The 240,017-nt window shown below is 37.2% G+C and overlaps 1 protein-coding gene and 1 non-coding gene across 6 annotated transcripts; one reads left to right on the top strand and one right to left on the bottom strand.

Moving 5' to 3' along the window:
• Positions 1-30,942: 30,942 nt before the first annotated feature.
• Positions 30,943-201,297, bottom strand: REV3L (REV3 like, DNA directed polymerase zeta catalytic subunit). 5 transcript variants are annotated; one of them, XM_044388810.3, is made up of 33 exons: positions 193,302-193,502; positions 190,940-191,067; positions 148,479-148,668; positions 143,102-143,176; positions 137,239-137,399; positions 130,672-130,768; positions 126,735-126,829; positions 126,064-126,168; positions 124,933-125,017; positions 124,697-124,848; positions 120,526-120,645; positions 117,089-117,326; positions 112,168-112,310; positions 107,086-111,250; positions 102,289-103,202; positions 96,732-96,811; positions 95,294-95,419; positions 92,262-92,454; positions 90,861-90,972; positions 84,581-84,696; positions 81,655-81,773; positions 73,193-73,311; positions 65,426-65,567; positions 63,509-63,753; positions 62,402-62,510; positions 60,366-60,572; positions 51,671-51,780; positions 45,794-45,908; positions 41,764-41,901; positions 40,268-40,458; positions 38,944-39,190; positions 36,986-37,189; positions 30,943-32,061 (listed from the first exon to the last, which is right to left on the bottom strand). In XM_044388810.3, exons 3-33 carry the CDS (start codon positions 148,571-148,573, stop codon positions 31,921-31,923), a joined length of 9,159 nt encoding a protein of 3,052 aa, XP_044244745.1. In that variant the 5' UTR covers positions 148,574-148,668; positions 190,940-191,067; positions 193,302-193,502; the 3' UTR covers positions 30,943-31,920. The 5 variants fall into 5 exon arrangements, with proteins under 5 accessions (XP_044244745.1, XP_044244744.1, XP_026367410.1 ...); XM_044388809.3 differs by lacking the exons at positions 190,940-191,067; positions 193,302-193,502 and adding an exon at positions 200,397-201,297; XM_026511625.4 differs by lacking the exons at positions 190,940-191,067; positions 193,302-193,502 and adding an exon at positions 200,397-201,297 and having other exon boundaries at positions 124,697-124,845.
• LOC113264864 (U6 spliceosomal RNA) lies at positions 165,898-166,000 on the top strand. The gene has a single exon (XR_003319853.1). It is a non-coding gene; the product is annotated as a U6 spliceosomal RNA (small nuclear RNA).
• Positions 201,298-240,017: the final 38,720 nt, after the last annotated feature.

The following is a 240,017-nucleotide window of genomic DNA, read 5'->3' as shown; positions in this document are numbered from 1 at the left end:
GCTCCTTTAGGTGTAAGGTTGGATTGTTTATTTGAGATTTTTCTTGTTTCTTGAGGTAGGCCTGTATTGCTATAAATCTCCCTCTCAGAACTGCTTTTGCTGCATCTCAAAGGCTTTGAACTGTTATGTTTTCATTTTCATTTGTTTCCATGCACTTTTTAATTTCTTTTTTTATTTCCTGACTGACCCATTTATTGTTTAGTAGCATTTTTAAAATAATTTTTAAAATTAATATATAATATGTTATTTGTTTCAGGGGTACAGGTCTGTGATTCATCAGTCTTATGCAATTCACAGCACTCACCATAGCACATACCCTCCCTAGCGCCCATCATTTAGCCACCCCATCCCTCCCACCCCCCTCCACTCCAGCAACCCTCAGTTTGTTTCCTGCAATTAAGAGTCTCTTATGGTTCGTCTCCCTCTCTGGTTTTGTCTTGTTTCATTTTTTCCTCTCTTCCCCTATGATCCTCTGCCTTGTTTCTCAAATTCCACGTTTCAGTGAGATCATATGATAATTGTCGTTGTCTGATTGACTTATTTTGCTTAGCGTAATACCCCATAGTTCCATCCATGTCATTGCAAATGACAAGATTTCATTTTTTGATGGCTGCATAATATTCCATTATATATATGTGTGTGTGTATATATATGTGTGTATGTGTGTGTATACACACACACACACCCACACACACCACATCTTCTTTATCCATTCATCTGTCGGTGGACATCTAGGCTTTTTCCATAATTTGGCTATTGTGGACATTGCTGCTATAAACATTGGGGTATATGTGCCCCTTTGGATCACTATATTTGTATCTTTAGGGTCAATACACAGTAGTGCAATTGCTGGGTCACAGGGTAGCTCTATTTTCAACTTTTTGAGGAACTTCTATACTGTTTTTCAGAGTGACTGCACCTGCTTGCATTCCCACCAATAGTGTAGGAGGGTTCCCCTTTCTCCACATCCTTGCCAACATCTGTCATTTCCTGACTTGTTAATTTTAGCCATTCTGACTGGTGTGAGGTGGTATCTCATTGTGGTTTTGATTTGTATTTCCCTGGTGCCACATTATTTTCATGTGTCTGTTGGCCATTTGGATGTCTTCTTTGCAGAAATGTCTGTACATATCTTCTACCCATTTCTTGATTTGATTATTTGTTCCTTGGGTGTTGAGTTTGGTAAGTTCTTTATGATTTTAGATACTAGCCCTTTATCTGATATGTCATTTGCAAATAACTTCTCCCATTCTGTTGGTTGTCTTTTGGTTTTGTTGACTCTCCTTTGCTGTGCAAAAGCTTTTTATCGTGATGAAGTCCCAATAGTTCATTTTTGCCCTTGCTTCCCTTGCCTTTGGTGATGTGTCTAGGAAGAAGTTGCTGTGGCTGAGGTTGAAGAGGTTGCTGCCTGTGTTCTCCTCAAGGATTTTGATGGATTCCTGTCTCACATTTAGATCTTTCATCCATTTTGAGTCTATTTTTATGTGTGTTGTAAGGAAGTGGTCTAGTTTCATCCTTCTGCATGTGGTTGTCCAATTTTCCCAACACCATTTGTTGAAGAGACTGTCTATTTTCCATTGAACATTCTCTCCTGCTTTATCAAAGATTAGTTAACCATAGAGTTGAGGGTCCATTTCTGGGCTTTCTATTCTGTTCCATTGATCTATGTGTCTGTTTTTGTGCCAGTATCATTCTGTCTTGATGATTACAGCTTTGTAATAGAGCTTGAAGTCCAGAATTGTGATGCCACCAGCTTTGGTTTTCTTTTTCAACATTCCTCTGGCCGTTTGGAGTCTTCTCTGGTTCCATACAAATTTTAGGATTATTTGTTCCATTTCTGTGAAAAAAATTGGTAGTATTTTGATAAGGATCACATTGAATGTGTAGATTGCTCTATGTAGCATAGACATTTTCACAATATCCAGTCCATGAGCATGGAACATTTTCCATTTCTTTGTGTCTTCCTCAATTTCTTTCATGAGTATTCTGTAGTTTTCTGAGTACAGATTCTTTACCTCTTTGGTCAGATTTATTCCTAGGTACCTTATAGTTTGGGGTACAATTGTAAATGGGATTGACTCCTTAATTTCTCCTTCTTGTATAGAAATGCAACTGATTTCTGTGCGTTGATTTTATATCTTGCCACCTTATTGAATACCTGTATGAGTTCTAGCAGTTTTGGGGTGGAGTCTTTTGGGTTTTCCACATAAAGTATCCTATGTCTGATTGCTGAGGCTAGGACTTCTCCTACTATGTTGAATAGCAGTGGTGATAGTGGACATCCCTGCCATGTTCCTGACCTTAGGGGAAAAGCTCTCAGTTTTTCCTCATTGACAATGATATATGCTGTGGGTTTTTCATAGTTGGCTTTTATGAGATTAAGGTTGTACCCTTTATCCCTACACTGTGAAGAGTTTTAATCAAGAAAGGATGCTGTACTTTGTCAAATGCTTTTTCTGCATCTACTGAGAGTATCATATGTTTCTTGTTCTTTCTTTTATTGTATTGTATCACATTGATTGATTTGTGGATGTTGAACCAAACTTGCAGCCCAGGAATAAATCCCACTTGGTCATGGTAAATAATCCTTTTAGTGTACTGTTGGATCCTGTTGGCTAGTATTTTGGTGAGAATTTTTGCATCCATGTTCATCAGGGATATTAGTCTGTAATTCTCTTTTTTGATGGGGCCTTTGCCTGGTTTTGGGATCAAGGTAATGCTGGCCTCATAGAGTTTGGAAGTTTTCCTTCCATTCTGTTTTTTGGAACAGTTTCAGAACAATAGGTATTAATTCTTCTTTAACTGTTTGGTACAATTCCCCTGGGAAGCCATCTGGTCCTGGGCTCTTGTTTTTTTGGAGATTTTTGATTACTGCTTTGATTTCCTTGCTGGTTATCTGTCTGTTTAGGTTTTCTATTTCTTCCTATTTCAGTTTTGGTAGTTTATACATCTCTAGAAATGCATCCATTTCTTCCAGATTGTCTAATTTGTTGGCATATACTTGCTCATAATATGTTCTTATGATTGTTTGTATTTCTTTGGTGTTGGTTGTGATCTCTCCTCTTTCATTCATGATTTTATTTATTTGGGTCCTTTCTCTTTTCTTTTTGCTAACTCTGGCTAGGGGTTTATCAGTCTTAGTAATTCTTTCAAAGAACCAGCTCCTAGTTTCGTTGATCTGTTCTACTGTTCTTTTGGTTTCTATTTCATTGATTTCTGCTCTGATCTTTATTATTTCTCTTCTCCTGCTGGGTTTAGGCTTTATTTTCTGTTCTTTCTCCAGCTCCTTTAGGTGTAGGGTAGGTTTCCATGAATTTTGTTCATTCTTCTTTAATTAATGGGTTGACCCATTCATTCTTTAGTAGGGTGCTCTTTAGCCTCCGTGTATTTGAGTTCTTTCCAACTTTCCCTTTGTGATTGAGTTTGAGTTTCAAAGCATTGTGGTCTGAAAAATATGCAGGGAACGACCCCATTCTTTTGGTACTGGTTGAGACTTGATTTGTGACCCAGGATGTGATCTATTCTGGAGAATATTCCATGTGCACTAGAAAAGAAGGTGTATTCTGTTGCTTTGGGATGGAATGTTCTGAATATATCTGTGAAGTCCATCTGGTCCTGTGTGTTATTTAAAGCCCTTATTTCTTTGCTGATCTTTTGCTTAGATGATCTGTCCATTTCAGTGAGGGAGGTGTTAAAGTCCCCTACTATTATCATATTATTGTCGATGTGTTTCTTTGATTTTGTTATTAATTGGCTTATATAATTGTCTGCTCCCATGTTAGGGGCATAAATATTTACAATTGTTAGATCTTCTTGTTGGATAGACCCTTAAGTATGATATAGTGTCCTCTTCATCTCTTATTATAGTCTTTGGTTTAAAATCTAATTTGTATGATATAAGGATTGCCACCCCAGCTTTCTTTTGAGGTCCATTAGCATGGTAAATGGTTTTCCATCCCCCACTTTAAATCTGGAGGTATCTTTGTATCTAAAATGAGTCTCTTGCAGACAGTGTATTGATGGGTCTTGTTTTTTTTTATCCAATCTGATACCCTGTGTCTTTTGATTGGGGCATTTAGCCCATTTACATTCAGGGTAACTATTGAAAGATATGAATTTAGTGCCATTGTATTGCCTATAAGGTGACTGTTACTTTATATTGTCTATGTTCCTTTCTGGTCTATGTTACTTTTAGGCTCTCTCTTTGCTTAGAGGACCCTTTCAATATTTATTATAGGGATGGTTTGGTGATTGCAAATTCTTTTAGTTTTTGTTTGTCCTGGAAGTTTTTTTTTTTTTTTATCTCTTCTTCTATTTTCAATGACAGCCTCGCTGGATATAGTATTCTTGGCTGCACATTTTTTTTTTTTTTCGTTTAGTGCCCTGAATTTATTATGCCAGTTCTTTCTGGCCTGCCAGGTCTCTGCAGATAGGTCTACTGGCAATCTAATGTTTCTACTGTTGTAGGTTACAGACCTCTTGTCCCGAGCTGCTTTCAGGATTTTCTCATTGTCTCTTTAATTCGTAAGTTTTACTATTAGATGTCAGGGTGTTGATCTATTTTTATGGATTTTGAGGGGGATTCTCTGTGCTTCCTGGATTTTGATGCCTGTTTCCTTCCCCAAATTAGGGAAGTTCTCTGCTATAACTTGCTCCAATATACCTTCTGCTCCTCTCTCTCTTTCTTCTTCTTCTGAGATCCCAATTATTCTAATATTGTTTCGCCTTATGGTATCACTTATCTCTCAAATTCTCCCCTCATGATCCAGTAGTTTTGTTTTTTTTATAATAATTTTTGTTATGTTAGTCACCATACAGTACATTCCTAGTTTTTGATGTAATGTTCCATGATTCATTACTTGTGTATAACACCCAATGCACCATGCAATACGTGCCCTCCTTAATACCCATCACCAGCCTATCCCAGTCCTGCACCCCCCTCCCCTCTGAAGCCCTCAGTTTGTTTCCCAGAGTCCATAGTCTCTCATGGTTCATTCCCCCTTCTCTTTACCCTCCCCCCCATTCTTCCCTTCCTTCTCCTACCGATCTTCCTATTTCTTATGTTCCATAAATGAATGAATGTCTGTGTAGACAGGTCTGACGTTATTCTGATATTTTTACCTCTGTATGTAAGGAATCTCTTCGCCCTGGCTGCTTTCAATACTGTATCCTTGGATCTAACATTTGTGAATTTCACTATGACGTGATGTGGTGTAGGTTTGCTGTGATTGACCTTGGGAGGGGTCCTGTCTGCCTCTTGGACACGAATGCTTGTTTCCTTTGCCAGATTAGGGAAGTTTTCAGCTACAATTTATTCAAATATCTCTTCTAGACCTCTCTCTTTCTCCACCCTTTCAGGGATGCCGATGATTCTGGCATTGGAACGTTTCATTGAGTCAGTAATCTCCCATAATCTACATTCTTGAGATTGGATTTTTTTGAGCCAAGTTTCTGTTTTAACTTTCTCTTCTACCATTCCATCCTCCAGTTCACTAATTCGTTCTTCTGCCTCATTTACCCTGGCCGTCAGAGCGTCTAGTTTAGACTGCATTTGATTCATAGCATTTTTAATTTCTGCCAGATTCGCTCTCATTTCCACCCTTAGAGATTCTATATTTTCATTAATACTTTTTTCAAATCATCATGACTATTTTTACTCTGAACTCCATTTCTGACAATTTGGTTACATCCATATCCATTAGTTCTGTGGCAGAGGCATTATCTTTTCTTTGCTGGGGGGGGGGGTATTTCTCCTCCTCCTCATTCTGATGAGGAGAGATTGCGGGGATGCCCAGAGCCCAAATTATTGACCAGGACCCAGGCAGTGTGCACTTGTTTTATAGGGACCTTAGGGATGTGGGCTTCTTGATTTTTCAGCCTGCCTTCTTGGGGAGGAGCCTGTCGCGCTGATACTCAGGCAACCCTGTTTGGGTAGAGTCGCCCTGTCCCCTGCGAGGGGGAATGGGGATGGGCACAATGTGAGCTGGTATTTCTGGGCTTTTGTTCTCTGGCGGCTTTCCCTGGTGGTCTTCTGTGACTCTTCAGAGAGTCAGAGCAGCTGTGGCCATATCCTAGCCTCTGTTTCAGAACAGTCAGATCGCAGTCCGCTCTCCACTGAGCTCTCTTGGCCACTTTAACTCTGTTTCTGTTGGTGCGGCTAAAAACCCTGCAGCATCCTGGGATGTGCGCCCCACAGCCGGTGTCCCAGCCCTCACTTCCAGGGCCGGCACGTCTCTGTCCTTTGTGCTTCTAACACCACCAGCCACCCCCGGTTCCTGCACGCACTCCTGACCTCCTTGTTTCAGTGGGGTTCGCCTGTGCTCCAGAGCACTGGTTTTCAGTCTGGTCATGCATGCACTCCTGAGCTCCCGGTATCAGTCTGGTTCCAGTGAGCACTCCGGAGCTCCGGTTTTCAATCTGGTTGTGCACGCATTCCCGGGCTCACGGTCTCAGTCCGCTTTCTCGCCGCGGGTGCCCGTCTGTGAGTCCGGCCCGCTCCCCAGTGCAGGTGGCTACCGCTTCCCGGTGCCCGAGCAGGGCGGCCCCCTCCCCCTTCCGTTTATCTTCCGATATCTGTGTGCAGATTTACGGCTCCCTGCTTGGTACGTCAATACTCAGCACTGGAGATGTTCATTTGTAGAGATCCAGATGTATCTTCCTGCATCACAGGCTGATTCCGTGGGTTTTCAGGATGGTTTGGTACATATCCAGCTCGACTCAGGGGACCAGCTGAAAAAGGGGTCCCCTACTCTTCTCCCATATTTTTGATCCAGTAGTTTTATCTCTCTTTTTCTTAGCTTCTTTATTCTCCATCATTTGGTCTTCTATATAACTAATTCTCTCTTCTGCCTCATCCTAGCAGTTAGAGCCTCCATTTTTTATTGCACCTCATTAATAGCCTTTTTGATTTCGACTTGGTTAGATTTTATTTCTCCAGAAAGGAATTCTCTAGTATCTTCTATGCTTTATTCAAGCCCAGCTAGTATCTTTATAATCGTCATTCTAAACTCCAGTTCCGACATCTTACTAATGTCCATGTCGATTAGCTCCCTGGCAATTGGTACTGCCTCTTGTTCTTTTTTTTGAGGTAAGTTTTTCCGTTTTGTCATTTTGTCCAGAGAAGAATAGATGAATGAAAGAACAAAATGCTAAAAGTGTAACAACAGCCCCAGAAAAATGTACATTAAACAAATCAGAAGAGCCCTGAAACTGGGGGGGACAAGAAAAAAAAATAAAAAGAATATGATCAGGCTGGTGAATAGAACAGAGCCATACACTAGATTTAGGGTATATTTTGGTGTGTTAGAGGAAGCTGAATCCCAAAGTTTTTAAGAAAGAGAAACATATATATATACAAAAAAATAAGGTTAAATACAATGAAGGGATTGAATATGACTGTAAAAATGAAAATTAAAGATTTTTAAAAAGGAATTGATAAGATGTTGGTTGAAAAAGGAAAGAAGAAAAATAAAGGAATAGAAAAAGAAAAAAATAAAGAAAATTAAAAAAATTAACTTTGAAAGACTAATCACAGGGGAAAAGCCATGAATTCTATGTGCTGTATTCGGGGTTTTGCAGTTCTCATTGATCAGTAAACTTGGTCTTGACTGGATGTTCATGCTGATCTTTTGGGGGAGGGGCTGTTGTATTGATTCTCAAGTGTCTTTGCCCCAGGTGGAATTGCACCACCCTTGCCAGGGGCCAGGCTAAGTAATCAGCTCCGGTTTACTCTCTGTGGCTTTTGTTTCCTGAAGGCTCTCTGCGCAGCTTTAGAGGATGAGAACGAAAATGGCCGCCTCCCAATCTCAGGTCCCAGAGGAGCCAAGCGCTCAGGGTGGGCTCCTCAGAGTGCCCTCAGAGAAAAGCAGTCACTCACTCCTGTCTCCCTGCTTTCCGGCTGCACCCCGTGCTCACCCGGCCTGTGACCGTGCTTTTCTATCTCTGGCTCCCAGCCCTGTTTGGAGTCTCCAAACCCCGCAGATTCCTGCGTCGGCCTCCTGCGCTGCTCCTCCCGGGGGAGGAAGAGGAGTCTCCCTGGATCTGCAGCTTGTTGGGTCCCCGCTGGAACAGCAGTGGCCTCACTGTGCCGCAGATCCTGGTTTATGGCCACCCCGAGCTGAGAGCCCACCCCTCAGCTCACTCTTTGCGGCCGGCTTCATGCTCTGATACCTGGGAGCTCTGCCGCACTCACACATCCCCAGTCTCTCTGTGACTCCGAGAGTCCCGAGACTACACTGTCCCAGGAGGGTCCCACCCCCTGCTTAGCCACTGGAGCGACATCCCTCACCAGAGCAGACTCCTAGAAGTTCCGATTTTGTGCTCCGCTGCTCTGTCACTTGCCGGTAGCTGGCTGATGGTGGCTGCCCCCCCCCAAGTCTATCTTCCCATATATTGCCTTGGATTGACTTCTTCGCACCTCCTACCTACCGTAGAGTTGCTGCTGTTCTTTTCTTCGATCTCCTGTTGAGTTGGTAGGTGTTCAGAATGGTTTGATAACTATCTAGCTGAATTCCTGGGGCCAGACAAAATTTAGGCCTCCTCCTCCTCCACCATCTTACGTACCTCCTAGTAACATGTTTTTTAACCTCCATGTATTTGCAGTCTTTCTGGATTTTTTACTTGTGGTTGACCTCTAGTTTCATAGTGTTGTGGTCAAAGAAGGTGCATGGTATGACTTCTCTCTTCTTGAATTTTCTTGTTTTGTGGCCTAATATGTGATCTATTCTGGAGAATGTTCTGTGTGCACTTGAAAAGAATGTGTATTCTGTTTTAAGATGGAATGTTCTAAATATGTCTGTCAAATCCATCTGGTCTAGTGTGTCATTCAAAGCCATTGTTTCCTTGTTGATTTTCTGTTTAGATGATCTGTCCATTGTTGTACATGGGTTGTTAAAGCTCCCTACTATTGTATTACTATTGATTAGTTATTTATGTTGTTATTAACTGTTTTATGTATTTGGGTGCTCCTATGTTGAGTTCATAAATATTTACAATTGTTATATCTTCTTGTTGGAATATCCCCTTTATTATATAGTGTCCTCCTTTGTCTCTTGTTACAGTCTTTGTTGTAGTCTATTTTGTTTGATACAAGTATCGCTACTCTGGCTTCCTTTTGACATCCATTTGCATGATAGATGTTTCTCCATTCCCTCACTTTCAATCTGCAGGTGTCTTTAGGTCTAAGATGAATCTGTTGTAGGCAGCATATAGATGGGTCTTGTTTTTTTATCCATTCTGTCACCCTGTGTGTTTTCATTGGAGCATTTAGTCTGCTTACATTCCAAGTTATTATTGATAGGTATGTACTTATTGCCATTTTATTATTTTTTTGTGGTTGCTTTTGAAGATTTTCTTTGATCCTTTCTTGTCTTTCTTTCATGGTTTGCTGGTTTTCTTTAGTGACATATTTGGATTTCTTTCTCTTTATTCTTTGCATATTTATTAGTTGTTTTTGATTTGTGGTTACCCTTAGGTTTGTATATAACATCTTCTGCATGTAGTAGGCTATGTTAAGTTGATGGTCATTTAATTTTAAACTCATTCTTTACTCCCCACCTCCCCACGTTTTAGGTATATAGTGCTATATTTTACATCCTTTTATTTTGTGACTTCCTTGACTTTTTTTTTTTAACAGAAATATTCAGTTTTACTGCTTTTTGTTTCCTGCCTTCATACTGTCATTTTGGTCTTTCCTTTCCACTCCAAGAGTCCCCTTTAATATTTCTTGTAGGGCTGGTTTAGTGGTCATGAACTTTTATTTGTCTGGAACATTCTTTATTTCTCCTCCTATTCTGAATGTTAGCCTTGCTGGATAGAGTATTCTTGGCTGCAAGATTTTCTCATGCAGCACTTTGAATATATCATTCCGTTCTCTTCTGGTTTGGGAAGTTTCTGCTGAAAAATCCCCTGATAGCCTTATAGGTTTCCTTTGTATGTAACTGTCTTCTTTTGTCTTGCTGCTTTTAGTATTTATTTGTTATCACTGTATTTTGCCATTTTAAATACAATATGTCTTGGTGTGGATCTGCTTTCATTGCTTTTGTCGGGGGTTCTCTGCCTCCTGGATCTGGATATCTGTTTCCTTCCCCAGATTAGGGAACTTTTCAGCTATTATTTCTTCAAATAAATTTTCTGCTCCCTTTTCTCTCTCTTCTTCTGAGACTCCTATAATACAAATGTTATTCGTTTGATGGAGTCACTGAATTCCCTAAGTCTAATCTCATTTTGCATAATTCTTTTTTTTCTCTCTTTTGTTCAGCTTGATTACCATTACTCTGGCTTCTAAGTCATTAATTGGTTCTTCTGCTTCTTCCAGGTGGTTCATTCCTTGAGCATGTTTCTTATTTCATTTACTGAGCCCTTTATCTCTACTCTATTATTCCTTATCTCTGTTGATGGTTTCACTGATGTACTTTTTTCTTAAGTCCAGTGAATATTCTTACTAGCATTGCTTTAAATTCTCCATCAGTCATGTTACTTATATCTGTTTCATTTACATCTCTGGCTGTGGCCTTGCCTCATTCTTTCATTTGGGACAAATTCCTTTGTCTTCTCATTTTATCTAAGTCTCTGTGCCTGTTTTTGTGTGTTAGGAAAGTCAGCTATGTCTCCTGTCTTGAGGGTAATGGCTTTGTGAAGAAGAGGTTCTCTAGTGCTCTGCAGTGTAGTGTCTCCCATTCCCCAGGCCCTGGCACTTCTGAGAGTGCCTCTAATGTGTGCTGTGTACTCTGCTATTGTGTCCTGGCTGCTTTATCCTTCAGGCCAGTCATCTGCAGAGGCTCTCTTTGTCTTCTGTGGGCAGTGTTTGGTCCCTGGCCTGAATGTGGTGAATTTTAACTAGGTGTGCTCTGGTCTGCTTGTGAAATGAGACCAGTGGCCACTGCCACTGGAACTAAAGCCTCTCAAAACTCGCAGGTTGGGAGATGTGGTGTTGGCAGAGGTTTGGTTTGGTCTTCTTGGGGGGGGGGGCCTGAGGTAAGCATGACTGAAGAAGGGTAGTTTTTCTGGAGGGCAGTGAGGCAGGGCTTGGTGTAAGTAAGTTAGGTAGGGAGTGTTGGCCCTCCCTGCACTGGTTCCTACAGGTGGCTCTGTTTATGCTGAGGGGCAGGGGAGGCAAGTAGATCTATTAGTTCCTTTGTTCTCAGAGGGATCTTGCTGTGAATGCTCTCTCTCTGGGACGTGCTCTGAGGTTAGCAACTAACCTCCTCACTGTATGCCTCAGGTGCTTATCCGATTGCTGTTTCCATGCCAAATGTTCACAGGCTGTTTGCCCAGCCTTTTCTCCAAGAGCAGGCCCAATGTCCTCCAAGCTCTCCCAGAGCTGAGCACGCTGACCTTTAAAACTCCAGGCTTTAAGCCCCACTGGTTGCAAGAACTCATGAAATTTGGGCCCTCTTGCTTTCTAAGCCAATTGCTATGGGAATTCATTTTTCCCGTGCACTCCCCTGTGTGCTAGACTGTCTCTTGCCCTTTTCCATGACTTCTCCTCCCTCCCCATTACAGTGGCCACAATCTGTTTCTCTCCCAGGCTGCATCCCCCACACCTCCTACCTTCTTTGATGTGACCTCTTCTCTACCTTTAGTTGTGGCGTTTGTTCTGCCAATCTTCAGATCAGTTTCTGGGATATTTAGGATGATCTGATAGTAATCTGGTTGTATTTGTGGGACGAGGTGAGCTAAGGTCCTCCTACTCTGCCACCATCTTCCCCGTCGTCTCATTTGAGTGCATTTTAGAGCTCTATATTTTTACTCTCCCCACCCCACATTTTGTTTTTGATGTCACTGTTTACATCTTTTGTGTATCCAGTAACAAATTATTGTAGTTATGATTTTTTTTAGTATTAGTATATGTAGTATTATTTTTACTATTTTTGTCTTTTAACCTTCATACTATGTTTACAAGTGATCAACCCATCACCATCATAACATTAGATTATACTGAATTTATATATTTATCTTTACTACAAAAATTTATACTTTCATGTATATTTCCTCTTACTAATTAGTAACCCTCATTTCAGCTTAAATCCCTTTAACGTTTTCTTGGAAGGTTAGTCTAGTGGTGCTGACAACTTTGGCTTTTGCTTGTCTGGATGACTCTATCTCTCATTCAATTCTGTAGGATAACTTCGCTGGGTAGAGTATTCTTGTATGGCAGTTTTTTTCTTTGAGCACTTTGAATTTGTCATGCCACTTCCTTCTGTCCTACAAAGTCTGCTGAAAAATCAGCTGATAGTATTAGTGGTGTGTCCTTATACCTAACACGTTTTTCTCTTGCTGCTTTTAAGATCCTCTCCTTTTCTTTAACTTTTGACAATTTAATTAAATGTGTCTTGTTTGGGGTCTATTTGAGTTCATCTTACTTGGAACTCGCTGGGATTCTTGGATCTGGGTATCTGTTTCCTTCCCCAGGTTAAAGAAATTTTCAGCCATTATTTCTTCAAATGAGTTTCTACTCTTTTTTCTCTCTCATCTCTTTCTAGGACTCCTGTACTGCAAGTATTGGTCCTCTTGATGTTTTACCATATGTCTCTTAAACTATCTTCACTGTTTTTCATTCTTTTTTCTTTTTGCTACTCTGATTGGTTTAATTGTACTGCCATGTCTTTGAATTCACTGATCCTTTATTCAGCTTCACCTAGTCTATTATTGAACCCCTCTAAGTATATTTTTCAATTGAGTTATTGTATTCTTCAGCTTTGTGACTTCTGTTTTGTACTTTCTTATATTTTGTATCTTTTTGTTGAAGTTCTCTCTTTGTCCATGCATTGTTCTCTTAACCTTGGTGAGCATCCTTATGACTGTTAGTTTAACTCTTTATCAGGTAAATCATTTATCTTTGTTTCATTAAGGTCTCTTTCTGGGGTTTTGGCTTGTTCTTTTGTTAGTAACATATTCCTCTGATTTTCCATTTTTTGTTGGTTTCTAGATAAAACAGCCACCTCTTCTTATCTTAAAGGAGTCGTACTGTACAGGAGATGAACTTTGTCATTTGCTCAACCCCTCCTAGCTCTTAGTTGTCTCTCAGTTAACCTATGGTGTTATATTAGTTTCAGGGGTACAATATAGTGATTCAGCAATTCCATGCAGTAGTCAGTGCTCATCACAATAAATGTAATCTTAATCCCCTTCACCTATTTCACCCATCCCTCTACCAGTTTGTTCCCTTCTGGTAACCAGCAGTTCTGTATATTTAAGAGTCTGTCTTTTGAAAAGATTTTATTTATTTGACAGAGCACAAGCAGGGGGAGTGGCAGGCAGAGGAAGAGGGAGAAGCAGGCTCCTCCTGGAGCAGAGAGCCCAGTGTGGGGCTTGATTCCAGGACCCTGGGATCTTGACCTGAGCTAAGGCAGAGACTTAATGAACTGAGCCACCCAGATACCCCCAAGAGCCTGTTTTTTGACTCCTTTTTTTGTTTCTTAAATTCCACATATAAGTGAAATCATATGGTATTTGTCTTTCTCTGACTTATTTCACTTAGCATAACACCCTCCAGATCCACCCATGTCATTGTAAATGGCAAGATTTCATTCTTTTTTTATGACTGAATAATATTTCATTGGATGCTTGGGCTGCTTTTGTAATTTGGCTATTGTAAATAATGCTGCAATAAACATAGGTGTGCATATATCTTTTTGAATTGGTGTTTTCATATTCTTTGGGTAAATACCCAGTAGTGGAATTACTGGATCATATGGTAATTCTGTTTTTAACTTTTTGAAGAACTTCCATACTTCCGCAGTGGCTGCACCAGTTTGCATTCCCACTCACAGTGCACGAGGATTCCTTTTACTCTACATCCTTTCCAACACTTGTTTCTTGTGTTTTTGATTTTAGCCATTCTGACAGGTGTGAGGTGATATCTCATCGTGGTTTTGATTTGCATTTCCCTGATGATTAGTGATGTTGAGCATCTTCTCATGTGTCTTTTGGCCATCTGGATGTCTTCTTTGGAGAAATGTCTGTTCATATCTTTTGCCCTTTTTTTTTTTAATTTTTATTTTTTTAATTTAAAATTTTTTTTTAAATTTAAATTCAATTAACATAATGTATTATTTGTTTCAGGGGACTTCTGCCCTTCTTTAATTGGATTATTTGTTTTTTGGGTGTTGAGTTGTCTAAGTTCTTTATAAATTTGGATACTAACCTTTGATGGGCTATTTCATTTGCAAATATCTTCTTCCATCGTGTAGGTTGCCTCTTAGTTTTGTTCATTGTTTCCTTTGCTGTGTAGAAGGTTTTTATTTTAATGTAGCCCCAATAGTTTATTTTTGCTTTTGTTTCTCTTGCCTCACAAGACATATTTAGAAAGATTTTGCTATGACTAGTATTGGAGAAATTACTGCCTGTGTTGTCTTCTAGGATTTTTATGGTTTCAGGTCTCATATTTAGTTCTTTAAACCATCTTGTGTTTATTTTTGTGTATGGTATAAGAAAGTGGTCTAGTTCATTCTTTTGCATTTTCCTGTCCAGTTTTCCCAACACCATCTGTTGAAGAGACTGTATTTTTCCCATTGAAAATTCTTGCCTCTTTTGTAAGAGATTAATTGACCATATAATTGAGGATTTACTTCTGGGCTCTCTATTCTGTTCTATTGATCTGTTTTTGTGCCAGTACCATGCTGCTTTGATTACTACAGCTTTGTAGTATGTCTTATAATCTGGGATTACAATACCTCCAGTTTTGTTCTTTTTGAAGATTGCTTTGGCTATTTGAGGTCTTTGTGGTTCCATACAAATTTTAGGATTATTCTAGTTCTGTGAAAAAATGCTATTGGTGTTTTAACAGGGATTGCATTAAATCTGTAGATTATTTTGGGTAGTATGGCCATTTTAACAGTATTTGTTCTTCCAATCCACGAGCATGGAACATCTTATTTGTCTGTATCATCTTCAGTTTCTTTCATCAGTGTTTTTTTTTTAAATTATGATATTAGTCACCATACAGTACATCCTTAGTTTTTGATGTAGTGTTCCATGATTCACTGTTTGCGTATAACACCCCGTGCTCCGTGCAATACATACCCTCCTTAATACCCTTCACCAGGCCAACACATCCCCCCACCCCCTCCCCTCTAAAACCCTCAGTTTGTTTCCCAGAGTCCACAGTCTCTCATGGTTCATTTTCCCCTCTGTTTATCCCCCTTCATTTTCCCCTTCCTTCTAATGATCTCCCTGCTATTCCTTATGTTCCACAAATGAGTGAAACCATATGATAGTTGTCTTTCTCTGCTTGACTTATTGCCCTTAGCATAATCTCCTCCAGTCCCGTCCATGTTGCTGCAAATGTTGGGTAATCGTTCCTTCTGATGGCTGAGTAACATTCCATTGTATATATGGACCACATCTCCTTTATCCATTCGTCTGTTGAAGGACATCTTGGCTCCTTCCATGATTTAGCTATTGTGGACAATGCTGCTATGAACATTGGGGTGCATATGGCCCTTCTCTTCACTACGTCTGTATCTTTGGGGTAAATACCCAGTAGTGCAATGGCTGGATCATAGGGTAGCTCAATTTTTAACTTTTTAAGGGACCTCCACACTGTTTTCCAGAGTGGCTGTACCAACTTGCATTCCCACCAACAATGTAGGAGGGATCCCCTTTCTCCACATCCTCTCCAACAATTGTTGTTTCTTGCCTTGTCTCTTTTTGCTATTCTAACTGGCGTAAGGTGGTATCTCCATGTGGTTTTGATTTGAATTTCCCTGATGGCTAATTTTGAACATTTTTTCATGTGTCTGTTAGCCATTTGTATGTCTTTATTGAAAAAGTGTCTGTTCATATCTTCTGCCCATTTTTTTGATTATTTGTTTCTTGGGTATTGAGTTTGAGAATTTCCTCATAGATCTTGGATACTGGCCTTTTATTTGTAGTGTCTTTTGAAAATATCTTCTCCCGTTCTGTAGGTTGCCTCTTAGTTTTTTTGACTGTTTCCTTGGCTGTGCAGAAGCTTTTTATCTTGATGAAGTCCCAAAAGTTCATTTTTGCTTTTGTTTCCCTGGCCTTTGGAGACATGTCTTGAAAGAAGTTGCTGTGGCCGATGTCGAAGAGGTTAGCCTATGTTCTCCTCTGTGATTTGGATGGATGCCTGTCTCACAGTGAGGTCTTTTATGCATTTGGAGTTTATCTCTGTGTATGGTGTGAGAGAGTGGTCAAGCTTCATTCTTCTGTATATAGCTGTCCAATTTTCCCAGCACCATTTGTGGAAGAGACTGTCTTTTTTCCACTGGGTGTTTTTTCCTGCTTTGTCAAAAATTAGTTGACCATAGAGTTGAGAGTTCATTTCTGGAGTTTGTATTCTGTTCCATTGGTCTATGTGTTTGTTTTTGTGCAGGTACCATGCTGTCTTGGTGATCACAGCTTTGTAGTATAGCTTGGAATCAGGCAACGTGATGCCCCCAGCTTTGTTTCTCTTTTTCAACATTTCCTTGGTGATTATGGGTCCTTCTGATTCCACACAAATTTTAGGATTGTTTGTTCCAGTTCTTTGACAAATGCCATTGGTATTTTGATCGGGATGGCATTGAAAGTGTAGATTGCTGTGGGCAACATAGACATTTTAACTATGTTTATTCTTCCAATCCATGAGCATGGAATGTTTTTCCATCTTTTTGTGTCTTCTTCAATGTCATCAGTGTTTTGTAGTTTCTAGAGTATAGATCCTTTATCTCTCTGATTAAGTTTATTCCGAGATATCTTGTGGTTTTTGGTGCTATTGTAAATGGAATCAATTCCCTAATTTCTCTTTCTTCAGTCTCTTCAGTTAGTGTATAGAAATGCAACTGATTTCTGAGCATTGGTTTTGTATCCCGCCACTTTACTGAATTGTTGTATGAGTTCTGGTAATTTGGGGGTAGAGTCTTTTGGGTTTTCCACATAAAGCATAATGTCATCTGTGAAGAGAGAGAGTTTGACTTCTTCTTTGCCAATTTGAATACATTTTATTCTTTTTTGTTGTCTGATTGCTGTTGCAAGGACTTCTAGTACTATGTTGAACAATAATGGCAAGAGTGGGCATCCTTGTCGTGTTCCTGATCTTAAGGGAAAGGCTCTCAGCTTTTCCTCATTGAGAATGATATTCACTGTAGGCTTTTCATAGATGGTTTTTATGAAATTGAGGAATGTACCCTCTGTCCCTACACTCTGAAGGGTTTTAATCAGGAAAGGATGCTGTATTTTGTCAAATGCTTCTTCTGCATCAATTGAGAGGATCATATGGTTCTTGTCTCTTCTCTTTTTTTTTTTTTTTGTTAAGATTTTATTTATTTGACAGAGAGAGAGACAGCTAGCAAGAGAGGGAACACAAGCAGGGGGAGTGGGAGAGGAAGAAGCAGGCTCCCAGCGGAGGATCCCATAATGCCGGGATCACGCCCTGAGCCGAAGGCAGACGCTTAACGACTGAGCCACCCAGGCGCCCCTCTTGTCTCTTCTCTTATTAATGTGGTCTGTCACACTGATTGATTTGTAAATGTTGAACCATCTTTGCATCCCAGGGATGAATCCCACTTGGTCGTGATGGATAATCCTTTTAATGTACTGTTGGATCCTATTAGCTAGGATCTTGTTGAGAATTTTGGCGTCCATATTCATCAGAGTTATTGGTATGTAATTCTACTTTTTGATGGGGTCTTTGCCTGGTTTGGGGATCAAGGTAATGCTGGCCTCATAGAATGAGTTTGGAAGTTTACCTTCCGTTTCTATTTTTTTGAAACAGCTTCAGGAGAATAGGTATTATTTCTTCTTTGAATGTTTGGTAGAATTCCCCAGGAAATCCATGAGGCCCTGGACTCTTGTTTTTTGGGAGGCTTTTGATTACTGCTTCAATCTCTTCACTATTTATTGGTCTATTTAGATTGTTAATTTCTTCCTGTTTCAGTCTTGGTAGTTTATAGGTTTCCAGGAAGGCATCCATTTCTTCCGGGTTGCTTAATTCTTTGGCATATAGTTGTTGATAATAGTTTCTAATGAATGTTTCTATTTCCTTGTTGTTAGTTGTGATCTCTCCCCTTTCATTCATAATTTTATTAATTTGGGTCCTTTGTCTATTCTTTTGAATAAGTCTGGCCAGTGGCTTATCAATCTTATCAATTCTTTCAAAGAACCAGCTTCTAGTTTTGTTGATCTGATCTGTATTTCTGGTTTCTAATTCATTGATCTCTGCTCTAATCTTAATGAGATGTCTTTTTGTGCATGGCTTAGGCCTGTTCTTTTGTTCCATCTCCAGCTGTTTAAGGTGTGGGTATAAGGACTGCATTTTAGATTTTTCTATTCTTTTGAGTGAGGCTTGGATGGCTATGTATTTCCCCCTTAGGACTGCCTTTGCAGTGTCCTGTAGGCTTTGTACCCATGTGTTTTCGTTCTCATTGGTTTCCATAAATTGCTTAAGTTCTTCTTTAATTACCTGGTTTACCCAAACATTCTTTTTTTTTTTTAATGATTTTTTATTATATTATGTTAGTCACCATACAGTACATCCCTGGTTTCCGATGTAAGGCTCGATGATTCATTAGTTGTGTATAACACCCAGTGCACCATGCAATACGTGCCCTCCTTACTACCCATCACCGGTCTATCCCATTCCCCCACCCCCCTCCCCTCTGAAGTCCTCAGTTTGTTTCTCATAGTCCACAGTCTCTCATGTTTCATTCCCCCTTCTGATTACCCCCCCTTTCTTTATCCCTTTCTTCCCCTACCGATCATCCTAGTTCTTATGTTCCATAGATGAGAGAAATCATATGATAGTTGTCTTTCTCTGCTTGACTTATTTCACTTAGCATTATCTCCTCCAGTGCTGTCCATGTTGTAGCAAATGTTGAGAACTCATTCTTTCTGATAGCTGAGTAATATTCCATCGTATATATGGACCACAACTTCTTAATCCAGTCATCTGTTGAAGGGCATCTCGGCTCCTTCCACAATTTAGCTATTGTGGACATTGCTGCTATGAACATTGGGGTGCATATGGCCCTTCTCTTCACTACGTCTATATCTTTTGGGTAAATACCCAGTAGTGCAATGGCTGGATCATAGGGTAGCTCAATTTTTAACTTTTTAAGGGACCTCCACACTGTTTTCCAGAGTGGCTGTACCAACTTGCATTCCCACCAACAATGTAGGAGGGATCCCCTTTCTCCACATCCTCTCCAACAATTGTTGTTTCTTGCCTTGTCTCTTTTTGCCATTCTAACTGGCGTAAGGTGGTATCTCAGTGTGGTTTTGATTTGAATTTCCCTGATGGCTAATGATTTTGAACATTTTTTCATGTGTCTGTTAGCCATTTGTATGTCTTCATTGGAAAAGTGTCTGTTCATATCTTCTGCCCATTTTTTTATTTGTTTATTTGTTTCTCGTGTATTGAGTTTGAGAAGTTCTTTGTAGATCTTGGATACCAGTCCTTTATCTGTAGTGTCATTTGCAAATATATTCTCCCATTCCGTGGGCTGCCTCTTAGTTTTTCTGACTGTTTCCTTGGATGTGCAGAAACTTTTAATCTTGATGAAGTCCCATAAATTCATTTTATCTTTTGTTTCTCTTGCCTTTGGGGATGTGTCATGAAAAAGGTTGCTTTGGCCGATGTCGTAGAGGTTGTTGCCTATGTTCTCCTCTAGAATTTTGATGGATTCCTGTCTCACATCGAGGTCTTTCATCCATTTGGAGTTTATTTTTGTGTATGGTGTGAGATAGTGGTCAAGTTTCATTCTCTTGCATGTAGCTGTCCAATTTTCCCAGCACCATTTATTGAAGAGACTGTCTTTTTCCCACCGGATGTTTTTTCCTGCTTTATCAAATATTAGTTGCCCAAAGAGCTGAGGGTCCATTTCTGGGTTCTCTATTCTGTTCCATTGGTCTATGTGTCTGTTTTTGTGCCAGTACCATGCTGTCTTTGTGATCACAGCTTTGTAGTACAGCTCGAAATCCGGCATTGTGATGCCCCCAGCTTTGTTTTTCCTTTTCAACAGTTCCTTGGAGATTCGGGGCCTTTTCTGTTTCCATACAAATTTAAGGACTGTTTGTTCCAGTTCTTTGAAAAATGTCCTTGGTATTTTGATCGGGATAGCATTGAAAGTGTAGATTGCTCTGGGTAGCATGGACATTTTAACTATGTTAATTCTTCCGATCCATGAGCATGGAATATCTTTCCATCTTTTTATGTCTTCCTCGATGTCTTTTAAGAGTGATTTATAGTTTCTAGAATATAGGTCCTTTACGTCTCTGGTTAAGTTAATTCCAAGGTAACGTATGGTTTTTGGTGCTATTGTAAATGGGATGGATTCCCTAATTTCTCTTTCTTTGGTCTCGTTATTCGTGTATAGAAATGCAACTGATTTCTGAGCATTTATTTTGTATCCTGCCACGTTACTGAATTGCTCTATAACTTCTAATAGTTTGGGAGTGGCTTCTTTTGGGTTTTCCATATAGAGTATCATGTCATCCGCGAAGAGACATTTTGACTTCTTCTTTGCCAATTTGAATACCTTTGATCCCTTTTTGTCATCTGATTGCTGTTGCAAGGACTTCTAGTACTATGTTGAATAATAGTGGCGAGAGTGGGCATCCTTGTCGAGTTCCTGATCTTAAGGGAAAGGCTTCCAGCTTTTCCCCATTGAGAATAATATTTGCAGTAGGCTTTTCATAGATGGCTTTTATGAGATTGAGAAATGTACCTTCTATTCCTACACTCTGAAGGGTTTTAATCAGGAAAGGATGCTGTATTTTGTCAAATGCTTTTTCGGCATCGATTGAGAGGATCATATGGTTCTTGAGTCTTTTCTTGTTGATATAATGTATCACGCTGATTGATTTGCGAATATTGAACCACGCTTGCATCCCAGGTATGAATCCCACTTGATCGTGATGGATAATCCTTTTAATGTACTGTTGGATTCTATTAGCAAGTATCTTGTTGAGGATTTTGGCGTCCATATTTATTAGGGAGATCGGTCTGTAATTCTCCTTTTTGAGGGGGTCTTTGCCTGGTTTGGGGATCAAGGTAATATTGGCCTCATAGAATGAGTTTGGTAGCTTTCCTTCTGTTTCTATTTTTTGAAATAGCTTTAGGAGAATAGGTATTATTTCTTCTTTGAATGTTTGGTAGAATTCCCCAGGAAAACCATCTGGGCCTGGAGTTTTGTTATTTGGAAGGTTATCACTGACTCAATTTCTTCATAATTAATTGGCCTGTTTAAGGAATCAATTTCTTGCGGTTTCAATCTTGGTAGTTTATAGGTTTCCAGGAAGGATTCCATCTCTTCCAGATTGCTTAGTTTATTGGCATATAGCTGTTGATAAAAATTTCTAATAATCCTTCCAATTTCAATGGTGCTCGTTGTGACCTCTCCTTTTTCATTCATAATTGTAGTAATCTGGGTCCTTTCTCTTTTCTTTTGGATAAGTCTTGCCAGTGGTCTGTCAATTTTATTGATTCTCGCAAAGAACCAGCTTCTAGTCCTGTTGATCTGCTCTACTGTACTTCTGGTTTCTGCTTGATTGATTTCAGCTCTAATTTTGGTCAACTGCTTCCTCGTGCGTGGATTAGGCCTGTCCCTCTGTTGCTGTTCCAGCTTCTTGAGGTGAGAATATAAAAACTGCATTTTAGATTTTTCTATTCTTTTGAGTGAGGCTTGGATGGCTATGTATTTCCCCCTTAGGACTGCCTTTGCAGTATCCCATAGGTTTTGGACTGTTGTATTTTCATTCTCATTGGTCTCCATAAATTGTTTAATTTGATTTTTGATTTCCTGGTTTATCGAGTCATTCCTGAGCAGGATGGTTCTTAGTCTCCAAGTGTTTGAGTTTCTTCCAAATTTTTCCTTGTGGTTGAGTTCCAATTTCAGAGCGTTGTGGTCTGAGAATATGCAGGGGATAATTTCAATCTTTTGGTATCGGTTGAGACCTGTTTTGTGTCCCAGAACATGGTCTATTCTTGAGAATGTTCCATGGGCATTAGAATAGAATGAGTATTCTTTGGTTCTGGGGTGTAGTGTTCTATATATATCTATGAGGTCCAACTCGTCGAGTATGGCATTCAAAGCCTTTGATTCTTTGCTTAGTTTTTGCCAGGGTGTTCTGTCTATTTCTGAAAGTGGAGTGTTGAGGTCCCCTACTATTAATGTATTTTTATTTATATGTCTCTTTATTCTGGTTAAGAGTTGGCTTGTGTATCTTGCTGCTCCCCTGTTGGGGGCATATATATTTATAATTGTCATATCCACTTGTTGAATACTTCCCTTAAGAATAATATAGTGCCCTTCTGCGTCTCTAACTATAGTCTGTAGTTTAAAATCCAATTTATCTGATATGAGAATTGCTACCCCAGCTTTCTTTTGAGGTCCATTTGCATGAAAGATGGTACTCCATCCCCTTACTCTCAGTCTGAATGCATCTTTGGGTTTGAAATGAGTCTCTTGTAGACAGCAAATGGATGGGTCATTTCTTTTTATCCAATCTGCAACCCTGTGGCGTTGTAAGGGAGAATTTAAGCCATTAATATTAAGACTGAGTACTGAGAGATATGCTTTTAATGATGCCATGTTGCCAGTAAAGTCTTTGTTTGTATTGGCTGTGACTTTCTGTTCTGTATCACTCTTGGGGCCTTTTTACTTTTATAGAACCCCCCGTAATATCTCCTGTAGGGCTGGTTTCGTGGTTACAAAATTGGTTAGTGACTGGCGATTCTGAAATGTCTTTATTTCTCCATCAATTCTGAATGACAGCCTTGCTGGATAAGGGATCCTTGGCTGCATGTTTTTCTCTGAAAGAGCTTTAAATATGCTCCCCCAACCCTTTCTCTCATTCCAGGTCTGTGTAGACAGGTCTGACGTAATTCTGATGCTTTTGCCTTGGTACGTGAGAAATTTCTTTGCCCTGGCCGCTTTCAATACTGTATCCTTGCATCTAATATTTGCGAAATGCACTATGACGTGACGTGGCGTAGGTTTGTCATGGTTGAGCTTGGGAGGGGTCCTCTCTGCCTCTTGGACACGAATGTTTGTTTCCCTTGCTAGATTAGGGAAGTTTTCAGCTACAATTTGTTCAAATATCTCTTCTAGACCTCTGTTTTTCTCCACCCCCTTGGGGATGCCGATGATTCTAACATTGGATCGTTTCATTGAGTCAGTAATCTCCCGTAACCTACATTCGTGGGCATGGATTTTTTTAAGACCATCTTCTATTTTCATTTTTTCCTCTATTAACCCATCCTCCAATTCACTAACCCGTTCCTCTGCTTCTGCGACCCTGGCCGTCAGAGCCTCTAGTTTTGCCTGCATTTGGCTCATAGAATTTTTAATTTCTGTCAGATTCGCTCTCATTTCTGTCCTTAGGGATTCTATATTCTCAGTAACCTTTTCGTTAATAGTTTTTTCAATTCTACTCATCATTTTGACCATCGTTACTCTGAATTCCATTTCTGATAATTTGGTTACATCCATATCCATTATTTCTGTGGCAGAGGCCACAGACTCACTGTCTTTTCTTTGCTGGGGGAGGGGGGGCTTCTCCTTCTTGTCATTCTGATGAAGAGAGGTTGCGGGGTTTCCAGAGCCCAAATTATTGACTGGGTCCCAGGCCGTGCCCCTTGTTTTATAGGGATCTTAGGGATGTGGGCTTCTTCTTTAAGGATTTTATTTATTTATTTATGTGGCAGCCAACCAGCGAGAGAGGGAACACAAGCATGGGAGTGGGAGAGGAAGAAGCAGGCTCCCAGCGGAGGAGCCCGATGAGGGACTCCTTTCCGGGATGCCGGGATCACGCCCTAAGCCGAAGGCAGGCGCTCAATGACTGCGCCACCCAGGCGCCTCGGGTTGTGGGCTTCTTGATTTTTCAGCCTGCCTTCTGTGTTCTGGGGGAGGGGCCTGCCGCGCCGATACTCAGGGAGCCATGTTTGGGTAGAGTCTCCGTGTCCCCTGCGAGGGGGGATGGGGATGGGCACACTGTGAGCCGGTATTTCCAGGCTTTTGTTCTCTGGCGGCTTTCCCTGGCGGTCTGCTGTGCCTCTTCTGAGAGTCAGAGCAGCAGCGGCGGAATTTCAGCCTCTGTCTCAGAACAGAGGGATTGAGGCCCGTTCTCTACTAATGTTCTGGCCACTTTAACTCTGTTACTGTTGGTGCTGCTCAACCCTGCAGCGTCCCGGGATGTGCGCCCCACACCCGGCGTCCCAGCCCTCACTTCCAGGGCCGGCGCGTCTCTGTCCTTTGTGTTTCTAACGCCGCCAGCCGCCAGCCGCCCCCGCGCGCTCTGGAAGCTCCCGGTCTCAGTCTGGTTCCAGTGAGCGCACCGGAGCTCCGTTTCAGTCTGGTGGCGCGTGCTCCTGCTCACGGTCTCAGTCCGCTCTCTCATGGGTGCCGTCCGCGAGCCCGCCCGCTCTCTCCCGTGCAGGTGGCTGCCGCTTCCCGGCGCCCGAACATGGCGGCTCCCTCCCCCTTCCGTTTATCTTCCGATATCTGTGCGCGGTTTACAGCTCCCCGCTTCGTACCTCAATACTCAGCGCTGGAGATGTTCATTTGTAGAGATCCAGATGCGTCTTCCTGCGTCTCAGGCTGGTTCCGTGGTTGTTTAGGCTGGTCTGGTACCTATCCAGCTCGACTCAGGGGACCGGCTGAAAACGGTGTCTCCTACTCCTCCGCCATCTTAACTCCTCCTCCTACCCAAACATTCTTAAGCAGGATGGTCCTTAGTTTCCAAGTGCTTGAGTTTCTTCCAAATTTTTTCTTGTGATTGAGTTCCAGTTTCAAAGCACTGTGGTCTGAGAATATGCAGGGAATAATCTCAATCTTTTGGTATCAGTTGAGACCTGTTTTTTGACCCAGTATATGTTTGTTTTGGAGAAAGTTCCATGTGTGTTCGAAAAGAATAAGTATTCTGTTGTTTTAGGGTAGAGTGTTCTGTATATATCTGTGAGGTCCATCTGGTCCAAAGCTCTTGTTTCTTTGTTGATTTTCTGCTTAGATGATCTGTCTATCGCTGACAGTGGAGTGTTGAGGTCCCCTACTATTAACGTATTATTATCTATATGTCTCTTTATTCTGGTTAACAGTTGGCTTTTGTAGGTGGCTGCTCCCCTGTTGGCATAGATATTTATAATTGTTAGATCCTCTTGTTGGATATACCCTTTAAGAATAATATAGTGTCCTCTTTATCTCTAACTACAGTCTTTAGCTTAAAATCTAATCTGTCTGAGAATTGCTACCCCAGCTTTCTTTTGAGGTCCGTTGGCATGAAAAATGGTTCTCCATCCCTTCACTTTCAGTCTGGATTTATCTTTAGGTTCAAAGTGAGTCTCTTGTAGACATCGTATGGATGGGTCATGTCTTTTTATCCAATCTGCAACCTTGTTTTGATTTATGGGAGCATTTAGGCCATTCACGTTGAGAATGATTATTGAGAGATATGATTTTAATGTCATCATGTTGCCTATGAAGTCCTTGTTTCTATAGATTGTCTCTTTAAATTTCTGTTCTGTATCACTCTTGGGGTCTTTCTATAGAACCTCCCTTAGTTTCTTGTAGGGCTGGCTTGGTGGTCACAAATTTTTTCAGTTTCTGCCAGTCTTGGAAGCTCCTTGTCTCTCCATCCATTCTGAATGACAGCCTTGCTGGATACAGTATCCTTGACTGCATGTTCTTCTCACTTAGTGCTCTGAATATGTCTTGCCAACTTTTCTGGCTTGTGAGCTCTTTGCAGACACGTCTGACGTTATTCTGATGTTCTTCCCTCTGTAGGTGAGGATTCTCTTCCCCCTTACTGCTTTCAAGATTGTTTCCTTGGATCTAAGATTTGTGAATTGTACTGTTACATGTCGTGGTGTAGGTCTGTTCTCATTGATCTTGGGAGGGGTCCTCTCTGCCTCTTGGACACAAATGCTTGTTTCCTTTACCAGATTAGAGAAGTTCTCAGCTACAATTTGTTCAAATATCTCTTCTAGACTTCTCTCTTTCTCCACCTCTTTGGGGATGCAGATGATTCTGACATTGGAACGTTTCATTGAGTCAGTAATCTCCCATAGGTTTTTTTCATGAAAATGGAGTTTTTTTCCTTCTTTTCTGTCATCTCATCTTCTAACTCACTAATTTATTCTTCTGCCTCGTTTATCCTGGCCATCAGAGCATCCAGATTAGACTGCATTTCATTCATAGCATTCTTAATTTCTGCCAGATTCATTCTCATTTCAGACCTTAGAGATTCTCCATTTTCATTAACATTTTTCTTAAGCCTACACATCATCTTGACAGTTGTTACTCTGAACTCCATTTCTGACATCTTGGTTATATCCATATCCATTAGTTCTGTGGCAGAGGCCACAGTCTCTGTTTCTTTCCTTTGTTGGAGGTTCTTCCTCTTTGTCATTCTGATGAAGTGTGGTTGCAGGAATGTAGAGAGTCCAAATTATTGACCAGGACCCAAGCAAGATGCACCTGTTTTATTGGGACCTTAGGGATGTGGGCTTCTTGATTTTTCAGCCTGCCTTCTGGGGGAGGGGCCTGCTGCGCTGATACTCAGGCAACCCTGTTTGTGCAGAGTTGCCCTGTCCCGTTTGGGGGGAGTGGGCATGGTGAGAACAGGTTTTTTGGGGGCTTTTGTTCTCTGGCGGCTTTCCCTTGTGGCTTTCTATGTCTCTTCTGAGTCAGAGCCGCAGTGGCCGTATCCTAGCCTCTGTTTCAGAACAGAGGGATCGCAGTCCGCTCTCCACTGCGCTCTCCTGGCCGCTCTAACTCTGTTTCTGTCGGTGTTGCTAAAAACCCCGCAGCGTCCCGGGATGTGCGCCCCACACCCGGCGTCCCAGTCCTCACTTCCAGGGCTGGCACATCTGTGTCCTTTGTTCTTCTAACACCGCCAGTCACCCCCGGTTCCTGCTCGCGCTCTGGAGCTCCTGGTTTTCAGTCTGGTCGTGCACGCTCCCGAGCTCCAGGTTTCGGTCTGGTTTCCCAGTGGCTATGGGTCTGCGAGTCCGGCCAGCTCCCCAGCACTGGAGGCTTCTGCCTTCCTGGTGCCCGACCTCGGCGGCTCCTTCCCCCTTCCGTTTATCTTCCGATATCTGCAGCTCCCCGCTTCATACCTCAAGACCCAGCGCTGGAGATGTTCGTTTGTAGAGATCCAGATGCATCTTCTCATGTCTCAGGCTGATTTCGTGGGTGTTCAGGCTGGTCTGGTAGATGATATGCAGCTCGATTCAGGGCGACGGTTGAAATAGGGTCCCTACTCCTCCTCTTTCCCCTCTCCCCTCATCAGTATTTTATAGTATTCAGAGTATAAGTCTTTTACCGCCTTGGTAAAGTTTATTCCTAGGTATTTTATTATTTTTGGTTTAATTGTAAATGGGATTGTTTTCTTAATTTTTCTTTCTGCTCCTTTATTATTACTTTATAGAAATACAGTGATTGCTGTACATTGATTTTGTATCCTGAGACTTACTGAATTCATTTATCAGTTCTAGTAGTTTTTTGGTGGAGTCTTTAGGGTTTTGTATATATAGTATTATGTCATCTGCAAATAATGAAAATTTTTCTTCCTTACCAATTTGCATGCTTTTTTTCCCCTACCTCTTGTCTGATTGCTGAGGCTCCGACTTCCGTACTATATTAAATAATAATGGTGAGAGTGGACAGCCTTTTTTCTGACCTTAGGGGAATCACTGTCAGTTTTTCCCCAGGTGGGCATTTTAAACCCTTCAATTCACTGTTATTTATCAGTAATCTGAGGGTGTTATGCTGGCGGTGGGTTATGTCGGGGAGTATGTTAGACATGATCTCTGACTTCATGATACGTAGAATTTAATGGAGATACTGATATCACATATTGGCACACTCAAGTATCTGTAATTATTATGAGCCAAAGCAGCACACAGTGATATGGGAATGTAGACTTGGCTTTTGGTGTTTTGCACCTTGGCAGGGTGTGGGGCAGAGGGACTCACTTCATTGTTGAGGATGCAGACTTCCAGTTAATCTCCCTGTTCTGCCCCCAGCAGTGCCCAGTTCTCCAAGTTCAGTGCCTCTCTGGTTCTCGTTTGCTCTAGACTGAACTGTAGGTGGGGGGTGGGGGTGGGGGGTGGGGGGGGAAGGCGTGGTCTCCTGAGTGTGTGGAGTCAGGGTGGTCCATGAGGTCTAACTGCTCTGCTTAAATAATTGGTTCCCACCTGGGGTCTTCTGTTCCTAAGCTTTTCTGGAGTTTGCTAATGCTGGCTTTCTCTTTCTTATTTTTGGGTTCATCCAATAGAAGAGGAAGAGGCAAAAACATCTTTATTTCATCATCTTGAAACCAACGTCATTACTTATCTGTCTCTCCCAATAGATTGTGACATCGTTGAGGACAGTGGATTACCTTGGTATCTCTAGATGAGCTCTTAGGTGCTCAGTAGATATTTATTGAATAACTCATACTTTACATTTGTGTAACTTTCTGCATCCACCCGTATTGCCATTCAGAAAGCCTCTATCAAGTAATCAGGGCAGATGGTATTATCCTGTTTTCAAAGAATGATTGTTTTTAAACTTCTTAATCTCTATGACCAAATTAGTGGCTTTTCCAAGGGGTTGCATTACCAGTAGCAACTGTGAGAAGGACCAAGGCATAGCTCTCCTTACCCCAGCCCACTATTTCCCTGGAACCTCCCAATCCTTCCCCTCAACAAAGGCACCTGCGATGGCATCAGTAGCAAGTTCAGGTAAAGACTCAGGCAGTAAGATGGTATTTTAATTTAAAAATGCCTGCTCTATCTTCCTGGTCACATTCTCTCCTCCCCAAATAGACACAGAAACCTGATTTTATAAATCTGAGAGTTTCTCTATAAGATATTTGCCCTGTAAGCTACTCTTGGAGCTTGGCCAAAGTGGCACAACCGCTATGGGAATGGACGAGGCACCAAGACATAGTGGATTCAGGGCTGTCTTAGGACTTCCTGTTCAGACCTCAAACGCTAGAGACAATCCGTGACTCATTTCCTGTAGAAAGCTATTTATTAAGCAGAACTCTGGGGCCTTAGTGGTATTAGATTTCATTCACTTCTGTGAAACCCCAAATGGCTCAAGGACATGTCTCATCATATCAGGGGGAACAGATGAGGTGTCATGGGGCGCACCAGGCAGACTGTCCTCCAGGTCTTGCTGAGACGGGGACCTGTGTCGCCCAAAGTAGCTACTGTGCACCGCTGCCTTCTCGCTCTCCCCTGTTCATGGCAGAGGCTCAATGTCATTTGTAGCCAGGCTTTTTACTTTACAAAATCAAATATGTGAATATCTTAAATACTATTCTGAAGTTGAGAAGTGAACTTAAAATCTTGTTTGATAGGCCCTAAAGGAATATCCCTGTAGTTTTACTACGAAAATGTAAACCGAGTAGATGGAAAGATCAAGATTACATAGCTGTAAGAATTTACTGGCATAAACTCTAGCCCTGCAAGAGAATCTTAGGTCTTCAGGGCAGCGCGTTTGATGGCGGGGACTGTGCACCTTGTGAGACGCATGGCGAGGGGCCTGTGACTGTGGGCAGGGCTGAAGAGTCCACCGACTCTCTGCGCGGCCTGCTCCAGCCCTCACAGGACTAATCCCTCTAAACATTCTGTAACTGCTGTGTGTGCACATTTTTATGTTTTCCCCAATGTATTGGCCTTCTTCACACAGAAAATTGAAGTTCGTACAGAACTGAGTATGACAAGTTCAGCATTTGCCTGATTCCCACCATTGACTGGGACTTCTGTGGGTGTGGGACAGAGACAGTTTCTAGTAGCGTCTGTTAATACTTTACATGTGGGGAAAGGCACCGGTGGGAAGTAGGCAGAATGAGAGAAAATGATGTTTTAACAAACTTAAGGGGATGTTTAATGACATTATCTCTCCAGCATTACTTAGAAATAGTTTTTCTTTTTGTGGCCTGGGTGAAAGACAAAACTATTAATAGCTGATTCATAGTTTTGAAAAGGCAGGGAAAAGGATTATGAAAGTATGCTACAAGCTTCTTGCAAAATATTTTTTTTGGTAAGTCCAAGTTTCAACACAGGTGACAGTTACTGAACAGCAAAGGAATCTCAGTAAGAGGCAGTGAGGCTGCAGCCTCTGAGGACGGTGTTCCATGGACGTACTTCCTACGGAAAAGCGAACCAGAGAGAAGGGAAGAGCGTAAAATGGAGCCAGTTTTGGGTACTCGTGGTTTGGTGACCATTGCTGAGTTTGGCTGTGTTCAATGAGAAAGAGCGTGGGAACAGTTGTTCTGTTGAGCACACCGCATCTGGTTACGAGGGGAAAGCTGATGTAAGTGGGAAACCTGCCAGCACAGAACTTAGAAAAGACCAACAGAAAAGTTTACCGATGACTGCCATGCAAGGGTAACAGAATCCCAATTCTGAGGGCCAGCCTCCCAAAGAAAAAAATCCCTCAAAGTGGGGTTCATCTCCTCAGAGCTTAGGGGAAGTACGTGCAGAACCATGATTTGTAGCTCTGTGAGTCCATACGTACCATCCCATTTTTAGAAACGACTCCCCCAGTATTTGGAAGTCCTGATTTGGCAATGGAAGACATAGTTCTGGCATACAACCAACCAGATGAGCTTTCTATGGTAAAATAAGAATTGTTTTCTATTGAAAAAATTGGCAATTAATTAAAAAAAAAGGAATAGTGTAATTACTGCTTTCCCTCTGGAAAGTCCTGGCTTCACGATTAATTGTATCTAAAAGAAAGCGTACACAGAAACTCTACTAACATGTAGATTCTTATAACTATAAAAGGATGAGTGCTGAATTTTTTCTAGACTACTTTTGCTGCCACTTCTTTTTTTTTTTAATCCTCAAGTTTTGGGTGAGGGAGTTTGCAGTATCAACTGTGATGTAACAATGAATTAAACTGACCGCATTAAAGTTCAGAGAAGAGTAGGGTAAGACGTAACCAGCAGAGGCTTATAAAACAGATGAAGATAATACCATTTATAGCAAGATAAAATCACACAGCCATATTTCATATTTTATTCAACTTTAATATGGTTTCCATTAACTTTTAAAACAAAATGATTTCCAGTTTAGAAAACAATGCACTGACCACATAATTCCTTTTTCATTTTATACAGTTATACAAATATTCTAAATACACATTTTGTGTTCAAGATGATGGCAAATAAGATTAACTGTACAGTACATAAGGAAAGAAAATATTTTAAGCATATTTAGAAGCAATAGAAATGTCTATACAAAACAAGCAAAAATGGAATAAAATTTTTTATTTTTAAAGTATTGCAACAGGCCCACAGGTTTGTAACAAAAATGTCTTTGCACAGTTCCTCACAATGCCCCAGGAATAGCTAAAGCAAGACAGCGGTTTTAGAAAATAACATTTCAAAATGCTACACATGGTACTATTGTTTGCACAGTTTGATCAAAATAACACCTCTACTCTGAGTCAAGCAAAACCTAGAGGAACTATACCTAACAACTTGAAAATCATTTGTATAAAATTCATTGCACATTATTTTACTCAGTTGTTTGAAAAGTAAAAAAGTGTATTTACAAAATATTTCGCAGTCAAAATTATAAAGTGAATGAGTATCTCTAAGTAACACGTCTTGATACAGACAGTTCAAGGAAAACACACGAATGTTTTTTTTTGTTTTTTTTTTTTAAAGAGGTTTTCAGTGCTCCTTCCACAGGGAAGTAAATATCATCTACTCAAATGGATTTACAAGATGTTACACATACTGGAGCAAATTCAACACATACATTATAAAAGGATGAAGAATTTGTACATTGTAAGAAGTGAGCTACTTCAGAGAGCAACAAGTACAGTTTTAATTCAGTTAGCATAAAAGCCTTCATAGTCTTCAGATAATAGACAGTGAACAAACTTGACTTGATGAAAGTTGAGAAAGCACCATGCACAACAGTTTAGTGGTAAACACTGAAAAAAAAAATAGCACCTGGAATTCTGTGATATTGACAATTTAAAACTGGTCTAGTAATTGCCGGAGATATGGTGCCTTGGATAATTCTCTATTTACTCGGGAGAGTTTGAAAAGTACTGGGCAGTTCAGAGAAACACACGGGATGTGTCGATCAAAGCACCCTGTACAGTTCTTGCATATCTGAAAGTATAAGAGGAACACATGAAACAATAGGAAAGTCCCTACGTATATGTGTTAACAGCAAATTTACAATCCCTCCTCTCTGACCCACCATAGATTGCTGGCAGACATATGAGAATACATTACAGAAAGTTTAATTAATTTTCATCTCATCTCTGAAGCATAGCCTACCCTAATGGATATTACAGGTGACCCTTGAACAACATGGATTTGAACTGCACAGGTCCACTTATATATGGATTTTTTTTTTCAATCAACTCACAGCACACTACTATAAAATTCTTACAATAAAGGAAGCTAGAGAAAAAAGTGTTTCTCTAACATGATTTTTTTCTCTAGCTTAGTTTAAGGATACAGTATATTATCCACGTAACATACAAAACAGGTGTTAACTTTGTTACCAGCAAGGCTTCTGGTCAACACGGGGCTATTAGTAACTAAGTTTTTGGACAAAATACCTACGTAGATTTTGGGGGGGGGTAGTTACCCCAACCCCTATGTTGTTTAAAGGTCAATGGTGTATTAAGATCCACTATAAGGTGCCCGATTACCATTAAAGACTGTCTTTTCCATGCGCTACACTCTTATTTTTTTAAATTACTCAGATTTATCTTTTTAGATGCCAATAAAAAAGTGATCCATTTTCTCATTCCAGAAGAGAAATCAAAAGATATTAATGAGAAAGAAGTAGTCTAGACCAGTAGTCCTATTACCTTGCTATACATGAGCTTAAAAGTATCCTAACACCCGAGCCCCATCCCAGACCAATGAATCAGAATCTCCGGGCGAAAGAGCCTAAGGATGTGTACTTTTTAGGGCCCCCAGGTGATTCTGATGTTTAATAAGGCAATTTTTAACAGAGGAGAAGCATTATAATGTCTTAATACAATGATCAGATTTTAAACAAAATCTCACATATAATATTGTTAAAAAGATTATAAAACATGAAAAACATCAAAAAATTACAAAAGCTATTAAATGTGGACCCAAGGGTCAAGTAAATGCTGGATTCTGTTTAGCACATCCACGTGACTTACACAACGGACGCCGAACAGCCGCCCCAGCTCTGGGTGCTCTTCTGAGAGAAGTCAAACTGCGTCAGTCAAGTCTCTGATCTGTACCTCAAAGAGCTTCTGTTTTAGAAACGTCTCAACATTTTTGTTCTTTGCCCCAATATCTCCAGTCAACTGAAGGGCATGTTTCCCTGATCACACTGGTTACTGTCCCCAGTACGAAGATACTGTCCAGGCAACTGTACTTCCTCAGTGTGCTCTCTGAAGACCAAGGACGCTGCTCTACTAGGAACCCTTCACTAAGGAGTCTTGCCGGAGACTCCCAGGTCTTCCCAAATACAGAGCTTCTGTATCACAGCTACGTGTGCTGCAGCCGTAGTCAGGGGCTGGGCAACCTGATCAATATTCATGCACTCTCTGTGCCTGTCTGATGAATAAGCCAGGATGGAATTACTTGCCTCTTTAAATTTAACTCAATTTTTAGTTTCAAGATCCATTACTGGTGATTTAAACCCTGGAGCACTATAGCTCAATTCAGCTTATGTTTAAAACTTGAAACCTGGATACTTAACTTTTTAGCTCATAAGGAGGCAGACGTTAAAAAAAAATGCTTTAGTCTTTCTTTCTTTTTGCTATCCTTTGGCTTTCTTATTTTCTCAAAAATTTTCAATCAGATGTTTATTTCAGTCATTTTCACTCTTTCATTTTCACTCTTTCATGTTTATTATTAAAAGTGTTTAAGGTGATGAATTTTTCTCTGAGCTCTGCTGTGGCTGTCTAGAATCTTACATAGTGTTTGAGAGTTAAAATTTCCAAGTGGAATGATCTTGTTTTCTGAGTTTATAATGAATTAGTAGCTTTATAATAGCATTGTATTGATAAAATGTCTAATATTTCTAACTTCTTGAAATTTATCTGAGAGAGCAAGCGAGCATGAGTGGGGGCAGGGGCAGAGAGAGGGGAGAAGCAGACTCCCTGCTGAACAGGGGCCCAATGTGGGGCTCGATCCTAAGACCCTGGGATCATGACCTGAGCCGAAGGCAGACGCTTAACCGACTGGGCCACCCAGCCACTCCTTTTTAATGCTTTCTTTACAGACTAAGATAGGGTCAATTTTTTTAACATTCTGTAACGCTTGAAAAAAGGTGTATTCTATAATATCGGGTTTCAGAGTCTGATATACAATCATAAGGTCTACCTTATGTTTACATCTTCTATAACCGTACTTCCTTGATAACTTGATTATTCTTGGGCTGAGAAGCATATGAAAATCTATTACTGTTATTTCTATTATATCTTCTATAATTTCCGCTTTATGAAAATTCCTACAGATAGACACACATTTTAATTCTCTTTAAAAAAACCTTTGAAGCTTAAAATATCTTTTGAAAGATGATGAACCACCCTTAAACAGTATCCCTTCTTTTAAACTGTATTTCTATATGAAACAAGACCTAACATTGACCGAGGGTTCTAGTTAAATCGATGGCACCAACTAGTGTGGGGTGTGTTCCTGAGGGCAGAAGATAGGAAGGTCTGGGGAAGAGACCAATCACAGCCTTTGACTTCAGTGCAGCTCTGGAGGCCCTGCTCACATTTGCACCTTGTAATAGAAGCCAATGAGAGAATTTTCTATGAAGACTGGTTGCTATCACTAGGGAAGCAATTTACAAAACAGAAGCTGGGAACACCCAGTGACTTCATTGGTTGCACCGACTAGAACCGTGAAACTAATACAAAGTGGCTGAAAATTGGTTGGTCATCACTCCAGTGACATATTGCTGCTTCCCTTGTGCATTTCAATTTTTACGGACCGCCACCACAGGCTGGACTCTGCTCCGGCACAGCCGTCTCAGCAGAGAGAGAACGGCAGGGCCTCTATCCTCACTGGGCTCACCAGCTTTCTGGCGGGGGCGGGGGGGAGGACGGACATACACATAATCGCAGGGAAGGCTTCACTGGATCTAGGGGTTTAAACTGATTCCCTGAAGATGATTATTAATGGTGGTAGAGGAAAGCATTCCATACAGAAGGAATAGAATTTTTAAAGGCCAGAATAGGGGAGAAATCCAAGTGCCTCACGGACCTGACAGTTCAGTAAGGTATGCATGGAGGGGGCAGCGTACTAGGGAGAAGGGTAAGCACGCTGACAGAGGCAGCAGGTGGGGGCCCGAATGGAGACAGACTGACAAAGCATACCGAAGGAGTCTGCATTTTACCAGAGAGAAGGAGAAAGCACCAGACTTGTACTTTTGAAATAGAATTCTCGCTAGTGTTACGAATGGAGACAGGGGCGCTGATTTCGGCTCAGGTCGAGATCTCAGGGCTGTGAGATGGAGCCCCGTGTCAGGCTTCTCTCCTCCTCCCTCTGCCCTGTGCTCCTCACCCCGCTCGCTCATGCGCGCTCTTTCTCAAATAAATCAATTGATCTTAAAAAAAAAGACACTGGCAGGTGGTAGGAGGCTGGTGCAGGAGCTTAGGGGAGAGAGGACCGATGATAACACAAGGGAAGGAGAAAAGTGAGGGTATTTAAGAACCACTTAAGTTGATTTTTCCCTCTCCCTCTCCACCCCTTATTTCAACAAGCTGGGCTTCTGTGGTTGCATCAAAATAATCATAGCTTTACAATTCTCCCATCCTTAATGAGACCTAGTTAATGGCTTCTGGATGACTGGCTGTGCTCTCAGCAATTTAACTGTAGCAGTTAAAATGGCGCAGAGGAAACAGTCTGTGCTTTATCAACCCTTAATCATCTTTAAATAATATTCAGATTCTTTAAGAGCCTTCTCTCTCCCTGTTCACTTTCATGGCAGCTGAGTTTTACTGAGATTGTGGACTGATACTCGGGCTTGATGCAATAGCTGCTTTACCTTGAGGACAAGGTGCAGAGCCTGGCATCACATCCTGGTTTGGATTACTTTCGGACCGTGAGGAATGATTGTATAGAGAATTTACAACGTCAGAGCTAGATGGGGCCTATAAAAGAGCATTCTGATAAAACAGGCCAAAGGACAAGGCCAATATTATGAAGTCCAGACTAGAGTCCTGATGTCTTTAATATCAGCATGATTCATTTTCCACTAAATCACACTACCTACCTCTTAATTATTTGGTTGGTTTTCAAACATTTCAATAACTTCATATATTGCTCTTCTAAAACAAGACAAAACAAACTCCACTCCAAAATTGTTTTCTCTAGCCTGAAAGCTAAAAATGTAACACGAAATATGATGGTATAAGATACAATCATTCCTTTAAGAAATATACTACTTTGTCTTTTAAAAATGTGCTAGATAATTTTTCTTCAGATTTCACTTTCCAACTTATTTCAAGAGATTTCTGTTGTTAATTTCTGCTACAATTCCCAAATTTGAAAAACCCCCTCTGTGACTGTTTACTCATTCGTAAGCGTTCTCTGGCATAGATTAAGACTCAATCATGTTAACTCTTTTCTATCTGGACTCTTAGAACTGTGAGCCTTCCAAGTTTATTAGCAATTCTCTAGACAACCGGATTTTTATGAGAATGGTTTGTAGATATGGTAGAGAAATTGGTACTTCCTTTTAAAAAATACTATTATAAAAGAAATTGGGTAGAAGAAGATTGTTTCATAACTTATTTTTTGTTTTTATGCGATTGTGTATTGTGTTTATTAAAACCTAGAACTACAATCAACAAAACTAAAAGACAACCTATGGAATGGAAGAAGATATTTGCAAATGACATATCTGATAAAGGGTTAGTATCCAAAACAGGCCATCTTTAAATAATTTAGTTCAATTATGATATTTTTGGTGTTGTAAAGTTTATCAACTTAGAATCTTTAGTCTACTTTTCACCCAGATCTCATGTATTGATGACATTTTCCTAAAGAATCAGATTGCTTGGGATTCTATCTAACAAGGTCATACCTTCACAAGTTGTTCCTGTTTACGTTCCAATTCTCGAATTTCTTGGTTGAGGATGACTGCAACGTGCTGAGGCTGGCTCCGACATTTACCACAGATGCCGTGCTGAGTGACGTCATCACACACGGGGCAGTGTAAAGTGGTGAAATACTGTGAGATAGTGCCTTTTCGCCCTTCAGGTTCACTTCGAGAGGCTGCTTTCTGGATCTATAAAAACATCAATTCAGAAATAAGTCTCAGGGAGGTGGGCTGAGAGAAGTGGGTGATGGGGATTAAAGAGTACACTTATGTACCTCATGATAAGCACTGAGTAATGGACAGAATTGCCTAATCACTATCCTGTCCACCTGAATCTAAAGGAACAATGTATTGTTAACTATACTGGAATTAAAGTAAACTTAATGAACAAAATCCTTCCTTTCACAGAACTTACATGTTAGTATCATCAGATTATATATATATATATATATATATATATATATATATATATAAATATATATAATAATTTTTTTCTTCTTTTGGGAAAAAATGGTCTCCTGTCACTGAGTTTTTTTGGTTGAGATATACAGATTTATGAGATCATACAGGACCCTGGAGACGAGAGAGGACAATGGAAAAAATCCAGGTGGAGAGTAGATACAGTTTAAGGCTACACAACTGGGCCAGGGAAACAAGGCAAGCAGAAGGTTAAAAATAACCTGTTAGGCAGTAGTGTGTAAAATTCAAGCAAGAGTAAGCCTGGAGCATTCCAAATGTAATTAGATATGTGTCACCTAAGCATTCTTCATTGGAAGTTAATACTGGTTTCAAAGATCAGCCTTCTGGTACTCTTTTGACACTGAAATAACATTATCATCTTGTTATTATACCCTTGGTCTTCTCCTGGTATCTTTTAATCACTATGCATAAAAGTTATATTAGGTCAGCCTCTTACAAATGCCACTGGTTTAACATTCTTGCTGATGAAATGAAAAGTCATCCTCGCCCTCTGTGCAGAGCAGGGACACAGCATGACAGATGGCGGCCTCACAGCTACAACCTCCGTTTCCTAGCTTATTCTTTTCCTTGAGGCCATACGTGCTTGTTGAGAAATTAAAAGTAATCTGAGGATCAACTTTTACTGGTTTGCCTGAATACCATCAGTCTTTCGTGTCTGAGGTAACAGCAAATGACTGAGCAGATCCAATTCTGAACAGTAGATAAAAACCGCTCCTCTCCAAGCCTCATGTCTCCCAGATGATTATCCGATCCCAGATCACTCCTTCAAGCTGCCAGTGAGTTAACTAAGAGTTCAAGCAAAACTTCCTTGGCCAAGATTCCAAGTTCCAGGTTTTGCTTTAGTATAATGCTCTTTTAACATTAGTCTCATTTCTTCAGCACTATGTCTAGATACTATATACATTTCTTAAACACCCATTTTGAAGGAATTTTTGCTCTCCTTCATTTACCTTTTTTTTTTTTTTTAAGATTTTATTTATTTATTTAACAGAGATAGCCAGCGAGAGAGGGAACACAAGCAGGGGGAGTGGGAGAGGAAGAAGCAGGCTCATAGCGGAGGAGCCTGATGTGGGGCTCGATCCCAGAACTCCAGGATCACGCACTGAGCCGAAGGCAGACGCTTAACCGCTGTGCCACCCAGGCGCCCCTCCTTCATTTACTTTTTATTAGCTGGTTTATTATGAGTTATTTTTTAGTTAAGTGTTTACCACTGAGAAATAGTTGCAGAATTTATTTTAATATCCTATAATTTGGCCAATGTGACAGAAGCCAGGAAGGTGTTTGTAGAAAACTTAAGAGTTTCTTTTAGGAAACCAGAAGACTATGGCACCTTTGCCAGTTTAGGATAACACAGTATCTGTGTTGCCTCTTACAGCACATGAATAAAATCTTTAGTTCTACTGGAAATTGCAAGTGAATTCTCTCTATGGTCATAGCCTAGGTATAGTATTTGGTAGGCTTACCCTTGGTAATTCATGATACCAGTTGAAGACATCAATACCAATAAGTGAGAAGATTCTCGCCAGGGGTGGCAGGATTTGCTTGGTGATATAGTAAGTGGCGTTCAGTCTCAGAGTCGGGTCCTGCAGCACTTCCACTGGGCGCCTCACGAGCTGGATAAGTGGTACTCCGGGGGTCCCATAAATGATGACATACGGCACTCGCTCTCCAACTCGAGGCTCAGAGCGCCGATCGTAAGTAAGCATTTTCCTATTAAGTCCACATAAATATTCAATCAAAAACTGTTACGGAAGGCATCTTACCAGAAAATCAAGTGAGAAACAATTATGAAACCATGAGAATATAAGGGGTACCTTTATGTTAGGGTTACAACTTTTTTTTTTTTTTTAAGATTTTTTAAAATTTATTCATTGGGGGAGAGAGAGAACATGAGCAGGGAGGAGAGGGAGAAGCTGACTCCTGGCTGAGCCAGGAGCCCAACATGGGGCTCAATCCCAGGACTTGGAGATCATGACCTGAGTTGAAGGCAGATGCCCAACCATCTGAGCCATCCAGGAGCCCCAGAGTTACAACTTTTTTGAGAGCTAGATACACTTGACTTAATGAGCACCATGCAGACATAATATAAGAGTTTAAAACTTACTCCGTATGGGTACCTGGGTGGGGCTCAGTCAGTTAAACGTCTACCTTTGGCTCAGGTCATGATCTCAGGGGTCCTGGGCTCGAGGCCCACTTCGGGCTCCCTGCTCAGCTGGGAACCTGCTTCTCCCTCTCTCTGCCCTTCCTCACCCCACTGCTCATACACTCTCTTTCTCAAATAAATAAAGTCTTTAAAGAAAACAAACAAATGTACACTATAAATCATTGCTACCTGAAAAACAACATGAGTTGCCAGATATCAACTAGCTTAAAATGTTTTCTATCTCCGAAGGGTAAGAACTATCATAAATCTAACAGTGAAAGAGAAGAGAAAATTTAGCTGGTTAGATGACCTGATTTTAGAATGATACCATCTAAGTGCTTTAGTAGACCCATAGTAAGGACTACCTAGTGATTTTGATGTGGAAAAACAATTCAAGCTCTGTACCAGATTATAATTTCACGGAATGTAGTTTCTCAAAGGAAGCCCAAAAGAGAAATTCCTTCTTCCTTTTCAGAGCTTACAAAGTATGGGAGAGCATCTATTTACCTTTACTGAGGCTTCATCTGGGCAGGTGAAAGAACTGTGTGCCTGTGGACTAGCTGTCTTTTCATCTATTCCAAACCATTCAGAATCCCAGGACTACACTTGCTAGGTACTGAGAGTTCTGTTGTGTGTATCATTACCTTGTAAGTTCAAGGGCTGGCACACAAGCTCCAGGTTTATAAGAGAAACTTCCTCTGTATTCCTTGGCAAAGATAAAATCTTGGATGCTGGCTTTTCCTTCCAGAAGCTTCATACATTGTCGCTGAACATATTGTTTAATTAAACTTATATCTCTTGTTTCAAATAGCAGCTTTAGAGAACGCTCAAGTATCTTAAAAAAAGAAAAAAAAAGATACGCTTATAAAAATATCCCCCAGTACATTTCATCATTGTTATATTTTCAATTATGTAACTACTGAGTAATTTGCCCATCTACCTACACAATCTGCTATTTACAGTAACTGGATAATAAAAATTATTAAAAATTGGAAAATATTTTGGAGATCTTATATAGCTTGCTATTTCTAAAAACAGTAGTTTGAGGAGAATCCTATTGAAATAACATGCAAATAGAACATTTGCTATGTAATGAGTAACATGAAACACTTAAGCACAAGAAGCCAGACATAATTTCATGTTTTGTTTCTTATTTCCCTGTTACAGACTCAGGTGAACAGACAGAAGTTTAAGTGTCCTATCACCAAGCAGTGAAATCAAAATCAGGCTTTTGCTTTTTCATAATGTCAATGAATATATATTAATTGTGATGGAATTTTCTATGCTGGAAATATTTCTGACATGCAGTAGACTTATGTAGTGGATTGAATTTAAATTAGTTCTAGGTTAAAGTTCTGTATCTTATTAATTATAAATACTGGAACTAATACATATTTACTCACTTAGTTTGCTAATTTGGCTTAAGTACAATTCTACCCTTGGAGAAAGAATGCTCTGGATGATCTCTCTTCAGAAACTAGTATTAAATAATATCTCAAAGTCATATAACATTATATATATAGCATAATATACTGACATTGACAACAATATTGCACTTTTTATGCTCTTATAAAAATCAGTGTGTGGAGTACTGTTCCATTTATACCACTTATTTTTGGTTTGTTATAGAAGGAGTCTGGGCCTGAGTAAAGAAAAAAATCTAAAATACTATGGTTAAAATTACTGTGGTTGACAAATTTAGGCAATTTATGGTGCCACTGTTCAAAAATCTAACTTGTACTTAATCATTCAAGTAAATAAAATTTCAGTTTATCTAGACTGGATTACTTATAAAATTATTCTGTTGCTAGTTTCTTTATCCTGCTCCCTAGGTTTTGGGTGTTGTCATATGATAACATATTATCATCTCCAGGTGATAAGAATTTCCTATCAAGTTCATTTGTTTTTTAGCAATTGTGATAAAAGGTAAGGTGTGGGAAGAAGTCAGAAACTCAGGACTAAATTCAAATTAAGTTGTTTTCCTTAGAAACAAAATTCTCAAAAATCATATAGTCCCCCACTGGTGGTTATACACAGTCACAGAGGCGAGCAGGGCCACAGTGACGTGTGCTTGAGGATCTCCACCAGATTCTTTAGCGACTTATTTCTTAAAGATGAAAACAAGATAGGTAAAGCTTACCTTAGAAACAGCAGGGCAGGAATCTCTTCTGACTGTTTCTATTCCTTTTGCATCAAATACCGGGTCCTTTTGTTCCAGTGTTTCATACATGTAACCCACATACCTCTTTTTTGTTTGTAAGACACAGGGCAAATATACCTGTAATGGATTAACAAAGTGCCTCTCAATAACCACTTTCCCCTACCGTGAATATCTTATTTTTATGTCTTTTTCTGTCTTTAACCAAATATTAATCACACACACACAAAATCTAAATATGGCTTAGCACCAATTAAATTCATAATACAATATTTAGAGGGGAAACACACAAAATGAGTTGTCTTTACTTCCTTACCACTCAACTCCTTTGTTTGCACTATCAAATTTTGCCCCTACTGTAGCTGACACCGCTCTCTCAAAATTCATCAATCAGATTTAAACAATTAAAAATTACTTTAACACCTACATATTTAAAAGTTACAAGTACAAAATTAAAAGACAATACAACAAAAAGCCCTGGTCCTTTTGCCTCTACTTTCCCTGCCCTAGAGGCATCCTCTGTTATTGATTTCCTGTGTACCCTTCCAGAGATACTTAAACACATAATGGTAGCTTACCATATATATTATTCTGTACTTTGCTTATTCCATTTAAATAATGTATCTTGCAGAACATTCCATCCTAGTACAGAAAGCTCAGTTTATTTTGTAGATACATAGTAGTCCATTATGGGAGGGTATCACAATTTATGTAACTAGTTACCTACACTGTGGGTCATTTACGATGTTTCCAATCTTTGGTTATTACAAATAGTGTTCCAGTGAACAACCTTGCATGGATTAATCTACTGGATAAATCCCTAGATTAATGGTTGTGTGCCCTCCACCCCCTTTTAATGCTACCAAATTGGTCCTTTCCTCTGTCCCCAAGCTTTATCCCAATTAAAAGGCAGAAGTGATCAGATTGGATCTGACCAAAAAGTGAGACACAGCAATAAATAAATGTAAGGAGATAGAAAGGTTAAAAAATAAAAGAGGATACACAGGCTAACACTAATCAAAACAAAGCTAGAGTAGTTCTATTAATGTCAGAAAAAGTAGGCTTCAAGACAAGAAATATTATCGAAAAAAGTATCAATTTGTCAGGAAGATACATAATCCTGAATGTGTATGTACCTAATAAGAAAACTTCAAAATGTATGAAGTAAAAAATAGCAGAACAAAAAGGAAGAAACAGACAAAACCATGATTATACTTGGGAGACTTTAGCATCTCTCTCTTAGAAATGGACAGAAAATCATTAGGAATATAGAAGGCTTTAACAACAGCACTATTAACCTAAGTGACACTTACAGGACATTCCAATAAGCAGGATACAGATAGCTTTTAAGGTCACATGGGAATATTCACTAAGACCACATGCTGGACCAAAGGACAAATTTCAATAAACTTAAAAGCATTAAAATCATACAGAGTGTATTCTTTGACCACAATGGAATTAAATTAGAAATAATAAAAAGATTTCTGGAATATCCTTAAATATTTGGACTTAACACAAATCTAAATGACATTAGGCAGGTCTTTATCATTGAAACAAATGAATAATAATGAAAATACAAGATACCAAAATTTGAGGCTAAAGTAGTACTTATAGGGAAATATCTTAAAATACTTACATTAAAAATATTTAATATCAATGATTCAAACTTCCACATTAAGAGGACAGGAAAAGAAAAGCAAACTAAACCCAAAGTAAGTATAAGGAAGGAAATAATAAAGAGTCGAAATTAATGAAATGGTTCTTCATAAAGTTCAGTAAAAGGAAAAACCTCTAGCTGGATGATCAAGGCAAAAAAACAAACAAACAAAAAAACAAATTATCAGTATCAAGGAGGGATGTCACTAAAGATCTTACAGAAGTCAAGAATACAGAAAGTATAAATAATTCATGCCAATAAATCTGACAACCTAGGAGAAAGGGACAAATTCCTTGACAATTGCAAGTTATCAAAACTGACATAAGAAAACCTAAATATTTCAATATATATTAAAGATGTTTAATTTGTAATTAAAAATCTATGACTTCCCGTTCTCTCCCACCAATAAAATGTCAGGACCAGAGAGCTTCACTGGTGAATTCCATTAACCATTTAAGAAAAAAAATAATTATACTAATCTTATATACAACATTTCCAACTCATGAAACTAGCCCTTTTTTTGGTCCCAAATACAAGAAAAAAACTACAGACCAATATTCATCATGAACATATACATCATAATCCTTAACTCATGTTTATTCAAGAAGTTTTGCAGTTTTTGCTTTTACCTTAGGTCTCTGATGTATTTCAGGTAAATTTTCATGTCTGGTGTTATTTTCTAAGCATGTCATGCTCTTCACTTTGTCAGATGGGTTGAGTGGGTGTCCACCGTATGTCTACTTCTAGGACAGCACTCGTTCTCACCGTTTTCTAGCTGTTCTCCCCGTCTATGCACCAATTAGATGCTCACTCTTCAGGGCAGATACTATATCCGAGGCTTCTTTGAATCTCTTCCAGCACAATTCTTGCTCTGAAGTAGGTACTTTTACCCTTTTCACACCTGTTCTCTTAAATCAACCCCTTCTAACTCCTACCCATCCATCTTTCTCGATAGTTCTTGAATTGTTCTTTATTTTCCCTAGTTCAGGCTATACAGATTGTGCCCCATCTTGAGATTCACGTCCTCCCAATCCATCTTGTATACCACTGTGAGGACAATCCTCCCCGCACAGCTCTGATCATGTCATGCTCTTGTTTGATAAACTTTTCTGAATCAAGTTTAAACACTTTAGTTTGGCATTCAAGACACTCTGAAATCTGGTCTTAACTTTATTTTCTAGACTTCTCTCCCTGTCCTCTATATTCCCATATTGTCCCTTTCTAACTCCATATCCTCCTACATACCATTTTCTAATATGCAGAATGACTGTAGCCCCATGACTGCCTATTGAAAAGTCTAACCATTTTCTGAGACACAGAACAGTATTCCCTCATACATGGAGTCTCCCCATCCAGCCCAGGAGGACATAATACCTCCTTTTATTTGTGCTCTTACAGTGTGTAGGGAGACTGCTCTCATGAGACTTTCTGTAAGTTTAAAATAAAAGATCTGTAATCTTTTCTTTTAGGTTATTGGCTGTTAGAGTGGGACGGTGTCTTATGCTGCTTTGCATGCCACACCTCTCCTAGCTTAGTATCTTTTATATAGAAAAAACTAAATACATATTTGATATCTAAAGTAAAATGAAAATAGTCTAAGGTCCTTATGGCAGACTGTACTGTCCAAAGAAATAATATCTGCCATCCTACATGGTTTTCACAGTGTGACTCTGACATTCCTCCCATTAAGAGATGGGAGTCTATGTTCTCTCTTAAATCTAGACAGGCTATGATGCTGTGTGACTTTGAGACAAGGTCATAAAAAGCAAAACAGCTTTTGTCTGTTTTTCTTTGGGATGATCATTCCTGGAACTCAGCCCTATCATGCTGTGAGGAAGAACACATAGTCCCAGGGAAAGACCAAGTGTAGGTGTTTTCAGCTGACAGCCCCGGCTGATATTCCAAATAGCAGCCAGCATCAACCCCCGGACATTAGAGTGAGCAAGCTTTAGGTGATTTCGGCCATTAGCTGTTGTTGGATCACCTTCAGCTTCTAAGTTTTCCCAGCTAAGGACCTAAGCATTGTGGAGTGCAGACATGCCATCTCTGCTGCACCCTTTCTGAATTCCTGACCCATAAAATCTGTAAGCATTATTAAGAAAAAGGGTGATTGTTTCACACCGTTAAGTTTGGGGGTGGTCTGTTACACAGCAATAGTTAACTGGAACTATCTTTTCTTTATATAAAGACATTACTAAAAATTTTTTTGAGAAAATTGCACAAAACTAAGGGAAAATATTTTAAATTTAATACTTTGTAGACCCATATACTGTGACTGTATTGTGCAAGTCCAAAATGTCTAGAAGGTATGTGAATTTTATACCTGATTACTAGTGTTAATTACATTTCTCTTACCTTCTCAAACTTCAGTTTCACTGGTTTAGGATTGGTAGCAGTTACAGCTTCGGCAATTTCCTGACCAATCTTAAAAGACTGCTCCTTAGTGGCTCCTTTCAGTAGCACAAACATACTAAGAGGATTAAAAACCAGGAAGTCATTGTAACAAAAAAATTTCATCAAGAATAACTTCCTGGCTAATACTCTAATACCAAAGAAAACTCCACCCCCCCCCTTACTCTTCCTTATTAAGTTGCTTCCTATTTAAGCTTTCTTGTTTTACCATACTTTCCTTGTATCTTACTACAGATCTTTAGGACATCTAATATTTCTAGTTTGGCTACACACAGACCAGCTTAGGTGTCAGAGCTGCCAGAAGGTCTTGGGTCATTCCTAGACAATAATGGCTTTATATGACATACAATTACATCAGTCATAAAATAAGAGAAAATATGATTATAAAGAAATGGAAAATTTACTTGTGATATGGGGGGAAATTTCCTTTCAGAACCAGCCAACTTAAAAAAGACACACATATATTTTGTAATATATGTTCACTGAAGAAATGTTAGAAAACATAAAGCGTAAAGAAGAAAACAGCCACTTAATCATACCATTCAGAAAAAAGGCACTGCAAACCTTTCTGGGTATATCTGTAAATCTCTTCTCATCTGGGATCACAGATCATTATTGCTGGATAACTTTCTCCTTCCACTTAGTTGTACATCTTAACATTTTCCCACATCGTTTAGTTCTTTTACGTTATTTTAACAGTTGTACTGTATTTCAATGTATGGATATATTATAATTCAACCAAACCTCCATCATTGAAAATTTAGGTTACTGAAGTTTTTGGCTAATATTTCATATATAATAATTTGGCACACCTCTGATTATATCCTTAGAACAAATTTCTATCTGTGTAATTTCTGGGTAAATGGTATATACTAAAAATATTTTTTGAAAGATACTGTCAAATCTGAACTTCAGAAAGATATTTCTAATGTACAATTCTAACAGCAGTATATGCAGGTCAAGAAGGAAGGATTTCTAATATAAATAAAAAACTGCAATACAAAAAATATTCAAAAAATAAACAAAAAAACGAAAGTATTGGGTATTTTTTTCTAACATAATCCAGTTAACTTTATAATAGCACAATCTGTGACCAACAGAAATAAAACCTAATAAATATATTTAAATAAGAGATTATAAAGTTGATCTTCTTGTATACTTTTTGGGGTAAATTTTATTATTTATTTATTTTGAGAAAGAGAGAGTGAGCAAGAGTAGGGGGAGGAGCAGAGGGGGAGAGAGTCTCAAGCAGACTCCACACTGAAGCACGGAGTCCGACGCAGGCTCGATCCCATGGCCCCGAGATCATGACATGAGCTGAAATCAAGAGTTGGATGCTTAACTGAGCCACCCAGGCGCCCCTTCACTTATAATTTTAATGGAAAGATATTAAATAGAAATGGATAATATCTTGAAACATGATCTTAAGATTCTTGTTTCTAGTCTTGGGGCCACATAAACCAATCTCATATTTCTTAAATGTTTTTATATTGGACTTAAAATGTCATTTGGATGGTTTCTTTGGAAAAGCTTTCTCTGCTAATACTGGAGATAGTACTTAAGAGTCTGATATGAAAAGCTTAAGAAAATGAGTATTCAGTATTACTTAAGGTCTTTAAAATAAAAATGGTCTCAATCTAAATTAATTTTAAAGGCTACACTCTGAACCATTTGATGCTTTCTATAATATTTTTTTTGTTAGGCCCATTTGATGCTGATTACACCAATATAGCTTTATTTTTAAAATAGATTTTAAAATTTCCTTTTGAAAGATTATTTTCAAAAGCAACTTCACTGAGATAACAATTTGTATATAACAAAATGAATACATCTAAAGTGTACAGTTCCATGAATGTTGACAAATGCATAGACTTGTTATGGGCTGAACTGTATCCTCCTAAAATTCATATGTTGAAGTCCTAACCCCAGTACCTCAGAATGTAAGTATACTGGGAGATAGGACCTTTAAAGAGGTGATTAAATTAAAAAGAGGCCCTAAATTGGGTGGTGAGGATGAGCCTAATGTTACTGGTGTCCTTATAAGAGAATACTTGAATATACAGAGGAACAGCAGGGATGCACGTGAACAAAGGAAAGATCATGTGAGGACACAGAAAGAAGGTGACTACCTACAAACCAAACAGAGAGGCTTCAAGAGAAACCATATCTGCCAACACTTGATCTTGGACTTTGAGCCTCCAGAACCGTGAGAAGATAAATCTCTGTTGTTTAAGCCACTAAATCTATGATACCTTAGAAAACTAAGGACATTTTCATCACCCCCCAAAATTCCCTTGCACTCCTTTGTAATAATTTTCCACTCCTGGCTCTAGGCAACACAAGACCTGCTTTCAATTACTACACATTAGTTTTTTTTTTTTTTCTTCAAGAATTTTATATAAATGGAACTACACGGTATGTGCTCTCTTATGTCTGGCTTCTTTCAGCTTATTTTTGAGATTCATCCATGTTTCTGAAGTAACAGTAACTGGTTCCTTTTTATTGCTAAGTAATACTCCATTGTATGGATATGCCACGTTTGTTTATTCATTCACCCTTTGGTGGAAAATTGGATTGTTTGTGGTTTTGGACTATTATAAATAAAGCTGCAATAAACATTTGCATCAAGTCTTTGTGTGGACCTAAATTTAAAGTTCCTTTATGTAAATATCCAGGAGTAGAATTGTTGAGTCATATGCTAAGGTATGTTTAACTTGAGGTGTAACTGCCAAACTTTTGTTTTTTAAAAGATCACTATGCTTAAAATGGTCAGGTGCAATGATGATGAAGACACTTTGAAATTAAGTGCATATATATACACATTTCTATAAAACGCTAGGACAGGAAAAACTAAGCTGTGGTAATAGAATCAGATAAGTGGTTGCCTGGTGGTAAGAGATGAATGTGAGGGATTGACTGTGAAGGGGTACAAGAGAACTTTCTACGTTGATAGAAATGTTCTGCACCCTAACTGAGGTGGTAACTGGTTACACGGATCTGTACCTGCATATACTGAACAATACACTGTGCATTTTTTTTTTAAAAATAGTGCACTTTTTTTATTAAAAATTATACCTCTATGAAGTTGGTATCTTAAAAGTTATTATTATAGGGTATATACATGAGATTTTACCCAGTAGTTAGTGGGTTTGAGGCCATCTATGTTTTGGCCAGTTTTATCTGGAGCTAAGCTTCAAGACAGCTGGCCAAGATTAATGGAAGGTCACTTAACAGAATGGAGGTGACTAGCCTACAAAAAGAGATGGTTTTAAAATGAATTTGTTTGACACTGGTGCTTTTAATCTAGTTAAATAACATTTATCTTTGGGTCGAGAGATCCAAGTACACATATAGAGCAGTGATTTTCACATGGTAGAGGGTGAGTGGGGATATTAGAATAACTTAGAAGGTCTTTCTCAACTATAATCAGATGAATTTCCCGAGAGATTCTTTTTTAAATTAAAATTTTTATTTTTAAAATTTATTTGAGTATAGTTGACCCAAGAGATTCTAGAGAACTCTTATAACTGTTGGGAGTAGGTCATATCCTACTAGGATGCAGTAGATATGATTGAGAACAACTATTCTACAAAATACCTGAACCACTAGTCAATAACATTGTAATAACTTTGTATGGTGACAGTTGGTAGCTACACTTACCATGGTGAGCATTTTATAATGTATATAATTGTCAGATCACTGTATTGTACACCTGAAGCTAATACTATATGTCAATTATATTTTAATAAAAAAATCATTTAATTGAAAAAAAGAAATGCAGTGTGTTTATTATATTTTCTAAATGGACAACAATGCATAACTGCTCTAGAAAGAGAAACACCCTTCTAGCAGAGTAACTTTGATAACTGATCTCCCTTAGCTAGACCCCAAGATTCATAAAATCAGCAGTCTTGGAAGTGGAGGGAGGCAATGGTCCTTCATCATCATCTATCAGATTCCCACCACTCTGATCATGAAGCAACTGAGCTTCAGAGGGGCTAAGCACTTTGTTAATGACCATGCAATCAGCCAGGAGTACAGCTAAAAGAGAATCCAGATCCCCTCACTCTCAGTTAAGAACTTCTTCACTTCCCCAAGCATTATCTATTATCCCTAAAGCAGTGTTTCTCAATCTTTTATCATTATTGTCTTTTCAAAGAAAAAAGTTAAAAGTAAATATAATAAGAGAAAATAATTAGTAAGGAATTCTGACTTAATAAGAAAGTACCAGCTAGCAATCAAAAAACACTGAGTACTACTTTATGGCTCCACTGCTGACTAGTTGGGGATTTTAGACAAGTTTCTTAGGGGAATGTGCTTTTATTATCATTATTTATTTATTTATTTAAAAAAATTTTTTTTTTTTTTTTTTTTTTTAGTTTCAGATGTAGTGTTCAATAATTCATCAGTTGCATACAACGTACTTTTTAGGCAGCACCTGAGAATGTGCCTGTAATGGTTCCTCCCAACAGTGTGAAAATGCTGACCTAAATAGCACCGAAGTCGTCTTCCAACTCTGACATTCTATGAGTCTGTGTTCTTTGGTTTGAATTCTTGAAGATCTTAAAGGCCAAACAAAATAACTACAATCGGAATCATGCCAACTTCTGATTCTCTGTGTATGTTATCAGCCATGGACATGTATGACCCTGAATTAAACTCAACAATTTAAAGGCTTCACTTTGTCCTCTTCCCTAAATATTTTGCAAGGAGCTCTGCTAACAAGGTGCAAAATGATGTTCTAGTAACTTTTATTTTGCTGGACTACTCAGCAGAAGTGGTTTTACAAAGCAGTGAAACACTCAAATTTAGGAGTGGCTTTTGATGGGGAAGAGTAGAGACTATGGATAATCGGGACCTGGATAACTTGAAAGTATCCCCACTTGTTAGTAATGAAACAGCTAGAGTAAGGTCTTATTCAGCATTAATATGATTATGCTGATGGTATGTGCATTAAAGAATGGAGAAGATTAAATGCTGTTTAAAGATTACCGAGAAGCTGTTTTTAATGATTAGAAGCATTATCTCCTACTGCTCAAGGTAAAGTGATCAGAGCTGTAAAGTAATCAGAGCTCCAGAGGCAAGTGCTCTTAGCATGATCACACCATGACACTAAGCCTTCCATGTGAAAAGAATATCAGACTCTAAGAAATTTGCATAATACCTATATTCTAGAAGAATTTTAATAAGTCATAAAATAAGATGTTACATAAATACCTGGGCCCTAATAAATACTAAAGCACGCAACCAGGCTGAAGTTATTAATTCAGGACTCAGAGATAGTCCTGTCCTTTGTCAGTCCATGGATAATGGGCTTCAGGAAGTCTCTGAGCCCTCTGGAATCAAATGGAAAACTGTATCTGCCTATATGCACTTTTTGTAGAAGGTCAAAACGATTTTGGGGTCTAGTGAAAAGTTAACCACTCACAGATTTGACAGATATCTTTCAAAATTAAGACATATATTTAAATTCATAGAGCTGCAGTTATATGAGGAATCATTCACATTAAAAGCAGTTTCTTTAAAAACTGGATCCTGTTACATACAGTATTTTTGCAGATCACTATCTACCTGCTACCTGTAGGGACGCCATGGGAATCTCTACAAGTCTGTGGCTCAGGACACTTAAATTTTCTGTCTCTTAAGATCATAACTGGTAATTCAGGACTTGAGCTAATCTGGATCAGAAGATCAGAAGGACTGGGAAGGACTTAAGTAGAACTCTGTTTTTAGGAAGGATTACCCTTAAGCCGTTTCAAATACTGAAATGAATATCTGAAGAGATGTAAAAAGACAACTATAAAGCAGGAAGTTCATTACCTGTCAGTATCTCCATATACAACCCTAGCGCCCCATTTCTTGGTATCATTCACCAGTTTAATAGCTCGTTCCAAGGTCTCTCTGGCTTTGTGAACAATACTATCACCAACCTGTTGGTATAAACACATTGGAAGTAATTTCTTAACATAGCTTAGTATAAATCAATAGACTTTAACATAGAATACTTTTGATTACTAAATATTTCTAAAATTGAAATAAGGAGAAAAGAATAAAAAAGAAAACAAAATAGTCTTCAGTGTCATCATTCTTTCTATGAGTACTCAAGAGAAAATAAGGTGAAGAATTTAAAGAAAGAACCAATCAATACACAGACTCACCTGTGAGTATATTAGTAAGTACAAAGGATTGCACTTTATACAAGGTACGCAGCCTCATAATTCCTGGAAGAATAAGCCTTATTTAAGGACTTTCTTATATGCCTTTATTTTTTTATTTTTATTTTTTTTAAAGATTTTATTTATTTAACACAGAGAGACAGCCAGTGAGAGAGGGAACACAAGCAGGGGGAGTGGGAAAGAAAGAAGCAGGCTCCCAGTGGGAGAGCTTGACGTGGGGCTCGATCCCAGAACTCCAGGATCACGCCCTGAGCCGAAGGCAGACGCTTAACGACTGAGCCACTCAGGCGCCCCTCTTATATGCCTTTATAGCCAATTAGCCAGGAAAGTATTCTGTGTATGTGCATCAGTGTGTGTGTGTGTATTTATCTTTCAAAATTTTTCTGTTTTGGTGTTATGACAATTTCTTTTAGTATCATTAAAGTTAATGCTAAACTTTAATCTCAGTGATTGGTTATATAAAATTTTTAGATAATACAGAATACAAAGAAAAATGTATTATTGTATGATGGAAAATACAAGTGTTCAATTTAAATTAAGTAGGCAGATATATGTCTAATAAGGGTACTTCAGATTTTTATTTATTTGACAGAGACACAAAAAGAGAGGGAGGGAGAGAGAAAGACAGCGTGCGTATGCATAAGCAGGGGAGCTGCAGAAGGAGAAGCAGACTCCTTGCTAAGCAGGGAGCCCAACATGGGGCTCGATCCTGGGACTCTGGGATCATGACCTGAGCCTAAGGCAGACGCTTAACCAACTGAGCCACCTGGGTGCCCCCCCACTTTTTTAAAGTAATCTCTCCACCCAAGATGGGGCTTGAACTCATGACTTCGAGATCAAGAGTTGCATGCTCCACCAGCTAAGCCAGCCAGTGATTATAACAAGGGTTCTTTCATTGGTGATTAGTAAGTTTAAACAAAGATCACGGCATAAACTGACAAAACAAAAAGATGGTAGATCTTGGGGCGCCTGGGTGGCACAGCGGTTAAGCGTCTGCCTTCGGCTCAGGGCGTGATCCCGGTGTTCTGGGATCGAGCCCCACATCAGGCTCCTCCGCCATGAGCCTGCTTCTTCTTCTCCCACTCCCCCTGCTTGTGTTCCCTCTCTCGCTGGCTGTCTCTATCTCTGTCAAATAAATAAAAAAAATCTTAAAAAAAAAAAAAAAAAAGATGGTAGATCTTGACAAATATGACAAACTAATTATATTTTACAATTAAGTAAATTAAGGAGGCCAGCATAGGACTACTACTTCATTTACTAAACTCATAAAAGCTAAGGGTTGGGGAAAATTGCCCTTTGGCATAAATGGAGCATTCCTTGTAAAATTTTAAAGTAAAAACCAAGCACTTTTGTGTTAAGAAGCAAATAATAGTTACAATCTTCCTTTTACTGTAAAATTTGAATCACCTAAACTAAATGTAGGATTGGATAAGTGTTTAAAAGGCTGTTTATAGTCGCTTTAAAAAGGAAATATTAAATGAACAAAGGAATAAATTTAAAACACTGGTAGCAGACAATTTGGGTAGTAGGAATCATGAATTCCGTTGGGACCTTTCCTGCAAGAGAAAACCTTGAGAATGTGAACTATATCCTGAGACATTCAAAAAATCATGTTATCTAGTTGAAATTCAAGTCTGAATAAAATGTTCAATGTCACCTGTGGCCACTTTCAAAACAAGATACACTTTAAAATATGTGATGGCTAATAGCTGGAAGGGTGAGGCATCTAGTGTCAGAGTCAAATACGCTCTTGAGACATACGCATACTGATCCTATGTGTACCTCCCGCTGCCTACTTTGACCCATTTAAGTTATACCTGGAAGAGTCAGAACTCTTGCAGCTGCCCTTAAGACACTGCAGTGTGAAGAACTCCGTGGCGGGGGGTGGGGGGAGAAGGAAGGAGCAGTAACTAAATTGAAAGTGATTCTGCTACTCTGTGCGATGTTTCCTAGTTTGAACATCAGTCCACTACAGGACTAGGAGATTAGATTTAAAAAGAGGAAAATGATTGGCTTTACAGTTCAGGCAATGGTTGGGATCCCGAAAAGTCATGATGAGAAAAATATTTAAAGTAAAAATCCCCTGAAAAGGAGTGTTGGCAAAGTTGTGGAAAAAAGGGAATCCTTGTGCACCACTGGTGGGACTGCAGATTGGTGCAGCCACTATGAAGAACAATATGGAGGTTCCTCAAAAAATTAAAAACAGAAATGCCATGTGATCCAGCAATTTCACTGGGTATATATCTGAAGGAAATGAAAACACTGACTGTAAAAGATTCATTCACCCCCTATGTTCACTGCAGCATTATTTACAATAGCCAAGACATGGAAGCAACCTAAGTGTGCACTGACAGAGGAATGCATAAAGCAAATGTGGTATAAATACAGTCGACTCTTGAACAACACAGGTTTGAGCTATACAGGTTCCCTTATATGTGGATTTTTTTCAATAAATACAGTAGAGTACCGTAAATGTATTTTTTCTTATGATTTTAATAACATTTTCCTTTCTCTAACTTAATTGTAAGAATACAGCATATAATACATATAACATACAAAATGTGTGTTGTTTATGTTATCAGTAAGGCTACTGGTCAACAGTAGACTATTTGTAGTTAAGTTTTGGGGAGTCAAAAGTTATTTGTGGATTTTCAACTCCATGGGGGGGGGTCAGTGCCCCCAAACCCCACATTCTCCAAGTCTATGGTTTATCTTTTCACACTTGAGTGTTTTTTGCAGAGCAGAAAATTATTTTAATGAAGTACAGCTTACCAGCTTTCTTTCTTTCATAGAGTGTGCCTTTGCTGTTGCATCTAAAAAGCCATTACCAAATCCAAGGTCATCCAGATTTTTTTCTATGTTTATCTTCTAGAAGTTTTATAGTTTTGTGTTTTATATTTAGTTCTGTGATCCAATTTAAGTTAATTTTTGTGAAGGGTATAAGGTCTCTTGTCTAGATTCACTTTCTTGCATGTGGATATCCAGTGATCCCAGCACCATTTAGTGAAAAGACTATCTTCTATTTTCACTACATTGTATTACCTTTGCTCTTCTGTTAAAGATCAGATGACTATATTTATGTGGGTCTATTTCTGTAATCTCTATTCTGTTCCACTAATCTATTTGTCTATTCTTTGGCAAGTATGACACTACCTGGATTAGTGTAGCTTTAGTCAGCTACTGTCAGTTCTCTGAGTTTATTCTTCAAAATTGTGTTGTCTATTCTAGGTCTTTTACCTCTTCATGCAAACTTTAAAATCAGTTTGTCAATATCCACAAACTAACTTGCTGGGATTTTGACTAATATTACATTCAATCTATACATCAATTTGGGATGAACTGACATCTTGACAATACTGAGTCCTCTTATCTATCAACACGGAATATTTTTCCTTTGACTTAGCTCTTCCTGCATTTCTTTCACCAGTTGTGTCGTTTTCCTCATAGAAATCTTATGCATAATTTGTTAGATTTATACAAAGTATTTCATTTTGGGGAGTGCTTAATATAAATGGTGTTACATTTTTAATTTCAAATTTCATTTGTTCATTGCTGGTATATAGCAAAGTGACTGATTTTTGTTGTATTAACCCTGTATTCGGCAACCCTGCTATAACAGCTTATCAGGTTTAGGAGGATTTTTTGTTAATTCTTTTGGATTTTCTACAGAGAGGATTATGCCACATATAACAAAGACAGTTTTCTTTCTTTCTTCCCAATCTGTATACCTTTTATGTCCTTTTACTTGTCTTACCGAATTAGCTTCCAGTTCTTTTATGGTGTTGAAAAGGAGTAGTGAGAGGGGTCACCCTTGTCTCGTTCCTAATCTTAGTGGGAAAGCTTCAAGGTTTTCATAGCTAAGTATGAGATTAGCTATAAGGTTTTTTTGGGTAGACATTCTTTATAAAGCTGAGAAAGTCCCCCTCTTCCTAGTTTACTGAAGGTCTTTATGATCAATAGATGCTGGATTTTGTCAAATGCTTTCTCTGCATCTACTGTTATGATCATGTGGCTTTTCTTATTTAGCCCGTGTGTGATGTGATGGATCTCATTAGTTGATTTTTTTTTTAAAGATTTTATTTATTTATTTGACAGAGAGAGACAGCCAGCGAGAGAGGGAACACAAGCAGGGGGAGTGGGAGAGGAAGAAGCAGGCTCATAGTGGAAGAGCCTGACGTGGGGCTCGATCCCATAACGCCGGGATCATGCCCTGAGCTGAAGGCAGACGCTTAACGACTGAGCCACCCAGGCGCCCCATCATTAGTTGATTTTTGAACGTTGTATCAGCCGTGCATGCCTGGGATAAATCCCACTTGGTCACGGTGTATCATTGTTTTTATATATTGTTGGATTTGAGTTGGCAATCTCTGCTGAAAATTTTTGCATCTATATAGTTCATGAGAGATACTGGTGTGTAGTTTTCTTGTAATGTCTTTGTCTGGTTTTGGTATTAGGATTATGCTGGCCTCACAGAATGAATTATATTCTTTTTGCTTGTAATATCTGAAAGAGATTGTGGAGAACTGGTACAATTTTTTCCCATAAATGTTTGGTAGAATTTACCAGTAAACCCATCTGGGTCTGGTACCTTCTATCTTGGAAGGTTATTAATTATTACTACAATTTCTTTCATAGATATAAGCCTATTCAGACTTTCTGAGTTTTGGCAGATTATATCTTTTAAATAATTGGTCCATTTTATCTAGGTTATCAAATTAATAATATGTAGTATTCTTTTATTTTCTTTTTAATGCCCATGGGACCTGAAGTGATGTCCCCTCTTTCATTTCTGGTATTAGCAATTTGTGTCCTCTTTCTTCTGTTTCTTAGGTTGGTTAGAGGCTTATTGATTTTATTAGTCTTTTCAAAGAATTAGCTTTGGGTTCTTAGATTTTCTCAACTGATTTCTTGTTTGCAATTTTACTGATTTCTGATATAATTTTTATTATTACTTTTCTTCACTTTGGATTTAATTTACTCTTTTTCTAGTTTTCTAAGGTGATAGCTTAGATGATTAGTTTTAGATCTTTTTTTTCCCCTAATAATGGATTCAAAATTATAAATTTCCCTCTAATCGTTGCTTTTGCTGATTCCCACAAATTGTGGTAAGTTGTGTTTTCCTTTAGTTCAAAATATTTTAAAATTTCTTTTGAGATTTTTTTTTTCTTTGACCAACCCATGTGTTACTTAGAAATGTGGTGTTTAATCTCTATGCATCTGGGGATCTTTCCAGCTCTCTTTCTGTTACTGATATCTAGTTTAATTGCATTATGATTTGAGAGCAGACACTATATGATTTATAGCCTTTTAAATTTGTTAAGGTGTATTTTATGACCCAGAGTATGGTCTGTCTTGGTGTATGTTCCATGGGAGCTTAAGAAAAATGTATACTTTGGGTGCTGTTGGATGAAGTAATCTATAAATGCCCAGATGGTGCTGCTGAGTTCAACTACATCCTTACTGATTTTACTTTTTCCTATATGTTGCCCTTGTTTTTTGTTCCTGTTTTTGTTTTCCTCTTTTTCTGCTTTTTGTGATTTTGACTATTTGATATGATTCCATTTTCTCTCCTTTCTTACACATCAATTATATATCTATCTCATTTTACTTTTTATAAAAGTGGTTGGTTACCTTAGATTTTGCAATATACATTTACTTTCAATATACCACTCTCAAATACCACTTCACAATACTCCTATACCACCCGCACTTCACAAAGTGCAAGTACTTTATAATGATGAAATAATCCAATTCCTCCCAACCCTTCTGTCATTTCTGTCATTCATTTTACTTATACATAAGCACACACATAAACATAATCAAATACATTGGTGCGATTATTTTGAACAAATTGTTATGTTAGATCAATTAAGAATAAGAAAAATAAAAGTATTTATTTTACTTTCATTTATTCCTTCTCTCAGGCTCTTTTGTTTTTTTATGTAGATCTGAGTTTCTGACCTACATCATTTTCCTTCCCTCTAAAGAATTTCTTATAACATTTCTTACAAGGCAGGTCAACTGCAAACAAATTCCCTCAATTTTTGTTTGAGGAAGTCTTCTTTGCTTTTGGACAATAATTTTTCAGGGTACAGATTTCTAGGCTGGAGTGTTTTTCTCTCAACACGAAATATTTCATTCCATTCTCTTCTTGCTTGCATGGTTTCAGAGGAGACCATGTAAATCTTCCGTATAGGCAAGGTGTTTTTTCCCCCTCTTGTCTTCTTTTAGGATTTTAATTTTATTACTGATTTTCTGTAGTATGAAAATGATATCCCTAGATTTAGTTTTTTGAGCATTTCTCCTGTTCTTTGAACTTCCTAGATCTGTGGTTTGGTGTCTGACATTAATTTGGTGAAATCCTCAGTCATTACTGTTTCAAACATTTTTTCTGTTCCTTTCTTTCTTCTCCTTCTGGAATCCCTATTTCATGTATGTTTTTCCTTCTGTAGTTGCTCCAGCTTTAGGATATTTTTTTTTTTAGTTTTTTTTTTCTCTTTGCTTTTCAGTTTTGCCAGTTTTGATTGAGATTTCTTCAAATTCAGAGATTCTTTTCTCAGCCACATCTAGTCTACTAATAAGCCCATCAAAGGCATTCTTCAATTCTGTTGAAGTGTTTTGGTACCTAGTAGTTCTTTTGGTTCTTTCTGAGTGTCTGCATGTCTCTGCTTACATGGCCCATTCGTCCTTGCATGCATGTGCTTGGTCCCTTAGAGCTCTTAGCATCCTAATAGTTGTTTTAAATTTGCAGTCTGATAATTCCAACATCCCTGCCACATCTAAGTTTGGTTCTAATGTTTGCTCTGTCTCTTCAAACTGTGTTTTTTGGCTTTTGGTATGTCTTGTAATTTTTTTTTTTTTTGGATAGATGGATATATCAGGTAGAAAGGACTGTTATACACAGATCTTTAATACTATGGTGGTAATCTTTGTGGGGAGGGGAAGTGTTCTATAGTTCTATGAGTAGGTCTGATTCTTATAGTGAAACCGTACCTCTGGACTGTGGACTTCACATGTGCTTCTGTTTTTTTTCCCCATCTTTGGTGGGACAGGATGGCTAGGGTGAGGTGGCCTATTTCCCCTCCTCCACATGGAAGGCCACAGCACTTGGCGCTGGGTATTTCCCTTCTCTCAGGTCAGTTAGGCTCCAGTTAAATAGTGCCCCTGAAGGTGGACCTTGTTAAGAACAGATGCTCTGAAGTATTTCAGAATAGTTCCTTTCCCCTCTCTGTGAATTTTTCTTGTGGGAGAGAAAAACTTTGAGAACCTGGTTGAGTCTGAAGAGGTAAAATTCACAAAACTGTGGGGGTCCTGATGACTGGGTCCCCTGGAGTCTTAATCTCTCAGACTTATCCACACTGAACCTTCAGCAAATCATCAGTTATAGTTCAGGTTTCCCTACCTCAGCACTGGTTCCTTTTCGGTTTCTGCTCTTGTGAGTTGTGATTCTTTTATTTACCTGTTGGACTCTTCAATTTTGGGGGTAGTGGTTTGCCCTGTGACCTCACTTCTCTGACAGATCTAAGAAGAGTTGATGATTTTTCAGTATGTTCAGCTTTTTACTTGTTGTAGGGAGAGACTGACAATTTTGAGCTTCTGACATGCTGGACCTGAAACTGAAAGTCCCTTGTACAGGTCTTTGAAATTTATTCTGCCTGTTGTGTGCTGTGTGGGGACTTTATCCTTCCATTGCTTTTCCCTTTCTGAACTACTACTAATGTGGTATACCACAATGTTCTGGCCTTCATTTGGCATAAAAAGATCACCAATAAAACAAGTCTACTCTGTTCTCAATCACTAGTTACTGTATTACTCTTGTCACACTATATTGTTTTCATGTTAAATTAACACCTTAATTTAGTAAGTAGCAAAAAATTAGTCTTATTCTGTGAAAAGTGTCTTTGAATTGCAAATACCTCTGCAAAACAAAGTTTTGCTTTATATCCATTGGTACATTAGTAAACACAGACTGTTTGGTCATTCGGACACTTGGAGAGGCCAACCTAATATCAGAGCTGTCAATACATTAAAAAGGAATTATTTAGTACAAAGGCTGTTGTACATGCTATTAAATGTGGCACGAAATCTCATGGTATTAGTTTGCTACAGTATGCTCATCTAGATATGTAGAAAAATGTGTATGATAAAGAGTTCTCATAGAGAAAAGCCCCCAAGCCCCTAAGATTTTGTATGTATACAAGCTCCAGTTTGAGAAAAACTGATTGTATGTCATGGAAATGAAACTCTCTAGTCTAAACAAAACAAAATACTTCAATGAACAGATATTCATTTAATGCTGCTTTAGTCTCTTGAAAAAACTACAGATTTGTATCACTTACCTCAATGCATGGCATTCTCCCAGAAAAATTAGCAGCTGTATAGCCAAATGTGACATTTGCTATAAGCTTAAGTCCTAGCTGACGTGCATCAAGCATCCGGGAAAGGGCTCTGTCCTGCTTATAAGCCTTCATTGACTGCTTCACCATGAGTCTAGTCTTCAAAATTTCTTCGAGCATTCTTGGTAGCACACCCTTTCTTACTGAAGGCTATCATAAAGAAAAAAAGAATATTTAAAATCCCTTAAAAGTTATAGATTTAGATAATTAAGAAGGAAGCACAAAGTTTAACAATGGCCAACTGTCATGAATTGAAACATACTAACAACTGAGTGGCCACAGGGCCAGTGGCCATCAATACAAAATCATCACATTTTCTTTCTTTTGAAGAGGACTTTTCTCCTAAAACGTTCCTGTAATGTTTATAAATCTAATGTAGCACTACTATGTGAGTTCAGAGCCCTCCAGGAAGGAGGATGTCAACTAGTGCACAAGAGACCATACAAGTTCAGAGAGAAATTTTGTTCAAAACTTTGATCCAAACCCCCACTCTTTCAGAAAGACACACGGGATTTGTATCACTCATAACAAACCTCAGTTTTTAAAGATCTCATCCTAATGACCCCACACAGTAATCTGCATGGAACTCCATTTATCTACCTTGGAAGAATGATGAGCTGGGTTGACTCTGCTGACATTCAAACCTGCAGTTCCAGGGACTCTAGGTATTTCAAATGTGATGCTTAGACCACTAAGCCATCCCCTCCGGCCTATATTTATTAGCAATCTGGAAGAGGGGATGAATAGTGAGGTGATAAAATTTGTTGATGCCAAAAAAAAATCATTTGTATTAATCAAGACTAGGGAGAATTTATGAGAACTCCAGTAGGAATGAAAACCACAAAACAGTATTAACTTTGAAGATGATTCACAGACACGTGCAAAGTAATGCATGTCGGACTGAACAATTAAAACCTAAGGTATAGGATAATCACACTTCTGAATATTAAAAAATCTTAGTTTTACTAAGCTTTACATTTTGGATCAAAATGTAGATGCAAATTTTAAAAATACTGTTAAAGGGAGATAATATAACAAGCCACTACATACGTGACAATGAAAACATATTCTAACCTCTAATTCATTCTGTGTACCTTATGAAGCAGCCATAATGTTTATGTTAAGATGCAATATGTTATTATGTTAAAGAGGTAATATTTTCCAAAAAGGAATAGGTCATGAAGTCTCTGGTGAGAACTTTCCTCCTATCTAAATAGGTAATTGTGGGGTACTCTTTGAACACTGGTAGAAAATGATGCTACTTTTGCTAAGTACACCAGAATGAATCTGAGGGCTTGTGGGGTCCATGCTACCATCAACTGCCCTACTGTACCACGATTTTAGTCAGACTCACTGGTAAGGAAATAGAAAAAAAAAAAAAAAAAAAAAAGAATGAAGTTGGCATAAGAGATGCAATATAATCTCCTAGATCTCTCTCCTATTTGTCTTTAATTTATTCATTTATGAGGCTCTCTTTGGTCTCTTTTAAGGGGAGATAAGGGAGAGAAAAAAGAGACCCTATTATTAGTTTGGATATCTTAAAAATGCATCAATAAATACATTAGAATATCATTTCTAAGATAGTCTTAATTTAAAATAATGTACAAGAATAATTAGTAGAGTTTACACATTAAAGCAGTTTAAATCTTTGTAAGTTAACATCGTTGTGATTGTCAAATAGCTATTTAAGTCTCAGATTCTAATAGAGGTCAGAAGGTATATATGCACATTTATTTCTTTCGGTATTTCATTAAAAACTAAAATCTAACAAAGACTTTAAACCTAAATTCATGCAAAACAAGGTAACTGGCTTTTAATTTCTTAGCAAATTCATGTATCTTTACTTTTTAAGATAAGATATTCAAGCAAACTTGTTTTTTTTCTTCTTTGTTTTATATGCCAACAGCATATAATCTAAATCATTAGCTCTTCAAAGGTTAAGCCACAGTCGATACCTTTCACTTACAAGAGAGTATTACCTTGACAAAAGCTATTCCATTGGGGGACACTGTGATATCATGCCTAATTTGGTAAAGTAAATCTGGAGGTACTCTTAGAGAGGTACAGCCAAATTTGAACTCATCATACCTATTAAGAAAGAAAACATTAAGCAAATACTTTCTCAAATCATAGAATAGAGATACTAGACAATTTTAGGAATCTAACTCCAGTAGAAATTCATTTTCAAATATCTAAACATGAATTCATTTACTTAGTGATTTATTTGTCTATTACCACATAGCAGTTCTTCAAATATTCACAATTTATTAAAAGAAACATTTCTTAAATAGCATTATCCTAAAACTCATGGGTAAAATCTATACTGAAATACCAGATTTCGACTCAAAGTATGACCACCTTACACCAAGTTCCTTAAAGAAAACTTTAAGCCTTAAATAAAAAGATTGTAAATAACGTTTCAAAATTTCTGTTCTTAATAAAAAGACAGGATTACCAATACAATTTCCATGAATACTTTCTATGAAGGAATGAGTATACTCTAGGCTAACACTATAACTTGGTTTTAAATATACAAAAATTATAAAGGAAGACTCTGTATTTCTTATGAGAATATATACTCCTTTGAACATTAAAAATGTTATTCTCATTCAGTTTATAAAATTTGGTTGACACAAATAAATAAAACCCAACATTTAACAATTCAGCTTAAAAATATCATTGATTATTTCCAAGAGATCAAGAAGAGGTGACAGCTGGAGATAGATCATAATCCTCAAACTATTCCACTGAAAAGTGATTTATATCAACAAATTAAATGTAACTCTCATTTAAAGAGACCATGGATGTACATGGAGAATGAAACAAGTAAGTTGCAAGACTGATCTATTCATGATCTTCTTCATGAGTCATCCATTCATGATGCTGAATTAGTCATCCAGTTATCCACGTCCACATCAATTAGTAAGGTAACTACAAAGAATGAAATTAGCTGTGCTATAGCCCATTCATCTTTCTCAAAAGGACAGTATCAAGTGCAAAGAGACACTCAAAGTCTAATTTTAGTAAGAAGTACAAAGCACAACAACATAATTATAAATATGAAAACAAAACAAAACAACCCTTACTTTCCCAAGTTCTCCACATGGCCAAGGCAGGTGGAAAAACAGTAGTTGTATGCAATCACAATTGAAGGATATAGTGACTGGAAATCCAAAACGAGAACAGAGTTGCTATAGAAGCGAGATTCAGGCTCCATAATTAGGGGAACACACTGTGGAGCCCTCATTTGGGATCTCTGCTGTACACTAGGTGTCACAGGAATATAGTTCATTGGTTTTGCAATACGCAACATCATTGATTCCACACGGTACTGCAGGCAGAGAGGTGAAGTAGGAAGAAAAGAAGAAACAGTTTAAATAGAAACATATTGGTCTTTGAATATATGATAATCATTTAGGGGATGTCCTACTCTTCTGAATAAGGTTGCATTCTTATAGGTTTTTTAAGTAGGCTCCACACCCAGCGTGGAGCCCAACATTAGGCTTCAACTTATGACCCTGAGATCAAGACCTGAGCTGAGATCAAGAGTCGGACGCTTAACCCACTGAGCCACCAGATGCCCCAAGGATGCATTCTTACAATACAGTTATACTATGGGTTATTTAGTCAGCTTTCAGGTACCTGTAGGAAACATTCATAAATCCTTTTCCTATATTCCTGTAACTTTTATAAAAACTGTAAAGTATATCAAATAACTTATATAATAAGTCAAATTTTAGAAAGACAAAATTAGATTTTTTTTTTATTTTTAAAAAATCTATGTAATAATAAACAGGTGTAGGAAAGAGTGTACAGTTTAACAATTTCATTTGAAAAGTTGGCCAGTGATCTTTGAGAAATTTATTTGAGAAAATTAGAGAAAGAAAGGCAGGAGACTTGAGATGGATAAATGTTATTCTAATTTTCCAAGAAGGAAACACAAGGATTCCAGAATTGAAAGGTAGTCAGCTTAATACCAGTCCCCCACAAAATTGAATCAAGCAATTACTGATTGTTTATAATAACCACTATTATGCAGATGGTTTGGAGTATTAGAAAAAAAAGCACTTATAAGAATCAGCATGGGTTCACAGAAATGTTCTTACGTTGTTCTAAGGTATCTGTCCCTCTTATTATAAAGCCAGCTCAAATCATTTTTAAAATTTGTGGGGGACATAAATAGCTTATAAGCAATATAATTAAATAAACATACTTTATTTATTAATAAACATGCCAAAGTATTTAGAACTCTATTTTTGCTGTATTTACTGAACTGATAGATTGGGGGAATGTTATAGACTTATGCTAATTAAAATAATTAAAATAAAAGATTTTATGAGGTTAAGGAACCTGAGTGAATTAATGTAGTATCCCTGATGCCTAGCACAGTGTTTATTTAACACACTAAAGGTATTCAAATAAATATTTGTTGAATGAATGCATGAAATCTTTTTGGGTGATGCATTTGACAAAATCATATCTGTGGGAAATTAATTAAAAAGTTATTAATTAAATTACTTCTAAGGTCCTATTTTTCTTTAACTTCTTAAAAAAGTGATACAGCTACTTACACTGATTCCCAAATCCTCTTCATTTTTACAATAAACTTTTATTTGGAAATTCGAACATGCTGAAATTAGGAATGTAAAATAAGAGAGGCAGACTTTCTTTGCTGCTTCTTCCCTAGTTTTAAGGGGCCTTTGAAGGCCTCCCTAATCAGACTGACAATATTCAGAAACAAAATGTCATCCCAGGGACCTAGTCATTTAGTTTAATAGCATGAAAAAATTAGCAGTGGCCAGAAAGTTGGTATGCAGAGAAAATAAAAAGTGAAGGTGTTAAGTGAAATTAAAGCTTTTCCAGAAAATAAAATGACAAGATTTGATTAACCAGCTATATATTAGTACCACATAGAAAATTCAAAATACCAAATCACTTCAAACATCTTAAAAGTATGTCACTCACAGAGAACTTTCAAGTGTGTAAGAAAATTGATTTCCTACCTGTGAACCCCTTGTCAGTACATGCAAAAACTGAATGCCAAAGAGTCTAGCCATTTCACTGGTTTTCCCAATCAGGTCCAGCTGTTCTAACATTTGGAGATTTCCACGGACACGGCTAATATAGTGATCAACCATTTTCCATCTGTTGAAAAGCAAATCCATGCTATGAACATTAGGGGGAAATGTGGACGCTGGAAACTAGTACTCTTTTAATTCTGCCAGAACCTAGACATTAAAAATGAGGATTTACGGAGGGAGTCATGATGTGAGCCATTAGCAAAATATGTAAAGGAGTTAAACATTAGAAAATTTCAAATATTTCAAGGGCATAAAACCTAGTGAAAATATGCAAAGTTTAAAATAGTACTTGTAGGGATAATTATTCTCAGTATTTTGCTTGTTGTTACTCTATTTTTATTATAAAAAATTAACACTCTCTTAGATGCTACTGCTGATGCAATAATTATACAATTATAATTCATCACATCTATAGGTTTTTAAAGAACATGGAGGCTTTGAGTTATCACTGTAAATATCAGTCTAAAAGCATGCCTACTATCTGTTCATGGGAAGAAACACAGTAATTTGGTGACGATTTAGGAAAATAACTTCAATGAGATTATACCTGGGGTAAATATATGTCAGATCAGTATTTTCTGTGAAAATACAAATATTCTGTTCTTTGATTTAAATCTTTACATAAATTAATCTCTTTACCAACTGCCTTTTTTGTTAAGAAAATAATCAAACAACAACAAAAAACCTTCCACCAAAGCTATGAACAAAAGTTTTGATTGAATATTAAAATGTAAAAATAATCTAAAGGTATATTATAAAGAATAAAATTCGTTCATTTAACAAATATTAAGGTTCAAATATATTGCAACCTTTAATTACATGGCTTTTAGAACAATACAGTCATGTAACTGTTTAATAAAAAAAGTTTTAAAAGTCACGATACATGACTAATACAGAAAAACTGGAAAATGAACATAAAAATAAGGAAAAAATGACCCTATAATAAAAAAAGACTTATAATAAGTGTTAGCGAGGGTATGGGGAAATTATAACCGTTACACACTGCTAGTGGGAACGTAAAATAGTGCAGTTGAATCGGTAAATAGTCTGGCAATTCCTCAAACTGTTAAACACAGAGTTACCATATAATTCACTGATTCCACTCCTCAGTATATATCCAGGAATGAAAACATACATCTATACAAAAAGCTATACACGAATTTTTTTTTTTTTTTAAGATTTTATTTATTTATTTATTTGACAGAGATAGAGACAGCCAGCGAGAGAGGGAACACAAGCAGGGGGAAAGGGAGAGGAGGAAGCAGGCTCATAGCAGAGGACCCTGATGTGGGGCTCGATCCCATAACGCCGGGATCACGCCCTGAGCCGAAGGCAGACGCTTAACCGCTGTGCCACCCAGGCGCCCCTATACACGAATGTTCTTAACAGCACTACTTGAAACAGCCAAAAAGTGGAAACAACCCAAGTGTCCATCAACTGATGAACGAATAAACAAAATGTGGTATATATCTACATGATGGAATATTTTTTGGCAATAAAAGGAAATGAAGTACTGACACATGCTACAATATGAATTAATCTGGACAACATATACTAAAAGAAGTCGGTCAAAAAAGGCAACATATTATATGAACCTATAAGAAATATCGAGAACAGGCAAATCTATGGAGACAAAAAGAAGATTAATAGGGGTGGGAGTAGAGAAGGAAGGACTGGAGGGTGATGGCTAGGAGATCCTTTTTGGGGTAATGCAAATACTACCATACACTGTGGTAATGGTTGCACAACTGAATACATGAAAATCACTGAATTGTACACTTCAAATGGGTGAATTATATGGTATGTAAATTGTATCTGAACAAAACTGTTAAAAAGAATTAAACAAAAAGCTGTCCTAAAAGCTTTATGTTCAATTTTTAAATAAAATAAACAAAATACTGTTCTATAACTTGCATTTCTAACTTAATATATTGTATTTCCCCACTTATATATTTTTATAGCTATTGAATATACTATTATATAACATAATTTAATGGCTTTGTTATTATCTTTTATTACTATAAGCAATGCTATGATGAACATCTTTATAGCTAAGTCTATGTACTGATGCTGAAATATTTCCTTAAGATAAATTCCTAGATATGGTCAAAAGGTCTGCTATGATTTAGTGTTTTTTTTTTTTTTTTAAGATTTTTTTTATTTATTTGACAGAGAGAGAGAGACAGTAAGAGAGGGAACACAAGCAGGGGGAGTGGGAGAGGGAGAAGCAGGCTTGCTGCTGAGCAGGGAGCCTGACGCGGGGCTCAATCCCAGGAGCCTGGCATCATGATGAGCCAAAGGCAGATATTTAAGGACTGAGCCACCCAGGCGCCCCTGATTTAGTTTTTAATACATAGTGACACACTGCTTCCCAGAAGGTTTTAATAATTTACATTCAAGCTAGTGATGATAAAGTGCCTGTTTTCTTTGCATCTTTGTCAACAGTGGGGATTATAATATTTAAGTTATTACTAGTTTTGATAGGCAAAAAATTGTATCACATTTTAATGTATTTTTTAGATTATTAAGGTAATCCTTCAATAATACAGATTTGTCAATGTGAATCTGAGATAACATTATGTGTGGATTCAGTCAGTCCCTTTAAAACAAAACAAAATGGATCTAATGACTCATCCTTTCTGTAGACCACCTGGGTGGTCAATGACCTGTCTTGGAGTTCTCTGATTCCTTCTTCTGCTTAATCTAGTCTACTGCTAAACTCTTCTAATAAAATTTTCAGTTCAGTTACTCTGTTCTTCGGCTCCATGATTTCTGTTTAGTACGTTTCAATATTTCCTATCTCTGATAAAAGTCTTACTTTGCTCATATACTGTTCTCTTGACCTTGATGAGCATCTTTATGACTCACTTATTCTGAACTTTTTTCTTTGGATTGGCTCTACATCCTAGAAATGAAGAAAAAAATTTTGAATATTATCATCTTGAGCTACATAACCTTCTGCTACCAATACATAGCTCCTACCTCAGAAACTGGAATAGTATTCAAAACTATTGCTTGGAAAGCAGATGAAATCAGAATGCTAGTATGAGTTCCCTAGATCATTAATATTAGGGATTAGGAAGGTTTTATAAGCTGATTGAGGAATCTAAACATGGAACATAACATTTTATGGAAAAATACATTCTAACAACACAACTCTGAGAACATAACTCATTTATATAATCGAAGGCTTTCAGGAAACCAAATTTGAATTTACAAAAACAAAATGATAATAATCAGGGCTCCTTCATGCTTTACAAACAGATTTAATAGAAGAAATTCTTGACTAGCAAGTTCCTTTAATTTCCAAGGCAATTTACAAAAAAATGTGTCTATTTACTTAAAACACTGTGGAAAGCAAATGCAAATTATTATTATTTTTTTAGCAAATGCAAATTTAAAAGTATGACTTACTTTGTGGGTAAGAATGCACTTAAATTTAAAAATAAAATTGTGTGATCTTCCAAAGTATCTCCAAAGAAAGACAGTATGGGGGTCTCTCCATGTAAAACAAGCCATCTAACATAAATGGTCCAATGTCTAGTTCAAGTCCTTTACGTAGTGTGTTAGGTCCAGCTCTCTATTTCACTTGGCAAAAGCAATTATTTATCCTAGATAATATCTAATTAGAGGTAGCAAAATATGCATTTACTGCATTTTAGGGCTTATAAATAAACCATCAAATGTAGCTTTCAATGTTAAGTTTAATATTAAAAGTTTCACTTTGGGACGCCTGGGCGGCTCAGTTGGTTGAGCACCTGACTCTTGGTTTTTGGCTCAGGTCATGATCTCAGGGTCATGAGACTGAGCTCTACATTGGGCTCCATGATCAATGGGGAGTCAGCTTGAGATTCCCTTTCCCCCTTTTCTCCTTCCCCTGCTTGTGCATGCACACACACACACACACACACACACACACTCTCTCTCTCTCTCTCTCTCTCAAATAAATAAATCTTTTTAAAAAATCAAAGTTTCATTTTATTTACTGATAGATAACTTTTCCTAAACTTCTATTTTTATAAGACTTTGATCATAAGCTTAGTGCTTTCTGTGACTTCACACTTCCTTGAGATTCCTCAAAGGAGACTGGAGAGGACATGCTCAGAAAGCAGTTCCCCCAAATAGTTCAAGTTGTTTTTAAGGCTATATTTCCATCCTCCCCATCATGTGGCCTTAAAATTCAATAAGCAGAGCTTCATTCATTTCAAACATCGGACATATTAATTTCAGGACTTTTTTCTTTCTATAGCTATTTTCTAAGCTTATTACTATCATTTTACCTTCAACTTAACGTAGAGGTGCGAACTTTCGCTTCTGACTATGATGGAATAAATGGCATTGGACTAGCTTTCCTGCTTTGATAAAACAGTTGAGGTAATTGTTTCTGGGCAATGAACAATAGGCAATGTAAGACCGTACTAGTGAACCCTAGACCATGCGGAGACAATTTCCTAATTATACTGCAGTATGCTAGAATTTAAGTAAGCTGTCTTGCTAAGCTGAGGAGGCAAAGATCAGAGTTCAGGCAGATCAAAGTTAGAATCTGAGGAACAGAGTATCTGTGCAAGCAGCAGAGGTTAGCAGTCAGAAATACAGGTGGGGGTTTCCTGTGAGTAACTGGCACAGGGCTGTGCTAAAAATGAGGAAGACGAAACCATATGAGGCTTACTAAGAAGCAGCTGCTGTGAGCTTGGGTTTGGAATGGAACTATTCAGACATTGCTGGAGTTGGAGGCTTAGCAATGCTTGAGGGGAGAGACCTCATTATTCCTTTATTAACAAGTGGGACATCCAGCTGGGAGTCTGGAAAAACCATGCCTTAGGAGGTATTTTTTTCTAGAGTAAGGCCTACTCTAGACAAACCTAAAACCAAGCACTAGCAATATGCAAATGGGATCAAGTTTGGAGACTGAATCCTGCCAAGTTTGAGGGGCTTAGAAAGCACTGTGGCTTTCCAGAGAATCACCTTAAGAAAACATAAAAACCAGGTTTACGTAAGTTCAAGGTGATCAGCCAATAACTGAATTGCCAACTTGAGCAAAAATAACATGCTTCACAGGAAGATAACAAAAATCTAGAATCTGTAAACAGAACATCAACAATATCCATTACATAATCATGCAAAGAAACAAAAAATATGACCCAGTTATTACGTAAGACTGATGAATCACAGGCCTGTATCTCTGAAACCAATAATACATTATATGTTAATTAATTGAATTTAAATAAAGTTTTAAAAAAATATGACCTAGTTAAGAAAAAAAGCAGTTGAATAGAAACTAACACCAAGATAGGCAGATGTTGGATTTTTAGTAACTACTACAGATATGTTCAGGAATCTAAGGAAAAAATATTTAGAAGATTAAAGAAAAATATAGTCTTAATGAGTGAATAGACAGGGCCACAAAATATGGAAACTATAAAAAGAAAGAACCAAATGAGAATCTGGGAACTAAAAATACAAAAACTGAAATACAAAATGTATTGGCTGGCCTTAACAGCAGACTGGTGATGACAGAAGGAAATTACTGAACCTAAAGACAGGCTGTTAGAGAAAAGACTGAAGAAAAATGTACAGAGCCTCAAAGATCTGTGGGACACTGTCAAACAGTTTAATACACATGTAATTTGGAGTCTTAGAAAGAAAAGAACAAGTGGGGGCAGAAAAAATATTTAAAGAAATAGCCAAAAATTTCCTAACTTTGATGAAAAACATCAATTCAAAGATCTAAGAAGCACAACAAACGTCAAGAAAGTTAAACAAATTCTTAAAAATCCACATCTAGGAATATATTAGTGAAATTACTGAAAACTAAAGGCAAAGAAAGAAACCTTGAAAGCAACCAGGAAAAAAAAAATCACAGAGTTCTGTTTCAGATAAAGAAAGCTGCAAAAGGACATCACTCCAGTCTAACAATAATAAACATTGGATAATCTACAAAATCTTGTTTTCTTGAGGCCGTCAGAAAGTTGAGGTTACAAGAGAATCAGGCGAACTAAATTTTACAGGGTAACAAATACATCTAAAGATAGATAGGACACATAACTTATTTCATCTTTGGCAGAGCACTGGCAGCAGAGGCAGCTGTCATAAAAGCACTTAAGAGTGAAAAAGTTAAAATGCTAATAAATTCTTAAAGGTCATGGATGGGCCAGCATGACAGTTCATAATCACTGGGAACCCCAGATACCAGAGGAGTGTTCTTCCTCGGGCCCACCACCAAGACTGGGGGCAGGGCACAAAGGAATGAAATCCTGCATCTTCCTCTGACTTTTCTCTCATATGAAGCAAAGGCTTGAGCTGCTGTGGAACTGGCAGGAAACTCTAATCCTCAGGATTTAAGCAGAGATCCACTATCTCTTGGGAAAGAGAAGATGCAAAAGATGTCTGCTGCTGGGAAAGGGGTAGTTGCAAGAGCTGCACCTGAAGGAAGGGCAGGCAACCTCCCCTATTCCAACTGTGGGCCTTGTACTGAGTAATAAGCAACAGCTGTCTACCACTGGAAAAGAGGCAGGGAACCTTTCCATCATAGATTCCAGGCAAGGAAATAGCGCTGATGAGGAAGGAACTGAAGCAGAAAGCCATCTTCACCAGGCGCAGTCAGGAAATCTGCTTGGGGCCACGACCTGGCAATAGTACAAAGCAGAGGTCCACTGCTCTGTGGGAAGTGCAGGACTGTTGAGAAAGTCTCATCCCTGAGCCCCAGGAAAATAGGAACCTCTAAAGACTGACTCTGGATAAGGAGAGCTGAGTAATGCCGCTGCCTCCACTATAAGCCTTACACAGAGGAACAACAGCAGTCAGCTGTTCACGAAGCCGGACTTTGAAAAAAATGCATTGTATACACTGGAAAAATGAGGAGAATGACTATTGACTTCTCATTAGAAACAATGGAGGCCAGAAGAAAAGGAGTGAAATCTTTAAAATGGTAAAAGAAAAGAAAGCAAACAAACAACTCAACCCCAGAATTATTGGACACTGAAAATATCCTTCAAATAATAAGGATGTGATAAAGACATTTTCAGATAAATAAAGGCTGAATTTATTGCCAGCTGACTTGCAGAATTACCAAAGAAAACAATTCAGCAGTTCCTTAAAATATTAAACATACTAACCATGTGACCCTGTAGTTCCACTCCTAGAGAAATGAAAATGTATGTTCACACACAGACTGGCATGCAGTTTTATTCGTAACAGCCTCAAACGAGAAACAACCCAATTGTCCATCAACAGGTGACTGGATAAATACATTGTGGTATATTCATACAACTGAATATTACTTAGTAATAAAAATGAACAAGTTACTGGTTTATGCAATAACATAGCTAAATCTAAAAAATTATTATGCCTTCTTGAAAGAAGCCAGACAAAAAGATGTAGATTATAAATAATTCTCTTTATATGAAATTCTAGAATTGGCAAAACTGATCTATAATAATAGAAATTCAATTAGTACTTACCTGGGTCGTTAAGGGATAGATAGGTTGACAGCAATGCTTACAATGGAATTTCCTGGGTGTCTGAAGTGTTCACTATCTAGACTGGGGTAGTGGTTATGGGGTGTATACATTTTTTAAAGTCACGGCACAATACAATTTAAATGCGTGCATTTTATTGTATGTAAATTATACTCTAATAATACTCATTTTTAACAGAGATATTATCCTCTTCAGAGTTATAAAACATTACCTGTATAGATCTGTCTTGTTATCAAACCAATCTGATAAGACTCGAAAGGTAAAGAGAGGAAAACGCTGATGAAGAACATGAAAGCTCACATTTTCAAAGGTGTAGTTAGTTAGAGCCACCTAAAAAAAAAACCAACAAAACCAAGACTTCATTATAATAATGCTTGTATTTATGTGCAAATTTGGTTCTAAAAGATCCAGAATATTACCTCAAGCTTTTCACAGTAGATATGAAAGCTCCCTGTAAAAATGGTTTGTTACAACTGAATCATAAATAATTTAAAACTATGTATATTAGGACTTCTAGACAGAAATACTCATAATAAGCAAATACTTAATTAGAAAACAATCAGACCAAATGAGTTCAACTTGGTCATGACATACTTAAGAGATCTCAGTTTTTATCACTTCTTTTTACACTCTTTGCCAATATAAATACTGACAGAAGCATTTAAAAAACTTTTTAATAAAAAGTTTATTATTTTTTTTAGTAATCTTTACACCCAACGTGGGGCTTGAACTCATGACCCTGAGATCAAGAGTTGAATATTCTTCTGACTGAGCCAGCCAGGCACACCTGACAGAAGCATTTTTACAGTATGATAGTCCTGTCAATATAATGTCTTAGATATTGCCTTTAATATCTGTAGGGAAGGAAATATCCAGACTTTCCAAATCTTTTATTGTATCTTTCCTTTTTTGTTTACATAGGCAACAATGTTTATAGTCGTGTGTATAGTGGGGATCTACAACAAGAAGCATATATATATACATATATATTTTTTAAGATTTTATTTATTTATTTATTTGAGAGAAAGAGAGAGGGAGAGTGAGAGAACATGAGCAGGGTGAGGGACAGAGGAAGAAGCAGACTCCCCACTGAGCAAGGAGCGCCACGCAGGCCTCAATCCCGGGACTCTGGGATCATGACCAGAGCTGAAGGCCGATCCTTAGCCGACCGAGCCACCCAGGCGCCCCAAGAAGCATATATTTGCAAACAGTTTAATGATTTAACAATTTCTGTAAATAATTTTCAGGCTTTTGCAGCTGTAGATTCTCACTGTGAATCCCTTGCTTGCTCATGCGTTAAATGTATTTGCAATATCAAATATACAGGTTTAGTATTTTTGCCTGTTAGTAATTGTTTCACGTGTAATGTTTTGGTTGAGATGCTAAATGGAGGATGAGTACGGTAGATGCAAATGTGGGAAATAATTTTAATCATGTGTAACTGGTCACAAGGCCTAAGTTGCAGTAACAATTGCTGTTTTACTTAACAGTGCCTTGTTGCTTTGTATGCATTAACTGTTTGGGTGTAAAGATTGTGGGTCTATCCAACAGGGAGTCACAATATTTAAATTGACCAACCTAATATTACAATTACTTTGAGGTGACCAAATGTAAACTAAAAGCCTTAATTAAAGTGGTACAACTTTGTATAAGTTGGCATCAGTACTTCAATAAATCTGGATTACATGCAAAAAAAAAAAAGAAAAAACATTTTTAAGCAAGTTAATTTTCTATCCTTTCCATACTTACTTTTTGGTCCATGAAGACATGCCGATTAACAGAATTCTACAGATTCAAGAATGAGTTATCTAGTTAAGGGCAGGCATTCATCCTGCTTCCGAGAATTACATTGGTACTAAGACCCAATACATGGACATTATAGAGTCACTTAATTTCATTCCCAAAGCAAAAGATTAAAAGCAAATGGCAGAAATGTTTCCCTATCCTCAAAATATGCAGGAAAAAGGGGCATCTGGCTGGTGCAGTTGGTTAAGTGTCTGACTCTTGGTTTCAACTCAGGTCGTGATCTCAGGGTGTATGCTTGAAGATTCTCTCCTACTGCCCCACCCCCCACTCATGCACACTCTCTCAAACAAATAAATCTTTTAAAAAACACGTAGGAAAAGTATGTTAATGGGTAAAGAATACTAAAAAAGGGCCCAAATTCATAAAACATACCTTACCCAAATGCTATCTCAGAAACACCTGCAGGACACAAGCAATCTAGACAATAGCAGGCATTTCAATGCAAAATGGAAATTGAGGAGTCTGCTGTTCTCATTCTTAGGTCAACTTGGGATTTGGAGGAATAGTTCAAAAGTACTTCACATTGTACATTATAATTTTAAAATATTTTCTTTTCCACTTCTACAATCCAGCAGGTATAAAGCAGGGATTGAATTTTAAAGACTCATCTCAGTGTAGTGACCCAAACTGGTCTTACTTTATCTATAATTTCTATCAACCTCCAGAACGACAGCACTGCAATTAGTATACCTGCAAGCACACACACACGTGCATGCACACAGAGTTTTAAACTTTGGAACAAGCCTAGTTTAGAGTCACCAGTATAAAGCAGGTACTAACCCATTATCTTGGAAGTAAATCACCATTTGTTCCAACAATCATTACTAGCCTGGAGTACTCTCAAAATAACTCACCTTATTATCAAATCCTTGTATTTGAGTGACTCTTCTACTTGTTAATGAATAGTTTCATTTTTTTTTTCTCCTAATTCCCATTTAGAAAATGGAGCTAAACATCTGATCTCTGGTAGTTACATGATTACCTAATACAGAGTATAGCACTTTAGACCAAATCTAAATTTTTGCTGGAGTATACATCTTGGTTAACATAAGCAATCAAAAAAACCTCTACAGAAAAGGTCACCTTATTGTCCTGTAGCTCTCTCACTAGGGAAAATTTTGAAGCTTGCTACATAGGTTGACCTATAAGGATTAACCAGCAGATTTTGTGACTCAAACTAAAAATCTTAAGAAATTGGTTCCCAATATCTGAGACAGATGGCAGATCTATGTTCTGGGTTGATTTTATTTCAAACAGAACAATTTCACAAATTGGATTAAGACTAAACAAATATCAGAACCTTATGATACCCACTCTACTTTGAGTCTTCTTGATGTCACAGGAGCATAAATATGCTTAGCTACAATCCCAGCTGTGAGTAAAACTAAAGGAAGGAAACATTAACTCTAAAATGAAGATGATCTATCTTCAGAATGTTCCAATCTTTGGAGAGTGATTTACTCTAGAAGTTGAAATATGGATCCAGAAATATGAAGTAGGAGTTACTTGTTTTCAGGGGAAATCTAAGTAAGATAAACATTAGATAAATGTACTATGCAGAGCAAAGTCAGAATTGATATAAAGAAAGTGTTACAACGCTTGTACATTTATTTATTGATAAAGGGATGGTCTGATAGAGGTATGGTTACACTTTTCCATTCACAGCTGCAGTCAATGTGCAAAACACAATAATCACTTCAGAAATAAACTTACTCAGAACTGGGAGAGGCAGTCAGAATTAGTGCAGCAGAACAGAGAAAATAAAGATGAAATGTACAAAAATTTAAGGTGAAGAACTCATGAATTTTTATGTATTTATACAACCGTGTAACCACCACCCATATAAAGACATAAGAAATTTCTAGGACAGAGCGCCTGGGTGGCTCAGTCAGTTAAGCGTCTGCCTTTGGCTCAAGTCATGATTCCAGGGTCCTGGGATTGAGTCCTGTATCAGGCTCCCTGCTCAGCGGGGACCCTGCTTCTCCCTCTCCCTCTGTCTGCCACTCCCCCTGCTTGTGCTCTCTGTCAAATAAATAAGTAAACTCTAAAAAATTAAAAAAAAATTTCTAGGACACTGGAAGGCTGTCTTCAGAGAGCTTAGTATATATTTTGTTTTATATATTTTTTATTTATATATTTATTTTATACATATTTATATTTAAAATAAAATATACACTAAACTCCCTGAAGACAGACAGCATGCCTACAAATGAGTCTGAGTCTTGACTCCTTACGAGCTAACGAGGCTTTCAACAAGTCACTAAATCTCTGTGAACTTCAGTTTTTCTCTATTTGGAATAGTACCTCACTACTCTGTTGTCTTACTTATAGTTTGTATCAAAATTAAAAAATGACCAAGTCTGTAAATGATAAAGCAATATATATATATATATATGGGAGCGAGTACATTATTCTACTTCTATATAATCCTCGTTGCCCATCACATTGTCTTATTTAAAAGCACCTGACATGCTTATTGACAAACTAAAACTGTAATAGGGAACATCAGAAACAGATCTTAATGTTGACAAACTGAGATAATGGGAGGCTTACATGCTTGTGTGGAACATCTGACTTTCCTAGTGGCTCTGTTGGGAGTGTTCTCTTCTGGTTCTTCATCTTATGACTGCTTTTTAGGATCTGATTCCTCTGTCTACTCCTCAAAATGTTTTCGTTCACAAAAATGTCTTTTGGCTCAATCCTGATCACTCTCTCAGTCCCTTCTTGGTGAGTTCATCCATTCTCATGTGACTTCCAAGGCTCTATCTCTAATCTAGACCTCTACCTCATATTTGGGACTTTCCTAATTACATTCTTTTTTTTTTTTTTTAATTTTGTTTATTTGAGAGAGAGAGAGAACACACGCACAAGCAGGGGGAGGGGCAGAGGGAGAAGCAGACTCCCTGCTAAGCAGGGAGATGGACTTGGGGCTCGATCCTGTGGGACCTGAGTCCCTGCAGGACCTGAGCCAAAGGCAGCTGCTTAACAACTGAGCCACCCACGCATCCCCCTATTTACATTCCTATTTACATATTTGGGAATTTCCTATCTTCACCTGGTTATCTGACTGATACCTCATGCCCTACATTTTTCCACCTAACTGTGATCTTAAATCATCTATGCCAGAACCCTGATAATTATTCTTGACACCTTCTCCTCGTCATCTTTTTTTTTTTTTAAAGATTTTATTTATTTATTTGACAGAGATAGAGACAGCCAGCGAGAGAGGGAACACAAGCAGGGGGAGTGGGAGAGGAAGAAGCAGGCTCATAGCAGAAGAGCCTGACGTGGGGCTTGATCCCATAACGCCGGGATCACGCCCTGAGCCGAAGGCAGACGCTTAACCGCTGTGCCACCCAGGCGCCCCCTCTTCATCTTTTCATACATCTAATTCTTGTGGATTTATCCTCAAATTGTTTTCTGAATCCTTATCCAACTGCCAACTTTCATTTGAGCTACCCCAATAATCTTCTCACTCGTTTCCTTACTTCTAATCTTGTCCTCTTCCACGCTGCTACCAGAGAGCTAGGTGTAAGGCAAATTCACGTGTCACTGCCTCCATCCCACCCTAGCCACCCACTTCCATGATCATACTCCAAGTTCTATTACCCCCAATAATTACCCCCTCCATAACCTCATGTATCCTACTCTATCTCCCATTCTTTGTAGTTTACTCCCTCTAGTACCCCAACCTCCCTCTGCTCCTTATCTAGCTCAAACTGCACAATTGTAATCACAATCTTGCACATATTATTTCTTTCTTTGCCTCTCTCTTGCTCTGTAATTGATTAACTAATTAATTATTTTTCCACGAAGCTACAACCCTTTGCTTGTGAGCTGTGGTTGAATCTAACCCTCAAGTAACCCTCTGTTACTTACGTTTGTGAATTTGAACAGAGCTGGCAGGTGATCACTTTTAATTTTCTGATGTGAATCTCAAATGGGCTGTCCATGCTACCTAGCTTTTATGCTATATTTTCTTAATTAACCACTCTCGAAATCTCCAAGATAACAAGTCCCTCCACTATGTGTATTTTCAGTTGAGAACACTGACTGCTTTTTTACTGAGAAAACTGAAGCAGTCAGAAGAGAACTTTCACAGACTCTCATTGCCACATCCACCTACCTACCAACATCTACAACCATATAATCTGCCTCTCTGCCTGTGAAAATAGAGGAACCATCTATACTTTTTTCCCCCAAAGAGTTTTATTTACTTATTATGAGAGAGACAGAGAGAGTGAGCAAGAGAGTATGAGCAGGGGGAGGGGCAAAGGGAGAGGGAAGAGCAGACTCCCCGCTGAGCAGGGAGCCTGCCCCTGGGCTCAACCTCAGGACCCTGGGATCATGACCTGAGCCAAAGGCAGAGGCTTAACAGACTGAGCCACCCAGGCACCACCCAGCTATACCCTTAATTGATCTAACCCCAGGCTCAAATTTGTGCAGTAGAGATGGCAATGAATAAGTATTTGGTACTTGGGAAATTCTCGAAAGGCGTGGATTAAGGTGATACCCGGAAGATCTCTAAACACCATCTTCTGGGGGAAGAGTCATTTATTCTTTCATTCAAGCAGCCAACAAGTATGTCATGAGCACTATTTAAGAGGCACTGTTTGTTACTGAGGATTCAAAGTCCAGAGGGAATAGCAGTAATTTTATGTTAAACAGGACAGTGAAGGGGCACCTGGGTGGCTCAGTCAGTTAAGCACCTGCCTTTGGCTCAGGTCATGATTCCAGGGTCCTGGGATTGAGCCCCACATCAGGCTCCCTGCTCAGGGGGGACCTTCCTTCTCCCTCTTCCCTTACCCCTCCCCCATCTGTGCTCGCTCTCTATCACAAATAAATAAATCAAATCTTAAAAAAAAAAAAGGACAGTGAAAACTAGTATATTAATAAATAAGCAAAATTTTAAAAACCCAAACAAGGCACAGAAGATATTCATTCAACTGTAAACTATATTGGGGGAATGCAACAGCTGAGATGTTCTAGAGAGAACAAGAGGATTTCACTTTCATTTTACATAGTTGTCTGCATTCATTTTGTTTTAATAGTGAATACAAATTATTTTTAATAAAAAGCACATTAAAACCAATTATAGAGTTAGAAACTGCTAAGTTTCATGAGAGAGACACAGATAAAAGAAATAAAGATTAAAAAGGAGCCCCCGGAACTGTTTAAATCAGAAACAAGTTTGAGGATGTCTAATATGAAAATTCTCAGGGCCAGTTTCTGTCCAAAGTCATAACCCTTAAAGTTCCAAATAACTTGAGATATAAGACAGTACTTCCCACAGTTCATTCAGGATTTCCTGGAAATTTCCAAATAGCTAGGAATACTCTGGGTCAGAAAAAAAAAAAAAAGTGACTCTCCAATTTGGCCCATCTCGGGGGGGGGGGGTAAGTTATCCACCTCATAACTTTCTCACAGTTGTTCCCATATTTACAAATAAAGATCAGATATACTGTATATTCAGCTTAGAATTAGAGAAAGCCTTTGACCCTGAATTCTCAGTAAGGACTAAAGAAAGCTCTAAACTTTAAAAAATATTTACTCCCCAATTTGTGATTTTAATAGTGGGTAACTGTACAGCTGCCTTTCGGATCTTCAGGGATGAAACTAAGATTCAACAATTTAATTTTGTGTTAACCTATTCAATTTATATGTTCATCACAGACAATATCAGAGACTGCAGTTTGAAATATATAATGGAGCATACAAACCAAATACACCACAATCTCTATACCTTTCATAACCTATGCTGTTTCATTAGAAATTATTTTGAAGTCACTAGGGATTCCTGTACTCTGATAATATTTTAAGAAGAAAACACTAACATAAAGTTATCCTCAAGCAGCTACATATATTATACATCTTCAGATTAGATGAAATGGGAGCATAACTTTAGATTCATGGTGTAGAAAGGAAATAAAAATAAGGACACCTGAATTTTATATAAAGAACCTAATTCCTTATGTGAAAGAATTACTGTGTGCTGGTGCCCAAAGAATTGCAGAGGGCATGCTTGGAAAGTCAAATGTTTTATATAAATCTGGAAGAACAAGAAAGATCATAGTGAATAATGAGTGTATAATAGAAAGTATATAATGAGAAAGTAGTTTCAAATAGGAGAAGAGATTGAAGAATACAGCTTTCTTTTAAATATAAACATTTTATCTGATATTATCCGAAGTCCAAAATCTGAAAATAGACCAATTTACAGTAGGCATCTTTTTACATTTTAATAAAAGAAATCAGGCAACTGTAAGGACGCAAATATGGCCTAAGATCCTATGCCCTTACATTTTTGGTTAAAGAATTATTTCTCTAAGTGATTGCAAGTAAGATAATTTGTTGAAATTTATACTACCAAAAATCCATATCTGGACCCCCAAAGCCTCAATTGGAAGCTGCTATTAACCGTTTCCAAGTACTGTCTTTCCAATTTACCTTCTTAGTCTGACCCAGTTTTTAAATATCCTTAGTTCCTTCCTGTGTGGAGACTAAATTTTTCTTACTTAATAAATTAGAAAGACCAAGCTGAATTCATCTAGCATTAAGGGCAAAAAACAATGAGATTATACAACATTCGACACATACAACATAAAACTATGATAGTTGTAGACTTTTCTAGCTACTGATGTTAGACACAAATGGAAAAAAATTAAAACATATCAATAACATTAAATAGTCCTGTAGCTTTGCATTTTAGAATGTAGTATTTAGCTTTGTAACTCTACTTAAGTATAACAAAAATAATCCACAAAGAAGCATAAATTACATAGGTTACACCAATACTCTACAATAACTAAAGTAGTTGTATCATCCTAATCTCTTATTTCCAATAAAATTTTAGATGAAGCATGTTACCTCGTTTCTCATGATTCTCCAAAGATTTAGTGTAATTCGGCCAACAATATTTATTTCACTCATTGTATCTGATCCATAATCATCTCTTTCAGGTGCAAATCTGTTCTCAATTTTGTCATCTACAGAAATGAATAAAGATTGCATCAGGACTCACAGAAGCCAAATTTCCAAGCAAATTATGCCAAATAAAATGAGAATAAAAATTAAAGAGAAAGATTAAAGATGAAATGTAGTCGTCTATTTTGTATTAGGCTTAGAGAATGAAGTCATTATTTTGATTAAAACAATTTTCTTCCAAGTTATGAATGAATTTGGTGAAATGGCTCCGAAAATTATATTTTTTAAATAATAAAAATGTGTATAAACAAATATTTTAAAAATAATAAACCCTTTGCACTTTAAATTTGGTAATTTCTGGTGCTATTCTTATGACCCTTACACTACAGCATTTCTTTGGTGTTAGGATGAGTATACTTATTCTTACACTGGTCATTTCCTGGAAAATATGGTAGAGTTTTTAACCTAAACAATTCTCTAAAAATTTGTTGACATCAAATAATGATGTTCATATTCAGAATGAAATTCTCCTAACTTTGTATGGACAACTAGATGAGGAATAGAGTGAGTCTAGTTTCTTGGGTGATGATTTTATCTAGAATAGAAATTAAAATGTGTTTCTCTTATATAACACTGGGAATATACAAATGTTGTTAATTAGAGGATCTGGAATAATATACATATATTTACCATATATTGAATGTCTATTATATTCTAAGAACTTTATTAATATTATTTCTTTTATTTTAACCTAGCCACTTTATAATGCTAGTATAATTTTCATTTTGCATTGTAGTACGTTTTACTCAGAAATGTTATTATCTTGGCCCAGGTCATATAGTAACAGAACCAGTACTGTAAACCAGGGTTACCTGATTCCAAAGATCATGTACATACACTCATCCCTCTTTTTTTATTTTTATTTTAATTTTTAAAAAAGATTTTATTTATTTATTTGACAGAGAGAGAGAAAGAGAAGAAGGGGGAGAGAGGGAGAGAAAGAGCACAAGCAGGTGGAGCAGCAGGCAGAGGGAGAGGGTGAAGCAGGCCCCCCGCTGAGCAGAGCTGGATGTGGGGCTTGATCCCAGGACCCTGCGATCATGACCTGAGCTGAAGGCAGACGCTTAACTGACTGAGCCACCCAGGCACCCCCCTTTCTTTATTTTAAAGAGATGATGTTTAAAAAGTTTATTTCATTTAACATTTACATAATGTTTACTATGTTTTTAGGCACTGTTCTAAGCACTTGATGATTCCTCTATGAAAGAAGTTCTATTATCACCCTCATTTTACAGATGAACAAAGTGAAGTATAAATAGGTTAAGTAACGTGTTTGACGTGACATAGCTAGTGAGCAGGACAGCCAGGATTTGAACCCTAGCAATCTTTCTCCAGAATTTATGCTCTTTATACTGCCTCTCTAACCATTCCCTTTCTATTGCACCATGTTGCCTCATAAAAATGGTTTCAGCAATGTTCTAAAAGGGCCAGAACTGGCTCAGTTGGTGGAGCATGTGATTCTTGATCTCAGGGTCATGAGTTTAAGCCCCACATTGGTTGTAGAACCTACTTAAAAATAAATACATAAATAAATGGACAAGCACTTTCATTCACTTTTTAAAAAAAACTTATTTTAGAGAGAGTGCACGTGAGAGTTGGAGGAGGGGCAGACAGAGGGAGAGAGAATCCTCAAGCAAACACTGTTGAGGAAGGAGCCTGACGCGGGGCTCCATCTCAGGACCCTGAGTTCATGACCTAAGCTGAAATCAAGAGTCCGCCACTCAACCAACTGAGCCACCCAGGTGCCCCTCATTCACTTTTCTGATCTGAAGTCACATACCTTACACCTGTTACAGCTAATTAAAATAATTAATGAGTAGACCAACTCATGTTGCCGCTCCTGAATATTCAGAAAGCTATCCCAAATGAAATGTTGAAAAAATTGAGATACACCACTATTCCTAGCACTCAAGGGACACAGAAGCTATGAAAAATTTGTGCAATTAAAAACTAAAATTCTTTGCCTTTTTATTCCAAGCTTTTTGCAAAGACCAAAATACTATTGTTCTTAAATCTTCTAGCTTCAGCCTTTCCCTTTAAAGTTACTAACACTTAAGACATTGTACTGAAGTCATAACCTCTCTACGGGATTCTCTTGATTAATTTTCACCAATATACTCAAAATATATGCTCTTTTGTCCTAGTCAGACTTGTGACTTTAAAACTAAGTTACTAAAAATTTTGTAGTTATTAAGAAAAACATAATTGTGAAAGTGCTTTATAAACTTGTTATTATTGCCCCCCTCCTTCAAACAGACTCAGATTTGTGGGAAACAGCCTTGAAAATTCATGCATGTTTTTATTTTAGCCTGACACCTTAATAAAAATCAATGGTTAGTGCTCCTCTACCATATTCTCCTTCCTTATAACCAAAAGGATAAAACACAGAACCAGACAAAATAAAATCATGGTACATCAACCAAAGAAATGTTATGTGTTTCATAATGATTATGAAGAAAATGATCTCATATTACAGAAAAATACTTATAAGATGCAAGATGAAGGAAGCATAACAAAAATGGGATATATGTATAAGTTATATAAAAAGAGACTTAGATATACGTATGTAAAATGACTGAAAGAAAAAACAACAACAAATATATTAACAGCCTATATAGCAGTGAGATGGGGGTATTTTTTCTTTTACTTTTCTTGATTTTTGAATTTGCCCATAATGGCGTTATGATATATTTAGAACTTACACAATTTAGTATAAAAAATTAGAATAGTACTTTTTAAACATCTTGTCTTTATTTACTTTGCGATTTGTCCTGTTGTTGAACCATAAAATATTCACAATGCTTCTTACCTGGCACCCGAGAGATCATCTGACATAAGTTAACACTTAAGGCCGCAGCCCTTTGTAAGAGGTAACCCCAGGAATGCATCTGAATCTCGTATCCTAGCAGAATGTCAGGATCATACCTAAAAGGAATGAAAAAATTAAACAAGGACCACACATTTGAACCTTTAATAAAAAATTATTTCTTCAGGATATAAAGAACAAAAGATAAAAATCTATTCTGTCTCTCGGATGGAGAAGGGACGATACAGTGGTACCTATAGAATTTCTATACAGGAACGAATAGGGCGATTAGAGTTCCTGATTTGAAGCTACTTTTGCAAAGTGATCATAGTTTTTACTGAGACTATTTATTTGATATGACTTAGGAAAGGAGCTGATAGAAACTGGGGTGTGAGGGGAAAAAAAAACGGGTGGGAGAGAGGCATTATCACTGAAGTGTAAGAGTGAACATATGATTGAGACTATCATGTGGGTAGGGGCAGGGTGAGGTATGAGGGCACGTGTGGATACTGTTTCAAAAAAAGATTGCTCCCAGGTCATTTTGCTGCCACTTCTCTCTAACCTATACTGTCTTAAACGGTTTTAATATTGAGAAAGAGAATGAAAATGTCTTCCTTTTCCCACTTAATTTTAGTAATGATTTGGTCCTCATGTGAAGTAAGGCCTCAGTAATGACAAGCTTGTCCTCTAAACTTAAGAGAAGGTGACTCAGTTTAATGGAACAATGAAATATTAATAGGGGTGAGATTAACGTGGGGAAGCTAAGCATCAGAAAGTAGGCGAAAAATGTGCTCAGTGCAGTCACACAGTTGCACGCACTGGTAAAGCTGAACCGACAATGTGCATTCAACTCAGAAATAGCCTCTTTGTGGCTCCTCTTAGTACAGTCATGGTGACCACCACAGAAAAATGTTTGGTGATAGTACAAGGGAAAATAAACTTGAAGATCTACCTCAGTGGGAAAATTGTGTAAGGAAGAGAGAACTATTATAGTACAATTTGAGAACAAAAACTTTGAGAGTAAAAACTACAATAATGCTCCAAATTGGGAAGCTCCAAATTACTGTCTTATTTATAAAAGCCAAAAAGCAGAGTGAAAGATCACAAAAATTTATAAAGTTAGGTTTCACATCACTGGCTGCAATCACTCTGAATTGTGGGAGGTGAAGCCTGTCCAGATTGTGTCATTTAACACTTGAAGTATCATCCAAAGTCTATAGCATAGGATTATACTAATTTACTGATGTAAGCTATATATGGCTACTCTGCAAGTCTGTGGTATAACAACGGATCATAAGCAGATCACAAGATCTATTTTTAAAACTAGTTTGCTAATATTTTATCATACTTCCAGAGCTGCTTTCTTAAAATGATGGACTTGAATACCTTTAGTTTTCACTCAGTCAACAAAAATGTCACAAAAATGTCCTCTTACTTTTAATACTGAAGAGTCTAAATGGTGATATCAAAAGAATTCGTTTCAAATGTCTGCAACTGCATTCTTTTTATTATCTCTATTCCTTAAAGGCCCTATCAAAATACATTCCATAATATAAATTTAAACATTTGGTAATCTGCTGTGATCCACTATTATGCCATGGACCACAAAGTAATCCTCAAATTTGTCAGGAGAAAAAGATAATGTACATATTATCCATGTGTTTTTCTCTATACAAATAGGGTTGAAATTTCTGAGAAAACCACTTAATTTAATAACTTATTAATTTAATAGAACAGCCAGATGGATCTTTTTACCAACCTATAAAAAAGTGTTTTCTTGGTAGAAAGTGCCACATGGCTCGTTATTCTAGAACAAAGAGTAGGGGTAAGACATGAGCATGGGGAAGCAAAAGAAAACAAGGCAATATGCAACAATGAGGCAAATACTTAGTCTCACAGATCCGAGGCTAAAAAGGTAGACCGATATTTAAACAAAAAGTCCAGAAAGATCCTAGGGCACTCAAGAAAAGAGATCTCTCCCAACACTCTTCCTGCTCATTAGTCTTCTAACATAAATATCTAATATGTTAACATATATTTGTTGATAGCAATTTCATCAATTCTTCCATTAAGGTTAAACTCTTTTCAGGGCAGTTATCTGAATGACAAGTGCATCTCCCCGAAAACTATGTACTGTCTAAATTTGAGAAACTGGGGCAGAAATATCACATCAAGTGGCTCTATGGATTATCAGGGATAGGAGATTTGAAGGATTCCCATACACATACGAAAGAACCGATGCAGCTAACTGCTTTAGTACCAAGAATACCTCAGAAAAGGCATTACGATGCAGCCACAGCTGGCCTTGATTTTCAAAGAAGAATTTGGAAGATTGCTGGAGTTCCTACTGCACACATTTCTAAGCACAGGTACATGAAGAGGATGCCAGATGGTTACAGAGCCTTTTTTGATAAATCTTATGAAGATAGTTCTTCTGATTTCTTCATCTGAATTTCTCTAATTCATAAAACATCTTTTTTTTTTTTTAAAGATTTTGTTTATTTATTTGACAGAGATAGAGATAGCCAGCGAGAGAGGGAACACAAGCAGGGGGAGTGGGAGAGGAAGAAGCAGGCTCATAGCGGAGGAGCCTGATGTGGGGCTCGATCCCATAACGCCGGGATCACGCCCTGAGCCGAAGGCAGATGCTTAACGACTGAGCCACCCAGGCGCCCCTGATTCATAAAACATCTTATTACTGCAAGAATTACTATTCTAGTCAGCTACTTGCTATGTTGTGGCACCTAATAGAGTTGGTTAAGTACACTTATTTTTTGATGTTTTGAAAATATATTTATTTTTCATTTCTTTAAAGATTTTATTTATTTGTCAGAGAGAGAGAACATGAGCAGGGGGAGCCACAGGCAGAGGGAGAAGCAGGCTCCCTGCTGAGCAAGGAGCCCGATGTGGGACTGTATCCCAGGATCCTGGGGTCATGACCTGAGCTGAAGGCAGACACTTAACCGACTGAGCCACCCCAGACGTCCTGAAAATATATTTATTTTTTAAAAAGTTGTCTTTTATAAATTGCTACTGGTCAGAGATGACTGCTAAAAAAAAAAAAAGTTATTCTGTGCTTCTTTTAATTGACTAAAAAGATTTTATTCCTTTAGAAGGATTGGGTAGTCGTTTTAATATTTCTCAGATCTATTATGTATATTTATTTTTTGACCTAGGGGCCATTTTCTCTTAAGAGACTCTTAAAGCTGTTAAACCATGTCTCATGTTCAAAATCCCAAGGATTTCATTTCTTCTGTAAAAACATTTGGTGACGATAACAAAATATTTGTGACTTGTTCTTCAATTCTTGTGAATTTTATCTACTTTATTTGGTTTCTAAAAGTTATGGAAAGAACAAGGTTGGGTTGGGTAGATGGGATTAGTAGTGGAGGAAAAAACAAAACTGGAGAAAAAGCAATCAGCAGAAATATGAATACGATTTATTTTCTTAGGCAGAAAAAAGCTGCTTCACAACTAAAATTTTAAATAACCCGTTAACATCTGGACACAAGAGAGATGGGGGGTTCTAACTAGGGCAGTGGCAATGGGTTGGGGATGGGGGACAGGAATGATCTTGAAACATAATTCTGAGGTTAAATGGATAAAATGTAATGTATGGACGGACGGAAGAGAAAAAGGGAAAAATCAAAGCTTATATTTAAGTTAGGGAGCCTGGGAAAAATGTAAAGTTATTAATAGTTCAAGGAACTACAGAAAGAAAAGTAACAAAACAATGGATTTGGTTTAACTCTTTAAACATCACTTCATACTACTTTTTATGCTTGCCATCTGAGGAGGAAAAATAAAGACAATAAAACTCTGAAAGTATGCATCTATATTTTATTCAATTTTATATTTAGCACCTAGCACTATACCTTACACACAGAGTAAACATTTATGTATTGACCAGGCCAAGAGTTTTATGTACATTACCTCATTTAACTTTCTTCTTCTTTTGGTGTGGAGGGTGTGGGTAGGGGTGGAGCGAAAGGGAGAGAGAGATCTTAAGGAGGCTCCATGCCCAGTGCAGAGCCCTACACAGGGCTCAGTCTCACAACCCTGAGATCATGACCTGAGCTGAAATCAAGAGTTGGCCACTTAACCAAATGAGCCACCCAGGTGTCCCTCATTTAACTTTCATATCTATTACCCATTTTACAAATGAGGAAACTAAAGCTTAGAGAGAGAAGCTTACTTGCTCAAGACAAAAATACAGATGCACCGACATGGATGGAGCTAGAATATTATGCTAAGTAAAATAAGTCAGTTAGAGAAAGACAAATACCGTATGATTTTACTCATAAGTGGACTTTAAGAAACAAAACAAACAAGCAAAGGGAGGGGAAGAAAGAGAAAGAGAGAGACAAATCAAGAAACAGACTCTTAGCTATAGAGAACAAACATGGTTACCAGAAGGGAGGTGGGTGAGGGGATGGGTGAAACAGATGATGGGGATTAAAGGGTGCACTTGCTGTGATGAGCACCGGGTGTTTGGAAGTGTTAAATCACTACATGGTACACCTGAAACTAGTATAACACTGTTAATTAACTGGAATAAAAAAAAAAAAAAACCAACCCTGTCCTTCAAGTAACATTTTCCATTTATTAAGATATATATGTTTAAAATATAGACATAGAAGCATATAATAAAAACCATGTTCTTAAAAAAAAATTACAGAGTTAGCTGACTCCAAAGTTTATCCTCTTAACAAAGCCTGTGTTGAGTAGGTACTCACCAAATGGGCTGAAAGAGTGAAATAATCTTTTAGGGGATTGTTTAGAATGACATATAAAGGGCATTACAGAATTGAAATGTTAATATTTAAGCACTCTTCTTCTCTTTATAATAATCATATGATCTTTTAGAGTATGAACCAGAAATTAGTTTCATTTACTATATTCTTCCTAATGACCAATATAATTCACGTTATGGACATGGAGTTACTACACTTGTAAATGATGGACAAAATTCTCAATGTTGGCAGATAAGCCTGTTGGGAATATATCTAACAAGAAAAACAAGCACACAAAGCCCAGGGACATTACTGGACGTGTGCTGTCACACAAAACGGTACTAAAACTGCATGTACTTGTTGCTAAGTTGCTTGCAGAAATAAAAGTGTGAGCACTGACGCATCTGTCATGTTGATGATAACCTCTGCGAGAAGATAAAAGGTAGGTATGACAATGGCAAGACTCAAATGGATGGGAATCCATCCCGTCATCAGTGCTATAAATAGTAAAAATATTTTCCTCTTTTACCTCCCTAGAGCGGTGGTTAGCAGTATGTTATTGTTGATGCCCTGACATTTAATTTTATTTTATTGAAAACATTTTCTGGTCTTCTAAATTTCAAAATGGTTTATGTTAACAAATCTGCGTGGGATTCAATCAGATATTCAGTCTGTAAAATATCATCGTTATCTTTCATGCAAAATATTGCCTCAGTTTTAACAGAAAGATTTCAACTATAGAAAGCAGAACAGAAAGGGTAGAGTATAACAACATGCTCAAAGACAGATTTTATCCATATATTAAGATCCGAGGAGTATTTTCTAGCCTGCTTTAGGTATTTAAAAACCTAAGCCTAGTAACTGGCAGAAATGTTAAGCTCCTAGAGAAGTGAAGCAATTAATAAGTTCCAAAGCTTTCAAAAGTTACAGTCTCAAGAAAATGCAAAATATTACTTTATTTTTTAAATTAAAATACTTTTGTTTTAAAAAATCCTTTTCATAAATTTTGACAAGATTTTACTATCAACCATCCAGGCCAACTATCAAATGATCAAAAGAGATTTTTAAGGAACCATGTATTACAAATGAGTATGTATCACATAGTCCTAAATTTATGAACAGATTGCATGCCAAAGCTTTTTGGAAACTTGGTTTAGAACTCAGAAAACATTTAAGGAAAAAAAAGGGTACTGAAACGGGCTGGCTCCCAAGGCAGAAGCCTACTTAATGAATAACACAATTTAAATTTAGTACCCATTATTTCACCACCATAGAAAAATCACGCTAAAATCCAACTGGGAAAGTTGGGGCTAAGCCAATATTTCTTCCACTGACCCTTCAGTCTTGAGAATAGAATGTTCTTTTTGCCATCCCTAATCTGCTGGAAATGGCGATGGTGATGGAAGGTGAGGGCAAAATCATTCCAAGGATAAATTTTAAGGGCCATAGGAAGGGATTCTCATCCTTTTTCCTACCTTTGCCCATGTTAATCAATAGCAAGAAAGGATTCTGAACAAAAACCAGAAAAATCAGGAAATGCAAAACAATACCTCTTTATTATATCTGCAATTTCTTGAAAAAGTGCCTTCTCATCGGGTGCATAGGTAACTTCTAGTCCTGTAATTCCAGATCTAATCAGTAATGGGGTCTGATACCTGATATCTAAGAAACAAGCAAAATGTTCATTACATGTAACTGTGTAAGTAATATAATCCCTTACTTTTGAATGAAATTATGCTACTGAAGTACTTCAAATTAAGAGTGTCCCCCAAAGTAAATACATAATTAACTCAATTTCTTGAAAACTTTCTTAAAGGTTTTCTAGTTTAATATGCAACTGAAAATTCAAATTTCATTTTTTCAGTTCTTTTCCTGAAAAGTCACATTCACCAAATTCCTCAAATAATAACGTGTCACCCAAAAAGGAATTTTATTACTTTGCTTTTGTCTTTAGTCTTCCTATGGAAAGAACTTTGCTTAGTAGAGAGCATTCAGTGGTATGGTGATTTTTAAGGAACTACGTATTACAAAACAGTATGTACCACATAGTCCTATATTTATGAATAGACTGCACACCAAAGCTTTTTGGAAACATTGGTTTAGAACTCAGAAAACATTTTATTGAAAAAAAAAAAAAAGTTTACGAGAAGGAAAAAGAAAAAAAGAAGCAGCCCTGATTTGCAGTGCTTGCCTATTTCTGTAACGTAAAGACTCCCCACCATGGCTGATTTCAAACTACCAATATGATATCAACTAGTTCACAAAATTCATAAAAATTTAACAATTGGCTTGTGAACTGGTACAAGCTAGTTCAAGCATACCACTGATTAAACAGCAAATTCCTATATGGTTTCGTTCTGTGCTAAGACTTCCTCCTCAGTTGACTGAATTCACGTATTACTACTCGAAACTGCAGAACACTCGATAGTATATAAAATGCCTTTACGTGGCATACTATATGAAGAATGTCTAAACCAAAAATGTGCATATTTAGGAAGAGATATAAACAAAATGGGAATGTATCTTAAAAGTCTCTTATAATCCATTAACTTATACTAGTAATTTCTTAAAAGTAAAGGAAAACACTCTGTTAGCAGCAAAATACCCGCAATGCATACATAAGATTGTCCATCCAACCTAGAGATAATCATTTTAATTTAATATTAGCAATTAATATTTTATAAACTAGTATTCAGAACAAATTATATATGTTAAGTGGAAATTTTAGTAATAGCTTTCTGTTAAGTGCTTCTGACTTTGGACAATAATTCAAGTAAGAATAATGAATCCAGGACAAAGCTATACACAGTACTTCCTACTCCTACTTCGGCACACATTTTAAAAGGGAGTTCCTGATACTGGCTTGGTTTAGATCTCCAGCACAGAAACTGCCCCCATTAAGAGGTTCATCCTAGGTGGATAGGTATAAAATTAATAAAAATGAACAATACCTTGGCTGGAGACTGTCTTGTCTTTATCAATCACTATTACACCTGTGAGTTCTGTTTTGTCTGTATCTGGTAATGGAGTGTCAGATGAGATGCAGTAAAACAGAGCACAGATTGGGTCGAATTCAGGATCTGGTTCTAAGTCTCTTCTAGTTCGAGCATGTAACTCCACACTGATTAGGGTAAGATTTTGTATCTAAAAAAGGAAATAAAAATGATGATTTTAGACAACTTTTTGAGACATGTTGAAAGAAATGTTTCACTAAGACTCCAAGGAAATATGTGTAAAATTATAGAAAAAAATGGCCATAAAGGACACACTCACAATTTAATACTCCACAGATTAAAGATTTTTACTTCCAAGATTAGATTGAATCAATTCATGTTTTTATTTTAGAAAAACTGCTTGTGCTATAATTTCTCAGTGACAATATATGCTTAAAATGATTTATCTAAAATACATGCAGTGCCTCTTAAGTTTCTCAACTGTTTGAGAAAGAGAATGACTAATCCAAGTGGTTGTACATTTGAGTCAAAGTCTGTTAACTTTTTACTTTCTACCCAGTTAACTACGGTTTCACCTATAGTTTAAACTAAAAAGAAAGATGCATTTTATTTTGAAACTCCTATTAATTCTCTACTACTACAATTTACTTCTGTATGTACTAGGCAAGTTTTTAATTAATTTTTCCTGAAAAAATATTGTAAGAATTATATGGCATCAACTACACAATAGCTAGATTTTGCACACATAAATTTTCTCTTTAACATATATGCAAAAAAAGTAGTACTTTGCTTTTTACACTTATATTCCTATGCTAATAAAAACTCTGAACTGTAATCTTTAGTTCTCTTTTTAAAAAGCAAGACAAAATAAGTAGAAACTCTGGGTAAAAAAAAATAGAACACAGATTGGATTCATGATTACAGCTGGAATTATAGCCATCATTGTACCAGTAACGGAATGGAAGACAGGAGACTACTGCTACAGTACTGGTAATTATTGAAATCATATAAATTTAATGAAGGACTGTGTTCTGTATTTATTTTGCATGAAGAAATGTAAATACAAGGCTCTCACTAGTGATGGAAGTAGAATTTGGTAAACCTTTTTGGAGGACAATTTAGAAATATCAAAATTAAAAATGGACATATCCTTTGATCTAGCAATTCTACTCCTGAGAATATATCCTGCAGATATACTCACATGTAGTGAATACGTATGTATGAGGATGTTCAATAAAAATTATATTTCCAGTCTTTTATAGTTCATAAAAGACTAAAAACATAAATGTTTATCAGTTGGGACTGGTTACATAAATTATGTGACATCCCATAAAGGCTACATATAATGGAATACTCTGTAACCTTTAAAATTTTCTAAAGAATGAACCAGATCTAAATGTTCTAATATGGAAAGATCATCCTACATTAAAAAGTGGAATTAGTATGCATTTATATATGTAAAAAACGTTAAAGCACATGCATAGAAAATTTCTGCAAAGAGATATAAAAACAAAGAACTGCTTATACTGCCTTTGGGGAAGGAGACCGCTTAGTCTGAGGTGGGAGGGAAGCTTAATTTTCATTTTAAGTCTTTTTGTCCTGATTGAATTTTTTTTTTTTTACCATATACATGTAACACTGTGTGCATTCATTAGTAAATTTGTAATTTTCAAAATATAAAGAACATTAATTATACATATATAAAAGCATAAGAATAAAACAAATATCCACCAAGAATAAAACAAAATCTACCACTTTCCTTGAATATATACTGCTGTTTCTAAATATCAAAAACATCAAATCAAGTAAAATGGGGAGCTAAGGGAAAGCACTTCTACTTTTAAATGTATGCTCTTCAGGTTTAATTTTTTTTTTTTTAAGATTTTATTTATTTATTCGACAGAGATAGAGACAGCCAGCGAGACAGGGAACACAAGCTGGGGGGGGAGTGGGAGAGGAAGAAGCAGGCTCATAGCAGAGGAGCCTGATGTGGGGCCCGATCCCATAACGCCGGGATCACGCCCTGAGCCGAAGGCAGACGCTTAACCGCTGTGCCACCCAGGCGCCCCTAATTTTTTTTTTTTTAACAATAATCACACATTAATTTGGTAAATTAAAAAATATAAACTGGAAAACCTCTCCCTAACATCAAACCAAGCCAAACCAAAAAAAAAAAGTTAGAAAAGGATGAACATGTGGACAGACTATAAAGAAGACAGAAGACGATTTCAGGTCAAAAGATTTGTGGAGGTTGATTTATTTATTTAGTAGGCCAAACTGCACATTCAAATTTCGCCTTTCTATTCCTTGATAAAAAAAAAATGCACTACTGATCTTAGGGGCATTTTTTTAAGCAAACATGAAATGAAGAGATGGGGGAGAGATTTACTGAGTGTGACTAAGGAAGAGGTGTGTGACAAAGGGGGATGAAGATTATAACCCTTCTCTTCTGCTCTGAATATTTATATGCAGAAGACAGAGAAATTAGCGCAGCATAATGGGACACAGAAGAAAAAATGCTACGGACACAATTCCCTAGAAAAAGGAAGGGCATACCTAGTGCAGATTTTTTTTTGCTCATTCCCTATGTGACCACCAGGTGGCAGTTTGGAGTATATGCTGAGATGAAGGCCTGCATAGGGAAGAAGCTGTGAGCAACCTACCAGACCTTCCAAGTGATTTTAACTTCAAGAGGGTGCATGATTCTGCAATGATTCTGCAAAGCTTTTCTAATCTTAGCTTCTATAAACCAAACTGCAGCTATAAGATTTGTGAAAATTGTGAAACCACAAAGCAGTTTCAATAAGTGATGGCTACTTCAAAAGTTTCTCAAAAATAACAAAAAAACAAACCAAACCCCACCTCCCCATAAAAGTTTTTCTATTTTCTATAAATATATAAACCAATAACTAAATGAAGATCAACAAGTACAGAATTCAGTGTATTCCTCCCTCAGTAAGAAATGTCCACACTTGTTCCACAGAATAAAACATGAGAGTTAAATAGTGTCCTTACTGTTGCAGTTTTACCTCATGTAAAGCTTTTGCCTCCTGTAAGTTTTGTACGCTGACTTTGAAACCGTAAGTATTGTTTAAAGATGGTCCATCAATCTGAGAAGTTTCTTTCTTTGGAGTATTTACTGCTGCAAACTGATTCTATTAAAAAACAACAACAACAACAACACATAGCCAGAAAAAGATAAATAAGCAATCGTTTTCTTTCTTTTGATCACTTATTCCTACTTAGATAATCTGCTTTATGTGTTTAGTAATACATGATAAACTAGTACCATCTCTTCAGACCCAAGAAGAAACCAGTAAATATTTTATTAACATTCTTTTCATGCTAGTAATTCAAGATATCAGAACCGGGTATAAGCAGAAATATCTGATATAATCTGTAAGCAAACCATATGTTGATCTTTTTTAGTTTACAAACCCCAAATAATAAAAATAAGTCTTGTCGGAGAGTTGACATTTACACCACATGGACACTTATCTTGACCTTTCTTGGAAGTATGACAAACAAGAAGGCAATATATTTGCAACTAGTTAGGGCTAAAGTTTATAAAAGATTGGAAATTGTAGGTCTGTATTTTACCCTAACACAACATGTGTCTGAAAGATGAATGAAAACATAAATCATTTTGAAGGGTTTAGAAAAAATAGAATCTATTTTTTAAAAATATTTTTTCTGACTTCCAGATCCATTAACCATTTCCCCCCAAGTTTTGATTTATGTTCACATCACACTTGTACTTATTTTTTAATATAAATAGCTTGTAATTCAACAATACTGATTTAAAAGTGAAAGTTTTTAAAAAGTATTTAGTTTTAAAATAGAAATGCTAAAACATATTTTATGTGGTTAATATTAATGAAATGTATGGAAGATTCCTGTCACCTATGTCTAAGGATACATGTCTCATGTATACCTTTTTTAACATAATCATGTATTTCTAAGCATTACCATATTTTTAGTATTTGAATAAAGATATTTATTTTTTAGTTTCAGTAGTAAATAATCTTGCTTTCCTTTGCTACTTAGTAAAATGAACTGAAAAAAAATCAATGTTATATTTGAGAAAAAAGTAATAAACCAAGAAAAAGGATATATTTTTGGTGGGATCAAAAATCACTTACTTGAGCTCTGCTGTCATTGGACTGTTCTGATTTTGCCAGTAATCAGTTAATGTATTTGTATCCTCATAATCCACATTTTGGCTATCATATTCACTTTCTCTGTAATATTTGTATTTACATATAAGAATCTTTTAGATCCCAGCAACAAAAAAAAACTAAAAAAAATTAGGCAATTTCTCGTTGTCTCAAAGATACGTAAATAAAATGATGCAAAAAATATAATAAAATTTTTAAAAATTGAGACACAAAGTTATCAATCATCTAACTGAAATCTAAGATAAGAATGGATCTTCCACTGAACATTAAGTATGTTTAGCATAGTTACCTTCGCTTGTGTTAAGAGTACTCTTCTAAGAGTGTCAGTATTACTTCCTTTCTTATGACTCAATTTCTGGGTTTTTGGTTCTGTAGAAAGAAATGTCATATTTAACATGTACATCAAAACTGCCTGCTTCTTTTTTTAAAAAAAAAATTTTTGTTATTCCAAACTCCTGAATACCATTTGTGAGTACTATCCTATTGTCCTATTAATCCCTCCCAAAGACTTCATAATTTAAAAATAAAACTAAGTTAAATGTCTGATCCCTACCAAAATAACTTAAAATTTTGTATTTAAAAAAAAATTTTCTATTTTAATTATGGAGTTTTATACCTCAGTCATATCCTAGGCAATCATTTAATTCATTCATTTATTTATTCATCAAGTATTTACGATGAGAAAAAATACAGTCTCTTCCCTCACAGGGTCTAGAGTGAGAATCAGATATTCATCAAATGCATACAGAAGAATAAAATTATAACTGGGGTAAGTACGACAAAGGGGAATATAACTGGGAATTTTTACTAGTCACAGAGATCAGGAAGGCTTTTTTGTGCTAAAAATCAGAGGAAAGAGTGGTAATTAACAAACAGAGTAAGGATTTTCCCTGATTACCAAGCAAAAGAAGTGAAATTACTGTGGGTGGAAAGAAGGCTAGGAGAGATGTCCAGGTGAGATGATGATAACTTGGCCTAAGGTTGTGGTGGCAGATGTAGAAAAAACAATGGAGAGATTTGGGTAATTTAGGAAACAAAAAAGTGACAGGACTTGGTTGGTAATGGACTGGGAACCAAAGGATGTGGTAAGGGAATCAGGTGGGTGTTACAAATAAATCCCATGTTTCTGACTCGTGTAACCTGTGTAACAGAGAAATGGTGGTACTATTCACTGAAGTAAGGAAAACCAAAAGAGAACCACAGGCTTGTGTGTGTGGGCATGTGTGTTTGTGTGTATGAGTACAATAGGTGCCTGGTGGCAAATGTATGCTGTGAAATCATGAATTGAGTTTTAAAAACATTGACCTTATGGGACGCCAAGGTGGTTCAGTCAGTTGAGTGTCTGACTTGATTTCGGCTCAGATAGTGATCTCAGGATCATGGGATCAAGCCCCGCATTGGGTTCCCTGCTGGGCGTGGAGCCTGTTTAGGATTCTCTCTTCTCCTCTCCCCCTTCCCCCTCCCCTCCCTCTAAAAAAGAAAGAAAAATATTGACCTTGTGGTGCTTTTGAGCATTCAAGTAGAAATGCCAAATAGACAGTTAGACTGGAGGTTCAGAGAGTTCTGAACTGGAACTTTAAATTTGTGTGTTATCTGTAGTAATCCTGTGGGCAGGAACTCATTCATTTAGGGAGAAAATATAGAGTAAAGCTTCAAAGGAAAGCAAGTAGGCAGAAACACAGGAGTAGGAGAAAAGCTAAGGGGACTGGAAGCTCCAAGAAGGAAGGTATGGTCAATAGAACAATGGCTGTTTAAAGAGGGCATGTGACAGGAACACACACACACGCACACACACACACACACACACACACACACACACACAAAGCCATACACTGGCTTTAGCTACATGAAACTTATTGAAAATCTTTACAACAGCCATACTAGTGGAATGATGGGGGCAGAATCGAATGTTGAGTGGGCTGAGAAAGGAGAGGAGGTAAATGGAGTTGTCACATTATAGAAATCTTTTAAGAAATCTGGCTTTGAAGAAGAGGAAAAAGAGTAGAAGCTGCAGATGTAAGGTCAAGGCAGGTTTTTAGTTTTCTTTGTATCTTAAAGGGTGGGCAAGACTTGGGTATATGTTAAAGCCAGTGGGAAAAATCAAGTTGAGAAAAAGGAAGGTTTCGGAGAGGGCTCCGATATTTCACTCAGAAGGCAAAAGAAGATAGATGGAAGCATATGTAAGTAGATTTCACAGCAGAAAGATAAAAAGGTTTCCATATGATAATTGATGACTTTACAAGACATGATAAAATAATAATAACTTCTCATTAGTACAGTTAAAATTTCACTTAAAAAGCTCTGATTTTCAGGTCCCAACTGGTACCAAAAAATTGGGATCATTCCCTGCATATTTTCAGACCTTAATGCTTTGAAACTTGAACTCAACCACATGAAGAAATTTGGAAAGAACTCAAATACATGGAGGTTAAAGAGCATCCAACTAAAGAATGAATGGGTCAACCAGGAAATTAAAGAAGAATTTTTTAAAAATTCATGGAAACAAATAAAAATGAAAACACAACTGTTCAAAACCTTTGGGATGCAGCAAAGGTGGTCCTAAGAGTAAAGTACATAGCAAAACAAGCCTTTCTCAAGAAATAAGAAAGGTCTCAAATACACAACCTAACCCTATACCTAAAGGAGCTGGAGAAAGAACAGCAAATAAAGCCTAAACCCAGCAGGAGAAGATAATTTATAAGGATTATAGCAGAAATCAATGAAATAGAAACCAAAAGAACAGAACAGATCAACGAAACTAGGAGCTGGTTCTTTGAAAGAATCAATAAGATCGATAAACCCCTGGCCAGACTTATCAAAAAGAGAAAGGACCCAAATAAATAAAATCATAAATGAAAGAGGAGAGATCATAACCAACACCAAAGAAATGCAAACAATTAACAAGAACATATTATGAGCAACTATATGCCAACAAATTAGGCAATCTGGAAGAAATGGATACATTCCTAGAGACATATAAATGACCAAAACTGAAACAGGAAGAAACAGAAAACCTGAACAGACCCATAACTAAAGGAAATTGAAGCAGTAATCAAAAATCTCCCAGCAAACAATAGTCTAGGGCCGGATGGCTTCCTAGGGGAATTCAAACAACCATTTAAAGAAGAATTAAAACCCACTCTTCTGAAACTGTTCCAAAAAATAGAAATGGAAGGAAAACTTCCAAACTCTTTCTATGAGACCTTGATCCCCAACAGAGACAAAGACCCCAACAAAAAGGAGAATTACAGACCAATATCCCTGATGAACATAGATGCAAAAATTCTTACCAAGATAATAGCCAATAGGATCCAACAGTACCTTAAAAGGATAATTCACCACGACCAAGTGGGACTTATTCCTGGGCTGCAAGGGTGGCTTAACATCCGTAAATCAATCAATGTAAGACAGTACGTTAATAACAGAAAGGCCAAGAACCATATGATCCTCTCAACAGATACAGAAAAAGCATTTGACAAAGTATAGCATACTTTCTTGATTAAAACTCTTCACAGTGTAGGGATAGAGGGAATATCCCTCAATATCATAAAAGCCATATACAAAAAAAGTCCAGAGCAAATGATCATTCTCAATAGGGGAAAAACTGAGAGCTTTACCCCTAAGGTCAGGAACACGACAGGGATGGTCCACTATCACCACTGTTGTTCAAACATAGTACTAGAGTCCTAGCCTCCGCAATCAGATAACAATAAGAAATAAAAGGCATCAGAATCTGCAAAGAAGAAATCAAATTCTCACTCTTCGCAGATGACATGATACTCTATGTGGAAAACCCAAAAGACTCCACCCCAAAACTGCTAGAATTCATACAGGAATTCAGCAAAGTGCGAGGATATAAAATCAATGCACAGAGATCAGTTGCATTTCTATACACTAACAATGAGACAGAAGAAAGAGAAACTGAGGAGTTGATCCCATTTACAATTGCACCCAAAACCATAAGATACCTAGGAATAAACCTAACCAAAGAGGCAAAGGATTTGTACTCAGAAAACTATAGAATACTCATGAAAGAAACTGAGGAAGACACCAAAAAATGGAAAAATGTTCCATGCTCATGGACTGGAAGAACAAATATGTGGAAATGTCTATGCTACCTAGAGCAATCTATACATTCAATGCAATCCCTATCAAAATACCATCAATTTTTTTTTCACAGAAATGGAACAAATAATCCTAAAATCTGTATGGAACCAGAAAAGACTCTGAATACCCAGAGGGATGTTGAAAAAGAAAACCAAAGCTGGTGGAATAAAAATTCCCGACTTCAAACTCTATTAAGAAGCTGTAATCACCAAGACAGTATGATACTGGCACAGAAACAGACTTGTAGGTCAATGGAACAGAAAAGAGAACCCAGAAATGGATCCTCAACTCCATGGTCACTAATCTTTGACAAAGCAGGAAGAAGAATATCCAGTGGAAAAAAGAGAGTCTCTTCAACAAATGGTGTTGGGAAAATTGGACAACCACATGCAGAAGAATGAAAGCGGACCATTTCCTTACACCGTACACAAAAATAGATTCAAAATGGATGAAACACCTAAATGTGAGACAGGAACTATCGAAATCCTACAGGAGAACACAGACAGCAATCTATGTGATCTCAGCCGCAGCAACTTCTTGCTAGATACGTCTCCAAAGGCAAGGGAAACAAAGGCAAAATAAACTACTGGGACTTCACCAAGATAAAAAGCTTTTGCACAGCAAAGGAAAGAGTCGACAAAACCAAAAGACAAACGACAGAATGGGAGAAGATATTTGCAAATGTCTTATCAGATAAAGGGCCAGTATCTAAAATCTATAAAGAACTTATCAAACTCAACAACCAAAGAACAAATGATCCAATCAAGAAATGGACAGAAGACATGAACAAACATTTCTCCAAAGAAGACATCCAATGGCCAACAGATACGTGAAAATGTGGCATCAGGGAAATACAAATCAAAACCACAATGAGATACCACCTCACACCAGCCAGAATGACTAAAATTAACAAGTCAGGAAATGACAGATGTTGGTGAGGATGAGGAGAAAGGGGAACCCTCCTACACTGTTGGTGGGAATGCAAGCTGGTGCAGCCACTCTGGAAAACGGTTTGGAAGTTCCTCAAAAAGTTGAAAATAGAGCTACCCTGTGACCCAGCAACTGCACTACAGGGTATTTACCCCTAAGATACAAATGTAGTGATCCGAAGGGGCATCTACAATAGCAGCAACATCCACAATAGCCAAACTATGGAAAGAGCCCAGATGTCCACTGACAGATGACTGGATAAAAAAGATGTGGTATATATACACAATGGAATACTACTCAGCCATCAAAAAAAATCTTGCCATTTGCAGCGACATGGATGGAACTAGAGGGTATTATGCTACGTGAAATAAGTCAATCATAGAAAGACAATTACCATATGATCTCACTCATATGTGGAATTTAAGAAACAAAACAGAGGATCATAGGGGAAGGGAGGGAAAAATAAAACAAAATGAAATCAGAAAGGGAGACAAACCATAAGAGATTCTTAATCATAGGAAAAAAACTGAGGATTGCTGGAGGGGAGGGGGGTGGTATGGGGTAATTGAGTGATGGACATTAAGGAGGGCACATGATATAATGAGCACTGGGTATTATATAAGATTGATGAATAACTGAACTCTACCTCTGAAACTAATAATACACTACATGTTAATTGAATTTAATTTAAAAAATATATATATTAAAAAATCACATAAAAAAAGCTCTGAATTTCATTACATAGTCTAATGTTTTCATTTCTAATCTTTGAAAAAGAATTTAAGACTTCCTGTTATTTGTAAACTCACCTGTTGATAAAGGGCCCAGGCTACTTGCTTCAGGAAGCCTTTCCAGAAGTTTTCTCTGTACAACTGGTGTACTATGAAGACAGAGTGGGTCACATACTCTGGTTCTTGCCCTAACGTTAATTGGAGATATGACTAGAGGCTCCAGAGACTCACTGCAGGGGCTTTTCTGTATACCATCTTTTACTGGTTTTAAGAAGTTCTCAATATTCAGGGAATGTAGTTCCTCTACTGGTGATGTGGGTCTCTCATCTCCATTTAATGTTTTGGAATCTGGGGATGTTGCTTGTTGCCAAGGTGGAATTACTGGAGAATCAGGGGAGCTATAACTAACATAATAGTCATCATCATCATCTTCACCTTTCTCAGGATCATTTGTAGAAGCAACTGGTGGCAGTGTCTGACTTTCACTTATAGTTCGACTACGTCCTGCGGTTAGTGCTTGCAAAGCAATCTGAGAGTTACCAACATCTTCCTTGGTATGCGCTGTAGTGGGGAGTATATGTGGAGCTGTACTCATTTTTGGAGGCACTACAGGTTTGTCATCTGGGTTAACTGAAGAGCTGAAGTTCTCAGCAGATTTTACAACTCCAGTTGGCTCAGTTTTAGACAGTTTCTTGGAACGTTCGTATTCTTCTTTGGCTTGAAGCCATGCTTGAACCAGTTGTCGACTTGGGGCACATTTGCAAGGCATAATCACAATTTTTTTATCTTCAACCATTTTATAGCTATTACTTGACCCTTTATTGACCACTGCCTGGCCATTGCGAAGGGGTGACCCTGGTCTCGGATTCTGAGTCATTGCTGAGAATGCTGTTTTCCACAGACGAAGTCCTTCCAAGGAAAAGTCTCCTTCAAACTCAGCCAGATCATTTGGAAGTCGAGTTTCTACCATGAGAAGCCGTCCACCGATCTCCCTATAAACAACATATTTTAGAACAACCGTTTTGTCTCAAAGAGCAATTACCAAAATATTTAGCTCCCTATCCTAGAGATTTTTTAAAGTCTCTTTTGGATTCTTAAAAATGCCCATTTCTTCCTTTTGTATGCCTTCTCCCTACATATTTTATGCAGGTACACTCTTCTAGTCTTAACATGTTTTTCTTCACAGGTATATGCTACTAAATTAATTTCCTTTGGAAGGAATCATCAATACCAGGGAAAGAGGGTATTTTTTGTTTTACGTGCCCCACGAAGCCTTCTTTTCTCCAAGGAGATGGCACAAACTGATCTCTTCCTTTCCTCTACTCAAATAACTTTGTACTGTCACCATATACGAATAAAAACAATGGAAGAATTTATCATTAGAGACTATATCCCTGGATTTTATCTATAGCCTCTCTATAGAGATTCTCTAGTATCTACAGTAGTTTAGCAAAACCAGTCAGTTCAAACATATCTTTGTACTCCAAGTCTCTTCAAACATTAAAAAAAAAAATCAGACACAATTGAGATAAATTACCATAATTCTTTCTCCCCTTTTCATGGCAAGGCTTAACACTAACATAAGAACTTTGAGTTGGCAGAGCCCACAGAATGCATAGCATAAATGCTGATAATGTATATGTATGTGGGGATTCACTATTAAAAGGCAGCCTGATTAAGTTTCCAATAGTTGGAAATAACAAGCTAAACCTCTTTCTCTAACATATATCCACTGATACTATCTCTGTCTTCTGCAGCAAGAAAGTCTACTTTTTCTTCCTTATGGTATCTCTTTCATGGATATGAAGATAAGTTCTTAGTTTTTTCAATTACTTCTCCTAGGGTATCCCAAACATCCTGGTCATTCTCTACATAAAACGCAATGAACTGGATTCATGTTTTGATTTGGAGCTGAAGGGTTACCACATTTCCTTTTCCCCTTTACATGGAAAGAGTTTGGCCCTTAATAATTAACTCTATAACCACCTCCCAGCTATGTGAAAAATTAGAAGCAAGATCATCGCTACTGAAGAAAATGAGTACACACATATGTGACAGAGCCAACTCCAATATTAATGATACAGAGATCATAATGAAGTAAAAACAGAAATTGGTGAGGTGTGGTAAATTCAGCTCTCTTGAATATTGTCAGCAGGATGGTAACTGCTGCAACTCATGTCACAATATGTATCAAGAGCCTTAAAATTTTTAGTAATGCTACTTCTAAAACCATATGGAAAGGGACACCTGGGTGGCTCAGTTGGTTAAGACTATATGGAAAAACCCCAGAATATAGGAAATGCTTCATGAAGAAAACAATAATCACGCTAATTATCTATAGTGGCAGAACAGGGAACAAACTTTCTGTCCAATATAATATACATATGACAGGATTATTATGTAGTCATTAAAATGATGTTTCAGGGGCGCCTGGGTGGCACAGTGGTTGAGCGTCTGCCTTTGGCTCAGGGCGTGATCCCGGCGTTATGGGATCGAGCCCCACATCAGGCTCTTCTGCTATGAGCCTGCTTCTTCCTCTCCCACTCCCCCTGCTTATGTTCCCTCTCTCTCTGGCTGTCTCTATTTCTGTCGAATAAATAAATAAAATCTTTAAAAAAAAAAATAAATAAAATGATGTTTCAAGAAACTCCTAATTTAGAAGGTGTTTATAATATTAGGTGAAAAAATCTGTACACAATACTGTGACTATAGTAAGATCTCATTTCATAAAACAAAACAAAAACTATACATTTAAAAAGCTAAAAAAAAAACATTAAAATATTAAGAGTGGTTGTTGATAGGTAGAGAAATGGTGTGATTTCTATTTTTTTATACCTCCTAAATATACTATAATGAATAGTTTTAAATTAAAAATTGTTTTTCAAATATAATGACTATCGTCCTTTTACTTCAGCTGCAGGACAAGTCTCAAAGTTGGACAATAAATAACAGCAACAGAGTTAATGACTAACACATGGTAAGTTAACTCAGAATTAAAAATTAGATTTGTAAGGCTGAGGCAGAAAAAATAGTTCAATTAAAAAATATACCATAATCACTACTGATAAAACCGAAGTCCCCCAAATAATGGAAACTAATGCCTATGCAACAGACATTCATTCATTCTAGCAGTGAAATAAAGAGAAAGAGTCCCATTTGTGCTAAAAGACCACATATAGGTACCAAACCAAAACAAACCGTAAAACTGTGTATTAGGAAGGGTGGAGAGGAAATTTTCTATCTTCCACCTCAAGTCTTTAGAGGAAGAAACTTCTACCATATATTTCTGATCACTTTTTCTCGACCCCTTTGAGAACAGACTCCTGCAGGAATTATTGCTGATCTGTTGGGTAAAATCCTGTATTCACTGTGTCTTTTCCACTAGGGTCAGGAACACGGTGCTGCTGAAGGTTAGTGTACACATGTGGTGTGGCTTCTTGCCTTGGCTGACTCTTCATATCTTTTCCATCATTTAGACTAAGCTAAGTTGGCCACAGCAATCCTAGCCAGCCTCCTCTGCTTCTGACTGGATGCCCGAAATTAACTGCCTCTCCTTACAACTGGTTTGGTAAATGGGATCAAAGACACAGGGGGGCAGGAACAAAAATCATCACTTAAATGGCCTGGATTATGTCATGTTCCCCCATTTAGCTCCTATCAGTTATATTCTACCTTGGTGATGCAAGAGGTACAGAATACCTACTTAACTACTGGCTTATTAATAAACCAATACTGATGCCTTGGTATTTTGCTACTGGTGTGTGTGTGTGTGTGTGTGTGTGTGTATGTGTGTGTGTGTGTGTATGCATCTGTTTGTCTACTGCTTCTCTGAAAATATTTTTTTTTATGTTACTGGGTTACATATTACCAGTGTTTTTTTTTTTTAATTATTCCTTATTATAGCACCAAATTTATCATATTGTAGGACTCTTTCTGGCACAGCATCTGGCTACAATATTATATTTGTTTTCTATGGATTTTAGTTTGGTTATTCCTATTTTGAGTAGGAGCCTCTTACGTGGATTCAAATTCTCTCCATTCACAAATCTTTGTACTAGTCTGACCCCACATTACCAAATCCTTTGCAACGATTGTGCTTCCAACAGCCTGAAGAAATTCAAGTTCATTATTGAGGGAGAAATTTCAAAGGGCTAACTAACATTTTCTCTTATTTACTACATAAAACTATAGGATTACTTCCTTTTTAAACAGTCTATTTGGATGGTTATTTTAAATTTTTTAAATTTTTTAAATTATTATGTTCAATTAGCCTTGTTTTAAAAAAGGAGAGATAAGGGGAGGTGAAGTCCATCTTGCATCCCTAGTAACTGTACAAACTAACAGTAGTAACAATATGATTGAAGGTGTTGGCAACATGAAAAGAAAGTGCTATAACACAAACAAATAATTAAAATAATCTTCATTTAGAGATATAAAAGTACTTAAAACATATGTATGCTCATTTTCAAACACGCTTAAAAAATAAAGTCCTTTTAAAAATTGTAAAAGTTTACAATTTTAGAAATAAATTATTTAAAAATAATTTTTAAAATTATAAATGTACTTTTCAAGTATTATGACATCCTTCTTAATCTGGCATCATGTCAAGGGGAGCCTCTGCATCTCTAATCCTTAATGTTGACACAGTGTTAACAGTAAGATCTAAGACCAACACTCATCAACTTAAAGTTCTTAAGGTGCAACCATCCAGCTAGTTTGTGAATTTTCTCAAAAGTCCATAATTAGGAACTGCTTCTACGATGATTTACCTATAAATACAGTATATTACAGCCAGAAAACTAGCAGTCAGGTACCCATGTTACATTCATTATAATCATTCAGAGTGACTCAAGGGAAAAAAATAATTCTGATTACCTGGGCTTTTCTGGTACATCAGAAGGATTACTGCAAAATGGTTCCTGGTAAATAGTTTCTGAAAGGTCGTGATCCAACAAAGTTGCCATAATTTCTTCCCTACTTGGTGGGGACATAAGTGGTTTTAGAATGTGAGCAGTTCGAGGGGTGAAAGTGCCGTTTTTTGACTGTGAGGGAGAGCTGGTAGATCTTGGTGAACTATCAGGAGTTGGTGTCAATATATCATTATTTCTTGAAACATACAATTCTAAATCTTCAGAGGCTGCATCCAGAAGTTCACCATCAGGGGAGGATAGTATTGTAGTAAAAGAGGTATTGACTGAGTCAAGAGACTGTTGCATCTCTTTTCTGGTATGACCTTGCATCCAGTCTGAAGTGCCTGGCTGTGAGAGGCTAAGAAACACCTCTTTGCTTACTGAACTCCTATTCAATCTGGATTTTTCATTTAGACAGTCCTCTGCCTGCTGGACACAGAAAGAATCCATTATTGAATTAGAGCGAGTTGTTAGAGGATGAAAGCTACTTTTCCACTGGTTGTGGCGACGATTCTCATTGCTATCTATGGATGATTTCTCAAACAGTTCAGGACTTAGAGTACTAGATCTAATCCACGAGGCTGAGTCTGAGGCATGATGCTGGTCTTCATCACACTTCTGGTTATCATGACTTAGAAACTCATTTTTTTCTATAGTTTGTCCTGGGAAAAGATCCTGAACTGCATCACTTAGGAATTTCTGAGGCAAATTCTGATCAGCTGGGACAAACTGACTTCCAGAATAAAAGCTACAAAATCCAGTTTGACCTATTGTATTAATATCAAAATTATAATTATGTTCAGGAGACAAGCTATCTTCAAGTGAATAACAACTCTCAAAACCTGGATCTGAAAAAAAGATGGGACTGTCATCTGATAGAGAGTTATCCAACTGGCCAGAGTTTTGTAAATTTAGAGAGTCTACTTTAAGAAGTTTGGGAATTTTTTCTTTAGGTTTTGTAGTTCTGGGAGTCCTAGGTTTTCTTGAAGATGTTACTGATCGTGTTCGTTTAATTGTTTTGTTTTGCTCAAGGGAACCAGAAGTATTTTTGTTTGGTTGATGTTTATTAGATAATGGGTCTTGCATAATATTTGCATTTTGTGCTTTCTGCTGTCTTTTCTGTAACAATTCTTTTAGAACTGCCAGTCCAGACTGGCCTTCACCAAATGCTGAAGGTGTTGACACATTTCGACTTTTACACTGAGAAAGTGCTTTGGTTTGTGAAATTGCTTCTGACAACGACCTCTGTTTTACCCTTTCAGGTTTAAAATTTGACATATCTAAAATAAAGCCCCTTTGTTTTTGCTCCCACGCTATTTGTTTGATTGGACTCCTCAAGGAAGTTACAAAGCAATTATTAGGCATTTGGCTTTCCTCTGAAGCTGCGTTTCCTGGAGAACAAGTTTCACTGTGCTTTGACTGTTCTGCCATGCACACAATCTGCTGCTGACTGTCTTTGCAATGCAAAAAATTAGGGGCATACGCCTGGTCTGGCTTTGACTCTAAAGAATTACGATATTCATTTAACTTTCCGATAGATGACAAATAGTTTTTTTGTGTATTTGCATTCTCTTCTGTCTTTGGAGACATTATACCCGAAGATATCTGTGTATTCTGCGCTACCTGAGACAAATGGTTGGAAAGATCAAATATATTTTTTTGAATCAAGGTTGATTCCTTTAGAGTAAACATAGCATTTTGATTATGAGATCTCTGAACATTAATTTTTGAGATTCCAGGTCCCAAAGAACTACAAACAACTGATGAATGCAAATCATCTCGTGAGCTGGGGAATGTTTGCAAATCTACAGGCTTCTTGCTTTCTAAAAAAGAAGAAAAGCAGCCAGATAAATTCTGTTGTGTATGAATTCCAGTGGGCACGGGAACAGAAAGGGGATGATCTATAGCAGAGCCCATTAGTGACACATCTTTCTGTTTAAAAAGTAATTGAGAGCCTCCAGAACTATTTGAAGTCTCAGACACATTCTGATGTTTCAGCACAAACTTAACTTCAGCACCAGACTGAGATTTTATTTTGTCATCTTTAATTGTTATATGCTTTCTTGATATAACTTTCTCATTTGTTTTTTGTTTCTGTTTTGCTCTCTGTTTCTTTTTTCCACCATCTCCTACTTTATTTGTCTGACTTCGTTTGTTCCTTCTCTTAGTAACTGCAGAGGGATTAGCAAGCTTAGTTTTTGATTTCTTAACCTGAGCTCTTGCTCGACTATTTTTTTCCATACGAGAGTGAACAGTCTTGTTATTACATGCATTCGGACCCTTAAAAAGCACTGCGTCTTTATCTGCAGCAGCCATCATTTCTTCTGCTCTTGGATCTGTGGGAGACCAGCAGCGAGGGGGAGAAGAATTTATGGGACTTGTGCTTCTCTCAGAAAGAAAACCTAGTTTAGACATAACATCACTATAATTCAAGTCACAGTCTTCGGTTTCAGCATTGTAAGATGGTGAGGGAGGAGACAGGATAGCATGTGACCGTTTTCGCCTGAAAGATAAAGTTCTTTTAATATTTTCACTATTTGTCCTTTGTTGCTTACCAGTTTTTTTCTTAGCAGACTTATGTTTTGATTTTCTTCTGTGACTTTTCTTTGGTGTTAGTGGATAAATGGGATATTTGGTTGCAGGGGAGTCAGGAACTTTTGGCCAAAAATCCTTCAAAGGTGCAAGCTTTTTATATAGTTCCATTTTTTCCTCTGTCAATATAACTTGTTTTTCTTTAGAGTCTATTTTTCCTAGCTTCACAAGCATATTTTTTCTCCCTCTAAATCTATTAATAATAATATACTTTATGATGACAGGGGGTAGCTTTTTAGACATTTTTCTTCGTTTTCGAGATTTGAGAGTTCCATCTAAACTTTCACCAATTTCCATGGGATGAGGTAGGCTAATTTTTGAGTTGTGTGTTACAAAACTTGACTCACTATCTTCAGTCTCATAATTTACCTTGCGTTTGGCTCTAAGTGTATATTTATTTCCATACAATCCAAAGGACTGCTCAGTTTCTAAGGTTCCATCTCCAAAGTGACAGTCTATAAAACTGTCTGTGGGTGTTTTATTTTCGAAAGGTCCACGGGTGACTTTAATTAAATCATTGGCCAATTCATTATCCTTCTCAGGATTACTATTACAAGGATTATTCTGTATACAATTATCTTTTGTGGATACAGTTTCACTAGTTTTGGTAGAAGTTTCTTGATGCCCTATAAGCTTCTTTTTATTCATTTTTAACCGGGACTGTTTACTGCTGGGTTGTAGTTTGTATGTGACAGGAGAGAGTTTCTGTGGTCTACTGAGACAGTTAGAAAGAACAACACTGGGAAAAAACATATAATGTGCTGCTTGCTGGCTGAGGCTTGGCTTTTCTGTTTTATGTTCTTGAAACTCTTCATATCTAATTTTAAGTTTATTTAGCCCACTTTCATCAGCGATGCTATCAAGAGAATGTACCATAGTTCTATTCTCTCCTGAGCATGACAGCAATTCACAATTTTCAGTTAATGATGAAGGGAATAAACTATTCAGAGCTGTGCTGTTTCCTTTTTCATTGCTTTCAGAGGGTAATTTATTTTTTGAATGACTTAGGTCCGAAAAGTTGAAAGAATTTTTGTCCAATGTACTTTCACTACTATGACGGTTCATGTGTATAAATGGGGCATCCTTATCAATTTTTCTAATATTTGTATACTTTCTACTTGGTGCTTGTCTTGTAACAGATGGAATATCTTCTTCATAATCAAAAATACTACTTTCACAGGAGGATACTGGGAGGATATCTTTCTTACTTTCTTTATGACAGTTTTCTGAATGGACAGAATTGCTCAAAGATCCAGGGTATTTCATAGAGTAAGTGCTTTCATTTGTAAGAGAAGCAACTGAATGATCTAGACATTTTTCTATGTTGTTTGGCTGTGGAAGTTCTTCAATTAAATCTTCCTTATTCAAAACATGGGAAGAAAGGGCACTTGTGTGTTTACACTGAAAGGTAATCTTAGCAGAAGATGGGGGTTCTAATGTAGCAGCATCTTTGTGAAAGATGGAAGGTTTTACTGATAGCTTGCTCGTTGCAATTACAGAAGAGTGGGTCCTAGAATTTTCGTTGTTCAATGGATTGTCTGGAATCAGGAAAAAAAGAATTTATTTCACCTCCGTGCTTTTAATTTTTAAAATATTTTTCCATACTATCACCATGAAAGAAACTATATGAAATTAAGTTTCTATGCTTAAAATGATTATCTCAACAAAAAGGTCATTCCTATCATTAAGATAATAACTTAATCTAAATAATCAAGAGTCAGTTACACTTGATTATTAGTCATTATCTTAAACACATATTCCTTTGATCAGGAATAAATTATATTAGGGGCGCCTGGGTGGCCCAGTTTGTTGGGCATCTCACTCTTGATTTTGGCTCAGGTCATGAATCTCAGGGTCCTGGGTTCGAGCTCTGCATTAGGCTCTGCACAGAGCATGGAGCCTGCTTGAGATTCTCTCCCTCTCCCCCTACCCCGCCCCTTGCTCATGTTCTCACTCTCTCTCTCAAAAAAAAACTAAACACAAAAATAAAAAAAAAAAAAGAAAGAAATTATATTACTATTCAGTGCCTTTGTGGCAAGCAGGGAAAAATACTGTCACCTTGAAAATTTTTCATAAAATATGCTTCTTCGTATTATCACTTCAAATAAGCTTAGCATATTTTTTCTCAAGTTTTTATTTAAATTCCAGTTAGTTAACATCTGAACATATTTCTTACGGTTTCTTATGCTACTTAAATGTTAACATGATAAACTGATTATAAAGTTCATGAAGTTTTAAATCAGTGATTTACAAATGTAATCCTCTTAGACATGAGAAATAATCATATGTCCACATTCTTTAAAAAGAAAAAATGTTGGAGAAGGACAAAACATAATAGATAGTATTGTCAAAACCTCACACTTAGCCGATTTTATATGTGTGATTACAGTTTTAAAATCAAACACATTTTTAGCTGCTAAATCATGAAATGCTCTCGGTGTATTAGTTTACTTACCACTATTTTCATCTGCAGTTCCATCTAACTGAGGTATAGAAAGATTGGCTAGAAGCAAACTGTTATTACTCCATTCCATTTCTTCTTCTGAAGATGAATCATCTTCCTCAGTTGAGCTTCTATGGGTATTTCTACACAGTGACCTAGAGAATATTAAGATTCACTAGTGAGTATGATCATAGAAAAAAGCATGTCAGATTAAAAAAACTGCTTAATCTGATGCTATAATAGTAAAATTGAAAAGCTCTGAAAATTATTACCTTAAAAAGAAAAGATTTATTTTGCTTTAGTATCATGTCCTATAAAAAGTTATTGCAGATAAATTTAAAATCTTTTTCATGTGAGCTAGAAGACACCATCAGTCCTGTATTAAGCTCCACAATATCCTGGACTATCTAATCATGTTCTTCCTTATAGTCTCCCCTTCATCCTAATATTAGATATAGATAACAGCTTGGGTGAGAACCCAATAACTTCTAAAAAGGTGGCATCCTGGCATATTTTAAGAAATCTCCACAAATAAATATACAATCTCTACATTGTGAACTGGAAAAAACAAACAAAAAGGTAAGCAAGGGGGTACTCAGGCTGAAAGAGAAAACAGGGATCAGAGGGGCTCGGAAGTGGTACAGGTGTTGAGTCAATCCCAGCAGAGGCTCTAAAGCAGGTTACTAAAGAATTCAGATGGACTGTGAAGTCCAGATAGATAATCTCTTCAGGTTTCATCTCTTAACAATTTAAAATTTTTCACTAGGTCCTAGCTTGATACTTTCCTTTCTATCCATACCTAAGTTTATCTTTTGTCTCAAAAATTTGAAAATGTCCATTGTACCTACAACAGTTTCTCCATTAATCCTTTACCAAATCACAATCTGTCCTTAAATCACTGTCTTAAGAGCTGAAAGAATTACTAGAGGTCATTGAGTCCAATTTGCTACTCAATGCAAAAACCTTATTTTTAACAGATGACAAAATCTCCACTTTTACATTCTCAGTTAAGTGGCTTGCTGTCTCACAGGTTAATCTTTTCCATTATTAATTCTTAGTGATTTTCTTCCTCTGTTACACAGAACTTTCCAAATTCCATTCATTATTCCTGCTTTTGTCCTGTGTTGCTTTATGTAGACTGTCTATGCTATTTTCCACATGATAATTTTAAAATATTGGGAGGCATTTATAATTTGTCCTATAATTCCTCTCTAATTAGACCAAACATTATCTATTTTTCTTACTGTTCTTTAAAAGTGACAGTGTTGGGAATGCAAGCTAGTGCAGCCACTCTGGAAAACAGTATGGAGGTTCCTCAAAAAGTTGAAAATAGAGCCCTACGGCCTAGAAACTGCACTCCTAGGGATTTACCCCAAAGATACAAATGTAGTGATCCAAAGGGGCACCTGCACCCCAATGTTTATAGCAGCAATGTCCACAATAGCCAAACTATGGAAAGAGCCCAGATGTCCATCAACTGATGAATGGATAAAGAAGATGTGGTATATACAATGGAATACTACTCAGCCATCAAAAAAATGAAATCTTGCCATTTGCAATGACATGGATGGAACTAGAGGGTATCATGCTAAGCAAAATAAGTCAATCAGAGAAAGACAATTACCATATGATCTCATTGATACATAGAAATTAAGAAACAAAACGGAGGATCATAGGGGAAGATAGGAAAAACTAAAAAAAGATGAAATTAGAGAGGGAGACAAACCATAGGAGACTCTTAATCATAGGAAACTGAGGGCTGCTGGAGGGGAGGGGAGTGGGGTGATAGGGTAACTGAGTGATGGACATTAAGGAGGGCACGTGATGTAATGAGCACTGGGTATTATATAAGACTAATAAATCACTGATCTCTACCTCTGAAACCAATAATATATTACGTTAATTGAGATTAAATGAAAAAAAAATAAATGAATAAAAATGACAGTGTTCACAGATCCTTCCTCTTCTTCCTCTTTTTTCCCTTTCCTGTCCTTTCTCAGAATTCTTAAAATATGGTACTCAGGGCAGAATATAACATCCATTTACAACTGAAGAACTTTTCTAGACACTATACTTCTATTTTTCAATCTCTCTCTAATGTGCATTTATCAAATGTTTAGGTTTATCTTCCCAAGGTTGACTTGGGCATGGTTTTTACAGATTTGGTCCAGTCAATGAACATATAAGCATTCATTAATTGTGGGACAAACCACACCTATGATTTTAAACAGGCTGACACTATGATAACAAGTAGATAGTGGCTTTATAAGAATTTTATACATTTAAATGTGTATCTACTTAATACAGGTATAAAAGTATAAATAGCTAAATATCATCTAAGAAATTGTAGAAAAAATGCTAATGATACACTGAAGGTAAAATCAAAGAAACAATACCAAAATAAAACAATCAAGAAAGAGAAAAACAAATGGAAATAAGAAAAAGTGAAATGCCACAAGATCAAATAGAAATATCAAATAGTCAACACTTTGCTAAAATTTGAAAGAAGCGATCCAATTTATTACAGCAAGACTTAAATACATCAAGTAAATACTGTAATTATTTTATTAATAAGATCCAAAATCTGTTAGAATAGTAAATGTTACCCTAGGTACAGCTGGTAGCTAATAATTAAATTCACTATTTTGGCAACCATACAACACTACAGACTTATTGTGTTCTCAATAAAGTAACATCATGGCTTTCCCACAGCAATTGTTAAGCCTAGAAGGAGCTGAAGGTCTACCTAGTCTGTATTTATAAAGCTGACTGCCTGAACCTAGACATATGACTCTGTACTTTGTTAGGCATCACCAATTGAGTCTCGAGGTATTTTTGGATCTATATTCTGTCATCCAGTGAATTACCAATCTCTAATATTTGTGACAGTCTCAATCCAATCTAGCATACTTGGCATTTAAGCATTTATGTTGTTTTTAAATGCAAAGTTATGTAAGTTCTTGTGAACCCACCTAATGAGTTACTGCCATGTAGTCTCCTTATCTACAAGGATGTTAAGACTTTACTTAATGTGTGGCTAAATTAGGGCTCAATACGATTATAACATTCCCCTAAGTAACCATTTTTAAAAAGGATATAAAGACTGTAGAGAATGACTTGAACTCATGAAGGTCCCTGATATGCTCTGCTTCCCTTTCTAAGTGCCCATGTTTACTTTTAATAATCATAATTATTACCCATATTATAAAGGAGGACTGGAGGCAAGGAGGAGACCAGTTAAAAAATGAATCACAGTGTTCCAGATAAATGATAATGAAGGCCCGAACTAAGACATTTCCTTGGGAGGGAGGGGGGTGGAAGGATAGAACGACAAAGGAGGGCAAGTCACATACAACCCTGAAGTTGCAAACTTCCAGAAGTTGGGGGGAATTTATTATTACAGAAATAACAGAGAAACAAGAACAAAGCCATTTTATAGGTTGATGTGGTTGAGGCATTTCCCAATAGGATATTTCATAGAAAGATTTTTCAAGTTTATATTAAAAAATTGAAAAAAACAACTTATAGAAGAGCTACAAAAAATTTTATGTCTTTCACCGTTTTTTTTTTTTAAACAGATAGGAAACACTGACAAAAGACATCTTATGACATTGTTGAGGGTCAAATCTATCAGGAAATCAAATACTGATTCTGTCTGGACCAGGTAGCATAAGTTCTTCAAAGGTCAAGAGCTGAGTCTTTGAATGATTTATCACTGTCACAGCAAAGGGAACTGAGTACACGAAGCCAGGAAAAGTATGAAATAATATTTTGCAGGTTTGGAATTCTCCACTCATAGAATGAAAATGGAATTCTCTGAGGGAGCATACTGTGAAAATATAGAAGAAGGGTTCTGATGTGTACCCAGATACAAGAGAAAATTTCAAATGAAGAGTTTAGAAGTTTTAGTATTGTCTACATAAGTTTAAAGGAGAGGTATACTCAGTGTTTCAGGCTTAGAGGCCCAATCTTTTTCTACACACAGAACATATAACTCAAACCAATCAGTCTCAGAAGAGACTGATTTGGAAAACCACAGTGCCACCTTATTCATTTAGCTTGAGAAATGAACCAGAATACCAGTGTCAGTTTCTGAGACTTTTATTTACTTTTAATATTTAATTCCTTCAGTCTAATCAGACCTAAAGGCTGTTTCTTGTCTTCAAGCTGACTCTGTAACTGTTGCTGTAACCCATATAACTCTCAGAGGGCGTTCTTTTTCCTCAAGTTCAGGGATAAGGAGGCACTTCTACTTTGCCCCAGTTATTATCCACACATATTAATACTACATATATAATTTCTAAAAGTTAGGTTTATGGGGGTAGAAGAAACTGGAGGAAGGTGGTCAAAAGGTACAAACTTAACACTATAAGATAAAGACCAGGGATGTAATGTACAACATGGTGACTATAGTTACCGCTCCTGTACGATTAAAGAGGAAAATTGTTAGAGAAAATCCTGAGAGTTCTCATTACATGGAGAAACTTTTTCCCCCCCTTTTCCCCCCTCCATTTCTTTTTATTATAGCTATATGTGATGATGAGTGTTAACTAAAATTATTTGTGGTAATCATTTCATAAAATATGTAAAGTCAAACCTTTACGATGTACCACTGAAACTCATACAGTGGTATAGGTCAATTACATCTCAATAAAACTCAAAAAAAAAAAGCCACCTAGGTTTAATCTTCTAATAAATCTGGAAAAAAAACACCTAGGTTTAATCTTTTTGAATGTCAGCAAAATTTTATTTTGCTTAGAATATGAGATTTATGCCACAAGAAAAACAAAGCACTACTTTAAAGGGATTTAAAAGACAACTATTTAGTTTATAAGGTGTTTATATTATGAATAATAGTAAAAATAATTTCTAATGAAAAATCAGTGATGACAACAGGAAATTATTAAAGTAACTGAAATAACTAAAAAGTTACCTCTTTTTGGCACAAGGTTCTTCAATATTGCTGTCCCATCTCTGAGACATCACCAAACTAAGCTCCATTTCTTCTTTTTCAATCTGTGGTTCATTTTCTTCATCGTCACTATTTTGGGGATTTTTAGTGTTTCCAAAGAAATGACATGGTGATGGCATCCTATTTCTTCCCCCCTGATATCCGTCATTTTCCAAACCAGCAAGAAGATGTACCAGAGCCTCATCAGGACTACTGTCCACTATAAAACAAGTGAAGCATCACTAACAAATAACTTTCTAAGTAATTCAACAATTCAGATCAATTATAAAACAACAAAATCACAGATGCTGGCACATACTGAAAAAATACAGTTGATGCAAAGACTTCTGTGTTGATGTAGCTCTTTTATCAAAGTGTGATGATCCTTGGACTCTTTGCACTGGAATGATTTTGTGTCCTCGTTAAAAAGAAGATTCCCAGAACCCATCTTCTATTGCCTGAATCAGAACTTCTGAGCTAGGGCCCAGGAAGATGCACTTTAACAAGCTGTCCAAGCTCTTACTGCACAATTAAGGTTGAGGAGCACTAAACCAAATAGGGTTCCCAGTGTTCAAAACAAAATCAAAATACGTAATATATGAATTAATGCTAAGGAAGAAGTGCCTTAAAAACAGTACATGTGAACACCTTATTCTCACTTAAGTTTTTATTTAGCTCACAGGATAGTTAAATGAAACCTGTGGTTGAAAAACACAAGAGAGCTTTAAAGTGGTCAATGACATTACCTAAAAAATCTTCAAGACGACAATGAGATACCACTTCATATGCACTACGCTTGCCAAATCAAGACAAGTAGTAAGTATTGGCAAGGAAGTAGAAGAAAATGTAACATTCCTACATTCCCATCAGACTGTAAAATGGTGCAGCAGCTTTGGAAAAAAGTTTGATGGTTTGTTGAAATGTTCAACATAGTTACCATATGATACAGCAATTCCACTCCTGGTATATAACCAAGTTAACTAAAAACATGTCTACACAAAAACCTATACATGAATAATCACAGCAGTATCATTTGTAATCGCCAAAAAAGTGGAAACAATGCACATATCCATCATCTGAAGAATGGATAAATGAACTCTGGTGTAGCCATATGAGGGAATATTATTCAGTAGTGAAAAGGAACGAAATACTGATACAGGCTACAACTTTGAATGAACCTTGAAAATATTATGCTAAGTGAAAGAAGCCACAAGCAAAAGGTTATATGATTCCATTTATATGAAATGACCCAAATAGGTAAATCCAGTAAAAAAGAGAATAGATTAGTGGTTGCCAAGAGCTGAGAAGAGGGAAGAGGAATGACTGCTAATGGCTATGGGGTTGCTTTTTAGGGTGATAAAAATGTTCTGGAATTAGAGAGTGGTGATGGTTGCATAACACTGTGAACATGATAAAGATCACTAAACTGGGGGCGCCTGGGTGGCTCGGTCGGTTAAGCATCTGCCTTCGGCTAAGGTCATGATCTCAGGGTCCTCGAATCGAGCCCCATGTCAGGTTCCCTGTTTGGCAGGGAGTCTGCTTTTCCTTCTGCCCCTCCTCCCTATTTGTGCTCGCTCTCTCCCTCAAATAAATGAATAAAAATCTTTTAAAAAATCACTGAACCATACACATTAGAAGGTAAATTTTCTGCAATGTGAAATATTTCAATAAAAGGTATTATTTAAAAATATGGCAGGGTGCACCTGGGTGGCTCAGTCAGTTAAACATCCGACTCTTGATTTTGGCTCAGGTCATGATTTCAGGGTCGTGAGATCCAGCTCCACATCATGCTCCACACTCATCAGGGAGTCTGCCTGAGATTCTCTCTCTTTCTTTTCTTCTGCCCCTTCCCCCCAATGCATGTTCTCTCTCTCGCTCTCTCTCTCAAATAATAAATAAATCTTAAATAACAAATAAAATAAAAATCTTAAAAAAAAAAAAGACCATGAAGATGGAGGTTTGTTCTAATCCACAGCTTTTTTCTCTGTAAAATGAGATAATGCACTCCCTATTTACTAAAATATCAGGTTTCAGGTGTACTTCATTGACATTAAAGAAAATGGTTCAAGTATACTATGAAATATAAAGGCAAAAATAAAGGTGTTTGCTTAAAAGAGCCATTTTGGCAAAAATGTCTTTTTTTAAAAAGATTTTACTTATTTGACAGAGTGAGTGAGTACAAGAAGGGGGAGCAATAGGCAGAGGGAGAAGGAGAAGCAGGCTCCCTGCTCAGCAGGAATGTGGGCTTGATCCTATGACCTTGAGATCATGACCTGAGCCACCTAGGCGCCCCCACAAATCTTTTCTTAAACCTAGAATTGCAGTTCATTTTTCCTGTCTCATTCTTAAAAAAAGATTAATATTAGCAAATGAATTACAGATATTTGACTTTCAGATCTTTGACTAACATTAAGATTCCATTTTTGCAACCTTAGGCAAGGGGGAATTTATCTACTGATGATACATTCTATTTGCCTAATGTTATGAAATAAGGATATGTCTCAGTTTCTTTTTCAAAAATTCCTTCATTTTCTCTATGTTCCTCTCTTTCAGCTGCTTATTTTTTCTCTGGATCATTTCTTTCTGCATATGCCATTCATTTATAAAGGAAAAAAGTTTTCTACTCCTGTCTCAAATGTTCTTGATATATGACTGTGTACAATAATTTTGGTATTGTTCCTAGTCAGTCAATTTGTGTTCCATTCAAATGAAAATGAAGATAACAGACAGAGGACACTGTAGAAAGCTGGGAACATGTTTGATACAATAAGAATGAAAAAATGTAAAGTTCACAAAAAAAGAAACAAAATCAGTAAACCAAGCAAAACAAGAGGCATGAAACTCAATGACATCTCACTTTTTGCAATGAAATTTTAAATAAATTTCTGAAAAAGATGTCAATAATTTAGACTATATTAATGAAATGAAATCTAGCAAATGGCTTATGATGCTAATGAAAACGCGTTTAGGCAAAGTAAAAAACACGCAGAAATAATGGTCCTATTCCACCCTAGCCAAAATTAATGGCTTAAAAAGAACTGTCCAGGGAAATTTCTGATACTCATCAAGAAAGAATTACAGTATTTTATTAATGTACTCAACTTTGGAAAGTTTTAACTCAAAATAAATGCATTTTTCCCCAAAGCAATATGGTTTTCCTCCAACCAAAGTGAAGTTAAAAAAAAAAAAAAAAAGCAAAGGAATTATTTTCTTTCACAATTGTTTTTTAGAAAAAAAATGTGCAGAAAACAAAAAACAAAACTAATTCATTTAATTCAAGGCTTCATTTTATACTTACAGTAAGGATTTATTGAACATGCAACATTAACCTCTTCAAACCAAAGGAAAAACACCGCCTCCTCACATAACACACTTTCATTGATTAACATACTGAAATTTACGGTAGAATTGTTACTTACAGAAAACTGGTGACTCACTCAGTCTTTGGGTTAAAGGCTGAAAAGTCTGACTATTTTCCATGAGGTTCAAAATTGCTTCTTCATTAATAAGTGCTTCCTTCACTTTGTGTGTAGTGTGACCTTAAGATGACGAAGAATACAGAAAGATTAAAGCAATAGCTTAAATATAAAATTTATTGTTTATAATTTGTGTAAATTAGGAAGCATGATGATGCAAACCTATTTAAAATTTTTAAGTGTTAGTGCTGTATGTTAAATAAAAACACAATTAAACTTAGTAAAAGACATAGGAATATCTAACCAGTCACATGGAGTAATTAAAAAAGAAAAAAAAAAAAACAAAAACCCAGGGGTGCCTGGGTGGTACAGTCGGTTAAGCTTCTGACTCTTGGTTTCAGCTCAGAACATAATCTCAGGGTCTTAAGATGGAGACCCACAGTGGGCTCTGTGCTCAGCAAGGAGTCTGCTTAAGACTTCCTCTCCCTCTCCCTTTGCCCCCCCCTCCCGCTCGTGCTCACGTGTGTGCACACACACTCTCTCAAAAATAAATAAATCTTTAAAAAGAATTTTAAAAATTAAAAAAAAAAAACCAAAAAAAACCCCTCAATCTGTGAATCACTAAATATTTACAATTTCTACTTAACATTATCTGAGTTCTTAAGCAGTGCCTTAAAAAAAAATTTTTTTTAAGTATGAAGACAGGAAAAGAAATAAAATTGTTATTTACAGAGGGCTCTATACACAAAAAATCCAATAGAAAAGACAAACTATTAGTGCTAATAAAAGTTGCTGTATATAAGATTGATATACAAAGGTCAGTGAAGTTCCTATGTACTAGCAAGTAGAAGATATAATTTTTCAAAGATAAACTTATAATTGCAACAATTATAAGGCACCTGGAGTATATCTAAGATAGCAAATTTTACAAAGAAAATGGCAAAACTCTATTGAAAGATATGAAAGAAGACCAAGTAAAATGAGAAATACATCACGTTCATAGATAAGATGATGTGGCTTTATTAAAGATTAAAAATGTTTCTAAATCAGTCTAAAAAATTCAATAAATTCCCAATAAAATCTGAACAGCATTCTTCCCAGAAATGAACCACCTGATCCTAAAATTAATACAGAAGAGTTTCTTTAAAAGATCAAGAGTAGACAAGACAATTTTGTAGTTGAACAAGATCTTCCCCTGATATATATCAATACTTATAAATCAACAGTAATTACAACAATATACTAACATAGGAGAACATGACTGAGATGGAAGAATTCAGTGGGAAAAAAATTTTGCAGTAAATATGTTGGAACAACTAGCTATTTACATTTAGAAAAATATGGGGGGCTTGGGTGGCTCAGTCTGTTAAGTGTCTGGCTCTTGGTTTCAGCTCAAGTCATGATATTGAGCCCCGATTCTCTTTCTCCCTCTGCCCCTCCCTCTCTTATAGATAAAATTAGATCCTTATTATATATACAGGTAAAATTTCAGATAAGTGTAAGACCTAAATGTGAAAAACCAAACTGTAAGCACACGTAAGCCGTAGGGATGAAAACCTGCATTACATCACGAAAGAGAAGGACCCAACAGAAAATGAGCCAAGAGCATGAATAAGCAATCCTCAGATAGATACACAAATGCTCAAACTTACTAGTAATCAGGAAATGCAAATTAAACTAAGGAGATACCAGAATGGCAAAAAATTTTTACTATTTGATACTATCAAGTGTCATTGAGGATATAGGGAAATATAAGCTCTAGTACACTGTGGGATTATAAACTTAGGTACGATCATTTTACAGAGCAATTTTACAATATGGCATTACTACTATAATGTGATACTTTTATTATTAACATACCTCAAAATCTGAAAAATGGAACTCTAAAAATAACAGGGCTTACAAGGGGGGAAAAGGTTAAGGCAAAATTTATACAACTTTGTAACCAGAACACTAATAAAATCAATAATTGGTACCTGAGGAGATAACTCTGATCAGTCAGGCAGGCAGCCAGTGTGGCTGGAGGCTGTCATAGTGGATATTAAAATGTACAGGAAATAATAGTATGGAAATGCTGGATACATTTTGATTAGAATGCAGCTGGCAGACACTAAGACAAAGCAAATGCAAGCAGAATTCTGAGCCACTAGGTTGCCAAAGAGGTGAGCTCAGGAGACCTCAGGTGCAACCTGCCATAAGCCAGACATGGCACAATGCTGGGACTCAACTCCTAGAGAGAGAGGAAGCCCTGGGTGTAGATGCTCATTTTGAGTTGTAGTTAAATATAGTCAAAAGTGCCTCTGCTGCTAATGCAGCAGTGTAAAGGAGGCTTTTTCATTCCTGCTGAAAGCTGTAAATTCTACTCCTGCTATTCTGGCTTCCCTTGCCTAGAAAAATTGCATATGAAACAATGTGACTTTGGAGTAAAACTTTCACTATTCTTTAATTTACCAATCATGTATAATCTAACCACTACAGAAACCCTGTTAGAACAGATGTTATCTAGTTAGAGTACTTACACCCTAAGACCTGGCAAATTACACTTCTATATGTTTTCTATAGAGAAACTCTTGCCACAAGATGACAAAAATAACACTATTAATAACAGTGCAAAAGCGAAAACGATCTAATAGCTGTAGAGAAGCATATAAATGTGTTTAGTCTTACAAAGGAACACTATTCAGCAGCTAAAATGAGTGAACTAGAAACATGTATGAACAAGGATAGATTTCAAAATTATAATGTTGACATAAAAGATAATCAACATCATTAGTAATGAGGGAAATGATAATTAAAACCATAATGAGATGCTATTTCACACACATTAGGATGGCTATATAAAAAACACAAGAAGTGTTCGTAACAATGCAAAGTCACTGGAACCTTCACATATTGCTGGTGGAAATGTAAAACAGTGTAGTCACTTTGGACTACATTAAATTAAGTTCATTAAAAAGTTAAATGCAAGTATACCAAGTGACCCAGCAAATCCATTCTTGGTGACTCTCAAGAAAAATGCAAATATACAACTACACAAAGACTTACATATAAGGTTCATAGCAGCATTATTCTTCAGAGTCAAAAAAGTGAAAACAACTCAAATATCCATCAACTGATGAATAAATTAACAAAATATGGTAATATCCATAAAACACAATACTATCTGGTAATAAAATTTAAAAAACTGAAATACTGATAGATACAATATGGATGAACTTGAAATATGCTAAATGAAAGAGGACATAAAAGATCACATATTGTGTAATTTCATTTATATGCTGTATCTAGAAAAGGCAAATCTTGAAAGATAAGAAAGTGGATTAGTGGTTACTTCAGGTTGGAGGTGGGAACAGATGTGACTGCAAATGGACACAAGGAATCTTCTGAGGTGAAGGAAATGTTCTAAAATTGAATTACGGGGATGTTTGCACAACTCTAAATTTACTAAATCACTGGATTGTACACTTGAAGATTTTTTGTTTTTATTTATTTGTCAGAGAAAGAGGGAGACAGCACGAGCAGGGCGAGTGGAAGGCAGAGCAGGCAGAGGGAGAAGCAGGCTCCCCACTGAGCAAGGAGCCCGATGCTAGACTTGATCCCAGGACCCTGGGATCATGACCTGAGTGGAAGGCAGATGCTTAACCGACTGAGCCCACTCAGGTGTCCCTGAATTGTACACTTAAAATGAGTGCGCTTCATGTAATACAAATTATACCTCAATTAAATTAATTATTGACTGATTAAGTAGGTTTCACACCCAGCATGGAGCCCAACATGGAGCTTGAACTCACGACCCAAAGATCAAGACCTGAGCTGAGAACAAGAGTCAGATGCTTACCTGACTGAGCCACCCGGGTGCCTCCTCAATTAAATTATTTTAAAAATGTTGAATAAAAAAAGCAAGTAGTTTAATTTATGTCAAGTAGAACACCATTTATGTAAAACTGAAACCTAAAATAGCAGTATATATTATGGACATACATACATAAGAAAATATAAGATCATATATGGTAACAATTTACACCAACTTTAGAATAGTGTTTACCTCTAGAAATGAAGGAAATGTAAAGGAATGGGAGAAACTTAGCTAACTCAACCAAATACTAGTATCTCAGTGCCAGACATACAGATGTCTATTATAGTATTTTCTGTATACTTGCAAAGAAAACCTCACCTTTGCTCAACTCTGTATCTTTGTGGACTTCTACCATATTAGCTGGTGTACACTGAAGAATATCAGGAGACAGAACTTCAGAGTGCAATGTTAACTCAGCAGAGAACTCCTGAGATCCATCGCTGTAGTCCACGGATCCTGATAATGTTCTGCTTAATTAAAACATACCCTTTATAACAAACTAGATAACAAAGCAATAAAATTAGTTCTGAGATCTGTAATAAATAACCACTTACACAGAGAAATCATTCTGTTTGAGAATTTCCTGAAGTCTCTTCTGAAAATTTTTTTCACTTTCTGTTGCTGGCACAAACCTGCGATCTTTGAATTTTAAAAGTGCATTAAAACATGTAGATAACGAATGAAATATTTTCCTTTCTCTTAGAGCAGCTTTTAAAATGGTAACAATTTCCTATCTTTTTCTTGACACATATAATACCACATAAAAGTAGCCCTATTATAAAATCAAACAAAAGAGAAATGGTTGTTATTGAAGCTATAAAATTAAGCACTTAAAGTCAGTTTAAGATTAAGTTCTATAATTATAACTTAAATCTAAAACAAAAACATTATTCTCTACCTATAAATGTGTCACACACTCTGAACCTAGAAATTTCCCCCTTATAAAATATTTCTTAGAAAGCACTCAAAATTTATCATAGCATTTTTAGTGTCCAAGACTTAATAAAAATTTTAATTGTACTTTATACTGTATACTTTAATGTATACTTACTACTATATTTCAAATATATTTACCTTCTGAATTATGCCTTTTATTCTTTTACATATAATTCTTTTACTTTTATTTAAAAATTTTTATTGCATTCATGGCATTTATTTAAGCCCCTTTTTTGAATGTAGAATTTAGTAATACATAAAATGAGTATTTTCTTCAGAGCTGTACAAGATGATCAAAGTGAGAATTTATAGGACAAACCCAGAAAATAGTTTAAAACCTCAAAATGTTCAAAGCTTAATGAACAAAATATAGTGTTTCTAAGTTGGGACTTGTATCTTCTGTGAGTATTCTAGGTCATTTGGAAATACAAAAGGCTAGAACATACTAGAAAATAGAAAAAGAGCAAAGAGGTGGACAAGAAGACAAGGTAAGGTGAAAACCAAGGACAATGAATATGCCAATTTCTATGGGGATAGGGGGTGTGGGTGGAGGGAAAGAACAAAGAGTGACACTTTGGAGGTAAAGAATTACAGTTCAGAGCGATGACAATAGGAAAAAACTAGAACATTTAAAGGTAATTTGAGAAGTAAAATTTAATGTCAAGGTAAAAACTCAATGGCTTAAACTTTTCTATAGAATATCTAATGTAAAAAAAAAAAAAATCACCAGAGTACTATTAGAGTTATACCTTGTGATTCGGGTTGGCTAATTTGAGAAGTTTCATTTCTGTTTCTTCGCCGTTGCTTTTCATCTTCCCATATGGCCTGCAGACCAGGGTTTCCACCAATTTGAGCTATAATCACAATAATACTTCAATACGACAAGGATCAAAGTGAAAAATACTTGCTCAGAAAAAGAATTCCAAAATTAAAAAAAAAAAAAAATACTGCCTCAAAAAAAATTACCTGCTTTGTGTAATAAAATGACCAAACATTCCCAATCTACATTATTACATTACTTCTTTTTTAGCTTTCTTCCTACTGGCTCCCAAAAACCCAGCAAATGAGTAAGATTCAAACATCTGACGACAGCCAATACACCTAAGAGTCCCCTGCCTGGTACATAACCTGAAAACTAAGAAATTAAAAGGCAGAGTATATGAAATTCTTTTATGATGGCTAATGTATTTAGTATCTTACCTTAGGCTCACGTCTATGCAAACATACATACATGAATGAAAATATTAATGAAAAAATAATGACCATCTCATCAGAGGTACAGAAGAAATCTCCATAACACTTTGCATCCTCCTTCTGTAACATGTTACTTCTCTACTAATGTTTTCTTCCCTACTTTTTCCAATCTACTTTGGTCATTAAATTTTAAAAATAAAACACATATTAATAATTGTGCATATACCTTCAATGTCCAGCCGATTTAAGATATCAGCAGCTACAGCATCCACTTCTAATTCACATGTACTCTGCGGTTCAACACCTTCCAGTATTAAAGAGCTGTATTAAGAAATAATCAAAAATAAAATAATCAGGGATGCCTGGCTGGCTCAGTCAGTAAAGCATGCAACTCCTGATCTTGGGGCTGTGAGTTCAAGCCCCACATTGGGCAGAGACTACTTAAAAAATAAATAACAGATTTAAATAAATAAATAAATATGTATATATGTATGTATCACATAACAGCAAATTTTCTGAAGACTTTTCTTATATAATTTTTCATGTTTAGTGATATTACAGTAAGTCACAATTATTCATGACACAATTGATACTGTGTGTGTACATAAAAAGAAATAAAAAACAGGAAAAGAAAAATACAAAAGCTGTTCTATTGACAACTCTACTGAGGTCCTTTTTCAGTATATTTTACATATTTTGGTTCACTATATTTTATATATCAAGAATGTACAATGTTTTAGCATGTGGGTCATATCCAGGGTAGAATGGGATTAGATAACAGAGGGACAACAGAGGGATACAGAAACTATATATATTTGTAATCACTTGCCCAGAGGCAACCCCCTCAGCAATCATAGACGGCTGTAAAAAATGAGGACAAAATATGCTCAAGAGATAAGGGGAAGTGAGCATACTGAAAAGTGGGCAAATAATATTTTCTCCCTGTCCTCAACTACTGCTGAGCTGAGAAATGCTTTAAAAGTCTCCAAAACTACAGAACTGAGAAACCATATGAGTTCCACAGTGGGATCATAGCTAAGAAGTGGTGATACCACAAGGCCATTAATTCTTATGAAAACTACAGAGGGTTGTTCCCCACTAATGTTCTTTTACTCAAAAGCATTTTTTTTCCCATCAGAGCTATGAAAAGGATTAGGAAGACTTCACATTACTGTCCCTGTTTGATAGAATGAACGTACAACATCTAATGTGGATACCAGTTTGCTCATTCCAAAATTTAGATCTCCTATAAATATGGACCTCAAATGAAAAGGAGAACTTTTACGAGAAAGTGGGTGATGGCAGATTTCATTAATATTTTTAATTGAAAGATTTTATGTTTTAAGAGAAACATATTAGTTTTCCATTGTCTATCCCTAAGGAAATCCCTATATGTATATACATATATGTGTAGATACAAAACACATACATATATCTTTTTACCATTGATACAGAAGGGACATATTAGCCAACCTATCACAATATATCCCTTTTACTTTCAGAAAAAGTAATTATCAATGTAGTTTGTGTTTTTTTATTCATATAATTTAATAAAATCAGTTTTGTCATGAATTGAAGTAGTAGATAAAATAGTTTTTGGTCAACAGTTTTCTCTTTTTACCAAAAAGTTTCACAATTTTTACAAGAATTATACTGTAAATGTCAATGGTGAATATACCAGGAGTAGTATATTTGTGATAAAAGAAGGGAACAATAACATAAAAAAAATGCAATCTCATAGTAAAAATTTACAACTATTTCTTGCCCTTATTACAAAACTACTTCAGACATTCAGAACTGGAAGTGTTCCTAGGAAAAGAAAGTAGTTTTCACAATTAAAAATTTGTTTCCAGTAGATAGAAAAACCATAAGTAAAAAATTTGAGTCAGCAAAACATGTAAACCATTCATTATAGTCATGAAAAGTACATAAGCAATATGATCGTAACTAGACAATTGTGCCGCTCTGAACATTTCTGTTCCTAGCTTAACAAAACAGACCTACTAATTAGAATCCGAGGGTGGAGCTCAGACACCTATAATTTTAAAAGTCTCTTCAGATCAATTGATGGGCAGCCAGTGTTGAGATTATTGCAGTAAGACTTGACTTTTGTGGATTCAACACTCTGGCAAAGGACCCTGAAGGTCCATGATATGTGGTAATTTACAATGAGTTAACAAGTAGGGTTAGTAGAACTGATAACTCAGCACTCTCATCTCTTATGAGTTTGCTGCTACTTGTCATGGTCCTTGTAATAATATTTGTGAGGGAATATAAAACATTTCTTTGCTTAAAAAAAAAAAAAGGTACCCACCAAGAAGGTGATAACAGCACTGGGGACAGAAATGAGACTGTAATAAAATCTAAGAGTACTAAAACCATGGCAAAATTTTTTGACATTATGTTATTTGTACTTGGTGAAACAATGGATTCTCATGTTTATTACAATATAAGCATCCCCAAAATACAAAAATGTGGGATAATCTGAGACAAAAATATATAGCTATCCTGTATTTACTATAAATTCTGAGTACCTTGTCTAATTTCACTAGTTTGCCTACTCCTATCTTTGCTCATAATGTATCAGTTAAGAATAAAATAGGCTCCCCAAAAACATTCTAAATTGCAAACTTTTCATTATATTGGTTTCCGCAAACTTACTTCTAACCAGTAAAGCTTTGCTATGACCTAACTAGAAAGATGGTTGCTTATAAATGGATTTCAAATACTAATAAACTCTGCTCTCATTTGATCAGGCAAAACACAAGTTATTAAATATAGAACTTTGAAAACTAAAGGCTCTAGTGAATAGGTAAAGTCCTTGGATCAAATTGACGCGCTCCAGTTTCAGAGAGATAGAGGAACTGTATCACAGACATAAAAATGAAGGTAGCAAGTAGCTTCTTAGTCACTTTGCCCTGGACTGATTAGAACTTGAATTTGAAGTGGTAAATAATATTCTGTCTAAACTTAATACCATTTCAACATGACTAAAAAACAATTCTGCTGTATCTGAGAAGGAACCAAGAAGTACACATGTATGCATATGTGAACGTGCATGTGAATGTTTATCAAAAAGTCCTAATACTTGTTAAGGTCAATCAAGAGGTAAGGCGAGTCACTGTGCATATCACTTAGAATTCCTCAAAGTTCATTCTGGTACAATTATTTCTGTCATAAGACAATGTATTTCTATCATTATTTAGTGAGATTCTTTCTCAACTTTAGGTATTAAAAACCCAAGTAATTCTAAAATGTGGAAATTCCGTGAAGGATATATTAGGATCTTAAACAACATAAACTTTAAACAAATATTTTTATGATAGTTTATCTTCAGTTGCTTTTTAAATTCACACTTTCTTATTATGAAATAAAACATAAATCATTTAACTAAAACCTTTTTCTGTCTTGCACTGTTCATGAAAATTACCTACTTAAAAAAGCATCAGGTGACATATGTGAAATGAGGAAGACCATAATTATCTTGCTAATACCCAACTGATAAATAGAAGGATCAAGAAAGCTTGAGCAAACTTTGTGGTATAAAACAGATACCCTTCTGAATTCTATGCATAAAACTATTACTGATAATTTAGATATGTACTAATTACATATCTGCTTTATGGTAGGGAAATCTAAACACTTGGAAAATGTTACTTCCCCCAGAAAGCCTAATAAATAATACACTTGGTCAAAAGAAATCACAAACTATATTATTCATACACAGTATGTCAACCTACTTTTTTTCATAAAAACATTTAGAAATTTGGGGGTCATTTTTATTAAAAATATTTGCTATTTACATTTTAAATTGTTATTTTACTATGTGATTTTTATTTGACAAGTTATAGGATATCAATTTACAATGCATAATGAAGACAGATGTTGGAGAGAAGTATAAAAATTTATACCCAGATTACTTTTATTAGTTAGGTATTAAGTAGGTCTATTTTCATCCTATTTCCAAGGTCTGTTTTTTAAACCTGTGATTCCATTAACATACTAATGTTGACATTTGCTTCTCTGACAAACTTATAATTAAAAAAAAAAAATATATATATATATATAACATTAAGATTAAATTATAGTAACCACTGATTTCTGAATACAGTAGGATATACATAAATAGGTTTGTTTTTTTTTCCTTTACAACATTAACTAACCTTGGTATTTCATCTTCTTCCCACCGAAATAAAGTACCAGTAAGAGAATTTCCTGGTAGTCGATCCTTGCAAGACCCAGTTGTATGCAATGGATCACCTAGGAATAGAAAGGTAAAAGGGGATAAGTTCTACTTTTAACCTGCACACAATTACCCTGTAAGTAAAACAATATATAACCTGTATGACTAGTTCCTAAAATTGTGTCCTTAAAATGCATACACACACAGGAATGCATATGCACAGCTGAGAACAATGTTTCCAAACTAAGAGGGGACGAAAGTATTTGCAATATGGATATGAGAGAGAAACAGATACAATACTTAGATACTGGAATAAAAGTATGACACATTTAAGTGGCTATTGTGATAGGTATGATTAAAATTTCATTTTGAAAATAATGAATTAAGAATTTTTATTGACTTTAAATTCCTAGGGTATTCTGTATGAATCTCCACTAAAATTCTAGGGGAAATCAGATTTCAGATAAGAGTCAAAACATACTTTAACACTAATCCCTGAACAAAAAAATATCCAACACATTCCAGAAGTGATGGCAGTTAACAATGAGTGGAAACCTGGGGCAAATGCAAATACAATTTGACCAGCAGTGGAAGAAGGAACTATGCATGTTTGCTTAGTTGTCTAGGTTTCAGGCATTGAGTCCTGGAGTCATACTTTGAAGTAGTCTCTAAATTTTAGCAACTTTTCTGTGATCTCTTGTGGGAATTTAAATTCTAAGAGAAAGCTTAAAAAATGAGTAGCATGGAAAGAATCCTAACATTAAGAAAGATAACTAAATTTGTAATCTTTTCCAGCTAAATTTAATACTTTTTGTTTGTGGTTGTTTTAAGTAGGCACCATGCCCAGCGTGGAGCCCAACATGGAGCTTGAACTCATGACCCTGAGAACGAGACCTGAGCTCACATCAAGAGCCGGACACTCAATCAAGATCAAATCAAATTTGATCTTATTTGATTAGCTTGATTGTAAAATAGTGTAATTAAGACTGAAATCAGGTATTACCATCTTTGCTATATCAATAAAACACATATCAAAACATGTTAAGTGATCTTACATACCTTCAGAAGTTTTTAAAGACTTTGCTGTTAGGTGGCTAGGGCATTAATATGAAATTACTTTGTAAGCTGTAAATTACCGTATTATTTTCTAATTAATTTATATGAAAAAAGAATCTACACAAATTTACTGATTCAAAGTTATTGATAACATTATAAAAATTTACATTTTACCTACTTTGTATGCATTGTTTTAGCATATTTCCCTAAAGAACATGGAAACTCCCTTTTATATATATATATATATGTATTATACATATATATATATAAATAAAAATAATTTTTCAATTGTGGATGGTAAAAAATGTAATATAAAATACCTCTGTGGTGCTCAAAATATTTACTCTATTTACTTTATATACTTCACCTTAACAACTACAGTAATTAGCACCATTTCCATTTCATCTGACACCTGATTATATAACTGCAATACTGAGAAAAAACTGTATATGCATATATAATATTAAAATTTCTAAATCTTTTTTACTTTTGAATTTACTCTATTTTCAAAAGACTACATTACGTACATTAACTTGTCTTATAAAATAAAAATTTTAAGTTATGCATATATATGTAATATATATTAATTTACCATAAGAAGGTAACCGTCAATTTAACTGTAATGTGTCTGAGAAACATGATAAAATAAAGAAGTGATTCACTTATTCTTTCCATGATTTCACTATAACCTTTTATACAAAACAAGCAAAACAAAACAAAACAAAACCTGAGGGCCATTTAGTATAATGAATTAAAATTTATATTTTAATTCATCATACTTGCATCAATTTCCCTGCTTTTAATTTCCCCTAACTAAATTTCATGTATTCCTGCCTTTGAATTGTAAAAATTTTCCCTCTCTTGAAAAAAATTCCTTCTAATTAACATTCTAATACTCATCTAACTTCTATTAACTAAAATAAATGGCTTACATATATTTTGACAACTCAAACTGTTCTCTTGCTTTTTTCCTACTGGAAATAAACTTTTGTTAAAATTACCTCCTTTTCCTATAAATACCTCCTGTTCATAGTCTAGAATCTTTTCCATTCCTGAATCCTAACTGAACTCTCATCTGTATTTGATACTGATAACCAACCTGTTATATTCCTTTATTCCCCCAATAACCTTTCTATTTTGGTATAATTTTACATTTATACAGAAGTTGCAGGGGTAGTAGAGAGTTTCTATGTATTGCTCACCAGGTCTCCCCTAATGTTAACATTTTACGATGGTACATCTGTCAAAATAAAGAAACTGACACAGACACATCAATATTAACTAAACTGCATGATTTATTTGAATTTCACCAATTTTTCCACTGTTGTCCACTTTTTGTTTCAGGATCCAATCTAGGACGCCACATTGCATTTAGTTATCCCGTCTCCCTAAGTTTCCTCTGGTCTATTTCTCAGTCTTTTTTTCATGGCCTTGAGAATCATGAGTACTGGCCAGGTAACCTGCAGTATGTCCCCCTACATCTGGGTTTGTCTGATGTTTTTCTCACCATTAGACTGTGGTAATGGGTTTCTGAGGTATCACAGAGATGAAGTGTCCTCCTCGTCACCTCATGTGAGGGGGTACACAATATCCACATGACACCACTGAGGATGTTAACCTTCAACAACTGGTTAAGGTGTAGTTCTATGGGTTTGATAAACATATAGACCCATGCAGTATCGTACAGAATAATTCCTTCACCCTAAAAGTTTCCCTGTACATTTGTTTTGCAGTCAATACTCCCCTCTCTTCCAATCCCTGGCAACCACTAATATGTTCTCTATTTCTATAGGTTTGCCTTTTCAGAATGTTATATGAATGAAATCATCCAATTAGTGGCCTTTTGGGTCTGGCTTCTTTCGCTCAGTAAAAAGCATTAAAGATTCATCAATGTTGTATGAATCAGTAGCTTGATGCTTTTTATTGATGAACAGTATCCGTATCCCATCGTATGGTTATATCAGTTTATCCTGCCCCAATGAGCGGACATCTTGGTTACTTTAGACTTCTAGCAATTATGAATAAAGCTGCTATAAACATTTGCATACAGGTTCTTGGGCAGACATAACTTTTAAATCACTTGGGTAAATGCAGAGGAGGGCAATCGCTGGGTCATATAGTCTACACGTAACATATGAGAAACTGCCAAACTGTGCTCCAAAGTGGTTGCACTATTTTGCATTCCCACTGGCAATGAATGAGAGTTACCATTGTTCCACATCCTTACCAGCATGTATTGCTAATTTTTTTGATTTTAGCCATTCTAACAGATATGTAGTGGTAGGTCTTTGTGGTTGTAATTTGCACTTCCCTAAAGATATATAATGTTAACAATCATCTTTTCACGTGTTTGCCATCATTACATCTTCTTCGTTGCTAGTATCTGTCCAGGTCTTTTGAACTTTATTTTTTAAAGATTTACTTATTTGAGAGAGCTTGAGCATACATGCACATGCTGGTGGAGGGGCAGAGGGAGAGATTCTTCAAGCAGACTCCATGCTGAGCGTGGGGGGTGGGGAGGGCTCGATCCCACAACCCATGAGATCATGATTCAAGCTGAAAGCAAGGTCAGATGCTCAACCGACTGACCAACCCAAGCGCCCCTCTTTTGATCATTTTTAATTGGGTTGCTTGCTTTCTTACTGTTGAGAGTTCTTTATATATTCTAGAAGCAAGTACTTAATCTGATATGGAATTTGAAAATGTTTTCTCCCAGTGTGTGACTATTATTAATAGTATTTTCCACAGAGCAAAAGTTTTTAACTTTGACAAAATCAATTCAGTAGTTTTTCTTTTCATGGATCGTATTTTTGTATCTTACCTAGAACCTCATTGCCAAATCCAAGGTCAGGCAGATTTTCCCTTTGTTTTCTTCTGTAAGTCTGATAGTTTTACATTTCACATTGAAGTCTAAGATCCATTTTAAATTAATTTTTATATAAGGAGTGAAGTATGGTTCTTTTATTTTTGTTTTCTGGCATCCAATGATTCCAGCACCATTTGTTGAAAAAACTATCCTTTCTTCACTGAATTACAGCTGTACCTTTGCCAAAGATAAGTTGATGTTATTTTTGTGGGTCTATTTCTGGGTTCTCTTTTGTTCCATCGGTCTACATGTCCATCCTTTTACCAATACCATGTGCTGTCTTGATTACTATAGCTTTATAATAAATAAGTCTTGAAATTGGGTAATGTGATTCCTTAAAGCTTTACTCTTGAAAATCTCTACACTGCCCCCCTCCCCACACCAAAAGAAGGATCTCCCAGAAATAACAAAGCCCTCACAAGAATTTGGGGAAACAATTCCTGTAGGGAAGAAAGTCAAGCAGTGAAATTCTCTCTCTCCTGCCTTTCTTATATCTTCTCTCTTCTTGCCTTTACTTTCTAGTCTTTTTCTCTATGGAGACAAAGAAAGATACTGGGCAGATAGCCTACTTCATCCTTTATTAGATGATTTCTACCTTGGGGATCCCATGGACCATTTACACAACTTGGTTTATATAGAATTTTATAAAATTCTAAGATTTTGAAATAATGAGAAAAATTGGCATTTAGTAAACTGTAAGTTGTTATCTAAAACAGATTATTATCTAGAATTAGTTATGAACAAATGAATTATTTTGGTGTACTTAAAAGGGAAGTCATATGTTGGTCTCAATGCTTCAATTTTTGTGCAACTAAAAAGTGTAATACTTAATATAAGTTGTCAATATAAAACAATCTCCTTTCAGAAGTAGTATTACTACATCTAAATTGTTTCACATAGGGTATTATTAGTATCATGGAGAGACACGAAAAACACAACTATAAGTGAATATAACATTATATATTAAAGCATTGTAAATAGCATTGTATTTGATAAGGATTCTGAATTACAGTTTTTCAAATTGCATCTATAATCCCAACATTCGAATTCTTTGTAGGTCTTTGGTGCATGTGTGTGCGCACATGCAATGCGCACATCAAGTGTTCGCTAGGTTTTGCTCATAGAGACAGTTTTCTTGTGTGACTGGTATATTCTAAACTGTGTGAACATACTATATTTGAAATGTAATTTTTAGGAATAATTTAAGACCTGTAATAAAGAAAATTCTTCTACTGTACTAGAGGAATTTGCCTCCACAGGATCTGAGTGTATGACCAGACCATCACCACCTCAGATCAAGTTCTAGATCTGCGAATTTCTTTATTCCCAAGGAATTCAAACTGTGTTGAAGTGTCTCAAAGGTTGTTCCACTTCCTAGTTTGTAAGGGCATCTTACCCAAGAAGACCCTGGATTTTGCTTCTGCCTGTCTCATTTGGTAAGGCTGTCTCAATGGAGGCTCCAAATTCTCCAGGATGAGCAAACCCCTCAGGGCCAAGGTTGATTTTCAGCACTGTATTTCTTCTTTTGGCCAGTCTTTCTTTATTGTTTTGTATCTCTTTGATGCATTTAAGATTTTTTTTTAATCTTCCTAGACTTTAAATTGTTTTTAATAGGACAGTTGATTATAATAACTTAGCCCACTACTTAGGGGGAAAAAAAATCCTGCCTGGTTACTTTTCAGAGCACAGTTTGGGTATTGTATAAGAAATGTAAGAAGTTAAACCAAAAAGAATAGCCAGTAAACTATGAGATAAAAAAAAAAAAAGCTAGCCTCTGGTTTAAGCTTGGCAGTGAAGGAAAAGAAATATTAAACTGTTAGAAAGGACAATAGCATTGTCAGAAAAAAAATGTTGGGTTCATTTTGTTTCAAGCAGAAGAGAAAGAATTCAATGAGAACAAAAACAAAAGATGCTAGACCATCTGACCCAGAAATTCTATTCCTAGGTATGTGCCCAAGAGAAGTGAAAATATATGGCTACACAAATATCTGTGCATGAATGTTCAAAGCAGCTTTGTTCGTAACAGCCAAAAAGTGGAAACCCCAAATTTCCATCAGTTGATGAATCGATGAACAAAATGTAGTATGCTCATAAAATAGAGTATTATTTGGCCATAAAAAGGAATGAAACACTAACAGATGTTACAACATGGATGAACCTCGAAAACATTCGGCTAAATGAAAAAAAAAAACCCATATGATTCCACTTATGGGAAATACGCAGTCTGGCAAACACAAAGAGACAGAAAATAGATTAGTGGTTGCTCAGGGGTGGGAGGCATGGAAGGATTAGAGGTGACTACTGAAGACTGCAAGGTTTCCTTTAGAGGTGTTGAAAATGTTTGTGAATTTGACTGTGGTGATGGTTGTACAACTCTGTGACTATACTAAAATGAATTGTTCATTTTAGATGAGTGAGTTGTATGGTACGTGAGTTATATTTCAAAAAGTTATTACCAAAAAACTTTTTAGATTCTTTTCCTGATAAACCCTAATTACCATTTTGCGTATTTCTTCTTATTCTTTATCCACTCAGCAGTTATTTTCTAAATATGTGTTACTTTATAAATCAATTACGTAACACTTGTTTCAAAGCTTTAATTTGAACTTGGGAAATTAACCTTACTTTTCCTTCTCGCTTTTCGGAACTTGACAGCAGCCAGATTTATTAAATTCATTCCATAGAGATTGTAGTCAATGAACAGCTGTAGGAGGTAGGGAATATGCGCTTCATGAGGCTGGTAAAATTTATTCATTATGGCTCCACTTTGCAAAAGTTCACATATCCTAAATTAGAAAAAAAAGTTATATCATAAAATTATGGTTCCTAAAATGTTAAGTGAAACATTACACTACTATAGAGAATGAAACACATTATATTAGCACACAGACTTTTTATTTTAATTTTACCAGAAATTTGTATTTTGTTAGAAATTAAATTTAGGTCAAGTTTTAAAGTAAGCTGCACACTCGAAGGACAAAAAAATTACTTGGATGAAGACTATTTTGACTCTGAAAACCAACTTAATACTAATTATATTTAAAAAAACAGAATATCAAAAGTTTTTAAAATATGAGCTTTTCCTGGGTGCCTAGCTGGCTCAGTCAGTGGAGCATGTGACTCTTGATCTTCAGGTTGTAAGTTTGAGCCCCAAGTTGGGTGTAAAGATTACTTAAAAATAAAATCTTAAGGGGCGCCTGGGTGGCACAGCGGTTAAGCGTCTGCGTTCGGCTCAGGGCGTGATCCCGGCGTTATGGGATCAAGCCCCACATCAGGCTCCTCCGCTAGGAGCCTGCTTCTTCCTCTCCCACTCCCCCTGCTTGTGTTCCCTCTCTCGCTGGCTGTCTCTATCTCTGTCAAATAAATAAATAAAATCTTTAAAAAAATAAAAAATAAATAAAATCTTAAAAAAAAAGAGCTTTTCCTTTTAAAAATTGAGAAAAACATTTTAGAAGATTACTACAAATGTTTTTAAAAAGGATTTATGACTCAAATTCACTACTCGGAAATATTACCATTTTAATATTTTTCTTCTCTTATTTTTCCTTCATGATGGGGAATACAAAAAATAGGCAATTATAAAAAGTGTAAGTGCTATGCAAGGAAGTATATGAAACATCTAGAAGTGGTATTAATAAGATAAAGGTACAGAAGTTGTTTCTGCAAAGCCTTCTTGAAGGGAAGTCTCCAAGCAGGAGACTAAATGATGAATTAAAGATACTTCTTCTCTGAAGAAAGGGAAGAGCATTTCACACAAATAAAATTACATGTGAAGGGTCACAAGAAAACGTGGCTTATTTGGGAACTGAAATCACTGAGCGAGGCTTAGTGACAGAGGCTGTGGTGAGTGTGTCTATGGGGGCATGGGCTAGAGAGAGAATGAAAAGTCAGATCAGCACAGCCTATTAAGACATTCAAAGAGATGGCAGAATTTGCCTTTGAAGTGAAGAGCAGGAAAGAGAAATGACCAGGGTAACCGGAAAATACATAGGACTAGAGATAGGAAGTGAGAAGGCTATTGTGGAAAAACTAAGATGATGGCGGCTTTAATAAAGATCATGGCAATGTGTTGATTCAGGAGACATACAAGGAATAAAATGGTCAGGCCCTGATGACTGACTAGATGTGGAAGGTGTGGTAGAACGGGAGTTAGTCTAGATTTCTTGGTGGTGCCACATTTATTGAAATAGGAAGGACTGGAAGAAAACAGGTTTCTTTGCAGATTTTTCTGGAGGGAGATTAAGGATAAACTCAGTTTTAGACATACTGGGGTTTAGGTATCATAGGGTATTCAGGTAGATTTCCAGGAAAATACTGACAATGAATGACAATGAAAATGAGGACAAGAATAACGTTATTTACACAGCAGAGGCAGCTAACATATATTTAAGGACTAGGTACTGGACATTGTGTTATGTGTTTTAAACGCTTAATCTCAAGTAATCCTCGCTACGAACCTATGATACTATTATCCCCATTTTATAAACAGAGAAACTGAGTCTTAGATTAAAAACTTGTCTCAAATCACACAAATTAAAAGTGGTAGAGCTAAAATTAAAATTTTCTCTATTTGTGCACCCTTACTCTTAACTGTAGAGCTATTCTATTTATCCAGAAGATGGTCTGATACATTGATCCAGAGCTCTGGAGGAAAATTTAGGCTATTGATATATACCTGGAAGTCAAATGCATAAAGATTAACAAAAAGAAAAAACAAACCAAACCATGAGAGTAGGTAATGCTGTACAGTGAGGAGAGAGTATAGAGAGAAAAGTTGAAAACCTAGGACATAACCCCAAGAACAGCTGCAGATGTTAAAAGAGGAACCAACAAAATGCATAAATATGAATGATCAGACAGGTATTAGGAAAATCAGAGGAGGCTTATATCAGAGAAAGTGAACACGTGGGGTTATTCTAAGAAGCACTATAAGCATGGACACACGGTCAAAATTTAAGGACAAAAAGGTCCATGGAGGTCTGATTTTGACCATGCAGATCCTCTGAAAGGGTCTAAGGAAATCCCAGTGCACACTTTGACAACCACTTTTCTAGACTGAGGCATTCCATTTTCTCTATGAAGTAGGAGGCAAAGCCTTGGGAGGGGCTTAACGTTTGAGTAGAGGGTGGAAAAAGGTAAGAAAATTAGAGAAAAGTAGAAATAAGGCAGGGCAGGGACCAGGTAAAGTTGAATACTGTGAATTCACAGTGGCATTTTTTTGTATCCTCCAGTAATCAGAAGCCAGAGTTTAGCAGAGAAAGAAAGTAAATAAATAGATTAACCCAGAATTGATGGTTTCACCTGGCAGACAAAGGAGTTTGAGAAGATAAAGAATAGAATCTGAGCTGGAAAGAAAAGAAATTAATTGCAGGAGAAGGCGATACAGAATGGGGCAGTAGTAGTGAGGCCAGGAGTTTAAAGCCTAAAATAAGAGGAGTGGGAGTACCTCAGGGACAGAGTCGAAAAGATTAACAAAAGAACACATAAAGGATGTTATTAGAGCCATGAAAAGGTTCTAAAACTGAATTATAGTGGTAAGTGCACAACTCAGTAAATTTACTTTAAAAAAAATCACTGAACTGTATATACTGAAAATGTGTGAATTTTGTGGTAAATTATATCTCAAAAATTTGCAAAAAAAAGGAGACTGTAGTCAGAAACCAAGATGTTTCCATGTCTGCATTTAAAATCTCAGAGGGAGAGGCGCCTGGGTGGCACAGCGGTTAAGCGTCTACCTTTGGCTCAGGGCGTGATCCTGGCGTTATGGGATCGAGCCCCACATCAGGCTCCTCCGCTAGGAGCCTGCTTCTTCCTCTCCCACTCCCCCTGCTTGTGTTCCCTCTCTCGCTGGCTGTCTCTATCTCTGCCGAATAAATAAATAAAATATTTAAAAAAAATAAAAATAAAAAATAAAATAAAATCTCAGAGGTAGGACAAATTCCAGGGTGTGGTGAGAGTAAGTAGTTTAAGAAGAATGGAAGTAAAGCTCACAGGAGATGAGCAAGTAGAGAAAGCAAGAAGCCAGTCTCCAAATGATACGTATAGTATTCATTCATTCCATATAAAGTTATTGACTACTATGTGCCAGACACATATATTCTAAACATTAAGGATTAAGCATCAAACATAGCAGAAAAAATCTCTGCCTGTGGACTTACATTCTAGCATATTTATTTGAGAAAGTGAGCAAGTGAGCACAAGCTGGGGGAAAGGGCAGAGCGAAAGGGAGAAGTACACTCCCTGCTGAGCAGAAAGCTCGAGGACGAGGAAGATGAGGACGAGGACGCAGGGCTTGATCCCAGGACCTTGGGATCATGACCTGAGCCAAAGGCAGATGCTTAACCCATTGAGCCACCTAGGCACCCCTGTATGTGGAAATTTTAAAAAGAGGTTATGTGCGTATATGTACATACATATGTATGAAAAATAAAAGGGCACACACCACACTCTTAAAAATTATTGAAAAAAGTTAAGAGCAAGGGTAAGGTAAGTTGTACATTAATGTTTTTCATATATACTATAGCCCACACAGCACCTCTAATGTGCCAGGCACTGTTCTGAGCGACTAAACAGATATTAACACATTTGATCATCAGAACAACATGCACTAATATCAACCTTATTTACAGATGAGGAAAATAAATCACAGATAGATTAAATAACTTGCCTAAAATCTCCCAGCGGGTAAGAAGTAGAGCCAGATTTTGAATACAGGTAATCTCTCAATAAATCGGGGAATTTCACATAGGCACTGTGATAAACTGATGATGTAATTTAAAGCAAACTTACTGGGAATAGTTTAGTAAGTATCTGAGTGCTATAGTCACAAGGAAGAAAAACAGATTAGATTTATACTTCATGTAGAGCGAGGCTATTTTTAAAGATGTATGCAAATTTTATTCATAGTTCCCCCTCTAGCACACTTGGGGATAAAAAGAATAAAAATGATTAAGGTTTACTCTCTTACTACTGTGTGTGCACAAGAGGATAAGAATTCAGTGATTATTCTTTTGGATTCCATGGATATGAGAAAGTGTGACCAAAGGGAAGTGGTACAAGAAACATCATTGTCTGTAAGTGCCTATTCTGAAAAATTGTTTTGGTACCCTATATAACAGAAGTTGTTTGGGATAAGGGTAGGAGCGGATTATACAGAAAACTAGTTTTCACTGGTTACTTGGAAAAGGGAATAACCATTGGGATGAAGGCAGTGATTCAGTGAAGCACTCAATTGGCCTAATTCAGAATAAACCTCACATCCTTGGTAGCTGTGCCTCTCTTAGTGCCTAAATTCACTCTGGGAAAACATTCAATTTTTGTCTTACCAAAAGGTTACCTTTTGAAACCTAGTACTTACTAGCAGAGAGATCTTTTGAAAAAACAACAGTCAGCACTTCTCCAAGGACACTTTTACTCTAGCTCATCACCACACAGAGTGAAAACCCTTGTTGTGAGCCCCAGAGGATGACTGAAGCCTTCTTTGTATGTGCCCTTCCTACCATCAGTAACTTAGGCTCCAGGACCATTGACAAAATAAGATATAGAAAGACTTACTGAGGAAAGGAAAAAAACAAAACAAAACCAGAAACAAAACAAACAAAAAACCTGGGATATAAAATTTCACTAACATTAATAAAGAGTCAACAGGATTCTGAGTTCTCAGAAGCCCTTACACTCTGGCCTCACTCTCACATATTTCTTTTTGCTTTTAAACTAAAGAGCAGGGGCGCCTGGGTGGCGCAGTCGTTAAAGCGTCTGCCTTCGACTCAGGGCGTGATCCCGGCGTTCCGGGATCGAGTCCCACATCAGGCTCCTCCGCTATGAGCCTGCTTCTTCCTCTCCCACTCCCCCTGCTTGTGTTCCCTCTCTCGCTGGCTGTCTCTCTGTCACATAAATAAATAAAAATCTTAAAAAAAAAAAATAAAAAAAAAAATAAAAAAAAATAAACTAAAGAGCAAATTTCTCCTGGTATTGAACATTTGCTCTGGCTACTAAGATCCTACAAGGCAGCAGTCATCTCTCCTTATCTGCTTCTACAAGCTCTCTAAACCTAAGACAAAAAAGAAGCAGGAAGGGGCTATAAAGTAAGGTCCCTTCACTCTTTTTTTTTTTTTTTTTAAGATTTTATTTATTTATTTGACAGAGAAAGATAGCCAGCAAGAGAGGGAACACAAGCAGGGGGAGTGGGAGAGGAAGAAGCAGGCTCTCAGCGGAAGAGCCTGATGTGGGGCTCCATCCCAGAACGCCGGGATCATGCCCTGAGCAGAAGGCAGATGCTTAATGACTGCGCCACCCAGGCGCCCCTCCCTTCACTCTTAAAACACCTTCTTCGAGGCCAAGCTATGGCTCTTCCTTTGCACATAAATATACATATTACGGTCTCTTTCTTTAAAAATGCTGCAAACTATATAATCCTTTCTTCTAGATTTTTCTTTTTATTATTAAAATACTTAAGTGATAGTTATACATATTTTTATTTATCTCGTACCTTTTCACCATTGCAGGATTGTAAAGATAGATCTTCATAAAGTGTCTTTCCTTCTCATGATAACCATAAAAAGGCCTGAAATAAAAGAAAAAGATATTTCAAATTATTTTCAGCATGCAGAGATGAAGTAATGCAACCTATTGCCCAAATTAGACTCAGGTGACCTAATTCAGTCTTAATTTAATATTACCCCAAGCCCCAAGAAACAAACAAACAAAATCATTCAAAATCTTTCAATTAAACCTACAACAGGTTAATATATACAATATTGAAATCCGGTTACTTCTTTTAAGAAGTTAAAAAATACTACTTTCAAAAAACTAGGGAGTGCCACTAGGAGTGGCAAACTATTTATAACTTAATTTCAACCATAATGACTCTATTAAAAAATGGCTCTTTTCTCTTTACTCTGACCATGTATGAGAAAAACGGAGACCTCTCAAGCACCTTCTTCACCTGTTTCCCATTTTTTCTGTCAAAAGCTAGAGTTCTTCATTAACAAAGTCCTCTAATTAACAGCATTCATGTTACTTTGCTTATTTGTCTCTGTTTATTAATTTTGCAAGTTCCCTACCCAGAGACAATTTATACGTGTGTGTGTGCATAACACACATCCAACTCAAACGAAGCCTATGAAAACAGTGTAGACAGGAACTTAAGCGACTGAAAAGACCATGGCCTTACTTAAGGACCCTAATTACGTTGAGGCTGGATTTTTTTTCTCAAGGGCATTAGCTGGAATGGGGAAAGGAAGAAGCAAAAATCCACATGGTAAGGAGAGAAACAAGTCTTCAGTGCAAGATGAAATAAGTTGGCACATCATGTTACATCATTTCAGGAGGATCTGAAACTACATCAGTACCTCTGATATACAGACTACCGTAATCATTTTTTTTTCTTAAGTATACTCCATGCACAACATGGGGCTTGAACTCACAATCCTGAGATCAAGAATTACATGCTCTATTGATTGAGCCAGCCAGGTGCCCCCAGACTATCACTTTCAAAGGTGATATAATTAGAAATAATACATAAACAAGTATGAATTTGCATACAAAATAAAAAGTTTTGTATCTCCCTAGAGTTTATTTGTAAATAAGTGGTTGGTTAAAGCTTTAGGTGGGTAAACCCATTCACTTTCATTTAAAAAATACTGTCCCTTTATAACAGGCACTAGACAGAATTTATCCTCATTAGTACACCATTTCTGTCATGTCTGACAGTGTGGTGGACATCAAATACAGGAGTAATTTGGCAGCAGAGTCATCATTTGGAGTATAAACTTCCCCCCTCCCCAGCTATTTTAAGCTTTTAGGTCAGCGCCATCTGTATGATTGTTGTAAAGCAATTTCTATTAAAAAAAAAAAAATCCAACTATTTACCAAGGCCTAAAAGAGTTTCTTTATCTCATCCTTGCCACTCATGCCAATCTTGTGTCATATCACTCTTCCTTTAGCCATCCTAAACATTTTAGTCCCTCTAACTTACTCCACTCTCATGTAACTTACCATTCTTTCTGCCGAGAAAGCTTCCTGGGAACCCTGGCATGGTTTGCTTTCAATCTTCATTCAGATTTCTACTTAGACTCACTTCCTCATAAAAGTCTTCTCTGATCCTCACTCCTTATCCCTTACCCTTCTTTACTCTACCTCCCCGCCCACTTTTTTTTTTTTTTTTATAATACTTAACCACTTTCTATCTAGTTTGCCACTGTTTACCCCATTTTTGTTGCCATGAAACAAAAACACGTTACATGAATAACTTCATTCTGTCTCACTGGCAAAATTCAACTATTTATTCCTCCTGCTATGGTATTTTTCACATAGATAAATATAATTCTCTATCTGGAGACATGAGTTATTTTTAGCCAGATAAATGGCGGAAAATAAATTTGCAGTGTAGTACACATTATCTTTGTTTTGTTTTGGTTTTGTTAACAATCTTTAGGGTTTTACAACTCGAATTTCATAAATTTCAAAAACTGAATATAAGTTAAGACTATCAAATCTCTAAAATTCTTTATAAATCTAGGATTCTTTTTTCAGATCTACTGCCTCAAAATAAAGCCTGGAAATTCTATAAATTCCGTTTTCTGCTTCTGTATAATCTAACTGGCAATCCTTACTTCCTGCTGTTGGCTTCAGTTGCTTTTGCCAAAAGAATTCCTCAACAGGGAGATTCTTTGGATGGAAAAAAGCAGAATGGAACAGAGTTTGTATAGATATTTTATGCTTAAAAAATATCTGATAACTGTTTTTTTTTTAACATAACAGTAAGAAGGAAAATGAAAATGGATAGCAAAAGACCTCAATTAACTTAAGATGGATTAAGAATCTCTTTATAGGGTATTTTCTAGAATCATGGCAGCTAAATGGCAAGGAATTCCAGAAATGAGCCTAAGGTCAGAATCCTATCTCTCGACCTAGCCTCAGGATAATGCATTATCTATAAAGACTGGAATTAAACCTGTACAAATTTTTATTTGGTAGCTATGCGCAACCTTGTCTAAAGAAGTAGAAAAATTGAAAGACTAAAATTATCATAGAAACGAAAATGTATGGTAAGAAAAAGGGGATCCAGGTTAGGAAAAAAATTAGAGTAAGAGGTAAAAGAGAATGGCAGCCATAGAACAGCTCATCTTTTGCCTCAGGTATTCAGATTCTTAAAAACATGGTGATACCTTTAAGAAAATACCCATTAAAAATACAGAAAGACTGGTGAGTAGGGTGCCTAGCTGGCTCAGTTGGTAGACATGTGACTCCTGATCTCAGGGTAGTGAGTTCAAGCCCCATGCTGGGGAAAGAGCTTACTTGGGGGGGGGAGGGTGAAAGACTAGTAACTATTCATTTTACTAGGCTGTTTGGAAATTCAACTTTGAAATGAGAATATGTACAGGAAAGTTCTTAGAAACCATTAAACATAAAAAAATTAGAATATAAAACTGATAATTATCTTTAACCTAATTGTCACTATCATAGGACAGGTGTGAACTTCTACCTCATTCATTTATGCAACCAAATAGTTGCTGAGCCATATTTACTAAGTGCCCAACACCATACAAAGTGCTAAGGATGTAATGGTCGACAAAACAATAGTCCTTTTTCTTGTGGAGCTTACATGCTGGTGGGAGAAATACATAAAATTAAGTAAATACATAAAAATTAAGAAATACATAAAAATTAAGTAAACAAATAACTAAAATAATTGCCAACTATATTAAGTGCTGAAGGAAACAAAGAATGGGCAGAGATACAGAATAACAATAGTGACAACCTATTTTAAGTAGGGAGGTCAGAGAAAATATCTCTGGAGAGGTGAAGGATTTGAAGGATTAGAGAACGGTAAAGCATTCAAGGAAAGCAAACTGCATGTATGAAGCTGGGAAAGAGCTCAACACATCAGAGAAAGTAAAAGAAGACCCATGTTTCTAGATGGAGCATACTGAACAAAATTACAGAGGTAGGCAGGGGTCAGATCACACAGGCTGTGGTTAGAAACTTAAATTCATTTCAAGAACAATATGAAGCCATTCAGGGATTTTAAGTGATTTTAAGAGGATCCAAGGTTTATTATAAGAAGCGTATGTTTGTGGCTCTGGAGCAAGACAAAAATAGAAGGAAATTCGATTAAAAAGAAACTGTGATGGTCCAGAGGAAAGCCTAGATTACGGTGGAAGTAGGAGAGAGACTTAAGACAGATTTCACATAAACATATCAAACTCAAAATATTCTAGCATGAGCTCCAAATCGTTCCTGCCAGCCTGCTCTACCTGCACTTTCCATCCTTTTAGCAGCATGGACTCAAATTTTTATAGTCATCTTTGACTCGTGTCACAACCTTCTTCCAATCAGACAGCAAAACTTATTGACCCCAACCTCAGAATACGTCCAGAAGCTGACCATGTCTCACTACTCCCATTACTACCCAAATGCGAGTTACCATATTTTCTCATCTCACCCAGATTAACGAAACAGAGTCCTAATGCTCTCCACTGCTTCTTACCCTTATCCCCCGATGATCTCCTTTTCACAGAACTGCTAAAGCAATCCTTTCAAGTTTAAGTTAGATCGTGGCTAGAGTAAAAGTCAGAGTCCTCAGAACAATACACTGTAGTGGTTCTCAAACTTTGGTGTGCATCAGAATTATTACAAAGGCTTATTAAAACGCAAATTGCTGGGCCCCACCACCAGAGTTCTGATTCATTAGGTCTAGTGTGGGACCCATGGATTTATTTTAAGTTCCCAGGTATGTTAATCTGAGTCCTCTGAGAAGTAGATGCCAATATATGCAAGAAATTTATCAGGGGAAACACCTGTGAGAGAAAATGAGGACAGACCCAGAAGAGACTGGGATAGCCACCAAACTTAGATACACAACTGATGCCATGTGAAAGAGAGAGGGACAGAGGGAAGATCAGTAGAAATGTCTTCTATTGTAATGTGATTCTAGATTCTAATTAAAGTGCAGAAATGCTTTCAGAGAGTTCTGGAGTATCTCCCAGGAACAGGCCTGCCTTAATATCCTTACCAGGCTTAGCCATTGGCTAGGAGTAGCCTATGGAAAGTAGCTTCAGTTCATACGGAATGATAGATTTCAAGGTAGTAGTGGGGCCGTTGTTCAATTACGCTCCCTGTATTTGGAGATCTGACAGGTGTATTCTCATAGCTGTCAAATCAGGTAAAGCTGATGCTGGTGATCCTGGAAACCATACTTTAAGAACCACTGGCCGACATGATCTCCATCCATTCATATCTCTCCAACCTCATTTTGTCCTACTCTTTGTCCTCCATTCTAGTCACCTCCATGTTATTCCCACTCCTTCACCTTCAAGTCTTTGCTCAAATGTCATTTACCTTGTCAATGACACCTTCCCTGATTACCCTATATAAAACTGCCACCAGTCCACTTCCTTACCCTACACTATTGATCCATCATATCCTGCTCTACATCTTTGTTCCATAGCACTATCATGTAATAAATAAATAAATTAATTTCATGTCATATCTATTGGTTATTTTCTGTTTCCCACTACTAGAATGTAACCTCCATGGGGGCAGAGATCTTTGTTTTGTTCACCAATATATCCCAAGCACCTAGAATAGTGCCTAGCACATGGAAGGCGCTCAATAAATATGTGAAAATAAATTACATGAATTTCTACAGTTCTAAGAAGTGGAGAAATGGAAAAGGTTAAACCATCTATCTTTCACTGCAATAAAAATTTACTTTAAAAAATTACAGAATATTTGCCTTACTTCCATTACATTAGAAGTAAAAGAAAAATAAACAGAGTATCTTTGCATCAGACGGGTTTTCTTTACTTGGAATGCTACTAGAAATACAGATAAAGAAATTTAAAAAGTTAACATATACTTACATTCCTGATACTAATGACACTTTGAAAACGTGCTGAGCAGTGGAAGATGGATTGCCTAAAGCCACATTAAGTGCTCTGTCGATACTGAATGCCATCTGAGAAAGATAGCTTTCTGGCTGCTGTCCATAACCATCGTATGGGACATAGAGGTAAGGAAAGATGCCATGCAGATGAAGACATGTCTTCTGACCTAAAATGTAACACATCATAAAGTTTAGTCTTGAGATGCATTTTAAAATTTTAACATTACAACAAAGCTCAGAATGCAAATCATTTAAATGTTCTAATGACAACACAGCTTATCTAGGATAAGAGTTGAAGAAAATTAACCCATAATTAAAGCCACCTATGTTAACTACATTTTACAACAGAACATTTAGAAGCATTTTATAAACATAAGCATTACAGTATGACTGAAATAGTTTTGGTGAAAATACGTTTGAATATTTTACCCTCACAATCTCACTGGTTTTATATACTTCACTGAATCACCCTATCATAATACCACTTAGCACAGTGTTATGAATCTTACAGAAACTCACTGAAATTTTATTAAATAAACCAATGCATGTCTGTCTTAACATAAAAATTTTCAAACAAGAGAATTCCCTGAGACAGAGACTGCTCTGGGAGAAAGGAGAGGGTAAAAGCAGTTCCAGTATGTAGAATTTTGCTATAAGGGTATGGAGGGGGGTTTTGGGAAGGGTAAAAATGACATTTTGCTATTAAAAAACAAAACAAAACAAAACAAAACAAAACCAACCAAAGAAGACAAAAACAAAGCAAAAGAAAACCTCTACATATCATTTGTCCGTAATGGACCTCTAAGATATCTAAACTGCACATTTGGTGGAGTGGGACGGTGGGAAGACAAAATGAGAGGTGAAAAAACAAGCATGCACACTTCCCAGGAAGCCGTTCTATCAGGCAAGGTGCAAAAGGGGTAAATGGTGCTGACCTGCTAACAGACAATCAGGTACAGCTATGATAAAGAAAGTAATATGAGTAAGAACCCACGAAAGAAGTGCCACAGAAACAGTAATGTATCCATGACAAGGTTGAGTAACAACAGCACCAACAAAAAACAGATGTACCATTACTCTCATGAATCTGGCAGGGCTGTACAGAAGTGGTTCCCGTCCTCAGAGCACTGTCCCTAGTTCCCTTTGGGTACATGCCATTTGTCTACTTTAAACAGGGAGAATGGCAGTGATGGAAAAACATATCCATTTTTCTCATACTGTCACTATCACTGTACTGTCCTGCCAACACAATCCTTAGGCTTCTTCTCCATCCCTTATCCCACTCTGCTTCACTGGGCTTTTTTTCTTTTTTGGTAGGAAGGTAACTATTTGTTTGCTTACTATATCCTATTTATAATGATTTATAAAAAATACACAGAAATAGTTCTATGTTCTGTTGATATCTTATATTTCACATGTTCTATAGTGAATAACATTGGTTTATTTTATTTTTAAGGTAGAGCTATAACAGAATTAACAAATAAACCTGGAACAGTTATTACATAGAGCATGCAAAATCGGAAAGACCAATCACACAACGGAGTAAGATCTATACCCTCTCAAGTGCAGTATTCTGATTTCAACTACCAACTTTCACACTTCTGAAGAATTATAAATTGTGCTGTTAGACTGGTTTCTATTTTTAGCAGCAGTTATGTTGCTTAATTTCAAAGGAATGGGGAAAAATAAAACCTTCTCACTTAAAAGCAAATTCTTTGATTATTTTGTTTCTTTTCAAACATGGTATTATCTGCTAAATACTGCAATTTCTTAATTCTTCAAATAGAAAAAAAAAAAACCAAAGTGTAACGATGAGTGAGTCTTTAAAAATATATTTAACTAATTTATTGATGATCTACTCGAATGCTTTTTAAACATCTCATGAAAAATGTTATATCCATTACCATTCAGGACATAAACCACACGCTGGTTAAGAGCAAGTGGCATGCTAAACCATGGGGTAAGGAAGGTGGGGAGACAGAGAAGTATCCTCCTTTAAACTGACAAATCTAAGACCAGTGATTACAGAAATAGTGTAATAGGGGGCGCCTGGGTGGCACAGTCAGTTGAGCGTCTAATCTTGCTTTTGGCTCAGGTCATGATCTCACGGTCATGAGATCCAGCCGCCTGGCATCGGGCTCCATGCTCAGTGTGGAGTGTGCCTAAGACTCTCTCTGCCGCTTACCCCTGTGCATTCTCTCTCTCAAATAAATAAATCTTTAAAAAAAACAAGAAAAAGAATTAGTGTAATAGTATATCTTATAAGCAATTTTCTAAATTCCTAAGATACTAATTTTACAGTCCGTATATCTCAATAATGGAAATTTGGATAAATTTTACAAGAAATAATTATAAAATCTGATTTGTACTAAGTTTCTTTATAGGGAGGGTGTTCAAAGTTCACAGAATTTTTAAAAAATCCCCACTTTTCATCTCTCCTGTGAAGTAGGGACCAAACACATTATCCTTCTATTTCACAGGCTTTGAAACTACAATAATTTGTGGTGTATGACTTAGGAAAAAAGTAGAAATGATTTATTCAGCAGGCACCGAACTAATAAGTGCTTTACGTATATTCATTTCTAAAACATTTAAAAACTTTGCGAGAATTACAAAGGTTAACTTTCCCCAATCACATACCTACTAGGTAACTGAATCAAAATTTAAAAGCAGATCAATAAAATCTAAAATCAACACTCTTTTCATTTAACCATGCTGGTTCAATTTTTTAAAAAGTGAATGTTGGCTTCCTTAATCCTTAACTCCTCCGTTCTTATTTTGTAATGGAAATGTCTGTTTTCTTATCTGACTCTCCCATTTGAAAATTCTTTGGTGCTGGTGCTGCGTTTGAATGATCATAATATCCCCAGGACCCAGCACAAAGCACATAATATGTGCTTAATAAATACTTATTAAATGGAAGAACAAACCCTCAGCAAAACAGAGTAACCGCTTAAGGAGAAAGGAATGGTGTAAAAGCCTTGAGTATCTGAAAAAACAAATCTACGAAAACAGAGGGACTTTGCTACAATTAAGGATTACAGAGTTATAGGGGGACATAGGTGTTGGGAAGAGTCCCCAGCTTACTGCACTTTCCTACCCTGAATAACCCAAAGTCCCATGCAAAGCTGCAATCACTACATCAACACAGATGTACCTCCCTCTGGTTCTCCAGCAGCTAGGGATGGCTCAGTGCCTTACCACTTTTCCTCAAGAACAACCTCCTGAAGAACACAGCGCAAGAATTCTTGGCATTGCACTTAATGGTTCTAATATAAAATGAGTATCACAAAAAAGAAAATGATGAGAAACAAAATAAGAAACTCAAAAAGTTAAACTAGGAATAAAAATTGTGTAAAAATCAATGTGAGATTCCATTTCTTTTTGGCAACAGGTCTTTTATTATCGTAAAATTTGTACTTCCGTAATAGCACTGCTTTATCTTGACAAGATACAAACCACTTCTATACACTTCCCTCCACCAGCTCTACCCCACACAAATGTGTGGGGCCAACAGTGTACGGTCCCCTGAAGATAAGCTATTCTGCTCTACCCCCATCAGTTAGGATTAGATCCAGCTATGAGAAAACACCCTAAAATCAGTGGCTTAAGCATTCAATTAATGGTTTCTCTCTCATAATATTAGTCCAGAGCTAGGTAGCTGGTATACTGCACATTCAGGCTTTTGCAACATCTAGTTAGTTGCCTAGTTGAGAACTTGTGACTTCAATCCAGAGGATTTTTCACTATACTCCAAAGTGCTCCACACACAGGATTCTTTTAAAAACGTTTCTATAAAATTAGTGAAAGCTATGTTATTTTGAAACCTTGCTAAATGATTTGGGATTCTAAAAAGGTTTAGAATATTAAGCTATGTCTATGTAACATGTGGATCCAAAGAAGGCAACCAACTGGAATTCTTTATGTCCCTAATGTCTGAATGTCCCCTTCTTGTCATGTCAAACTGAATTAAGGCAGCAAACTCAGTAGCAATAAAGACTGCTGTTGGGAGAGTAAGCCTACACACACAGGTTTCAAAATTTTTTTAAGAGTTTGGGCTTTCCAGGGGCGCCTGGGTGGCGCAGTCGTTAAGCGTCTGCCTTTGGCTCAGGGCGTGATCCCGGTGCTCTGGGATCGAGCCCCACATCAGGCTCCTCCACTGGGAGCCTGCTACTTCCTCTCCCACTCCCCCTGCTTGTGTTCCCTCTCTCACTGGCTGTCTCTCTCTGTCAAATAGATAAATAAAATCTTTAAAAAAAAAAAAAAAGAGTTTGGGCTTTCCAATTTGACTGATGTTGCCTAATTCAGAAACTGCAATAAAGTTGTTCAGGAAAGCACCACAGAAACTTGTCACAGTATAACTGCTGGCTTTTAAAGACACCATGGCAAAACTGTGTGGAGTTGGCTACTTCCAACTCTGTGTAAGTCGGACTTCTATAACTAAGTAGGTGCCTCTGTAACAGCCAGTACTTGGGTACTGTGAATCTAATCTTTTACAGAATTTAGATGGACACTAAACATTAAGTCCTCTGTATTCCAACTTTTCTTATGTCATTTTCCCACATTTTCTTCTGCATTTTAAGTGCCTAGATTCGGTCTCTTAAGTTGTGCATCTAAAGTCTTACTAGTTTTTCCATAGAAAAAATACCTGTATTTTTGTAGGTACATTTTTGATAAATAGAAAGATTAAATGTACCATTCCTCGAATTCTGAGGTCTGCAAGTTTTTTTCTGAGGCAGATACTAAATATTTTAGACCTTATGGGCCATACTGTGTTTGATACAACTACTTAACTCTGCCACCGTAGCCAGAAAACAGCCATAGACAATACATAAGTGAACAGGTGTGGCTGTGCCATTCCAGTAAGATTTCATTCATGAAAACAGGCAGTGGGAAGGATTTGGTCCATGGATAGCAGTTTGCCAATCGCTGCTCCAACTGATTAGACTTCATCATCTAGAACAGAAAAGCTTAATGTCTTCTTTTTTTCTTTTCTTTTTAAAATAAGCTGACTGGTCACCACAATCAAAATCATGCTGGCCTAAGAGTATCCTAGGAGACTGAATAAGAAATGCTTATTTTGTAACTTGCAACCCTATCTCCCAAATCTCAAACTCAATATACACAAGATTTTAAATAAAACTCTACAGAGCTATCAAATAGAAAACCTTGGTATGTGAACAGGAAAGTGTGTATTTATGGAATTTTTCATATTTTCTTCTTGGAATATCTCTTTTTAAGTTTTATATCACTGTCATTACCTCTATCTGTATCCCTCCAAGCAAAGTCTTTCTTCGCTTCTCTCTAAAGCTTCACTCTTTTTTTCCCCGTTTCCACAAAACCAAACAATGAACCAAGTAAAACTAAGAATTATATCATCTACTATCATCTAAGAAAAAAACAAGAATGTACATGAAGATTAAAATATTAAGATGCTGAGACAGTATTACCAATAATAAAAAAAATTAAAGACATTATAAATTTCCAAAAATAGGAGATTAATTATGATATATCTACATCATGTCTATGGCTCTCATACCAATTCCACTTACTGCCTATTTTCATAAATACAAATTTATTACAACACACCACATCCATCTGGAATGGTCTGCTGCTGCTTTGTTACTGGCAGAGTTGAGTAGTTACAACAGAGATCTAGCCCCCAAAACCTAAAATACAAACTATATGGTCCTTTACAGAAAGTCTGCCAACCTCAGCAACAAATGGTGTTGAAATATATTTCCTGGCATGAAGAGATGTTTACGATATATTTATTTCAGGTGATATTCAGGTTTATTTCAATTATAAAGATATATATAACACATTGAGATAATGATTATTTTCTTTTTGCTTATATATATTTTCTAATTATTATACAATTTCTGTAAGAGAGACGCAGGAAGACGTCATCTACTTCTAAATGACCCACAAATTAAAACAAAACAAAACAAAACAAAAAAACCACCACCAGGTGCCTGGGTGGCTCAGGTGGTTAAGCATCTGCCTTCGGCTCAGGTCGTGATACCAGGGTCCTGGGATCGAGTCCCACATCAGGCTCCCTGCTCTGTGGGGAGCCTGCTTCTCCCTCTCCTTCTGCCTCTCTCTCTCTCTCATGAATAAATAAAATCTTTAAAAAAAACCCACCATCAACAACAAAAAACTATAATAATTAACTTTACAAAGGGCATATGTATATAACTTTCTGCTAAACAGTTTCTCTTCATTTTCTCCTTTGTAAATAATGCTTTGGGGTTTTACATTTATCCACGCCATTTTATTTCTTCAACTAAAGTATACATGGCTTTATTTAGATTCATTGGCTTTGGGGTGCCGGGGTGGCTCAGTTGGTTGAGCATCTGACTCTTGATTTTGGTTAAGGTCATGATCTCAGGGTCATGGGATCGAGCCTTGCATTGGGCTCCATGCTCAGCATGGAGCCTGCTTGTCCCTCTCCCTCTACTCCTCCCCCAGCTCTCTCTCTCAAATAAATAATCTTTTTAAAAAATCATTGACTTTAAGTTATCAATCCCACATTACTAACAGAACTATATCCCTCAAGCACCAGATGTTTCAAAGGTCTGTTTATACATCTATTTTTGCATTTCCAGTGCTAAACACGATTGGTTTTTTTCATTCATAAATGTAGGCATAAATTCTCTACTCTTCAAATACTTTGTGAAAGTCCAGCATTAGGTGTTAGACCATAGGTTGCTCATAATCACAGTCCCTGAACTCATGAACTTGTTATGTTCTATTCAGAGATAAAGATGAGTAAGTAGGCAATTACAGTATGGCAATTCTATATCCAAAAGTATCTAACTCAGATTTGTGAGAATATAGAAAGGATTCCCAGAGGAAGCAACAGAAGAGCAAAATGAGAAAGAACATTGTGGTGTATACAACAATCTGAAAGCAAATGATAATATGCATGGTCCAGGAACAGGAAAAATGTAGTTAGGAAGGAACAAAGAGCTCAATGGAGAAAAAGGCAAAGTGTGCATGTGTAAGTGTGAGTGTGTGTGTGTGTGCGCGTGCGTGTAGATTCTGTGACCTGTGTGGATTTGCATTTTATAAAGTTCCCTGTGGGCACATTGTGGGAGAAGCTAGGGATAGAGCTTTAATAGGGAAATATGTTTAGAAGGTTGCTGAAGTAATCAGGAGAGAGATGTCCGTAGAGATGGAGAAAACATCAAGAAGGACTTAGGGCACAGAATTTAGAGGTAACTGACTGAAATTTGGGAGTAGGATAAAAGAGAAACACTCAAGGATGATGCAGATTTTTTGGTTTAGGCAGCTGGATAGATGTGAATGTTATTCAAAGAAAACTGAGAAAGAAGAGTAGGCTGATTTCTATTTTGAACTTGTGGAATTTTACATGTTTATAGAACTTCCAAATGGAGATTTACATTAAGCACAATTAGGTACACAGATGTTGAGCTTAAGAGAGAGATCTGGGTAGAGAAGAAGACATTATTTGGGAGTCTGAATAACAGATGGGTAAATATGCTCAAGAGAATACATAGATAAAAGAAGGGGTATAGGTCAGAAACTTGAGGAATAGTAGTATTCAAGGGAAGAATAAAGGGTTTTGATTTATGTGGGATATGAGAGAATGAGCCCCTGAAATGGCTGCCAGACAAGAAAGAGAAGTAACAGTGAATATTTGAAAATATAAGCATGTTAGCCATGGAACCAGAAAGTTCCAAGGGTCCTTGAGAAATGTGTAAGAGAAACGCAAGCAATGAGAGACTGGATCAGAAACTGGGAGAAGGATGTAGATAAAATGTACAATATGATCAATGTACAATGTAGATAAAATGTAGAAATGACAAAAAACACTTCAGAATGGCAGAGGAAGAACCTTTAAAAACCTGCTCCTCCATAACAGCAATAAGAACACTGGTAAATTCTGTCAAAATAAACTTTTTTCAGTGTTTTGGAAATAAATTAAAAGGCTTGTGACAATCCAGCAAGTGTTCGTTCAAGAAAACCAGTTGAATCTTAGCAAGAACAGCAAGGTTTGTGGTTTTCTAACTTGCCCTAATCCAATCTCCTCTGCCTGCACGCCCCCCCAACCCCCCCAGCTCCAGAGTAGCTGTGAAAACAGATAGCCAAGCAGGCGCTGGAGAGACCAAAATAGATTTGCAGTTCCCCAAAAGCCTGATCACGAGAACACTGTCACTATTTGACCTGCTTGGTAGGTAGCTCACTGAAAAGCTCCATTCTCAGGACTTTTATTTGATCAGACACAGAGCTCACTCCCTGTGTATAGTCCTATGTGTAGGACTTCATGGAAAACAATCAGCAGCAACTGTTTAACATCACAGTTGCCTGAGGGAGTTTTACCAGTTGCAGCTAACAAAAGGCTGAACAAAAAACTTAAAAGGAAAAACTGAGGACTGAAACATCCAGAAGAACTTGAAAGTCTCTGACATAGTTCTGGAAATTTAGAAGGTTATGCACATGTGTGGAGCTGTGCACATGCGCAGGAAGAGCTGAGAAGGCCCTAATCTTTCACTATGGCTGACCTTGAGGCTCTGCACCAATACACGTACATACAGAGCCCCTCAACAAAAAGTGGAAGGAGACCTATTAGCTCAAGGCATTTAAAGGAATTTCTGGTCATTAACTGACCAATAATCTAACTGAGCAGAGACTTCAAAGAATAGAGACTGTATAGAATTAATCCATGAAAGTCACTAAAGAAACAAACAACATAACCAACAATAGAGCAATAATAAATCTTGGGGATAGGGAAGAATATGCTTTTCCTTAACTGTCAAATTATTTAAAATGTCTAGTTTTGAACAAAAAAGGATAAGACATACAAAGAAAAAGGCATGGAAAAAAGGAGTCCATAAAACTGTCTCTGAAGAAGCCCAGACATTCAACTTACTAGACAAAGACTTTAAACCAGATATTAAAAATATTTCAAAGAACAGGGGTGCCTGGTGGCTCAGTGGGTTAAGCAGCTGACTCTTGGTTTTGGCTTAGGTCGTGATCTCAGGGTTGTGAGACTCAGCCCTGCATCGGGTTCTGCACTCAGAAGTCTATTTGAGATTCTCTCTCTCCCTCTCCCTTTACCCCTCCCCCCTCAAATAAATCTTTAAAAATTTTTCAAAGAACAAAAGGAGAGCATGTCTAAAGAATTAAAGGAAAGTTTGAGAATCATGTCTTACCTAACAGAAAATATAAATGAATAGACAGAAATTATTTAAAAAATCAAATAGAAATTTTGGTGTTGAAAAGTGCAACAGAAATGAAAAATTTACTGAAGAGGATCAAGAGCACATTTGAACTAGGACAAGTATCAGTGAACTTGAAGACAGGCCAGTTGACATTTTCCAATCTGAGGAACAAAAAAAAAAAGTAATGAGGAAACATTAACAGAGCCTCAGAGATTTATGGGATTCCATCAAGAATACCAACATATACATAATGTGAGCTTCAGTAGAAGAGACAGAAAAAGCGATGGGATATTTGAAAAAAGAATGGCCAAAAAAATTCCCATATTTGACTGAAAACATTAATCTGCGTATTTAAGAAGCTCAATAAACTACAGGTAGGAGAAACTCAGAGATCCATGACAAGATGTATCATAACCAAACTGCCAAAGACAAAGAGAAAATCTTGAAAGTGACAAAAGAAAAGCAATTCATCATGTACAAAATTTCCTCAATAAGGTTAAGAGCTGACTTATTAGAAACCATGGAGGCCAGTAGGATGACATAGTCAAAGTGATGAAAGACAAAGATTGTTAACCAAGAATTCTATATCTAGCAAAACTACCCTTCAAAAACAAAGGAGAGCTGGGTGAGGTAGGAGCAAGAAAAAATTAAGATGTTCCCGGCTAAATGAAAATTGAGAGAATCTGTCACTAGCACGGCTAACCTACAAGAAATACTAAAGGGAATCTCATTCCAGGCTGAAATGAAAGGATAATAGACAGTAGCTTAAATCCACACTAAGCAATAAAGAGTACCAGTAAAGATAACTACATAGGTAAATACAAAAGATAATAAACATGTATTTTGTAATTCCTTCTCCTGTATCATTTAAGACAGGTGCATGAAGTAATAATTATAAAATTGTGTTGATGGGCTTATAATGTGTAATGATGTAATTCGCATGAATGATGTTATAATGGAGCAAAGGTTTTATGTACTACAGAAATACCAATATTGTGGGTTCAGTTCCAGACCACTGCAATAAAACAAATATTGCAATAAAGTGAGTCAAATGAATTTTTTGGTTTCCCGGTGCATATAAAAGTTATGTCCACACCATAATGTTCACACTATAACTGTCTACTAAGTGTGCAATAGCATTGTTTAAAAAAACGATGTTTGCACCTTAAAAAATATTTTTTTGCTAAAAAACGCTAACCATCATCTGAGCTTTCAGCAAGTCATAATCACTGATCACAGGTCCCCATAGCAAATATAATAATGAAAGTTCAAAATACTGCAAGTTACCAAAATGTGACACAGACACTAAGTGATCAAGTGCTGCTGGAGAAATGGTGCTGACAGACTTGCTTGATGCAGGGTTGTCACACACCTTTAATTTGTAAAAAAAAAAAAAAAAAAAAAAGTATCTGCAAAGCACAGCAAAGTGAAGCACAATGAGGTATACCTGTATGAAAATTCAATCGGGATTAATCCAAACTGTCTTAAATTAACATGTTAAGTGTAATACCCAGAGTAACCATGAAGAAAATAACTAAAAGAGAGAGAAAAGAGAGGTGGGGTGAGGAAGGGAGGGAGGAGGAAAGGGAGGTAGGAAGAAAAATGGAATTAAAATAGTATACTAGAAAATATCTCTTTAGCATAAGACTATAATGAAGGAATATAAACAACAAAAAAGCATAAGACACAGAGAAAACAATAACAAAATGGCAGATAAAAAATTACCCAGAACTGGTAGGTAGTCAAAGGACACATTATATCTTGCCCTATAGCTCTCAACTCAATGAGGAAGATCAATTTTCCCATTTTACATTCACCAATACAATTTGGGGTACTATGCAAAATGAGGAGAACTTGTAGAAGCATCACAAACCAAAGAAAAAACAGGACTAGAATCCTTTGCCTCGGTCATGTCTTAAACATGATCAATGTATTCCTTGAATTAATTAACAAACTCTATTATCAGAAGAATCATCACTGAGGAAATAGGAAAAAGGCTGATGTGAAGTATTGTTTGAAGAAAATAAAAAATATGATTAGTATTTAGATGGAAAATACTGTAACTCCCATTCTCATTCTTTAAGGACAAGCTCCCTCGCTATTACAACTATATACACCTTCCTTTACCTACAAAAGTAAGTGCACAACTTGTTTCCTCATTTATGTCTTCAAAGCACTTATATAACTCTATTGTGCACTTATGTTATACATATATTTACATACAGCAAAATCGCATCATGTGTGTATTTTATTTACTGGGTAAGAAGGAATCAAGGGGGATGGGAAGAGACTCCGGTAGAGAGACAGAGAAAGAGCTCAAGTGAATGAATATGAGAATGCAATTAAATGGTGTCAGTGTGCCCAGTCAATAACTTATAATCTGTGCCATGAGAAAGGGTATATAAAAGTTACTCCTTAGTTTGTTTCAGTTCCTTTGTATTTCTAAAGTGAAGCATCTCCTACTGAAAGAGGCAACTAAGTGTGATTCTGTTTAAAAGATATGGTTCATAGTTTTTCATAAAACATGTCCTGATTGCAGGCCAACTATTTCAAGTAGAGCTCAGCTGAGGAAAAGTGATTAACGTCTGTGTCTGTGTATGAGGAAAATTAAGCTGCTGGACTTACTGAAAGATAGTGTGGTAGAATTCATACAATTTAAGAGACTGTCAAGGGAAATTGTGCCTAATTCTAAAAAAGGTTTTAACCTCTTACCTTTGCCTCAGAATCTAATTCCCATTAAGATGCAACTTCACTGTTTCTGTCTCCATACCTACAGTGTGAGTTCCATGAACACATGCATCGTGTCTTCTTATTCTTCCTATTCTCAATGCCTAACAGAGAGCCTAGAATATAGTGGGTGTTTGATCCATGTTGGATTAAGCATGTGCGGTGTAATATACGTATTTGGTCTTTGTGTCTCATTCCCCGCATAGAGCCCCTACAACTCTTGGTATTTCCTGAGTGAGAGAGGTATCTTTTGTTATTCATATGAAGCCCTTTCTATCATAACTGAATTTACACTAATGAGGTAACTCTTGATGGGATCTTTAGATTGCTTCAGAACAGAGGGCTGGTTGTCAGAGGAATCAACCATATCATTTCAGGGTTGGAATTCTCAACCCCATTCCTCACCTGCCACCTCACCTCCAGAGAGGGGAGAAGGACTTAAGATTTAGTTCAGTCACCAAAGGCCAATGATTTAATCAGTCATGCCTTTGTAATGAAACTTCAACAGAAACTCTGGAACAATGAGGTCTGGGAAAGCTTCCTGGTTGGGGGTGCATCCGGATTCCACAGAGACATCTGAGCTCAGAACCCTTCTGAACCTTGTCCTATGTATGTTTTCATCCGGCTGTTCATTTGTATTCTTTATAATAAACTGTATAAATATAGTGTTTTTCTGAGTTCTGTAAGTTGTTCTAGCAATTTACTGAACCTGAGGGGAGGGAGGGTTGAGAGAATCCCCAAATTTGTAATTGGCCAGGCAGAAGTGCAGGTAGCCTGGGTATCCATTTGTGGCTGGCATCTGAAGTGGGGGCGATCTTGTGGAACTGATCCCTTACCCGGTGGGGGTCTGCACTAATTTCAGGTAGTGTCATAATTAAGCTGAATTACAGAACATCCATAGTTGATGGCAGAGAACTGAGAATTTATTGTTGGAAAACCAACAGGACAAGATGTCTTTTTCATACTGGTTAACTCCTTAAGAGGTCTTTCAGCTGAGTCTTGTAGAAAATTTGACTGCTTTTATTTTTTCTCCTTATTTCTTCCCAAAAGCTAACAAGGATATTTATAACGTCCTCCTATTTTCCCCTATTTGCAAGGGAACTAGAAGGGACTGAATTAAGGATCAACTTCCCATATTAAACAACAGTAAACTAACAAACAGCAAAATATACAAATATTTTTATGATTAATATGTCAAGAATGTGACAAAATTACATGTCCAAAATTCATGTGTAATTTAGTTTGCAATTATTACTATAGAAAGGAAACCAGTAATTACTTTGACTTTCACGGTGACTGGGAACCTCAGTGTGGGTAATACTTAAAGGCTCACACAATATGGTATACCACCACATTTTTCTAAAAAAGCTAGCCTCAAAAAATTAAACTGCTAACACTGTTTTCAAACCAGAATATCCAAGAAAATGTATACCTCTCAGGCTAAATGTCATAAAAATAACTAGTATTTATTAACCTTTGCTAAAAATAAAATTCTGGCTTGTAAAACAAATATTGTTTTGGGGCACATGACCAGCTCAGTCTCAGGTTAATGAGTTCAAGCCCCATGCTGGGTGTGGAGCCTACTTAAAAACACTAAAAAACAAATATTGTTTTAGTTTCAGATGTTTTACAACCAGAATGGTCACACATATTAATCTATGTGGTATTTCAATCCAAAGGTAAGTAATCCAAGGTCTTGAAGTAAAATTAATAATCTGATTACTATCTGAAAGTTCACTTCCAGTGATGTAAAACGGTATTAATAGCTAATCAAGATAAAGTTACTATCCAGTCAAATTTGATATAAATGCCTGTATTTTCTTTCAAAGACACATAAATAAAATAAAAGGATACAGGTAATTAAATTAATGCAAATCTAGTAAACTCTTCAACCATTCTTTATGATAGTTGAACACTGAAAGACCTTAAAATTTTACCTATCTACAAGAAAGTAAAAAGATAACACACAGAATAAGAAACTATTTAGAAATCATGTTTGATAAGGAACTTATATCATAGACATCTCTCCAAGACGATATAAAAATGGCAAGTACATGAAAAGATGTTCAACATCAGCAGCCATCAATGAAATGCAAATCAAAACCATAAGACAATAACAAGTGTTGTGGAAAAACTGGAAAACTCATATACTGCTGGTAAGAATGTTAAATGGTATAGCTGCTTTGGAAAACAGGCTGGTAGCTCCTCCTACCATATATCCATAATCCAAATCTAAAAGATTAAACGTGGAGTTATCAGATGATCATTTCTATTCCTAGTAATAAGCCCAAGATAAATGAAAATATAACACAAAACTTGTACATGAATGCTCATAGTAGCGTTTTTCATAATAGTCAAAAGGTGGTAATAACGTAAATGTCCATCAACTGATGAATAAATATAACGTGGAATATCCATACAATGGGATATTTATTCAGCCATTAAAAGGAATGAAGTACTGATACATGCTACAACATGGATGAATAGGCAAATTGTAAACTCTATCTGAATAAACCTCTTACATAATCTTTTAGCCTATCCATACTCATTGTTTTATTTTGGAAGTCTCTATCAAGAAGACCTAATTTTGAATATACCATTAGAATTAATGCATTCCTTAAAATGAATTATTTGATTTGCATCATAGAAGTGAATTATGACTAAATTAAGAGAAATATAAACATTAGCCCCTAAAACCATCTATGTATCTCTATTTCAACTTAATGATACACTGAATATACTATTTTGAACATTCAATCACATTAAGATATGTTGTCAAATTACAGAGAGATGTTCTACTTAAGGTTATCATTACCAAGAACAGATAAAGATTAAGAACCATCAATGTAAGAAAGTCTTTTTCAGACAAAACTTTCAGACAATAAACTTAATAACAATAAAACTGACCTACCACACGCACTTAATATCTGTGCTGTCAAAAGGTAGAAGCAGCATGGCCTCCTCCCACCCCTCCAACCATCCTCTTCAAAAATGTTGTACAACTTTTATATATGCATAAAGTTTTCTCATAACTATGTTCAGTTACTCAATAGTATCAGACTGATATGGCCATTTAGTTCTACTAGGCATAAAATTGGTTATATGGGAGCCTGAATAAAGCAGTTGTAAATCATGAAAATTAGAATTCCAAAATACTGGACAAAAACATACTGCCAAACCTATCAAAAACAATGCAAACCATAAGTCACTGGAGCACCATCTTTAAAGTATTAAAAGAAAAAACTGAATTTTTTTAGTGGTTGATTTAGAGTTTGCTGTATACATTTAATCTATATCCACTGTCAACATTATACTGCACTTCATGGGTAATACCTAAAACAGTATTCCAAATTCTTCTCTCCTACCCCTTGTGACATTGCTATCAAATTTCACTTATCCATAAGCTATAATCACCCAATACATTTTGAAATTATCTATTATATTGATTAAAGATAAAAAACAAAAGGTTTTATTTTACCTTCATTTATTCCTTCACTAACTTTCCTTTTCTCCGAAGAACTTATTTTATCATTTCTTGCAAGGCAAGTAACAGTTCTTATTGGCAACAGGTTCCTTCAATTTTTGTCTGAGGAGGTTTTTATTTTTCCTTCACTTCTGAAAGATAATTTCAATGTATACAGAATTCTAGGTTGGTGATTTTTTCTCTCAACACTAAACATTTCACTCAACTCTCTTCTTGTTTGTATGGTTTGTGAAGGGAAGTCCAACGTAATTCCTAGCCTTCTTCCTGTATAAGTAAGGTGTTCTCCCCCCTCCAGCTCCCTTCAAGATTTTTTCTCTTTGGTTTCCTGCAGTTTGAATATGATAGGTCCAGGTGTAGATTTGGTATTTGTCATATTTGGTGTCCCCTAAGCTTCCTGGATTGGTGGTTTGGAGTCTGTCATTAATTTTGGAAAATTCTTAGCCATTACTCCAAATATTTCTTTTGCTCCTTCCTCTCTTTTCCTGATGAGCCCATCAAAGGCATTCTTTACTTGTTACAGTGCTTTTGATTATTTTCTTTTGATTCTTAGAATTTCAATCTCTCTGCTTACATTACCCATCTGTTCTTACATATTGTCCACTTTTTCCATTAGAGCCCTTAGCATATTGATCATAGTAAATTCCCAGTCTGACAATTCCTAAATCTCTGACATATCTGACTAGAAGTTAGGCTGTATTTACTGTAGCTATGGGTATCAAAAGCTAAAATTTCCTCTAATGTCCTTGTCTTTGGGTTTGCCTGGAAATTCCTTTAATAAAGCGCAAACCTCACAGTTCTTTCATCTGTAATCCTCTATTATTATATAGGAGTCGTGTTGATGTAGTGGTAAAATGTGGGGGAGGGGAAGTATTCCATAATCCAATGATGAGGTCTGAGTCTTAGTGGATTTGTATCCCTGGCTATGGGTTTTGAAAGTGCCTCTTGGCCTCCCCCCCCCCCCCCCCGTCCTCCCCCATAGATGAGACAGCAAGGCTAGAGAGGAAGTTGGTTTCCCCAAGTTGGTTATGCTCTGGTAGTTTCCCTTTTAGGCAGGGAGAGAAAAGAATGCTATGAGCATACTTCAAAATGGTTACTATTCCCCTCCTGCTGGAAGCACGAGGAAATCCCCCTGCCTCCCAATTTTAACTGTGAGAAGTGATGGAACCTGTGGAAGAAAAACTCACAAGAGCGTGGGAGCCCTCCTAAAACTGGACCCCCAAGAGTTTTTAACTATCAAGCTAATCCACACTCAGCTTCCAGCAGGTCATCAGTTACACTTAAGTTTTCCTACCAGATCCTGGCTTCGTTAGCTCATGCTCCCAGCAAGCTATGATTCTTTGTATTCACCTGTCCCTCCAGTTTTGGGGGCACCAGTTTACTCTGTGATCTCAGTTCTTGAAGGATCTAAGAACTGTTGCTTTTTAGTTTGTTCAACTTTGTTCCTACTATAAGGACCTCAAGAGTGGCAACTTCTAATTTCTTTCATGTCTGAGTGGAAACCAGAATTCAATGTCTTTTTTGATGTATTCCCATCATTCCTCGAACACTTTATTTTCTGGAACAAGATGTTCCAGGTTCATCTTGCACTTTTCTCAAGGGAGTCTTGGTTACTTTTAGTGGAGAATATCATTTAGAAATCAAGATCTGGACGCAAAGTATGTTCATTGCTACGGGGGTATCGTTACTTCTAGAACCTCTAAGTACATACTAGGAAATTTATATATTTATACACATACACACACCCTATATTTATCTCTCATCCTTCTCTGTATATAATAAAAACTATACTCATACCTCCAATTCCAACCCAACACCCTAGAGATATTCTAATTGTCTCTATGTTCATGTTTCTCTATTGTCCAATAGTGAGAAATCTGGCTCCCATTTTCCTTAATGTATTTACTCATTTGCACAATCCTAAAAAACATAAAAAGTACTCTCAGAACTCCTACCCACTTTTGAGAAAAGCACATATACTAAAATTCAATACTTGTCTGGTGCTTGCTTTAGCAGCACATATACTAAAATGGGAATGATACAGAGATGATTAGCATGGTTCTTGCACAAGGATGACATGCAGTAATTGTTTACTGTTCTCTTCCAGGGAGGGAGGTGTTAGGGGGAGTGGGGTGGGTACAGAGGAGGAGTTGTAAAATTTCCAGATAATAAAATGCACAAATACTAACTATACTTTATTAATTTTGACAAATGTATCTTTATTAAGTTATGGAACATTTCCCATTTTCATCACCTCCAAAATTCCCTTGTGCTGCTTTTCAGTCAATCCCCACCTCTTCTGAGGCAATCACTGTTCTGATTTTTCACAATAGTTTTGTCTAGCACTTCATAAAAATGGCATATTCTTTTCTGCCTGAATTCTTTTGCCCAGCACTGTGATTTTAATGTTCATCCAAGACGTCACATATATCAGTAGTTCATTCCTTTTTGTTGTTCCATAGTAACTCCTTGTATGGATATATCAGTTTACCCGTTTTATACATGAGATGAGAGATTCAGAGTGCCTAAAGTCATAGAGTTAACTGGATGAGAAGAATTCCAAGGACCTCAGAACCAGAAGTATTATAAACTCTTGATTCTTAGGTTTGGTATTCTTTTCATACTACCAAAGCACCACTCAAACAAATTTTAAAAGTAACAACTGGGGCCCCTGGATGGCTCAGTTGGTTAAGCATCTGACTCAATTTCAGCTCAGGTCATGATCTCAGGGTCATGAGATCGAGTGGCGAGCTGTGCTCCATGCTCAGTGGGGAGTCTGCTTGAGATTCTCTCCCTCACCCTTTTCCTCTGCCCCTTCCACCCACTCGTAAGCACTCTCTCTCTAAAATAAATCTTTAAAAAATAAAATATAAATATAAAAACTCCAGGGATATATTTTTATCATATAAATTTAGTGATGTATAAGGAACTACCTATATATGATCACATCACAGATGTAATAATATTTTTCAAAATCACCACTGTGATACTTTCCAAAGAGTTCTTAGTAGGAAATGAAAAATATCCAAAATTAAAAGGTTATTGAATAAAATGCAAACATTTTAAAATCCTTAAGACTATGTGTACTGTTAACAACATTGACGTTTCTTCCATAGTCCATAAATCCATTCTCCTTCCTAATCCTTACTTCTGCCAGTGCTGATTTCAAATTTACCTGGCATTTCTTAAATATCTCTTAAACATTTATCTTATAATCAGTCTTCAATGAAAGTAATTTATACATTCATTAATTTCCTCAGTTTATTAAACTTATAAACTACCAAGAGGAGTACTCTCCTAATTCTAGCATTTCTAGGCAATTTTTAGCCTTTCCAGTCTCTCCTCAAGTCTGTCAAATCATCCAATTCTAATTCCCTATTTAGAAAATATATCAATCTCTCTTTAAAACATAACATAAAAGACAGTTTTTCTTCAACCCATAATCTTTCAGCTCTTTCTCAAACCACAATTAACTTAGTAATTCTAAGGATGATAATTTTTCTGTACTATGTCATGCTACTACTTACCCCTCATGATGAAAGTTTATGGTAGCACCATTCAAGGTGACCCTAAGTCACTGCCATAGACTGAAGGGCCAAAAGTAGAACAACAGAATTGATATTGCCATTAGGCTGGGTTGTCCCACCACCTCCCCTACTTCCTCAAACATACAGACTCTGTGTCTTGGCCCAATCTAGATGAATGTCCTGAAGATGAAGTAATGGAGGAAGTAACAGAGAATTTGAGATCTCTTCCTCAAAAGTATGAACAAATCTATGGATCTGTTATATATTGATGATGTAAACCCCACTGTAAGGTTTCCCTCTAATATGTTTCTAGAGTTCTCATGTATTCCAAAACAACATCCATCTCATAAGAACATGGTGAAATATAAAGCGTACCCTGAAGTACTAAGCACCTGTAGATGCTATATTAATTTGAAATACTCCTACAAGTTAGGGGTTACTATCCTAATTTTCCTAATGCGAGAACAGACTAACTTTACTTACTCAATTTACCATATATATGATGACTCGAGAACTTAGTCTACAACACAAATAAGGTAGATGAGACCAACTGACTTATCCTATCCCACTTACAAGTCACAACACTTAGCTCATAATTTATGTGAAATAAAATGCTAATTATTATTGGGAGTGAAAGAAAACGAAAGGTTTAAGATGTGATCAGAGCACTGAATACAATTCTGTAACAAAACTTCCCAATTCCCAGTCACCACATCAAGGACAAATGATGGTTTGATTATTAACAGCTATGGCAAAGACAGCTGTTTAGCATTTGGCTTCACCTTTTGGTTTTAGGTTCTGAAAATTCCTGTGAACTACTGCTTTGATCCAAACAAAATAAAAATTTTTTGATATAGCCAAGACAACATGCCCAAAGAGCTCGACCACAAGTCTAATGAAATCAGACTTATCTGAAAGAAAAAGAAATGCCAGGGCTGTAATGTCACCTGCTCATTTTTCTTTTGTGCCATTAAAAAAATTGTACAAAGTAGGTTAATGTTTACAGTTATACTTTCCTGAACTCCTTAATATTTTCATTCTACTTTTTCCCTAAAAATATGATGGCCAAAACAAAGGAGATTTGTGGAAGGCAATGATTAATCCAGAGAACTAATGCAGGTAGTCCGGCAACTGATCATCTCATCATCTTCAAGAATTAACTGAAGATAATAAGATGGCAATGGGAAAAGAACATAAGAAGCTCTTGGAACATGGCAAACTGCCTTGGAAGGGGACGAAAAATAGAAACTTTTGGTCGCAGTTAAAGTATCAATGAGAATATACTTCTATCTGAAGAAAAAAAAAGTGTTAAGAATGCAAGTAAAATAAAGACAATTAAAAGTAGTAAATAAACTTAGAAATTGGATTATTAAAGTTACCCTTACAAAGCTTACAAAGAAAGTATCTTTTAAAAATATTTTCTGGCCTAGTTGTTCTAAAGAAATAAGGAGAATAAGCCAACAACCAACCACACATTTTTACTGAACACCTAGTATATAAATGGTTTTTATTTTTTAAAAAGATTTATTTTTTGAGAGAGAGAGCATGAGTGGTAGGGAAGGACAGAAGGAGAGAGAGAAGCAGACTCCCCGCTGAGCAGGGAGCCCAACTCAGGGGTTTGATCCCAGGACCCTGGAGTCATGACCTGAGACCAAGCTTAATCACTTAACTGACTGAGCCACCCAAGCACCCTGGTAATGTGATTTTAAAATGAATTAAATATAGTCTCTTGCCCCATCTCTACCTGGGGATAGGGTTGGGGCACCAAGTTACATATAAGACGTAACAGAGATGGAAACAAAATGCGTAAGGAGTCTAGAGAAAAGAGAATTAGAATGGGGGTGTGGCAAAAAAGGTTTCATAGAAGTGATATCTCCACTGGCCTTTAAAGGATGGGCAGGTATTTAACAGGCATAGATAGAGAAAAGGTAGAGCAAGAAAAAATGGAATAATATAAGAAAGGTATGGGAGTTAGAAAAAGTGTAGGATATATTCAGGAAAATCCAAGTGTATAGGAATGGGGTGGGAAAACAGCATTCATGTTAAAGAGAGAAAAATGAGAAAAGAAAAGCCTAGAGAAGCAGACTGGAAAAGAGACTGAGGAGTCCCTAAACAGTACACAGTAAGTTCATTTTTAGCACAGGGATTTAAATTATTTTGAGACTCAGAGACACACATAATCTAGGTTCTTACTACCAGATAAGCCTGCATACAAGTTAATTTCACTTTAACAACTACGCTGTCTTGCAGTCATCAATCACCAACTCTCCTGTGAAATTTAGAATCAGAATAAATGCAGAAGCTGCTTAAATGCTAAATTTTAAAGTAGATCCAGCTGCTCAATGGTCAACATGATTATAAATAGGGTGACCATTTAATTTGTCATTTAAACTGGGATTTTTCAGAATAAAGGGGGGCACTATTAATAATTATGCTAGTATAAATTCAGAACATCCCAAGCAAACTGGGATGAATGGTTAACCTAGTTATAAAAAATTCCCAAATTAAAGGGACTCTACTTTTTCTTTCTTAGATTCTCTTCAGTGGGAATCTCCTACTGCAGAGCAGGAGGAGAACCCAGCACTTGATATTGAGATTAGTGGCTATGGCATTTTAAAGAGGCACATATTAAAAATGAATAACAGATCTATTTTTATAGTAGCAGAGACCTGAAGGGTGAATAACTTCACACAAATCTGTACAAGACTTCTTTATCTTAACTAATGACAACTATGAACACAAAAGAACTACATACCAATTACTAACCTCACAAGCACATTTAGACTTAGATGGTATTCCCTGAGTTTGTGTTTTTTACATTTGAAAACAAGTTAATTTTCAACTATACCAACCATCTAAAAGCATATTACTTTTAGTTTTCATATAGTACAAGACAGAAAAAAAATCTGTTTTTATTGCTAAAATTATAGAAAACACTTGATGGTTTGGCAAAAGATTGTTATGTGGGTGGTTGCAATTTGGCCTTTAACCTCTTGCCAAATACCATACTACATGTGTTCTGAATTACCAGTAAACCCAGATGCCCTCATGTGAGATATTTCAAATCCAACCAGAAATTAATTAAGAGACAAAACAATCCTATGGTCGTCATGAATGAAACCAAGAACTTAAAAAAAAAGGGGGGGTGGGGAGGTAAGAAACCAAGAACTTCTAATGTCTAATGTCAGGACCTTGGAAAAATAATTTAACTTCTTTCTAAATATTCATTCTGGTCAAAGACTAAGACCCAATAAAGAAGGTCTTGACACTGAAAAAAGAAATCAAACTTTTGATATTAAAAATACCATAGGTTGGCCAACTTTTTTCCTAAAAGGACAAATAGTAAATTTTTAGGTTTTGTGGGCCATAGAGTCTCTTGTTGATAATACAGAAATGAATGGAAGGGGCTGTGATCCAATAAAACTTTACTTAAAAAACAGGTGGTGGGGCTGGATTTGGTTCTCTGGGCTGTAAAAAAGTATAAACTCCTTTGTATCACTCATCTTGGGCAGTGTCTGGTACATAATATATGCGCTGAAAATGTTTGTATTTTCATATTTAATCATATTATTTAATCAAAAAACATAAGCAAAATGTCTGAGCTATCTTGTTACAAACACTACATTTACTGAATGTTGAGACTAACTTCCTAGTTAGAATGTGTAAGTTGGTACTTCTCACACAAAATATTTTTAAATTTTTTTCATTTAAAAAACTGTAATTGTAATATTAATCATGGTCATGTCACTACTGAACTCTGTTTACCCAAGATTAATACTAATTTTCTGGCTCCTTGAGGCCATTTACATAAATAGATAATCTGATTACATAGTATAAGGACTAGAGCTGAAAGGTCATGTTGAGTTAAAGCCAGAGTTAATACCATGGCAAGTGAGAGTCAAAGGCAGGTGGAAAGAACCCTGCAGAGAAGACTGGTGTCCAGAGAAGAGAATGGAAGAGAAGACAGACCTGTCTGTACCACGCAGTGAAGATCTGAGAGATTTCTCTGTATTATAATAATAAATCTCCTTTTTATTAGAGCTTCTCTGAAAGGGCTTCTGTTCTTTGCAGTTAAATGATTCCTGCCTAGAAAATGGATTATGAAACATTTTGGAGAGAAGTTAATATTTGAGCTGAATTTTGAAAAAATGAATAGACAGGGATTCCAGTCTATATGGAGCAATAGGGAACAGATTTATCCTCCTGCCTGAAACAAAAACAACAACAAAAAAAAACCAGAAAAAAGAAAAACTGAAAAAAAACATATGAAACAGACATTAGACAATGGCTGGTATAGGAGAGTAATCCCTGATAGAAGGGAAACAGTGAGTCCCTCTTCTAACAGCTCCCTGCTTAGAGAGAGCTTCCAGGGAGCAGAGGGAGAAGGAAGTCAGGTGGAGCTCAGCAATCTCCCGAGTTGAGGAAGTATGAGTCCAAGCTTGCTGGAACATACCTGGTAGAGTACCACAGAGGAGACAGCTGCAGAGAGAGAGCAGAGTAGACCTGCAGAGGGCCCCCTGAAGACTTTACTGAGTAATATCAGCACATGCTTGTGTGGAATCTACCCAAAGCGGGAGAAGAACTAAAAGGAGCAGAGGGAACAATTTCAGGGGTCAGACAGTGGTAGGAATAATTTGTTCCATCCAGAAAGGGAAAAAAAATCTCATACTTCATAGGACATCAGCAGAATAATCATAAGGTCATTGCCTCAGTAATGAAGCAAAATGAGCCCTGGATAAAGTTTGCTCTGGTTCCACCTGAACAAGCATAAAAATAGCATTGGAAGTGTCAAACAATTTCCAAATAAGTGTCCCAGAATAAAACTCAAGCATATTTCTAGAAATACAAAATATCCCAGATGCAAGGTTAAATTCATAATGTCTGGCATCTGATAAAAAAAATTATCAGGCATGAAAAGAAACAGAAAAACATGGCCCATAATGAGAAGAAAAAGCAGCAACAGAAACAAACCAAGAACTGATAAATATTGGAATCAGCAAAGATCAAGATAATTCTTATAATCTGTATGTTGAAGAAACGGAGGAACGTTTGGACATGTTAAGCAGAGATGTGGACAATATAAAAAGAAGGTGAATCAAAATTTTCACTTTACCAGAGATGAAAAATAAATGTTTGAGATGAAAAATACAATGGATGGAACTAGTAGCACAGTAGAAATGACAGAATTAAAGATTAAGAACTTTAGAATAGCAATAGATCAGAAAGAACGAATTCTCAACATTTGCTGCAACATGGACGGCACTGGAGGAGATAATGCTAAGTGAAATAAGTCAAGCAGAGAAAGACAACTATCATATGATTTCTCTCATCTATGGAACATAAGAACTAGGAAGATCGGTAGGGGAAGAAAGGGATAAAGAAAGGGGGCGTAATCAGAAGGGGGAATGAAACATGAGAGACTGTGGACTATGAGAAACAAACTGAGGGCCTCAGAGGGGAGGGGGGTGGGGGAATGGGATAGACTGGTGATGGGTAGTAAGGAGGGCACGTATTGCATGGTGCACTGGGTGTTATATGCAACTAATGAATCATCGAGCTTTACATCGGAAACCGGGGATGTACTATATGGTGACTAACATAATATAATAAAAAATCATAAAAAAAAAGAGAACTTTAGAATAGCAATAGAAATTACCCAAAATGAGGCACAAAATAAGCCTGAAAAAAAAAAAAAGATCAAAACATTAGTAACCCATGCAACAACTTGAAGCAGACTCATTACACGCGTCATTTGAGTCCTCAAGGTGGAGGACAAGTGCTATAAAAAATTACAAAAAAAAAAAAAAAAGAGGAAAGGACAGTATGGGCTTAAAGTAGTGCATAAGAACAAGCCATAACAGATTATGGAGAGGAGGAAAGAAATGAGAAAAGCTGTACATCTGGCTATAAATCTGACAATGGCTGACAAGTAACATAGCAGAAACTGTTACCTTTGAGAAAGGAGGGGGACCAGGAATAGGATGTGACTGTAAGAAAAGAGAGAACTGAGAATATTTTAAAAGAAGAAATCACAGGAATTCATGATTAACTGTATACTAGAAAAAAGAATGTTAAGAGGTTGAAATTTTGAAAAGGACCAGACTAAGTTTGAATCCCAGCTTCTCTATTTACTATTTGAACTTAGAGAGATTATTTAAGAACTCTGCCTTAGTTTCCTCATTAGTAAACTGGAGATGATAGTACCTATTAACAGGGCTGTTTTGAGAATTAAATGAGTTGAAACATGTAAAGTATTCTCGCATGTAATAAGTGCTTAATAAACACTGGCTACTGCAGTTCTCAAAACTTTTGGTCTCTGGACTACTTTTCACTTTTTTTTTAAAGATTTATTTATTTATTTATTTGACAGAGAGAGAGAGAGAGAGACAGCCAACGAGAGAGGGAACACAAGCAGGGGGAGTGGGAGAGGCAGAAGCAGGCTCCCAGGAGAGGAGCGTGATGTGGGGCTCAATCCCAGAACTCCAGGATCACGCCCTGAGCCAAAGGCAGATGCTTAACGACTGTGCCACCCAGGCGCCCCAGGACTACTTTTCACTCTTAAAAGTTATGGAGGACCCCAAAGAATTTTGCTTATCTGGGTAATGTCTATCAATATTTACCATATTAGAAATTAAAACCGAGAAATATATAAAGTATTAACATTTTCATTCATTAACAATATTAAACCCATTACATGTTAACATGAATAACGTTTGTTTTTCAAAAGAAAAAATCGGTGCGAAGATAGAAACTGTTTTACATTTTTCTAAGTCTTTCTAATGTCTGGCTTACTAAGAGAAAGCTGGATTCTCATATCTGCCTCTGCTCAATCTGTTGCTTATGCTGTTTTGGCTGGGAAAGACAACCAACCAATCTGTGTTATGTAGAAGCTAATACACCCAAGAAAGCTAAGATAGCATCTCCTGGGTAGAACAACTAAGTTTAAAAAGGGGGACAGCAGAGTATTTGTTCTGTAAAAAAATCTTTAAGAGTGCTGAAGAGGAGAATAAAGGATTAACTATAAACTATTCTAGTCAGCTCACAAGAGAAAGAGCCAGAGAAACTATTAAATTTATCCCACATGGTTATAAGGAGAACTGTAGAAAGGATGGAACCACAAAGAATTCCCATATAAGATAACAGAGATTCATAGTTCTACATGAACAGTAAAGAAATGCCTGAGCTGAGAGTTTGGAAAGTTCTAAGCCTAAGAAGCCAGATCTCCAAAGAACACAGAGAAAAAGAGAACAGGGCCAAGGAATGGAATCTGGGGCAGGTGGGGAGGCCAGTGGGGTGCAGGTGCTGGACAGAAGGAAAACGACTTAATCTTTTTTTTTTTTAATGGGCAAAAGATTAGACATTTCATCAGAGAAGATATGTGAATGGCAAATAAGCACATGAAAAGATGTTCAGTAACCGCAGTCCTTAGAAATGGAAATTAAAACAATGAGGTATCATTACACTCCCACTAGAAAGGATACAATTTTAAAAAGATTAAACCAGAACCAAATGTTGAGAATATGGAGAAATTGGACTTCCTATACATCGTTGGAGGTAATGCAAAATGGTATAGCTCTTTTGGAAAAGAGTTTGGTGGTTTCTTTTGAAGTAAACTAAATAAATATATGACCCAGCAATCCTACCCCTAAGTATCTATAAGAGAAATGAGAATGTATATTCACACAAAGACTTGTACATGACTGCTCACAGCAGCTTTATTCATAACAGTCCAAACCGGAAACAACCTAAATGCCCACATCCTAGTGAATGGTATATCCATATAATGGAATATGACTTAGCAATATAAAGGAACACACTACTCATACATGCAAGAATATGGATGAAGGCACAAATAACTACATAGTGTATGATTCCATTTACATGAAATTCTGGAAAAGGCAAAACTACAGTAATTACATTGTATATTGTATATTGTAATTATATAGTAATTATAGTGACAAAGCAGATAAGTGGTTGCTGGAGGTGGGGAGGGAGGTTTGATTGAAAGGGCCACAAGGAAACTTTTTATGGTAATAGAAGTGTTCTCTATTATCATGATTGTGGTGATGGTGGTTACAGGACACATTTGCCAAAATTCATCTATTTGTATACTTAAAATCGGTCAATTTTGTTGTATGTAAGTTATACCTCAATAAAACTGATTAAGAAAAAAGAACAGAAGAACGAACAAATCTTCATCTTACCTGTCACTCACCAGGATTTCTCAATGCCTGGGACAGAAAACGGCAGTAAGGAGGAAAGTAGAGATGTGGAAATCATTGACAAGAAAGAACAGGGGGTTGACAGGAATGATGCAGTCATAAGAAGAAATATGCCATTTTTATTAGATTCCAAAAATGAGAATAATTTGGTGTTTTTTTTTTAAAGATTTTATTTATTTGAAAGAGAGAGATCACGAGCAGGGGGGAAGGGTAGAGGGAGAAGGAGACTCCCTGCTGAGCAGGGAGCCCAACGTGCGACTCGATCCCAGGACCCTAGGATCATGACCTGAGGCGAAGGCCGACGCTTAACCGACTGAGCCACACAGGCGCCTCAAGAGAATAATTTGCTTCTAAAAGAGACCTTGACCAGTCCAAAACAGGTTTCATTGTAATAATATTTCTTTCATTATGTTCTAAGGACTATCTAAATCAGAAGCATCCCAGATCTTCTCTGCAAAGTCCCCAAATCTATATTTTAAATTGCTTCCAAAGAAATTACTTTGTGGAGTGCCTGGCTAGCTCAGTCAGTAGAGCATGTGACTCTTGATTGCAGGATTGTGAAGTCAAGCCCCATGATGGATGCAGATATTCTTAAAAATAAAAAATCTTTAGGGCCGTCTGGGTGGCACATTCGGTTAAGCGACCAACTCTTGGTTTCAGCTCAGGTCCTGATCTTAGGGTTGTGAGATTGAATGCTGCATTGGGCTCTGTGTTGGGCATGGAGTCTGCTTAAGATTCTCTCTCTCCTTCTCCCTCTGTTCCCCCGCTCTTAAAAAAACTACTTTGCAAACTGAATCAGAGAGAACCTCTGTACTAGAAAGAATGTATACATGTGCACGTACGCACACATACGCATACATACACACAGACGCGCAAACTAGGTTTGCAATAGCTCCAAGTGAATAGTATTAAATAGCATATATGATTTCCTTATGAAACACAGAATCATCATTACTTCATGAAGATGTAAGCAGCTCAAAGGAACTCATCTACAAAAACCACTTAGGATACTGCCAAAGTACTCACGTATTGCTTGCCAATCACCCTGGAATTGAGTAAGGAGACAATTTTAAGCAAAGAAAAAAAGATCCTTTGACCATATCAAGTTTGAAGTTCCATGATGCCATATTGCTTCTGTTTCACCACTATCTACTGGTTAGTAGTAGGTGAGAGCCACTTCAATTTTAATTACTATTTGTAACATCATGGTATTTTCTTTAAATATGGGATTTTTAAAAAGCAATATATTAGGTTTTCCTCTTTATAAATTCTGTTGACGTGTTACAGAATTTCCTGTGGGCTTTCTCTGTACATTCCACTTAATTTCAAACATCTTTAAAATCAAAAGAAAACACAATTAAACAATGAAACAAAACAATGTTAGCAACTGTAGAGAACAAAGCTGATGGGAATAGCCAAGGTCTTTACCTTCATGAGGTGGTCTGTGTGTGTGTGTGTGTGTGTGTGTGTGTTACAATATACATAAAACTTACCATCTTAACTTTTTGAGTGTACAAGTCAGTGGTATTAATAAACACATTCACACTATTGTGTAACCATTATCACCATCCATCTCTAGAACATTTTCATTATCCCAAACTGAAACTCTGCACCCATTTAACAATAAATCCCCATTTATGCTTCCTTACCCCTGGTAACCACTAATTTACTTTCTTTCTCTATGAATTTGACTATTCTACATACCTCATGTAAGTGGAATCATACAATATTTGTCCTCCCATCATAAGGTTTTTTTCTACCACTTTTTATTGCTTACCTAGGCACCACGCACTGAGGACACAAAGATCGGCAGCATACTAACCCGCCCTCATGAAACTTACACTCTAATAGGGAAGTCAGACAAGTCAATAACAACAACTTGCTTATCAGTGTGATTAACAGCTCTACCAGAGGTACAAAGTCCAACGGTGGCACAAAGGATTAATTAACTCTGAGGAAAGTCAAGAGCGTTTCACAACAGAAGAGATGCTCTCAGGACATTTTAAAATAGGAAGAATTCACTGAATGGACATAGTCATTTCATCCAGAAGAATGGCATACATTCATTCATCAAACATTTAATGAGGGGCAACACTATTCCCAGCACTCCACACCTAGGGTGGCCAGAGTCCCTGCTTTCCTTAGGCTAAAAGTAAATGCAGAGACATGAGATATGCATCTAAGGAAGAGCAAGCAGTTTAGACTAAAGAGCAAAGTGCCTGGGGAAGAAGAAGATGAGGTTGGGAAGGCATTCAGGTATCAGATCATGGAAAAGTCATCCAGAGTTTTATTCTATACTGTAGGCCGGTTTCAAAACTTTAGAATATATATAATCATTGGTGGCACTTGCCAGAAGTACACATTCCTAGACAACCCCAGAGGTTTTAATTTCATATGTCTGGGATGGACCTCAGGAATCTGTATTTTTAATGAGTATCCCAGGTGATTCTAAAACAGGCAGATCCACCGAATACTTTTGGGAAATACCTCTGTAGAATACGGGAAACTCATGGTGGCTTCAAAGACAAGAATTATATGAATAGATTATATATTTTGGTTTATTAATTTCCCCAATTATAAAGTAACCATGCTTTTATAAGATATAAAAGAGCACAAAAAAGAAAAACATTACTTAAATCTACTACCTTCACATTCTGCGTTTTATTATTTCTCTAATGTCTATATTATATACACTCTTAAACAGAAGGATCATACTGTACAGACTACTCTGAAGCATATTTTCTTCACTTAGCCATGCAAGTGAACACTTGCCCTTTATATTCTTTCTTAGTCAGATTTTTGATGACTATATGGCAGGCAGACCATATGCATCATATACGTGTAAATATCCTTCATTTTAAAATTTTTTTATTTTTTTAAAAGATTTTATTTGTCAGAAAGCGCACAAGCAGGGGGAGAGGCAGGCAGAGGGAGAAGCAGGCTCCCTGCTGAGCAAGGAGCCTGATGTGGGACTCGCTCCCAGAACCCTGGGATCAAGACCTGAGAGGAAGGCAGGTGCTTAACCGACGAAGTCACCCAGGCATCCCTATCCTTCACTTTTTTAACACTGAGGTTATTAGCAATTTTTCACATAGTTTCTCCTGTACCACTGTCAATATGTCAGCATTTGGATAACATCTGGGTTTTAGAAAGATCACTCTACTGACATTATAAAGGCTGAATTTGAAAAGAGGTGAATTCAGAGATAAGCTGAGAAACTATTATGATGGTCCAAGCAAAAATAATGAGACCTCAATTAAAGTAGTAACAATGGAAATGGACAGAAAATGGATTTGTAAGTCCACAATCTACATGTAAAGATTTGTCATCTGTTTAAGACCACGTATAAAGAATTCCTCTTTTTCAATAAATATTTATCAAAGCCCTACAATGTATCAAAGAATAATTACTGAGAAAAATGTATCAGGATAAAACAACACTATGCATCTGCACTTTTCTTTTATGTATGTGTATATGTATGTGAAGGATCAGGGTTTCAATTGCATTTAAGTAATTCAGAGCCTTCCTTTTTATCAGAGGAAAAAAATTCCCTGTTCTGATCCTACAATTGCAGAAGTAGAGCCAGAAAGTGTCACAGTTGTCAACAATGGCTTGACCCTCTGTTCTCAAGTTATAGGCTGGGACTGTGGTGGGAGTTTAACACACTAAACAAGAAACTGCCCATGATCAGGTTTACTTCAATTTTTAAAAGAATCTGCATATCCTGGGGCTTTTGCCAAAAAACCAAATGTTTCATGCATTTGGCTCCCTGTCCTTTTATGTGGCTAGTGTCCAATATCAACTTGGAGATGTCCCCATTTCAAAATCTGCCAGCTACTGAAACATGGGTCAAACAAAACATTTTTCCTTTCTATGAAAAAGTATAATGTATCATGACAAGGAATCTTATTAGGTAAAGCTGAGCTCACATAAAAAATGCTTATAATGAACCAGTTCCCCCAACAGCTTTTTTTTATACTAATATCCATTAAACTTCAGATTTCAAAAGTAAGGAGTTTTTTAATAATTAAATATTAGATTCTTGAATCGCACATATCCAAAGATTCTTTAGTAAATCTGACACACCTCAACTGATCTAAATAAAAAAAATTAGAAACATATCTTACTTTCCTTTTGAGATAACATTCTTTTTTATTCATACCATGCAATTTTCTCAAAACTAGAGAGATCTCATTTATCACCTTTGATAATTCAAAGTATACATACTCAAAAAACTTTCCCGTACTTTGAATTTTCAAGTTTTATTTATATTAGTTGGCTTATTAATTTTTAGTGATCTTGAAGCTTCCATGCATAAAAAAACCTCTCCTTTAAAAGCCAGCCCATTGGGATGTCTGGGTGGCTCAGTCAGTTAAGTGTCTGCCTTAGGCTCAGGTCATGATCCCAGGGTCCTGGGATTGAGTCCCACATTGGGCTCCTTGCTCAGTGGGGAGCCCGCTGTTCTCTCTGTCTGCCGCTCCCCCTGCTTGTATTCTCTCTCCCTGACAAATAAATAAATAAAATCTTAAAAAAAAATAAAACAAAAGGCATCCCATCTTCACTTCTAAAACACCTTCTCAATTAACAGACCACAAAAAACAAAATACTAATATCGATTTCTTATAAGTCTTTCTCATGTCTATTTAATTCTACATAGTCCTAGGTGTCTAATATAAACATATCTGGGTCTAGCTACTTGATAATTTGTAGTATTAATTTTTATTGCAAATTGAATATTGTAATTAAATATTACAAAACTGAGGCATAATTCAGAATGAAAATCCAGTGAATTTCATGATTACCATAGGTAGAAAAATAAGACATACAAAACATATAAAATTAAAGCGCTCTTTAGTTCAAATTATTATATTAAATTCTATCTCCACAACTACAGTCATAATCCTGGGCCATATCTCATGATCCTTAAATCTAATCAGACTATTTTTTAGTTGGGACACAATTTATTATTAATCTACATTTTACTAATAATCTGAAAGATCTCAGGACATGCCAAAAAAAGAAGATGACTTTATACTATAGCTTCAACTTCTGAAATATCAATACTTCAGGAATAGCAACAACTACTATCATCAAGGAAATCTCCCTAAAAGATAAATCTCATGTCAGAAAAAAAAAAAAAGAGTGGGGGAAAGTAAGACAAAACCCATAGTGAATCATATAAGAGCTATGAAACAGTATCTTATGATCTAACATCCATTTAACTGAAATCACACAGAGAAGAGAGAGAGAACAGTTCAAAAGAAATACATGAAGAGATAATGGCTGAGAGTTTTCCTCATTAAATAAAAGATACCAAACCACAGAACCAAGCAGTTCAGAGAATACCAAACAAAATCAAATAGACACATCATGTTCAAAAGTAAAGCCAAATCAGGGCACCTCAGTGGCTCAGTCGGTTAAATGTCTGCCTTCAGCTCAGGTTCTGATGTCAGGATCCTGGGATTGAGCCCCACATCAGGCTCTGTTCAGCAGGGAGTTTGATTCTCTCACTCCCTCTACCTGCTCATTCTTTCTCTCTCCTTCAAATAATAAAATCTTAAAAAAAATAAAAAAAGTAAAGGCAAATCATATCCAAAGACAAAGAAAAAAAAGAGGGGAAAAAAAAGACACTTTACAAAGAATCAAAGATAAGAATTATAGCAGAACTATATGGGCCAGACAACAACATAGTCATATCTTTTTAAAGGGAAAAAAAAAAAAAAGGCAATCCACAATTCTATACTCAGCAAAATATTTTTTTAAAAGATTTTATGTATTTATTTGTCAGACAGAGAGAGAGAGAGAGAGAGAGAGAGAGACAGGGAGTGTACAAGCAAGGAGAGCAGCAGGCCGAGGAAGAAAGGCTCTCCACAGAGCAAGGAGACGAACAGGGGACTTGATCCCAGGACCCTGGGATCAGGACCCGAGCCAAAGGCAGATGCTCAACCAACTGAGCCACACAGGCACCCCCTCAGCAAAAATATTTTATAAAGATAAAGTAAAAATAAAATTTCTTTCAGGAAAACAAAAACTGAGATAATTCATTACCACCAGTTTTGCCCTACAATAAAATAAATGTTAATGGAAGTTCTTCACAGAGATGGAATTTATAACACCAGACAGAAACTTGGACCAAAGAAATCAACACTAGAAGTGACATAAATGAAGTAAATACGAAACTTCATTTCTTATTTGTAATTGCTCTTAAAAGATAACTGTCTAAAGCAAAAATAGTAGCAACATATTGTATGTTGATAGCATATATAAAAGTAAAATGTATAACAAAAGCACAAAAGATAAGCAGGAAGACTTGGGAGTCCTTACACTACATATGAAACTATGTACTATTATATGATGGAAGACTTTGGTTAGTTACAAATGTATATTTCAAACCCTAGGGCTTCCATTAAATTAATTTCAAAAGGTATAAATAAATAAGCAAATAGTGGAGAGAAAGGAAATTAAAAAACATCCAAATAATCCAAGAGGAAAAACAAAGTGAAGAACAGACAATAACAGAAAACAGCTAGCACAGTGGTAGATTTTTAGTCCAACCATATTACTAACTATGTTAAATGTAAACAATCTTAACACACCAATGAAAAGACAGAGATTATTAGACTAAATGAATAAACCCAACTATATGCTATATGCTTTCTATAAGAAACCTGTATAAAAGTAAAAATGGGTTGAAAGTAAAAGGATGAAAAAAAGATATGTTGGGAGACAATTCCCCATGGGTCTCTGTTGTGGTAGTTTTTTTTTTTTAAGATTTTATTTATTTATTTGACAGAGATAGAGACAGCCAGTGAGAGAGGGAACACAAGCAGGGGGAGTGGGAGAGGAAGAAGCAGGCCCACAGCAGAGGAGCCTGATGTGGGGCTCGATCCCATAACACCGGGATCACGCCCTGAGCCGAAGGCAGACACTTAACCGCTGTGCCACCCAGGCATCCGTGGTAGCAGTTTTTGAAGAGACTTCTCAGTATTTTACCTGCAGTCATCCCTCATCTGCAGTTCCTCCTTATTAACAGTCAATAAAATGGACATCCAGGAATCTCATGTCTACTGCCAGCATCTATGAAATCTGTGGCAAGTTAACTTATTGGCTTTCTTTTTTTTTTTTTTAAATAAAGATTTTATTTATTTATTTGACGCAGAATGAGAGAGATCACAAGCAGGGGGAGTGGCAGAGGCAGAGGGAGACGGAGGCTCCCAGCTGAGCAGGGAGCCCGATGTGGGGCTTAATCCCAGGACCCTGGGATCATGACCTGAGCCGAAGGCAGACGCTTAACTGGCTGAGCCACCCAGGTGCCCCAACTTGTTAGCTTTCAAGAAGGTAAAATTTCAGGCCCTTCAAATTCTTACATATCCTGTAAACACTAATAAAAAAAAAAGCTGAAATGGCTATATTAACAACAGACAAGGAAGACTTCATAACAAGGAATACTGCCTGGGATAAAGAGGCCACCTCACCAAGAAGACATAATAATCCTAAATATATAGGACTCAAATACATAAAGCTTCAAAATACATGAAGAAAACACTGACAGAACTAAAAGAGAACAGACAAATCCACAAGTTGGAGACTTCAACACATCTCTCTCAATATTTGCTGAAACAAGCAGATGATAAACATATGGAAAAATTCAACTCTACTAGTGAGAGAAAACATACAAACTCACAATCAGATATCATTTATACCTATAAGAATTAATTTAGAACTTAAAAGTCTGACAATTCTAAATGCTGGTGATGATGCAGAACATCAGAACGCTCACACACTGCTGGTGGGAATACAGTTTGGTAGAACCACTTTAGAAAAGAATTTGGCATTACCTAGTAAAGGAGACATGTGTACACTCAACCTCAGCAATTCTACTACCCCTAGTATAAACATATAAATTCTTACACACACACACACACACACACACACACACACACACAAGAAGACATGCACAACAGTTTTCATAACAGCATTGTTTGTAATTCGGGATAAAAACAGGAAACAACTCAAATGTCCAAAAATAGAAGAATGGAAAAATAAAATTATGGTATAGTCATATAACACAATACTATACAACAGTGAAAATGAATGAACTACATCTATATAGTTCAACATGGATGATGTCCAAAACATAATGTTGGGAGGAAAAAATCAGAGAGAAGAACAATAGAAACAATCAGAGAAGCACACATAAATAGCTCCAAAAAGATAAAACTTAATCTATTGTTTAGGAATACATGCATATGAGGTAAAACTGTAAAGAAAAGCAAGGAAATGATTAACCAAAATTAAAAAACAAAATTATTAGATAGGAGAGAAGGAGGCAATCAAATACTTCAAAGATATCTGTAACAGTCTATGTCTTACTACAGGTATTAAAACAAATATTTGTTATATTCTTTCAACATATTAATCTGTATTATAGATATATAGGGAATATCTATATTACATATTTGTAATTGGAAATGCTTACAAAGAATAAGCAATAAATACAGATTCACTCAGCAAATATTAAAAACAAGCCAAAAAACAAAATCATGAAATACAAATATAACACATTAGGTCCAACTAGACATTGAGACTCACATGACTCAAAGAGACCACTTGGTTATACTTAATACGATATAAAATATGAGACAACATTCGAGCAAGGCAGTGTGAGGTAGTTATTCTTCACTGGGAGTCAATTCAAGGGATATTCTTTGGCTCTCCCTGGGTAGCAGGTAAAGTACCAGAGGATGAGATCATGGGCATTGTAACCATAACTACCCTAGCTTAGAAATACCAAATAGCAACCACTATCTCCAGTCCCATGGACAGTTTCCTAAGCCTCAAAACAGACTTGCTCAAGAGGTATCACACCTAGGGAATGTTTCACACCTAAAAACATTAACTGATGGAGCACAGCTCTCTCCATTCTGGATGTTAAATTAGCTTCCAACACTGCTGAAATCACCAAAAGTCCTAAGGGCCTTTATAATTTGGAGACTTTCAAGTAATGAATGCTCTGGTTAAAAAAAATAAATAAATAGGGGTGCCTGGGTGGCTCAGTCAGTTAAATGTCCGACTCTTGATTCCAGCTCTCAGGTCATGATCCCAGGGTCGTGAGATAGACCCTGGGTGTGGAGCCTGCTTACTGATTCTCTCTCTCCCTCTGCCCCTACCCCCTATTCTCATGCGTACTTTCTAAAAACACCACCACCACCACACAAACAAAAATAAATGAAAACAAACACTAATTCATGTTTTCTAGGAATGAGTTCTCTTCCACATAACAGAGAGGATGTGCAGTGAAAACAGTGGAAAAACTGAAACCTCGACCCAGTAGAGGCACACGGGATGAATGCTGTCATCTAAGTGGGTTGTGCACAATTATTAATTCTATGTATCTGGAAGGGCAATTCTATCAGCTTAGAAGAAAAGACAACTAAGTGGATTTTCCATACTCAGCCTCCTGGCAGACACCAGGAATGGATAAATAGCCTCTTGTTCAGATGGATAAGCATGGGACCTATACAAATATTCAGCAGCATGGATAAAACACCTTAAATTGTCAACGAAAAGAATCTATAATAATTTACATTAGGAAACAGAAGAAATGTAGAAAATATCTGCTGTGTGTCTCAGTAAAAGACAAGAAAATTAAGTTCCTGTAAAACATCTTTTATAAGGAAAAGATGATCAATTAAAAAGACCAGGAAGGAATAAAAACATAATAGACATATGCAGAGTAAGATATAAACCTATGGAACTCTAAGAAAGGAATAAGCAACAAAATTAAATTCCACACTGGAGATGAGAATCAATACTGCAAAAAACCTATCAGTAATGTAGAAGATGAAAATAAAAATGTTCACCAACAATGCAAAAAGACTAAGTTAAAAATAAGATCAGAATAAAAAAGAAATATGAACCAAACCACCAATAACAGGTATTTCTTTAATTAAAAAAAAAAAGCCTTAACAAATGGAATGAAAGTAATATTCAAAGGTATAATAGAAGAATTATCCCAAAATAAAAAGCACCAGCATCTCTACATCAAAAGGACTTTCTTGTCCCAGCCAACAGTAAAAGAGACCAGAATAATGGCTAAAGAATTACAAAGGAAAAGTCTGGGACACATGAATACCATATTGAGCCATGTTGTCATTGACACATGCATGCAACAAAAAGTCATTTTCAGATATTCAAGGATTCCAAAAAAGTAATCCACATGAGTATCTCCTGAAAAATAGTACCTAAAAACATATTTGTGGCAACCAAAAGAAGGAAATTTAAATTGGAACTCAAGCATGGGTATAAGAGGTATGGTATAAACAGATTAGTGGTGGTACTCCATATCAAATTAATATGTAGAGTTAAGTACGAATTGGTCTACTGAAATTTAATACAGGAGCTAAAATTTTTTTGAAAGAGGAGATACACAGTTTATTCAACATTTATAAGTTAGTCTTAAAGATTAACTTGGGAGCTGAGAGTGTAAAACACTAAAATAAGCTAAATGCTTTATATTACATAAAAGAATATTTATTTGTTCTTAAATTTGTAATTACAACTAAATTTATATATAAGCTTTTAAGATGATTTCTGCATCTATTTTTTAAAAAACACATATAACAGTCTAATATTGCAAGAGCAAAGAGTAAAACAAAGTTACTAAAAAGTATAAAATTATAGGAGAAAAAATCAATTATAACAAATTATTGTTTCAAACCTTTCAAAAATGAACAAAATGAAGTGGAAGCAATTTCATTCCACAACATATTACATAAAAAAAATACATGTACAGAGGATGAAAACTAATTATGGAATGTTATATTTTCTTTAGGAAGTCATATATTAGAAGATACCCCATCAGTCTAATACAGCCTCTCAGAAGGGAAAATTACTGTATTAAATGCATACATTGTAAGATGTATTACAACCTCAGAAATGTTAACATTTCTTTTAGTCAAGGAAATAATATGACCATACAATTTTGTATCAAATAAATGGAAAACATTTTTTTATTGACGTATAGCTGACATACAACATTATACTAGTTTCAGGTATACAAGAGTGATTTGACAATTATATATATTATGAAATGCTCACTACGATTTAATTATAGTTACCATTTGGAAAACTTCTTTTTAATTGCCAATGAAACATTTATAAAGATATTGATGATATAACAGATCCTAAAGAACACTTCAACAACTTTGAAAAATTAAAAACTAAAGCATGGTAAAAATTGGTTTTCTACAATTCCCCACTGTCAATCACATAAGGATTCTTGTTTGTTTTTGGATGCTGCTGGATAAAATTACATATGAAGAGTTTGCCAACTTTAAAAACTTTCGAAAACTACATTAAATGACTCAAAACACACTCATCTCTATAGCCTCATGGTTTTCTAATCCCCTTTTATATAGAAGTCAAGGGGAAAAACTGATTTTATATAGAAGTCAAGGGGAAAAACTGATAATTTCACAATGTCAGATGCTGCAGAGGTGGTCATAGATGCCTCTGTTACCTTCTTCCTAGCTCTCTACAATCTTATTAAAAATGTAGGACATTGTTTGGATAGTGGGCAGCATTACTACCTTCTCAAAATAGGTCCAAGTCCGTTGTCTTTCCTCTATTTGGCCCACTGGGTAAAGGCTAGCCTAATCTAGCCACACTAATATAGCTATCTGATTGATTAGGTAAAGACTGGCTGAATAGGTGAAGAGTTACATATGAATTAGAGTACTGCTTGAACCATTAGTACCCTATATGTATGTGTTGTACACACTGTGCCCACACACACACACAAACTAAACTGAACAAGACTCAAAGCAACATTATTAACAAGTTATTCTAAGTAACACAAAATTTTTTCCACCTATGCTACACAGTCTAATCATCTAAAAATAGCCCCAAAAGGGGTGGTTTCAGCATAGAACCAAACTTAGAAAAAAAAGTAAATAAAAATTAGGATCCTTCTGAAATTGTTCATTTTAAGTCAAAGCATTTTAAAGGTAAGTTCCCTAAATAAGAAGTGATAAAGTTAAGATCTTTTTCTTCTACTCCCATGACTAATATTTAAAACTAAGTTCAACTAAATGTGATCTAAAGCCTCATTTAAGATATAAAAGTTCTTTATAAAATGAAAAAATTATTTAAATAAAATGTATTTACCATAAGAATAAACAAACTGGGAAAAATATCTGAAAGTCAATTCATAGTGGCCAATTTTCCTATTATATGAAGAGCTCCTTGGAATCAATAAACAAAAGACCAAGACCCAAAAAAGGAAAGTGGATAAAAGATAAACTTGTAGTACACTGAAAAAGAAACACAAATGGCTCTCAAGCATATGGAAAGACACTCAATCTCACTTGTAATAAAAGAAATGCAAATTAAAACCACTGAGATCCATGTTTTTATCTATTAGATTGGAAAAGATCAAAACATTTGAGAACATAATCTTGGTGAAGAGATGGAAAAAGTCTCATATTGCTGGTGGGAGTTAGATCAAAACAACCTCTGTGTTACACTTTTTCTTCTCTTGAAGATATTCTTGTAAGACATTTAAAATATATAGTACACAAGATATATTTTGTCTTGTGTAGGCTGTTGGTCATTTTCAGAAAACTTGTAATTGCCTGCTTTTATAGAATTCTGTTCATATAATAGAGCAGATAGGGAAGTTTTAAGAAACTTGGATGATGAACACAGTAATCTTGCTCCATCTGCTGCCCACCTGATACCTCATTGTGCACTTAGTGGGGAGCTCAGTAAATATTTGTTGATTAAATGGGACCAGGAATGATGCTAAGCAATGATGAGAATGGACTAAAACAAGAACAAGGAATTAGCTAAATTTATCTGAATTGCTGAATAAATTTTTCAACACTCTACTTTTTCAAGAGTAGGGCACTGACACACTGACAAATGTTTCCTGAAAAATGAGTCAGCCAGCAATAGTGGTATAGATTACTGCAATAATGGCCCCCTAATGAGTCACACACTCTTAGGAAACCCTTTCCACAGCGCTCTGAGCCTGGCCATGTTTTGCTTTGGCCCATGGAACAAGATAAAATATATGGGACTTGCCTTCACTTGCCGCTTCTGTAAACTCTACTGCTACGGCTTCCAGCTGAAGGCTAGCCTGCTGGAGACACATGGCACTCCACGACCTTAGCCAACAGCTCGCACCAATATCTAGACATATGAATGAAGTCATCCTAGACCAACCACCTTCCCACTGACTTCACAGCTGATTGCACCACATAAGCAGCCCAGCCAGCAGCAGGGGCAGAATTGCTGAACTGAGCCCATCCCAGAATCATTGCTAACAAATAGCGTATTTTATACCACTACATTTTGGGGAGGTTATGCAAAAACTAATACAAGTGGATAGGGAAATAGGATTGGTGGTGATTAAGGAAAATTTATGTTTTACCTGTTTCTGTTTGCTAGATTTCACAATAAGAATATACTCATATACCACTTGTTTAATCAAACTAAACTTATAAAGATATTTTGTATCAGACTGATATTATAGTCAAGTCCCACTATCACCTTATAAACACATATACATAAAACAAAACAATCCAGTCCAAATGGGAACATGAATTTGAGAGGAGACTTAATATTGCTCAGGAAAAAAAGGGTCAGTGCAGAGTAGCAGGGTATACTATCATACACACACAAAAAAGTGAATAAGAATATATTCATGGTCATGTCATTTCCCAATAATGGCTATTATCGAATTACAAAATCTCAGGTTTTGCTTCTCTGCTTCTGTTTAGGCTAATACACACTTGCTCATTTTAATCCTCACACACTATCAGGTAAATATATGCTGAATACTTTAGGCAAAAGTTATTTAACCTCTCCAAGCCTCATTTCCTCAACTGTAAAATGGGAATAATAGTACCCATTTTATAGAGCTGTTGTAAAGATTAAAACACTTAGAACTGGGCACATAGTAAGGGGTCAATAAATGGCCTATAATCTCTGTTAGTAAAATGACTTAAAAGTAATGTCTTTTGACTAACCTGGCTTCTATTTTAAAATCATTAAGCATCATCAACCAAGGTGTGAGTCATCAAAATTAACTTGAATATCTTTCTAATGACTTCATGAAAAAAATTAAAAGACCATGTTATTAAAAAAAACCAAACCAAACCAAACCTAGGAATACATATAGGGAAAATATGGTGAAGAAATCGAAACTCCAGGCAATAATGAATTCATTTGGTCCACATTCCACAGTCCTAAATAGGTTTAAAAACCAAAGGCTTCAATTTTTGTGTTTCATGAATTCACAAACGACAAAAACAAGAGAGCAATAAATCCTATTATCCTCTTTGTGACCTCTGGCACACATACTTTCAATTCTTTTTACCACCATCTTTAACACAGAAGGCACTACTGAAGGCTTTAGAAAATAAGGCTCTGAAGAAATAAACTTAACCTAATCTGCAGCATTGGAAAATTATAGTTACTCCTTGGATCAATGGCTTAACATTGCCCTTTTTAAACGCAAGATCAGGCCTGGACACTTTTCTTTATATCTATCAACAGTTAAAAAGGAAAAATCAGGTCGAATGGGTATTTATAAAAATGTCAATTCTTTAAAAAGTATTTTAAACAGGTAATTACCTAGCCTGAAGACGTAAGAGGTAGTGACCAACTACAAAAAGCTTTACACCACAATGTGCAGGTATTTTAGTTTGCCCTATTGTGAGAAATTAGTAAATGCTACAAGAATTCCTTTTTTCATTTCAATTCAATTAAAGAGTGCTTAGTATATATGAAATAATGTGGCAGATTCTGGAGTTAGAAGGGTAAAGAAAGGAATACTTATATTGATATCATGCCACACATTGCTGATTATTGTTTAATCATAATAATCCAATGAGTAAAAATTATTAAAACTCATTTTACAAAGGAGGAAATTAGGGCCCATAGAAGTAAAATAACTTGGCCAGGGTCTCTCAGCAGAAGACACTGTAGAGGGTATGGCGGGGGGGGGGTCACGGAGGCACACAAGGGTACCTGCCATGTAACCAGCCCTACAGACAAACAACACTAACTGTAGTTAAGTCCTTTATCAACAATATGAAAGGGGGCTAAGACTATGGGAAGCCAAAGAGATAACCTTTTGGGAATGGGCAAAGGAGTCACAAAAGGCTTTAAAGAGGTTAATATTTGAGTTGTTACTTTAAGGATGAGTAGGATTTATCAACTTCAATGCCAAGGCTTACCCCCAACCCCCCTCATCCCCAATATATTAACCAAAATAAATTACTTACTTGAAATTGAGAAAAACAATTTTGAGAGAAATCTTCCTCAGATATATTATTCCATAGTTTTAAAACAAATAATATGATGACAGTTTAATTTTTAGGTTGCTTTTATGTGGCTTGTCTTGGTTTTTATTCTGAAATGAAATTTAGATTAGTCATTTTCTTGTTCTGAGAAACTAGGAGTATGCCAACATGTTTTAACTTCACATTTTTTCACATATCAACATGTATTCTTACTTACAAAACCTTTCATTTCACCATCTCAAACAAAACCTAATTTAATATATAAATTACTTTGAAGTGTAAATATATATGCAAAATAAGATATTTCTTTAATTATGGTTATACTTCCTTGGTAATTGTAATAAATGGAAAAAATAGAAAACTCTTGTTATATTGTTATTACACAAGCATTTTTGAGGTAACACGCTTTCTTTTATTATTTGAGTCGTTTATATAGTAAATGCTCTCTCAACCCAAAGAAAATTAAATAACTACCCCCAAAGAAATTGACCTCAAACTCTTAGTTTTTTCCCACAACTATCGTCTAAAAAGAAAATAGAATTGGACCAAAAAAACCCTAACATTTATAATGACAATTACTACCCTTTTTTTCTCAGAATTTACTTTGTTAGGCATACATTCAATTTCTGCTGCAGAAAACAGTCCAGTTTGCCAATACTAATTAAGCAACAAAGTATTTTTCATTAAAAAAAATGAGATATTTAAAAAGCTACAGAGAACTGGAAGAAACACAGAAGGTCATCTGAAAAACTTAAAAGAAATGACAAAAACAAAAACAACAACAACAACAAAAAAACAAAAAAACACCCCCACACCAAGATTAAGTAGACTGTTATTAAGAGGGTTTTATTTTTACTTGTAATTTGTTTTAGTCTCAAAAATGTATCTACTTTTTGTTTAAACAGTGGAGTTTTGTCTTAATTGCCTAAGACACCTACTCCTGCCCTATCTGTATCTTACCTGGAAACTATAAGTTAACACATTTACCCAAAGTTCACTGTACCTTAACTTCCATTATCTCCTCTCTTATTTAGTACCACCGTGGTGTTAAAATGGCAGCCAGGTACCAAAGTAAGATACAACATACTACATCCCATATCTTAATAAGCTGCTAAGTATTTCTTTGAAATGTCTAGGGCTAATGACAACATCCTTTGAAATCTGTTTAACCCCAACCTCCTTAAACCCGAATGGATTTTCACTCATTTTTTATTGAACAAATACTAATCCAATCAAAAACAAGAGAAAATTACAGCATCAGAGGAACTTGAAAGGTCTCCTGGCACATTCTCTTTCTCTTTGGAAAACTATATACATTCAATTCTAGTATCAATTTTTGTTTATATCTGTCCTAAATTCCTCTTACTATACTCTAGCCTTTGTTATTTTTCTTTTTAAAGGAGATAGCTACAGTCATCATAAAACAACAAATCCCACTATAACCTATTCTACAGGAAGATTCTAAGCACTATTGCACACAGTAGGCCCTTAAAGATTTCTAAGCTGTGTACATGCAGGTTTTCTAATAATTCCTCTAAGGTTCAGTATGCTCACCTTTCAATTATCAATGCCTTCTTCCAACTTTCCCTCAGGTTTGGGGGGACAGTGAGAGCTAAGAGTCAAGATCCTTAGTTTTCACCCCTAGCCCACACAACCAAGTATAGGACACTGGACAAATCCCTGAGCTTATTATCTATCTAGATTTCAGTTCTCTTTATAAAATGAGAGGATTTGACCGGAACAGTGTTTCCCAACCTTTTTCACATTGTAAGTAATATTTGTTTAGCACAGAGACCAACAGAGGAGTATTTGGAAGCATCAACATTGTGCTTGGTGAAAAAAATTTATCACATTTTCTTTATATAATTATAGAAAAAAATTAAAATTTAAATGAGGTTTGTAATAATATGAATGAATTTCAAATCCAACCTTTTTCACATCAGGAATAATATTTCAAAATAACAATGATGTTTATTTTTGCAGAACATAAATGCACTATTAGGCAGCCACCTTGCAGCAAGCTAAAGGACACATGAGATGCACATGACTAGACATCCAATACATGTGAATACAGAAATTCGGGCCTAGAGCTGGGCTCCCCACGGCAACCAACATCCCTGCTATCCTGTGCTCTCATTGTCATTGGCCTACACCTTGCACTGTGTAACATGCTCCTCAGGCACCCAGAATATATACAACAGTAGCTCCATGATCCCTTTTCCACAAGAGGCAGCTGCATACTCTGTGGCTAGCTGAAGTAGATTCCAACTAATAAAGCACCTCCTTTAATGCACTGAAAATATCAAAAGGAGCAGTAAATACAGGTTATTGCTCATGATGTTACCTGCTTAAAGGAACCCCACAGCCTTCCTTTAGACCACACTCCACTAGGGCCACCCTCCAGTGAGCCACATAACATCATCAGGAAGCTCTGAATTAGAAGATCTCTAGCAAAATCTAAAATTAAACAATATTGCAGTAATCATTTGACAACTGTTCACAACCAAATAACTTTTTGTTTTTGTTCTTCTTTACCAATCCCTTCAAACACAACTTAAAAAAATAAAAAAAAAAAAAAACCATGAACTCTGAATAGGTATCACATGCACATGGTAAAAAAAAAAATTCCAAAATTACCAAACAGTATACTAAACAGAAATTCAGTCTCCCACCTTTGTCCTCTAGGCTACCAGTTCCCTTCACCGGAGGCAACCACTGTTACCAAACTCTCATACACCCTTTGATATTTACACACACATACACACACACACACACACACACACATATATTTTTAAACCACACAAATGGCAGCATACTATACATGGAGTCTTGTATGTTGCTTTTTTCTCTCTTAATATATTTTAGACATGGCACCATTGCAGTTGTACACAGGGTTGCTTCATTAATTTAAGGGTTGCCTAGTAATCCATTGAATAGATATACCATTATTTACTTAACCATTCCCCTAACTGATCTATGTTTAGGTTGTTTCCAATTTTTTGCAATGACAAACAATGCTGCCACAAATATTCTTACATGTTCATTTAAAACATATATAAAATATTTGAGGATAAAGTCCTTGAATGAAATTGCTAGATAAAAATATATGTGTATCTTTAATTTTGAAAATGATTTCCAAATTGCTTTCCATAGAAAATGAACAATTTATATTCCCACCAGCAATATGAGAATGCCCATTTCCCTTTCCTCTCATTCCCCCCAAGTTATACTATGTAATCAATTGTTCCTAATTTGATAGGTGATAAATAGTATGTTGTAGCTTTGATTTACATCTCCTTTACAAATAAAATTACACACCTTTTCATATGAATTCTCTTTGCTCATTTTGTCTACTAGATTATTTTCTAGGAGCTCTTTGTATATTAGGAGGGCATTAGCCCTTTGTGAAAAGTGTACAAATAAGCTTTACTAGTCTTTCAACTTTATGTTTTTCTCTATACAGAATTTATATTTTATGTTGTAAAGATCAGCAACCTGGCTCCAGTTCTGTTTCATACATTGAAACGTCTTTACCATTCCTAATTATATTAAAAATAATTATCCTATGTTGTTTTGTTTTCACATTAAATCTTCTGATTCATCTGGAAACCAACTTTTTATTTTTCCAGATGATTAACTGGCTATCTCAGCACTGTTTATTAAATAAATTTCTTCCATACTAATAGGTAAAGGTAGCATCCGTTTTCACAGTAAGTTCTTCTTTATATTTAAGTCAGTTTCTGGCCTCCACTGTTTCATTATTGCTATGTGCCAAAACTGTACTACTTTTCAGAACATTTTAAAATTAAAATCAGTTTACATATGAATGGGTATAATTTTTAAAAAGCCAGAAATCACTGGCTTGTTTTAATGTAAGAATCATTCTGCAGTTCCTAAATTGAATTTATATAATCAAGTGCAAACTATCATATCACCAATCATGCATTTGGGTGGATACTTATTTTGGAGCTCAGTATGAACTTCAAGTCTCTTTTGCTTTATTTCTGAACCATACCTAGAAAGCCAGTTTTTCCTTAATTTTATACAGTTTTTTCCCAAATTATAAAATCAATACATTCTCTCCATAAGAAAATCTTAAAAAAAAAAAAAAAAACCACACCTCTCAGAGATAACCAACCTTTACATTTTTGTTTTTCTGCATTTTAATAAATATTTGCAAACTCATTTTTTCAATTAATACACTGAGCATTGTCCTATATTATTTTATATTCTAAAATGTTATTTTAATGACATAAGTTCTACTATATGAATATGCCCAGTTTATGTAACCATTTTCCAACTGCTGAATATTTGAGGTTGTGCCCTGTTTATGACTATCATCTACTGATTAATTCCTGCAAAAATGCTTGATTTTCAAGCACTGTGGTTAAGTATTGACTGTATAGTGGTGAGCAAAAATGAACACATTACCAGCATTTATGGAGGTTACTGGGAAAAACAGACATTAATCTCCAACATATATAAAATTACAATTATAGCAAGTGTTATGAAGGAGAGTTTGTGGAGTTTTGAGAGTCTATGATAGGGAAGGCTTCCCTGAGGAAAGATAAATCAGAGTTTAGGTGAAGGAAAAGGAAAAACATTCTAGGCAGAGGGAACAGCAGTTACAAAGGCCTCATTGTGGAAGGGAGCATGGCAAGAATAGGTACTGAAATAAGGCCAATATGGCTGGAACACAAAGAGCAAGGCAAGAAGAACATGGCTCAAGCCATGACTGGATAGAAAAGTAGGGGCCAGACTATGCAAGACCTTATAAGACATGTAGACGCCACCACATAAGACATGTAGCTTTGTCCTTATCCTAAATGCAATGGAAAGCTACTGAAGCATATCAAGTAGTAGGGTGATATAATCAGGTTTGCATTTTGAAAAGATCCCTCTGATTACAGTGTAGAAAACAGATTAGAAGGGAACAGAGTGGACTGGGGTAGGCCAAGATTAGGAGGCTACTGTAAATGCATCCAAAAATGCTAGTAGTTTAGACTGGGGTGGTGATGGATAATGAAAAGAAGTAGATGGATTCAAAAGATAATCAGATTTTGCCAAAAGATTTACATTCATAGATTAAAATCCCTACAACTAGAATTACTGGGTCAAAAAACATTTCAAGGATTATGATATGTATTGCCAAGCTGCCCTGCCGAGAGCAGTTTTCAATTTGTGAATTACCATTTATCTGTTCCTCTATCAGAATTTTGAAATTCCTTAAAAATGACTTAATCCATACTTCCTTCATGAAGCCTTCCCTGACTCCTTTCTGCCTGCTAGTTGGTCACTGACATGTCCTCCTTTGAGTCCTTGCTTTCTTATACACATTTCTGTCATACTCCAATCAAACTATGTTTGACTTATGTTTACATGTCATCTCTACTATATTGTGAGAGTCTAGAGGGTAAAAGTTGTTCATAACGACACCAAAAATAGCTCAATATGGATAGTAGGTTCTCATTAAGTGTTCACTGAATGAAACCAATCGCTATTACCAGATTCTACCGTGCCCAAATTTAAGAGGGCCCTGCTTCAACTTCAGATTTACTAATTGTGATTTTAAATCAAATATAATACAGAAAGCTAACAAAATTTGCTATTCAGAGCTCCAAATGCCTACTAAAGTGACTAATTCTGTTTGTGGTAAATCACTAAATCTCAGTAGTGCTCCTGAAAAACCTCTCTAGTAATTATATCAAATAGGTATTATGTGATCTTAAAATATTTTTAAATGGCTTAGCAAAAAACAAAACAAAACAAAAACTATGAACAAACAAGGGTTTTATTAGAGAAATTAGTTGTAATTTGAATTGTTGATCAATGGTATGGTTTTCAAAACTGTCTTCGTCTCAAACTTAGTTAATCCAATTTACAAAAAAAAGTGAGGTTATTAAGCAACTACATAAATTTATATAGCATTTCAGAATGATCAATTCCTTATGTTGAAAAACTTGATTTCATGTTTAACAGTTAGCATCTACAACAATCTACTAAAATTTTTACTACCTGGAGGAAGACTAGAGGGGGAAGTGGCAGAGTTCCTTACAGTAATCTTAAAGACAAGCAGCTCCCTCTATAGTCTGTTTGGCCTACTTTGTTTAATTACTTGCTGCGTGAACATCTCACTCACACTCTTCTATTTACTCCTACTCTGCATCTCAGCAAGGAAGCTTTTTGAGAGGATAATTCTGTTTAACCTGGTGCTGAGGAAACTGAGAGTTTTCTAAACTCAACATGAAGTGAGTTACATCAAGCAACTAAGCCAGAGTTGGGATGTCGAAACCGAACAGCTTCCCAGATCCACTGGAGTCAGGTCTTCACAATGAAGCCTTAGGATTTTATTTGAAGTCAATTCCCAGAGCAGTCACACCTGTATTCAAATCTAAGTGAAAAAACACAGACCTGTGCTTTAGTTATTTATAACCTTGCTTCTCTCCATTAAAACAAGTCACCGAAACATTGTTACCCTGCTCAATACACATTGTTATATCAAAACAATGTTTAAGACATTTTTAAATGAGTGAAGAAAAGCAGAAGAGGTTTTTTTGGTTTTTAAAAAATAATTCCATCACTCACATGAAGAAAATTTAAGTGATTCTCTCAGGAATCAATATCCTCAGCAAGGGATTAAATCAGTCAGGATTTACCATTCAAATCTGAATATGCCACTTTCTTTATATACCTTTACAAATTTCACCAACTCAAGATACAAGAGCTTTCAAACCTAAGACAATTTATTTCTTACATGATTCAAGATATGCCCTCAAAACACAGGACAATCAGATGTCAACCGGACTGTTTTCTAAAGCAGAAAAACACCTTTTATGACTAGAAAACTGAACTAGTAAAAATATAAGAAACCAATCAGTTCAGAATGTATAATACAAATATGAAATGCCCTCTTTATTTGGGAGACAATTTCTTCTGCTGCTATTTTTCAGGACTCATTTATAAAGCAAACTCAGTTTAAAAACAGCTCTTCTCCAAATTAAGATACAGAATTAAGGACTTCCAAAATTAACTACTATATATGAAAGGCTTAGATTTGTGGTACTCATTGTAACGGATTTATCATGTTACTATTTTTCATTAATTTGTTTCACTAATTAGTAAATATATAAACATAGTTTGTACTTCCAAACGATAAAACTATTCATTAAAAATGCTATCATTCAGATTTTTACTAAGTCAGATTGACCTATCTTCTTATTATTTTCAAGTTTTATTTTAATGGGTGAACTGGAATAGTTTTTGTTAACCTTTAATTAATACTAATTTTACTGAGAGTTTCTAACATGTTAAAAATGCTGGCTTGATTTATGAAGGCTATAAACTCAATGTATGCCAGTGACTTCAAATTTTTTCACCTGTTGAAGAAACACAGAAGTTTTTATGTGTGAAACTGAGAACTATATTTATGGTAAACTCAATTTGATACTCCTTAAGTTTCAGTTTCTTTGTATCTAGTTTTATATGCTTCATCGTAGGTACAAAAAAGTCTTCCATATTCATTTACATTATACATTTCAAGTATGTTTTCTTGGGGGGGGGGGGGCGGTAGTCTATTGTAAGATGTCCAGAAGGGAAAAAATAAATCTTTATCATAGAATAAATAGTCCCCATGTCTTTTTATATTGAAAAACACAAAAGTACTTCATCTTTATCTTTTAAAGAATATTTTCTCACATTATAGAATTACTGCTAGCTCACAGTGAAATTCACCTATTCCACAAACAAAACTTTCTATAACACACCTTAAAAATCATTCAGGGATACATATTTAACGACCTGTGTGTGGGGGAGGGGAACTATGTGTAGAAAAGTAATCCAAACCATACAAACTTTAATACACAGAAATGCCACAGTATATCCTATTACCATGTCACTTTATAATTCGGAAATCTGGCTGAACAGAGCTATATCAACGTCACTCTCTTATTCTTTCTCTATACTTAAGGTGAGAACAAACAGTATATTACACTGAAATTCCAATTAGAAACAAAGACAGCACCAATACATTATAAGGGGCAGAAAATCTATCCTTCAGAACTTTATTGCCTCTATTTTCCAGCCCCCAAAGTTTCAGGTGTTACTTTCACCAAATTAACAGCACTCAAATTCACCACCTTACCAGGTCCTTATCATCAAAATCATTTTCATTTTAAAAAGGAATGCTGTATCAAATCTCACTAACAACACTAAAATTTTTAACAAAGAGAATTCACATTAAAAGATAATTGCTTGAAAATAAGCGCTTATGTTTGAGAAAGTGTTATTATCTTGGTAGTCCACAGAAACAGCAGTAATAAGATGAACAGTGATTAGGGCAAGGAGCATCAAGTGGGAAATGCTATCTAAAATCCCATAGGGCAATACATAGCTAGCGGTAAGAGTATCCCTTTCTAGGAGGCAGCTCCACGATTTCATGTAGGCAGTTCAAAGCATGTAGAAAACCAAAACAATTTAAAACCTTGTAAATTTGGCCACTACCTATTTATATTATTATAAATCCCCGAGAGCTTTGAGAATGTAGCTTCTGTCACCGCTGTCTCCCCACCCTACTCGTTCATCAAAACACTTTTTATTTTAAAGATACGTGTTTTTAAAACGCAATACCACAACTCAGCATAGGGGCATTTCTAAATGTGTTGCTGAGTTTAGCTGTGGTTCTTAAGAAATTCACGCTATTGAGTGGGATGTTTTACGTTGGGCAACAAACACGCATTTCCTACTTCCATGGATCCACGTTTCCCTTAAAGCAATGCACCTGAGGATGCTGCCCTGTCCCCAGACCCTGAGGCTTAAACTCTAAGGAGTCACGACCAGCACTCACAGACCACATGGTCACTTCAATGAGAAAGGTTATTTGGCCCCAGGCGCCACTCTTCAGCCCGCGGCATCTCCGGAAGGGGCAGAGGAGAGCGCTGGCGAGAGAACGCGAGGAGAGACAGAATACAGAGAGCTGACACTTCCTCACTCCTCGTAAAGCCATTTCCAGAAAGGACACTTGGGAGACGCAGGGGGGTGTCCGCAGTCCCACCAGCGACCGACCTCAGAGCGGGGCCCTGCGAACCCGTTCACCGAGGACATGGCGCGGCCACCTTGCCCCTCCTGGGCCAGAGCGCTGTTCGCGGGCGCTCGCTTCCCCCTGGACCGAGACAGGGAGTCCGGATACGGCTCCCGACCTCCGCACGTACTGTAAACACTCGGCGCCCGCCGCCTCCCGGCCTGGGGAGGAGGGGGCGCAGCACTCGCGCAGACCCACATTTTTGCGCCTCTTGTCACGCACCGGGGAAAAGGCGAGGAGGGCGGAGGGGAAGGAAGAGGCGGCAGCAATACACCGAGGGCCGGCGGCGTGCGCGCGTGTGCGCGGCAGGGAGGGCAGCCCGGGCGCCCCGCCGGCTCCCGCCCGCGCCCCGCGCCCGCTTACCTGCCGGGGTCGCTCCGAAGACTCGCACCACCGGCACCTTCTTGACAGGGGCCTGGGTGAGGGGGGATTGGCAGATATCCAGCCCCTGCAGCGGGCTGGCCATGTAGTAGTCGGCAGTCACTATCCTCACTGAAAACATGTTCGCCGCCGCCGCCACCGCCTCCTCTTCACGAGCGATCTGGCAGCAGCAGCAGCGGCGGCGGCGGCGGCTTCTTCCGCAGCGACGGCCCCACAGCAGCGGCGGCGCCCCCTCCCCTCTTCAGCTCGGCCCCCTCCCCTCACACACACACAGAAACCGTGAGCAGCGGCGGCGGGCGGGGCGGTGTTGGCACTGCTGCCGCCGCCTCCTCAGGAGCACCCGGCGAGGGGCAACAGGAGAGAAGCCCTGGCGCTTTCGTCGGTGCTGGTGCTGCCGCCACTGCCGCCGCCGCCGCCGGGAATCACACGGGCTCCTCGGTCCCAGGCTGCAGCTCTTGTTGCCATGATGATGATGTCACGGACGCAACCACTGGGGGAGGGGAGAAGGGGGTTGTGTGTGTGGCGAAGGGAGGGTGGTGAGTAGTTGGGGGAGGGGACGCGGCGGGAAAGGGAGGAGCGGGGCGGGCACCCGGGCGGGGGCCAAGAAGGTGTTTTCTCCCCCGCGCCCGGGATCGCAGCGAGGGAGGAGGCTGGTGGAAAGCTGGGCCCGCGCCTGGCGCGGGGAATCGATGACTCGGCCGGTGGGCACGGCCACCTGGGTGGGGGCAGCGGAGGGGGGGCGGCGGAGCGCCGATGTCATGGATGGGCTCGGAGGGGCTTGCGGGAGGGGGCCGCCAGTGTTCGGGGTCGTTTTGGCGGCTAGGCGGGACTGGCTGGAGCTGCGGTGCTCGCCTAGCCGACCGCCATTTCACATCCAGCAGAGAAGGCGGGGGCAGCCGCGGAGACGGCTTTTTACAAGGTAAGAAAACCCGCCCGCGGGAGGAGGGAGGCGAGGCGCAGATCTCGTGCCGCCGCGGCCTCGCGGGAGGGCGGGCGGTGGAACGGGCGGGGCCGGGCGCGGACGTAGCCGGCCCTTCTCAGGTAACGCCGAGGCTCCGCGCGTGGCCCGGGGGCGGTGCGAGGGGCGGGGGCGCGCGAGCGCGGGCTCCGGCCTATAAAAGGGCCGCCCGGGCGCTCCCTCCCGATCGTGCGGCTCGAGCCGCTGCGCCCCCTCCTTTTCAGCTGTGCTGCAGTGTCTGCGCCTGGCCACCTAAAGGGGTTTATTCATGCTCGGCTCTGCTTAGCTTTGCCAAGGGTTGGCAGATCTGGTGCTCAGGGATTTCCCACCACGATGTTTTTCTCCCGCCCTTTTCCTTCCCTCCCGCCCTAATAGATCCTTCCTTGGTTTCCTCTTTGGCCCCGCAGGCTGCGTCCCGGACGCGCGCGTGTACATGTAAGGACTTGTCCGCACCGGGTGACCTCCTTCCCCTTCCCCCTCCCCTTCTCCCTCCCCCGGCAGAATCCAGGATTAAGAGCCTTTCAGAGAAATGTTCGGCTAAGGAAAAACGCCCGTGAAAGTCACCGCGTTAGATGTGGAGACCCAGCGTTATTCATTAACTGGTTGTGCGTGGTTTTACTACCCAAAGGCATAAAAGCAAAAAGGAGGTGGGGAAGGACTATTAAACAAAACAACTTTATCCAAAAAAGTGGGGGAGAAGATAGGGGTGCAGTTGTGAAATCGAAAAAAAAGGTAGTAACAAAAGCAGCTGGGTTGGCCATCATATTGGAACCGAGGGGTTTTTGTCTGATTTGGTCACTAATATTGGGTGTGACCTTGGACAAATAATTTGGTTTCTTCGGACCTCAGTTTCCTCCTCTGTGGAACGAGAGTTTTACTTAAAACCAGAAGGGTTTCTTCCCAACGAAAAGACGTAAGCAGTAAAAGGCAGAAACCATGGTTTCAAGTTCGAAGTATGGCACTGAATAAAAAGACTTTTGACAGTCATTTTCAACCTACCCTAATTAGAGATCATTCACACTTATGTATGATACAGGTGTATTTTAATGGTTCGCAGGTTGCCATGTATTTTAAGTGGTGTGAGAGATCCTCATTTGGAGCCATTGTGGTTCTTCAAATAGGAAAATCAAAAGGCTCAAAGGGACAGATCACTGGCAAGAAGCTGTCTATAAATTCCGTAACATATAATGCTAATAAGAATTTATGCTCCAAGGGATTTGAGGCTGATTACCACAGTAAATTAGCCTGCAGTTTTCAACCTCAGAGCATGATTATAATAAACATAGGTAGCAAGATTTCTAATATACAGGAAATTACCTAATATTTTTAAGAGGCAAATCTCTTAAATTGATTTAAGTTTTAGAAGGCTATGGAAGTGATTTAAAAATAGCATTACTGTGCTAAAATGCATTTTCTCGTAAAATAAATATTTTTATACAACCTGAATGTCACATGCATGACACGAGTGACTCTCATAATATTCGATGGCACTGGAGTTTTAAAATTTAATATTTTGGCTCTTACTAAGTCACATCTTTAGGGATGAGGCCTGGAAATCTGTATGAGCAACCTCACCCACCTCTCATGATTGTAAAGTTGTATAAAATTGAGAGTCTCTACTATATTATAATCCAAGTACATCTGTAATATTTAAATTGTATTATTCCTAATTAGAAAAAGGTAAAAGCATCAAATTCATGGATTAGGTATTTCTAGAAAAGGGTTTCCTTCCCCTACCTCTTCAATCAACATCATTGACTAAGAAAAGGCAGTTGCAACCACAATTCAAATCTTTCCAAAGCGCCAAGGAAAGAATGTTCACTCAAAAACATTTGCAGCATGAAATTAGGATATTTTGTCCATTGCATGTAATTGAGTTTAAGCTGATGCTCAAATTGAAAACCTGGCAATACTTCCTATCAAATGTGTAAGTAAGAAAGAGTTCTGGAATTTTGAGTCAGGAAATGAAAATTTTAAACCGTCATTTACTAGCTAAGTGAGCTTGGAAAGATCACTTTATGGAGTTTGTTTCCTCATCAATGAAATGGATAGTAATTCCTGTTTTAAGTTCTCAGGCTCAAATGAGATAAGATATGTGAAAGTATCATTACAACTGTTGACATCCAGAGGTTTAAATCATCTAAAAGGAGTAAATAAAATCATTTGGAATTGTCTAATCTACACAGAATAAGAGAAATGCCAAAATTGAAGTCCATATCCTTAAGTATTTCTTTTGTTGTTGTTGTTACTGTTGAGTGGCTTCTCTTTGCCTGGTGATTTGAGATATAGTGAGACAAAACAAACATGGTCCCTGCTCTTACAGAGTTTATAGTCCAGCATCATAAAAATGTATTTTAGTCATCTCAGTTAACATTTTATCTCTTCTAGTCCACTGACCTATACTCATCATGTTATGCTTTTGGTAATAGCCTGCCAAACCTTCTGTACCAACACTGTTGAATGTCTGTTAGTATTTGCCTATTAGCAATTTATAATTTAGAACAGAAAGCAAAGGCTACCATAATCTTTCAGCAGGTATTTTAAGATGGCTTACCCAACACTCATCCAATCCCCTTCTGGCTTGCTTTCCTGCCCTTTAGGAGCTAGAAAATTTAAAACTACAGTTTCTAGACTCCCTTGCAGCTAGAGTGCTACTTACAGCTAGATAATGGTGTGCTGGTAAATGTTTACTAATGGCTGAGAGAAAAACTCTTTTTGTACTATTGGTCAATCTTCCCAAGCTACCAAAATGACTTCACTGAATGTGGAGTTAGTTGGAAAAGATGCTAACGATCAGCAGCTGGCTTCAGCATATCAGTACATGTGACCTGGTTTCCAGCAACCAGATGCACCCATTCAAGACATATGTGTGAAGGTGAGCAACATGATGCCTCAGCTACACTCAGGGAGATGGGATTGTCTGGCAAACACCATGATGGAGATATTTGGTTCCTCTGGGTAGCTGGGGAAGAGCTCTTTCATCTATTTTTGGAGTCATAGGTGCTGACTGGCAAGTGGTGTTGGGATGAGTTTCCACTAGAATAGCCCTGTGATGTGGGATGAGTGTTCTTTCTGGTTTGGTTTTTCCTGGATGTTGTTTCTAGCAATGGTATTATCCAAGCCTCGTGCTCTCAGAGAACTGTGAACTAAACACTGTCCTTTAATCCCTTTCTGCTTAAGCTAGCTCAGTCAAGGCCAGCTACATAATTTGCTGAGCCCAGAGCAAAATGAAAAATGCGGGTCCCCTTGTTCAAAAAGAAAAGAGTGCCATTATACTTACTAAAATATAAAGCTTTTTCTGTCATCTCTCCTTTGACTTGTAATGATGTTTTTTATTTGCTTGTTAATGTCATTCTAAGAAAAATTAGAATCTTAAATTATTAGAATGAACTTTATCATTCATCTTTATTTTGTGCAATGCCGTTTATAAACGCAAATATAAAAGCATTTAAGTCATACGTAGAGTCACCAAAATTACACAATTCATATTTCCTAGTTTATACATGCATATGCATTTTGTGTTCATCAGAACAGTGTAAATGCTGCACAGAACCAATTCAACTGTTTGTATTTCCCTTCTTGATATGCACACATCCTACCAATTTGAGTGTGGAAGGACCAAAAGGAAAGGAAACCGTGGGTTGCCTTACCTTTCCCTTTCCTTCTCTGTCATCATTTTCAGTGTAAATGGTAATATGGGGAAGTAACACACACTAATAAGAAAAGATATGATAGGGTTCTTTTGTCACTTGTATTTTTAAGGATGCCATTGCCTTTTTTTTTTTTTTGCATCTGAAGCAAGTTCTGGTTTGAATGGAGAGCTTAGCTTTTCAGAACAATCCACTAAATCAGCTATAGATGTAATATGCTTGCCTTGTCATCACTGCAACTCCCTGATAGATCCCTTATAGATCCATCAGAATCCTGTGTTTATGACACACCATGAAGACCAAATGCAAACAGGGTGGCAAGGAAGAAAAGATGCACACATGGCCTCCTCTGCTTGAATGTATGATCCATCGTACCACCGGACTTCATGTATAAAACAGACATTCAAACATAAAAGTACGAAGATTTTCAAAATGGTGACTGCAGAACACTCGACCAAGCACTGGGCCCTGTAGAACTGCACGGTTTGCATGCTCATGAAGTTGACCCTGAGCTCAGTGTTTCTCAAGGGGCTTCTCCCGATGTGTTAGGTGAAACAATTCTACATTGTACAGGATATTTAACATCCCTGGCCCCTGGGATGTTAAATACTCTGACAAAAATGCCCCCCAAGAAGTGTTACTACTCTCTACTGAACTACTGGAGTGCACTCCACTGTCTGTGGGTGGGAACCATGGTCATTACAGATCCAAGAACAGTCATGTGCAGTTTTTGCTAGTGATACGCGGGCAGGGAAAAGTACAGAGTTGAATTTAAAAGATTTCAGAAGTCTCATACCTGAGAGAACAGAATTATGGTGACCTTTTCCCCATTGTCAGAAAAATAATACTATCTGCATTGGTGATGAAACAAATATTTGGGATGAAAGTTTAAAAGTGATCAGTGGGTTTTATGTATCACATGGATATAAATGACAGTTGACTCCAGATAGATGGCAATCTCTGGTAATTAAGAAAAAAACTACAGAAAAGTAAAGAGAACTATCTCACTGTCGTTATCTTCATCAATTGGCTGAAGGGAGAAAAATTTAAAAAGCTGTCAAGAAAAATTAAGGAAGTTCCCATAAAAAGCTATGGTACTCTTAATATAAGATTTTGGTACTTGATTTAAGTTTTGAATCCATTGGGGGAAACCTGCATGAAGTCTTTTGAGAGTGTGTAGTTGATAGCAATTGCCTTCAGAGTTTGCCATACAGGGTTTCCAAATCCCCCCGGGGGGGGAGGGGGAAGGCATGGGGGGGGGGCAAGTTTCTTTCATCATAACACATTAGAGCTGAACAAGATATTCTGGATCATTTGTTTTATCCCTATACTGTTATTAGCTATGTAGAGATTAAAAGCTCTAGCTCCATAGACCTGGCCTTGCCTTTGCTAATGCTGAACCTCAATTTTCTCAACAAAATGAGAATAATTGTATATTATCTTAGGTTGTAAGTCATTTTACCAAAAGCCAAGTCACTAAAAAGTAATTTTACAAAGAATACGTTTGTTAAATAAATTTAAGGTGAATTTTCTATAAAAAAAAATTTCTGTAAGTTTATTTGGTAAACTCAACTACTGGATTCTTTAGCAAATTAATTTTTAGCAAATTGGACTGTTTTCCATCCCTATTAGGCTTATTATGTGGATTAAATGAACTATTGCACACATACAAAAAGTGCTCAGTAAGTCTTAGCTATATAATCCCTCCAACATTCTGACTTCAGGTCTTGCCCATTCTCTCTCTGAATATTCCCCATTCCTGCCCACATAATTGACCTTCTGTAGGCTTTCACTACCTTTAGGTGGACTATTGCAGTAGTCACTTGATTGGCCTCTTGGCTCATTCCGCTCCAGACTTACTTTCTACACTACAGCAAGGGTGGTCTATCATGTAAATTTTAAATTATCCTACAATGTAATAGTCATTTTACCTTTTCATATACTCTTTAACACCACTAGAGTACTTATAGTTCCTTAAATATACTTTTTTTTTTTTTTTTGAAAAAGCATCAGATTTCTCTGCCTTTGCCTTTCTAACTGGAATATCTTCCTTGTTCTTGTCTCCTGCCAAAATTTTTACTCATCTTTCAAGTTTTAGTTAAAACTTGTAAAGGTCTCCCTGATTTCCCCAAACAAATTTAGGTGTTCTTTCTAGGCTTCCCCTTTTTTTTTACATGCCTCTATTATAACTCTTAGATTATTGCAATTGTTTATTAGTTTGTCACTGTAATAGACTATACTCTCCTTGAAAGAAAGGACCCTGTCTTTTTATCTTTTATATATGAGCTCCATGTATAGCCACTATACATTTATTGAATTAAAAAATTAAAAGATCTATTTACAACTCTCTCTACTGCTTTCCCACTACACCTCCATTTTCTAGATCAGAAAACTGAAGCCCAAAGAAATGAAGCCAAGCCTTCTTACTCCAGATCTATTACTTTTGCTCCTTTACTATAGAGAATCTTCTACTATAGAGAATACTATAGAGTATATAGGGTCTATATACTAGTCATTTCTGTTGTAGGAAATGGACGGTCTTGTCAGTGTCTTTCCATTCATTTCTAATCTAGAGAATAAGGGGAAAGTCATAGTAATCTGGCAAAATTTGTATTTTCTTTCTTATTCAATTATTTGGTTGCTTTTGTTTGTTTTCTACTAAATTCAGTGAAAGTCAAGGTAAATTATTTGCCCCTCCCACCCCCAGGGGACATTTGGTAAAATGTCTGGAGACATTTTTGATTATCACATCTGAAGAACTGCTACCCGTATCAAGTAAGTAAGAGTCCATGGATGCAGCTAAGTATCTTAGAATGCATAGGACAGCTCCCATAACAGAGAGAATTATCAGACCCAAAATGTCAATAGAGCCAAGGTTGAAAAGCCCTGATCTAGTCCAAAGGAAATTTTTACTCAGCCCTTCATCCACTGTGTTGCCTCTCTGAAACCATGATGGAAAAGAAACTTGCCCCCCCCCATGCCTTCCCCGCCCCCATGCCTCCCCCCCCCCCCCCCCCCCCCCGCAGAGGGATTTGGAAACCCTGTATGGTAAACTCTGAAGGCAATTGCTATCAACTACACACTCTCAAAAGACTTCATGCAGGCTTCCCCCAATGGATTCATAGCGCCTACCTGGGTGTACGACAGGCACACAAATATGTATTGCTTGAATGATTAATAAAGTATATTTTAACCAAAAGAATGAGGTTTTATTTCTTTTTTTTTTTTTTAACTAAAGGGAAGTCAAATTAATCATTGTGGTGAGAATTTCTGTTCTTTTTATTTCAGTTACAGGAAGAAACAAAACTTTTTTTTTAATGTTTTATTATATTTTATTAGTCACCATACAGTACATCCCTGGTTTCTGATGTAAAGTTCAATGATTCATTATTTGCGTATAACACGCAGTGCACCATGCAATACGTGCCCTCCTTACTACCCATCACCAGCCTATCCCATTCCCCCACCCCCCTCCCCTCTGAAGCCCTCAGTTTGTTTCTCAGAGTCCATAGTCTCTCATGCTTCATTTCCCCCTTCTGATTACCCCCTTCTTTATCCCTTTCTTCCCCTACCGATCTTCCTAGTTCTAAGAAGCAAAACTTTTTAAAAACAACTCTCAACACACTCACTTCCATAAATTAGCAGTAATAGTTTTAAGGGAGAGACCAATGAGCCTATAAATTAAAGATGATGTTTGAGGAACAAAAAAATAAAAGAAGCTTTCAGAATAGAGTGTATTAGAGCTGATGCATGAGCTCTCCAAGACCCTCATTTAAATTATGTATCCAGCATTGAAACCAGAGCATTTCTGATGGATTATGGCTAGACAGGAAGAGACTAAACACACGTGGAGTAAGGTTAGATTAAGTTCCCAATTTAAATAATCAAGATACAGAATCTCAGAAGCAAGGTGTCTGTATAGAGCAGCATATCTCAGGGTAGTTTTCCCTGGGCCCAATGTCCCCACTGCACTTTTATATCTACAGTTTAAATCACATTCCAGGAAAACTTCCACTAATAATCTTCATTATTGACAGTGAACTCTCCTGGGTTTTGATCCTCATTTCATATCCTCATTCCAGAGTTCAGGAGAGACTATCCTCAAATGTGTAGGTACTTACATTTATTTTCTCAATAAAATGTATTTTTCCAATCTTAAAGGTTTTAAATGCATAGCATAGGAAATATGGAAAACCATGAAGAAAATATAGGATACTCAGTCCTGCCCAGAGGCAGTTATAATTAACATTTTAGTCTATTTTTCTTCTAGAAAATTTTTCTATGAATATATTACTTAGTGGAAACAATGTCCCACTTTTTTTTACTTTACATTATAGGAGAAGCATTTTCCATATAAGTTAAAATTCTTCATATCCATTATTTTAAGGGATGCAGAATATACTGTGCTATGGACATACGACAGTTTGCCACTTTCCCACAGTAGGCCAATAGCAGAGCGTTTCAAATTTTACATTATAATAAATATCCCACTGAGCATTTGCTCCATTTTGGATCCTACCCTTAACGTTTCAAGGAGCTAGCTTTATAGTTTATTATTTGACAAGAATATCAAATCTTGGTACATGCCATGTTCCTTCTCTCCACCTCTTTTTGCCCACTTAGTTCACACTTTAGATTTCAGGTCAAAGTTCACTTCCTCTGGGAAGTCTTCCCAAGCTTTATATTTGATTATGGTTTTCTGTTACATATTCTACTTGTATAGTATTCCTTTTTTCCATAACACTTACCTCTGGTTGTGATAATCTATTCATTTGTTTATTATTTGGTTAATTTCTGTTTTCCCCTTGGACTAGAATACTACAATCATTATCTGGATAAGCAGTGATTATAATGTTACAAGCACAGGCCAATTAATATGATCTCATTTGTATCACTGACAAGATGGGTTAAAGCTTGAGACTGAAATACAACCGGTCCAGAAATACTTATGCGTCAGGCAGTACTCTAGGTGCTAGGAATATAGAAATGAGAACAGCAGGCATGATTTCAGTCTTTTGGGGGCTTATAGTCTAATGCAGCATTTGGCAAACTATTCCTGTAAGGGGACAGATAATAAATATTTGGGGTTTTAAGGCTATATGGTCTCTCACAACTACTCAACTTTGCCATTGAAATGCAAAAGCAATCATCAACGATCATAAATAAGAGAGTGCGTTTAGGTTCCAGTAAAATGTGCATGGGGCTGGATTTCATCCATGGGCTATTGTTTACCCCTGGTCTGTTGGACAAGACAGCCATTAAACAGATCATATGAGATGATGAATACTTCAAAAGAAAAGGACAGATGCAATAAAGTCACATAGCAGAGCTATCTAACCTAGTTTATGGAAAGGAACAGACTTCTTAAGGAATAGGACTTTAAAATTTAAGGAAGAAGAGGAATTATCTAGATAAACTTGGGGCAACAGACTCTGTGGAGACCTAAAATATAGAAAGAGCAAGAATAGAAAGAAATTCATTCTTAACCTTGGAGATTGATAGGGAGAGGGAGCTGAAATTGTAAGAATATAGAGTGAAAAGACAGATTCAGAAAAGACAATTTTCAAAACCTAACACTCCCTAGAGGAAGAGGTGCCAGCAGAAAAGACTAAGAAGGGATGATCAATAAGGCATAGCAGTAGCAGGAAGTTTAAGACCTTACAGACACTCTAACCTCCTCTTCCATGTGTATGTGTAGGATATGCTGGTTGGGAGGTACTAGCCTAAAGGCTACATGAACCTCAGTGAACTGATGTACTTTTTGAAGGATAAGATTTTATATGTATATATACACATATATAGGTATATAGATATATATGGAGAGAGAGAAAAGAATAGAGCTGAGGGGGCGCCTGGGTGGCACAGCACTTAAGCGTCTGCCTTCAGCTCAGGGCGTGATCCCGGCGTAATGGGATCGAGCCCCGCATCAGGCTCCTCTGCTGTGAGCCTGCTTCTTCCTCTCCTGCTCCCACTGCTTGTGTTCCCTCTCTCACTGGCTGTCTCTATCTCTGTCAAATAAATAAATAAAATCTTAAAAAAAAAAAAAAGGAATAGAGCTGAGGGCTGAGTAAGGTGACTGGGAGTGATAGGGTAGAGAATAAAGAGGTAGTAAAGAAATAAGTAAGAGATAGGAACAGATTGCTGGTATATAGTAGGTGCTCAATAATTTTTTGATAAATGAATGAAAGGATAACAATATAAGATCAAAGAATCGAAAAGGGAAAGGGTTTCAATAACAGGCTGGTCAATAGTTTTGCATACTTAAAAGAGCTATTGCTCAAGGCTAGTTTCCTTGGCCATCTGGGAAAAGATGCACGTAAGGACTCAGCCACTCTTGATGACCTAGCACAGGAGAAGCCTGACCTTCTAATTTCTACCTGTAGGAAAAAAACTGATCCGGTTTTTTTCTTCCCTAAAGATTTCAGTGAGTAGGAATAGGGACCTTCCTGTGTCAGTACCTGCTCAAAACAGAATAGGAACAAGATTTTTTTCGTAGATTACAGTGACACTAGCTCAACTGTTATCTCTTCTCTCAGTTACCTATGTTACATGTGTGTTTTATTACTTAATTCTAAACATTTTGTATTTAGTTTGTTATTAACTTCTTGTTGATATCTATAAAGTCCTATGCTAGATGCTGAGAGTAATTTTTTAAAAATGTAAGACATGGCTCTGGGCTCAAGTATTATGTAATTGACCAATAAATTTTAAGCTTCTTGACATTAGGAATCATATTTGACATTTCCTTTTCTTCCTTGCACAGTATCAGACATATGGCTGGTACTGTAGAAATAATTTTCCCCTGCCCTCTACATTGCGCCATTTGGTGACCAAATGGTGTCTATCTAGCTACTTCTGTATCACTTGGACAAAACATGCTGCTTCTGAGGCAGTGATATTCTGAAGGCATCAGTAACAGTAATTTCAGCTTGTTGAAGGTAGAGGTTCTTTGTGTAAAGGTCAGCCTGTCAGTAAATAGCATGCCACCCTGTTCTTTCAAGATTATAAGAAACCTTTGTACGTGTATTTTTTACACTTAAAAAAAAAGTAGTGGGAAGCTGTACCCAGGGTCTCACCAGATGTTTTCAAATCAGAACTGGGGCAACTGAGTTGTAATTTATTTTTTAAACATTTATTTTTACAAATTTATGAGAGTGGGGAGCTGAGATTTTTCTTGCCTGAATTAGCAATAATTTCATTCTCTATTCAACTTTGGCAAAATACTAAGCTAGCCCTAAGATGAAAATGTGAAATACAGGTTCTTACCAAGTAAACAAAGTGGAACAAAGATTAGTCTTAAGAATGAAGGGAAACATTACTCATTTTTCTTAAGCTGCTGCTTGCTTCTGCATTAGTATGAACTGTTTTTAGACTGAAAAGTCATAGATGGGGGGGGATCCCCTTTCTAGAATATCCAGTCCCCTATACTAAGCATATCCAAAGTCTTTCAAGACTTACTATTAAAGACTGACACATGGCTTACAGTCTTCCTGTTTTCCTTAACTGCTACCCTCATTCTGAGTGAATCCATCACTGAAGTAGACAGGATACCATCCTCGAAGTTCCTGGACATCTCATCTCCAGTGATCTTCAGCTGCTCGTTTCTGTTGACCCTGGATCTTGTCATACACCTAATCTGTTTCATCTCTAACTCCATAAATGCAGATTTCACATTCTCTGGCCACAAGATGCATCCCAGGTCTCTCCCTCAGTTGCTCCTCATTCTCAGTTCCCTGATGTCTCCAATGCTCTTCCTCTCTCTACGTCAGTCTCTCGTCCTTCTCACATTTCTCTGAAGTGGGACCTCCAATCCAGATTTCTCTTTTTTCTCCCTATCAGCCTTCTCCTGCCTTCACTTTCTTTGATCTTTTGCTGCATTCTATTTCAAATTACTTTACCACTCTCTTGCCAGAAACCACATCACCTTTGCCCTACTTGCCCTGCTGTCACTAACCTGGCAAAACAGCAGCTCTAACTGGGTGCCTGCACCCAGAATGCTGAGTGCACCCAGTTAGAAAAAATGGCACTGCTGTGTAGTTTGGCATTTGACATTGTACATTCAGGACCACAGACCAGTTAGGTCACTCTGTCCATGTTGTTGGGAAGGGAAGGTTATCCTTATAATGCACTTGACTCTACTCCATATGCCAAGGTACACTTATAAATTAATGCCTTTGTATACCCAAAATTAGTAACAGGCTGAATAATTTCCAATGTCGCTATGCCCTCTCTGAGTCTCTAACATAGCTTTTGTGCTTACTTTCCTGTTTTAACTTTATACTTTTGGGTCTAGGTAACCCAATAAGGTAGATTTCTAATGTTTTTTAAATTAATATTGGATCAGTGCAAAAGAACATGTCTCAAACATTATGGAATGAAGTGATAACTGAAGGCAAATCATTCGTGGGAATGATTACCCTTTTAGCAAGGCTTTTGTGAATCCAGGTAGTCTCTAGTTGTTAACTCAGGGTCTGGGGACTTAGGCTTAGCTCCCTTGAGTCATTTCATTCTTGCCTTTCCCAGCTTCCCCCTTCCATTGTTTCAGATTCCACAAATTTTCTAAAAACAGACCCTTCTTGAGAAAGCAGTGCTTCTTGGGTGGAGAGCAGTGCAGGGTGCTGTTTGCAGGTGTAGGTCACTTATATTGAATGATGGTCTCATACTGGTGAAGAGTGTAGGCTCTATGCCCAGTTTCCCTACTTACCTGCTCTGTAACTTTGGGAAAATTACTCTCTGTGCCTCCGTTTTCCCACCTGTGGTGTATAGATGGTAATATTAGTACCCACCTCGTTGTTGTGAGGATTGAATTGCATATATTAAATGAGTTAATACCTTAGCACTAGTGAGCACTCAGTAACTGTAAGCTATTATTCATAATTTAGAGGCAGCTTCCCTATTTCCTAAAATACATTTGTTCATTACAAGAAGACACTAATGATGAAAGCTAGGAGCTATTAAAATTCTATTGATTGGATATAAAAAGTAGACTTTTAGAATTGCAAAAGACTCAAGAAATTATTTAGAGCATTTGTTTTTAACCAGTACTATGCATCAGAATCAGTTACGAAGTGTTGTAAAGCTACAGTTACCCAGGCCCTCCCTTCTCACATCTACCAAGTCAAAATAAAATGTCCACAGGCAATCCCGATGCAGTCTTTCTTGCAAGAACCACTGAAATAATTCAAGTCTTTATATTTTATGATAAGGATAGTGAGACTTAGAAAGAATAAATGACTTGCCTAAGACCCCATAGAATAGGTAAGACCAAGGTCACCAGCTCCTTGGTAAGTGACCTTCCTATTCTTCTATGTTGCTTGCCGAATATATTAACTTCCCAAGGAACTAATATGGGAGTTTATCCTTCTCTCAGTAATATCAGGAAGAATAGTATAGGCTTGAAAAGTGTACTTTATTCATTATTTAATTCAAAATAACAAAATTTATCGTATAATTCATGCAAAGGACTATTGCACATTTACAATAGGATTCGAAGTGAATTTTGCTTTTCATTTGGACATTAGTCTTTGCCACAATGCTTGCTGCTAATTAGTGCAAGGAAACACTGTGTGTGGCAGAGAGCTGCTCAACCCAGCCTCACAGACTGAAAGCAAACAAATGCTTTTAGGGAAAGGTAGCTGTAAGAATTAAACTTTGTAGAGCTCTCAGTAATAAAATATGCATTTTATATAAATAGGAATTTTTTGTTTTAGATCCTATGTTTTTTATTTTTTTCAAAGATTTTATTTATTTATTTGAGAGCATGAGTGAGAGAGCATGCGTGCAGTGGGAGCATGTGCGAGCGGGGGGAGAAGCAGAGAGAGAGGGAAGCCCATAGTGGGGCCTGACATGGGCCAGTCTCACCACCCTGAGATCATGACCTGAGCTGAAATCAAGAGTGGGATGCTTAACTGACTAAGCCACCCAGGTGCCCCTGTTTTAAATTTAAAAACAAAACAAAACAAGAAAAAAAAAAAAACCCTTGTAAAATATTCTTAGAATTTTCCAGTATATAAACAGTTAATGTAAAAAAAAATTAGTGATTATTAGGTACAGTGTTCTTATTGTAGCTTTATTGATTGGTAGTTTGAAAGTCTAAAACATACAGCAATACCAAATTCTGAGTTTTTGTGTTTGGTATGGGTATTATGATATTATCTCTCTTAAAATGTTTTTCTTTATTTGCAATATGGAGGAATCAACAAAATGCTTTAGAACTTGGATGTGAACTTATGCAAATATGTGAAACAAATTAAGATGACAGAGCAGAAGAAAATGGAGCTCAAATGAAATCTACCTCTCAAAGCAGGTCTATTTATATTTCACTATATTTGCTATTATAAATTTGTTTCCATGCATTTCTTTGCTAGAAATGATAAATGGCTGCCCACCCAATGTCTGACTCTTAGGCAACTCCATTTTACTAATAAACCACTAATTCTGATTCTGTAAATGCTATGCACAAGCCCCTAAAAGAAGTCCACCATTCCAGATCCCCATCAACCTATTATTAAACTACTGTTGCTTCTACTGTGTCTTTGCCTGATTCCAAACCCTTTGTTCTACACGTTGTCTCAGGTTTGGCCTTTGGATCTTTTCACTTGATGCTTATTTTTGGTTTCTTGGCACTGGCCTCTGTGCTCAATCTGATCATCCTTGGTTTAGATGCACCTTCTGCTTCCAAACTGCCAAGATTTATACCCTTTGATTCTAGCAGTTCTGGAATTCCTAGCACAGCCACTGGCTGCTGCCTCAAGGAGACCAGTCCCAAAAACTAGCCTCATGTTATAAACATCCATTTATTCATCTGTTCAACAGATTTCATTCATCAGTACTATGTGTAAATCACCAGAGTAGTGGAGGAATATAGAAGATTAATTAGTTATAGAAAGCTCTTAAAATCTGGTAGGACAAATAAACAAGTATGTAGTGATAATTTAAGGTAGTACGTGTTCAACTTGTATGATGTAAAAGCTTCAAGTAGATTTCTTTTCTTTTTTCTTCTTTCAGTAGGCTCCATGTTCAGCATGGAACCCAATGCAAGGCTTGAACTCACAACCCTGAGATCAAGACCTGAGCTCAAGACCTGAGCTGAGATCAAGAGTCAGACCCTTAACTGAATGAGCCACCCAGGCACCCAAAAGCTTCAAATAGAAAGATTTCTAACCAGGGAGTTCGGGATATAGGGTACAAGAGGACATGACCAAAAGAACCTGGGGTGGTGTGTCATGGATTAAAAAAGATTGAAGGTAGGGTAGGATAAACACCATGAGAGAAAGGCATTCCAAAAAGTAGAACCAAAGCAATAGGAACAGAAAAGGTAAGCTATGTTTAAAAAACCTTATTCATCTAGATTGGTTGACAGTATAAGTAGAAATGGAAGAAAACCTAAAAAAACTGGTTGGAACCAGATTATGGAAGGCTTTGAGTACAGAGAATTTAGAATTGGCAAACATATACTGGGGAATCAGAAGGTTTTGAGCAGGAAATGATAACTGGCTTGATTTAACAGTTGTATACAGGAAGGAGTTGGTAGTGAGGAGATAGGCAGGCAGAGACTGCAGACCAGGAAATCAGTTAGGAGACTATTACAGTAATCTAAAGTAGGGAGGGCCTGGAGATGAAGACTTTATTCATTTCATTAAGCGCCTGCTATGAGTGAGGTGCTGGTGATGCAATGAGGACTAGGTCCTTGTCATGCGGGGGTTTTCAATCTAGTGAGACATTGATCTTTTAAAAGCTCCTGGAGGGATCTCTATTTTGGGACCACTTCTAACATTTGCCTGGTTACTAAGGAATAGGTCCTCATTTAACAATGAGATGTATTTCCTACCTTCTAAAACTACTTTTCCATTCTATGAGTCTGTTAAGGCGAAAGTATCCCATCCACTTGCACATAAAGAAAAGCAATTTATTACTTAAAACGAGATAAGACAGGAACACTACCAGACAAGGCAAAGAAGAAAATGACGTGTTTTAAAGAGATAACTGAAGATGATGTGGAGAATGAATTGGAGGTTAGACTGGGGGCAAGAAAACCAGTTAAGAGGTTGTTGTAGTAATCCACCCGCTTGATTGTGAGGGCCTGAACAAAGACAGTATGAAAGAAGAGCAATCGCTGGTGGCTACTTCCACTATAATCCTTTTATCCCTGCCCTGGTTCAACTAAGGGATGGGTAGGGGACTCTCATTTGGAATTGAAAAAAAATTTTTTTTGGGGGGGGAGAGAGAGAGAGTGAGTCAGGGGGAGGGACAGAGGGAGAGGGAGAGAGAAACTCAAGCAGACACCTTGCTGAGCATGGAGGTGGACACCAGGTTGATCCCAGGACCCTGAAATCATGACCCCAGCCAAAATCAAGAGTGGGACGCTCAATCGACAGAGCCACCCAGGCATCCCTGGAATTGAATCTTGAACAGAGGGACTCAAGAACACCAGAAACGCTGTTTATTTTTTCAGATTTAGAGGTAATGCTCCTATTGTCAAGTAGTCTATTTTCTGGTTTCCTTATTTGGAGCATGGTTCACCAGCCTTCACACTGATTCTGTGAGCTCCCTGATAAGTTCTTGGTTTTGCTTTAGCTACCCAAATTGGTTCTTAGGGCTTACAATTAAAAACAAAACAAACAAACAAACAAACAAAAAACACCCAATTGACACTGTATGCAATGTTTGAATCACCTGTGCAATGTTTGATAACCAGGTGGAGACTGTTAAGTAGAAAATATGAAACTAGAATAGTGGTTCTTAAAGTTATGCATCAGCATCACCTGAGAACTTGCTAATAATGTAAATTCTCAGGCTTCACTCCAGACTTAGTGAATATGGAACTCAAGCAGGGGGCCCTAACAATCTGAACATTAGTATGCCCTCTGGGTGATTCTAATGCACACTGTAGTTTGAGAACCAACTCAACTAGAGCTTAGAAGGGAGATTTGGGGTGAAGATAAAGATGTGTGAGTCAAATATATGATAATTGCTATTGGGGAAATGAGTAAACTCCAAGAGTGAAAGAGAAAAGATGAGCCCCTGGAATAGATGAAACAATCAAAGAAATTGAGACCAGTGCAGTACAATCAGGGAGGGGGAAATTTTATGGGTATCAGGTGACCTATAGTGTCAGGTGCTATACAGAGGCCAAGGTGGATAAGGACAGAGCAGTGATACAGATAAGAGGAAGTGGTAAGAGAACACAGGCAAAAAAATAAAGGATACTTTTTGCAGGAGTTCAGGAATGCAAGAAAGTAAGTTAGGATAGTAAGAAGAGCTGTTTCAGGGTAAATATTTCAGTTAGCTTTTGCTACATAACAAACACTTGAGAACTCAGTGGCTTAAGACTGCAGTTATTATTGGGGCGCCTGGGTGGCTCAGTCAGTTAAGCATCTGCCTTCGGCTTAGGTCATGATGTCGGGGTCCTGGGATCAAGCCCCATGTCAAGCTCTCTGCTCAGCAGAGAGTCTGCTTCTCCCTCTTCCTCTGCTGCTCCCCCTGCTTGTGCTCTGTCTCTCTCTCCCCCAAATAAAATCTTAAAAAAAAAAAAAAAAAAAGGACTGCAGTTGTTATAGCTCATGTCTGAGGGTTGGCTGATCTCAGTGGGGAGTGCTTGTGCATCTAAAGCCTGCTGGGGAGCTTTGCTCCATGCTGGACTCTATTTCACATGTCATCCTCCTCCTGTCTGGCTTACTTAGGCATACCCTTCTCATGGAGATGGAAGAAGAATCTTAAAAGAACAAGCAGAAACATACAAGGCCCCTTGAATCCTTGACTCCAAACTGACACTGGCACTTCTGCTTCATTCTGTTGACCAATCAGGTTATGTGGCTAAGTTCAGATTCAAGGGGTGGGGAAATAGAATTTACCTTTGTAGAGAAATCGCAAAGTGACACGGCAAAGGGCATGGGTGGGTTCATGGAGGGGTATAGAATTGGGATCATTCATACTGTAGTAGGGATGACCTGAGCATGTTTAACAGTAGAAGGGAAGGAATATGTAGCATGAAGGAGAAAGTGAACCAAGGAGAAAGATCAGTACCATAGCTCAGATAATTAACCTTTGAAAAAAGGAAGGCTGTTGGGGTGCCTGGGTGGCTCAGTCAGTTGGGCGTCTGCCTTCGGCTCAGGTCATGATCGTGGAGTCTCGGGATCGAGCCCCAAGTCAGGCTCCCTGCTCAGTAGGAAGTCTGCTTCTCCCTCTGTCTCTCACCCCGCTCATGCATGAGTGCTCTCTCTCTCTCTCTCAAATAAATAAATAAAATCTTTAGGAAAAAAAAAAAAAAGAAGGGATGCTTCTGGGAATGGAAAATGAGGGAATTTGACTGGATTAGGTTTAGCAAATTAAAATGCAAGATGTCCAATAAAATTTGAACTTCAGGTAAACAATGAATACATTTTTAGCATTAAGTATGTTCCGTACAATATTTAGTAGGATCTCAGGACATAGTTTGCTGTGTTTTTTTTATTATTTTAAATGACATTTAGATATTTCTATAATACAATATTTGGGACATACTTATACTAAAATATGATCCTTTGTTTATTTGAAACACAAATTTAACTGGGCATCCTGTATTTTATCTGGCAACCCTACTTCAGATGAATTTTAAGTAAATCCATAGTAAAATCATTTACAAAGGGATAGGTGGGTGCACTTGGGGATTTAATCCTGGAAGAAGTTGGCAACAGCTGCTACGGATGTTGCGAAGTGTCAAAGAAAGGATTGCTGAGCAGCAGTGAAGGCCACTTAGCAACAGGAAGCATGACTTTTCCTTGGATTAAATCAGCTGTAATGTTTCACTGCTCGGAAGCAGTAGTAACAGAGATTGCTGGTGCAGGCGACCACCTTGGTTTGACTTCAGGAGGAGAGGTCAGGGCAGGAGTTTGGGGTATAATTGAAATGACTGGGGGTCCAGGTTGTATAGGGAAGGAGGTGAAACCAGAAGGTGAATTGGGAGGCAGAAGGTGAACAGTGAGTCACTGTATTAAGAGGTGGAAGTTCACAAAGAAATGGAATCCACAATCTTAGAAGAATAGTTCTATGTGATGATGGGGTTTAAAATCCAATTTCACATTATAGCGCTGGAGCTAAATTAAAAGCAAGAGTTCTGCAGACAAGGCACCTGGTTCTGCATTCTTTTTGTGTGACCTTTAACTTCCCTATGCCTTAGCTCTTTGTTAAGTAGGAATAATAATAGTTCTTACCTCCTAGGGTTATTGTGGGGATTAGGTGAAACAAACCATTTGAAGTACTTAGAACAGTATGTGTGATACACAGTAAACCCTCAAATGTTGGCTATGTTTTATTATTTTAAACACCACTGACATGTATCTATAATCAATAAATGGGAGTGCTCTGGAGACTATTAAAGACAAATGGCAAGCACACATAGTATGTTTTCCGCCATTGCCAACAAATGCTATATTTGGCAAATATACCTACGATCAGCTACCTGTTGAAGTTGGAGCCCACAAAACCTTTACCATGTAAGGTTGTTTTCTTTACTATTACTACAAGAAAATAATCACCATGCTCAAGTCATATCTGTCTCCTCATTTCCCCATAGGTGACCACGCTTTGGGATTTTCATAGTTTGAGTTAATTCCTGTGGGCTCCACCACCCAGCGAGTTAAACAGGACAAGATTCCTCCCAGAGGATTGTGGTTCTGGGAATGTGAGCAGTTTGTTTTCTTGAGATCTGCACCCTGACCTGGCCTACTGTTAGGAGCTGTTGTGTTGGTGGTTGTGTTGTTTTTAGTCGTTTTTTCTATCTTACCCAGTTATTTGTATATAAACATTTTTGAAAAGTCAATGTTTTATGGGGATGTTTTGCTTATACAAAGAGAAATTAAAACTATTTTGAAGTAATTACATGTGTCATATTTTTCTCTTTCAAAATAAATGAAAGTATTAATTCATAGTTTCTGGAAAGCAAATGAAAACCCAGGAAATGGCTATGCTCTTAATGTTTGAAAATAAGGTAATATTATTCTCTGTTCGAATGGAGCCTTCTAAGGAATTACTAGAGTCTCATACACAATCGACTTAAATGCATTCTTTATCTTTAAAAGGAAGCAGAATAGGATCATTGAGTAAGTCACATGTGTTCACAGCCTTGTCTGGTGTAATCGTATCCTACACAAACACATTATTCTCTAGTCAGAAGGGTAAGGGGACATTTGAAACAGGACCTGCCCTTGCAGAGACCTTTTTTTGTTTAAAGAATAGTGCAGCGAGAGACCACACAGTAGAAGATAACAGAAAATATCTTCCATGCCTTCCTCAACCTGTATACTTTCGCATTCTCTTTTGTTCTCTAAGGACATCTGTTGTAATGATTATTCTGTAAAACTCATAGGTATATAGCAGAAGGCGTATCATATTTCATTTATTATTTTGTCTACTATAATTATTGCTCTTTTACATCATGCCATTGTAGGTTTTTAAAATTTTTTGTTTATAAAAGATATCAAAGGATATTACAGAGAATTTATTAGTTGACTATAGATATCTAAAGAGTAAATGTTTTAACTATGAATTTAATACAATTATATCTTAGGAAGTCTAATAGATTTGTATTAAACTACATTTTAGGGGCGCCTGGGTGGCTCAGTCGTTAAGCGTCTGCCTTTGGCTCAGGGCGTGATCCTGGAGTTCTGGGATCGAGCCCCACATCGGGCTCTTCTGCTGGGAGCCTGCTTCTTCCTCTCCCACTCCCCCTGCTTGTGTTCCCTCTCTCGCTGGCTGTCTCTCTCTCTCTGTCAAATGAATAAATAAAATCTTAAAAAAAAAAAAAAAAAAACTACATTTTAAAGAGATAAATATGGTTAAAAGAGATGCTTAAAATCTGAATTTAATTTTCCTTTTTTATATTAATTGCAATGGATTTTTTAAAATGTCCTACGTAGGCATTCGAAAGATATTAATTATAAACAACAGTGACGTGAGATTTTGGAGGCTTTCAAATAGGTCCATTATTTGAAATGTTTTCAACATTTTGATAGCTGGTTTGCTGTCTATATAATGGTTGCAATTAAAATTCAACTTTTTAAAAAAAAATTTAAAAAAATTTTTTTTAAATTCAAGTTTTTCCTTCTTATTAGGGGTTTTTATATTGCCTCCCAGTTTTCCCCTAGGTTAATCCTTTGGGAATTTTGAAATTTACAACTGAAGGGGTTTTTTAAAATCTTTTTTATTATAAAAAATTTTGAACATATGCAGAAATAGAACAAATAGTGAGCCCCCAAGTTATGTTTAGCTTTAAGTGATATATTAGTAAAGGTGCTACGTTTATTAATACAACAGATATTCAGGAACTCCGGGAATGGTTGTGGCTTAATGCACACTTGTAAGAATTTGTATAATCAAATTTTTAAAAATATCCAACCATTTCCCAACCTGTGACAGATTGTATTTCAAATGTTTGTTGATGGTCAGCCAATTTTTGGACTTACAAATATGATTCTTATAGAAATAATCTTAAAATGGCTATTTGCTTTTCAGGCCAACTCTCAATTATTTATCTAATTCACATTAAGGGAAATCCATGCATCTCTCTTAACATCATTTCAATGAGAAAATGCTTCCTTTGCAATTGGAATACTACCGGGCAACCGCCACCCGTCTTCCCTTCTACTAAGTATGGGGGATAGGAATGTGGGGAGTCAAGCTCCTGTGTCGGAGATTCATTTCCGTGGTGGGTTCTTGATTCTCGCAGCAAAACCAGTGGGAACTCTGAGAAGACAGGAGGGGGTGGGGGTGGGAGTGCACTCTGTACATACCATTTTGAAATTATTTACCTTTTCTTCAGCTAGTGGAGTTTGTTTTTGTGGGGTTTTTTAAAGGCCTATTTAAAAAAAAAAAAAAGAGGGGCACCTCGGTGGCTCAGTTGGTTAAGTGTCCAACTCTTGATTTTGGCTGAGGTCATGATCTCAGGGTCATGAGATAGAGCCCTGTGTTGAGCTCTGCCCTCAGTGGGGAGTCTGCCGGAGATTCTCTCTCTTCCTCTTTCTCTCCCTCTCCCTCCTCCATCCCCGCACACAAGCTCAAAAAAAATAAACAACATACTTGCTTAAAAAAATAAAAAAGAAACCTTTCTTTATAAAACAAATACTCTGTGTTGTATCTAAAGTTTACATTTAAAAGTAGGCTTTTAGAAGACTACTTTCAGAGTATCTGGGAATGACAAAGCAGGAAGATGGGGTTCTGATGCTTTTGTCAAGCTTCCCTGTACTCACCCTGTTCCAAACTGACCTTAAATTCATGTTCTAAGCAAGAACTTGGAGCCACAGAACTGTGCTCATCAACTTCTCCTTTTCATTTTGTATGCAATCCGAAATAAAAAGGGAACTAGAGCAAGTGCTTTATGGGTCAAGATCCAGAAAGTGTGGAATAGCTGAAAACAAGGCCAGCTCAGAGTTAGGAACTCCAAACATTACAATGCTCTCTGAGCCTGAGACAGTCGCTTAACCTCCCAAGGTAGTCAAATGAATGATTGAAATCAATCAGCTCTATTTCTTCTAGGTCTAAAGTCCCATCTGTGAATAGTCACCCTAGATCCTGTAAAGTCTTCAAGCGCTAGTGTGGTGTGACCGTTACCCTCTCAGCTAAGTTGGGTTCCATGTGTATCCTTGTGAATGCTTGATGGCCGGCCCCCAACGCGAGCTAGCCTCATTTTCCAGAGGGAGGAATGCCAGTACTCCTAAGGACAAAAACAACCAGGCATACTTGTTGATGAGTCCACCAAAGGGCCCACAGCGTGATACACCATAGCTTCACTCCTGACCCATGATCTCATCGGATAAAGAGGGGCCTGTAGTAAGGAGGTACTTTACATGTTACTGTATTAATCCCCACAGTAACCCTAAGAATGGGGGTATTGTCCTCATTTTACAGATGAGGACATTTCCTAAGAACCTTAGTGATGGAGCTAGTGAATGGTAAAACTGCATTCAACCCCGCTATGAGGGGGGTGAACTACAGATCCCTTATTTAAACCTACCCACTAAAAGAGCTAAGGGGAGAAAACCAAGAAGGCTTGTCTGCACTTAGCTTTACACTCACCAGCAACTCTAAGAACTCTGACTCTTCTGCCTGTGAGACCTGGACCCTTGCAACTCCCAGAGTTAGCTCATTTTCTCAAGATCCACCCCCTACATTCACACGCAAGTCCGGGGTAAGCCTGTCCCTGCCCAGCCCTTCTGAAGTCTCAGGAGAATGCCTGCAGCTTTCACAAGGCTCCTGCAGCTAGAAACCCTGTCCTCTCAAACCCAGATGAAGAAACTCTGGAGCTTGGTATTAAAACACTGTCCCAGAAGAACTCTCCAAGTGTGAAGCCCCTCCCTGCCTACCGGTGGTGCTGAGAGTGCCAGAGGCCAAGTTCCCCTGCCAACCAGTGCCACTCAGGGAAGAGCCTGTATGACGGTAGTGGCCCAAGAGGAATAGAAATAAATTTCGAGGAACTGGAGTTGTCTGGGGATCTGACCCGGGAGCTTAGAGGCACAGGAAAGTTTCTTCTGCATCAATAACTTCTCCAGTAACTTCAAGGATGGCTGCTTCTAGATCCCTGAATTCCTAACTGCTGATGAAGGAGAGTCCAAATTTAAGATATCAGAGTCAGAAACTCCCCAGAAATAGCAGAGGGCTGTTCTCAAGGTGTGGTCCTGGTCAGCTGGTCAGCAGCGTTAGCCTCACTCGGAAACTTGTTAAAGATGCAAATTACCGAGCCCTGTCCCAGACCTACTAAATCAGAAATCAGAAATGGGATCCAGGAATCTGTTTTCACAAACCGTCCAGGTGATCCTGGTGTACACTAAAGTTTGAAAACCACTGGCCTAGGAAAATGAAGGGTAATCCCAGGTTCTCGACATTAACCTAGAATTTACCTGCAACACCTGCCTGGGGCTAGCGTCTCCCTGCCCCTCCCCCACCCCAACTTTAACCAGTGCTAGAGTTCAGTGGTTAGAGTTAGGTGACTCTCCCAACCAAGACTACTGCGTAGTTGCTTATTATTTTTCTTGAAAACTCCTAGGAAAATTTTGGGCAGATAGCAGATGATCAGTAATGACTGAACTGAAATTTTAAAACATGTTGTTTATGATAGGGCAAGTGGAAATAACGTCAATGTCTATTAATAGGGATTCGATTAAAAACAAATTCTATGAGCATTGGGTCCAACACTGACCATTCACTATATTCTTCTTGCCTAATACAGTATAAATATTTAATATTTGTCAATTGAATGAATAAATATATCTTCATATATATTCAAGTCCTGAATTACAATGCGGGATTTAAAAAAAAAAAAAGATGTTTTTTAATAGCAATCCCACTCCTGTGTATTTACCCAAAAACCTGGAAGTCAATGTTTATAGAACTCTATTCATAATTGCCAAAAGCTGGAAACAACCCAAATGTTCTTCACCTGACGAGTGAATCAGGCAAGGGGCCGTATTTCGGGAAGTAGTTAAAGGGCCTTTATTTTATATGTTACTGTATAGATTTTTTAAAAAGAATTTATTTGTGTATTACGTTATTAAGAAATAAACAACGTCTTAGATACTGGAAGGCTAAACACCCAAAATGTTAATAGTAGTTATTTCTGGTTGATGGGATGACACGTGGTTTTTGTTTTCTTTTTTCTTATTTCTAGTTACTAATTTTTCAGTATAAACAAGCTATGCTTTTATAACTAGAGAAAACCAAGTTACTTTTTAACACAGGGAGACCTGGAAGCATATCGACTCATAAAAAAATGTATACAAATTAGAAATGTGTAAGTTATAAGAATATTCAAAACTAAGTGTCACTGAAAGAAGAATTTGGATACACCTTCTAGAATGGAGCTTCTTAAAGCCCACACAAATCACCTGCACTGCTTGTTAAGATGTAGATTCTCACTCCAAGAATTTGCATTGCTAACAAGCAGCCACATGATCCCAACGCTCCTGGTCCACGGAGGACTTTGAGTATCAGGGCTCTAAAACGACTGCTGTCAAGAAAGCAGCCGCTAATGAGCCACATGTGGCTCTGAAGTATTTGAAATGTGGCTAGTCAGAATTGAGATGTACAAACGTAAAACACACACTGGCCTTTGAAGACTTAACACACACACAAAAAGGCTGTAAAACATCTTAACAATTATTTTATGTTAAGTATATGTTGAAATGATTTTTTGGACACATGGTGTTAAATAATCTATATCATTAAAAATTAATTTCACGTTTCTTTTTATCATTTTAATGTGGCTACTAGAAAATTTTTAAATTACATTTGTGGTTTGCATTTTTGGCTTGTATTATATTTTTATTGGATAGCATGGATCTAGAAAAACTATTAACAGGATTTTACTTCACTCCAGGTCTTAAATCACCAACATAATGCAGGAAAAAGATTAACACTCCATTAATGACCAAACTGGCAACTTTTGTATATTCACATAAACATTCATAGGAGTTCGAAAAATCTATAGGTAGAGGTTGAGACAAATAAAAATCATAAAATTTTAGACCAAGTAGAAAACTTTGAGGTCATCGGGTTGAAACCCCTTGTCTCACGGAATTATTTATCAATTTGACAAAGATGGATTCAGGACTTCATATCTGCAAATGCGGAATAGGTAGGTACTTACATGATAGGTAAGTGACTGCAATGGGGTGCCCCCCGAAGGAGTGGAGAATGATAGCAGTGGTCTGTCAGAGGACCCCAGGAGACATGTTGACAGACGACTCGCTAACGCAGAGGCAGAGGCCAACACAGATTCCGTTTTCCTGAGGAAGAATCAGATGGGCGCCACACATGAGGGCTTCTTGGGCCGGCTCTTAGTTTCCCCAGGTTTTATAGCTTCTGTTTGGTATTAATGATGCAAATAAGGCTTTAGGATTAGCTGTTATTTAAATAATCAATGCAAGTCATGCTGTCCCTCTCCTCTCTCACACAAAAGACACTATTATCAGAAAGCAAAGACATTTAGGCCTGAGAAACTTTGAAACTTTGAACATGGTTGATGGCGGCAGAGTGAAATTTGGAGTGTGGCAGCCGCACCATCAACCTTCAATTACGTGTGCAGACGAGCGGCAAGAAGTGCTGAGGTGATTAAAAGCTATGAATAAAACAAAAAGCTCATTTTAGTGATTATTTTTTAAACTGAGTTATCAAGAATATCTTACACCAGAGACATCATGACTGAGATTTGTTCTTATCGGAGTTACATTTCCTTTCTGTGAGGGAATGAAAAGACAAATTTAGGGATAAATAATAAAGCTTTTCAGTGAATTATGAAAATTCTTGTTACTTCAAGAGGTAATATAGGCTGAAAATATAAATAACCCTTTACAATTTTTTTTAAGCTAAAATCTGGGTCTCCTCCCTGCCCTCCTGCCATTTTCAGCCATTTATAATATAGTATTAAAGGAATCCAGGTTGCTTTGGTATGCATTCTTAACCTGTCCCTCATTACATGCACAGATCCAATGGCCCATGTGATCTTGGGTTGGATCTAATCTGAACGTTTGTATTATTCATTTTCAACCAATATTTTTTAAATTGCCATCTGGAAAAAGTCAAACCTACCTGAGAATGGCCGGATGGGCCCGGCCCAAGAGTGAAAAACTGCCTAAAGCCATTCAAAACTAAAACTTGAACTAAGCAGAATAAATAGTTGTGAGTAAGAATTGTAACTGCTTTCCTCTGTCTTTAAGAGTAATTGGAACAGCATTTCTAGAACCTTAAATGTTTGCTAGCAAGCAGTGAGTTTGTTTTGTTGATTTTGCTTCATTTACACCAAAAAGTAGAGTATATTGACTCTTTGGTTGGCTTTGAATATTCCTAATGATTTTTTTTTTTAAGATTGATTGATTGATTGATTGATTTAAGGGGAGGGGTGTAGGGAGGAGAAGAGGGAGAGAATCTCAAGCAGACTCCCCACTGAGCATGGGGCTCATTGTGGGTTCCACACAGGCTCTACGTGGGGCTCAACTGGGGACTCAGTCTCATGACCCTGAGATCATGACCTGAGCCAAAACCAAGGGTCAGACACTTAACTGACTGAGCCACCGAGGTGCCCCTATTCGAAATGATTTTTTAAACATCTCATTCCCAAACATGAGCCATAATTATTTATAGGAAGTGGCCTAATTTTTTGAAATAATAACCTGCCATCCCCTCCACACACAAAAGGGAAACTCATTATTTCCCTGTTAAAAATTTGTCTGTTGTAAAGATACGTGTCCCTTGGATCCCCATGTTGAGGGGTGCAGGTGATTCCTGTCTTGGAATACCTGCCGTGAAGATCCCCTGACGGAGGGATTGGGGATGATGAGACAGTTACAAAAGGTTCAGATTCTGGAAAAATACATACATGTAAGTATAGTCCAATAATGTAATATAAGTATGATTTTTTCCCCTTCAAATATGGAATTTAAGGAGAATAAGATGTCTTAGGAAAATCAACATACTGCTCATGTCTCTTTTCCTGAGTTGCACCCATAGAAAAAATATGAAATGATAATTAGTCTTCTTGTCACCTCATCATAGGTTTTCTAGATTTATAATTTTGATGTATAGCATATTTATGACACAACTTACACCCTTATTTATTTGAGATGAATTATTAGATGCTATTTGCAGGCTGTGAAAAAATGGCCACTCATTTTTTTCTAAGCCATCTCTATCAGGAGGTCATTAGAGAGTTTCATGGCCTTTTTGAAAAAAATTTCTAATCATCCAACCCTTTAAACAAGCATTTTCCCCTCTATGACATTAATTTCTCCTTAAAGTGTTTACTTCAGTTGTAATTTTAGGGGAAATGGGAAATACAATGATAAGTGCATTTATTATATTAATAATGTGCTGATTTTCTTTTGAAAGGAGTCTTGTAATAAAGAAGGAATTCAAAACAAATGCTATCTAGTTTCTGCGAAAGTACAGGAAAGCTACAAATCTGCCAGCATTCTGTTCACATTGAGCTATGCGTTTCTGAGGCACATCTACCCTTTCTAGAGGGCAGAATTTTCCCTCTCTCTCCAGAGAATAGGCATAATAAAGATGGATAGCCATTGCTAATTACTTGGCTTCAAAATGATGCTTTCTTCATGTCCATAGATTTAGGAGCAAGATGTTTAGAGAACTGTCTCAAATGTCTGTTGGGTCGAAAAGACAAACCACAGCAAATCCAAACTTCATTTTCTTCCTTTCTTAATCCACAGTTTTATATCTTCTCATCAAGCCAGCCCTTGCTTCCTATTTCCCTGAGAAATAGGAGTAATCGGAAAAGAACTTCCGCGGACCCCACCGCTGGCACCACAATCACCAACCGGCATCTGCACCCATATTGTCCGCCTGCCTTCCTGTTCCTTCTCTGACGTTACTCGTTACCTTCCCAGCTCCATTTCTCTGCGGCTTGGGCACCAGATCCCATCCCTTCCCCTGCTCAAGGATAGCGAATCAGCAACTCTCACCTGTCCCCTGCGTCACCATTCCCACCCTCTCTACTGGATCATTCCCATTCGCCTGAACGGCTACCACTTTGGTGGAAACAGTCATCAGCTTTCTCCTGGATTCTTGTCAGAGCCTCCTAACTGGCCACCGTCTTTCAGCCTCTGCTTCCCTTTGGTCTGTACTCATCTCAACAGCCAGCATACTTCTGCAGAAATCCTAGATCTTGTCACTCCTTTGCTCAAAACCCTCCCGAGGCTTCACATCTCACTGAGGATAAAAGCTGGAGTCCCTACAAAGGTGTGTAAGGCCCTGTTTGGTCCTCCCTGCCCTCCTCCTCCATTTATCATTTGCACTCCACCTGCTTCTCCCCCTGGGCTCTTCCTGCACCAGCCACACTGATGCTACGTACCACTTGCACCAGATTCTCACATAGATTGTTCCCTTCCTTTCTTTTGATCTTTCCTCTAACATCACCTTCTCAATAAGGTCTTTCCTGCCCACTTTTGAAAATGAAAACTCCCCCTACCTGCCCTGCTCTATTTTTCACTTCTCTTCATGTGGTGAAACACTATGTTTTCACTTAATTGTTGTTCACAGACTGTTGGCCCCTAACCCCACCCCGAGTAAGAACCATGAGTGGTTGGGATTTTTGCCTCTTTTTACTTCCTTCCCATATTATGGGTATATTCCCTGAACATAGTAAATGCTCAATAAATATCTGTTAAAAGAATGAATCTGTATTTATGAAAGTGTAACTGGAAAATAATGTGGGTGTAGTGTAAGCCCTGATAGTTGTTTCTCGTTCTTTTGTTGTTTTTTATAATGCAAATGCCTGATTTAAGATTTGATTGCATCCACTTCAAAGGCATTCACTTCAAAGATGGCTATTTCCAACAAACACATTGCCAGCCACACGACTAGGTATAGAGCCAGGCTGCCTCCCCCCATTGAGTTTCCTTGGTTTTAGAGATCTTGGTTGATCTTGATAACTGACCATTTGGACCACTTGTTTTTTTTTTCCTCTTCCCAGGCTTTAAATTCCTGCTTTTACATTTTAAACTCACCAATAAAGAGTGAGGTGAAACCTTAGACTTCCACCTTCACCCCCAATAAAAGCAGAACCCCATGTCCCTGCACTGTGCTCTCTTTCTCTTTCTACCCATGTGGCCCCCTGTGTGCTGTGTAGTTTCCAGGTCCTTGAAGTAATAAACCTTTATTTTTCTTCAAAGTTTCCTGGTAGTTATCGCTGAAGGGCATTTTGCAATGATCAGAACCACAAGGACCACTCTAGCCACAACATTGGTTATTGACAGGCTGAGACAAACACACCTCTGGCATAGTTGGTAGGATTGCATGAATGCCCTTGCAATTAACCAAGGGAAATGTCTTTACCTGCAACTTGCTTACTAACCGCCAAACTCAGGTGGGTAACACCATCTGAGAAAGAAGCACACTAGCTGGGGGTCTGCCGTGCTGCTATATGCTTTCACACGTTGCCTACAGTATCCAGTGCAAAAGGTCAGGCCTGCCGTAATAATCCAACAGTCTCCCCAGAGCAGTGTGATTAAGGCCATATGGTCTAACAAGATGATGAGACCACTAGTTATAAAGACTGTAATTAACTATTAATGTGCTTAAGGGTCCTCCACACTAAGGAGAGGTAAGGAGGGTGGATTAGATTGCAAGGCTGTTGTCACTGCCCAAGGACGGCTCTGGGCTAAAGGCACAAGGAAAAGATTCCTGTAGGTGAGAGTGATGGGAGACGACCACCTGTAACCACCGAGTCGGTGGGTTGTGCCCGGACTACATGTCCTAACCCAGAAGAGAGAAATAGCCTTGCAACTGGAAGCCAATGGCACCACAAGAGGGACCACACAACAGAGGCCTACAGTCTCCGTGTCACCACTTCACTCACTACTATTGCTCTTTGTCCCCTGACCCGATGAGATACTGTGGGTTGGTTGCTTGGTGTGGTGTTGCTAAAAAATCAATGAATAAATATAAATGTCCTAAACATCTGGAGCCAGCACCTCCTAAGAACCTCGAGGAGGCACACCAGCTCCTTGACAAATGTGAAACCCCATGGACGCTTCCTGGCTGTTATTCAATGTCACGCACACCAACATGCCAAGACTCTGGTTTGCGCTCCAGAGGCCTAGGGACTTTCCCCAACCACCCTGTGCATATCACACCACTGAAGGCCGACCCCAATCCTAGAGAGGCCTCTTGGGACACCCCGGAAAAGAAAGCAGCCACCTATGAAGAGGGCTGACAGTAATGTCATCCAAAATTTTCTGGTTAACAGCACATAAGGTTAAGGTAACAGGAGAAAAACAAGTAGAAACTGAGATTTAAAAAAACCAAAAAACTACACCTTAATGAAATTCAAACCTTTCTTAAAGATTTTATGCAGTGGGAAGTAGAGAAAAGAGCTAATTGGCTATCGTGGATTTTCTTGTTTGTTTGGGACAGGCTCTAAATTTCTCCCAGTGGCCAAAATGCATTAACTGGCCAGTATCTAAAGACCCTAAAATCCATAACTTTCTCAGAGATCCCTCTGGGCTCTATACTCATTCCTTCTGAGATACCACAGATCCTGAGCCCCCTTGGCTTTCCACTGAACGGCTTTCCACTACCAGCACGCCTCATGAGGTGTCCCTGCCACCATGGAAAGAACTGACAGGGTATTCAAGGCCTCTCCTGAAGAGGAAGAGGGAATTGGGAAAACAAAAGCCCCTAGAGCCACTGATACCCAAACCCGAGCCCTTCCTCCCCTCCCTTGGATATATGCTGCCTGTCACTGTACCCATCCTTCCGTCACAGTGATCACTGCTAAGGCTCACAGGGGAAGCCCATCTCCTGCTGCACAAAATTGTCATGGTCCAATGGGTTCATCATTTCCATGACCACAGTGACACAAATGACCCCTTCTTCATTTCTAACCTGGAGGCCCCACTTGACCCTGAGAATTGTTTTTACAGGGCACTCCCCCTAATTACAGGGTGGTGTTACTACATTTTGTGGGGACTGCTGAAACCATCCAAAAGGCACTAGAACTCCTAGGAGAAAACTTACATCTTTCTCTTTCCCTTGAAGATGTGAATCTTACCATGTCTTTGTAATGTAAACACCCAGAAGGTAACTAAAACTCTGCCTGAGACCAAAGGAAGAAAGGGGGGCAGAGGTAAGAGGCCTTTTAAAATAGAAATTGCTATGAAAGCTCTCTTGTCCAAACTCTAGTCCACAGCCTCCCTAAGATTGTCAAGGGCAAATACAAATCTTAAAAGTCTTCTCCACAAATAGTAATATCCTTGAGCCATTGGAGTGGGTAAACTTAACTTGTTCCTCTGTTAGAAGCAGTTTGGATTCAACTGTTATTTATAAACTAGTGAATTTTACATTGTACCTGACCCATGGCTAAAATTTTGAAGCTTATATATAGGGTCTCTGTTTGTATCTGTGTGTTTGCATATGTCTGTGGATGTGAGTTAGATATGTGATTTTCTTTTTCTTTCTAACTCTGGATAGAATTGCCAAAATTAATTAGTAAAAGAACCCTATTTAACTGGCTTAAAAATAAGCACTTATGAATTATTTCTAAAACTCAGGAATATGGAAACTAACCCAACTGTTTTTGAAGTTCATGCGATTTGGCATAATCTTTGGTAAATAAAAGCTACTCTAAATTTGGTTTAATTGAAATAGGTATGTCTTCAGGTTTGTCAGCATTAAATATTATGCAGAGAACAGCTTTTATCTTACCTGGGTTTACTAGTCAAATAAATTCATGTCATCTCTATTACAAAATTTGTCAGCAAAAAAAGTAACTTGGTATGATGACTAACTTTGTCTAGAGTCTAATGAAGTTTCATGGGTGGTCTAAACATTATTGGGAGCAAATAATTTTGGTAGATGTAAGTAGGATAAGTGAGCTTTTCAGCAATCATCATGTCTACTTAAAAATAGTCCCCCACCGCCAAAAATAGTTTCCCAGACCTTTGGTAACTTCCATCCTTAGAATTTTGCTAAATTAAATGATGGAAATTCATTGAATGTCCTCATCATTTCCAAATAAGATAAGATACTGAAACATTAATTGCTAAACAAGTCTAAGGTTACCTACATTTGACCTCTTATTGCAGAGGAAATAAAGATATTTGGGCCTATTACTAAACATGTGTTGTACCATACTAAAAAAAATACTATGAGGAAATGTATGTTTCTAGAAATCATGAAATGTATTCATTAATTTGCCAATCTAAACAATGCTGGTGTAACAGTTCACAATTTCTACTAATTAGTTTTCACTAGAAATTAAGTTTTCTAAGGGTTAAGGATTCTAATATGTGTAATTAAAACTACTAGTAATTATTCAGAAAACAATTCTGTATGTAAGAGAACTAGGATGTATTTTGTTTTGTTTTGTTTTTCCCTTTTTTTTGGCTAGAAAAAGTATGAGATATGGAGATGCATTTTTGTTGAGGGAAATGAAAATGATTTTGTTCAAAATGAAGTTGGTTGGGGCACCTGGGTGGCTCAGTCATTAAGCGTCTGCCTTCGGCTCAGGGCGTGATCCCGGAGTCCTGGGATCGAGCCCCACATCAGGCTCCTTGCTGGGAGCCTGCTTCTTCCTCTCCCACTCCCTCTGCTTGTGTTCCCTCTCTTGCTGGCTGTCTCTCTCTATCAAATAAATAAATAAAATCTTTAAAAAAGTAAAAAATAAAAAATAAATAAATGAAGTTGGTTATTTCAGAATGGGAAAGAAGAAAAAGAAGGACAAACCATGGATATAGGATGGAGGGAGAGGGGTGGGAGGGAGAGAGAGAAGGAATCTTGTGTGGTCAGGGATAAAAATTGAATTCTTATTACAAGGATTTTAAAATTAAGCTTTAATACCAATAATATGCTTATGTAAGACTAATTTTTATTTCATCTGCAAAAAGACAGTTTTCTTAGATTATTGGTCTGCTCTTAACAAGAATTCTAAGCAAAGGCTTTTCTTTACCTTTTAAGTCATCAGCTTGGAAAGCAAGGATTTTGTGTCTTACCCACCATGCTTCAGTCTGTCTTCATCAGGCCTTTGATGACTTAAACCAAGTCTTCTCTATTAAAAGGGCTAAGTTTTGCCCAGAACGATGTAACCTGTATTTGCTTTTGAAATCTTTTTTGTCTCTTGAAATGGATAAGTATTGCCTCCAAGCCTTTTTGATATTTTGACAAATCTTATAAAATTCAAATTCTAAATGAAGTATTTTTTGATTTCATACTAACTTGGACGTTTAGAGAGCCCCTGGAATATCTGGAAAGATTTGTTCTCTCCTTCTCTCTCTCAAAACACTTGTCATCCTAGTTAATATCTTAAAATATATGTCACAGAAATAGCCAAATTTCTCTGTCAGTAACATAAGGAACTCTCATCAGATCTTAAACATGGGCATTTTTAAGTCTTTTGTCATTTACAGACATTTATTATTTTACTCTGATGCTTTTGCAAAAGTGGTCCCTCTTCAAGGAGATTCATGGAAAAGACTCTGACAAGTATAGGTTTCTGATAAGTTTCAGAACATACCACTGAACAGGGTAAGAATTTACAGAGCTCTCAGGAAAAACTGGATTCATAAAACTGCTAACAAAAGATCAAGATCAAGAATTAGTTACCTAGGACTAAATGAGAATGACTAATTTTATAGGATTTTTGTTTGAAACATTACTGGTTCTTTAATCTTTTGTTTTCTAGACTTAAAGAAACCTTTTTTTTTTTTTTTTTTTTTTTTTTTTTTTTTTTTTTTTGCTAGCTAGCCAGCTAGCTATGACTTACAGCAATTTGGTAAAGTATCTTTGTGAACAAAGATGAAACAATTATTTTTTTTTCTCCTACCTGATCTGTCCAGGATTCAGAAACTCTTAGTGAGTATTCTTATTTTCATGGCAATATAGTTATTGGCCTAAGGTCAGTGAGAATCTGTTCTCTTTGTAAGAGGACATACTTGGAAATATTGGTTATATCACCAAGGCTTTGACTGTACTGTCATATTGGAGAGAGATTTGTATAGACTCAGATATGATCAGACAGCTTTCAGGAACTAAGGTTGATTTTATGGAGCCAATAAAGCCCTTTGGAAAAATTGGCCTGGTACTTTGCTTATACTGTTCCCAGCAGCCTTGCAAGGTGAGTAAGGAAGGTCACTTCCTGGTAGGTGCAGGAACCTCAAGATACTTGGGGGGACCTCAAAAAGAGAGGAATTCACCCAAATCAATAGGTATTGCAGGCTAAATCTGATAATGAGTATCTGTTTGGCTTCCTACCCTTGAGAGGCTTTTGAAAGTTCAATTTGAGATTCCCTATAAAAAGTTCCAGCAAAGCCGACTTAGTACCTAATTGGTCAATTACTATTTTTGTCGCACTCATGTAAATAATCAGGCCAAGTTTGTTGGAACCAGACTTAATATGCAAACAAATTGGCCTTACTATGATTATCTTTGATAGAAACGGGGGTGGTTGTAGAGAGAAAAATCATGTTTCAGTAGAAAAAGACATACTCGTGGGTATTAGATTCTATTCCAGTTCTGTGCATTGTGTTTGAGGTTTTGTTCTCTTTTAGATCCTGACTTCTTCTCATTTCCTCCAGTACTTGACTACACCTCTTCAAACTAACATTTTCATTTTTTCTCCCGCCCTTCTGGCTTGGAATCATTGAGAACTAAAACTGCCCTTTCCCCAATGCCATGCAATTTAAAGTGGGACCACTTTATATAAACCGAAGAGAAATCACAACAGCTGAGGTATGTACGGTCTTCGGGCCTGTTGCTGTGGGGGCCATTCAGACAGATCACCAGAGACATGCAGACCGCAGACCAGGGACATCTCTCAGATTGCCAGTCTGCGCTCCTTCCATTTGAAGATGCTTCAAGACTGACATCTAGGAACCGTCTATCCTCAGAACCCAGAAACTGGGATTATCATCTGTTCCAATCATTAGCCTTTCTTTTTTTCCTGTTTCCAGACAAATAAAATGTCTTGGATCTCTGAGATTAAAGTTCTCATCTAATTTTGGAACATTTCAACCTTTCTTTCTTCAGATAGTTTTTTCTGCCATATACTCTTTCTCTCTTCTTCTGAATCATACTCCCTGGTATTGTCCCTCACTGAGGCTCTGTCCTTTTTTACATTCCTCCTCTGTGCTTCAGGTTGTAAAATTGCCAGTGCCTGTCTTTCAGGTTCACTGATCTTCTGTGGTGTATAGTCTGCTGCTGTCAAGCCCGTCCAAAGAAATTTAAAATTTTGATTTTCGATAATGGATCTTCAGCTCCAAAAGTTATATGTAGTACTTTCAAAAACTTCTTTTACTGTCTCTGTTGAGATACCTTATTTGTTTCCAAATTATTTCATGCTTTCCATTACATCCTTAACCATATTTATAAGAACTGTTTTAAAGTCCTTTTCTATTAATTCTACCATCTCTGTCAATTCTGAGTCTGTTTCTATTGACTGATCTTATCCTGGTTATGAGATACATTTCCTTGCTTCTTTGCCAGTCTGATAATTTTTTCTTGGTGCTGGACCCTGTGTTTACCATGCTGTTGAATTTCTAGATTTTTTTGTCTTTTTTTCAAAAGTATGTGGTTTCAGCAGGCAGTTAATTTACTTGCACATCAGCTGGATCCTTTCAAGTCATGTTTTAAAGCTTTATTAAGATGGTTCTAAAGGAGAAGCAGACGATGTTTCTCTAAAGGGCCAGATAGTAAGTATTAGGGCTCGACAGGCTATATACAGTCTCTTGCAAATTCTTGGGCGTTCTTTTTTTAACATCCCTTTAAAAATGTAAAAACAAAAACAAAAACCACATTCTTTGCTCAAAAGCTATACAAAACCAGGCTATGGTTTGGATTTAGCTTGTGGGCTGGACGGTCTTTCTGAGGTCTCTATTAAATGCCTGCTGTCAGGTCAGGGGCTATTCAGTGTCTGAGATTTTACTCTACTTGCAAGCGGGTAATGGTTGCCTAGATGCTGGCAGAAGACATGAGACTCCTAGGTGAGAGGACAGAGGACTTTATCACTTACAGCAGGCAGTATGAACTCCATGTTCTCATTGGTTTCTCTTGTCCCTCAAACCTGACGGAGGCAAATGCAGAGTGGATCCAAGTGGATGTTACACTCACAGTGAGTCTGAATCATAGCTGAGGAATCCTGAACTTAGAAAACCTCTCATTTTATAGGATAGCTGCTATCGAATCTGCCCCAACTTTGCCCTGGAAGGAGGCATTTTTTATTATCCTGATCAGGAAACAAATTTGCCCTTTCTCTTGGAAGGCAACACTATACCTTCTAAAGGCTATTGACTATACAAACATCCTTGGAAAGATAGTCAGGGACACAAGTTGTCACAAGACATGGAGATGCATCATAGAAGATGGTCTCCTAGTACTGCCATGTTTAAGAGGACTCTCTCCTGGTTAGAGCTCAGATGCTTCCATTTGTGAAAGTGTTGCCCAAGTCTCAGATTCCCAGTAATTCTTTCCCAGAGAGTTGTTCTTCTCCCAGTAGTTGTTTTGCCTGGCTTTATGGGGTCCTCCCTTATGCTTATGCATCTTAATAGTCAAACAAACACTCAAGATGACCCTTATACAGATTTCTGGAACTTGGTCTCTGCACATCTTTCTCCTCTCTGATACCCTGTTACTCAAATTATGGTTGCCTTCCTGAGTTCCACTCACTTTTTATTTTTTAAGATTGATTGATTGATTAAGAGAGAGAGAGAGAGAGAGGGCGTGCACGTGCACACAAGCACAGGGGAGGAGGGGGCAGAGGGAGAAAGAGAGAATCCCAAGCAGACTCCTGGCAGAGCAGGGAACCTGGCGCAGCGCTGTACCCCATGACCCCCAGATCATGACCACAGCCATTTGCTCTTAAACACAGTAAAACCACTGGAGTGCTTGAGTTCTGCCCTTCTGATGTCAGTCCACAGAGAGCCTCCAGGCAGAAAACTGGGGCATTTGGGGAACTCATTTGTTTTGTTTCTCCCAGGGATCATAGCCTCTTAGTGTTTGTTCAATTTCCGAAAATGGTTGTTTTATATATTTTATCTATTTTTATTACTTTTTATAGCAGGAACACTGGCCTGGTGCCACTCACTCCATCATTGGCCAACTGTCTTTTTTAGCATTAACCTTATATGTTTTGGAATTTTGATTTGCACAATCACTTTGAGTGGGAGATATTTCTGTCATCCTTTCCTATCCCATCTCCACCTTGATGAATATTTCCACCTGCCCTTATCTCCACTGCACGCCCCAGTCTAGAACAAGATCATAAAATGACTTTAGAGGCCATTAATGCTCTTGATCCATGTTAGGAATATGGCTACTCTAGTATCTAAACCAGCTGGTATCTCAGGTCATTTGCTGTCGTGTTGTTTGTCTTTCGTCCTTTGCTTTCCTGTTCCTGGGTCTGCTGCTTCCCATAAATCCCCAGCTCCAGGCAGTATCTTGGCAGTAGTTTTATTCTGTTTCCTTTCACGGGGCTAGGGAAAGTCGGGTGACCCATCAGCACTGTTTGCCCAGAACCAAGGGATTTCCTGGGATTTGGGATTTTCTGGGCTAAAGCAGGGAGAGTCCTGGGAAAACCAGATGGTTGGTCTGCTCCAGGTCCTGGCTTCCGGTAACATTGCTGGTTTTGGTCTCCATCTCGAGCAGAGCATTTTAGCCTCAGTATTCCACCAGAGCTGACTTTCCACCTGCCACTAGCTACCGTAACACTCAGAGCCTCACAGGCTGCCCCATTCGCCCAGCTCACTGCTTTGCATTTCTGTCGCATTTCTGGTCCACAAAGATGTTTATCTTGTTTTTGGAGCCCAGCAATGACCTTTCGGTTTCTCTTTTTCTAGTGTATCTGTCATTATTGTGTGTTTAGAGCATACAGGATGAATTGAAGCATGAATTTACTGTGCCACCTTGACTGGAAATTCTGCTGATTCTTTTTCAATTTGATATTGTCTTAGTTTACGAAAGAATGTAATTTAACAGCCTGCTTTATTTAGAAGCCCTTGTGGCCCTTTCAGTCATTTTGAGGGATCCCAAATCACAGAAATCCAAGTGAAATGCAGTCATTGTCCATATAGTGGTTCTAGTCTTTTTTAGGGCGTCATAACTCAGCATTTGAGTTAGAATAGAACAAAAAAGGAACGGTATTCTAGCTGCTCCATCCGTCTTCTGCCTGATAAAAATGGTATCAGACAGTGCTTTACCATCATCTTTACCTCCCCTTCTAGCCACTCTTGTTTTCTTATTCCTCCATTCTTGAAGAGGTGGAGGAAGAAAGTCAAAGGGAGGCTAGGGCCATGGTTGCCAACCTCTTTGAAAATGAAGGGTCTTCCCCCCACCCCCGGTCTAATAAGTTCTTTTTTTTTTTTTTTAATTGAAGTATAGCTAACACACAACGTTACATTAGTTTCAGGTGTACAAGATTGTGATTCGACAAGTTTATATGTTATGCTGTGCTCACCCCAAGTCCAGCTGCCACCTGTCACCATACAGTGCTCTTAGAATATCATTGACTATATTCCCTGTGCTGTA

Source organism: Ursus arctos, unplaced genomic scaffold, assembly GCF_023065955.2.
Source record: "Ursus arctos isolate Adak ecotype North America unplaced genomic scaffold, UrsArc2.0 scaffold_13, whole genome shotgun sequence".
Classification (NCBI taxonomy): Eukaryota; Metazoa; Chordata; class Mammalia; order Carnivora; family Ursidae; genus Ursus; species Ursus arctos.
This window is presented reverse-complemented; position numbering and strand designations above follow the sequence as displayed.

Excerpts from the sequence above, each read along its gene's own strand:
- REV3L (XM_044388809.3), bottom strand. The coding sequence starts at position 200,535 with ATGTTTTCAGTGAGGATAGTGACTGCCGACTACTACATGGCCAGCCCG. Across the intron at positions 112,311-117,088 it reads GAACCTTGTGCCAAAAAGAG|GTCACTGTGTAGAAATACCC; the intron begins GTAACTTTTTAG and ends AATATTCTCTAG. Across the intron at positions 65,568-73,192 it reads AACAAGACAGATCTATACAG|ATGGAAAATGGTTGATCACT; the intron begins GTAATGTTTTAT and ends GCTTTTCAACAG.